Genomic DNA, 288358 nt, shown 5'->3' with positions numbered 1-288358 from the left:
AACAGAACCGGAAATTGCCATGTACATTGCCATGTACAGAAAAGCCAGAGCCCAAGGATCTCCAGGAGCCAGCCCAGAATGCCACAGTGTTCAGGGAGAAAGCATCACCTTATTGACATCTTGATTTCAGGTTCTCCTAACCTCAAAACCATTAGCCAATAAATTTCCATTGTTTAAGGCAAATTGTTGAATGGTATTAGTTTTAGCAGCTAAAAATCTGAAACAGAGTATAAATTATGAAAAAGTTATAAATTGGGATAAATGCTAAATCAGTCACTGAATTGTATGGAATCACCTTTCAAATGGAACCATTTACAAGCTTTAACATTTTCTGACTTAAACGCTTTTGCCAAAATGGAGTAACCAGAAGCAGATTTACTCTCCCTTTCAAAATAAGTTTAAAAAAACTAGACAAAATACAATTCAAGTAATAAAGTAAAATTCAAGCAAAAATAAAATAAAGCAGGAAATGAGGGTTAAAGATGAAAGTAATTGTATTAAAAAGAGGTCACTTAGAGAGTATTACAGAATATTTGATTTAACTAGGTAGTCACAGAAACATATCCCAATATTCCCTCTTGATATAATGGATCATTTGTCTATCAAAATCCAGTCCCTCTACCATCCCCTTTCACTTTCTTAAGGAATTTTCTCCTTTAGATTATCCCCTTTCTCTCCTATATTGTAATCTCTCACATCCTACACAGGATCATCTCCATCAACCCACAAGCATGCACAAACATACTCTTGTGTCTCCCCTTTTCCAAACTTCTCCCTTGACTCCAACTACCCCTCCAGCAATTGCCCCATTTCTTTATTTCCCTTCACAGACAAATTTTAAAATCATTTCTTTTTTTTTTAAGATTTATTTATTTCTCCCCCCTCCCTCCATTGTTTGTTCTCTGTCCATTCACTATGTGTTCTTCTGTGTCTGCTTGTATTCTCATTAGGCGGCTCTAGGAACCAATCCTGGGACCTCCCAGAGTGGGAGAGAGGTGATCATTCTCTTGTGCTACCTCAGCCCCCTAGTCTTTAAAAGCATTTCTAAGCATTCTATCTTTCACTCATCCATGACTCCAATGGCCCTGTCCCTAATGGCCTATAGTCCACAATAATTTGCTCTAGTTGGAAAATTCAGTAAACCTCTGCACCTTTATTATACCAAACTTTCTTTGGCTACACTCTCCCTCTAGGAAGTCGTATTCAGTCTAATATCTTAAATATCACCAATGTGCTGATCTTCAGGCCAAACATTTTTTTCTCCAGATTTGTTAATGTCCAACTGCCAATCTTACATTTCTATTTGAATATTTACTAGTTGTCTTAATTTTAACATATCAAAAATGAAGTTCATGATTTCTCTAAACTCTTTCTTCCCCCAGTTTTCTTTCATTCATCAAAAGGTACCACAATCCCCAACTGCTTAAGCATCCTTAATTCTTCCCTTTTGAAAGACTCCATGTCCACCACATCTTTAAGTTCTGTCAGTTCTTGTCTTGAATCCATTCACTTTTCTTCTCCACTGACACCATCCTGGTCCAAGCCACCCTCATTCATGCTCAGATCACTGCAAAGATTCTCTAACCTGAGGACTTCCAGAAAAAATGTTGATGAAGTAGGAAGGCAGAGTCTGACACTCTCACAAAAGAAGCAGAGAGAAAGCAGGGACCTACCTAAAGCAGCTGCTTTGGACATATAGAGAATAAGAGGTGCTCTGAGTCATCTAGAAGGGTACTGGAAAGATAAAGAAGCCAAAGGAAAACCATGAATTGCTCACCCCTGTGGCTGGAAATGATCCATATACAGTGGTTTCTTTGTGGTGAGTTTGGCCAGCTGAGCCCCTTTGAATCTTGGAAGGGACCCTGACCTGATGGAGAGCCCAACTGCCTAGGGAAAGAGAGGAACTAGATTAGAGAGGGAGTGAGAAAGGCACCTAATCAGCAGGACTCTAGCAAACTATAGTCTAAAATGCTTGGGGGAAAGGAGGCAGATAGTTTTCTGAAGCCTAATCAACCTAAGGAGACAATTTAGCTCAGTTGGAAAAATCTCATCTTGTATACATGAGGCCCCTGGCAAAATTTCCCAGTCTCCTTAGAGAAGTGGAGAAGTGATCCACCAGGTTATCAAGCATCCAGCTGATACCTTAAGACAAGAAACATATAGACATTCTTTTTATTTTAGGTTTTCTTGGATCTGTTATTTTTTTATAAAAAGATTCCTTCTCTTCCCTCCCCCCCCCCCCCCCCCCCCCCGCCTTATTTTACTTGTTAAAACTCAGAACATTACCTACAGAGGGCAGGCTGCAGGGTGATTGATTGGTGAACACCAGTAGCCTGAGAAGCTTCTTAGGTCCTAAGAGGGAAGAATTGTTTTTCATTGTTGTTTTTTTTCCATTTGCTACTGATTTGTTTCTTATTTGTTGTGTTTCTCCTTTCTTTGTTTCCCCTTTCTTCTCTTTATCAACTTTTTCTATCTACATTATTTCTTTTCTTTCATTTTTCTATCTTTTGTTCTCAGTTGTTTTTCTTTCATTCATTCTCTTTTTATTTGGTCTTCAATTTTTTTATTTTCTTTCTCTCTGTTTCCTTTCTTTTTTTGTTTTTCTTTTCTTTTTTATTTTCTTCTCTTCTCATCATTCTGGCCTTTTAATTAATTCTATGTATTTTTCTCTATTTTGTTTCTCAATTCATTTTTTCTATTCCAACTTTTTATACTAATTCCTCCGTACTTATGATTTTTTATACTTGTTAATTATTTATTTTCCTGGGTCTTGTACAGTTCTTCTTCTACTTTTTAAATTATTATCATTATTATTATTTTTCTCTTCTTATTGTTATCCTTTTCTCTGGTCCTGTTTTTTTTCAATGGAACATAGACAACAGCAAGGAAACGGAATAAGAAGAATGAAAGGTCAAAGTGAAACCTTACCACACACACAAAAACAATTACAAAATAAAACTCTATAGTAGAAAGAGAAGCTAACCAACCAAATAATCCTGACAATATGAAGAGATGCCTAGGCACCAACAAAACATTACAAGCCATACTAAGAAGCAGGAAGACATGGCCCAGTTTAACAAACACCCTAAAAAACAGTAGGAGATGCAGATCATGCAGAACATCAGAGCTGTCCAAGCAAATATCACGAATCAACATAATGAAGAGAAGGAGGTGATTAAGGATATTAAGGACACTGGGAGAACATACTGAAGAAAGTATAAACATACATAAAACGATAACAGATATGATGGTGATAAATGGAACAATGCAAGAAATCAAAAATACACTGGAAGCACATAACAGCAGATTTGAACAGGCAGAGGAAAGAATTAGTGATGTGGAAGACAGTACATCTGAAATCACAAAGATAGTAGAACAGATAGATAAAAAGATAGAAAAAATCCAGCATGGACTTAGGGACTTGAATGACAACATGAAATGCACAAGCATATGAATTGTAAGCATCCCAGAAGGAGAAAAGAAGGGAAAGGGGTAGAAGAAGTGTAGGAGGAAATAATGGCTGAAAATTTCACAACTCTATTAAGGGGCATGGATGTACATGTCCAGGAAGCACAGCACACCCAAAACAGTATAATTCCTAACATTCCTACTCCAAGACATATTATCGTCAAATTATCTAATGCTCAAGACAAAGAAAGACTACTGAAAACAGCAAGAGAAAAGAGATCCATTACATTCAAGAGAAGCTTAATAAGATTAAGTGCTGATTTCTCATCTGAAGCCATAGGGGCAAGAAGGCAGTGGTATGACATAGTTAAGGTGTTAAAAGAAAAAAACTTCCAGCCAAGAATTCTCTATCCAGCAAGGCTGGCATTCAAAAATGAGGGAGATTTCAAAATATTCACAGATAAACAGAAATTAAGAGACTTTGTCAATAATAAACCTGCCCTTCAAGAAATATTTAAGGGGGAAGCAGATGTGGCTCAAGCAATTGGGCTTCTGTCTACCATATGGGAGGTCCAGGGTTTGATCCCAGGGTCTCCTGGTGAAGGTGAGCTGGCCTGAGTGGAGAGCTGGCTCACACAGAGTGCTGGCCTATGAAGGAGTGTTAGCCCACACAGAGTGCTGACCTGCATGAAGAGTTGGCACAGCAAGATGATGCAAGAAGAAGAGACACAGAAGAGAGACAATAAGAGATGCAGCAGACTAGGGAGCTGAGGTGGCACAAGAGATTGAGCACCTCTCTCCCATTTTGGAAGGTCCCCGTATAGGCCCCTAGTGCTGCCTAAAGAGAAGAAAAGCAGAGACAGAAGAACACACAGTGAATGGATACAGAGAGAAGACAGTGAGTGCAAAACAATGGGATGGGGGGAGTAAATCATTTTAAAAAAAAGAAATACTAAAGGAAGTTCCCCTGGTTAAAAGGAAAAAACAGGAGCAAGAGAGTTGGTGGAGAATATAAGAATAACTAAAAAGATTTTAAAAAGACCTAAAAACAACCTATGACATACATAAACCTAAAGATGATATGGCTAATATAAGTAATTCCTTGATGGTAATAACACTGAATGTTAATGGATTAAACTCTCCAGTCATGAGATACAGATTGGCAGAATGGATAAGGAAATATGATCCACCTATATACTGTCTGCAGTGAACTCATCTTTGACCCAGGGAGCAAGGATGCTGAAAGCAAATGGTTGGAAAACAATTTAACATGCAAACAATAACCATAAAAGGGCAGGAGTAGCTATACTAATATTGGAATAATAGACTTTAAATGCAAAACTATTGTAAGAGACAAAGAAGGCCATTATATATTAATAAAAGGGGCTGTTTATCAAGAAGAAAGAACAATCATAAATACTTATGCACCTAACCAGGGCACCTCAAAATACATGAGGCAAACATTGGAAAAAGTAAGTGGAGAAATACATGCCTCTACAATTATAGTGGGGGGATTTAATACACCATTATTACCATTAGACAGAACATCTCAACAATAAAGACAGAGTCAATAAAGAAGCAAAGACCTTGAATAATACATTAAAGGATCTGGACCTAATAGACATATACAGAACATTGCACCTAAATACAGTGGGCTATATATTTTTCTCAAGGGTACATGGATCATTCTGGTAGATAGACCACATGCTAGGCCACAGAACAACTCTCAATGAATTCAGAAAGATTGAAATTATACAAAGTAATTTCTCTGACCACAATGGAATGAAGCTGGAAATCAGTATGGGGAAGAGAAATGGATTAGGCACAAAGATATGGAAGCTAAACAGCACACTCTTAGGCAATCAGTGGGTCAAGGAGGAAATTTGCAAAAGAAATTAGGAACGATCTTGAAATGAATGAAAATGACAACACAAGGTATCAAAACCTATAAGATACAACAAAAGCTATCCTGAGGGGGGAATTCATAGCCATAAATGCTTATATTAAAAAAGAAGAACTAAAATCAAAGACCTAACTGCATACCTGGAGAAATTAGAAAAAGAACAACAAATTAAACCCAAAGGAAGTAGAAAGAAGGAAATAAAAGATTAGAGCAGAGCTAAATGAAATTGAAAATAAAAAAGCACTGGAAAAAATAAACAAAACCAAAAGCTGATTCTTTGAGAAGTTTAATAAAATTGACAAACCCTTAGCTAGACTAACAAAGAAAAAAAGAGAGCACATGCAAATACATAAAATAAGAAATGAGGAGGGGGATATCACACTGACACCACAGAAATAAAGAGTATTGTAAAAGTACACTTTGAAAATTTGTATACCAACAAGATGGATAATTTCGAGGACTTGGACAAATTCCTAGAAACACACAAGCAGCCTACATTGACAAAAGAAGAAATTGATGAACCCAGCAGATGAATCACAACAAGATTGAATTAGTCATTAAAAGCCTCACAACTAAGACGAAACCAGGACCAGATGGCTTTACAGGCAAATTCTACCAAACATTTTGGAGAGAGCTAACACCAATTCTGCAAAAACTCTTCCAAAAAAAGAGTGGAGGGAACATTGCCTTACTCATTCTACAATACCAGCATCACCCTAATACCAAAGCCAAACATTGATGCCACAAGAAAGGAAAACTATAGACCAATCTCTCTAATGAAACTAGATGCTAAAATCCTCAGCAAAATACTTGCTAATCATATTCAACAACACATCAAATGAATCATATGCCATGACCAAGTGGGTTTCATCCCTGGTATGCAAGGATGGCTCAACATAAGAAAATCAATGTAATACACCACATAAACGGATCAAAAGAAAAATATCATATGATCATCTCTATAAATGCAGAAAAGGCATTTGAGAAAATACAGCACAATTTCTGGATAAAAACACTTCAAAAGGTAGGAATAGAAGGAAAGTTCCTCAATATGATAAAGGGTATATATGAACAACCCACAGCTAACATCATATTCAGTGGTAAAATCCTAAAAGCTTTCCCTCTAAATCTGGAAGAAGACAAGGATACCCACTGTCAACACTCTTTTTTAACATTGTGTTAGAAATACTTGCTCAAGCACTCAAGCAAGAAAAAGTTATCAATGGCATCTAAATTGGAAAGAAGTAAAAATTTTATAATTCGCATATGACATTATCCTATACAACAAAAGCTCTAAGAAATCTACAACAAAGTTTCTAGAGCTTATAAATGAATTCAGTAAAGCCACAGGTTATGAGATCAATGTGCAAAAATTAGCACTTCTGTACACCAATAATGAACAATCTGAGGAGGAAATCAAGAAAAAAGTCTCATTTACAATAGCAACTAAAAGAATCAAATACCTAGGAATAAATTTAACTAAAGACATAAAGGACTTGTATGCAGAAAACTGCACAACACTGTTAAAGGAAATCAAAGAAGACCTAAATAAATGGAAGAATATTCCCTGTTTTTGGATAGGAAGACTAAACATGATTAAGATGTCTGTCCTACCCAAACTGATTTACAGATTTAACACAATCCCAATAAAAATTACCATAGCATTTTTCACTGAATTGGAAAATCTAACTATGAAATTTATTTGGAAGGGCAAGGGGCCCTGAATAGCCAAAGACATATTGAAAAAGAAAAATGAAATCAGAGGAATCACACTACCTGACCTTAAAACATACCACAAAACTACAGTGGTCAAAACTACATGGTATTGGCACAAGGCTAGGCATACTGACCAATGGAACCAAACTGAAAGCTCTGATATAGATCCTCACTTATACAGTCAACTGATATTCAACAAGGCCACCAGATCCACTCAACTGGGAAAGAATGGCCTCTTCAACAAATGGTGCTTGGACAACTGGATATCCACATCCAAAAATTGAGAGAGCAACACCATTTCACAACTTATAAAAAATTAACCTAAGATGGATCAAAGATCTAAATATGAGAGCCAAGACCATAAAGATCTTGAAGCTAATGTAGGAAATGGTTTCATGAACTTTACACCCAAAGCATGAGCAATGAAAGATAATATAGATAAATAGGACCTCCTCAAAACTAAAAACATTTGCACCTCTAAGGAGCTTGTTTTGGATCACAGAAGGGTTACAACTGTTGCAGGGGAGGATCATTGGTGTGGGGTGTCAGTGATGGGGAAATGCATGGGAGGAGGTTCACCTGGGGCATACCTATAAGGCATATGAAATAGTTCAAGCATTCATGGAGTACTGCCCCTGTTGGGCGGAGATCCATACAATAACTGAAATAATAGCCAATTCCCATCTTGGGGAGGTCTGCCACATTCTCTAATGGGACAGCAAGAATACCCCAAGTACAGAGGAGGGGGATGGACCATTGATAGGTCCTTAATATTGATGACTGTACTTATGAACCTTTTCTTTTGAAACTGAAACTTAGCCTAGTATTATAGCTTGCCTGAGAGTTATCTGCTGAGATCCTCTTTGTTGCTCAAATGTGGCCTCTCTCTAAGCCAAATTCAGCACATAAACACATCACCTTCCCCCCAGCATGGGACACAACTCCTGGAAATGAGCCTCCCTGGCACTGAGGGATTACTACCAAGCACCAACTGGCAATGCAACAGGAAAAAGACCTTGACCAAAAGAGAAAGTGTAAAGACCAAAAGAGAAAGTGTAAAGACAAATGAGTTTATATGGCTAAGAGACTTCAAAGTGAGTGGGAAGGTCATCCCAGAGGTTATGCTTATGCAGGTCTTAGCAGGATCCCATTGACTGCCACAGTAAATGTTGCTTCAAATAATGACACTACCGAGAGCACTGGACACTATAGGCAGGACTGACAAATCAGGAGTTTGGTGCCCTGCCAGTGGGCCCTACTTTGAAATTTATGCTCCCCAGTGTGACAGAGTTGGACTCAGTCATTGTTTCCCTACATATGATTCTTGTCTCTTCTTTTTGAAACTATAGTTAGTACTAGAGTTCATAGGTTTTTGTCCAAAAGACTTAAATCTTTGGATTTTCCATGTGCCATTCAGTCCCTAAATCTCAACAGAGTTGCAACAACTATTCTTCAGTTCACTGGACTCACCCAGGACAACTAACCAGGAAATGATAATGAGCAACAATCATCCCAAGGAACAGAAAGAATCTATGACTGCAAGTAACATAGTCACATCCATCTGCCTCATGGTATCTAAGTTCCCTCTCAATTAGAGGCAGAGTGTGCATCACCATCCCAAAATCTTCAGGATTGGGGAATGAACAATGGACTAGAGTAGACTTAACCGGTATTCTACCATAGGCCTATTGTTATTCTAGGAATGAAAGAACTTTTTTCATTGATGTGGAGGCAGTGGCTTCCAGAGGTTCTGAGGAGGAGAAGGAAAAACAGGTGTAATATGTGGGCAATTTCAGGACATTGGAATTGTCCTGAATGACATTGCAATGACAGATACAGGCCATTATATATCTTGTCATAACTTAGAAAATTGTGTGGAAGAAAGTTTAAACTGCAATGTAAACTATAATCCACATTTAGTAGCAATGTTTCAATATGTGTTTATCAATTATAACAAATGTATCACATTAATGAAGGATGTTGTTAATGTGCATAAGTGTAGGAGGGGTAGGAAGTGGGGCATATGGGAATCCCCTACATTTTTTATGTAACATTTACATAATCTAAGTACCTTTTTTAAATTTTTTTAAAAAATAAATTCATATAGCTTGATTTTAAAAACTCTTTAACCTGTCATCCTGCTTTCACTCTTATCCTCTGCACTCTATCTGGTACCCACATTACAGACAAAAATGTCTTTTTAAAATACAAATCACGTCATACCAGTCCTTAAAGACATTCAATGGCTTCCCATTAACCATAGAATACATTCTGAACACTTTAAAATGGCCTACAGGGCCCACATGATATAGATCCTGATTTCCTTTCCAGCTTCAGATTGTAACACTTCTTAACCTCACTCACCACACTTTAATTACACTGTCCATCTTCCTGTGCATCAAATACAGCAATCTCTCTCACATCCTCTGCACCTGCCATTCCTTCTTCGTGGTGCACTCTTCTCCTAGGTTTTCCCATAACTGGACTTTTCTTGCCTTTCATATCTCAGATCAAATATTACGTACTCAGAGATCACATTTACCTAATATGTGTATAGTGTGTTTCCTGAGATTCCTAAAGATTGTAACATATTTAATTGGATGGTGTTGTGTTAGTGAGTGGCAAAGAGAGAAACCACAAGAAAATGAATTGTATAGAGCAGTGGTTCTCGGCACTGACTGCACATTAGAATTAACAAGAGCCTAAGGATTCACCCCAGACCAAGTGAATAAGGATCTCTGGGAGGAGAGCTTGGGAATCAGTGTTTATAAAAGGCACTCCACCTTTCTCGGTGAACCTACAATGCACCCAGGGTTGAGGATCACTAGATCAGTGTTTCCCTAATTCTCTTCTCTTCTGAACATTTGGATAGTCTTCCATATTTTCACATTAAAAATCGCCTGAAAAACTTCTTAGAACACCAATTTTCAGGTCATATCCTAGACAACTGAACAATCCCCTCAAGTGATTCTAACATGCAGTCAGGGTTGAGAATCACTGGTCTAAAAGGCAGCAAAGTTAAGTGAAGGTTTCTTTTGTTTAGGGGTTGTTTGGGGATGTTTCATTATGTGTTTATCCTCTTTGAGCATGTAAAATATAGAAGTGAAAAACATTTCCATCAGTCTCTGTGCTCATTCTGTAATTGAATCATCTCTCTCAACTCTTTTATTTAAGATTTATTTTATTTATTTCTCCCCACCCCCTCATTGCTGGTTTTTGTTTTTTGGGTTTTGTTTTGTTTTTTTTTTTTTTGCATTTTTGTAGTGTCTATTTGTTGTGTGCTCATCTTCCTTTTAGGAGGCACAGGAACAGAACCCAGGAACTCCTGTGGGGGGGGGGGGGAGGCACCTAATCACTTGGGCCACCTCCACTCCCTGCTTTGTTGTGACTCTCATTATGTTTTTTTCCCCTTGTGTCTCTTGTCATGTCATCTTGTTGCATCAGCTTGCTGCACCAGCCCATCACATCAGCTTGCTGTCTTGCTCATCTTCTTTAGAAGGCACCAGGATCTGAACCTTGGACCTCCCATGTGGTAGGTGGAAGCTCAATCACTTGAGCCACATCCACTTTTCTCTCTCAGCTCTTAACATCAAGCACACCAGAGATAATTCTGTCTCAGTACTTGGAAAAATACAACTATAGATTTACTTAAACCCTTTCTCTTCCTGCCATCTCTATTTGAAGTGTTAGCAAAAGGCTTCTTGCTATATACATCATTGTTTTTGCTGCCTTGCTTGAATTGTGCAACTAAAAGGGTACACTGCAGTAAAGGGTTAACCCAGTAAGCCTGGGTCTCTCAAGCCCTGTACATTCCAAAGAAAGGCCTGTCTTTAGCAGGACAGTCCTTTGACCTGCTCCTGGGAGATAACCTCTGAGTCCTTGGAATATTCTTCTTAATAAGAATATTTTTGTATGCCTGAGGTCTTGGGCCAAGGTATATCAGTTTTAACCTCTGGGGCACTGGAAATTGAGTAGCTAAGGTCAATCATACAGGTTCTCCATGCCTACATGACTGACACTCAATAAAATCCCTGAATAGCAAGGCCCAGGTGAGTTTCCCTGGTTGATAACACTTCACATGGTTGTCACACATCATTCCTGGGAGAACTTAGTGCATCCCCATCGGAGGGGATATCTGCATGAACCTAGTTTCTCCCCAACTTTACCCTTTGCTCATTTCCATCAACATCCTTTTGTTGTAATAAACTCTAACTGTGGATGTAAGTGATGACGTGAGTCCTGTGAGTCCTTCCAGCAGATCATCATGCCTGAGGGTGGTCTTAGGGGCCTCTGGCACAGGGACATAATGGTATCTACTAATTTCAACCAGATAGCCCTACAAAAGTTGGTTCTTTAATTGACTGTTCATTACTTAGAAAATGCTTTATTCAGAGAAACAATGGTACACAGAGTTTTAGTTCTTTGGTAGCTCAAAAAATTTAATTCAATATGAAATAGAAATTAATATATACTTCTTTTTTTAATTGACCCACCTGCCTATTACCATTGCTCACTTCTCCTTTTATTCTTACACTTCTGACACATCATTCCCTGTAAAAAACATTTTGGTTATATCAGGAAGTAACAAATGGATGTTGGCAAGCTGGTCTGAAACCCTGGCTTCTTTTTTTAATCCTATTTACAACATGATTTATTTGGGAAATACATTCTATTATAGGTAAGGAAAAATGACACAACAATTCAAGGAATTTAGCCTCCATGCCCCTCCTCTCACCACAAATCTAATAACTACTAGACACCCAGTGCTTATCAAAAAGGAAATGTCTGGTTTTTGGAAGAGTACTGTGGCGCCAACCACTGAGGCTGCTGACCACCATATCTTAGCCTACCCCAACAGCAAACATTGTCAGTGAGCAAAACATAGTTCTTCCTTTCCACTGCTGCCTGGCCTAGGCCAGTCATTTTTATGTGCAGGTATTTGAAAGTCAGATATCTGAAACTCAGATTTACATTGAAATTCATCTCAATCTAAACTTAATTTCAAAATATATGGTACATATAAATTCACTCTGAGAGCTTTTCTTGTTATTAATTCACATGACTGCAGAAAATTAAAGACCATGTCCAACTTTTTAAAATATACCCAAGGATCTTGAAAGACACCAAAATGCAAACTTCTGGAGTTTTCCTTTCATCCTATCAAAGCCTAACCACTCAGGACTACATTCTATCCAACATCACTATCTACCCAACACTCAATACTCCATTACTCCCTGACAGGAGCAGAGATTAAGAGTCATGCCCTTTGAAGATGGAGGAAGGAGTCACAAGTCCAGGAACAGGGGTAGGAACTAGAATTGAGAAAGGAAGAAAACATTTTCACCTCAGAGCCCCCAGTGGAGCCAACCCTCCTGATGCCTTAACTTTAGCCGAGAGAAACTGATTGCAGGCTTCTGACTGCCATGACTTTAAGATACTAAATTTATGGTGTTTTAAGTCACTAAATCTGTGGTAATTTCTTACTGAAACAATTGGAAACTAATATATCTCCTTATGAATATAAAATCTCTCCTTTATGGAAAGAAACAAGAAATTCTCTTTAAAAAAAAAAGTCTCCTTTGCAAATACATAGATCAACTTCATTTAAAAAGCTATTTTATACACAGTCCTCCTTTCTGAGGACATATCTTAAATTAGAGGCAAAATTGCTCAGGAAGGAAAAAAATAGCATTTGGTAAATTTTTAAAATTACAACTTATCCAGGAGGTATTTGCCATGGCTGGAGACAGTCTTTGTGGGGCAATTGGTCTTTAAATAGAGAAAATAATGATTCAAGCTTCAGATTCCTGCATTAGGGTTTATTACATGTGATCTCTGGATTATATTAAACTCCTGGAAATCAGGGTTTATAATGGAATGGCTGACAGACCCTTAACTTTAATAGCTTTTCCAAGTACTGCAATATGAGCATTACTTTTTAATGTCATAAAATAATGGTTAAAACAGTGCAGAATTTTCTCAAGACAGATAAGCAGGTGTTCAAGAGAGCAGAACTATTTAAACTTCATTGATTTATGGCCTATCTTATATTGAAGGCCAAAAGTTTTATTGAATTCCCACAGTAGAAACTGTGAGTTTAATTTTCCAAAATAGTAGGACTATTTCAGCATCCCCCATATATATTAATTTCTTCATTTTAACACTTTTGCTTCTATATTTTTTAAATTACTAGGCATAATAAAATAGAAACTGTAACCAAAAGCATAAGTTATTCTATGCTTTCTTTGTGTTGGTTTAGTTTCCAAAGTACATTGTGCACAATAAAACCCAGTGCATAGCTACTAAGTCATATAATTTAGGAACAGAGGTCCCCAACTTGTCATTTAAGCTATCCTATATTTCTGTCATTCCTTAGAATGGTGAATGTGACATAACTACTTATTTTAGTATGGAAGAATATAAAAGGATTTATCTTAACATAACACTTTCCCTCTCTAGTTGCTCTTCCAACCCCTCCCAACCCAGGATCTCTAATCTTTATGCTGCCTAACTGAAAGTGGCCATCAGCAAGACCCCAATAAACTGTCAAACATTTTGTGTGATCTGTTAGCATTTTCTGCTGGTTTACATAAAAATCAATACTCTTGTAACTGTAGGACCCAACCCTAATGATTTAGTGAAACTGATATTTGCTGTGGAATAAAATAGACATACCATTAGCTCTCAAAACCAATAATATAAGATAAAACTAGAAGCAAAATAATTACTATTATTTAGATATGTGGTTACCAAAGCATCTGTGATTCTAACTTATGTTTAGTACTGACTATAATGGAAAAAATTTCTTATTGTGAGAGGAATGGTTGGAGGGCAAGTCAGTGTCACAAATAGATACACAGCTTACAGTGCATCATTAAATCCTTTTCTTTCCTCTCCACTTACCCAGCCTCAGATACTCAGATAACAAAATGTGACAAACCCAGAAAATAAGGGATATACATAATTTTGTAATACCCTTATAAATTGTCTTGCCATTTGAGTCTGTTGACTGAGAAAGACTAAATTATTCCTCTAAGAGAGATACCTACTTATTTATTTAGGAAACTACCTTAACCTGTTAGCATCTGAAATATGGGACCCCCAATCCAGATGGGACACATTTAGAAAAATTATACTCTGTATAATGAAGTAATAGAGAATTTGAAGTTATACACAAGTGTTTGATAAAAAGGATTGAGACTCTGAAAGAGGAAACTGGAAGAAGCATCTACAAAGAAGAGAACCCCCTAACATGGCAGGCAGATAGCCAGGTTATACTGAGAGGAAGATTCTGCAGAAATTGAGAGAAATTTCCAAGAATAATGGTAAAATTGAAAGATGTTTCCTATTTATGCTATATAGCATCTCCATTATCCCCTAAACCCATAGCAAAAGCCTATTTTAAGTAGGGACCACTGGGAAAGTGAGCCAAGGCCCAAGGAGGAGGCAAAGTGATGGTTACGATCCAGGAGAAAGTGGGAAGGACAACAGAGTGGAACAGCACAGAACAGATGAGACAACCCTTCCCCCCACTCCCATATGTACAATAAGCACCACTGATTCCTGCAGGAAGTGCCAGTGGGAGAGGGAGAGACTACATTCTGCCATTCCACATCTAAGATCTATTTAGTCAGCAGACATATGTTTGAGGAGAAGTAGGTTCCAACCAGATCCTAAACTATGCCTTCCTTTGAGCTTGAGAAATGTCTGGGGATGTTTTTCCAATTGGTAAAGCAGACCTGAAAGAAATCAATCAGTTCGAGGGACCAGTGTGTCCTTGACTTCTTGTGAGCAAATAAACATGCTCATCTCTACCATCTTAAAAAAACAAACCCTCAAAATTCTATCTGGACTTTAATCACATATTGTTTTCCTCTTTCCCACCAGAGTCCTATATTTTTGAAAGCTATCTCCAAAAGTGTTCCCCTCTTACTCACCTCATTTTAATCCATCGCAATTGGTTAACATCATCATTCCTTCCCTGAAATTGCTTTCAATAACTTCACAAAATCACCATCTTTTAAATGCTATAGCCAGTGAATACTATTTAGTCATTACCTTTTTCACATTAAGACATTTTAGCAATTAACTTTAAAAATAAAATTTACTGATCAGAGGTTACAATTTAATAAGTAAAGATATTTTTTCTCATTTACATAATGGGTTTCTTCTTGTTAAAACCAACAGGTACTTTTTTATCCTTATATTACTTGCCCTCTGTTGCATTTGTCACTAATGATTTCCCTATCCTATTTTGAAACTCTTCATCCTCTTATAACATTGGCTTATTTTCAGCTGCTTCATGAGCCCCTCTTCAACTGGGCAGCTCTTAAAGTATAGTATCAAAAGTAAGAGAGAACCAGGCACCTTCTGGGCTCTTCAAAAGCCTCAATATGACTACGTTCTGGAAGCTGAGGTGGACCTTACACAGATATCAGATGTACAGGTCACCAGGGGACAGATCATGTATTTTACAAACCAGACTAAATATCTTAGGCTTTACCCACAGATCAGTGGGCCCCCATTTAAATGGGCAGTGATTAGTTTGGAGTGGTATAATCAGATTTTCACTTTAGAATGTCACTGACTACCAAATGGAGAAAGGAATGAGTTATAAAAATCAGAAACAGAAAAATCAGTTAAAGAGACATTGCAGTAATTCAAGCATTGATTTTAGTGGTCAGGCATGCGTGGTGGTTGTAGTAGTTTGGCATTGCTTATGAATTCCAAAAAAAGATATTATATTATGTTTGTAAACTGGTCTTTTCCTCTGGCTGTGTTCTCCTTTGATTGTATTAAGTTCAGAGGTTCCACTTTAACTTGATTAAATTAAAATTTAATTAAATTTTTATTTAAATGTCATGGAGGAAATGACATGGCAGAGGAGAGAGTTTTAGTTTGATACTGGAGCCTTAGAAGGTGAAGAACACAGAGGAAGAAGGACAGCTCATTAGACACGGCAGAGGCCCCAGGAAGAAAGATGAGCCTGATAGCCTACAGCTGACCTTGTGAAGAGACCTAAGCAGCAGAAAGAAATAAGAAATGAGCCTCTGAGGAGAGAGACAAGCCTTATATCAGCCTACAGCTGAGATCAGAAGAAGTTATACCAGCCTACAGCTGAGATTAAAAGAAGCTGGGCCCAGGGAGCCTTAAGAGGGAGAAGGAACCCTGGCAGACATCGGCAGACATCTTGCTCCAATACATGGCAACAGACTTTGGTGAGGGAAGTAACTTGCACTTTATGGCCTGGTAACTGTAAGCTTCTACCCCAAATAAATACCCTTTATGAAAGCCAACATGGGAAGCAGATATGGCTCAAGTAATTGAGCTCCCACCTACCATACAGGAGGTTCCTGGTTTGGTTCCTGGTGTCTTCTAAAGGAGATGGCAAGCTAGCATGATAGGCAGGCATGGCAAATTAATGCAACAAGATGACACATGAGACACAAGAAGAAACAAACAGTAAATGGAGGTGATACAAGCAATTAGGTGCCTCCCTCCTACATTGGAGTTCCTGGGTTCAGTTCCTGGTGCCTTCTAAAATAAACAAGGAAGACAAACAGACACAGCAAGTGCAAACAATGAGGGGATGGGGAGAAATAAATAAAGAAAATAAATCTTAAAAAAAAAAGCCAACAGATTTCTGATATTTGGCATCAGCACCCCTTTGCCTGACCAATACAGTGGTAAATGGAGATTAAATAAAGATAAAAAGAAGGATAGATCTGAGTGTTCTTCTGGAAGCTGAATGAACAGAATTGGATAACTGATTAGATTAATAGGATGAGAGAGAAAGTAATTATTGACACTGAAGTTTCTGGCTGGGGTAATTGAGTGGATAGTCAGGCCATTCACTGAGATGATATAAATGAGAGAAGGAGGAAGAGAAGGATGCGATGATAAGTGGGATAATGACTAACTCAGTCTAAGCATATTACATTTAAGATCCCTCCACCCAAGTGGAAATGTCCAGTAGGCAATTCTAATATATATATTGTATAGAAAATAATTGAAGGCACAGGTATGGAATCCTCCCTTTCCCTCATTTACCTCCTTCATATCAACCATGGTTGAGTTGGACTGAAGACTTTTTGAACCATTAGTGGGAAGTGAATACAAGGGACGCAAACTGAGTTTCAGAAGCCAAATCTAGACTGAGTATTGATATATTTCACATGGATGTATAATAAAAAAGAGGATCAGAGTAAACAGGACAAGTGACCCCAGAAGAACCAAAGAAAATTCACAGTATGGAAGAGAACTTTTAAAAATTTCAGTGGTATTCTTGGAGACTTGAGACTATTATATCCATTTTTAAAAATCATAATATAATTAAAATATAATATAATAACATAAAAGTAGAAGCTGCTATGACAGGAGTTATCCAAGAACAAGAAAATATTCATCAAAGTAAAAAATAAAAGATAAGAATTTGGGGAAGATGGCAGACTAGAAAGCTTTAGGGAATCAGTCCTTCCACCAAAGCAACAATTGAAGTCATAGGAACTGTCTGAATCAATTATTTTGAAACTCTGGAATCTAGTAGAACACTGCATAGCATCTAGAAAGAGCTGAAGGAAAAGAATGATAATTTGTGACAACCATCCCCCTTCCCCAGGCCACATGGGAGGCAACAGTGGGTATTGTGGTACCTGGTTCAGCTTTCTGGTGCCAGAGTGGAATATAAAACCTAGTTCTGCAAACTCTGGGAGGAGGAAGGAAGGTGTGGTCAGGTCTGTAATCACTACTTTTGATCAGCTACTTTTGATTTTGGGAGACTGACTCTGAGAGTGACCAATGTTCCAACACACCTCAGGCAAAAGTAGCAGAGAAATCCTAAAGAGAGTACCCTTCCTCAAAACTACAGAAAAAGCAAAGGGCTCAGTAACTGGGTGATGGCCAAACCAAGCACAAGCACCCTTTCTGGCCTCTCTTCCAGCCCTTCCCCAGTTCAGTGTGGAGCCAGCCTGCCCTCCCATTATTTGGCCCTGGTCCTCTTCCAGAGGGAGCAGAATAACCATTACACACATACTGGGGGTGCCTGCCTGTCAGTACAAATACATTGGGTTGGCATTTGAAAGACTGAACTAGGGAACCTGTCTCTGGCTCACCCTCCCAGAATTTAGCCAGAAAGCAGAGAAGCAGCTTGCAGAAAGCTAAAGCAGTAGAAAAAACAGCTAAGTTGAAGCAGCCTAGGACAAAGGAGTACCTGCCTTGAGTCATACAATTGCACATTCAGGAGGGTGTGAAAGCCTATTTCAAGAGGAGAAGAGAGGGTATCTGAACTCCTGTAATGCATGAGCTCCTATAAGCCCATGAACTCCAAAGACTTCAAGCAAGCAGAAGCCCAGGCAAAGAAGCAGACTCCATGGTTCAAAGCAGGCTCAGCTAAGACAGAGAAAACCTTGTACCCTGCATTCACCCCAGGCTGATCTTCTTGATATAAGGGCTAACCTCTAAAAGAAATCACCAGTCAAAGCAGAGCCAATTTGCAAAGACTAAGAAAGGTGATTTTTGCTTTGGTTTGTTAGTTTTGGTTAGCTTCTGGCACTCAAGTAAATCTCTGTCATATCCCTGACTGAATTCAAACTTAAAGACCAGACAGGGCAGGGATGAAATCACAGAGTTAACACTTGAAAATATTAAACTGTACAGTATAAAAAAGATTACAAGAAAAAGAAACAGGAAATAAAGTCCCATCCAAAGGAACAAGAAAAAAAAATCAAGAGACCATCAACAAAGAGGACCAGTCATTGGACACACCAGACTGACTTTAAAAATGATCCTAAATATGCTTAAAGACATAAAGGAAAACATGGAGGTAGAATTAAAGGCTATGGGTAAACAATCAATGCACAATATGGGAATCTCTTTGAGATTCTCAATGGGAACCAAAGAGAAATACCAGAGTTAAAGACCACAATAAGGGATATGAAAATTTTCCTAGAGGGCTTCAGTGACAGTCTGGAGCTTGGCAGAAGAAAGAATCAATGATCTCAAAGACAAGACAATTGAAATGAGTCAGGCTGAGAAGCAGGAATTGTAAAAAATGTTTAAAGTATACAGGTCCTAAGAGAAATGTGGAATTCCATCAAGGGTACTAATATACACATTATGGAAGTCTCAGAGGAGTAGAAAGACAGAAAGAGGCAAAAGGAATATTTAAAGAATAATAAAAACTTCCCAAATTTAATGAAATACATGAATATGCATGTTCAAGAAGACCAACAAATCCCAAAGACGATAAACTCAAAGAGAACCATGCCCAGATACATTGTACTCAAACCATCCAAAACCAAGGACAAAGAGAGAGTTCTGAAAGCTGCAAGAGAAAAGCAATGGTTATTTACAAAGGAATCTCAATAAGGGTAAATGCCAATTTCTCATCCAAAACCATGGAGACATGAAGACAGTGTTACAAAATATTTTAAGTGCTGGAAGAAAGCACTTTTTTTTTTTTTTTTTAATTAATTTTTTTATTTTTTATTGACTTTGTAATAATATTACATTAAAAATATATATGTGAGGTCCCATTCAACCCCACCCCCCCACCCTCCCTCTCCCCCCCCCCCAACAACACTCGTTCCCATCATCATGACACATCCATTGGATTTGGTAAGTACATCTTTGGGCACCTCTGCACCTCATATACATTGGTTCACATCATGGCCCATACTCTCCTCTATTCCATCATGTAGGCCCTGTGAGGATTTACAATGTCCGGTGATTACCTCTGAAGCACCATCCAGGGCAGCTCCATGTCCCGAAGACGCCTCCACCTCTCATCTCTTCCTGCCTTTCCCCATACCCTTTGTCCATTATGTCCACTTTTCCCAATCCAATGCCACCTCTTCTATGTGGACACTGGATTGGTTGTGTCCATTGCACCTTTATGTCAAGAGGAGGCTCAGATTCCACCTGGATGCTGGATGCAATCCTCCCATTTTCAGTTGTAATCACTCTAGGCTCCATGGTGTGGTGGTTGTCTGGAAGAAAGCACTTGTCAACCAAGAATTTTATATCCAGCAAGAATTTCTTTTAAAAATGAGGGATACAATTCCAGATAAACAAAAGGTGAAGGAGTTCATCACAACTAGAGCTGCCCTACAAGCAATGTTAAATTCTTCAGAGTGAAAGGAAAGGAAACAACACAGTGGATCAAAGTGGCACAAGGAAATAAAAACCTGTGATAACAGTATCAATATGGGTAATTATAAGTGTCAGTTATTGTATTTTTGTTGCTACTCCATTTCTTACTTCTTACAGGGGCTAAAATGTAAATGCATAAAAAGTAATGATAAATCTATGGTTTGGGACATACAAAGTATAAATACATATAATTTGCAACAAGTACAACAAAAATGTGGGGGGGAGCAAAGGGAAATAAGAATAGTGTATGTGTATGCTATCAAAGTTAGTTGGTATCAAATCAAACATGATTGTTATAGATTTAGGATGTTAAATATTAGTCCCATTTTTACCACAATGAAAATACATGAAAAGTACATTCAGAAAGAAAGGAGAAGGAACTAAAAATGGACAATACAAAATAATCAAATAACTATGAAAGTAAACTATAACAGAAGATATGAGGAGCTAAAAAGGTATAAGACTTAGAAAGACAAAACAGCAAAATGGAAGAAGAAAGTCCTGCATTTAGTCTCTTAGTTACTTTAATTGTAAATGGATTAAACTCTCCATTTAAATGCAAATAATGACAAAATGGGTAAACAAACACAACCCAATGATACACTATTTATAAGAGATTCACCTTAAATTCAAAGACACAGGTAGGTTGAAACTGAAAGGATAGGAAAAAATATTGCAAACAAATAGTAACCAAAAGAGATCTGGGTTGCTATATTAATACCAGATAAAATAGACTTTCAGTCAAAAAACAGTTACAAGGGACAAAGAAGGTCCCTATATATTGACAAAGGGATCAATTCAATAATAGGTAAAAATGATAAGTATATAGGCACCTAATAGCAGAGCAGCACTTAATAGCAGAGCACCAAAATATATGAAGCAAATATTAACAGAGTTGAAAGGAAAATTAAACAGTTCCACATTAATAGTAGGAGACTTCAATATACCACTTTCAATAGTGGATATAACATCTAGAAATGTTCAATAAGAAAATAGAGGACTTGAATGATATTCTAACCCAGATAAGACAGAACTAGCGGATATCTATAAAACACTTCACCCAACAGCAGCAGAATACACATTCCTCCCAAGTGCAAGTGGAACATTCTCCAACATTGGCCATGTTAGGTGACAAAACAAGTCTCAATAAATTTTAAAATATTGATATCATATGTGTATTTTCTCTTACCAAAATGGAATTAGGCTAGAAATCAATAACAGAGGGAGAAAGGGAAAAATCACAACTATGAGGAAATTAAACAAAGTACTCTTAAACAACCAGTGTCAAAGAAGAAATCACAAGCAAAATAAGGAAATATCTTCAGATGAATGAAAACAAATACACAACATACCAAAACTTATGGGAGGTAGAAAAGGCAGTGCAGAAAGGAAAATTTATAGCTCTAAATGCTTACATTAAAAAAGAAGAAAGATCTCAAATCAGAGATCTAACTTCACAACTGGAGGATCTAGAAAAAGAAGAGCACCTAAGCCCAAAGCAAACACAAGGAAGGAAATGGCAAAGATTAAAGCAGAGATAAATGAAATCGAGAATCTTAAAAATAGAGATAATCAACAAAACCAAAAATTGGTTCTTTGAAAACATCTCTAAAGTCAGCAAACTTTAGCTATATTGACAGAGAGAGAATGCAACTAAAATCAGAAATGAAAGTGGGGTACATTACTTCTGACCTCACAGAAATAAAAAAGATTAAAAGAGGATACCCCCACAGTGACAGCCAACCTCCGTTTCCCGAGGAGCCACGTCCAGAGATAGTTGGAATAGTGTTCAGGGCCTAACTTGCTCAACTGCCCCAATGCCCTGGGAGCCACCCTTTTTCTCGAGAGATACAGTTCCCTCTATTTGATGGCATTAGTCCTCCCCAGGATGTGGGTCCACCCCCACTCTCACTACTTGGGTCTCTACCCAATGGTGCCACCCACTCTGGCAAAATGAGCATTCAGACATTCCTCAGGAGCCCGTCCCGCATCAGACCATCCCCTCCGAGCATTCTAAACAGGTAACCCTCTTAACTATATTTTGATACGATTTTCTCGGCATTTTACTCTCCACCAACACCTGACACTCTCCTATGTTCATATGCTACCCCTCCCTCCCCCCACTTTTGGGCAATATTACCCATCCGCCCATCCCCAGCCACCCTCAAACCCGCAAAGCCCCTCCCAAAGGCAACCCCTTGCCCCCATTTTATCTCTTCTTTGTGTTCATACTTACCACCAGCTCGTCATAAATTCCACCCCTGCAGACGTCGGCTCACATCCTTCCTCCACCCCCCGATTTCCTGTAAGCCTATCGTTCAGTCTCTTGCTCTCTGAGGCAGCTTGCTTATTTCATATCATTGAGGTCATGTAGTATTTGTCCTTCAATGCCTGGGTTGCTTCACTCAACATAAGGTTCTCAAGATTCATCCATGTTATCACGTGTGTTTGTAGTGTATTTGTTCTTACAGCCGAGTAGTATTCCATTGTGTGTATATACCACATTTTATTGATCCACTCATCTGTTGATGGGCATTTGGGTTGATTCCAACTTTTGGCAATAGTGAACAATGCTGCTATGAACATTGGTGCACATATATTAGTTTGTGTCCTTGTTTTCAGTTCTGCTGTGGTCATGGCAGATGGGGTTAACTGCCATGTCAGATGGCGCTTCTTTAGAGCTGGTGTTTATGCGTGATGAATCTGGACTCAGATGGGATCTCTCTTCTTAAGACTTTCATGCTACTGTGCTGGAGTTGTAGTTGGTGTCGGGGTTTAAGATATATTTAGGGGATCTGAATCTCTGGACTGACAATGTGATAGCCAGGTCCTGAGCCTCAACAGACTCCAGCACCTACAATCTGATTTATTGGACTCACCTCACTCAGCTAAGATGGAGTTGAAGAAGGACAACCACCACACCATGGAGCCTAGAGTGCCTACAACTGTAAGCGAGAGAAGCATCCAGTATCCATGAGGAATCTGGGCCTCCTCTTGACATAGAGGTGAAATGGACACAACCAATCCAATGTCCACAGAGAAAAGGTGGCATTGGAGTGGGAAAAGTGGACATGGTGGCTAATGGGTATGGGGAATGGCAGGAAGAGACGAGATGTGGAGGTGTCTTAGGGACTTGGAGCTGCCCTGGATGGTGCTTCAGGGGCAATCACCGGACATTATAAATCCTCACAGGGCCCACTGGATGGAATGGGGGAGAGTATGGGCCATGATGTGGACCATTGACCATGAGGTGCAGAGGTGCCCAGAGACGTACTTACCAAATGCAATGGATGTGTCATGATGATGGGAATGAGTGTTGCTGGGGGGGAGTGGTGGGGTGGGGGTGGTGGGGTTGAAGGGGTCCTCATATATATTTTTTTAATGTAATATTTTTACAAAATCAATTAAAAAAATTTAAAAAAATAATTAGAAAAAAGAAAAAGGACATAGATATGAGAAAAAGACAGAAGTAGTTGCCTTGCCAATTTGCATACAGGGCAAACTTTTTGCAGTGATGGAAGGTAAAAAAAACAAAAACAAAGCTTTTGCATTTTTTAATTTTTTGATTCCCCAATTTATTTTTACCTTAATTTTGCTAAATTAATATGTATTCTATATCTAACCTTTAAACTCATCACTATATTCCATTTTACTATTAATGGAACCTGGCATTATATTGGGCTTCAATTTTGAAGAAGTTTTAGATCACAGAGAGGTTCAACAGTGGCAGTGGAGGAATACTGGTGTGGGATATTATTGACAGGGGACACACGGTTGGCAGAGAGTTCTCCAGGGCATATGTCCATGGTACATAAAAATGTTTGGATATTTTCATAGTGGCTACAATTAAAAACAACAACTGAGGGAGTGCTGAGTTCCTAGCCAGGGGAACTCTATCATAGCCCCTAAAGAAACAGCAACAATCCCCCAAGTGCAACGGCAAAGACCAAAAAAGAATGAAGGTCCAACAATGAGCCCTTGATACTAATGACTATGCTTGTGAGCCTCTGCACCTGAAATAAGAACAAGGCCTAGAACTGCAGGGTGCCTAAGAGTTTGAGAGCCTCTGTGTTACTCAAATGTGGCCAGTCTTGAAGCCAAACTCAGCGTATAAATGTGTTGCCTTCCCCCCAGCATGGGACACGACTCCCAGGGATGAGCCTCCCAGGCACTGAGGGATTACTACCAAGTACCAGCTGAAGATGTAACTAGAAAATGACCTTGAATAAAAGGGTCAACTCGGACCAGCAGAATATCTCAATTTACATATAATACCAGGAGTTAAAAATGCTGTGTGACCTGAATCAAAGGGGGAAATGGAAAGGACAAATGAGTTTATATGGCTATGAGTCTCCAAAAAGAGCTGGGAGGTTATCAGAGGGGTTGCCCTTATGCACTCCTCAGCAGAGTCCCAGAGACGGATAAAGTAGATAAAACCTTGGGTATTGGTTCTTCTGAGGGCTACAGAGACCCACAGTTTCTATTGTCATGGCAGACAGAGTTCAGTGCCATGTCAGTTGTTCCTACTTTGGAGTTAGTGTTTCTGTGTGATGGAGGTGAACTCAGATGTGGTCTTTGTTCACAAGCCTCTCCTGTTACTTTTACCAGAACTGTAGTTGGTGCTGGGGTTTAATATAGACCCAGGGGACCTGAATCTCTGGACTGACCATGTTGTAGCCAGGCCCTGGGCCTCAACAGACTTCAGCTCCTTCACTCTGGTTTATTGGACTTACCCCACTCAGCTAACATGGAGTTGAAGAAGGTCAACCACCACATCATGGAGCCAAGAGTGCCTACAATTGAAAGCAGGAGGATTGCATCCAGCACCCATGTGGAATCTAAGGCCCCTCTTGATATAGAAGTGGAGTGGACACAACCATTCCAAGGTCCACAGGATGGAGAAATAGAGTATGGATTAGAGTGGACTTACTGATATTCTATTCATGAACTATTGTGATTAGTAATCGCAGAAAATCTGGCATTGGTGTGGAGAAAACAGCCATGGTGGCTGTTGGGGGTAGGGAATGGGAGGAAGAGATGAGATGTGGGGGCATTTTTGGGACTTGGGGTTGTCCTGGGTGGTGCTGCAGGGACAGTTATCAGACATTGTATGTCCCCCCATGGCCCAGTGGGTGGAATGTGGGAGAGTGTGGGCTATGATGTGGACCATTGACCATGAGGTGCAGTGGTGCTCAGAGTTGTATTCACCAAACGCAATGAATGTCTTATGATGATGGAGGAGGTTGTTGTTATGCGGGGAGGAGTGGGGTGAGGGGGGTGGGGGGTGTATGGAGACCTCATATTTTTTTAATGTAATATTAAAAAAAAAAGACAAAAAAAAATGATATTCACCTGTTCCTAGAAAAATAAAAGTTGCCAAAAAATATGCACCCAAAATTAAAAATCTGAAAAGTTTAAAAAAAAAAAAATGGATACCATGAACAACTGTATGTCAACTGATTAGATAACCTAGATGAAATGGACAGATTCTTAGAAGCATACAAACTACCTACACTGACTCAAGAAGAACTAGAAGATCACAACAAACCAATAACTAGTGAGATATTGAATCAGTAATCAAAACCTCCCGACAAAGAAAGGCCAAGACCAGATGGCTTCACAGAAGTATTTTACCAAACATTCCAAGAAGAATTAACACCAGTCCTGTTCTAATTCTTCCAAAAATTGAAGGGGAGAGACCACTCCCTAATTCAATTTTTGACACCATCAACCTAATAATAAATCCAGATAAAGATGACACAAGAAAAAAGAATTAAAGACAAATACCTTTATGAATATAGTTGCAAAAATCCTAAACAAAATACTTGCAAATCAAATCCAACAGCACATTAAAAGAATTATATATCATAGTCAAGTTGGTTTTATCCCACGTATGCAAGGGTAGTTCAACATAAGAAAATCAATTAGTGTAATACACCACATAAACAAAATGAAGGAAGAAAAAACACACGATAATTTCAAGTGATGCAGAAAAGGCATTTGACAAAATCCATTACCTCTTCTTCATTAAAAGCACTTAGACAACTAGGAATAGAAGGAAACTTCCTAAACATGATAAAGGACATATATGAAAAACCCACTGCTAACATCATATTCAATGGCAAAAAGCTCTCAACTTTTTCTCTAATATTATAAACAAGGCAAGGATGTCCAATGTCACCACTGTTATTTAACATTGTACTGCAAGTTCCAGCCAGAGCAATTAGATAAGAGAAAGAAATAAAAGCTACCCAAACTGGAAAGGATAAAGTAAAACATTCACTATTTGTAGATGACATGATCTTATATGCATGAAATCCTTTAAAATATGCAAAAAAAAGCTCCTAGAACTAAGAAATAAACTCAACCAAGTAGCAGGGTACATGATCAACATCCAAATATCAGTAGTGTTTCTACACACTGATAATTAACAATATGGGGAAGCGGACTTGACCCAGTGGTTAGGGCGTCCGCTAACCACATGGGAGGTCCGCGGTTCAAACCCGGGGCCGCCTTGACCCGTGTGGAACTAGCCCAAGCGCAGTGCTGATGCACGCAAGGAGTACCGTGCCACACAGAGGTGTCCCTGCGTAGGGGAGCCCCATGCTCAAGGAGTGCACCCCATAAGGAGGGCTGCCCAGTGCGAAAGAAAGTGCAGGCTGCCTAGGAATGGCACCGCACACACAAAGAGCTGACACAACAAGATGACACAACAAAAAGAAACACAGATTCCCATGCCGCTGACAACAACAGAAGCAGACAAAGAAGAACACACAGCAAACAGATACAGAGAACAGACAACTGGGGCGGGGGGGCGGGGAGGGGAGAGAAATAAAATAAAATAAATAAATCTTTAAAAAAAACAATATGAAGAAAAAATCACTTTAAATAGCAACTAAAAGAATCAAATATCTAAGAACAAATCTAATCAAGAATGTAAAGGACTTGCTAAGAGAAATCAAACTAGAACTAAATAAATGGAAGTACAGTCCATGTTCATGAATTGGAAGACTAAATATTAAGATGTCAATTCTTTTCATAATGATTTACAGATCCCAATCAAAATTCCCAACAGCCCAATCAAAATTCCAGCAGCCTTCTTTGCAGAAACGGAAAAGCTAATGAAGAAGTTCATGTGAAAGAGTAATGGGCCCTGAATAGCCAAAGTCACCTTCAAAAAGAAGATTGAAGTGGAGGACTCACACCTCCTGAATCTAAAACTTATTACAAAGCCACAGTAATCAAAACAGCATGTTTCTAGAACAAAGACAGACATATAGACTAATGGAATCCAAATGAGAATTCAGAAATAAATCCTTGCATCTATGGCCAACTGATTTTTGACAAGAGTGTCAAGTCCCTTCAAATAGATAGAAGAGCCTTTTCAATAAATGGTGCTGTGAAAACTGGATGTCCATATTCAAAAGAATGAAAGTGGATCCTTATGTTACATCCTGTGCAAAATTCAATTCAAAATGGATCAAGGACTGAAATACAAGAACCTGAATTATAAAACTCCAAGAAGAAAACAAAGGGAAGCATCTTCAGAACTCTGTGTTAGGCAATGATTTCTTAGACCCTTTTTATACCCAAAGCACAAACAAAAGAAAGAAATAGATAAATGGAACTTCATGGAAATTTAAAACTTTTGTGCATAAAAAGACTTTATCATGAAAGCAAAAAGACAACCTAATGAATGGGAGAAATATTTGGAAACCACATATCTGATAAGAGTTTAAATCCAGAATATATAAAGAAATCTTACATCTCAACAACCGAAAGTCAAACATTACAATTTTTAAAAAATGAGCAAAAGAGTTGAACAGACATTTCTCCAAAGAAGATATGCAAATGGCCAAAAAGCACATGAAAAGATTTTCCATATTATTAGCCATTAAGGAAATAGAAATCAAACCACAATCAGATAGCATTTCACACCCACTATAATGGCCAGTATATTTTGAAAAACAGAAAATTACAAGTGTTAGCAAGGATGTTGAGAAATAGCAACATTCATTCATTTTGATGGAAATGTAAAATTGTGCAGCCATTATGGAAGACAATTTAGCACTTCCTCAGCATTACAGAATTATATCATCTGGCAATCCCACTTCTAAGTATATATTCAAAAGAATTAAAAACGGAGAATTGAACAGTATTTGCACACCAATATTCACAGCAACAATATTCGCCACTGTCAAAAAAAGCAACCCAAGTGTTCATCAGCAGATGAATAGAAAACCAGAATGTGTAATATTATACAATGCAATATTATTCAGCCATCAAAAGGAATGAAGTTCTGATACATGGGACAGCATGGATGGACCTTGAAGACATCATGTTGGACGAAATAAGCCAGACATGGAAGGACAAATGTTATATGATCTCACTGATATGAAATAATTAGAATAAGCAACCTCACAGTGTCAGAAACTAGACTATAGGTTAAATAAGGGCTGGGGTACAGATAAGGAATGTGGAGTTAATGCTTAATTGTACAGAGTTTCTGGTTGGGGTGATGGAAAAGTTTTGGTAGTGGATGGTGGTGTTGGTAACACCACATTGTGAATAGAATTAACAGTAATGAATTATATATTTGAAAGTAAAGGGGGAAATTTTGATTGTATATGTGTTACTAGAATAAAAATTTTATAGAAATCCATAAGCCTGTACAACCCAAACAGTGAACCCTGATGTGAATCAAGGACTATATATTTTTTAAAACTGTCTACAATTATTGAATTCTTGTTACTTACATATATAGGATGTGTTTAGGATGAAGTGTACTGATATTTCTTGTCTACTTTGAAAAAAATCAGATGGCTTGATAAAAGACTAGATGGATAAATCTGTGATAAAGCAAATAAAGAAAAATGGTAATAATGGCATAAAAAGCAATTATACCAAAATTAAAAATTCAATAGAAGTGCTAGAAGAAAATGTTGTATAAAAGTCCCAGAACATAGACTAAAAAGACAAGAATGAGATATATGAGAAAGAACAGTTAAGAGACATATAGGATGAATTCAGAAGATCCAGCTCTAACTAATCTACTTACACTGAGCTCAAAAGCATAAAACAGCTTCTTCATTTCTTTAGAGGGCAAATAATCTGATCTTTCCATTGTACCCCCACATGATTTGGTAAAACAGCAAACCTGTGTTTTAAACCAAATCAGTAAATTCCACCCAGTGCAATAATTTTTGAAGGACCTTTGCTAAAACACCATCCCCTTGATTTCCTCTTCCTCCATCTGCTCCTCCAAGATGGGATAGGAGGACGTAACGTGTGACATCTGTGACTTCAAGGTAACACAGTGAGAGAGCAAAATAGATTCTTTAAATCCATAAGCATCCTCCAGGCTCTTGTTCATCTTTATTGTCATAATACCTAGACTTGGGAGATTGCTGGACTGCCGGTGGCTATAGTCCCGGTCATCCCATCTCTAAGTGTTCGAGAATCTGCTGTCATAGTCTGTTTCTGGTCTCTTTCAGTTTGGAAAGGGCCCAAGACAGGAGGTGCTCACTAGTTGATGTTGCCTCCCTCTAGTTCTTAAAAGCATATGGAACTCTCTGAGTCTCTTCTTTGTGCTTCACCAGGCTTCTGGACCCTATGTGCCAAAACAGGCACAAGCCTACTGACTTTCAGCTCAACCAGGTTTCACATCTTTTCAGGGAACTCAGGATTGCTCAGAATCTAAACTCTGGCTCCTTCTTCCTAACCAGGCTATGCCTCTGGGTTTATTTGGTGTTGTCAACCCCAAAATGGTTCAAGGAGGTTTAAGACATCTTCTATTGCCCCAACCAAAGAACAACCTATTCCCCTCAACCTGTTTAACATAACTCACCCATCTCCAGTCCAAAGCCCAAAGAGTGGTGATAAAAAGGTATCTTCAGCTGTCTTCATCAATCATCTCTGTCTCCTTTACTCATGAGCTGACCTATAGGGACCAGAGGAGCAGGTTTGGAACATTGACTTCCTCTACTCATATCCTCCTATGCCCTATTTTAGGTATTTAATAAATTGCATGTTCTTATCCACCAGACCTGCCTTTTATTTCTTTTTTTTAATGTTTTTCCTTTATTTTATTATTCTTTTCTTCCCCTCCCCCCTCCTTGCCCTGCTGTTTTTGCTGTCTCTGTCCATTCACTGTGTGATCTTCTGTATCTATTTCTCTTTTTTGTCTTCTCTTCTCCTCTTTCTCCTCTAGGATTCACCAGAATTTGATCCTGGAGACCTCTGATATGGAGAGAAGATCCCTGTAAATTGCTCCACCTCAGTTCCTGGTCTCTGCTGTGCCTCACCTTGACTCTCCCCTTTGTCTCTCTTTTGTTACTTCATCATCTTGCTGCATGACTCACTCGTACAGACACTGGCTCACTGTGCGGGCACACACACAGGCACTCAGCTCACCACATAGGCACTTGACTCACCATGTGGGCAATCATGCGGGCACTCAGCTCACCACGCAGGCACTCAGCTTGCCTCACAGGCACTGGCTCCCCACGTGGACACTCACATGGGCACTTGGCTCGCCATGCAGGCACTCATGTGGGTACTCGGCTCACCGCGCAGGCACTCAGCTTGCCACACGGGCACTTGGCTCACCATACCAGCACTCGCACGAGTACTCAGCTCACCACATGGGCACTTGGATCTCCATGCAGGCACCCACATGGACACTCAGCTCACCACTTGGAAACTTGGTTCACCTCATGGGCACTCGGCTCACCATGCAGGCACTGGCTTACCACACAGGCACACTTTCTCTTCTTTTTTTTCACCAGGAGGCCCCAGGTACCCCCATATGGTAGGCAGAGGCCTTATCACTTGAGCCACATCTGCTTCCCCAGACCTGCCTTCTGATGTGTTAGGGAGGTAGGTAAAGGAATTTAGAAAGTCTTTATCTCTCTCAGCAATACATACATGTGAAGCCTGTCGTTTGCTTTGATCCCAAAGATCCCCTTTCAGGTACCAGAAGCTGAATATAGATACTTTTTTCCTCTTTGCATCTCCACTTTAAAAATTCTCATCCCGTTTCCCAAGGAAAACATGTGCCTTGAGCTGACCAAACTGAAGGCTATGTACATGGAATTGCAAAAGAGATAAGAATGTTAAGATATTTCAAAATATTACTACAATCCTCTTACATTAACATTCTCCTTTGAGAATACAGCACACTGTCTTTAACTTTCAGTGGCTACCTCTGGGAGTAAAGCTGTGGAAGTGGGAAGGAATGGGAGATAATATGCTGGAACTTTTCTTGTGCCTCATAATATCCATTGTTTTAATGTTTAATTAGGATTATTATACTAGAAGAATTAGGGGGTCTGTGCCCATGCTTTGGTTAAAGAGTACCTCTTTTCCCAACAGTGCCACCTCTTCTATACCAGAATGAAGGTGGTAGTAGCAGACACAGACAAACAACTTCTGTGCCCAATGGGACAGATATTTCCTAAGAGGTATCATTAAAAGGGGAGCAATGTGATTTGGTGAGTAGCCCAGAGCAAAGACCCAAGGAGCCTCTTCTTGAGCACATGTGAAGCAATATCCTGCCTTCAGAAATAACTGGGGAACATGTCAGAGACAAATATTCTGGCACCAAAGTTGAATAGGGCTGTTTCTTCTACTCTCAGTCTTCCCCCTATCTCTCAAAGCCCTGTACTTCTTATTCTCTCTGCCCCTTTTGTCAGTCAAGCTTTCAGAATATCTCATCTGAACCAGTGGGCTGTCTGTCATTTTATCCTGTGTCCTCAGCTCTGTGCCTGCCCCCCTCAATAAGGGTTTATTAAATGGTGAATGACTGCTTAAGTCTTAATTTTGATTCACTACAATCTCATGCTCATGACCCTGCTAGTGATCCAGTAAAAAGATGACTAATTTTCACTAAAAAGCATTTTTCCTTCTTCAGTTCTTGAAACTTTTCCCTATTACCAAGGAAAACCTCTACTTAATTGATAATATATATATTTTATACCATGTCAATATATTTTATAGTCATATACATGACATTAAAATATTTACTAAGGTACATAGATATTTCTGTACTTGTTTCTTGTACAACTCCCAAAGAATTCATTTAACCAAATAACTTATAATTCTAATAAAGGAGAAAAAGATATACATTTAATCTTTAAAATGTTCTGATAAATAAAACAGAAGAGCCTGAAAAATGGTAGTATACTACCACATAGGCTGTCATATTGTTTCGAAATAAAATTATCTTTATGCCCTTGCAAATAGTGATATTTCATAGGAAAAGAAAAGGGCATACTTAATAAGAGAATTAGAAATAACCCACAGATTATTGTTCAACGACAACCAGCTCATTCCTGCAGCCTCCCTCTTTATTTCTAGCTCTTCTTCTCTCTCTCCTTTCAATAACTTTTTTAAGGTTCATAATTTGAAATTAGAAATTTCCCTGTGAGCTTGAAAGAGAATTCTTTCATAGCCAATGAGAATGATGGGTTTTTCTTTGGCATTATTAGCAATATTCATACTATGAAACACATGGAGTTGCTTTCGAAGTTTAATCAGGCTCCAAAATTTGTCACTAGACTTTCTGGCAAACTATCAAGTCACTAGGGTCCTGATTCCAGGACAAAAATATGATCCTATTCAATTACTATTGACACAAAAAGAGAGCAGATGCTTTAAATTGCTCTGGAGGAAAGTTTTTCCACATGCTATTTAGCCTCAAAACAATACTTGGCCAGGTGATTTTTTTAAAAACTGCCAGTATGGAATTTCTTATTTTTACTGGCCATTCTAATCATATTGTGTGTGTGTGCTTTGGCCAGATTAGGGATTAATGCTTGTAATGTTTAGTAGCCATCCCAAACAATGATGATATCTGGCAGTAACCTTAGACCAATGTAGACGCCTTGAAATGTCTGACATACTTTAAGAAGCAGTAAAACCATTAGTTAATCCAACTCTGGCATATTAAGGAAGGCCTTTTTTCTTTTAACAGTGAAATCACTTGATTCCTTCCAACTTCTGCTCTCCCAATATCTGCATAAAGTGGTCTTTAAATATGTAAATTATTACCAAGGGACATTATGAAAAAATAATTGGAAGAGTAACAAGCGGCTCTTTTGCCCTACCGTGCACACGTACCTATCATTATTGGATTAAGTGTGGTATCTGTTAGCCTTCCTTAAAGCTGCTGCTTCTTCAGAGATGAGAATCCTGTCCAGAACAATGACATTTGCTGATCAATATGTAGGTAGAAGGGGAAAAAAAAAAAAAGAAGAAATCTGGGACTTAAAATATATGACTGAAGCCTAAAATGAAGTAATCTAAAAGTAACAATACTGATTATTATTAAAATTCACTGAGTTTAAAATTCTAGCTGAATCAGGTGTACTGTTGTTGTAATTTCCTAAGCATTTGTCTTGAAAATTAATTAGAAAGTCTGACGATAGTACTTGGTATTCCTAACATGTCCTGGAAGCCTTTGTGTTAGTTCTTTTGATTCTAACCTCCCATTTGGAAGCATCCCAGAATCTAGTAAACAGGTTTGACTAACCAAGATTCACTTTCTCAACCTGTATCACTCAGTGAGACTATGAAAACAATAATTTGGTGTACGGCATAAAGACAAAAAAAAGAAAAGGCATTTTATGGCAATGACTATAAAACAGCTCTTCATCCATAGTACATTCAGCTCTTCATAAAACAAATGTGTTGTTTTTTGCTTTTGTACACAGCTATGTCTTTAAACATGCAGGAGAAACCATGCAGCGTGAATAACTGGAAATCAATCATGTCAACATTATACTCTGCTTATTTCTAAACTGTAGGCTGGAATTCAGCTAACCTAAACTTAACTGAATGTTAATATAACAGCTGGCAACATGAATGAAAAAAAAAGGGAATCCAAGAGGAATGAAAACGAAAATATAGCACATGACATTGATCTACGTTTTGACAGACATTTTTTGGTCAGCATAACACATGAGCTCAGAAATGAAGTTCTAGCCATGTACCTCTCAGAAAAGGCTTCCTCTATAAAGTTGTTATAGAAAATGACTAGCGACATCATACTCTAAGCATCTTAGCCAATAATAAATTGAACATTAATGGAAACTGACTATTTCTTACATGTCCACATGAACTAATAGACTAAACATTCAAAGCATCTGGAATTACTTGTTCTGTTATGAGCTGTCATACAGTTTATCATCCCAGGACCTATTTGACGTGGCTGGGCTCTTAGAGGCCCCAGCAATTTTGCTGCTGAACCAAAATTCCATTCCGAGTAGCAGCAGCATTTGTTGATCATCAGGACAGGTGGGAAGAGAAGGAACCTGAAGAGAACTACTTGTCATGCACAAATAATATGCACAGAAGAGAATGGGCTGGCGCATTATTTTTAAATTGTGTCTGGCCAGCGTGTCAGCATTGATTGAAGAATCCAGCGGCAGAGAAAAGAGTCATGTCTGCCTTCAGACATGAAAAGGCACTTATCCACTCTATTTCTTGTCAACTGCTTAGATCAGTCTCTCATTTCTAGAACAAAATAATAATAAAAGTCCTGAGCATCTTGTGGGACCTCTATAGAAAATGCCATTTCCACCTCCAACAAGCCTAAAGAGAAAAAAGAAAAGAAAATACCTAATAGCTTTTCTACCCTTCGTGTAGAAAGGCCAATTTGATGTGAAAATGTTTCCCCCTAAGTGATGGAATGTGCAGTCATGCACCAGCAACCCAGAGCTGAATATCAGCTTGTCTGTTTTGGAAGAAACTGCTGTGGGGTTGGACAAAGCACACTGCTGGAAAGGGAGGCACTTCAACACATGACGGGAGGCTGTGCACTCTATTTCAGAAGATGGAGGTTTATCTTCCAATGTAGGGCTTTGATGTTATTCATATGCTAACAATATCACCATTTCCTCGCAGCACTCAATACACAGGGAATAAAAGACATCATTTGCTGACACGGAGCTCAACACTTTCTGTCCAGCATACTGATCAACAACCTGCATTCAACTTCCACAGCTAAGCTGCCACATAACCTTTAAATTGTTCTTTTAACACTTTAAAATTCCGGTCAAAATAATTTACCATTTTATAGAATAAAATGATGAAACAAAGAACTCTAACTGTATTTTCACTCCGCTTCTAAAATGCAGCTTCAGTGCCCCGGGGGCTCCTTTCATCTCGTGTAAGTGCTGGCATATGATGTGATTGTTAACATAGCTGGCCACCAGATGAAGCGAATTATCTAAACTGCCAAGGTTCCCACTTTCTATCCAATTTAAACATCAATTTAACACAGAAACTGAAGGGTATTATGAAAGCTTTAATACGAACCATTTCAGACATGAGGGGGGAAAAAAACTGGAAGGTTTTTCAAGCAGCCAAACAAATATGCAATTTTTTTGAACCTGAAGATGAGTCAGGAAAATGAATGGAGCATCAGCGCACCCACAGTCCACATTTTAAACAAGAGCAAAGGAGGAGGACCGCTTTGTCTTAAATAAACATGCTTTTTTTGAACAGAGGAAGATTTTACTAAAGAAAATAACCTGGATGAACTCGTTAGGTCATTAAATACAATGTTCATTGGCAAATAAGAGATTTTGTTTAAAACATTTCAAAATGGGTATCATTAGCGTGGGTGCTCTGAGATGTTGTTAATAGCCTCCTCTGGATTAGTAGGGCCCTTTTCATGACACAACTTGCTTTTCTCACAAAATGTTGTTTTTCTCCATTTGGATGACTAACTGTTGACAGAATGTGCAAGCATATGTCCTTCAACTCTCTGAAAATGAGACCACCTCATGGCTAATTCACGGCACTAAAAATTGGTGCATTCTCACATAAAATAGAGCATTTTCTAGTATATGCCTCTTAATTTAAAAGCATACATGTTTAAATCAAAAGTATATAAATTTTAGCAGACCTTTTTTAACCTTTTTCAGCCTTCACAATATAAATCATATAAAGTACATAAAGAACTGTGTTCATAATGATAAAAATTTCCTGTTATCAAAATATGAGATTTGGAGGTTTGGAATAAGATTTGAAGATTCATAATATTTAACTAAGATTTAACAATACACAAGGTAAATACTTATGATTTGCCATCCCAAAAGCAGTCCTGAAATTTAACAACATCATTACAGAAATTCCTCTGGAAAATAGTCTTCTTTAGAGTCAATCAATGATTTCTAAAAAACAAAGTCCTTTTACTGTTCAGATGTGTTCTAATCACCTTTACCATCTTAGATGTGGTGTTTGGGATCATGCAAAACTGTGGAATATATGGTCATTGATTGTACAAAATGTAAATTGTACTATATAAAGAAAATAAAAGGGATATCACCATTTAAGGATTGTATGGCTGTTCCCATATGGAATGCACAGGGAATGTTATTAACAAATCCAGAACAACCATATGCAATGCTCACTGGCACTTCCAAATATAAAATACAAATACAGTATGTAATACACTTACAGCATGGTGCACACTAAATGATCAAGCAATTTACAGAAGATTAGCATTTAAGAAACAAATAATACCACAAATACCATATGCATTTGCTAATGATTTATTTTTTATATCAGATTAATCTTACAGTAAAAATAAATTTTTGGAGAATTTTTTATATGAGATTAATCTTACATTAAAAGTAAGTTTTTGGAGAGCTCTTTGTGGCAAATTACAGGAAACTAAAGACTCATCTTGCCAAAAGGAAATGTTAAGATCAAATGTTAGAGATCAAGTAGTCTTATTTTTAAATTAAAGAAAAAAAAATTAAGTCCAGAAATGTTAGGTTGCTCACCCAAGATTACAAAGCTCACTAACAGCAGAGTTCCAGGTCTCCCGATTCTCAAGCCAGGCCCAACATTAAGGCTATCCTAATTAGCTCATATTTACTCATATCAGATATATTTTTAAGTCTCCATAGGCTCCTCTGTTGACCAGCACAACAATCATCTGCAGAAACACCCAGCTTAGGATCTAACAGTACAAAAACATTGTTTCATTCCCAATGTAATGATTTCACTATGACTCATACTTCCCTTTCTTTGGATTCACTGGGGAACACAAGGAGATGTTGACCTCAAAAGGAAAACAGACATGGCTCCATGAAAATCATAGCAGACTCTAAAAGTGTTTTGACCTGGAATGGGGCTCCACAGAAATTGCCTTTGAAGAAAATGCTTTGTTCTTCCTCCAGAGCACTTTAAGAAATGCACCAAATACGTGCCAAAGCCTCCTCTCTCTGCCTTCAAACCATAATTGGAAGGCAAAGAGAAAAAGCCTGAAAATTAAGGTAGAATATGTCGCTCTCCTCTGCACACTCAATATTGTGTTACTTTCCAGCCCTCCTCTCTATACAATCCATCACCTCTCAGCATCACAGAGAAGAACATTGCCTCTTCCCTTCCTCAACCAGAAAAGTGCTAAATCGAATTACTCAAGTGACCTCCAAACATGTACCCAGAAATAAAATACCAGCTCTAAGGAAATCTGACTAATAACTCAACATACACTTTTTTCCCCTCCAAAAAAAACCAAAAAACAAAAAACCTTAGGATCTTTCTGAGTACTGAAATGTCAAATATCCAAGCAGGCTATTGGTAAATTAAAATAGTACACAACTGTATCTCCCTGAAAAAGAAAATACCTGAGCATCATATTCTTCATTTCCACCTCTTTAAGGTAGATACTGCTCCAGCTTAGAATGTCCTATCAAAAACAGGTTTATAATAAGAATTCCATGTGTTCTAACTTGAACGATCATGCCTGAAAGCCTTCAGTGTGGCTTTGGATGTATGTGTGGAAGAGATAATTTTTATGTCAGTCACAGAAATGCTTGGTTTATAAGGATTGTTACAATTGGGGATCCCTGACAAGGCTTAAGAGGACTTGTTACTAAGTTTTAAAATCCTGCCCCAACCATCAAATTTAGAAATTCATAAGGTTCTGAGTGCCATTATTAACCAGACATGTAAAAGGCCTTTGCTCCTAGATTAATCACTTTAATTCCTTTCCCTGCTCAGTAAAACCTATGTTCTTTTAACTTTAAGAAGACATTTTTTTTAAAGATTTTATTTTGTATTTATTTATCCCCCTCTCATTGTTTGTCTCTATCTGTTCTCTGTGTCCATTCACTGTGTGCTCTCGGTGTCTGCTCGTCTTCTCTTTAGGAGGCACTGGGAACCGAACCTAGGACCTCCCATGTGGGAGACAGGCCCTCAGTCACCGAGCCAACTCAGCTGCCTGGTTTGTTGTGTCTCTCATTGTCTTTCCTCTGTGTCTCTTTAGTTGCGTCATCTTGTTGGGTCAGTTTGCTGCGCCTGCCTGGTGCACTAGCTTGCCTTCTCCAGCACCAGAAACCAAACCCGGGACCTCCCATGTGGTAGGCAGAAGCCCAATCAATTGAGTCATAGCCACTTCCCAAGAAGACTTGTTTTTAAGTAGATTAAATGTAGTACCTAGAAATATCTTTAAGAATCAGGCTATTTACTAGCTATGTTTTCTTTTGTTGTCAGTTTCTTCAAACAAAAAAAATCAATAAACAAGGAAGCATAGTGATTATATGAATAAAATATGTACCCACCTTACCCACTATACAATGCAATAGCTACACAAACCAAATTTATTATTATGTACCAGTAATGATAGCTAATGATCGGTTTGCTCAGCTTATATAACCAGAGCACAGAAAAAGGCACTGCAATGTAGGCCCAGAGTTTTCACTGATCTGTGATAAATATCTCTTTCGATGTGGTATATCATAATCATAATCTGGATTCTCCAAAATCAAAGTCCACTGGTAACAGTGAGATTATGGAATATCTTCACAATGGATTCTCCACATCAGTTTTGGTAAGTTCAGATTAATTTTTCTGAAGATTTTCTTGAAGAAATATTGATCAGTAATCATTACCTTGGCATAGAGAATTGGTAGCTTAGAAAAACTTCTCTGAACTAAGGTTTAGCTCTTTACTACTTGACATGTGATCTAGGGATTAGCATTATGGATTTTACCTAAGAACTTGTTAGAAACGCAGAACCTTGGATACCACTAGATCTTTCAGAGTAGACGCCACAGCTTAACAAAACCCCCAGGTGATTTAAATGCCCATTAAATTTTGAGAAGCACTGATGTAGTTATCTTCATGATGTTAGAACCAAAAAGAAGAACCAAACCCAGTATATTAACTGCATTTCTTTTCTGTAGCCCATGGAAAATTTCCAGCATATATATATATATGCTTTTTTTTAAGGTATCTGGGCTGGAAACTGAACTCAAGACCTCATATGTGGGAAACCAGCCCCACAGCACCCAAACACTGAGTCATATTGGCTCCCCCGCTCCTCAGCTGGCCCTTTTACCTGTTTGCCTGTTGTCTAATTTTTGTGTTTGTTTATTTGTTTCCAGGAGACACCAGGATCTCCCACATGGGAAGCAGGCACTCAACTGCTTGAGCCACATCTGCTCCCCCAGTATATATATTTTAAATAAAGCGAAAGCTAATAGATCTTCTTGACACCTTTTGGGAAACCTATTTTCTAAAATTCTGAAATCATCAAACATTTTCAAAAGGAATATATAAGGCTAAGTGACAAGAGATCCAAGCACTAGCATTTATCACCTATGTCCTTGGGTAAATCATTTTACTTCTCTGAGTTCCTTCAGTAAATACTTAACTGCCCACTTTGTACCTGAAACTGTGCTGGATACGTAGGATTAACTCTGGGCAAAACAGATATGGTCTTTTTGTTTCAATTTCCATATGTATAAATGAAAGCCTTCTAGGCAAAAATAAACACAGATCCAAAAAATGGCATGGTATTTTGAAGGTACAATAAGCAGTTTGTTCAGTGTGATGCAGGCTAGATAGCACATCAGCTAGGAAGGTGACCTGGGCTTAAATACAGAAGAGCTGTATATTTTGTTTAAGAATCTGGTATTAGGCAAAGAGGAGCTATCGCAAGTGCTTGGGCATGGGAATGACATGAGGACTGCATTTTAGAACTATTTTTCTGGCAGGAATGGGAAGGATAACTTTAAGAGTGAAGAGGCTAAATACAGGGTGTCCAGTTAAGAAGATACTAAAGTTGTCCAGTGAAGAGATGATAAGAAACTGTAATGGTGAAAGTGGCACAGGTAACACTGGTAGAACTTAAATACTAATGGAAGTGTGTGTGTGTGTGTGTGTGTGTGTGTGAGTGGGTGATGAGGGGAACCCAGAAAAATAGTACACCACTCCAAAGTTTCTACTAGGCCAATTGAAGAAAATGGGGAAGCTATTATCTGGGAAAGGGAGCATAGGGGGAGAAATGCAATTGGAGTAGCAAAAGGAAAGAGATAATGAATCTTGATTTGAGCATGCTGGATTTGAGAGGCCCGGAGATATTTAAGTGGTGACACCAATAGACAGGAAGGAATGAGAATCTGTTCCTCAGACAAGATGACAGATCAAGGGCAAACTAAGAAACCACTAGTAGCAAAATGAAATGTGCTGACATTTCGAAGGACATCGATACAACAGAAAAGACCTCTGATGAGAGTATATGTGCATAGACACTCCAGAAAGAATATTTAGAAGTACAATTAAGCTAGACTATTTTAACACCAAATATAAACCTTTAAAGCAGGGGAGACAGAGAAGACAAAATCAGAAGTATAGACACAGCAACAGCAGCGAGTAATTACTCAGCAAACTGCAATACAGCAAAAATATATCCTGGAGATATAAAGAGGGATTTATGAAAAGTTTTTCTTATACCTGTATTCTTTGGTTTTGTACAGTGATGCCATGTGTTTTTGTAATTTCTAGACTTCAGGAATATATCATCGCAATACATCTCATCCTTACATATGTGTGGGGGTCACAGGATGGTAAGTGTTTTCCTTTCTTTGTAAATGACAAATCATGTTCAGAATGCCCAATACTCCAAATTTCCCAATAAAATGCCTTGTCCACTATCTCACTCTATATTGATGTATGCATTCATTAGGAATCTTATACACAAATGGACTTCACTGAATATCAATTTCTAAAGGAATTAGAGAACTAAGTAAAAATATGAGAATCTGTTACAATCTCTGACCCCAAAATATACTTCACCTTCACTGTGTAGGTAGGACAGGAAAGCAGAATATTAGCATCCTTTCCCTGTTTGATATATATACTCAAAAGTAAACCCAATTTAGATCATCTAACCTTTTTTCCAACTGCTCACTATTGCTTTATTCACAATCTTATGCTGAACATTTAAGCGTATTGTAGAGGATTAGAGCTGATAAAGCTTCCAATGCAGGATTTTTAAAAAATTAGCACTACAGTCAGTTTCATGAATGTGTATTTGCATTCATAAATCAACTACCTAAATTTTCTTGCCTTTGTTTGAAGCAGCAAAGGACTACCCTACTCCTCAGAGAGTTGAAGGCACTCTCCCAGGGACATCAAATTCTGACTTTAAAGACTTTGATAGGAACAAATGGCTTAAGCAGACTCAGAGTAACATGCCAGAGTTTTATTTCTTGCTTACCAGCATTCAAGGTCTGCCTTGACTCCCAGGAGATAGATGGATATTTTGCATCCACCATGAAACCCTATCTAAAGCATTGACTATATTTCTGGTGTACGACCTAAAAGACAATGCAAACTCTCTCCACCTCTCTCACCTCCCCCCTCTCTCCCTTCCTCTCTCCCTCCCTCCCTCCCCCCCCCCCCCCACACACACATACACACACACGCCCTATAATGAGGAATGGGAATAACCAGACATTCTATGGACATAATTGTGAAAAAGAGTTAACTACTTTTGCCTTTCATTTCTAAGAATGAATAGAGACAGTGAAAAGAAATGAATAGAGAAGAGAAGCAGGTTGAAAAGTAACAGTATAGCGGAAGACAATATAGAAAAAGAGAAGATGAATGCAGCAATAACAACAAACTATTTGGACTAGTAATTAATTCAAAAGGAAGAGGTCATTATGGATTAGTGTGAAAGAAGAAAGTAGCTTGACACATTTAGATAAACACTAAACATGAATCAAAGTGCCAAAATCGGCAATGAAACTGGTGAAAATCAATTGAACTGAGATTACTTTTCAGTCTGGCATCAAGCTAAGCAGAAGCATCATGGGATCCTTCCTTCCCACTCCTTCTGCCTTTCTCTTCCAGCAAACTGAAGACTGGTCTGGTTCCTACAGAGAACTAGAGAGGGAGAGTGGAGCAAGAATCGAAGCTGGAGGGAGTAGTCTTGCAAGGCTAGATTTGGGTTCCAGTTCAGTCACTAACTAGTTGTGGTATCTCGGGTAACTTACTTAACATTCAGCCTCATTTTCCTTATTTGTGAAATGGATATAATTACTGGACAATCCTCACCGTGGGTGTGTTGTGAGATTTTTGCAAGATACTGTTAATATGTTACCTGGCAGTAACATGTTAACTACTCAATAAACAATAGATATTATTGTATATTATTAAAGTCATGGATGTCAGAATCAGAATAATAACGGCTTATACAAATAGAACTTGCCCTGGGATACATAAGTGCCTTATACATAGCAACTCATTTAATACTTTTGGCTTCCTATGAACTCAGTAACAGTAATAGTGTTATCCACCATTTCCCAAATGAGGACCCTGAGACACAGAGAGGTTAAGTAACAGACCCAAGGATCTGAACCTCAAGTGGATTAGCTCCAGAGTCAGTGCTATATAAACAACACTATATTACCAGATGGGTCCTTGAAAAAAATCTATAAAATTTTCTTGTTTTACAGAGGAGGAAACAGAGGCTACAATGTGATATGGTTTATCCTATGTTATACAGCCAGTCAGAACTATCAGCCTATTGTAAAATGTATTTGAGAGCCTGTCCCAATTTGGAAACATGCCCCAATCCCAAAGAATAAACCAGGACCAGCCCCAGAGGATTGAAACAATTATCACATTTTATCTAGTCACTTTCATCTACAGAAAATGCAATAAAACATGGTATTTATTCATATCAGATTCATAGTGAGGAAATTATCTTTGTACAAAATTTAATAAATTTGCAACTGGTAGTGTTTGATTTTATAATGAATGTTAGGAAATGGGAAGAGAAGGAGGGACACACTATGCTTGGCACTTGGCACTTCATGCACTACGAAAACTGACAAGCAATATCTGATCCACACAGTTGGGGGATAGGTGCTGTGGCCAGGAGGGTCTAATTATAGTGAATAAGAATAATAATCTTATTCTGGAGGCTATAAATAAAGCATAAGCAACTTCATTGTTCAGTAACATTTGATTGGCTGGAAGGAACTAAGATATACATTTATATTGAAGTAGAAATCTGATGATCATACCCTTTGGAATTCATTTAAAATTTATTAATATTCATTGATTTGATAGGTAATAAAGATCAAGATATCTTGGTACATGGGCAAATTTCTTCAAATTGAGCATGCTACCTCAAGCTATGAGAAACTGACTTCAAACTATATCCCTTCCAAGGAAGTTCTCAATTATAGCAGGAGAACTTGCCTCTAGTTGTCATGTAGGGAAAGGGGCAGACTGAGAAAACAGTCTATTTAAAGAGTTTGTCCTAAAACTGCCTTGCGATGGGCAATTCCAAATAAAGCATTGTTCTCTTCTTCAACCTATTCTCCCTAACCTCATTATGAATCAAGACTGCCATAAAAATTAATATTGAATTCTCTAAGATGAAAATACAATTCCCCAAGAGAGGCACAAAAATTCAACCTCAGAACCTCAAGAGATGATTCCTAAAATAAAATCTCTGAGCTCAGCAAACCAACTTTTGCATGGTGTCATCACACTCAATAGGCCACTCTTACCATTCATCCAGGTCTTAAAAGAGTTACTACTATCCAGTCCTGTTTTCTCATGTTACTCAGCCCAAACCAACACTTTCCCTTCACTGAGGCACTCATTGGTGCCTCTGGATTCCAGCTTATGGGTAACAGCAAGAATGTGGTTGAAGCAAGACTGTAGGAATATGACCAGCCAATGCCTTCAGTCTCCTCCAATACAGAAACAACCTATACGGGCTTGACAATGAAGGCCTGCTGGGGAGAGAGGAACAGCAGGCTAGCCTGATGGGGCACTGCCTTTCTGCTCTCTTGCACTAGTGTCTCCTGCCCAGGACCATTTGTAGCACTACAAGTGCTGACTCCACTGAAGCTGAAGACCGCAGCGGGACAAGTGTTACGGAGAGTGATTGATTGAAATTCAGAGCACTTTGCAGAATGATTTGTTTGACATTCCCAGTAGGAAACTCTTGTTTGTTGAACTTATTATTCATTCATGTATTCATGAAAAAAATACAATAAATGCATAATCTCCACATAGTGCCTCAATGATCACATTGAAATGAACCTGGAGCTTTGCAGTGCTAAGCAAGGTCTTTAGTTTGCAACAGAACAGTTTTACATTGCAATATCATTAACTGTGTCTAGAGTTTACATTATGCTTATAAATCAGCAAGGGAAATTTAACCTGCATTGCAATTTAAGGTTATACAGAGAATCAGACATTAAAAATGCATATGCATAATAATAACTCCTTGTATGACTTTTTTTTTCCTCCTACTGAGTGATTTAACAATTACCATGTTGAGATGTAACTGAGTCTGTTCAGCTAGTGTTTGTGTTTTGACTTTTTGACAACTAGAATACAAGTCAAGGGAAATGCAGAAATTATTTCCAACATCTATGGGTAACTTGGGAAAATGGCTCTTTAAATATACTATTAGAGTAGAGGAAAACATGCTACATTATTTGGAAAACAACTACTGTTAAATGCTCTATTTTAAAACAACAGTTATTACTAGGCCTAAAACGGTAAGGTCAAAGTGTTATAATGGCACATTTTCAGTCTGGACCATAATATTTATATTTACAACAGCTACAGTGATAGCATCTGACCTTCCCAGTGACAGCAACTGCAGGGAATACAAGAAAAGACCATAGTGGCATGATGACCTATTTTCAAAATTGAATGTTCCTTTTGATCATTAGAAGACCAAAAAGAAATTTTAAAACCCCATTGTGTATTTTCTTGTCCCTGAGCTTTCCCCATAAGGAGCTCTTTTATTCTTAAATATACCTAATGAAGGCTTCTAGAGTCCCCATCATATTATTAAAAAAAAAAAAAAAAAAGAAAAGAAATTGTCTGATCTTTATCCTGCTCACATGGTAAGAGTCCCCTGCAAATATCAGGACTCACTGTAATTTCAGGGTTGAAAGACATCAGGAGGAGAAATCTACTACTCGAAAGTACTTTCAAAAGCTTGGGGCATCCAGACATGTGAGGTCTTTTGTGACCCTGATCATGGTCTCTTATTTTATTCCTGTCTCTATAATATCTGTAGAACATTTCTCCTCAGCTACGTATCCAGAGCTGACCCCTGCTAGCCCCTCATACGCTCTATTAGACACCTTTTCCCAATTTTCATATCAATGTTAATTAGATTGCTATTTTTCAGTTCTCAAAATCATACCAATTTGTGGGGTGCTTCTTTGTTCTCTTTTCCTTCCACCTTAGTAGTTTTCCTCCCACTAAAACCACACACATGTATTCAAAGTCAACATATAAAACATGCTCTTCAATATCTTTTGGGCCTGTACTTTAACATTTCTAAAACAATTCATCTAAATCAGTTATATGTTTTCACCTAAACTTCTGCAGCAACACCCCAAGATGACATCTCTGTCTGAAATATCTGCACCTGCCAATATATCCTGAAGCTGTTGAAAGAATCTCCTTCCAAGTCTACCTTCTCTACATGCCTCTGAAGCTTATAAACACTGTTGTTACTGAGCAAAGTGGGTTTTTTCTCATGTTGTTACTGAGCAAAGTGGGGTTCTCTGCCCAGTATGTTCAAAATGACCAATTTCTGAAACAGTAGTGTTTCAAAGAGAGAAAAAGTTCATTGCTACATGCAAAGCAGGAGATCACATGGCCACATCTTTTAGGTCTTTTAAGATTCTGGAGGAAATATTCCCTCATTTACAGATTTTACTTCATCTCATTTTACATTGTTGCTTGCCAACCAGTACACCTTGAATGGAGTAACTTCAGCAAAAGGCTGTAGAATCCATTCAAATTGCAACCACAGGCACTTGAGTCCACCAGGGATTCTTTTTCTTTCCTCTCATGATATAGGCTTCAGAAAGTTCCTTTTATGCCTCCTGGGGTCTCTGGACCACCCATAACAGCTATAAGTTGTCCATGGACTTCTGATGCAAAAAACTCCCCTTTTTGGCTCCATATGACACATTATTAGAGCAGCAATTTCTGTCTGTATACTGGGATCTCCTCAAAATAGAGACTCTTAAAGGACATGAGTCCTTGACCTTCTCTATAGACAGCTGCGCATTAAGCCTTGGGTCATGGAAGCAGAGAGCACTGCTGCCAAGGCCTCCTGGCATAGGATGGAGCCAAATCTGGGCCTCCAGGCACATTCCACTTGCGGGAAGGATGGCTTGCCCTGTCCTCAGTGCCCGACGATGCCACAGTTCTGGAGGAAGTCGCCCCTCTTCCAGACTGCCTCGGCTATCTGGGGAACCCCTTAGGATCATCTCCAATGGAAGTCCATATTTTTACAAATAGTATCACCAACATTACACGTGATGAAGCTTCATGGTATGTTGTTGCTTTTCATCCCTTTACCAGGACATCCCTAATAAAGGATCAGCACAATTGGACAAACTTTTAGGCAGTCATCCTACCCTTGGTCAACAGTCAGCCCCATCTGCCCATTTTTACATACTCTTTGGTTATTGCCAATGGTAGCAACAAAAATTCCATATCCAAGACTTGCCCTGTTTGGCATAAGAACTCTAGGACTCTCCTGCCTCACATATACACAAATTATAAATCAAGGTCACATATGCCTCAATATCTACTAAAGCCACACCTTATAGGTTTCATCAAGATACTCCTTATCCCCTTTTGAAGTTCCAGGCACCATTGATAGTGACCAAAGCACTCACTTCACTCCTTAGAATACATAATGTGGGTTCTTGAATGGGCCATTTAACAAAATTTCACCTCCCCTACAGCTCTCAGGCTGCAGGCCTCATAGACCACTATAATGACTTATTTAAACAAGTTCAAATCCAATTAAATAAAACATTTTAATCATCAGTCAAACACCATGGGTCGATTGTAATATCTTACTTTTTTTTTTTTTTTTTTTGATTGTAAACAGCTTTTAAGCCTCTTCCCATTCTAGTTCACATCTGGGCAATCTTTTTTTTTTTTTTTTTTTTGACAACCCAATTTTTTTTTATTGACTTTGTAATAATATTACATTAAAAAAATATATATGTGAGGTCCCATTCAACCCCACCCCCCCACCCCCCTGGGCAATCTTTTAAGAACTACAGGTGCTCCTTTCTTTGGCACTACTGGGAGAATTAACCTATGTAAGCCCTTGTCTGCATGTGTGGGAACCATCACCCTGGCCCCACCCCTAACCATAGTAAAAGCCCCAAGCCAGTCCTTTTTCCCCAGCACCCTTAAGGTATACATGATTCAGTTTGGGAAACCAACCTGGTTATCCGCCCCATAATCTTGGCTTATGTAAGCAACAGACCTCTTCATATCATCTTGGTATTTGTGTGGTGAAATTAGTCTTGATATGTGAACCAAATTTTTGGTAGGAGTCCATCCTATCTAGGTAGAGTGCCAAAAACATCTGCATAAAAGAAATGATAAAATGATTCTCTAAATTGAAGGAGTATGATATCAGATGATCACTCAAATTTACCCAAAGAATTAAAGAGCCCCAAAAATGGTGAATATGTTGGCAATTTTTTCTCATTTTTTAATTTAAAATAATCTTAAAGCAAAAATAATATTTTGTGAGGTTTACAAATATAGTGAAGCATGGCATAAAAAATAAGGGGATATCAAAGTGTACTCTTGTCTTGGTTTTTATCATATGTGAATTGGGATAACATTATTGTGGCAGTTTGATACTATCTATGAATTCCAAAAAGAGATATTGATTATGTTTGTAAACTGGTCTGTTCCTCTGGGCATGATACCCTTTGATTGATTTAATCCAAAGACTTTACATTTACTTGATTAAATCAAGATTAAGGCTTTGATTCAACCACGTCATTAGGGCCCCCCACCACCACCTCCTTGGTGAGCTATATAAATGGACGCTCAATCAAGAGCACAGAGGTAGATACACAGAGAAGAAGAAATGCACAGAGGAATAGAGAGGGCGCCGCAGACACAGAAGAGGAATGAACTTTGATCCTGCAGGCCTGGGAAGAGAGATGAGCCATTCACCTGATCTTGTGAAGAAACGAGTCCTCGAGCCTACAGCTGAGATTGGCAGAAGCTGGGCCCACGAAGCCTAAGAGGAAGAGGAAGGCTGGACCCTCGCAAACATGTCCCATCATCTAGCTTCAACACGTGGCAACATTTGGTGAGGAAGTACCTTTTATGGTACCTTGAGTTAGACTCTCTAGAACCTTGTAACTATAAGCTTTTACCCCAAATAAATAGCCTTTATAAAAGTCAACAGATTTCTGGTACTTTGCAACAGCACCCCTTTTGGCTGACTAATACAGATATTTTAAGATATATTGTGATACGTTAAGGTACGTATTGTGACTCCTAGAGAAACCAAAGAAAAAGAGTATAATTAATAAATGGCAAAGTAGAATTGGTAGCATTAAACACAATCATAATGATAAATGTATTGAAGTATGTGGTCTACACACCCCAATTAAAAGACAGAGATTATCAAAATGGATTAAAAAAAAAAAAAACAGGACAAAACCACATACTGGTTACAAGAGATAAAGTTTGAATATGAAGATGCAGATAGGTTGAAAATAAAATGAAAGAAAAATGCATAGTATGCAAACACTAATTGCAGATTTCAGGAGAAGTAACATTTCCAGAGATAGAGAGACATTTCATAATGATAAAAAGGTCAATTTATCAAAATCATTACAATCCTAAATATGTATGTACTTAATAGGAAAGCTTCAAAATACCTGAAGCTAATGTGAAACAAATGTTTCACAACAAGGTAAGGTGGTGGTGGGGTGATGAATGGGAGCCCTGTATGATGATATGAATGTTTGCTTTGTGAGTTCACAGCTTTTATGTATGCTCATATATGAGAGACATACTTCAATAAAATTTTATTTTAAAATTTTAAGAAGAGCTGAGAACTGTAAAAAAGAAATAGACAAATGCAAAATTGGACTTATAGATTGCAAATCTCTCTCTGTAATTGATTGAATAAACAGAATAACAATTAGCAAGTATAATGAAGATTTGAAAGTACTATCAAGCAAATTGTTCTAATAAACATTTATAGAAAACTATGCCTAATGAAAGAAGAATGCATAGTCTTTTCAAGTGCACATGGAACATTCATCAAATTAGACCACATATTAGGGCAAGACACAAGCCTCATAAATTTAACAGGTTTGAAATAATACAGAGTATGCTTCCTGATAACAATGGAATAAAAGTAGGAGTCAGTTTTACAAAGAAGATAACTGAAAAAAACACAAATATTTAAAAATTAAACAATACACTTCTAAATAACCCATGGTTCCAAGAAGAAATCCCAAAGAAAATTAGAAAATATTTTAAACCTAATAATATTAAAAACACACATAAAATAATTTAGGTAATGTAGCTAAAGCAGTGCTTAAAAGTTATTAATAAAATTTAATCCCCTTATTAAAAAAATAAGGGTCAAAAATCAATTATCTGAGTTTCTATCTAAATCAACTAGGAAAGAAAAAGAAATTAATTCAAAACTTATAGAGGAAAAGAAATGATGACAAGAAATTGATGAAATGGAAAACAAACAATAGAGAAAATTAATTAAAGCATAAGCCTATTTCTAGGAGAAGATAAGGTTGGCAAACTTTCAACTAAAGAAGATGAAAAGTTAAAAGACATAAATTAACATAAAAGGAATAAAAGAGCAGACATTAATACTGATCATACAGACATTAAATATAATGAGTGAAAATTATATAAAACTGTATGTCAGCAAATTCAACTGCTTAAGTAAAAACTACAAATTTAAGTCAAAAATTAACAAAAATGATGCAAGAAGAACTAGAAAAATCTTAACTGCTGTACAATTATTTAAGCAGTTGAATTCATTATCAAAACGTTCCCACAGGTAAAAGTCTATGAACATGGCTTCACTGGTGAATTCAATAAAATATTTAAGAAAGAAGTACAATCTATCTTACAAAAGCTGTTACAGAAAATAGAGGAGGAAAAAAATATTTCCTACCCCTCATTATTAGGCCACCATTACCTTGATAATAAAACAAGAGTTTAGAAGATTTTTAAACTAGACCAACATCTCTTACAAATAGGTGCCTACTTAATAAATAAAATATTAGCATATCAAATAAGCAATATATAAAAAGGATAATACACCGTAGCCTAGTAGGCTTTATTCCAGTAATACAAGGTTAGTTTAATGTTCAAAAAAATCAATTAATGTAATTCACCATAGTAACAAACTAAAACAGAAAAAAACACATGGTCATCTTGATACAGGCAGGAAAAAAAGCTGCAGGGGAAAAACAACATGTTATGTACAAGGGAGTCCCAATAAGATTGAGTTCCAATTTCCCATCAGAAATCATGAAGGCAAGAAGGAAGTGGGTTGAAATACTTAAAGTGCTGAAAGAAAACAACTGCCAGCCAAGGATTTTGTATCTGGTGAAACTTTCTTTCAAATATGAGGGAGAGATGAGGACAATACCAGACAAACAATAGCTGAGGGAGTTCATCACCATAGACCTGCCCTACAAATAATGCTAAAGGGACTTCTTCAGATTCAAAGGAAAGGACACTAGACTGTGGTTCAAAGTGGCATAAAGAAATAAAGACCTGCAGTAGAGGTAACCATTTAGATCATTATAGTATTAATGTAGTGTATTGCTTGGTATGTAACTCCACTTCTTACTTCCTTCAGGTGCTAAAATGCAAATGCATAAGAAGTAATAATAAAGGTAAGGTTTGGACATACAAAGTACAAAGATATAAGTGGTACAAGTACTGAAAAAAAAAAGGTAGGGACTGAAGGGTATGGAAAAATTATATATGTGTGCTATTAAAGTTAAGTTGGTATCAAACCAAATATGATTGTCACATACTTAGGATAGTAAATTATAACCCATGGCAAGCACAAAGAAAAATATATCCAGACAGAAAAAGAGAAGGCACTCAATATGGTACAACACAAAAAATCAAACAAATATAAAAGTAGGCATTAATAGAAGAACTGAATGACAAAAAAGGTATAAAATATACAAAGTCTAAATAGAAAAATGGAAGAAGAAAGTCCTGCATTATCAGTAGTGACTTTAAATGTAAATGGATTGAATTCTCCAGTCAAAAGGCAGAGATAGGCAGAATGACCCAACTATATGCTGCCTGCAAGATACTTACCTTAAATTCAAAGATACAAGTAGCTTGAAAGTGATAGGATGGAAAAAATTTACCATAAAAATTGTAACCAAAAGAGAGCTGGGGTAACTATACTAAAACAACATAAAACAGACTTCAAAAATGGTTATAAAGGACAAAGATAGTCAGTGTATACTGATAAGGGGACAATTAAACAAGAAGATATAACAGTATATATACACACACACACACACATAAAGCAGAGCCCTAAAATACATGAAGCAAATACTGTCAGATTTGAAGGGAGAAATTGACAGTTCTACATTAATAGCAGGAGATTTTAGTACATCACTTTCAATAATGGATAGAATATGTAGTCAGAAATCAATAAGGAAATACAAGATATGAATACACTCTAAACCAACCAGACCTAACAGACATACATAGAATATTTCACACAACAACAAAGTAATATACATTCTTCTCAAGTGCACATGGATCATTCTCCAGAACAAAACACATTAGGTCACAAAACAAATCTCAATAAATTAAAAAATATTGAAATCATACAATGTACATTCTCCAACCACAACAGAATGAAGCTAGAAATCAATAACAGAGAAAGGGAAAATTCATAATATGTGGACATTAAAACAACATACTCATAAACAACCAATGGCTTAAGGAGGAAATCAGAAACAAAATTAGGAAATATCTTGAGGCAAATGAAAATGAAAATACAACATACTAAAACTATGGGATGCAATGAAGGCAGTGCTAACAGGGAAATTTACAGCTCTGAATGCATACATCAAAAAAGAAGAAGAACTTTAAATCACAAAACTAACCTGAAAACTAGAAAAAGAAGAGCAAACTAAACCCAAACTGAGCAGAAGAAAGGAAAGAGAAAATAAATGAAATAGTTGATTGGAAAGAATAAATTAAATAATTAATGTGAACAGCTTAACACAGGGCATAACACTTCGTAAACCTTCAATAACAAACTTTGCTTCATTCTCTATTTCCCAGAACTTAAATCCATGTCCACCATATAAGAAGAGCTTCATAAATATTTGTTGAATGAATTTGATATTATTATTCCTGCATATCTCATTTCCTCTGGGGAATATTCTCTGCAGTGGATTTTGTGACCACCATGATTTGCCACTGTGTCTCCTTCAAGAATAAAAGACTTATTATTCCAATTGCTGAGAGTACAACCAGCAGCCAACCCTCCATTGTTGTCCCCTTAGGTATTGCCTTAACTGAAGGGGGCCACTTGGTCCAAGGGTACATTCCCTTCTCAGAGTGGCCTACATAGTGTGATTTATGAGAACATGAGAACTTAAAGACCTGGCCCTCATCCCAAATTGGTAGAGCTTTGAAGAATCATCCCATCTTCAGAATTCTCCAAAGTGTCACCAGAAGCTTCCTTTGAGAGTACAGTAGAGTTCAAATTCTCCCTCTTCCAAATCCTGGCTCTTTCCCTTCCCCCAAGGTATTGATTGTAAGAGTACACAAATGCTAATCTTTTTCTCAGATTTTGCTTCTCAAGGAACACAGCCTGTGACATACTCTAACTACTAAATGCCCATCAGCACTAGATCCTCTCTTCTGATAACCTGTTTTCCTTCATCACAATTTATAAATAGTTGTCATGATTTTTGTTTGTTTAATGTCCCCTTAAACATTAAACATTATCTTTAACTAATATTTTTATATTTTGTGCATCACGGAACTTTCAAATTAATTTTCCTTTTTAGGTATTGCATTAAAATATACGCTTTATCTTGATTACTGAGATTTTTAGTGCCCCTTACATTTATTGCTCACAGCAAGTGCCTCACTCATCTCATCCTAGTTCCAACTCTGACAAGAAGTATATATTTTTGTTATTGCTGTTTGTGTTGTTTGTTATTGTGTTTGTTTGTTACCACATACAACATATTACTTGACATATAGTGGTCACTTAATAAAAATCTATCAGGTGTATAAATGAATGAAATAGCTGAAAATAATTTCATTGCAATGCTCTTGTTATACAAAAATTTAAATATTAATAAACAACAGGTATGATACATCCATGCTACATAAGATTTTTTAAATGAATAAAAATCACACAACACACACTGACTTGGAAAGATCTCCAACACAAACAAGTTAAAAAGTAAATTGCAGAGGATTGTAGAAAGATGGTGTAGTAGAATCAGTCCCTCCACCCAAACAACTATTTACTTGGGAAGAACTGTCTGCATCAACTATTTTGAAACTCTGGAGTCTAGTCTGTGTAGATCTAAAGAAGAGTTGCTAAACTGTAGTAAATGCAGGTGAATTTCACCCTTCCTGCAGCAGCTGCCATCTACTAGCCTACAGCCTTATGGCAGGTAGCAGTGGGGACTGCAGCCCATGCTCCTGGTAGAGCTTGCTGGTGGCTTAAAAGGACCCCAGTCCTCCAAACCCACAGTGGGTTAAAAGGACCCCAGTCCTCCAAACTCCAGAGGTGCATGGTCTAATCACTGGTTACTGCTTTTGATTAGTTAATTCAGATCTCTAGGGACTGGCTCTGAGGTGACCATTATTCCAAATTCACATAGGCAAAAGTGGTAGAAGATTCATAAATGTAGTACCCTTCCTCAAAAGTACAGAAAATAGATAAAGGATTGCACTAACTGAAGTCAAGAAAACACAGATTCACTGAAAAGCCAGCAGAGACCCTGGTCACAAGCTCCATTTGAAACTCCTGGGCTCTAAAAAAGCCCCAGGCAACTTCAAATGGATAGGCCTCCCAATTGGTTCCCTGTAAGCTTGACAGGTGAAGGTAGAAATGCAACCTATCAGGACAGAAGATAGCTGAGATCCCTCCTTAATAAGGGGAAAGGTGGAGGAGTAAAGGCCTTAAAAAGACCTACCCTGGGGCCCCACATGCACATCTCTTGTCTGGAGCATGCCCACACCCATGTTTTTGGGGTATACTATCTCTTTTCCCTTTCTTAATGAACTCTTTACTCACTTGCCTACAATAAAAGAAAGGAAAGAAAGAAGGAAGGAAGGGAGGGAGGGAGGAAGGGAGGAAGGAAGGAAGGAAGGAAGGAAGGAAGGAAGGAAGGAAGGAAGGAAGGAAGGAAGGAAGGAAGGAAGGAAAGGAGGGAGGGAGGGAGAGAGGAGGGAGGGAGGGAGGGAGGGAGGGAGGGAAGGAAGGAAGGAAGGAAGGAAGGAAGGAAGGAAGGAAGGAAGGAAGGAAGGAAGGAAGGAAGGAAGGAAGGAAGGAAGGAAGGAAGGAAGGAAGGAAGGAAGGAAGGAAGGAAGGAAGGAAGGAAGGAAGGAAGGAAGGAAGGAAGGAAGGACAGCTGCAAAAGCCAGATGATAGGAACCAGACAGAAACATTGGAGTTGAAGGCCATAACACAATACATTGGGGGGTTTCAACAGCAGATTGGAGCTGGCAGAAGAAAGAATCAGTGATCTCAAAGGCAAGACAATTGAAATGACTCAGGTTGAGAATTAGAAAGAGAAAAGAAGTTTAGAAATTGAAAAGAGCCTAAGAAACCAAAGGCATACTTTCAAACATACCAGTATATGCATTATGGGAGTCATAGAAGGAGAAGAAAAAGAGAGAGGCAAAAGGAATATTCAAATAAATAATGATGGAAAATGCCCCAAATTTAAAGAAAGACATGAATATTTACATTCAAGAATCCAAATGAACTCCAAACAGGATAAATTCAAAGAAAACCATGCACAGACACATAGTAATCAAATTGTCCAATACCAAGGAAAGGAGAGAATACTGAAAGTTGCAAGAGAAAAGCAAAAAGTTATGTACAAGGGAATCCCAAAAATATTAAGGGTCAATTTCTTATCAAAAACCATGGAAGGCATAGTAGGCAGTGGTACAAAATATTTAAAGTGCTGAAAGAAAATAATTGCCAACCAAGGATTTTATGTCTAGCAAGACTTTCCTTCAAAAAGGAGATAGAGATAAGACATTGTCAGATAAACAAAAACTGAGGGAGTTTGTCACCAGTAGTCCTGCCCTCCAAGCAATGTTAAAGGAAGTTCTTCAAACTGAAAGGAAAGGACACTAGACAGTGGATCAAAGCAGCATAAAGAAATAAAGGCATCTTGAACAGAGGAGTGTAGGAACAGTGTATGTATATGCTATTGAAGTTAAATTGGTATCAAATCAAAGTGCAAGGAAGGAAAAACATAGAAAAATTGGACCTCTTCAAACTCAAAAACTTTAGCGCTTCAAAGGAGTTTGTCAAGAATGTTAAAAGACAGCCTACTCAGTGGGAGAAAATATTTAGAAACTATTAGATGCCATATCCAATAAGGGTCTGTGGCAGTTTGATAATATTGATGAATTCACAAAAAAGAACTATTGTTTGTAAATTGGTCTGTTCCTCTGGGCATTAAACCCTTTGATTGTATTTAATTCAGAGGTTTCACTTTTACTTGATTAAATACAATTAGGGCTTTGATTCAACCACATCAGTAAGACCTTGAATCCTGACCCCCTTGGTGGGTGGACACTCACACAGAAAATGATAAGGCAGAGAAGAAAGCTTCATTTTGATGCTAAACCCAAGAAAGAGAGCCAAGCCATTCACCTGATAGTTTACAGCTGGCCTTATGGAACGAGCAAAGCAGCTGAGCCCAGAAAGAGATGAGCCACAGGAAGAGAGATGAGCCTTCTGCCACCCTACAACTGAGATCAGAAGAAGCTGGGACCATGGAGCCTTAAGAAGAAGAGGAAGGCTGAACCATCACAGAGATGAGCAGCGATCTTGCTCCCAAAGCTTCTACCCCAAATAAATACCCTTTATAAAAGCCAACAGATTTCTGGTACTTTGTATCAGCACCCTTTTGACCGACTAATACAGGGTCTAATATCCAGGATATATAAACAAGTCCTACAACGTAATAATAAAAAGACAAACAACCCAATTAAAAAATGGTCAAAAGACTTTGTTTTAGTTTGCTAAAGGTACTGGGAGCAAAACACCAAAAATGGGTTGGCTTTTACAATAGGGGTATATTAGGGTAAAAGCTTACAGTTCTGAGGCCATGGAAGTATCCAAATCAAGGCATCATCAGAAATTCTTTCTCATTAAAGGCTGGCTGCTGCAGATCGAGGACTCTAAAAATCTGGCATCTAAAAGTTATATATTTTAACCTCCAGTTAAAACTAATCATATTTATTTAATGCACCTATTAAAAATGAATGTGATGCAAATGCAAACACATTAAGATTAACACATACTTAGACAAAAATAGTCATACTTTGTTGGTTTACAATGATATAAAGATGCTTCAAATTCCTTTTTTCTTTTAAAAAGAAATACTATCACTTGGCACTTATGATTTATTCATTATTCATTTGCAATCACTTAACTTATTATTTTTCAAATAACCAAATTTTTTTTATGCATTTTATTCTTCTTTTCCTGAAGATCATTGACAGTGCACACAATTACTTAAGCAGAATCATATAGGAATAGTAAAGGGAACAGTTACACGCCATTTAATTGGCAAGACCAATTCTGTTTGGGACCCCTTTTGCCCAGGTTCAGCTCAGAGAAATGCTAATTCTTTTCAATAATATTCAGTGCATAATCAGGCTAGGAAGAGAGGAATCACACCAAAAATAAGTATCAGATTAGTTTACAGGTTGAAGGAACTCATACTTTATCATCACATTAAAAAAATGTTTAAAATGAGGATGTAAAATGGTGCAGGAAGGTGGATAGAGAACTGTCATATGATCTGGCAGTCAGGCAACTAGGAATATATTGGGAAGAACTGAAAGTAAGGACATGAACAGACATTTGCACACCAATGTTCAAAGGAGTATTATTCACAATTGATAAAAGACGGAAACAACCCAAGAATCCATCAACCAATGAATAGATAACCAAAATGTGGTATACACATACAATAGAATAATATTCAGCTGTAAGAAGAAATGAAGTCAGGACGTATATGACAACATGGATGAAACTTGAGGACATTATGGTGAGTGAAATAAACCAGACACAAAAGGGCAAATATTGTATGGTATATTAGTCAGCCAAAGGGGTGCTGATGCAAAATACCAGAAATCTGTTGGTTTTTATAAGGGGTATTTATTTGGGGTAGAAGCTTACAGTTATCAAGCCGTAAAGCATAAGTTACTTCCCTCACCAAAGTCTGAACTAAATATCTATATGAACTAAATACGATGAGTAAACTCACAGAGTTAAACTATAGGGCATAAGTTAGTAGGAGACAGAATGTGAGTTGAAAAGGGGGGCTGTTGCTAAATGTATGTAGAATGTTTAATAAAGAGGATTATAAATGTGGGGCAATGGATAGAGTTAATGTAACACATTATAGTGAGTATAACTATAACTGCTGATTCATAAATATGATTGTGGCTGAAAGGGGTAGTCTAGGGAGGTTAATGATAACTGAAAGACAGCGAGAGGGAAGCAGCTGTGGTTCAAGCAATTGAGTTCCCATGTGGAGGACCCTGGTTCAATCTCCAGGACCTCCTGGTGAAAAAAGAGAAAAGGGATCCCAGACCTTCGTGGTGAGGCACAGGCCCCCACACAGTGAAGCAACACACCAAAAGATGATAACGCAACCAGAGAGGAAAAAAAAGACAGCTAAAGGATAATCTAGGGACTGAACAACATAGTGATTTCAGTAGTAGATGAGGGTTGTGGTTATTAGTACAAATATAGGAATGTTCCTACATTATAAGGTGTTAAGAATATGAGGATACATGGGTAATACAACTAATATAATGTATAGACTATAGGTAACAGTAATGTAATATTTTTACAACAGTGGCATAGAAGGTACTATATCCCTGCTAAGTTTCAATAATGGGGAGGATAAGGGGATATGGGATTTTTCCTTTTGGAGTAATGAAAAAAAGTTCTGAAATGGATGAACTGATGACAGCACAGCTCTGTGATGAAACTGAGAGTCACTGAGTGTGTACTTTGGATATACTGTACAAGGGAGGGGATCATCTAACACAGTGAATGATGGACTGTGGTTAACAGTACAAATATGAGAACATTCCCTCATGAACTATAACGAATATACAATACTAATACCTGGAGCTAATAATAGGATGGTTTGTGGGAAAAATACACCAAATGTAAGCAATGGACTATAGATAGCAATAATATTGTGATGTTGTTCTTTCATCATTTGTAACAAATATATCACAACAATGTAAGGGGTTGGTGGTGGAGTGATGTATGGGACTCTTGTATGGTATACATGACTTTTCTTTAAAAATTTGAAATTAAAAGAAAAATTTAATGAGAATAAAAGCTTAAAAAAGCAACTTTTGGATAAATTCTGTTTTATAGGAGAATATTCAAATATTGATTCAAGGGCAGGGTCCTAGTTTAGGATTAAGAGGTGTTTCAAGTGTTTTTTTTTCCTAGAAATTAAAACTAACAATTGAGATATTGTACGTCTCCACCCATTGGTGGAGATATAAATTGAAAGATATAAATTTGAAAAATAGAATCATAAATAATACAACCCAGAAAACATTCCTATAAATACCACCCAAAGTCTTCCTCACCGTTCTTCCCTGCAAAATCCTCAACTTAAATCCTAAGAAGCAAAGAGCTACATTTATCATGGCACTAGAACTAATTGTAAATGCAGTTATACCTTTCCATTTATGGGATTCATTTGTGAAAGTGTGGTATAGCAGAGAATAAGGAAGTGCTTTGGCATCAGAAAATCATGGCTCTTTTACCTTTTGCCTTCTTATTTTTCAGCCAGTTATTTTTTAGGCTTCTCGGTTTCCTGATACATAAAATAGTACTAATAAAACTTGCTCACAGCATTTGAGGATCAAATGAGATGTCTATATAGTAAAGTATATAATACAATGACATTGCATATGAGGTTGCTCAGAAGACCTACTTTTTCCTTTTGTTTTCCATTTGTATGATTCTCTCCATAACATGACAGATTTTCTTCATATCAGGGGCAATAGCAGTGTCTGTTACACTGAGAAAGTATTGAGCAGCAACCCAGATTACTAATAAAGAGAAGAGCAAAATCATTTGCATGGTGAAAACTCAAGTGCTTGAGACCAAATTAACATCTGTTCTAAACTAACTGGGCAATTTTTGAAAGAATATTAAAAGAAAGGAAATTACCATTAAATAAATATGATTTTGATCAAAGGAGCTAAACTATGGGATCTACTTTATGCTTTATGGAGGAATATATATATCAATGAATTAATGCTAACTTTCTTAATGTTCTAGTTTGGGGATTTTTTTTTCTCAAAAGTTTCTTCCTTATAAAATTCTGGCTTAAGCTTGCTTCTTAGAACAAAGAATCAAAAAAACAACAAAAACAACAACAAAAAAAAACGGTTGTTGAAACTCTCCATCTATTGGAAAGATAATAAATGACACCAATAAATTCATAAGTAATACAACCCAAATAATGTTTCTCTAAATTCCTTCCTCTCCCCATTCCCAATGAACCGTCAACTTACATCCCTGAGGCATTTGAAGCAGTGACCAGAGTATTAAAAGTGAAAGTGTAGCAAGGTAAGCAAAAAGGAGACAGCTGATTCCTCTGAAAAAAAAAGAAAATGTGTCAGCACTTACCAAAATATTTATCCCAATGAGCACACAGAAAACCAAGCTTTTCCAGTGTTCCTGGCTTTATAAATACTGAAAGGAGAGAAAGCACATGTTACCCTCCCACCAAATTAAAAGTGATTTAGCATAGAAAAGATGAGTCACTGCCAGAATAACAAATAAGACCTTTTCCGGCCTGCCACCCATAGTCTTTCCAACACAAGGGGCCACAGCATGTCACTTAAAATGATGGCTTTCTGCCTAGGAAAGGGTATGGATGGCAAAACCTGACTGAGTGTAACAGTAGTATAATGGCAGACCCTGACGGCTGCTTTATTCGGTAATTGTTTGGGAATAGGTCTCTATACCAGCTACTTAATTTCTCACAGGGATGCTATATCATCTGAGGGCTTCACATACTATTCACCTGGAAAATGCAATCTACAATGAGGAAAAAAGTGTACAACTGCATGACCGTGATGTCTCTACAAGGCAAAAATGCCTGCAGTAAAGAATGGCACACTGATTTAAGGGCTGCTGTCACCATTTGCCTCCTGTGGGCCCCAAGGACCAATGCACTCTTGCAGAGAAGCAAATTTGGGTCTTAGAGACAGCCAAAGCTCCTACAACTGATTATTCAGTTGACTCCCCAGGAACTTTTAACACATTTCATATTTTTCAATTTGAAAGAATGTGCTACTTATCTAGAAACCTCCTTTCTCCCAGAAATATAATCCATCAACAAAAATGTCACATCAGCAACAAGGAAAAAAAGTAGAATTAAGTGTTCTCCTATTTACTGTTTCTTTTTTAGTGTCCTATACATTGATGTATGTCTAATATCTGACTGCCCGCCTGACTGCAAAGCCATTATTCCGTAGTAGTATACTTGCCCTCACAATGAATGACTCAGTAAAATGTTGCTGAGTCAGGATCTCAAATTATACCAATTCTGATAACCGACATCACAACAGGGTTCATCTCCAGGCAGTTTGTATTTAGAGAACTGACCTAAGACAAATGCACCAAGAGAGATGGACAAAAATTCAAATTGTTTGAATGGGTTTTAGCTCTGGTTACAAGTTCTGACATCCTGGCAAATTTACAATTTTCACCATGTCAATTCATATTACCATTTGGAGTTTAACACTTGTTTAATTGCCTTAACACTCTAAGCCAATGACTATGTCCAGTTAGAGCCAGAAGGGGCATAAATAAATTGTAGCTCTTTAGAATTGACATTTAGACTTAATATACCAATTTCTGTAAAAATTCAAAAATTTGAAAGGCAAAAGCAAACAAAAATTTAAAAACCATGCGGACAAACTGAAGTGGAAGGAAGCTGATTAATTAAAGAATGTAATCAGGTCACATGAAAGTTGGTGTCACCCAGCTTAAAGACTCAGTCGATCAGAGCAAGTGTCACCTGATTTCCCTTCACATACTCTGTTCTCGCTAGGCCCCAATCACTGTTCCACATCCATGGATACAAAGTGAATAACAAAATCCTTACTCTCAAGGACCTTTCAGCTTATTTTAAAAAGAGATGCAAAGTACAAACCTGCATTTACAAAACTCATATTAAAGGTATTAAGAGAGAAGCATCTGAGTACTATTTTTTCTCCCCCTAAATTAGGGGAGAAAAGAGGAGGGAAACCTAACTCTTCTTCCAGAGAATACTGAAAGAGCATGCAAGTCTCAAGTACAAAATAACTCCTGTTCCTTCTGTCATATGATAGTGAAGATTCCTGCCTCAGAAAAATTGATGAGGGGATAAGATGAAGTCATTTACTGCAGTGGATAGGCAAATTGCTCAAGGTTAAACTAAAGCCTGTGGACATTTTTTGGTAACATAATTGGATTGCCTTGGAACAAGACTGGAGCCCAGGGCCCTTTATACCTATTCCAGTCTTCTTCCCACTAGGCTGTCTCTCAAGTAGGTGCACCATCACGTTTGGCCACAAAGAGGTGCCTTCTTTTATGCCAAATGCCCATGAGGTATGTACAGCTATGTGAACTTAGGGGAAATGGAGGAATTTCATTGGCCAACCCAAAGTGACAGACTACTGGGCTGCTGATATTAGACTACAGTTCTTTATGGATCCTGAAGATGATGATTTTGTGTTGCTTTCTCAGTTATTATGGCAGTTATCTCATTGGGTGGAAATGTTCAATTAAAGCAGCTTTCCAACCTCGAGCTTTTGTTAAAAGTTCTCATTCCTCCCTATGTTCCAACCCTATTTCTGGATTCTCCTCAAAGATCCACATTATAAGAACAATCAGAAAGCAGAAGTGGCGTGAGCGATTGGGCTCCCATCTACCATATGGGAGGCCCAGAGCTCAATTCCTGGGACATCCTGATGAAGGCAAATTGGTCCATTTGGCAAGCGGGCCCAAGCGGAGAGCAGGCACATGCAGAGTGCTAGCCTGCGCGGCGACCTGGCCCAAATGGAGTGCTGCCACAGCAAGATGACACACAAAAAAAAAAACACAGAGGAGAGACAATAAGAAATGCAGCAGACCAAGGAGTTGAGGTGGCACAAGAGACTGAACACCTCTCTCCCCCTCCAGAAGGTCACAGGATCAGTTCCTGGAGCCACTTAAAGAGAAGACAAGCAGACTCAGAAGAATGCACAACGAATGGACACAGAGACCAGACAACAATGGAGGCTGTGTGCGGGGGAGGGGGCTGGGGGGAATAAATAAATAAATAAATAAATCTTGTAAAAAAACATTTAAATAAATCTTTAAAGAAAAGGTTTTAAAAAATCTTAAAATTAAATAAATCTTATGTTTTAAAAAAAAACTTTTGTTCCTCTTCACTATCTTATACCAATCAAGGAAGTTCTAATCAAGTCATAAACAATAGAGTGTGAACTCAAAACTCTTTCTATTTTAAACCTGAATGATGTCCTGAAGAACAATATCTAAGGGCAATTTCAGATAGGATGGTGTCAGCTGTCCAAGAGCACATTCATCATCCTGCCTAGCCAAACCTACCCCCCTTCCAAGAGAACCCTTGTAGTAATATGCCCAATTATGTTCCCTGTGGAAGAAGCAGGGAGTGTCCAACCAATCTGATTTCACCACTTTCCCATTCAGACCCAGATATTAGCATGTAATATCTTATTGTTAAAGGCCTCATGTAATGGGTTTTGTGATATTTATCACTGACGTGGAACAATTTTTCCTTTTCACAGGAACCGATGCAATTCTCATAAGATATTTGTGTCCCTTCAGAGATATGGGCTACCTCTCAGAAAACAGGAAAATATCAAACACCCTTAAATCTCCTGCTAATGTCCCTTTGTTTATAATTCAAGTTTTCATATGCTGTATATTTTTATAAAATTAAGAAAATGAACAAAATAGGAAACCAGAAATAGCAGTCACACTTTCATTCTTTTATCCAGTAAATTTAAATAGCTACTATGTGCCAGGCTTGGTCCTAGATGTTTTGAATACATCAGTGAAGAAAATAGACCAAGATCTTACATTCTAGCAAAGTGATACTAGGTTTAGTGCAGTGTGGTATTAGAAAGAGAAACAAGGATGAATCAGTCAATAAAGGGTGTTGGGGCCATCACTGATCTATTTTGAACAAAATAAAATTAGGGGAAGCGGACATGGCTCAGCTGATAGAGTGTCCGCCTACCATATGGGAGGGTCCAGGGTTCAATACCCAGGGCCTCCTGACCCATGTGGTGAGCTGGCCCACATGCAGAGCTGCCATGCACAAGGAAGCTCAGCCATGCAGGGGCACCCCCATGTGTGGGTGTGTCCAACACTCAAGGAGCGCACCCTGCAAGGAGAGCTGCCCTGCGTGAAAAAAGTGCAGCCCACCGAGGAGTGGCACCACATACACGGAGAGCTGACACAGCAAGATGACGCAATAAAAAAGAGACGCAGTTTCCCAGTGCAAGTGGGCATAGAAGGTGCAAGTGGGCACCGAGGCTGCAAGTGGTCATAGAAGAACACACAGCGAATTGACACAGAGAGGAGCCAACCGTGGGGGGAGGTGAAAGGGGAGAGAAATAAATAAAAATAAATCTTTTTAAAATAAATAAATAAATAAAATTAGATCCTTACCTCACACTAGACATACCAATTAATGGATAGAAGCTCTCAGAGTAAAATATCAAAGAATGTCTTTAGGAATATAGGGTAGGAAAGAATTTCTTAAATGAGACACAAAATAAAATTCATAAAGGAAAATTTTGTTATATTTGTTTACATAATAATTCAAAGCTTCTGCCCACAAAAATTTTAAAAACCAAGCTACATACTGAGGGAAAATTATGTACAAGGCACATAATCAGGAAAGATTTAATATCTAAAGTGCATAAAGCATTCATACAAACTAATGGGAAATAAATATTTAAAAGCTAATTGAAAACTGGGTGAAGAATATAAGCAGCAATTCACAGAAGGATAGATCTGCCTAGCCAATTAACTTATGAAAATATGCTCAACCCCTAAAGTAACAGGAAATGTAAATTAAAACAGCAATGAGATATAATTTTATTCCCTTTGTATTAGTCAGCCAAAGGGGTGCTTATGCAAAGTACCAAAAATCTGTTGACATTTGTAAAGTGTATTTATTTGGGGTAAAAGTTTACAGTTACAAAGCCCTAAAGAGTCCAACTCAAGGCTACTTCCTCACCAAAGTCTGTTGCCACATGTTGAAGCAAGATGGCGGGCAACCTGCCTGGTCTCTCCTTCCTTCTTCGTCTAAAGGCTCTATGGGCCCAGCTTCTTCCAATCTCAGCTGTAGGCTGGAATAGGGCTTGTCTTTCTCTGGGCTCAGCTGCTCTGGTCTCTTCACACAGTCAACTGTAAACTATTAATGTCAGGCTAATGGCTCATCTCTCTTCCTGGACAACAGGATCAAAGCTGACAAAATTCTCTCCTCTGGTATCTGTGGAGCTTCTCTCTTTCCATGTGTTTTCTTGAGTAAGTGTACATTTATATAGCCCACCAAGGGGGCAGGGACATAAACTCAGTTACACCTACTGATGTGCTCAAAGCAAAGCCTAATCTTAACATAATTTTAATCAAAGACAGTTCACCTGAATCTAATCCAATCAAAGTGTATCATACCCAGAGAAACAGACCAGTTTACAAACATAATACTTATCTTTTGGGGATTCATAAACATTCTCAAACTGCCACATCCATCAAATTGACAAACATTTTAAAGTCAGACAACACCAGTGTTGATGAAGATGTGGAGCAATAGGACTTCTTATACACTGCTGGGAAGAGAAACAAGTTTGGTACAAATATACTATACCATAATTTGTTAGTATCTAGCTAATTTAAAGAGCTTAAACCTACACTCTGACCCATGGATTCTATCCCTTTGGAGAAATGCATGTGTGCACAAGGAGAACTGCATAAGAATGTGTTCACAACAATGCATATAAAAGTAAAAGTTAGGAAACAAATTAAATGTCCATTAACAGGGAATGAGATAGATTGTGGTTCCATTTCTGACAATGGCAAACTGTAGTTCTTAAGACGAATAAACGGGTAACATGAAATTATTACAGAGAATCTTCAGAAAAAAATGCTGGAAGAAAACAAATTACAGAAAGACACAGTGTATAATAACATATAGTTGCAAAATCACAAAAGTACACTAAATATCATTTATGGAGGTACAGATAAATAATAAAAGTATTTATGAGAGCCATTAGAATGAAAGACATCAAATTCATGATGGTGATTATTTCCGGAGCAGAGGAAGGAGAATTAGATTAGGAGGAGCTCACAAACATCTTCAACTGTAACTGTAATTTTTTAAAAATTTTCTGTTTACACATTCTCCATATCCACCAAACATACACTCCCTCTTCCCCTGTCCCCTATTCCCTAGTAACCTCTACTTTACATTCTGTTACTGTGGACTTGCTATTTCTAGACATCTCTCAAAAATGACTCCTACAGTATTTGTCCTTATGTATCCTGCTTATTTCACTAAGCAGAAGGTTTTCAATGTACTCATATTGCTGCATGTCTCAGAACTTCATTCTTTCTCATGGCTGAACAATATTCCATTGTGTATATACTCCACATTGACCCTTGGGTTGCTTCCACCTTTTGGCTAGTGTGAATAATGCTACTATAAACTTTGGCATACAAATATCTCTTTGAGACTTATTTTCACTTTCTTTGGGTATATACTACCTATGTTTTGTTTCTTTGAAAATACTTGAAAAAAGAAGGTAAGATTTAATAAATTTGATTGTTAGATACGTAGGTGTTTACAACATTAACCTCTATATTTATCTATAAATTTGAATTTCATAATAAAAGTAATGATTTTTATGATTCACAGTTGCTAAAAGATGGACACAACCTAAGTTCCATTCAACCAATGAATAAGCAAAATATTTATATACAGACAGTGGAATTCTATTCAGTTGTTAGAAGGAATGAACAGGGGGAGCACATGACAAACTGGATGAACCTTGAGGGAATTATGTTGACTGAAATAAGCCAGACACAAAAAGACAAATATTGTGTGGTCTCACTAATATGAACTAACTATGATGAGTAAACTCATGTAGTTAAACTACAGAGTGCAAGTTAGTAGGAGACAGTATGTGGGTTAGGACATTAGAGCTGATGCTGAATGTATATAGAATGTTTAATAAGGTCAAATTGTAAATATGTGGTAATGGATAGAGTTGAAGGTAGCACATTATAATGAGCATAACAAATACTGCTGATTTATAAATGTGATTGTGGCTGAAAGGGGTAGTCTAGGGAGGTTAATGGAAATTGAAAGACAGCTAGAGGACAATCTAGGGACTGTATAACATAATGATTATGGTGGTAGAGGAGGGTTGTGGTTAATAATATAAATACAAGAATGTTCTTCTACTACCAGGTGTTATATGGTGATACATGGGGAAAATACAACTAACGTAACTTAGAGACTATGGTTAGTAATATTGTAATAATTTTGTAGTAAAGCAAAGAAGGTACTATATCAACACTAAAGGTCAAAAAAAAGAAGGTGGGGTTTAGTTTTATGAGATATGAATATGATTAAGCTTTTTTTTTTCATTTTCTTTATTAACAAGGAGACAGACCTTGGTCATGTCATTTAACCAATCTGTGCTTATTTATGTATCCTTCTGAACACTGGAGAAAAAATCAAGTTTGCTTTTAGGATTAAATGAAATTAAATGTGCCTGGACAGAATTTTTTAGAGTAATGCTCCCATAAATTGTTAAGCTGCCTTAAACCTATTATTTTCTTTATTGAAGTTGAAATAAAGTTTACTTTTTTAAAATAATGATTTTAAGTAAGAGAAAAAATAAAATAAAATTACGTGAATTTTTTCCTTTGTACCCGAAAGAAAGCAAAAGGAATTTGAGACTGGATATTACCATAGGCTCACACAATCTGCTCTGAAAAAAGTGAAAACAAGAATCAGACCCTGCTCTTCACACTTTCCACTTCCCTTTGTCCCCACTCTCAGAGTGGAACATTTGCCTGGCTGTCCCTGCAGTGATTGGCCGCTGGCTGCTGGTGAGATGCAAACCCCCTCTGCCACTGTCTTATGAGCCACCGCACTAGGATCGCCTGGATTTTTAAAGAAGCCCGCCTTCAGGCAGGACAGGGAAGATCCACTAATACATGGCTTTACAATTAAAGGAATAAAGTAAAAAAAATCCATAGCCCATTCTCAGTCTTTCAGGGTCTTTATAGTTCCCATCTTGTTGCAATAAAAGAAAAAAAGAATCAAAGTATGATCTAGTTCAAAGAGAACAGGTATTTCCAATTTTCAGCAAGTCGTGGAATAGAATCACAAAGAAATAATATTAAATCATTGTCCCTTCCTCTTTTTTTTTCTCCCTGTGGTATTTTTTATGCCATCTTTAAAGGTTTTTTAAACACTGGTTGAGTCATTCACTTTAATTTCCATAGCTAATAAGTTTTTGTGTCATCTTGTCTCAGACACTTCATACTGTTTCCTTTGTGCAATGACACTATCCTTATAAAAGCAAGGATTTAGCAGAATCTTACTTCCCACATTTTTCCTGATCTTGGCCAATATAACCTAGGGGTTTAAACACAAATTAGTGTTATATTACATTTTTATATTGTGTATCATATCTTTGAAGGATGATTTTTAATTCGCAGGAATTATTTAGACAGCTCTATATGTTTAACTTGGATGAATGGATAATATAGTCTTTTTATAGTTCAGACTTTCCCATCTTTTACTTTTTATTTTTGCTTTTTGATCAGCCAGAGCTGTGTTTCTCCAGCTTTAATGTACATACAGATCACCTAGGGATCTTATTAAAACACAGCTTCTAATTTGGTTGGTCTGGGGTGGGGCTTGAAATTCTGCATTCATAACAAGCTCCCAGGTGATCCTGATGCATAATCTTTGAGCAGTTAAATTTTTCAAGAAGGGTGCATAAGCAGTATATTTTCTGAGTCTTTGCATGTTTGAGAATGTCTTTATATTGTGTACATACATGAATGACATCTTCACTAGGAACAGAATTCTTGCAGCACAGACATTTTCTCTCAGATCTCTTTGGTAGATATTCTATTACCTTCCAGCATTCTGTGTTGCAGGGAATACTGAAGATCGTCCTATTTGAATACAGCTTCATTTTTTTTTCCTGCTGAAACTTTCAGAAAGTTTTCCATTTCACATAAACTCAAAATTTTTTTCCAGAATAAATCTAGCATGTACCTACTTTCATTTAATTTGGCCATGAACACAATAAACACAATTAGAAATTAAGAACTCTTTTCAAGCTAATGAAAAATTCTTTCTCTCCATCCCTGATTTCTATTTATGCCCTATTTTTATATATCTTTATCAAGAATTCTTGTTTTCTTTAAATTAGTTCACTGCTTTTATTCTCCATATCTATCAATTTCATCAATTATAGTTGATAGATTTTAATATACCACTTTCAAAAATTGATAGAAAAACTAGACAGAAAGTCAGTAAGGATAACTAGACAGAAAGTCAGTGAAGATCCAGAAATGGTTTGACAAACACTATCAACCAATTTTCACAGCTGTCATATATACAATGGAATGCTATTCATTCTTACAATGGAATACAGTTAAACAGAGAAATTGAGAGAAGTGTGGCTATACTTATCACATTGATGAACTTTAGGAACAAGACTGAAGGGAACAAAGAGCATTTAATTAAAAAATATATTCACTTTGATATTATTTTCATAAAAATAAAAACTAAACAACATGTTGTTTAGGGACAGTACATATGTAGTAAACAGATTTTTTTTTAAAGTAAAAGAAAAGAGAAATAACAAACTTCAGTATCTTGTTTACATCTGGGAGGAATGAATGCACGGTATATTTAAACCACCTTAATGCTGCACTTCTTAAAGGAGATAATTTATGATTTTTTATTTTATTGTTGATATCACTATGGTTATAGACATATTCTAAAAATCCTAATCACAGAACCAGTACTACTAAGATAAGTGGAAAACTGAACTCAAGAAGTGGTAGAGGAAATAGTGCAGTGAAAATCTCTCTTAATCTGATCCTCCATACAAACAATGAAAGCACTGGGAAAAAATTGTCAAAATCAACGTATTCAGAAATCTAGAAATTAACCAAAGTCTTAAAACAATCTCAGAAGCATTTATTCAAGAAACACTCAAGAATCTTGTTAATACAGATGACTTTGTGCCATTTTAATTTAACTTACTCCCATCCCCTTTTCCCTAGCTCATGAGTGTAGATACGAATAAGAGCAGCTTTGTAGCCACCAAAATGCACATATTGGATTGGAGCTCTTCAAAAAGTCAAATCCCCAGAATACTGTCATTATTTATTCTGTCTCATAGCTGCCTGGAAAAGACCTAATTTGTAGGGTGTTTTTGTTACTTGGCCTAAGAGTTCACTCTCTAGAAAAAGCTCTATCTTCAGGGTATTTCTGGAGGAAAAATCAATGTCTATGATACTAGTTAGGGCAAACAAAAACCTAGTCAATATCTTAAAAGAAATACCTGGTGAATGAGATGTCCATGGGAGACATGAATAACTCTCACAAATTCCTGGAGATCTAGAAGACTACTCTCATGTGCAAATCTGTGCACAAGCCCATAAAAGACCTGATAGTGCCCTAACCTCTCACCTCTGTGTTGCTTTGAGGTCCTCCATAATCAGGAAGTGAAGACTAAGGCAGAGTTTTTAATTTCCTAGGTACTGAAGGCATGCCCCAACACAAACATAAAGCCCCCTGGCAAAGAGTGGGACTTATTGGCTCAAAGCATTTAATTAAATTTCAGATCAATCTTTAGCTGATCACTAAGCAGACACAGAAAGAACACACAGTGAATGAATAGACACAGAGAGCAGACAACTTGGGGAGGGGGGAGTAAATAAAAATGTATCTTTAAAAAAAGACAATAATGATACTTAACATTTATTGAATGATTACTAAGTCTCAAGTACTATTGTAAGAATTTTATCCATAATCAGTCAATTAATCATCACAACAACCCATTGTGTAAATACTCCTATGAAAGGAGTCAAGATACAGAGAAATTAAGTAAATTGGCCAACATCACAGACCTTATATTGAGAGATAGGAAATGAAATTTAGGAACTCTGGTATCCAGAGAAAGAATGAATCAAGAAAGGACTCAATTCATTATCTCTGAGTTTCAAAATAAGCTTTTAAAACACAGTTTAGACCAGAGGTTAGCTGTGCTCTATTTTTGTACGGCCTATAAGCTGAGTGGTTTTCAAATTTTAAAGATTTTTAAAAATCTAAAGAAGAATACTTTCCATGATGTATAAAAATTATATGAAACCATGGTCAGATCTGTCAAATTTTGTCAGAATAGAAACTGAATTGCCTCTCTTGTCCTACTATACAACAGTTCCATAGAACATTAGAAGTAGTAACATTTTACAGCTTTTTTTAGCTCAGTGCTGAGAATGAAATTTTTCTAAATAAGAATAATTTCTCTCAGCCACCATTACTGAACAACCAATGGGCCAATGGGTTTGAAATAAGTCTTACAGAAGTCTTGATAATATTTCTGGACTTAAAATCTTTCCTTCAGATTTTTAGCTCTGGCCATGACAATGTAGGTGATATTGTATTAACCCTCCTAAAGAATACAACTGTGAAAGCTAGGTAACATATTTTTCTAAAATGTTTGAAGACATTATAGAACAGCCCATGCAGGCAATATTTAAGGAGCTATGTGCTCCCTAAGGAATGGAAACACAGGGAATGAATTTTATGATCTCCTTGGGTTTTTTCCCTAAGGGCATTTCTCAGTTTGTAGAGGTCAGGACTGAAAGGAGTCTAAGCAAAAACAGTGGTCTTGGGAGCAGATGTGGCTCAAGCAATTGTGCTTCTGCCTCCCACATGAGAAGTCTTGGGTTCAGTTCCTAGTGCCTACTAGAGAAAACAAAAATGAACAACAAGCTAAACAAACAAAAAAATCGGCTCAGGGAAGCCAATGTGGGTCAGTGGTTGAGTGCCGGCTTCCCACATACAAGATTCCAGGTTCAATCCCTGACCCCCAGTACCAAAAACAAACAAACACCAAAAAAAAAAAACAGTGGTCTTGCTGGGATGAGGAGGCAGAGGTCCAAATCTAGGTAACCAAAAAGGCAAAACCTGAACTTTAACAAGAGATTTACAGGAAAAAAGTGATTTTCTGTATTCATCCCTTTGTCAAAAAAATTAAGCTTCTTGGTTCCCTTTTTTTCCCAATGTGTTCTATTTTGACATGCTCTGGTACCAGTGATATACTAGTAAACATTCAACAACTCGCTCTCTGAGAGAAAGAGGAGACTTGTTTAGTATCTGCCTATTCCCATTGTGTAAATACTCCCACCATGGCCAATTCTGCACTACCAATGTAACTTTACTAAACACAGATTTGGAAACAGACGGGGAAAATTAAGTCTCACTAGCTGGTGTGAACTGACTTCGGCACACTACTATAATCATCCAGCATAAACCTTATGTTTTACATATTCAAATTCAACAGAAAGGAAAGAAAGATTTTATAAAACCAAATACATATTATAATTTATCAACTGTCTTATATTTGTAAATGTTGAATCTATTTGCATAATTCTCTCATTTCAGAGATTTTCTTTGCTCTAAGGTGAGACTTTCAAGATATTATTCTTGAACATAATTTTCTTTGGCTACAGCAGTAGCATCTCTCATTCAAACACAAACAAAAGAAGTGGCTTGGACACCAATGAAAATTTTGTCCTTGAGTTGCCTTGAAAAAATGCTGATTTAAAAGTTGAATTAAACAAATATTTATGGAATATGTACTGTATTGAAGGCACTCTGCTATGTAATGAAGGGTTTACCATTTCTTCATTATTCTTATCTAAACAAATATTCAAGCATAAAAGAAAACTTGTAAGAAAATATTTATTTCCCAAGATATCAGGAAGAAGGGGGACAATGCCTAAAGCAAAGAACAGAGATGTGACAGCATACTTAATGGAGGCAAAAGATTAGAAAGTGGAAATATTGTGATTCTAAGTCTCCCTTTGTTGTTCTTATTGTGTTGTTAGAATTTGGTTTGAAATCACTTTCAGAGTTACCCATGACAGAAAGAGAAAATGTTTCCATTCTGAATTCATGAAGATGGGATCTTATTACCTTTTTTGGTGGCACTCCTCTGTCAAAGAAGAGGCAGCCAAGTTTTTCTAGACTGTTCACTTATGTCTAAATCACCTTGTTTTCTAGCACTTAGGAAAATATACTTTTTTTCCTCCTGAAACTCTAGCCCTACAATGAATGCATTTAATCCACAGCATTGTTCTCTTTGAGGAGGCAAGATTCTATTTGCTTTTCAGGGGATGATGGTTTGACCACCCTTTGCATTTTGACATGTAAGAACTTATATTCTAATCTTAAGTTATTAATATTAATGTTAATATTAATAATAGCTAAAATGCAGCTATTATCTTTGCCTTGGCCTATATGATTCCATTTATGCCAACACCTACATAGATTTGGTACACTCAGTTTCTCTATCATTGTAATGTGGGAAGGTATATTAGTTTCCTTTTGTTGCTATACCACATTACCACAAATTTAGTGGCTTAAAACAGCATGACTTGGATTGTGGGAAGATGACATCAGATTAGGCAGATAATGCTCATATCTCTTATGAAAACAAAGGAGAAAGAGCCAAACTATTCAAGGGATCTGCTTTGGGATCTGCAGACCAAGGCAGTGCTTACAACTCCCAGGAGAGTGAGGGACAGAGAGACAAAGTAGCCAAAACAACAAACTGTGAGTAACTAAACCCCCCAGCTGCAGAGAAGGACTCCCCTTCACCAGCTCCACGATATTCAGTGGGGTTAAAACCCCTGATTCATTTCAGCTAACTGAAAGGGGAGCAGAAATCTTGCCCCATCAGTTGTTATAAGGTGAAAAGGATGGGGAGTCAGAGGGGTTTACTTCAGTGAATTCAGCCAGTGAGTTTTAAATCTTGCCTCTGGCCAGATGAAAACAAAGGAAAACCAAGAAAGATACACCTCTGTGGAAAGGTGCTCTAACAAGTGCCATGTGCTGGCTGGCCTGAAAATTACATGGACAGAAACTGCTTTTAGAGCTCTCTTTGCCCCAACCCTGGGAGAAAGTCAGGTCCCATGAATGAGTCCCTGGAACAACTTTGATAACTTTAGCAGTGCGATTTTAAAGACTTAGGATAAATTGAACCAAATATTGAAGAAGAGCTGTGAAAAACAAATAGCAGTAGGCAAGACAGAGAAATTGGCCATCAGAGTAAATTCACCAACATATCAGATGCCTAGACATCAACAAAAAATTACAAGGCATACTAGGAAACAGAAAGAGATAGTTCAGCCAAAGGAACAAACCAAATATCTTGAAGAAATTCAGGATTTAGGACAATTAATCAATGATAATCACACAACTCCCCTAATTCAATTTAACAATTGAAAGAAAATATGACCAAAGAGATAAAGGATATTGAGAAGACACTGGGTGAGCAAAAAGAACTATTTGAATGATTGCAAAGAAAAGTAACAGACATCATGAGAATGAAAAACATAATGGATGAGATTAAAAATACATTAGTAGCACATAAGGGCAGATTTGAATTGCTCAGAGGCAGAATTAGTGATTTTGGAGACAGAACATCTGAACTGGAAAAGACAGGAGAACAGAAAGAGAAGAGAATGGAAGAAATGGAACAGGGTCTCAGGAAATTGAATGACAACATGAAACACAAAAACATATGCATTACCAGTGTTCCAGAAGGAGAAGAAAATGGAAGACAGACAGAAAGAATATTTGAGGAAATAATGACTAAAAACATCCCTATCTATCCTTATGAAAGACATAAATATCGATATCCAAGGACAATGTGCCACAAGCAGAATAAACACAAATAGAACTACAACAAGGCATCTATTCAGAATGGAAACATCAGAGGTAAAGAGAAGATTCTGACAGCAGCAAGAGAAAAGCAAAGCATCACATACAAAGGAAATTTGATAAGATTAAGTGCCGATCTTGCATCATGGAGGAGAGAAGAAAGTGGTATGGTGTACTTAAGAAAAACTGGCAGCCAAGAATTCTGTATCCAGCAAAGCTGTCCTTCAAAAATGAAGGGGAGTTCAAAGTCTTCACAAACAAAAACTGACGGAATATGTTTCCAAAAGACCAGAATTACAAGAGATATTGAAGGGAGTGCTGCAGTCTGAAATGAAAAAACAAGGGTGTAAAACTTGGAGAAGAGTGTAGAAATGAGATTATTAGAAAGGGTAAAAAGATAGACTATAGTACAATATAACAACAGAAAGCCAAAGGTCAAAATGGATGAAGTAAGTAATGCCTTTACAATTGTAACATTGAACATTAGTGGCTTGAACTCCCCAATCAAAAGCCACAGACTGATAAAATGGGTTAAAAAATATGAGTCATCTATATGACAAGAGAGTCACCTCAGATGTAAGGACACAACCAGGTTAAATGTGAAAGGTGGCAAAAAGATATTTCACACAAACAGTAACCAAAAAAGAGCAGGAGTAACAATACTAATATTGTACAAAATAGATTTTAAATGCAAAATTGTTATAAAGGATGAAGAAGGTCATTATATATTAATAAAGGGGGAAATTCACCAAGAAGAAATAGCTAAAATAAATATTTATGCACCTAACCTAAGTACCCAAACATACATTAGGCATGCACCGGCAAAGCTGAAGGGAGAAATAGCTGTCTCTACAGTAATAGTTGAAGACTTCGATACATGACTCTCAGTATTGGATAGAACATCTGGACAGAGGATAAATAAAGAAGCAAAGAACTTGAATAATATAATAAATGAACTGGACCTAACAGACATCTATAGAGCATTGCACTCCGAAACAGCAAGAAACACATTCTTTTCAAGTGCTCATGGATCTTTCTCCAGGATAGACCATATGTTGGGTTACAAGACAAGACTCAATAAATTTTAAAAGATTGAAATTATACAAAACACTTTCTCTGATCATAATGGAATGAAGCTGGAAAGCAATAATGGAGAGAAGAAATGAAAATTCATAAATATATGGAGATTAAACAACATACTCTTGAATAATCAGTATGTCAAAGAACAAACTGCAAGAAAATTCAGCTTGAGATGAATGAAAATAAGAACACAATATATCAAAACCTGTGGGACACCACAAAGGCAGTGCTAAAAGGAAATTTATAGCCCTCAGTGCTTACATTAAAAAAAGAAGAAAGAGCTAAAATTAATGACTTAACTACACAACTGGAGGAACTAGAAAAAGAAGGGCAAACTAATCCCAAACCAAGCTGAAGGAAAGAAATAGTAAAGATAATAAAAGAAATAAATGAAATCAAGTACAAAAAAACAAGAGAGAGAATCAACAAAACAAAAAATTGGTTTTTTGAGAAGATCAACAACATAGACAAACCATTAGCTTGAATGATAAAGAAAAAAAGAGAGAAGACACAAATAAATAAAACTAAAAATGAGAGGGTGGATATTACCACTGATTCTATAGAAATAAGAGAGATCATAAGAGGATACTATGGTGTATCTAGTATGCTAAAAAACTAGAAAATATAGATGAGACGGACAAATTCCTGGAAACACATGAACCACTTACACTCACTTTAGAAGAAATAGAATACCTCAAGAACAAACCAATCATAAGTGAAGAGACTGAAACCATTATCAAAAACCTCCCTAGATGAAAAGCCCAGAACTAGATGACTTCACAGGCAAATTCTACCAATCATTCAAAGATGAACTAATACCAATCTTGCTCAAGTGTTTTCAAAAAATTGCATAGGAAAGAATGCTACCAGACTCATTCTATGAATCAAACATCACCCTAATACCAAAACCAGATAAAAAATACTATGAGAAAAGAAAATTACAGACCAATATCTCTAATGAATATAGGTGCAAAAATCCTCAATAAAATACTTGCAAGCAGAATCCAAAAGCACATTAAAAGAATTATACACCATGATCAAGTGGGTTTTATCCTAGGTATGCCTATCCTAGGTATGCAAGGTTGGTTCAACACAAGAAAATCAATTAGTGTAATAAACCCATTGATAAATTGAAGAAGAAAAATCACACCATCCTCTCGATTGATGCAGAAAAGACATTGGAAAAAATACAGCATCTGTTATTGATAAAACACTCCAAAAGATAGGAATAAAAGGAAGCTTTCTCAATATGGTAAAGTGCATATAAGAAAAACCTACACCTAGCCTTGTATTCAATTGGTGAAAGATCTAAAGCTTTCCTGCTGAGATCAGGAACAAGACTACGGTGCTTATTGTAGCCCTTATTATTCAATATTGTGCTAGAAGTTCTAGCTAAAGCAATTAGGCTAAACAAAGAAATAAAAGGCATACAAATAAGAAAGAAGTAAAATTTTCACTATTTATTGATGACATAATCCTATATCAAGAAAATCCTGAAAAATCCACAACAAAGCTACTAGAATAAATACATGAGTTCAGCAAAGTGTGGGATACAAGGTTGATAGGCAAATATCAATAACGTTTTTAGATGGCGGACTTGGCCCAGTGGTTAGGGCGTCCGTCTACCACATGGGAGGTCCACAGTTCAAACCCTGGGCCTCCTTGACCCATGTGAAGCTGGCCCATGTGCAGTGCTGATGCGTGCAAGGAGTGCCCTGCCAAGCAGGGTTGTCCCCCACGTAGGGGAGCCCCACGCGCAAGGAGTGCACCCCGTAAGGAGAGCCACCCAGCGCGAAAGAAAGTGCAGCCTGCCCAGGAATGGTGCTGCACACATGGAGAGCTGGTACAACAAGATGACACAACAAAAAGAAACACAGATTCCAGTTCCACTGACAACAAAAGAAGCAGACAAAGAAGACACAGAAAATAGACAGAGAGAACAGACAGCTGGGGTCGGGGGGGAAGAAAAGAGAAATAAATAAATAAATCTTTTTTAAAAAAATAATGTTTCTATACACTATTGTTGTGCAATCTGAGGAGGAAATTTTTTAAAATCCCTTTTATAATGGTGACTAAAATAATCAAATATTGAGGAATAACCTAAACAAGGACATAAAGGCCTGTATTCAAAAAAGGACAAAACATTGCTAAAAGAAACAGGAGGAGATTTAAATAAATGGAAGGACATTCCATGTTCATATATTGGGGATTAATATCATTAAGATGTCAATTCTACCCAAATTGATTTATAGATTCAACGCAATTCCAGTAAAAATCCCAGAGCCTTCTCTGCAGAAATTGAAAAGTTAGTAATCAAAACATTTTGGAAGAGTAAGCCACCCCAAATAGCCAAAAATGTCTTTAAAAAGAAGAAAATTGGAGGACAGGACTCTCACTTCCTGACTTTAAAGCATATTACTTAGCTGCAGTGGAAAACACAGCATGTCATTGGAATAAGGACAGACCAATTGACAAATGGAACCAAATCAAAAACTCAGAAGTTGACCCTCACATTTACAGTCAAGGGATTTTTGACAAGGCTGCTAAGCCTACCCAGCTGGACCAGAGCAGTCTGTTCAACAAATGGTGCTGGGACAACTGGATAGCCATACCCAAAAAAAAAAAAAAAAAAGACCTCTATCTCATACCTTATACTAAAATTAACTCAAAATGGATCAAGGACTTAAATATAAAAAGAACAACCACAAAATTTCTAGAAGAAAATGTGGGAAAAAGTATTCAAAATCTTGTGTTAGGTGGTAGTTTCTTAAATCTTATACCCAAAGTGTGTGCATCAAATAAATAAATGGAGCCTCCTTAAAATTCAATACTTTTGCATCTCAAAGGACTTTGCCAAAGGGTGAAAAGGCAGCCAACTCAATGGGAGAAAATATTTGGCAATCACATATCTCATAAGGGTTTAATATCCATGATATATAAGGAGATCATACAACTCAACAATATAAAGGGTGGTGAACTTGGCCCAGTGGTTAGGGCATCCGTCTACCGCATGGGAGGTCCACGGTTCAAACCACAGGCCTCCTTGACCCATGTGGAGCTGGCCCATGCACAGTGCTGATGCGTGCAAAGAATGCCGTGCCACACAGGGGTGTCCCTCGCGTAGGGGAACCCCACGCGCAAGGAGAGCACCCTGTAAGGAGACCGCCCAGTGCAAAAGAAAGTGCAGCCTGCCCAGGAATGGTGCCACACACACGGAGAGCTGACACAACAAGATGATACAACAAAAAAGAAACACAGATTCCAGTGCCGCTGACAACAACAGAAGCGGACAAAGAAGACAGCAGCAAATAGACACAGAGAACAGACAACTGGGGTGGGGGAGGGAGGGGAAAGAAATTAATAAATAAACAAATCTTTAAAAAAAAAACAATATAAAGGAAAAGTATCTGATTAAAAAAATGGACAAAATCCTAGGAAAGACAACTGTCCAAAGAAGAAAGACAAATGGCAAAGAATCACATGAAAAAATGTTCAATATCACTAGGAATTAGGGAAATGCAAATCAAAACTACACTGAGATATCATTTCACACCTATTACACTGGCTGCTATTAAAAAGTCGGAAAACTATAAATGTTGGAGAGGTTGTGGAGAGAAAGGGATGCTTATTCGCTGTTGGCAGGAATGTAGAAGGGTATAGCTACTGTGGAGGATGGTTTGGCAGTTCCTAAGTGTAGCAGTTTTCTATTATGATTTCCAAAAATAGATATTGGATTATGTTTGTAATGGTTTTTACCTGGGCAAGATTAAGTTATGATTAGGGCTTTGATTGGGCCATATCATTAGGGCGTTGAGTCCCCACCCCTCGGTGGGTGGGGACTCACAGATAAAAGGCATGGCAAAGGACAGAGTGGAGGGTTTTTGATGTTGGAGTTTGATGCTGAAGCCTTAAGCTGGAGCCCCAGGAAGTAAACTCACAGAGCAAACAGAAACAAGTCCCAGGAAGAGAGGAACCCTGAGCCCAAGAAGAAGCAAGCCCTGGGAAGAAAGGAACCTTGAACCCAGAGAGAAGCAAGAGCCTGAAAGGGGGGAACCCAGGAAGCCTGAACCCTCATAGCCATTGGCAGCCACCTTGCTCCAACATGTGAAAATAGACTTTGGTGAGGGAAGTAACTTATGCTTTATGGCCTGGTATCTGTAAGCTCCTACCCCAAATAAATACCCTTTATAAAAACCAACCAATTTCTGGTATTTTGCATCAGCACCCTTTTGGCTGACTAATACACTAAGGAAGTTGAATATAGACTTGCCATGGGACCTGGCAATATCATTGCTAGGTATATACCCAGAAGAACTGAGAGCAGTGACACAAATTGATATCTACACACCATAGCAGCATTATTTATGATAGCCAAATATTGGAAACAACCCAGGTGTCTATCAACTGATGAATGGATAATCAGATTGTGGAGTATACATACAATGATGGAATATTATGCAGTGTAAGAAGAAATGAAGTCGTTAAACATATGACAACATGGATTGACCTGGAGGACATTATATTGAGTGAAGCAAGCCAGACACAAAAGAACAAATACTTTATGATTACCCTATTATGAACTAAATATAATTATGTGAAATATAAATATATTATGTGGAATATGAATAATTGCATATATAAGACTATTTTTCTTTGAATCTGCACAAATGTTATTTAATACTACAAAATGTTAAAATCAGACCAAAAAAAAACACATTATACTAAGTGAAGGAGACCTGAGACAGAATACTGCATATTGTATAATTACATTTATATAAAATGAATATAAAAATCAATTTATAAAGGTGAAAGGAGATTAGTGGCTATGTAGATCTGAGGAAGGAATGCTAAGGAGTCTTTTCACAGTAACGAAATTGGTCAAAAATTTTTGAGATGGTGAATGTACAACATTGTGATTATACTAAAAGCCATTGATTATATGCTTTGTATCTAATAGCCAGAAACAGCAGTTATGTACAGTGGGGGAAGCATACCGTGACTGAGAGGTGAGAAATTTTCTTGTTTGTTCGTCTGTTTCTTATTTATTATTATTATTACAATAATGAAAATGCTCAAATAATGATTGAAGCGATGAATGCACAACTATGTGATACCATTGATTGTATACTTTGGATGAATTTTATGCTTATTATGTATCAATAAAATTTGCTTAAAAAAGCATTTATTATCTTGCAGTACTAGAAAACAGACATCCAAAATGGGTCTTATGGGCTACAATAAGGGTGCTAGAGTTGTTTTCCTTCTGGAGACACTAGGGAAGAATCCTTTCTTTGCCTTGTCGGGCTTCTAGAGGCTACCTGCCTTCTTTGACTTGTGGCCCCTTCTTCCATCTTCAAGGACTGTAGTGGCAGGTTGAGCCTTTCATACACTGTATCACTCTGACCCTGATAATCCAGCCTCCCTCTCTTACTTATCAAGACTCTGTGATTGCATTGGGACAACCAGGATATGCAAAATAATCTCTCCATCTTCAGATTATCTAATTAGCAACCCCAATTTTATCTTGTCATGTAGCATATCATATTCAAATGTTCTAGGCATTAGGACGTGAACATTTGGAGGGGTGGTGGGGTACATTATTCTGTCTACTGCAGAAGAGGTAACAGTGAGTTTATGGTTGATATGACATATTTTTAAAGCCTCCTGGAATTACTGGATGAAATGCAACTACCATCCTTTTAAAAGAACGGTTCAGATGTCAAAAAAGGAAGGGAAGTCTCCAGAGGCCTAAACTCCCCACCCAACCAAGAACATCTTGCGAACTATTCTCCATCTGACATATAGAACACATTAGACCATGATAGAACGTAAGAACTGAGACGACGAAAGGAGATCTTAAAAGATGAGCAATTTCATTAAGTAAGTAGCATACACCAAATCTTTGGAAAACAAGGAGAGTTTTATGGGCAAGTGGGCAGATGATCATTTAGGTAAGTGACTTCCAAAATATTTAACATTACAGTTTGATCAGGATAAAACAATTGTGCATGACATCCTATATATCTTTGTTTCTATATATTATCTATATTAAGTGCTAACATAGCATATCTATTACAAACCCATCGCCACAAATGTAAATTTAAAACAAGAGCCTGTGTATGCACACACACGGTGTGTACGTGTTTTCTAATAGGGATATCTCGAGCACCTCCCAGCATCCTCACACTCCCCTACTTTGGAAACAACTGGTCTATATGAGTCTATCATATAGAGTGGAGATGAGGTGATTAAAAACCCCACAACTCTCCTCTACCTCCAGACTGATTACTGAATTTCTATAGATTTCTTAGGTTTTAGCCTTTAGCATAAATAACTTCAAGATTCCTTTTTGAGAACACATTTAATTACAGAGTATGGAGAGGAGCATGAAGGCAGCAGCTAAGTCTGTGGGGAAGAAGAGATCAATGGAGAAGGCAGAGGGGAGAGCCACAGGTCACAGAAGCCCCCAGGTAGCAAATATCCTTCTTAGGGTTGAAGCACATACTTGATATGAATTGGAATATACTTTAGTTCTTAAAAGTTTCATTTTTAAACAAAATTTTTAACAATCAGCCCACTTTATTTTTTTATGTTTTATTAAATTGTCTTTTTTTTAGACATACATAGATCACAAAAAATGTTACATTAAAAAAATGCAAGAGAGGGAAGCGGATTTGGCTCAACAAATAGAGCATTTGCCTACCATATGGGAGGCACCATTAATTTCTCAGTGACTTTAAATAAATGTAGATATTCAAAAAACTTGATTTCACTTAAAGATTAAATTTAGCTGATTATTATCTTTTAACAGAAAAATCCATGATATTCTTCTGAGGGCAAAATTCAGTGTAGAGCCTCATGAACTTTTACAGTTACGTGTCTTTGCAATCACCTGAAATGAAGAATAAGAAGGCCCTGTTGATAACTGATCCAGGCTGTGTCGAAGACAGCAAATGATTTATCCCAGAATCATCCATCTAGAGAAAAGAAATAGTTTAGCTCAGTCCTTATAAAAATGATATCACCTTTATAGCATGTTATAGGATAAACATGTTTAGTATGTTTATGAATAAAAAAAAAAACACTGCAAACACCTTAGGACAAGCAGGAAAAGTGCTTTTATCACATTTCACTGTTGACAAAACTGCTCCACAGATGTTAACTGACTTGTCCATGGAACACAGAGAACCAAGACAAGGGCAGACCCAGCTCTCAGACCCAGGCTTTTTGATTCCCAGTCTAGTTCTCTTTAACTATAATATACTGCCTCTCATATGATAAAATAAACTACTTGGTTGATTTAAACCACTTTTAAAAATGAGGAAGAAATTAAGACATTCTCAGATAAACAAAAGCTAAGGGAGTTTGTTACTCCTAGACTGGCCCTTGCTAAAGAAAGTTCTGCAGGTTGAAAGGAAAGAACAATAGATTGAAGCTATGTTAAAAAAAAAAAAAGATCTCCAGTAAGGATAATAACAGAGATAAATATAAATGTCAGTACTACTGTATTTTTTTTAGGAGGCACCAGGAACTGACCCTGGGACCTCCCATGTGGGAAGCAAGCATTCAACTGCTTGAGCCACATCCACTCCCTGTATTTTTTATTGGTAACTCCACTTTCTACTTCCTACAGGGTTTAAAAGGCAAATGCATTAAATATGATCAGTGGTGTTGGACTCATAATGTATAAATATGTAATCTGTGCATGAACAAACCTAAAGGTTGGGGGAGAGAGAGGTACAGGAATATAGCCTAAATATTGGTTGGTAACAAAGCAAATGAGATTGTTATAGATTTTGGATGTTAAATTTAAATCTCATGGTAAGTAGAAAGACATTAGAGAATATACAAGCTCATAGAAACAGAAAGTAGAATACTGGTTTCTAGGAGAAGGAAGAGTTAATGTATGAGGGGTACAGGGTTTCTGTTTGGGGATATGGGAACATTTTAGTAATGGAAGGTGGTAAGGGTACCACAACATTGTGGATGTGATGGATCCTGCTGAATGGCATGCCAAGGAGTGGTTGAGATGGGAAAGTTTACATTGTATAAATGTTCCCACAATTGAAAAACAAAGATGCAAGAGTAGTTGAAGAGACAATGACAAAGGCAACACAAAATTCTAGATGGGGATCTAACAAGGGAGGTGAGAGGTTCAAAAGTACATTGTTGGGACATATGAAAAAGTTGGAATACAAACTGTAAGCTTTCTATCAATGTTAAGTTTCTTGAACTTAATAGCTGCACTTAAGGTGGATACATAAGTGAATATCCTTGCTCTTAGGAAATGTGTATGTCAGTATTAAGTGTTCAAGCAGCATAATGCATACATTCAAGTGTTCAGAAAATAGACTGATAAGTAGACAAAGAGCAGACAGATGGATAAACAAAACAATAGACTGATGGATAAATAGAATAATATGGCATATGTGGCAAAATGTTAAAATTGATGGATCATGGGATTGGGGGATAGGAGTATGCTGGAATTCTCTGGATATGGTTTGTACTTTTTTGTGACTGTGTAAATTTTTAAAGTATTTAAAACATAATTTTTTTTTAAACTATTAAAAACAAAGTCCAGGAGAGTGAATGTGACTCAAGTGATTGAGCTTTCCACATGGGGAGTCCCAGGTTCAGTTCCTGGTCCCTCCTAAAACAAACAAACAAAAAAACAATTCAGAGGAGCCAATATGGTTCAGTGGTTGACTGGCCCCCTGTACCTAAAAAAATAAAAATAAAAAAGCCTGATCCTCAGAAGATCCATGTAATAGTCCAGAGTGTATCAGTATCTTGAGCAGGGAAAAAATAAGATTCGAACAAAAATTCTTAGTCAGTTTATATTAAATCCATTAAAGTACTGAAAACTGAATTCATGCATATATTGAGTAGGTCTGGTTTTACTTAGAAGTTATAGATATCCTGAATTCCAATTTTATATTATTCAACCCCCTGTATAGTCAGGGTTCTTCAGGGAAACAGAACTGAGAGGAGATATATGTAAATATTATGAGATTTTTATGAGACTTGTACCACAAGACTGTGGGGATGGGCAAATATAAATCCTATAGAGCAGACCTCAAGTGGGGAACTCCAATGCCAGGAGAAACTGGCTGGCTGAAGTAGAGATGGAATTTCTGACTTCTTTTAAAGCCTTCAGCTGATTGGATGAGGCATCTCTCATTGTTGAAGGCAATCTCCTTAGTTGACTGTAAATACAGTCAGCCTCAGATGTAATCACCCAACTGATTATTTAAATCCAGGAAATATCCTCACAATAACAATCAGGCCAGTGTTTACTTGACCAAACAACTGGACACCCTAACCTCAAGTTGACACATGAACTTAGCCATCACAGTCCACTGTTCTAGCACACATTCTCTAATGCCTGATGGAATTTTTGTACATTAAGAGTAAGAATAAATGGTGGCTGCTGGGGGTAGGGAGTGGGAGGAAGAGATGTGATGTGGGGGCGTTTTCGGGACTTGGAGTTGTCCTGGGTGGTGCTGCAGGAATAGTTACCGGACATTTTATGTCCTCCCATGGTCCAGTAGGTGGACTGTGGGAGAGTGTGGGCTATGATGTGGACCATTGACCATGAGGTACAGAGGTGTTCAGAGATGTATTCACCAAATGCAATGAATGTCTCATGATGATTGAGGAGGTTGTTGTTATGGGGAGAGAAGTGGGGTGAGGGGGGTGGGGGGTATATGGGGACCTCATATTTTAATGTAACATTAAAAAAATAAAGACAAAAAAAAAAAAAGAGTAATAGGGGAAAGCGGACTTGGCCCAATAGATAGGGTAGATAGGGTGTCCGCCTACCACATGGGAGGTCCGCAGTTCAAACCCTGGGCCCCCTTGACCCAAGTGGAGCTGGCCCATGCACAGTGCTGATGCGCACAAGGAGTGCCCTGCCACGCAGGGGTGTCCCCCATGTAGGGGAGCCCCACACACAAGGAATGCGCCCCATAAGGAGAGCCACCAGTGCAAAAGAAAGTTCAGCCTGCCCAATAATGGCACCGTACACACGGAGAGCTGACACAACAAGATGACGCAACAAAAAGAAACAGATTCCTGGTGCCACTGATAAGGATAGAAGCAGTCACGGAAGAACACACAGAGAATGGACATAGAGAGCAGTGAGGGGGTAGGGGAGAGAAATAAATAACTCTTAAAAAAAAAAAAAAGAGTAATAGGCACGAGTGTAATGCCAGAAAGGCAGAATAAATAGTGGGTTAAACCCCAAAGTGGATATTCTTAAGCAAAAAGGGGCAAAAAACATTGTACACAACTCACCAGAAATAATCAAGTTTCATTGAAACTGGGTCTTTACTTTAAAAGGTTAAAGTAATATCTTCTCTTGCTTGAATTGCCAAGATCATAGCTCCAATTCTTCACTTATTTTTACTTTACCAGATTTGACCTCAAATTGCCTGGCATTGATGTCAAATGCATTACAAAGGCCTAACATGAAATTCAAGCATCAGAAAAGCAGCATCACAAGGAACAAACAAAAGGGTCAGGAAAGACAATTGTTATCCATACTCAGCATTTTTAGAACACATAACAGTATCTCAAAATCAATAATAAGTTATGAAGCCAGAGATCCCCTCTGCTTTCTAGAGGTTCTCTATGGTAGAAACTTGACCTCTAGGGAAATTCTGGACACCAAAATAACCCACGTGACAAGTTAAGACGATACAACCAGGTTGCAAAATCCTACAACAGGCCAGAAAGCATCAGGCATCATCCGTGTCCTAGGATGCACATATTCTGAGGATGGATAAGTCTGAACTTCGACAAATGGAATTTTTTTTTCTTCTCTATAGTGTTATGATGCTAATAAATGTCCCCAAAAATATTTTGCATTCTTAAAATTTGGAACCATGACTATTGCAGTAAAATAAATAGAAGACGCCCTTCTCTATTATAGAAATGTAAATATTCTGAAAGGGTATTCTGTTTGCAGAGAGGGGGAGTCTCAGCCACATGATGGAAGTATTGCCCTTTGAAAAGGGTCTATTGTGTCTCTAGAATGGTATCATTTTCATATTGTTTTTAGAACAATATGAATAGGCTTGCAAATCTCTTCTGCATACTCTTCTTTTTTCCCCCCATTGAATAGCACTATTCCCTAACTCCCTTTCCCACATTGCAATCATAAACTAAGCATAACAAAACCACGCATGGAGTTGGCATGAGTGGGCTCAAAAGGTCAAGGCAAGCACAATGGCTGCATTTCAGGAGGCTGAATTCAATATTAGAATATTACCTCTGTACATCAAGATGCAAAGGGCAGTCAAGCCATTTCATTCTGAGAAATAGTTTCCTCAAAGAGAGACTATGGTATGGAGTAAATGCATTACAGAGCTAGGGTTTCAGGGTGGGAAAATTTATGTTCTTCCTAAGTGCAAGAAAGCAAGTGATTTAGACATATGTGAATAGCCCCAAAGAACCTGCTTGATTCTTCCCTGACAGTGGAAGAGTGCCACAAATAAAGAATTAAGGCTCCACTTTCATGAGACCAGATGCTAGAGAAAGGAAAGGTTTTCTCCTCCTGACGCAGGTCATTGAGGGTCAGGAGCAACCTTAAAGTTCACACACAACAAGAACAACTAATGGAGACTTAAAATCACAGTATTTCCTGCTTTCTAATCTGTCAAATTCATCATGCTTACTCTTATTTGCTTTGGGTAGTAGTTTGCTCCTCCTCCCTGCAATTCTGACATGTAAATAGCTTCCTTCTCATTAGTTTCTTCTGTTCAGGCTATAGAACGTAGTAACTTGAAAAGAATAATTAAAGAAATGAAAATTTCCTCATTACTAACCAGACCACATGCTCCATAAATGTTTGTGGAATCAAACTTTGCTTTAATACCTGTTTGAGACAAGTGTATAAAAAAGTTATTCATCAGAGTCCATGCCACCATTACTATTTGACTTTAAATGAGATTCACTCCTGCTATAGTCCGAAGAAATTATATTCCACGAATATTTTTTCTAAGTGCCACATTTTAGAAAAATATCTAAAAAGAGAGCAGATGGCAGCTGCTCTCTAAAAACCTTACTCTTATTTCTGGGTGACTTCTGGGCCGCCTACTCGTTCTCTTTTCGTGCCCCCTGCTTCGTTGTACTTCCGTGAGCTTTTACCCCTTCCTACCCACTCTAGGGACACCTCTAGGTTTTCCGAGCGGTATCGCTGAGGCCAGCCGCTGTCGGTGGGAGGAAAGATGAATGGGAGCGCAGATTTTCGAGAATGCAGAAGTTCCAAGACCAATTCCCCATATAGGAGCTGATTATATTCCAACAGAGGGAGCAAGAGGGACTTCACAGAATGCAATGGTGGAAGCTTCTGGTTAGATCTGTGCCTTTGATTGCAACAAGTATGTTGCAAATATAAACTTTATTCGCTTGTATCATGGGATACTTTGCAAGAACGCTTTCTTATGTGGACACTTGCCGAGAGATGTCTAAGGATCTCTACAATCCCCCTCTTGGAGAAGCTTTATGATCAGGACAGGCACGATTCTCTTCACCAGCTGGCACTATTCTCAAAAGTCAAAATATGACTCAAGTGTGAGTTGTCATTCATCTTTTGTGACATCTCCAGCAGCAAACAACATAGAAAAAGAGATGCTTCCTTATTATGAGCCAATTCCATCCAGTTCTTCCAGAAATGAATCTACTCCCACTGGTATTACTGATCATATTACCCAAGGTAGAAAACTCTCTTGAAATGAATTTCAGCATTTAATAGTCCAACCACCTGATCCCAAGCTTGAAGAAAGTGCTGAAAGAAAAAAATATTACATAAGAGGAATTAAGGGCTGAGAACAGAGTTATATGAAGTAACTTTAACACAAAAGACTGACCCCGCAGTCAGGTCTATGCAGGAAAGAGTGCCAAAAAAAGGGGTGATCGTTTAGTCTGAATCACTTTACTTTTTAGGGTTAAAAACTGCAGTATTAGTTAAAATCATTAATTATATTAATAATGTAATTTAATTCTTCAGGCCGTTAACCAAAATAAAAATCTTTTTAAAAGATTAGTTCTTTCACATTCATCAGTTCTTTCATTTTATGTATTCCAAAGGTCATTCTGTGTTAGAAAATAATGAGTTTCAAATACAGGTATGACTTAAGCCAGTAAAACTAGTTTTGTAACACAGTATAGAATTATACATCTACATGACTGTTTTTCTCTTAGAAGTCAACCTAGAAATCTGTATAACCTCTTTCTAATAAGCCTGATCTGGTGACCTGAGGTTGATAATTGACTATAATGCCACTTTTGGCAGAATCATGTCTAAGTAAGGAGATTGATTTCCTCCTACATTTGTGAAATAAAAGGAGTTTTATGCCTTACAAACCAGCTTATAAGATATTTCAAAAAAAGGAGTTTGATTTTTTTTTTTACAACAGTACAACTGCTTTTAAGTAATTGTTAATTTTAAGTTACAAGGTAGAAAATCACAGTTGGCTTTAAATTCTTTTGGAACAACTATACATTTCCCAAAGTTTTCCAACAAAGAAGTTCACCTCTAATGGAAGAATACATTTTGAATAGTTTTGTAGCTATTTCAGTGTAGAATTTTGTTATTCCTTTATTGAGAAATTTAAGAGCATGTGTCATTGATTTAAGGTTTTCTATTTATTACTTTACAAACTGAATGAAGAAATTGGTCCTTGGTACCTTCTGGTGATACATATGCCACAAAGAATGCAAAAATACATTAAAATCCTTAGCATTCTTTATTATGATATTGTTTTAGAGCCAATTTTATTTCTAATTGTTAATAGTTGCTTCATTTAGAAGTCTAATTTTTTATAACTCTAATGGCTAATATGTCCTAGCATTGTTGTAAAAAAAATCTGACTTTAAAATAGAATTATAACTACAAAATTGCTTGTTAATGTTTGTCATTTAAAAAAATAGCACAAACCATATACATTTAATGGCCAGTACTTGGAATATATAAAGACTCACATTGGTGCTTTGTTCTGCTAAATAAGTTGAGAGGAGTTAGACTGTAAATCACGGGGGCAGGGAGTAGTATTTTTCTCATTTTTGTAATCTTTTATATGTCTGTGCAGTTTAATATCAAATAGAGTATTTTGGTGGGGACTTCTACAGTAATAGAGATTAAGAAAAGAAATATGGTAACCCTTTGGCATTTGCTAGATTTTGACATTTGTGGTTGTGATTGTGAACAAAGTTTTGTTATATGACATGGTAATGTGAAGTGATACAAATTTTTCCCTTTATTAAAAGAAGGCAGATTTGTGTGTGTGTGTGCATTTTACGTATAAAGAAAAAAGCCAGTTGTGAAATAGTTTCAGTGAATATTCTAGAAAATTTGTTCTAGAATCTAGATAGAAAATTTGATAGTATATTATAGAGTCACAGTGTCAGAAAGTATCACTTAAATTTTTCAGCTATATTTTATGGAGAGAAATTGTGGATTATTTGATAATTGAATTTGAGGTTTTTGTAAGTTATGAGATACATTCCTAACAAATTGTCAGTGTCTAATTGTAATATGATTTATAATGTAATATATATTTTATAATCTACATTTTCTATATTCTTACTTTGTCTTTAAAAATAAACAAAATCCAAATTTTATGAAACAGATAAACTAATAGATGATGATTTTTCTTTATAAACCATTTTTTTGCTTTGCAAAAAAATTATAAATTTCTCTTTGGTATTAGAGAATTGCTCATTCCTTTTCAGATATAATTTGAATTATACTTAAATTTTTTGGACTATATTTGTTGAATAAAAAGAGGTACATTTGTTTAGAAAAACAGAATGTGGTCACTTTTCTGTTAATAATATGTTAATATAGTTGCTTTAACTTTTTATGACAAATTATATCTTTGAGTTAACATAATGTGCGGTTATCCTTCCATACAGTGGGGATTAAGAATATGGTGCCCCCATGATCTGGAAATTCCATGTAAAATTTTTTTGTCTCCCTTCATACCAAAGAAGAAAATTGAATTTTTTCTTTTTCTTTATGTGGTGTTTACGGTACCTTATGTAAAATTTGGGTTAAGTACTATACAACATCTACATATATTTTATGCTTTTCTGAGATTCTAAACTTTTTCTGTGTCATCTGCTAGCCTTCACATGTTATCTGCAGCTTCCTCAAAATTCCCCCAAAAATTCCAGTTTGATTTCTTACGCCAACCTGCGATATATTGATACCACAAAGCAGAAAGTCATGATGTGGAAGGAACAACTGTATTAGTAGTCAGTTTCATCACAGTAATATGTGATACCTTCTTTTCAAAAGATTAATACTGCTCTATGGGGTGAAACTTATTAGTTGGGTTTCAACTTTGGTAATTCATTAAACTTTTTTATCTATTTTCTCATAGTTTTTTTATTTTAATTTTTTATTTTTTATTGAAGTATATCATTCATACATGAACACACATAAACAATAAGTGTATAGTAAAGATTGTGAACCTACAAAATACACATACATAACATCACACAGGGGTCTCATACATCACCCCTCCACCAACTCTTTGCATTATTGTGAAACATTTGTAACAAACTACGCAAGAGCATCATCAAAATATTACTACCAATTGGGAAACGGACTTGGCCCAGTGGTTAGGACGTCCGTCTACCACATGGGAGGTCTGCGGTTCAAGCCCCGGGCCTCCTTGACCCGTGTGGAGCTGGCTGATGTGCACAAGGAGTGCTGTGCTACACAGGGGTGTCCCCCGCGTAGGGGAGCCCCACGCGCAAGGAGTGCACCCATAAGGAGAGCCGCCCAGCGCGAAGGAGGGAGCAGCCTGCCGAGGAATGGCGCCGCCCACACTTCCCGTGCCGCTGACGACAACAGAAGCGGACAGAGAAACAGGACGCAGCAAAAAGACACAGAAAACAGAAAACCGGGGGAGGGGAGGGGAATTAAATAAATAAAAATCTTTTAAAATATATATATATATATATTACTACCAACTATAGTCCTTATCTTACATTTGGTATATTTTTCCCCCAACCCATACTATTTTTTAAAAATATATTTTTGTTACAGATATTGTGAACTTGCAAAACAATCATACAGATGTGTAGATTTCCCATACAACTCCACACCCTGGTGGAACATTTGTTACAGATTATGAGACATTATCATCAGACTATTAACACAATTCTTGGTCCATAGCATACATTTGGCACACTTTTTCCATACACCTCCATTATCAACACAGTACAGCTTTGGCATTGATGCAAGAATATTATAGTACTGCTGTTAACCACAGTCTATAGGTCACACCAATTGTAGTTTTCCCATGCTTCTCCATATTTCCATCACCCTGCAATAGTGATGTACATCTGCTCTAGCTCACAGAAGGACTCTCTTGTATTTGATCCTAAACCACAATTCTCAATCGCCTCTGGGTTCACTAGTTATTCAGTCCCTAGATTATTCTTTAACTTTATTTCTATTGACATTTACTTACCGTGACTACCTTTTTCAGCCACAATTCCATTTATAAACCAGTTGCTACTTACTCACTATAATGTGTTACTATCAACTCTATCCATCTCCACACTTTTACAGTTAAGTTAATTAAAACTTCTACATACATTAAGCATCCGTAGTTCTTCTCAACCCTCCTCTTATCTCCTAATAACCTATACTCTAGGTTTTAATTGCATATGTTTATTATTTGTATTTAGTTCATATTAGTGAGGACATGCGATATTTGTCCTTTTGTGCCTGGCTTACTTCACTTAGTATAATGTCTTCAAGATTCATCCATGTTATCACATGTGTCCCAATTTTACTTCTTCATACTGCAGATAGTATTCCATTGTATGTATATACCACATTTTGTTTATCCAGTCATTGGTAGATGGACACTTGGGTTGTTTCCATCTTTTGGCAATTGTGAACAATGCCATTATGAACATTGGTGTGCAGATGTCTGTTCATGTCATAGTTTTTAGTTCTTTTGGATATATTCCTAGTAGAGGAATTGCTGGATCATATGGCAGTTCTATATTTAGCTTCCTGAGGAACCACCAAACTGTCTTCCACAGAGGGTGCACCATTTTACACTCCCACCAACAGTGAAGGAGAGTTCCTACTTTTCCACATCCTCTCCAGCACTTATTGTAGTCTGTTTTTTAATAATGACCATTCTATGTGCTGTTAGATGATATCTCATTGTTGTTTTAATTTGCATTTCCCTTATAGCTAGAGATATGCAACATTTTTTCATGTACTTTTTGGCCATTTGTATTTCCTCTTTGAAGAAATGACTATTTAAATCTTTTGCCCATTTTTTAATTGGATTGCTTGCTCTTTTATTGTTGAGTTGTATGATCTCTTTATAGAATGTAAATCAAACCCTTACCAGATAAGTGGTTTCCAAATATTTTCTCCCCTCGACTGGGCCTGCTTTTCACTTTCTTGATGAACTCCATTGAATCACATAAAAGTTTAAGTTTGAGCAGGTCTCATTTATCCATGTTTTCTTTCGTTGCTTGTGCTTTTGGTGTAAGGTTTAAGAACCCACCACCAACCACCAGGTCTTGAAGGTATTTCCCTACATTTTCTTCTAGGAGCTTTATTGTACTTCCTTTTATATTTAGGTCTTGGATCCACTTTGAGTTAATTTTTGTATAAGGTGGGAGATAGGGGTCTTCTTTCTTTCTTTTGGCTATGGATATCCAGTTTTCCCAATACCATTTGTTGAATAAACTGCTCTGCCCCACCTGGGAGGGCTTGACAGGCTTGTCAAAAATCACTTGGCCATATATGTGGTTCCATTGATCTATGTGTCTATCTTCATGCCAATATCATGCTGTTTTTTCCACTGTAGCTAGGTAACATGATTTAAAGTCTGGAAGTGAGAGTTCTCCAACTTCACTTTTCTTTTTTAAGATGTTTCTGGCTTTTGGGGGCCTCTCACTCTTCCAGATAAATTTGATAATTGTGTTTTCTGTTTGCTTAAAAAATGTTGGGGGAATTTTTATTGGAATTGCATTGAATCTGTATATCAATTTTGGTAGAATTGACATCTTAATGATATTTAGTCTTCCAAACCATGAGCATGGAATGTTCTTCCAATTATTTAGGTCTTTTTTAATTTCTTTTAGCAATGCCTTATGGTTTTCTGAATACAAATGCTTTGTATCCTTGGTTAAGTTTATTCCTAAATATTTGATTCTTTTAGTTGCTATTGTAAATGGAATTTCTTTCCTGACTTTCTCCTCAGATTGTGCATTATTAGTGTATAGAAATACCACTGATTTCTGCATTTTGATCTTGTATCCTGACACTCTACTGAAATCATTTATTAGCTCTAGTAGCTTTGTTGTAGATTTTTTGGGACTTTCTAAATATACAATCATATCATCTGTAAACAGTGAAAGTTTTAATTCTTCCTTTCCAATTTGGATGCCTTTTATTTCCTTTTCTTGCCTGATTGCTCTAGCTAGAACCTCTAGCACTATATTGAACAACAGTGGTGACAGTGGACATCCTTGTCTTCTCCCTAATCTTAATGGGAAAGCTTTAAGTTTTCATCATTGAGTACAATGTTAGCTGTGGTTTTTTCATATATGGCCTTTATCATGTTGAGAAAGTTTCCTTCAATTCCTATTTTTTGTAGCATTTTTATCAAGAAAGGATGCTGTATTTTGTCAAATGCCCTTTCTGTGTCAATTGACAAGATCATGTGATTTTTTCTTCTTTGATTTACTAAAGTGGTGTAATATGCTGATTGATTTTCTCCTGTTAAACCAGACTTGCATGCCTGGTATAAAACTCACTTGACCATGATGAACAATTCTTTTAATGTGTTGTTGGATTTGATTAGCAAGTATTTTATTGAGGATTTTTGCATCTATATTCATTAGATAAATGGGTCTGTAACATTTTTTTTGTAATATCTTTATCTGGCTTTGGTATTAGGGTGATAATGGCTACATAGAATGAGTTTGGTAGTGTTCCTTCTCGTTCAATTTTTTGGAAGAGCTTGAGTAAATTGGTTAAATTTTCTTTGAACACTTGGTAGAACTCATCTGTGAAACCATCTGGTCCTGGGCTTTTCATTTTGGGGAGCTGTTTGATGGCTGTTTCAATATCTTTACATGTGATTGGTTTGTTGAAGTATTGTATTTCTTCTAGTGTCAGTGTAGGTTGTTTATACATTTCTAGGAATTTCTCCATTTCATCTACATTGTCTAGTTTTTTAGCATAAAGTTGTTCATAGTATCCTTTATGATCTCTCTTATTTCTGTGGGATCAGTAATAAGGTACCCCTTTTCACTTTTTATTTCATTTATTTGCATCTTCTCTCTTTTTTTCTTAGTCTAGCTAAGGGCTTGTGAATTTTGTTAATCTTCTCAAAGAACCAACTTTTGGTTTTGTTAATTTTCTCTTTTTTTTTTTTTTTTTTTTTGTTCTCAAGTTTATTTATTTCTGCTCAGCTCTTTGTTATTTCATTCCTTCCACTTGCTTTGGGATTAGCTTGCTGTTCTTTTTCTAGTTCCTCCAGCTGTGTAGTTAGGTCATTGATTTCAGCTCTTTCTTCTTTTTTAATGTAAGCATTAAGGGCTATAAATTTTCCTCTCAACACTGCCTTTGCAGCATCCCATAGGTTCTTATATGTTTATTCTCATTGTCATTTATCTCAAGATATTTATTGATTTCTCTTGAAATTTCTTCTTTGACCCACTGATTATTTAAGAGTGTGCTGTTTAATCTCCATATATATGTGAATTTTCCCTTTATTTGCCACTTATTGATTTCCAACTTTATTCCATTATGATTAGAGAAGGTGCTTTGTATAATTTCAATTTTGTTGAATTTATTGACATCTGCTTTGTGTCCCAACATATGGTCTATCCTGGAGAAAGATCCATGAGCAATTGAAAAGAATGTATATCCTGCTGTTTTGGGGTGCAATGTTCTGTATATATCTATTAGGTTTAGTCCATTTATCATATTATTCAAGCCCTCTGTTTCTTTATTGATCTTCTGCCCAGATGTTCTATCCAATGCTGAGAGTGGTGTAATGAAGTCTCCAACTATTATTGTAGAGATGTCTATTTCTCCCTTCAGGTTTGCCAGTGTTTGCCTCATGTATCTTGGGGCATCCTGGTTAGGTGCATATATATTTATGATTGTTATTTCTTCCTGGTGAATCATCCCTTTTATTAATATGTAATGTCTTTCCTTGTCTCTAATAACAGTTTCACCCTTAAATCCTATATCATCTGGTATAAGTACAGCTACCCCAGTTTTTTTTGTTTTGTTTTGTTTTGTTTTGTTTTGTTTTCCTTCAGTTACTTCATGCATTGAATATCTTTTTCCAACCTTTAACTTTCAATTTATTGGTATCTTTTGAGTCTAAGGTGAGTCTCTTGCAGACAATATATAGATGGCTTATATTTTCTCATCCATTCTTCCAGTCTGTCTTTTGATTGAGGAGTTTAATCCATTAATATTCAATGTTATTCCTGTAAAGGCAGTTCTTACTTCATCCTTTTAGATCTTTGAGTTTTATCTGTCATTTTATATTTGACACTTTTAGTTACTGTTATTGATACAGTTGTTTTCTAGACTCTCTTCCAGGCCTCTCTCTCCTGTCTTTCTTTTCAGTCTGTAACACTCCCTTTAGTATTTCCTGCAAAACTGCTCTTTTTGTTATAAACTCTCTCAGTTTCTGTTTATCTGTGAATATTCTAATCTCACCCTCATTTTTAAAAGATAATCTTGCTGGGTATAAAATTCTTGGCTGGCAGTTTTTCTCCTGCAGTATCTTAAATATATCATTCCAGTGCCTATTTGCCTTCATGGTTTCTGATGAAAAATTAGCACTTAATCTTGTTGGGTATCCCATATATGTTATGCATTGCTTTTCTGTGGTGCTCTCAGAATTCTCTCTTTGTCTCTGGCATTTGACATTCTGATAAGTATGTGTCTCAGAGTTGGTCTTTTTGGATTTATTCAGAGAGGAGTACATTGTGCTTCTTGAACAAAGATATCTATGTCCTTCAATAGAGTTGGGGAATTTTCCATTATATCTTCAAATATTCTGTCTGTCCCTTTTCCCTTCTCTATTCCTTCTGGGACACCCATGACATGTATGTTTGCATGTCTCTTGATGTCATTTAATTCCCTGTGACCCTGTTCAATTTTTTCTTTTTCTTCATCTGATCTTTTGTTTGTTCACTTTCAGAGGCCATGTCTTCGAGCTCGCTGATCCTTTCTTCTGCGTCCTCAAATCTGCTGTTTTATGCCTCCAGTGCATTTCTAATTTCATTTATTGCACCTTTCATTCCCATAAGGTCTGCTATTTTTCTATGTATGCTTTTTTTTTTTTTTTTAAGATTTATTTATTTATTTAATCCTGCCCCCGGTTGTCTGTTCTCTGTGTCCATTTGCTGCGTCTTGTTTCTTTGTCCGCTTCTGTTGTCATCAGCGGCACAGGAAGTGTGGGCGGCACCATTCCTGGGCAGGCTGCACTTTCTTTTGCACTGGGCTGCTCTTCTTACGGGGTGCACTCCTTGCACGTGGGGCTCCCCTACGCAGGGGGACACCCCTGCGTGGCACGGCACTCCTTGTGTGCATCAGCACTGTGCGTGGGCCAGCTCCACACAGGTCAAGAGGGCCCGAGGTTTGAACTGTGGACCTCCCATGTGGTAGACAGATGCCCTAACCACTGGGCCAAATCCGTTTCCCTATGTATGCTTTCAAATTCTTCTTAGTGCTCATCCAGTGTCTTCTTAATATCCTTAATCTCTTTAGCCATCTCACTGAATTTATTAAGATTTACTTGAACATCTAAGATTAGCTGTCTCAACTCCCTTATGTCATTGGCAGGCTTATCTTTTTCCTTTAATTGGGCCACCTCTTCCTGTTTCTTGCTGGATTGTAATTTTTTGTTGGCGTTTCTGCATTTGGCTTCCTAGATGTATTTATTCTGGGTGCAGTTTCTCCCTTTAGTTTAGGGATTTCATATCTTTTCTCCCTTGCTGGTTTTGTAGTAGGAGCCAAGGATGGAGTTGGTGCTGTGAGCTATAGAGGCTGAAGCTGCCCATGTTGCCCCAGGAAGTGATGAAGCTTCTCCCTCCTTTCTCCTCTGTCAGGGGTAGGGACAGAGCTGCAGCTGTGTATAATAATCCAATTTGGGCACAAAAAGACTGTCTGTAGTCACCCAGAGACACTGATGAAGCTTCACACCCCTTTCTCCTACCTTAGGCAGGGATTGAGCTATAATTTTGGTAAGCAATCTCTGCTGTGTGGGTCCAAAATGACCATAGTTGCTCAGGTAAACTGATGTAACACCAGACCCTATCCTTGCCAGGGGTGGGAATGGACCCTCTGGAGTGCCCAACAATCTAATCCATGTGGACTGAATACACCTGCAGTTGCCCTGAGAGGCTGAGGGAGTACAGTGCCTTCTGCCCTTTAGAGGAGTGGTAACAGAACCACAAATGCTCAACAATTCAGTCCTGTAGGTTGAAAGTGTCTGCCATTGCCCAGAGAGGCTGAGGAAGCACCAGCCCCCTCCTATCCTATTGGGTGGTAGCAGTGGTTCTCTGGGCACTCAACAGTTCAGTCCCTTTAGGCAAAGAATATCTCCCATTGCCTGGAGAGGCTGAGGAAACACCAGCCCCCTTCTATCCTCTTAAGGAATGGGGTCGGATCCACAAGCACCCGACAGTTCAGTCACTGTTGGCTGAAAGTACCCACCGTTGTCCAGAAAGGCTGTGGAGACAGCGGATCCCTCCTATCCTATTGCAGGTGGGGGTGGATTCATGGGCATCCAATAGTCCAGTCCATGCAGGCCAAAGGTCTGCTGTTGCCCAAAAAGACTGTGGAAAGATCAGTCCCCTTCTTTCCTATTGGACCAGGCTGTGTGGACCAAAAGCATCAGCAGTTACCCAGAGTGGCTGGGCAAACACAGTCCATCTTTTGTCCTACTCAGGATGGAGGTGGAGCCACAGGTGCCCAACAGTCAGGCTTGTGCAGCCCAAAACTGTCTGAAGTTGCCCTGAGAGGTTGAGGCAATATGAGCCCCCTCCTATCCTGTGAGGGGACAGAGGTGAAGATGGACCCAATGTGTGGGCTGAAAACTCCTGCCATTGCCTGGAGAGGCCAAGGATACCCAGCTCCTCTCCTATTCTCTTGGGATGTGGGGATGCACCCTCAGGTGTCTGACTATTCAACCTGTGCCAGCAGAGAGCACTTGCACTTGCCTGGAGAGCCTGGTGCAGGTCCTGTCAGCTACCTCTCTGCTAAAGGTGGGGCTGGAGCCTAGGCTAGGGCTGCATTCTTATCTTGGTGGAAAGAAGGCTGTCCCTACCTTTACTGGATTTCAGTCAGCCAGGCTTTCTCTCACTTGGACACATTCAGACCCTAGCTGTTCCTAAATTATACTTTAGCCAGCTGAGTCATCTAATCAGTAGCTGAGGTCAGTGAATATCTGTCTCTTCCTCCACCATTTATGGGAAATGTAGCTTCCAACTCCAGCCACAGAATAGCTCCTGAGGCAGCTTGCGCCCCTAAAGCAATATGGGCACCAGCCTCTGCAGCTTGGCTTGCAGCTTCCCAGAGATGTGATGCAGGTCCCCCCAGCTTCCTCCCTACCAGAGGTGGGACAGGGGTTTAGACTAGACCTGCAATCCAACCTGGGTGGAAAGAAGCCGGTCCTTACAAGCACTATGATTTTTGGTCAGCGCCACTTCCCCTCATGCCTAGGATGGAGTCAAAATGGCAACCACCAGCTTCCCTCTGACCTGGACAGGTCCAAAGTTTGTTCCTAGGATTCTACTTCAGCCCACTGAATCCACTAATCAATAGTTAAAGTCGGTGACGCACCGTGTTTTCCTCCCATTTTTATTGAAGGAGATGGAACTTTCAATTCCAACTGTTGTTTTTTTTTAAGATTTATTTATTTATCTGCCCTTTCCCCACCACCCTGGTTGTCTGTTCTCTTTGTCTATTTGCTGCGTCTTCTTTGTCCACTTCTGTTGTTGTCAGCAGCACGGGAATCTGTGTTTCTTTTTGTTGCATCATCTTGTTGCGTCAGCTCTCCGTGTGGGTGGTACTATTCTTAGGCAGGCTGCACTTTCTTTCACGCTGAGTGGCTCTCCTTATGGGGCGCTCTCCTTGCACGTGGGGCTCCCCTATGCAGGGGACACCTCTGTATGGCAGGGCACTCCTTGTGTGCATCAGCACTGCGCATGGGCCAGCTCCACATCGGTCAAGGAGGCCCGGGGTTTGAACCGTGGACCTCCCATGTGGTAGATGGACACCCTAACCACTGGGCCAAGTCTGTGTCCCTCAATTCCAACTGTTGAGAAATTAAAAGCATAACCTTGTAAAAATATCTAATGAGCCACTCCTGCCCCCACTTTGTAAACCAGCCCACAAAAGCATAGCCTTGCACCTGCCTTCTGCTTCTGTACCCTGCTTGTAAAATTTCACCTAGCAGTGCATTAACCAATGAGCAAAATCATGCTGATCCCACATAAAATCTTGTATAAATCTCTGAAAACTGAAAAATGGGGCTCAGAATTTGGAGATTTACTCTCCTTTGAGTCCGTGCATAATAAATCTGTTCCTCTGCTCTCTGAGTGCCATCTTGGGTTTCTTCTGTGCTTCAGAACTCCTGGTTGTACTGCAACATTTGGTTCTCTGACTGGGAAACCCAAACAAGCAGGCCCTTTGAGCCTCTGGTTTGGGATTAGTGGGTACAGCCAGCAGAGATTTCCAGACACAAACAAGGCAGTACCACCTGTCCCCTTGACAGGGCCTCCTTTGGGAAAAGGATCCCCATGGGCCGCATCCTCTGACCCAGCCTGACTCAGTGGAGAGGTGGATTGAACAACACAAGAAGACACTGGAAAGGTAAGTCCCCAGAGTTCTGAGTCCCAGTCAGACCTTTCTCTGGATGGAAGGGGAGAATGATCACCTCCCAAAATCTCAAGACTCAAGATGTCAGGATAGAGTAGTCCCTTGGGTGGGCCTGTGTAACCTCGGAATGATTGAGTGAATGAATAGGGACTGCAGAGGCTTGCCTCTCTGATCCAGTTTGTGGCACCATGGCCAGTGCTACAGAGTCTGAGTAGGTCCCAACCTGCCTTCTGTGGCTACTTACTACAGCATAACAGCTAATCTGGACTCTACATGGATGCCTTAGCTAAGACAAGACTAAGTTCTTGCAAGAGATGCTGACAGGTGGGCATCTAAGTGGCCTCATGAGAGGCACCCCTCCTTTGTTTGTCCTGCAACACTGGTTCAGGGATGGGATCATCACAATCCAAACTCACAGACTTAGATTGTATGTTAAAAAACTTTGAGAAAGTCTTTTCTGGGAATTATGGTACCCATATGTCCCCTGGAACTCTCCAGACTTTGTGTGAGTTGGAGTGGCCCATGTTTGGTGTAGACTGGCCCTCAGAAGGAACCCTAGAGGTAATGAAGTTTCGTGCAGTTTGGTGTGCAGTCACTGGGACCCCCAGCCATCCTGATCAGTTTCCCTACATCGATTATTGGTTAGAAATCACCCAAACTCTTCCCCCTTGGGTCCAATTCTGTGTTGGAAGGAAAGGTCAGAGTAGGGTCCTAGTAGTTCAACTGGCCAGACCTTGAAAACTTATTATTCTACAAGGACCTCCAGAGGAAAACACTTTACCTCCATCATATGTTCCAGCCATTCCAGGGCATCTCCCTGTCCTGGAGCCTCCACAAACAGATCTCCCAGAGACTCCTCCACCTTCAGTCTCCCTGGGCCCATCATCTCCCTCCAAGGGGGTTCCTGAGACCTCTTTGGCAAGAAGACTTCATTCCATGCAGCCCATGCTTCAGATGCCCCTCTGTAAGACAGAGTCCTGCCCAGATCAGTGTAGATGGGACGGTCCAACCCAGGAGGCCAATCCTGTTTTATCAGCCTTTCACAACTACAGATCTCTTAAACTGGAAGCACTACACCCCTTCATATTCAGAAAAGCCTCGGGCTCTTATCGACTTCATGAAGTCCATTTTCTAAACCCACCACCCCACTTGGGATGATTGCTGCCAACTCCTCCTAACCCTGTTCAGTATGGAGGATAGATGCCAAATCCTCATGGAAGCCAGAAAGTGGTTGCTAGAACAGGCACCCGCAGGTGACTTGGAGTCAGAGGAATGGGCCCAAGAGGCAGCACTGGAAGCTCAACCGGCCTAGGACTTTAACACAGATCAGGTACAGGCTGTCCTTCAGCAGTATTGAGAAGACCTCCTTAGAGGGGTACAGGAAGGAGCAAGGCAGCCAAAAAACATGTCCAAAATGGCCTCCATCACTCAAAAGCCTGAAGAAGCTCTGGGAGATTTCTATGAATGACTCTGCAAGGCCTTCAGGATCTATACCCACTTCGACCCAGAGGCCCCAGAAAGCCAGAGGATGGTCAATGCAGCTTTCATCACCCAGGTTGCACCAGACATCAGATGGAAACTTCAGAAGCTAGATGGGTTTGCAGGGATGACCATCTCCCAGCTCCTTGAAGTCACAAGGTATTCATCAGTAGGGTCGAAACGGCTGAAAGGGCAGTGAAAAAGTGAAAGAAACAGCAGGTCTCCCTATTAGCAGCAGCCTTAGGGAATGCAGGCCCAGCCAATTGAGGAGGGCCACCCTGAAAAGGGGGCAATACTTATAAGAGAGCACCCTTGGAGAGAGATCAATGTGGCTACTATAAAGAAATTGGACACTGGAAAAACGAATGTCCACAAAAAGGCCGGACTAACAAGGGAAATTCTCCCAGGGGACAATACCAGCTTGAGCCCCAAGATCACCTGATTGAGTGGGACTCAACTCTGAATAGGCGTAATCAGACTCACTAGAACTCAGCCTCCATGAGCCCACAGTCAAAGTAAACATCAGGGGCCAACCAAAGACTTTCATGGTAGATACTAGAGCCGAATATTCAGTAGTAACCATGCCAGTTGCCCCCTTTAGCAGAAAGATGGCTAACATCATAGGGGTAATTGGAAATCAATCCAGCCAATGGCCTTTCTGCCAGTTCAGAACCTGCAAGTTGGGTGACCATGAAGTAAACCATGAATTTCTGTATCTACCTGAGTGCCCAGTTCCCCTGCTGGGCAGGAACCTTCTAACTAAACTGGGGGAGCAGATCACCTTTAAACTGAGGGGTCAACAAATTTAAACCTCAGGACCAGCCTCACCCTCCTTGTATCATTCCCCAGAGCAAGGAATGAAGACTGCATAAAGAGGAAACTTCAAATCAAAATCCAGAGAGAGTATTAGAACTATACCCTGAGGCCTGGGCTGAAAGAAATTAACCAGGAATGGCCTGGAACCATGTCCCTCTTATTATAGACCTAAAACCTGGGGCTACTCCAGTCTGATAAAGGCAGTACCTGATCCCCTGAGATGCAAAATTCAGCATGGTCAAACACATAAACCACCTAAGAAAAGAAGGGATCTTAATCAAATGCCAGTCACCCTGAAACACTCCACTGCTGCCAGTAAAAAAAAAAACCTGACGGGATGAGGTATGGACACATCCAAGACTTGTGAGCCGTCAATAATGCTACAATCACCCTGCACCCAGTAGATCCTAACCCATACATCTTAATGGGGCAATTATCACCTGGGGCCACCTGGTTTACTTGTCTGGATTTAAAGGATGCTTTTTTTCTGTCTGTGGGTAGCTCCCCAGAATCAGTCTCTATTTGCTTTTGAATGGGAGAATCCTAGGACTCAACAAAAGACTCAATTAACTTGGACTCAATTCCTACAGGCCTTCAAAAACTCCCCCACCCTTTTCAGAGAAGGCCTGGTGGTGGATCTGGCTTCCACCCACAGGAAAACTTAAATTGTACTCTCCTTCAGTATGTAGATGACCTCTTGCTGGCTAGTGAAACAGAAGAAAATTGCTAGGAGGGAACTTGGGCTCTTCTACAACTTCTAATGCAACTAGCTATAAAGTGTCTTGGAAAAAGGCTCAGATTTGCCAGCAACAATTTAGGTATCTAGGGCTCACCATCTCAAAGGGGGCCCAGACACTAGGACCAGAATGAAAGAAGGTAATTTGCACTATCCCAACACCTACCACTAAAAGAAAGCTCCATTAATTTCTGGGGGCAGCAGGATTCTGTTGCATTTGGATCCCCGGTTTTTTGGCTATGGCTAAACTCCTTTACAAAGTCCTCAGAGGCCCAGAAAAAGAATCCCTCATCTGGAATATAATCCAACAGAAAGCCTTTGAAGGAATTAAAAAACATCTCAGCCGGGCCCCTGCCCTAGGACTTCCAGATGTACCTCAGGACTTGAACCTGTTTGTGTGTGAGAAAAACAAGGTGGCCCTAGGAGTCCTCACTCAAACTGTTGGTCCTTGGCAGAGACCTATTGCCTACCTATCAAAACAGTTAGATCCTGTAGCTGCTGGTGGCCTCCCTGCCTGAGGACTTTAGCATCAACAGTAGCCCTTGTCAAAGAAGCTGACAAGCTCACTCTTGGGCAAGCCATTCATGTCATGGTACCGCACGCTGTCACCACTTTAATGAACTCATACGGTCACTGGTGGCTATCCAACCCCAGGCTTACTCATTACTAAGGCCTGCTTTGTGAACACCCCAGGATAACAGTAGAAACCGTGCACACCCTGAATCCTGCCACTTTCCTGCTGACCAAAAGGGGCACTCCTGAACTGCACAGAAGTAACAGAAGAAGTGTACGCCAGTCACCCTGACCTCCAGGATAGGCCACTTCCTTGCCCAGATCAAACCCTATTCATAGAAGGCAGCAGTTTTATCAGAGATGGAAAGAGGCTTGCTGGATACACAGTCACCACAACTGAACAAGTAGTGAAAGTATCTCCCCTACCTAAAGGGTGGTCTGCACAGCAAGCAGAACTCTGAGTGCTAATTTGGGTCCTACAACTGGCTGCCAGGCAAATGGTAAACATTTACACTGACTCTAAGTATATATTCACTACTGTACATATCCATGGAGCAATTTATAAGGAGAGGGGACTCCTAACTACAGGGGAAAAGAAATCAAAAATAAAGAAGTAATCCTTCAACTACTGGAGGCAGTCCAGAAGCCAAGCAAAGTCGCTGTCATCCACTGTCAGGACATCAGAAGGGAACAGATGCAGTTACTAACAGAATACACCCCACTCAGCTAACATGGAGGTGAAGATGGCCAACCACCACACCAGGGAGCCAAGAGTGCCTACAACTGAAAGCAGGAGGATTGCATCCAGCATCTATGTGGAATCTAAGCCCCCTCTTGATATAGATGTGGAGCGGACACAACCATTCTAAGGTCCACAGGATGGAGGAATAGAGTATGGATTAGAGTGGACTTACTGATATTCTATTCATGAACTATTGTAATTAGTAATCGAAGAAAATGTGGCATTGGTGTGGAGAAAGTGGCCATGGTGGCTGCCGGGGGTAGGGAGTGGGAAGAAGAGATGTGATGTGGGGGCATTTTCGGGGGTTGGAGTTGTCCTGGGTGGTGCTGCAGGGACAGTTACCGGACATTGTATGTCCTCCCATGGCCCACTGTGTGGACTGTGGGAGAGTGTGGGCTATGGTGTGGACCATTGACCATGAGATGCAGCAGTGCTCAGAGATGTATTCACCAAATGCAATGAATGTCTCATGATGATGCAGGAGGTTGTTATTATGGGGGGAGGAGTGGGGTGAGGGGGGTGGGGGGTATATGGGGATCTCATATTTTTTTAATGTAACATTAAAAGAATAAAGACAAAAAAAAAAGTACACTAGCTGATGAAGCAGCTCAACAGGCAGCCAAGAAAGCCCTCAAAGGGCAAGCCCCACCACCGGCACCTCACCTGTCCCTTTTAGGGAAACACATTGAAAAACTAAATTCTACCCAGGAGGAACAGGAGTGGGCAAAGAGAGAAGGAGGGCACCAGCCCCTGAGGGAAACTGGCTACTCCTGGATGGCTGAGTCTTCATCCCAAAGGGGCCTGCCTACACTCTTGTTCAACAATACCAACAGTTCACCCACCTGAGAAAGACTGCTTTAGGAGCCCTGCCCAGGAAACATTACGACATTGCCCGGATTAACTCACTCTGCACCACCGTTAGCAGCCGATGCCAAACCTGCACTAAATGCAACCCCTCCCAAGGTCCCCAGGCCTTGACCGGCACCCAGCACACAGGAACTGCCCCTTTTGAAGATTTAACAGTGGACTTCACAGAAATAAAACCAAGTTGAGAGTATAGATACTTACTAGTAGGAATGTGCATCTTCTCAGGCTGGGTCAAAATCTTCCCCACCCACACTGAAAACGCAAGAGAAGTAGAGCTTTGCTCTGAGAAATAGTTCCTCAGCACGGGGTACCCTTATCCATAGGCAGCGACAACAGTCCCAGCTTTCGTAGCAGCCATCGTCTAAAAGCTGGCACAAGTGTTAGGAATTAAGTGGAAGCTTCACACAGCATAGAGACCCCAGAGCTCAGGGAAAGTGGAACACATGAATCGAACCCTCAAAACCACTCTAGTCAAGTTCTGTCAGGAACCTGGCCTCGCATGGGTAGATCTGCTCCCATTAGCCCTCCTTAGAGTCAGATACACCCCTGGGCCCCCAAGCTATTCAGCTTTTGAAATTCTGTTTGGACAACTACCCCCAATTATTCAAAGCTTCAAGGGAAATCTCAGGCTCCTAGGAGAGAATGGCCAGGATTCCACCCTCTAGCAGTTGGGAAAAACCATGGCCCAAATACACAGAACTGTCCTGTCTCAGGACCCAATCCCATTAGGCCAGCCGGTACACCCACACTTACCCGGAGACCTAGTTTGGGTAAAAGACTGGAAGAAGGAGCCCCTCCATCCACCTGGATGGGTCCACATACTGTTATCCTTGTAAACCCCACTGCTCTCAAACTTTCAGGTATTGACCCTTGGATTCATCAAACTAGAGTTAAAAGAGCACACTCCAATGAAAAACAAGACAAATGGATGACTCAGCCTGTCCCTGACTGTCCCTTGAAATCCAAATTGCCTGGAGCCACCAAGAATCACCATCACCTGACTAGGTGGACTCTTGTTCCCTGTGGTTCCTACTCCTCTTCAGACTGTTTGGCTTACTGTTTGGGACTGAACTAGCAGCTACAGCTCCCAGAGACTGGAGCATAGCTAAAAGGATACCAATCTTAATAATGTACTTGTGTCTTATAGGATGCTTTGCTACTTAAAGTTGTTTTTCTTCACTTGCCTTGGGGCCACTGCTAACTCCTAACTCCTAACTCCTAACTCCTATCCCCGCTGTACTAGGTGCTACAAGCCATAGTATCCACCACTATACAGAGGCTAAAGCAGCTCCAGTGACAATTTTCTCCTGTCCCTGCCTTTAGCGATCACACTGATGTGCCAACAAAATGTTATGATGTCCCAACTGTTACCCTATGTTCAGAAAATGGACAAAAGTTCTAGATGAGTGCAATGAAACACTGGGGTGACTGCAAAACCTGGGGTAGCCCAAGGGAGACTATACACTGGACCTCTCTCCCATGAGTAGGCATGTCTGATGGGGGAAGGGTGCAGGACCAAGCCCAGGAAAAATTCTTAGAACAGGTTCATGTCAAACTTGTCCGACTAGCCAAAGGCCCCAAATATCAGTGGGTAACCTCACAGTATTCCACCAACTTACTCAGCTTATAGCCCCTGTTTGGCAGGTGGAGTGGCTAGTCAACACCACTTATACCCTCCTCCTTAACGCTAGCCCAGACATCAACATCTGTTGGTTGTGCCTGCCCCTCTCCAGGAAAAAACCCACTCTGGGGTGGACCCCCAACTAAACCCTAACTAAAATTAAAGACGAAATTGCCCCTATTGGCCCCATGGCCCTCAACATCCAACTAGTTCTCTCAGAATGCAATAAAACAATATAACCTGCTATCTGGGTAAAAACTCCTATCTAACACCAGAATCAGTTGGGACCATCCCTGCAAGCCTATGTACTGCCAATAAAACCCCAGCAAGTAACCTGACCTGGTGTAGCCTTCCAGGATTGTTCTTCCTATGTGGAAGCACTGCATATAGATGCTCAGAAGCCAACCGGACAGGGAGATGCGTCATGGTATTCTTAATACCAGAAGTGTTTTACACTGAAAATGAGCTAGAGCAAGCCCTAAACCTACATCAAGAGAGGGCCAAATGAGTTCTGCTCACCACCACCCTTACAGGAGCAGGTATAGTCACGGGAGTAGGAACTGGACTGGGAGGATTGGGTTCTTCCTTCGACTTTTATTACAAACTCTCCTGAGAATTAAATGAGGACATAGAATGAGTTGCTGACTCCCTAGTCTCCCTCCAGAGCCAAGTCAACTCACTAGTTGCAGTAACCCTGCAAAACAGGAGAGCCTTAGACCTATTGACAGCAGAAAAAGGAGGAACATGCATTTTCCTCAAGGAAGAACGCTGTTACTACGTCAACCAATCAGGAATGGTTTATACCTAAGTGAAAGAGCTGAGAGACCAGATTCAGAAAAGAAAAAAGGAACTAGAGGAGTCATGGGGCTGGAATCTGGGACAATAGTCCTCTTGGCTCCTGCCCCTAGCAGGTCCTCTGATCACTTTACTCATCTTAGTCACATTTGGCCCCTGCATAGTCAATACCCTTAGCAGGTTCATTGAAACAACAGATACCAACAACAAGAGTTCTGGCCCTAAGAGAATATAAGTCCCTTAGCACAAGTGATGCCCTATAAAAAATTTTAAGGGCATCAAAGGGGGTAATTGTTGAGAAATAAAAAGCATAACCTTGCAAAAATATCTAACGAGCCACTCCTGCCCCCGCTTCTGTAAATCAGCCTGCAAAAGCACAACTTGCATCTGCATTCTGCTTCCATAATGCCACTTGCAGAATTTCACCTAGCAACGTGTTAGCCAATGAGCAAAATCATGCTGATCCCACATAAAAATCCTATATAAACCTATGAAAACTGAAAAACAGGGCTCAGAATTTCTGGGCCCGCACGTAATAAATCTCTCCCTCTGCCTCTCTGAGTGCCATCTTGGGTTTCTTCTGTGGTTCAGAACTCCTGACTTTGCTGCAACACAACCACAGAATAGCTCCTGAGGCAGCTTGCACACCACGGGCACTAACCTCCGTGGCGTTGAATGCTCTACTCATGATTCCTCTGTGCTCTACTCATGATTCCTCCTCCCACACTCTCAAAGATGTGCCAGCAAAATACTCCTCTGGTCTCCTGGGTCCTCCAAACAGGTGCTTTGGGTGGCTCTGGGTGACCACCAACTGTCCTGTTTCACTAGCCGACTCCAGGAGCTCCTTACTCTGTCGCCATCTTGGCTCCACCCTCTCTCATAGCTTTTTTAGTCCATGAAAATTTCTGGGGATACCAAAGTATAAAGCTGCATGATGTTAATCCTTTCATTTCTGTCTTTATTGCATGAACCACTAATACAATACTTTAGATCAGGGGTTCCCAAACTTTTTGATCCCAGGACCTCTTTACACTCTTAAAAATTATTGAGGACTATAAAGAACTTGGTTTATAGGGTTACATATTTATTAATATTTACCAAATTGGCCTGAGAGAATTTTAAAACACAAGTACGAGTCTCATTAGCTTCAGGAAAACTATACACAGGAGGGAATGAGAGCAAAGGGAATAAAGAAAAATCTGAAGGAAAAAAAGGGCATATATAACATCTAAGCATAATAATGAAAATATTTTTTACATTTTTGAATCCCTGAATAGGTCTTGGGGGTGAGGTCTGTAATCTACCCTGAAAATTGCATCTTTTATTTTATGATGACTTTGGTCTTCTGAACAGATGTAATTCACCGATGGAGTCTATGTAGAAGAGAAGTGAAAAAGTAAAAGGTCAGACAACATAGAAGAGCACATTTGAAAATATACTCCCATCTAAATTGCAGAAATACTGGAGACCATTCTCCCTCTTGTAGTCATTCAGCTCATGTGAGAGAAGATTGAATTCACCACCATCTGAAGACTTGACCATTGTTATTAATAGTACTATATTTTTAGCGTGAAAAACAAAATTCAAATGTTCATTTTATTAACATTTTTATTTCCAGAGGTGTGTGTGTGTATATATTTGGTACATGTTACAATATATGCCACACTTACTTACACAGCATGGTAAAGTTGGAAAGCACCCAGGTTTTAGACCTAACCCAGACCTGTGTTCAAATTTCATTTCTACTTGTTTGATAAAGCTTGTACCTTGGGCAAGTTACTAATCTGTTTTCTTACCCTTAACATGGAATTGTAGTTTACAAAATTGTTATGAAGATGAAATATTTATGTAAATTTCTTGATAAAATGCATTAGTATTTATATCTAATCTTCCAGTTCACAAAAACTAGCCAAGTCTTTCTCGTATATACAACTGGACTCATATGCTTTTTCTCAGACGAGCAGAAAACATAACTTTTCATCATAACTGTACCAAACTTAAAATAGTGCGTTTTACTTATTACTATTTGGAACCATCAATTTTGTGCTTTTTTTCTAGTCAAAGTAAACAAATATAGAGATACTCGGGATGATTGAAGCACAGCATCATTGGACTTATGAAAGGAGTTTCAATATCCAGCTTCATCTAGGTGGTCATGAATATCTGCATACTTTGAGTTCAGCAGCAGTCTTCATAATCACATTTAATACTAGAACCTGGGTTTTCGTGGTTTGGATTATTATGTTTTAACAAACACAGATTTTTATGTTAATATTGTGAAATCACTTTGGGGAACTATATGAATGATGGTATTATACTATGATAGTATTTAGTTTTGTGAAATTGTTTTAAACATTACAGATCATATAACCATCAGATTGTAGTGCTCTAAAATCAACCTATATGAAAATGTGATATCTGCATGTTGAATTGGGGTGGGGCAGAGCAAGCATAATTTTATATGTTAAACTCCATATCAAAAAATTATAAAAAGGATTTCTCCAGTGTTTGCTGCAATATCTTAACATTTATGATAAAATGTAAAAGAATCTGGAACAACAACCAAAAAAACAGTAAAAACCTTACTCTTACCTCCAACCTCGACTGCCAATAAAAATTCTGTCCCACCACCCTGCTTATAGAGACTTTTTAAGCTTTCCTGTGGGAAGTATTGTGGATTGGCTCTCACGACTCCATCTCAACACCCTTGAAATGTACTTCACTGACTACTAGAGGTGATAAATCTAAGGATTCTATTTCTTAGACTCCCCAGGCCCCAGTACAGTTTAGGTTCCATCTATGATCTGGTTTCCACCAAGTAGATGCACCTGCAATGTAATTTGGGCGATGGAAGGCAGAGTCTGCGCTTGTGCTGCTGCTGTTTTATGTTGGCTAGCACAGTCGTGGGGGGCTTTTCATTTCTTTGCAACAATAGTAATAAAGGACCGTTCCTGGGACAAGGGGAGGAATACTGAGCAGAGGTTAAAAGAGTAAGTATCTAGAGTCAAGGTACCTGGCTCACCACTCAAATGTAAAATAAATAAAATAAAACAAAATAGAATAGAATACCTTTAAAGGGACAGAGAAACCCCCAGATAATTAAGTCCCAAATTGTTAAATTGCAGGGTTAGCACCCTCCTTTCTTAGCCAAGGGACTTAGAAAAGTCCTACATTCAGCATGGTGCTACATTCTAACATGAGAGAGGTAGGGCAGCAATAGAGGACAGGGAGGCTTAAGGACAACTACCTAGGGTTCCAATCACTCTTGATATAGAGAGAGCAGTCAAGAGTTCCTATCTCCCAGCACAGGAAAAAAGTACTTTGTGGGGCAGTGATGAGAAGAAATATGTCTGAGGTCAAGATGAGGTAAAAGAGTTCAGATTTTTTGCAGTTGGAGACAAAGGCAAACTGCAAACATGTGGCTCCAAGGTCAGTGGGACAAACCACACCTCATTGGACACCAGCTCAGGATGCTCAGGGTACGGACATTCCAAAGAACATCATTCAGTGACAGAGCCTGATGTCCAAAGACCAAGCAGGACAGGAAACCTCAAGTAGATGCCAAACAAACCTTAATATTACTTTCCTGACACCAGAATAATACATAAGCTCTTCAGTGGAAAGACATTACTCCTGAGGAATAGAGAAGAAAGGGGAGGGATAAAGAATGTATGAAACACTGAAACTTTTACATAAAGCTGCTAAGATAGAAAATGGTCAGTGATGGTGGTAATATTTGAATTTAGCTCAAAAATCATTGGAGGGAAATGGACTTGGCCCAGTGGTTAGGGCGTCCGTCTACCACATGGGAGGTCCGTGGTTCAAACCCCGGGCCTCCTTGACCCGTGTGGAGCTGGCCCATGCGCAGTGCTGATGCGCGCAAGGAGTGCCCTGCCACACAGGGTGTCCCCCCGTAGGGGAGCCCCACGAGCAGGGAGTGCGCCCGTGAGGAAAGCCACCCAGCGGGAAAGAAAGTGCAGCCTGCCCAGGAATGGCGCCGCCCACACTTCCCGTGCTGCTGACGACAACAGAAGCGGACAAAGAAACAAGACGCAGCAAATAGACACAGAGAACAGACAACGGGGGGGGGGGGGGGGGGGATAAATAAATAAATACATCTTTAAAAAAAAAATCATTGGATTGGACTGAAAATATCAGAATAGGAAAGAATTTGTTATCTGCTCAAGGCAGACTGGAGGACTCAAGAACAAAGTGGGCTTAATTGTGTAAAACAGAGCAGCTTTTTAAATCTGTATAGATACATGATAGAATCATTATGTACAAATTTTGACCCTACTGTAAAAGTTTTAAATCACCCTGTGCCAGTCACTGACTTAATATACACAGTATATTTCATTTACCCTTGCTGTCTTCATTTTACAGGTAAAGAAACTGAGTCTCACAAATATTCAATAACTTGCCCAACCATGAACAAAATTTTATGTATGATAAAAATATAATAAAGCCATATCTATGGTCAAGCAATATTCCACAAATAATTTGTAATTAATAATTGATCACTTTAAATCTTTTCACTCTATTTTATTCATTTCTATTTCATTCTGTTTCATCTATTTGACTGTCAGATACTATTTATTTTTTTTTTAAATATTTATTTATTATTATTATTTTTAATTACAATTAAAAAAATATATGAGGTCCCATTCAACCCCACCGCCCCCGCCCCCCACTCCCCCCACAGCAACACTCTCTCCCATCATCGTGATACATCCATTGCACCTGGTAAGTTCATCTCTGAGCATCACTGCACCCCATAGTCAATGGTCCACATCATAGCCCAGACTCTCTCACGTTCCATCCAGTGGGCCCTGGGGGGATCTACAGTGTCCCGTAATTGTCCGTGAAGCACTATGTCAGATACTATTTAGAAATGATTGTTGTTGGCATTATGAGTGGGAAGGGGAGAAGAAAATTCATCTGACCAAACCTGAGATTTTCTTCCTTTAACCAGAATTTCCTTGCCTTGCCCTTTTCTAAACAATATTTCCAGCTACAGGAAAACAGACAATAAATAGGAAAAAAGATCAAGTTGTATATGGAATAGAATGTTGTTCCTATAAATAACATTTCTCATGTCTGCTCTTAGGTTCAACTCACTTCTTTCCTGGCTAATTCATATCAAAGGGCTGGTTATCAGACATTTTTCGTTTCTAAGTCCTGAAGCAAAAATTGTGAAACCAGTGTACTGATTTTTAGAATGCTAACACAACATGATTTGGGCATGCCATAAAACTTAATATAAAAGAACTTAACCTGTGGCATTTCTTTTTTATTTTCTGCCAACCCTAGACACCAGGCCTGGACTCATGGTTTTTTAATGTGACCAACTGGAATCCACTCAATCACTTCTATTCCTTCACAATTCTGAATCAGATCACACAGCATTTAGCAAACACCCCAGTATGGACATGCCCTCTGCCAGCCCTGTCAGCCAGATTCCATTCTTTAGCTCTTGGTCCATCAGGCCATCCATCAAGCTGAAGAGGCAGGTTTGGGTGTAGGCTGTCAGCTCTGAGTAGGTGAGCTGGAGATGGCCCAGTCCCCACTGGGAAGCCAGAAACCAAGCTTCTTGGGCCAAACAGTACCTGGGTCTGGCCTGCTTGCTTTGCTGAGAGCTTCCAGAGCACAGCCAATGCCACCAAACAGATACTGGATGGTCATCTCTATAGCTTGTGTTGCCATTGTCAGATTACTGAACTGGGAACTTTTCCCAGAAGACCAGAAGCATGTTTCATGCCAGCTTCTGTGCATCTTTCTGCATCTATTTTTGCATTCCAAAAACTAGCAAATCCTTGAACATGTCCTATTTGTCTTTGTAAGCACCTTGTCTGGAGCCTGAAATATAATAAACTCTCAGTAAATGCTAAATGATAGCATTAATCAGTAAATCAAGGATAACTATGTAAAAATGAATTTAATTTCAAAACAGCCTTTCTTCAAACTGACATTAGCTTGAATGCCAGGGAATGATTCCCAGGACTTAATGTGCTTCTCAAACATTAATGGGTATAAGAACCACCTGGGGATCTTTATAAAGCAATATTTACTTCATTAGGTCTGTGACTGGGCCAGAGTTTGTGCATGTCTGAGAAGCTCCTGGGTGATGCTGTCAGATCAGATCACATTTTGATCAGCAACATCCCTATTGGCATCAACTTGTTGGTCTTTCCATCAGTAGAATCTTAATGAATATCTCTGATCAGGCAGGATTATCTTCGGTCAACAAAATAACATAGATATCTTGGGACAGAATAAACACTAAAGTAGGGGTTTCATCTGGAAGAGAACAGATCTGGCCTATGTTAGGGATGGAAAAATTTTCCTAGTAATTCAAGGGGAGAATTTGCCTGAAACATCTTCTTACTCACACGCCTCAGAATGAAATCCAATGCTTTCTCTAAAGGAACTCAGGTTGGTTAGCATTGCACCATGCCTTAAATTCACCAGACAAATCTTCAGTCATTAAACGTGTTCAGACCAAGTTGTAAGTCTTCCAAACTTCCTCACTATCTTCATTCTCATAAGAAATAAAACAAAAAGCAAAAGCACAATCACTAGCCAAAAAGAGGTTTTTGGTTGTTTTGTTTGTTTGTTTGTTTGTTTTGTTTTTGTTTTTTTTTTGAGGAACTGGGGGCTAGGGATTGAACCCAGGGCCTCATATGTGGGAAGCCAGCACTCAACCACTGAGCCATATCAGCTTCCCTGAGTTGGTTTTTTGGTTTTGCTTGTTGTTTGCTTTTCTTTTTTCAAGAGGTACCAGGAACCTATTATGTGGGAGGTGGGAGCTCAGCCATTTGAGCCACATCTGGTTCCCCAAAAGAGTTTTAAAATTTTAACATTTGTTGTTGATAAGAAGGAGTAAACTAAACGGACTTGGCCCAGTGGTTAGGGTGTCCGTCTACCACATGGGAGGTCCGCGGTTCAAACCCCGGGCCTCCTTGACCCGTGTGGAGCTGGCCCATGCGCAGTGCTGATGCGCGCAAGGAGTGTCCTGCCACACAGGGGTGTCCCCATGTAGGGGAGCCCCACGCGCCAGGAGTGCGCCCCGTAAGGAGAGCCGCCCAGCAGGAAAGAAAGTGCAGCCTGCCCAGGAATGGCGCCACACACACTTCCCGTGCCGCTGACGACAACAGAAACAGACAAAGAAACAAGACGCAGCAAATAGACACAGAGAACAGACAACTGGGGGAGGGGGGGAGTTCAATAAATAAATAAATCTTTAAAAAAAAAAAAAAAGGAGTAAACTAGGAGCGGATGTAGCTCAAGCGGTCAGTACCTGCTTTCTATTTACAAGGTCCTGGGTTCGATCTCCTGTACCTCCTAAAAACTAGCAAACAAATTTTTTAAAAAAACTCTCACTGGGAAGCAGATGCAGCTCAGAGGTTGAGCACCTCCTTCCCATGTACAAGGTCCTAGGTTCAACCCCCAGTACTTCCTGAAAAAAAGAAAAGAATGTCTTTGAGACTGAAATAAGAGAGATAACATATTTCTACTGTAATTTCAAAGCATGATTTCTGGAAGAAGATAATTATTTACAGTGGCTATAGGACTCATTATGGTACATAGTGGCTTCTAAATTAAATAATCACACAAAAGCCTCTTTAATTTTACTTCTTGTCAAAAAAACTTTTAATAATGGTCCTGTTTAACTAGGAGTTAGTATGAAAACTAGACTCTTAGACTCACCTTACAAATAGATAACACCAAATGCAGAGAACTAAGTCATACTCTCAAGTTCTCTTGTTTTATTTGATTTTTTTCCCTTCTTCCTCAATCTCAACTCCCAGTCCCCTCCTCTACCTGTAGCAAATCACTTTACTGTGTTTAGCACTTTTCTTAGATATGTAGATATTTCTGAAATACAGTACTGTTTAGTTGTGTGTATGCTTTAAATTTACCTAAATAGTTGTAGAGAACTTATAGTTTCTTACTTTTTCCTCTCAAAACTGAAGATCTATCCATATTTGTTCTGGGATTAATTCTAGGTCTGGTACCTCAAAAAAAAAAAGATAAATAAAAGGGATAATTTTTCAACAACAAATTAGGGTTATTTCAGTAATACAAGCCTTATTTAAATTTCAAAATCAAGGTAATTCATTACATTAAAGATTAAATGAGAAAAATCATATGATCATCGCAATAGATGTAGGAAAAGCATTTTATTAAATTAAGCATCTATTCATATTTAAAATTTTTAGCATACTAGAAATAGATAAGAACAGCTTATTGTTTAAAAAGGTACCTGTAAATCCTATAATCATCACCATGCTTAATAGTAAGATTACCTATGAAAATGAGGACAAGTTATGAATGCCTTGCAATAAGGCAAAGCAAATAAAAGAAGAAAGGAACAAAGGAACAAAGAAATGAAAGAAGGAAGGATGGAAAGAAGGAAGGAAGAAGGGAGGGAGGGAGGGAGGATTGGAAGGAAAAATGAAACTGCCGTTTTTCCAGAAGATATGATAGTGCATATAAAAAATGCAAAATAATCTATAAACTATTAGAATTAATAAGTGAATTATTTAATAAATGAATTTAGACATGAATTCTTTAATAAATGAATTCCGAAAGATCACAATAAGCAAAAATCTGTTTTGTTTCTATATGTCAGCAAAGCACAAATAGAAAAAGAAATTTTTAAAATTTATAACATTATAAAAATACACATAAAATTAGAATAACATTTAAAAAACAGCTAACAATAGTAGTAATATTTTGATGATGCTCTTTCATAGTTTGTAACAAATGTTTCACAACAATGCAAGGTGTTGGTGGTGAGGTGATCTATGGAAACCCTATATCATGATATGCATGTTTGTTTTATAAGTTCAGAACTTTTACTACACACTTATTGTTTATATATGTTCATGTCTGAATGTTATAATTCAATAAAATTTTTAAGTGTAAAAAACAACTAATTGGAATAAATATAATGAAATCTATGCAAAACTCTACAAAATATCACTAAGAGAAACTAAAGAAGGCCTAAGTAAATAGATACAATATGATCATGTGTCTTAAGAGTCAGCTTTGTAGAGATGTCAATTTTCCACAGATGACCTTTGGATTTGATTAAATCCCAAATGAAACACCAGCAAGTATTTGTAGGGACACTGACCAACTTAAAAAGTTATATGGAAATACAATGAGCCAATAATAGCCAAAACCTCCTGAGGAAAAACAAATTGCAAGACTTCCACTATTAGCTATAAAGCTACATTAATTGAGACACTGATGCACTGTTGTAAAATAAAAAGACCAATGTAAGGAATGGAGAGTCCAGAAACAAACTCACATATATTGGATATTTTGTGATTCATCAAAATGTAATCTTAAGATTAGTATATTTGCTTATAAATAAGTTAAGAAAAAAAAGCAATAGTAAAAAATGTCCCTGATTTATGACAATGGTATCAGTGAAGGGTAGTGGGAAAGGATGATCTTTTCAATACATGGAGCTGGGTCAATTACATATATTAATGGAAGAAATTGAAACTTGATCCCTACTTTACACCATACACAAAAAACAATTCCAACTGGTTTGCAAATTTAAACTTGAAAGGTAAAACAATAAAAAAGGCAATAGGAAAATATTTCCATGACCTTGGGTAGATAAAAAGTTACTAAATAAGAAACAAAAAGCATTCACCATAAGGAAAAGATTGATGAATTTGTCTACATTAAACTTAGGAATTTCTGAACTTCAAAACGTCATTAAGATACTGAACAGAGAAGCCACAAAGTAAGATATTTGTACAAATTTTAATGGCACAGGGCTAGATTCCAAAAACCTGAGAGATCAGTAAGAAAAAGACAAATAGCCCAATTTAAAAGAGTTGAACAGGCACTTGAGAAAAGAAAGTTAAAATTCCAATAAACATGTAAAATGTTACTTAACTTCATTAGTAATTAGAGAAATGCAAATTAAAACCACAATTTGATATCACTACACACTCAATGAAATGACTAAAATTAAAAGACTTATAACATCAACATCAGATATTACTATGGAATAACAGGAATTCTCACTCACTGCAAGTGGAAGTGCAAATTAATACAACCACTTTGGAAAACTGTTTGGTCATAGCTCCTAAAGTTTAACACACACATGTCCTACGGTCCAGCAGTTTCATTTTCAATTATTTGCCAAATAAAAATTTGTACCTACATAGAAGACACATAAAAAATGTTCATAGTAACATTATTCATAATGGTTAAAATTTGCAAACAACTCAAATGTCCATAAACACTAGAATGGATAAATTGTAGTATATAAGTAGGATACTATATGCAATAAAAATGAATAAATGATTGCTGCCTACACTATCTCTGATGAATCTCATAAGTGTAATATTGAGTTATAAAAACCAGACTCAGAATGATTTATGAGTTCACTTTTATAAAGTTTGAAAACAGGCAAAACTAATCTTTGATGTTTAAATTCAAGGTGGTGGCTACTTTTGCAGGGAATGAAAATGTGTTTTAGTTTGCCGAAGGTCTGCCCATGCGAAGTACCAGAAATGGATTGGCTTTTATAATGGGAAATTTGCTTGGGTATAAGCTAATAGTTCTGAGGCTGTGAAATTCCAAATCAAGACACCATCAGAGGTATGTTCTTACCAAAATCAGCTACTGATGTCCGGCCATGTGGCAAATCAGGGTGACCACTGATCACTGCTGAGGTCACCTTCTCCTAGGCTTCTCTGCTCTCCTGCAATCCTCTCTCTGATATGGCTAGATCAAATCAGACAGAGTTTTCTTTTCCTGTGTATGTCTCTCCATTTATATCAGACCCATTAAGAGAGCAGATACTCAACCTGAGTCACACATCACTAACATAGTCCAGTGAAAGGGTCTCACACCCACAGGAATGGATTAGTTCAGAAACATAATCTTTCTCTTTTTGAGATTCATAAAATAATTTCAAACTGCCATGGAAGGGTAGTAAAAGAAGAGGGCATGAAGAGAGCATAGAACATGCTGATCATATTCTAGTTCTTGATCTGAGTGGTACTTACATGAATGGGTCCATTTTGTGATATCAGCAAGATGTAAACTTTGGTTCATGCATTTTCCTATATGTATGGTAAGAAAAGGGCATATAGTAAGAAGTATCCCTGCTACTTCTGATTTCTATCTACTCAGTTCAAATTTCTGCCATTCAACCCAGGATAATCACTTTTATGTTTTTAATTTGATCTACCCTGTGTTTTTTTGCTTCATATATTTTTAATTAAACTTTTTATTTTGAGGTAGATAAAGATTAACCTGCAGTTTTAAGAAATAATTTAAAGAGATTCTTTGCATCCTCTACCTGGTTTCTCCCAGTGGTAACATCTTGCAAAACTATATTACAATATCACATCCAGGACACTGGCATTGAGACAGTTAAGAAACAGAACATTTCCACCACAGCAAAGATCCTTCATGTTGTCCTTTTATAACCCAACCTACTTCCCACCCACCCTTATCCTTCTCCTTAGCCCTGACAACCACTAATCTCTTCTATATTTCTATTACTTTGTCATTGCAAAAATGTTATATAAATGGAGAAATGTAGTGTAACCTTTGGGATTGGCTTTGTTCACTCAGCGTACTTGTCTAGAGATTCATCCAGGAAACTTCATGTACTAATAATTCCTTCTTTATTATTGTGAAGTAATATCCCATGGTATTTCATGGTATGGATATACCACCATTTGTTTAACCATTCACTTGTTGAAGAACATCTGGGTTGTTTCCAAGTTTGGACAATTAGGAAAAAAGCTGCTATAAGTATGAACATAGGTCTTCATATCTCTGGGATAAATGTTCAGATGTGTAATTGCTATATTTATAGTTGTGGCATGTTTACTTTTTTAAGAACCTGCCAAACTGTTTTATAGATGCTGTACCATTCTCCCTTCTAACAAGCAATGTACGAGCAGTTCAGTTTCTCTGCATCCTTGCCAGCATTTGGTTTTTGTCACTTTTTTTTATTTTAGCCTTTCTAATAGGAATGTAGTGATAGCTCATTGTGGTTTCAATTTACTTTTCCATAATGGCTAACAATGTTGAAAATCTTTTCATGTGTTTTTTGTTGTTGAGTTTTAAGAGCTTTTTATATAGTCTAAATACTAGTCCTTTTTCAGATATGTGCTTTGTACAGGATCTTCCACAGAGCAAAATTTTCTTAATTTTGATAAAGTCGAATTTATCAATTTCCCCTTTTATGGGCTGTGCTTTAAGTGTCAAGTCTAAGAACTCTTTGCCCACTGCTAGATCCTGATGATTTTCTCCTGTGTTTTCTTCTAAAAGTTTTATGGTTTTGTATTTTATATTTAAGTTCATGATTAATTTTTTAGCTTTTGTATTAGATATGAGGCTTAGGTTGAGTTTAGTTTTTACCTATGGATGCTAGTACCATTTGTTGAAAAGGTTATCTTAACTCTATTAAATTGCTTTTGCATCTTTGTCTAAAATCAGTTAGGCATGCTTATGTGGGTCTATTTCTGTGTTCTTTATTCTGTTCCCATGATCTACGTGTCCATCCTTCCATCAAAACCACACAGTCTCAATTTTTGCTGCTCTAGTTACTCAATAAATTTTGAAATCAGGAAGATAGACTTCTCCCATTTTATTCTTCTTTTTCGAAATTATTCTAGGTATTCTAATCCCTTTGCCTTTCTACATAAATTTTACAATAATCTTGTCTATTCTACAAAAAAAAAAAATCTTGCTGGGATTTTGATAGTATTTATGTTAAAACTGTTTATCAAAAATACTTACCTGAGGGAAGCAGCTGTGGCTCAATCAGTTGGGCTCCCATCTACCATATGGGAGGCCCTGGGTTCATGTCCCGGGGCCTCCTTGTGAAAGCAAGCTTTCCTGTACTCTGTGGAGAGCCGCCGGTCTACAAGCGCTGTGGAGAACTGACTTAGCAAGGTGACACAACAAAAAGGGAGACAAGTTTAAAAAAAAAAAAAAAGCACAGAAGAGCACACAGCAAATGGACACAGAGAGCACACAACAAGCAAGCCATAAGGTAGGGGGAAATAAAAATAAATAAATAAATAAATAAATAAATAAATAAATAAAATACAGGTACACAGAAGAACGCACAGCGAATAGACACAGAGAGCAGACAGAAAACAAGCCACAAGAGGGGGGGAATTAAAAAAAAACTTACCTGACAGGGGAGACCCATGATCATGAAGATGGTTTTCCCAGTTCAAGGCTTACCCATCACACTCCTGATGTGCTGACCCTGCAATTTCCCCAAATGTGGGAAGCTATTGCATTATTTGTGGTAGTGGGGGACTGTGCTTGTGCTCTCCCATTTTCTAAAAAGAAAAATGTTTATCAATTTGTGGAGCATCACCATCCCTATTATATCGAATCTTCCAATCTATGAACACAGCATATCTCTCCATTTAGTTAGATTGTCTTAATTTTTTTATCAGCATTGTATACTTTTCAGTATATAAACCCTGTATGTGTTGTTAGATTTATACTATTAATGGTTTTTGCATGCATATTTATGAAAGATATTAATCTGCTGTTCTTTATTTTTACTATCTTTCTAGTTTTCATATTAGTGTATTAATAGTCTCATAAAATAAATTGGGATGTGTTTCCTCCTTTGTTATAATTCTGGAGCAGATTATACAATAACTGATTTTAATTCATCTTTAAATGTTTGATAGAATTCTCCAGTGAAAACATTTGGTCTAGAGAGTTCCTTTTAGGAGTTTATAATTACATATTCAATTTCCTTTTTAGTTATAGGACTATCCAGATTATCTATTTTATATTGGGTGAGCTGGGGTAGTTTGTGTTTTTTGAGAAAATGGTCCACTTTATCAAAGCTGTAATATTTATGTGTATAGTTGTTCATGCTATTCCCTTATTAGCTTTTTGATGCCTATAGGTTCTGCAGTGATTTCATCTAAGTTTTGTAATGATGACTTATATCTTTTTTTGCTTTTTTGCTTTTTTAGTCTTACTAGTAATTTGTCAATTTATTCATCATTTTGTAGAACCAACTCTTCATTTTGTTGATTTTTCTCTTTTTTTTTCTTTTAATTTCAATGTTTTTTATTCAAAACTTTACTATTTCCTTCCTTCTCTTTTCTTTAGGTTTATTTTGCTCTTCTTTTCCTAAGTTCTTCAGGTGGAAACTTAGATTATTAATTTGGGATTTCCTTTCTTCCTAACATAAGCATTTAATGCTACAAACTTCACTCCCAGCACTGATTTCATTTTCACACAAAATTTTAAATGCTGTATTATAATATTCATTCAGTTCAATGTGTTATTTTTATTTCCCATCAGACTTCCTCTTTGGCTCACATATTATTTAGAAGTGTGCTGTCTAGTTTCCAAGTGTTTGGAAATTCACCTACTATATTTATGTTACTGATTTTTAGTTTGAGGTCATTATAATTAGAGAACACATTATCTATGATTTCAATTCTTTTAAATTTATTAATGTTTGTTTTATGGCCCAGGATATGGTCTACCTTGGTATATGTTCCAAGGGCACTTGAGAAAATTGGGTAGTCTCGTGTTGTTGGTTGGAGTGTTTCATAAATGATAAGACATTTTTGACTGATGGTAGTGTTGTGTTCTATATCTTCGATGATTTTCTGTCTAGCTGTTCTCTCATTTATTGAAAGTATGCTATTAAAGTCTCCAACTAAAATTGTGGATTTGTCTATTTCTCCTTTCAGGTCTATCAGTTTTTGCTTCACATATTTTTTCAGGTCTGTTAGTTGGTACATACAGAAACTTTTGCTGTGACTTTTTGGTGGGTTGACTGTATTATCATTATATAATATCCCTTTCTATCTCATGGTTTTCTTTTCTCTGAAATCTACTTTTTCTTATGTTAATGTAGCCATTCCTGCTTTCTGTTGATTAATGTTTGCACGGGATATCTTTTTCCATTCTTTTAACTTCATTCTACAAATATCATTATTGAAATGATTTTCTTGTCAACAGCACACAGTGAGGTGATGTTTTTAATCCACTCTGCAAATCTCTGTCTTTTGATTGACTATTTAGACCATTCATATTCAATTTAATTATTGATATGTTACAACTTGAGTCTGCCATTTTACTTTTTTTGTCTTCTGTTAATTCTCTCTGCTTTTTCTTTCTGTTTTCTCTCTATTGCCTTCCTGTAGGTTACTTGAATATTTTTTAAAATTCCATTTTTTTTATCCATAGAATATTTTAGTTTATTGCTTTTCTAATGGTAGCTCTAAATATTAGATGTATATAACTTATCACAGTCTACTGTGTTGTCATTTCACCTGTTCAAGTGAAGTATACATACCTCACTTCCCTTTATATCTCTTTACCTTCCTTTGTTTTTAAATAACTTTCCTAAAAACTTCTCTAGGTTGATGAATGCACAACTCTGTGATTATACTGAAAGCCATTGATTATACACTGTAGATGGTAAAATAAAAAATAAACTTCCTCTACAAACACTTAAGAGTCAAATCAGACATTGTTATAATCTTTGCTTCAAACATCAAGCATAATTTAGATTAATTCAAAAAGGAAACCTTGTTTTATTTACCCATATATTTTCTTACTGTGTTCTTTTTTTCTAATAGTCCAAGGTTCATTTTATTATTTCCTTTCTGTTTAGACAAACTCCATTAGCCACTTTTTTAAGATAATTGTACCGGTAATAAATTCTCTTATTTTCACTTCAACTGAGAAAGTTGATATCTTCTTCATTTTCTGAGTGATATATTCAGTTCTTTCTTTCGACACTTGAAAATTTTGTGCTACTTCCTTCTGGTCTCAATAATTTCTGATGAGAAATTCACTGCCATTCAAATTGTTTTTGCCTATAGGTGAAATGTTGGTTTTTTCTGGCTGCTTTCAAGAATTTTTCTTATCTTTTCAGAAACATAATTCTAATATGTTTTGGCATGAATTTTTTGGTGATTGTCCTGTTTAAGGTTCACGCAGCTTGAACCTGTAGGTTTATGCCTTTTGCTAAATTTGGGAAGTTGTCAGCCATTATTTCTTCAGGTACTTTTTCAGCCCCATCCTCTTCTTCCATGACTCCAATGATACTAATATTATATCTTTTCTTATAATCCTACAGGTCACTGAGGCTCTGTTAATTATTTTCAGTATATTTTCTCTTTGTTGTTCAGTTTGGGTAATTTTTATTTTTCTATCTTCCAATTCACTGATTCTCTTGTCTTCCTCCTCCATTCTATGGCTGAGCTCATCCACTGAGCTTTTCATTTAAGTTTTTCAGATCTTAAGATCCCAATTGGTTCTTTCTTATATCTTATATTTCTTTTAATGCAGTTTCTCTTATGCTGATCCTTTCTCTTTTCTTTTTTCTTTTTTCATTTGTTTCAAGTGTGTTCATAATTTCTCACCAAAACCTTTTTAGGATGGCTGCTTTAAAATATTTGTCATGTAATTCTAACATCTCTCTTATGTCAGTGTTAGCATCTATTGATTGTCTTTTTTTTTTTTTCATTCAATTTGAGATCCTCCCGGTTCTTGTTATAATGAGTGATTTTCATTTAAAACCTAGATATTTTCATATTATGTTATGAGAGTCTCTTTCTAACTTAAACCTTCTATTTTATCATCCTTCATTTTACCCCTTCAGGAAGGGAAGCGAGTAGGAGACCATCTCATTACTACCAGGTCAAGGTACAAGTCCAAGTTCCCCACTATGTTTACATTGACATCTGGAGGAGGAGGGATCCTTGTTACTGCTGGGGGATAAGGGAAATCCAGCTTTGCAGGTGGACTCCACTGACACCACAGTAGTAAGTCTTTTTACCTCTGAGGGATGGTGAAAGTCTTGACTCTGGGCTCTCAACTAGGCCTTCTCTTACACCACCCATTAGAAAGGGAGATGCCCATTATTACCACGTCTCAATTAACTCCATGGGAGTTAGGACTCATTACTGACCTGTGGGTATGAAAGTCCTAGCTGCCTACTTATCTTACACTATTCTGGCAAGTTTGTTGGAGCACCTTATGACAGCATCAGAAGAGTAGAATTTGAGGTTTCCCACTTTGCCTTTGCTAGAATGAGGGGGTATGCAGTCACAGTTTTTTCTGCAATGTCTGGCTGAAGTAAAGAAGTTATTGTCAAAAGGTTTTTTGTCTTGCTAGACTTCCCCTTTGCTGGTTATGGCAAGGGAGCTTTTTTTCCATCTGTGCCAATTGGTGTTTCCAGTTTGCTAGGTTCTTCAACTCAAAGATTGGGATGTATAGGGCAAAAACTCACCACCATGTCATTTCTTCAGTCTTGAGGTCCCTAGCCAGTCTGTCTTCTTATTTCTACTTTTCAGAGTCTTCTTATATTTGTTTACATATAATGCCCAGGATTTTTAGTTATACTTAGCAGTAGGAATAGGGAAAGGTATGTCTAGTCCACCTTCCCAGAAACAGAAGTCTACTGGGTAACCACTTTTATTTCTCTCCTGTTTATCATTACAAGGAAATTTAGACATATAAGAATCCAAAAATTAATATTTTCCTCCTTTTTTCCCACAAATAATAAAATACTATAATTTATTTCCCACACATTGTTTTTCACATAAAAAAGCACATCTTGGAGCTCTTTCCATATAATACATATAAAGAGCTTCCACATTTCATTTTTACAGCTGCAGAGTATTCATTTGAGTAGACATATCATTATTTAACCATTCCACTTCTAATGAGATTTAGATTGTCTGATAGAGCTACCAAAATTGTAGTCTTCTTCCCTACTACAGAGCTATTGCTAAAAGATAGCAGCCTAGTCAGGATATCTATTCTGAACCACCCTTAACTCACCAAAGCCTTGCATTTAAGTGTGATAATAGGCCTATAATTACCTATGAAATGTTAACAGACATGGTACTTGTTAGTTTGAGACCAAGTTATTAGAAAATTAATTTGTTACTTACACTGCCTCTTTCTTCTTATGCCAGATGGATGCATAGCCACATGATTGGTTGATCCTATGCTTCAGAATCATCAAATTGTAGAAATCCTTTGCTTAACCAGGATATAACTGTGTACTATTACATGAATAAGAAATAAAGTTTTGTTAAGGTAAGACGCTCAAATTTGGGGATTCATTTGTTGCAGCAAATAATATTACCTTAACTAATAACAGCTTATCTGAAATGAATCACATGAATTATTCATTTCATATTTGTAAAAAAATGTTAGGATAAATTACTGAAAGTGGAATTGTTGCATCACAGGGTATATACATTCTTCATTTTGAGAAATATTTTATAAAACTTTATGAAAATTAGCATAAGAGATGGTACTAAGTGCTTTACTCATATCTAATGGTCACTCGTTTAATCCTCATAATAATCCTATAAAAATATTCATTTTATAGATGAAAATAATAAAGCAGAGAGAGAATAAGTATTAATAAAATACTAAGGTCATATAACTATTGAATGGTAGCTGAGATTTGAACTCAGGCAACCAAACATCATTGTCTGTGACCTTAACGCTCTTCTCTGCTGCCAAATTGACAATTACCACACTTACAAGAAATGCATGAAAGTACTTGATTCTCCACAGCTTCACCAATGAGTTTTTCAATTTTTGCCAGAATGATTGGAGAAAAATTTAATCTCACTGTTGTTTTAATTTGGATTTCTCTTTTGATGAATGAAAGTAAATACAGTATGCTTTCCTTTGTTTAAAAGCCACTTTTATTGACTCTTCTGTCAGTTGCTTGTTCATATCATTTACCTACTCTTTTGTGTATTTTGTCTTTTGACTTTGCTGCTTGTGGTAGCTTGAAGCTATGTACCCCAGAAAAACATGTTTTAAACTTAGTCCATTTCTGTGGGTATGGACTCATTGTAAAATGGACCTTTGGATGAACTTACTTCAGTTAAGGTGTGGCCCAGATGAATCAGGATGGGCTTTAATCCTCTTACTGGAATGCTTTATAAGCAGAATGAAATTCAGACACAGAGAAAGTCACAGGGAGCAGCCAGAAGCTGAAAGTCAATGGAATTCAGAAGAGAAAGGAGCCAGGAGAGGCCACCATGTGTATTGCCATGTGACAGAAAAGCCAAGGACCAAAGAGCACCGGCAGCCTGCCCCAGAATGCCGCACTCTTCTAGGAGAAAGCATAGCCTTGAGGATACCCTTGATTTTGGACTTCTAGTCTCAAAATCATGAGCCAATAAATTTCTGTTGTTTAAGCCAACCCTTTGCAAGGTATTTGGCAGCCAGGAAACTGAAATATTAATTATGTGGGTTCTTGGGTTTTTGCCATAAAGAAGTTGTTTTTTTGGCTTTTTTTTTTTTTTTTAATCTGCAAACATATCAACCTTTATTGCTACTGGATTTTTTTTTTTTCTTATTTGAAGTCTTTTTCACTCCAAAATTAAGGAAGAAGTTTCCCATGTTTTTTTTTTCTAGGATTTCTAGGATTTCTATGTACCGTTCATGTAATGACATTTTATTCCAGTGTTACATGTGAATTAAAGAACCAATTTTGTAATCTAGCCATTCAGCAAACCATTTATTGACTACTCCACTTAGCTGAGATATAATCTTTAAAGTTCTTTTTGAATTAAAGTCTATTTCTAGATTTCCTATTTTGTTCCATTTAGTTCTTTCCCTAAGATAACCAATAATATCTTCTTTCCACTCAATACAATTTTAGTCAAAAGATTACCTTTCCTTATGTTTGTCTTTATGTTTTTATAACAGCTTTATTGTGATAAAATTCACACACCATAAATTCACCCTTTTAAAGCATACAATTTAGTGGCTTTTAGTATATTCACAATGTTCTAGAATAATCACCAGTAACTAATTCCAGAACATTTTCATTACCTCAAATTCAGCAGTCACTCCCTATTCTCCCTTTCCACCCACCCCCATCCACATGGGACGTCCCATGTGCACATTTGTTTGCTCTCAGTTCTGCAGACTGAGTAATGCTAGAAGGGAATGAGAACTTAGGGGAGAATCCTAAAAGTAGCTTTAAGAGGAGACACATGAATTTGATAACACCACAGAAGTTACCATACGATAATTAATAAGAACTGACTTTATTTTCTTCATTCATTTATATTCATCAAAGCCAAGAGCCCATTTGTATTTATTACTCTTATTAGTATTATTGTTTTCTCTGTAAAAACAACAATCTGTTTATCTGTACGATATCTTGTAACTATGGAGAATGGATGTAAGAAAGAAGGAAAAAAGAAAACTGGCATCAACACTTTTTTTGATAGGTAATACTTGTGCAATTCTTATTTGATGGCCATTATTCCCTGGTCTGTCACATTTGCAAACTAGGAGGAAAAGGAAAAAAAAGATAATGCAATCAAATTTAAAATCAGAGCCTAATCATCAATGGCCTTTAAACTCTGAAGCCAGTGCTACTGCCCATATAGTAAATGCAATTATGAAATCTGATTTCCTATATGTTGTAGGCAATGAAACTGTTTTAATTGACACTGATATATATTTGTAATAACTTCTGAATAAATTAAAAATCAATACCAATTTCAACCCTCTGGATAATTTTTTATTGAATAGACGAAAATTTCACAGGAATTGAACATTTGCAAATGGCAAAATTACAAACAGATAAAATCTAACACAGCACTTAGCTACTGTAAGCCCAGAAGTGTTTCCCAGCGCTACAGGTCTTACCAACCCCATTGAGCAAGTTTGCCAAGCCCCAAGCTTGCTTCAGAACTTAGGGAGATACCCAACATGTCAATCACTTCAACTATTTCCCCAGACTACCCTCAGATTAACCCTCAGAATTAACAGCATGGCCTTTGCCTCTTTCTTTCTGAGATCCTTTGTTTTGCCTTAAACAAAGCACAGCTGAGGAGAATAGAGTAGTCGTCATTACTGGGCACACTCGGCCGACAGTTCCCCTCCCACACTGGCCCAGGTTCCAGTGGCCAGGCATTGAGGGGACTGTGTTAACCAGAAAAGTAAGCATACGTGGAATATGTGCAAGAACACAGGTATATTCGTGCACGCGTGCACACACACACACACACACACACACAAATGCTGAGTAACTGGCCAGAGGGCTGCTGCTGAAGCCGTTCTGGCCTTGGGTTGCTGGCAGGGAGTTCACCACACCCTTCATCCTCCCTGAGGGAGACTGCGCTGCTGCTGGCTCAGGACTTGGGAGTGAAAGCAAGCCTCTCCTAAAGAACAGCCAGCCGCTCTTTAGTGCAGGCACGAAGTTTTCCCCTCCTGCACCAAGAGCTAGAATTTAACAGGACCTTACATACAGCAAATGCCACAAATCAGGAAAGCTGTCAAGGCTATTATTTCCTTTCTCTTTTCCACAGTGATTTCATTTGAGGCCGAACATATCAGCAATTATGCCTGTCAAATCTAGATTTAAACGTCCTTTATAATTTTGAAAGTATCCCCTGTTGTTGGCATCAGGCCACCTCTTTAAAAATTCCGGTATGGATACAGTCACACCTGGTGGTCCATATACAGTGGTATAAAGGTTTCTGTTCCAGGGAAACAAGCCAGGTAGTGTTTTTTTCTTAATGAGAAATATGAAAATGAGGATTATGTGCTTGTGTTAATATATATATATATCAATGAATTGTGTAGCAATAAAAATTATTTTCAACTGCGTTGTCAAAAGCCAATACTAAACTAATGCATGATCCATTTTTGTAATATATAATTGTATATGTATATATATGCATGCACAATCATATATGTAAAACTAGAAGATTATACACTCAAATAATAGCATGGTAAGATAAATATTATTTATTTACCTCTATCACTTATCTATATTTCCTAAGATAAGTTTGTGTTACTTTTATTATTAAAAAAATTTTAGCTAGCATGAGATGAGCTACAGGAAGAATGTATAGAATCCTTATGTAGACCCAAAATACCCAAGCATACATAAACAGAAGGAAATGTACAATTGCATGTGAGTAAACATATATAGAGCTCAAGAAATAGAGCTGAGCCTGTGAAAACAGCAGAGCTGGAACCGCCTGCCCAGAATATTTATATACACCACAAAGATATTTATATAAACGCTCGGTCTGAGACTTCCCATGTTCCTTTCTTGCCATTTAATGCAGCCTGGAGGCTCCTGCAGAGCTTCCTTTACAGCCCTGCTGCTGAGGCCTCAGCCTCGCTGAAGTATAAATCCAAACAGCAGTGAATTATAATATGGGTAATCAAAGTCAAAAAGCCACCAAACTTTTCTAAATGCCAAGGTTTTTTCAGAGAAATTAAGAGGTCAGGAGAGAACAAGAGTCATTAGAAAACAAACAAAAAACCTATTCCCTTCTTCCAAGCCCAAAGCCCTAAATTGTAACTGCCTGTAAATCTCCACCAATTTGTGCTGTATGTAAATCTCAGGAGTTCTCTTAGTGAACCCTCCCCTTGAAAGGGGATGCCAGGACATTTATAGAATCATTACTGGTGGATTTTTCTCTGAAGGAAAAAGTCACGACTGCAGTCCATTATTTTGAGGTGTAAGAATGTATTTCAGAAGGCAGTAAGCCTTTTCACATTAAAGAAAAAAGATTTCAGTTCAGATGATAATTATCTTCTCACAAAGAAAGTGAGAAGTGGGATTTTTTGTAGACCAATGGCTTTATCTAGGCAGCATCTCATGAATAAATCTCTTTTTAAAGATATGAAGTGTGACACAAGAGTATTATTAGAGAATATGCAATTAAATAAATATATAGCTTTAAGGGGGAAAAATTGTGGTACAATATTCTGAACCACAACTGCATACTCAATGACGTATCTTTAAAAAATAAATATTAGGAATGTACATTTTTGGTTAGATAAAAGTGTACCTTCTGTGACATCACTTTTCCTACAGATTTTTCCACTGAAACGAAATAATGCAACACTAATCTGTAAGACTTTTTTCAGTAATAGATGTTTTTCCTCAGTAAATCAATGCAAAGGCTAATTGGGGTGGAAGGTTACTATCTCTCGTGGTTATAAATAAATTTGCATTGCTATCAATCTTTTCCACCACCGTTGTTTAAGGAGGCTGAATAACCTAGAGAAAGGCAGTTCAATGTTAGTACATAGTAAATGCTGCCATCAAGTGGCCAAACAGAGAGTTGCCCTAATGAAAAATAAAGTGTGTCAACTAAATCACCAACACATTTAAAACCTGGAATCGATCTTATTCATGGTTTGACACGTATTTTTTTATCATAAACAGAGGTCAAAAAAAAAATAGCCTCTGGGCCAAACTTGACCTATGGTCTGTTTTTGTACGGACCCTTGAGCTAATAACTTTTTAAAAATATATTTTTAAGGTTTGGGGGTGGGGAAAAAGGAAGACTATGGAACAGAGACTACATGTGGCTGAGATCACCTAAAATAGTTCTTGCTTTATTCTGTAAAGAGAAAAGCATTGTAAGCCAGGATCACAGAGATTGGGTAATCTCAAATCTACCTACAAAATAGGTAAAATTCATGCTTTTGGAGTATTTTTTTCTTTTTAGCCTTGCCTTCAAAATGTATTTAGTCAAAATATACAAGATAAAATAGAATTTAATGGCACACAACTTTTGAGATACCTGAGGGAAAGTATAGCATCAATAAATACAATGACCCCTCCATAAGAATAAAATAAATCTACAACAAAAGTCTGCAAGTGAGTATTCTTTACTTCTAGGTAACTTAATTCTAATTATATATCCTTGTCCCCAAACCTGTCTATTGCAAGGTTATATGTTCATGACATTGAGCTTGAACTATTAAAAGTGACTGAACTCTTTTTTTCTGATGTTCAAAAATGGATTGTTTAATAACCTTAACACCTAATATGTACAAACTTTTTTCTAATAATTGTCGGTCTTCATTGCTTAGTTGGACTAGATGAGATATGTTTGGGTTATGAGAAATAGTTTCTCTAGAAGATAGCCTGATACTCTCACATACCCGGCAGTGGGTGGTAGAGGTTGGTCAACTTATTAAGAAATTGGCCCCTGTGCCTCTATGATTAAATGTAATGTTAACTTATTTTCATTTTGAATGGCAGGAAAGAAAAATATGAAAGAGAAGTAAGGATTAGAAAAATGTGACGTTGTTTTTGAATCAACATTTTAATTATGTTCATGAGAAAGTAATTTCTTTTCATTTTCATAATGACAGGTGCAAAACCATCGAGCCCCATGCGAGGATGTTTATTCTCAAAGAAGTTCTAGGTAATACAGGTGATTAAATAGTTAATCATTGCTTAATGAACAAACACAATTTAAATTTGCATTTCCTATTTCATAGAATTTTAGAAGTAGGGGTGGTTCCTCAGGTTTTCAAAGTTCTATAAAACCTATTGGTATAGAGAAGTATTTCTCAAAGTGTGGTCAACAGAATCATATGAAGTGCTTATTGAAAAAAAATCAGATTCTCAATCCTTATCTTGGACCAGTTGAGTCAGAATTTCAATGGGGAGGGGGGCCAGGAACATGAATTGTTAACAAATCATGTAGGTAACTCCTAATACCTTAAAGTTGAGGAACCACCTTATTTAATAAAGGACAAACTAAAGTAAACTGGTTTGCTTAAGATTACAAAGCCAGGATTCCAGCCAGAAATGAAAACCAGCCATCCTCCCCTTTTGTCCAACTGTATGAACTGAGAAATTATTTCCACATTTCAGGTCTCAAAATCCTTGCACTACGATTGGGAACCATTGACTATATAAAGAAGAGGCATTTCTTAAGTCTACCTTATGACCTTTAAAAAGAAAAGGAAAATTATATGCTATGCCATTAAAGAGGAGGAACAACCAAATGAGTTTTCTTTCATTACCATTTATCACCTTTAAAACTAATAATACTCTGAATTCCATTTAAAGGCAGCAGAAGAAAATGGTTTCTGCCCCTTTCTTTACTATGAAACAAACAAAACCAAGCCAAGAAAAAAAAAAAAAAAGATATACCAAGTACAGCAGATTGCAGAAAGGGGGGTAGGGGGGTGGGGAGAATAATTCCTTCTATCACTAGATGCCTAGATGCATATCTTTTTACAATTTTGCTTTGACACTCCTTCCATAAAGCAGCAAAGCCTTTATTCCCACCCCTTGAAACTGGGCTGTTCCTGTGACTTGCTCTGACCAATAAAACCAGCAGAAGTGTTGCTTGGGCCTTGTGAGACTCAGCCTTGAGAGGTCTTGCAGCTCCTCCCCTCTTGGAACTCTGAGACCACCACACTATGAGGACACTGAGGACAAAAGACCCCGTGGAGAGACAGGCCCAGACATTCCAGCTGTTTCAGCTATTCCAGCTGAGCTTCCAGTGGACTTCAGCAGCCTTAATGCACATGCAAGTCCTGCCCAGTCAACCAACAGAATGGGGAGATGTAACAAACTGTTGCTGATTTAAGTCACTAAGTTTTAGGATGGTTTGTTACACAATAATAGATAACCAATACACTAGAAACAACTGTAGCCCTAAACCACAACCTATTAAAAAACAACCACAAAGCTAAACCACAACCACTGACAAGTGCAATGAAAATGAGAAAAGGTCTGGGGAGGGCTCCGAAGACGCAGGCCTCTGCCAACCCTGAGCAGAGGGAGACACTCCACCACAGAGGGCCAGAAACACTGAGACAAAAAGGATCACGCTTCACTTGAATGGCCAATTGTGATTCACGCTGAGGCTGGGGAACCCTCAGTGAACCTCGTTTTATACCACAGAGTGGCAGCTATTGCTGGGCTGAATAATAAAGCATACAGACATGCCATCTTTTCAAGAGAATTGCTGGGGCTGAAACAGGATGGTAAGGCAATTATTGGTAGCAATTAACCTTGCAAAGAAGTAAGGACAGGGAAACGGACTTTGGCCCAGTGGTTAGGGCGTCCGTCTACCATATGGGAGGTCCGCGGTTCAAACCCCGGGCCTCCTTGACCCGTGTGGAGCTGGCCATGCGCAGCGCTGATGCGCGCAAGGAGTGCCGTGCCACGCAAGGGTGTCCCCCGCGTGGGGGAGCCCCACGCACAAGGAGTGCACCCGTGAGGAAAAGCCGCCCAGCGTGAAAAGAAAAGAGCAGCCTGCCCAGGAATGGCGCCGCCCACACTTCCCGTGCCGCTGACGACAACAGAAGCGGACAAAGAAACAAGACGCAGCAAATAGACACAGAGAACAGACAACCAGGGGAGGGGGGGAAATTAAATAAATAAATAAATCTTTAAAAAAAATTAAAAAAAAAAGAAGTAAGGACAACCACTACACACCCAAAAAAATCAATAAATAAGGAAAATACTTATTTACTTTGAAACTTTGTGACTGAGAGACTTCTTGCTAACTCAGAGCTAATTTATTCTCACGAGAAGATTAGTGAGAATATGCTTAAAAACCAAGGTCGGGGAGCAGTTGTGGCTCAAGCAGTTGAGTGCCCTCCTACTTCATGGGAGGTCCCAGGTTCATTTCCCAGTGCCTCCTAATGAAAACAAACAAACAACAAGCAGACAATGAGCAAAAACAACAAGAAGACAACAAGCAAAAACAATGAACAATGAGCAAAAACAAATGAGCAAACAACAAGCAAAACAATGAGCAACAACGAGGAAACAGATGAGGGAGCCAATTTAGCTCAGTGGTTGAGCACCAGCTTCCCATATATGAGGTCCCAGGTTCAATCCCCAGTCCCAGTTCCTAAAAAAAAAAAAAAGTGGTCTAAAATTGCTGCACTCTACCTCTACACTATCCATCATAAAATAGCTGGTTCAGTTATGTATTTAAATCAGGAAACGATCAGTTTGGAGCATATACAAAGATAGTGCCAAAACCCAAAGGAAAATATGTGACAAATAGAAGGCAGCAAAAAATACACAAAACTGTGAACAAAACCAGGCAAAAAAAATAAAAGATGGTACTCTTTAAAGGAAAGGTATTTTTTAAATTATAACCTCTCTGACAAAAGAATTCAGACAAGACATCATAGGACTCTAGAAAAAAGTATCAGAAAACAGAAGGTAATGAAGAGTGATGTTCTAGTGTCAAGAAAAAAAAAGAAGAGAAAAATAAAATTATTATGTAAATGAAGATCATACTAGAGATATCAAAAACAAAAAATAGTACATTTCTGAAATCACAGAAATATAGTAGTCTCAAGAAAATTCAGAAAGTAAAATATAAAAGAATGAAGATTTTAATATATTAGAAAGAATATTATACTTAGAGTCAAAGGAGATCCAACATGTACATAGTTGACATTCCTAAATAAGAAATATAACAGAAGAAATACTTAAAGATATAATAAAAGAAAATTATCCCAAATTAAGGAAGATATAAAAAAGAAGTTGTCCTGAAATAAAGGTAGAATAAAATTTACAGGTGAATTGGGTACATTGTGTACCAGAAAAAATTGCTATAGAATACTCAGCACATAGTTTGATAAACTTTCCAGAGTTTATTGATAGACCATTATATAGGGAACAAAAAAGAATCAACTCTACTATAAGAAAGAATAAAGTCTGGATGATCTTAGTCTTAAAAATAAAATCACTGTGGATGGCAGAGGAGCAATGTCTACCATATTCTCAGGGAAGGAAAGTATAAACCAAGAATGTTAAGTCTAACAAGGTTACCATTTCATTTCTAAAGGTTATTGACAAGTATTGAAATCTGCAAGATATCAGGATTTAGCTCCTTTGAAGTCTTCTTCTTAAAAAATACTATAGTATGGTATCTCATAAATTGAGAAATGATTAGAGAAATCATGGTAAACAGTCTCAACTGTGAGAATTATAAGAGAACATAGATGTTATAGGGTCATAGCAATTTAGAAATAATAATATAAATCCTCACATAGTAGAAGGGAAAGAGAAGTGAGAGGGGAGGTAGGATAAAGAAGTGTATTAGCCACTAGATATTTTAGGAGAGTCCAGTAGATACTAAATACTAAAGTGACAACTCATTAAATCATGATTTACATCCATAAACACAGAAAAACGTGAAGCATTTCAGACTATACAGCAAATAATTTAAATATGATTAAAAACTAAAAGTATTCCATACAAAATGGCAGGTTTTAAATCGATGGTTATCAAAACAATAAACATAAATGGGGAAAAAATACTCCCTATTAAAAAATTCTCAATTTGGAACAAAAAGCAAAACTCATCTGCTTTACCAAAGAAAGGACTATACAGAAACAATACATAGAATTCCAACACTTCTTTGTATTGTTTCTGTATAATTTTTGCAATTTTCCAGTAAGTTTAAAATTATTTCAAAATAAAAAGTGGGTTGTTTAAAAAAAAGAGAGAGAGAAAGCAAGAAAGGGCTATATTCATAAAAGTCTGATGTGGAGGGAAAAAATTTTTTTTTAATTTATAAAATGGGCAAAGACTGACCAATAAACAAATAAACCAGAAACTGATGGTCAAGGAGGAACCAGAGACCCAACAAGTTTCCCCCACAGAAATGTGAAACTGTACTCTTCTCTCATCCACTGTGAGAGCAATGGGACCATTCATTCCTGCCTGCAGGATGTGCAACATTTAAAAGGGGAAGCAAAAGTCAACAAATAACTGTAATAAATAATAACCTAATTTCATCACACCTCATTGTCTCATTCAACATTTAGTGAACAGAAGCAACAATCTTTAAAAAGGAAAAATTTTCCCCCTATATTTGTATTAAGTCATTTCAAACTGACAATTTAGTTTCCTATCCTAAACTTTTAAAAGAATTTCTTCTTTCAATAGCTGTTTCAGAGTTACTTTTACCCAAACAATTGTAGTTTTTAAAACTATCTTTCAATTCATTGGCACAGTGGTGAGAGAGAGGAGAAGAAAAAAGGATTTATTTGAAAGATGAAACACATTGACTATGATAGTCCTCCTTTCATATTTGTATAATTTTCACATACAGTTTCAATGCTTCAGCACTTTGAGCTAAAGTAGTCTGAAAGCCCCTAGAAAGTTATGTCATAGTCCTTTAAGAAAAGTATTCCCAATTTTATTCCAAGCATCTTAGAAGAATTATAACTCATAGGAATTATAAGCTGCTCCTGACACTCAAGGGATCGTAGGACAATTGGAGACAGCTATTTCATTTTCCTCCAACCTGGCTTGATAGGTGTTCCTACCAAAGAGACAATGACCAGGGTTGACAATCTAAGTCATAACTTAGAACCAAAACAAGAAATCTCCAGGAAAGGCCAGGGAAAAATTTCATAGGAAATGGCAACCTCAAAAGTGACAATGGATACCCAAGGCTAGACATGTTAGTAGGGAAAGAAAACCTCAGTAGAAACTACCAAAATATACTGGAAATCTTCCCCAAGAAAGAATTAAATGACCTGAAGAAGAAGAAGAAGATGCCTAGTCATGAGCTCTTCAAATTATTCCTAGTTAAAACATTTGCAATTGATCCCACTTTAATCCTCACACTAAAAGGGATCCACCAGGTTTTGGATGAGAACTTGGGCCAATAAAACAATATTAAATCTCTAAGAGAAGCAGCTCTCTTATGTTCCTCTGGTAAAATGATTACAGTGTTCACACTTACTTTATAAATTGATCACTCATAGCCAGATGATTTTTTTAAATGTACACCCTGGTGTTACCATGTGGGAGGCTAACTGAGAACATCACTTTCCCCTGCTGTTTTCTAGAACAGCTGACATAAGTAGTATACATAAAGTGGGAGGCAGTTTCAGAAAGAGCAGAAGCAGTCATGAAAGAACAGAAAGCTGAACAGTAAATTAACACTTTGATTTTCCTTATATTGTAGACGTGTCCAGGGCCAACAGTTAACTTGAAAACCATTCACTATTTTCACAGAATCACCTGCTTGAGAAAATTACCTATGCCTTAATTTCATGTAGGTCATCGGACAGAAATGAGAAGTATTTCGCCTTTTCCTTCTGAAGAAGGCCAGCTGGAGTCTGTGTTCGTAGGTTCTTGGGAACTCCTTTGCCGAGAGAGAGTTAAGAAGCTACGAAGTGCCAAGCAGTGAGCATAATGAGGGCATGGAATACCTCCACGCGCCAGGCTTTCTCCCCATGCTCTCTCAGGCAATCCTCACCACAACCCTGGAAGACAGGAGGGAGTTTCCCAATATTTTACGAAGAGGAAAAGGGCCTAGAAATGAAGAAACTCCCACACTCCCCTCACACCCACCTCCTCCAAGAAACTTTTCCTGAATCCTTTTCCTCCCTCAGCATTCTCTTAGCTCTGATTGTAATTGGTGTCCACCAACCCCAGCCTCTCTCAACAGCCCTGAAGGCAGGACCTGGGCGGCATTCATCTCTCCATCTCCAGAAGCACGATCAGTGTAGAGGGGAGGTGCAGTAAATATTCAGTGACTGTGAGAATTAAGTAAGTATAAATTACCCAAAAGGAGCGGACTGCCGGTGTGACTTCCCTTCCTGCCACAACTGTTCCTCCTACAGGCTTCCACCACCCCAGCCAGTCTCTCACTTAGAAACTACCCACTTCAAATTCAGGGAATCAGGTCAGAAGACCAAAAAATAATTCTCTGTCATGATTATCTCTGATTGTTTTAAGCTGTTAACTAAATATATTGACCTGTGGCTAAAGTCAAAATTACATAAATTTCTCCTCCTAAACTTCCCCATAAAGTCGTGGGTTTTTACCTAAGAGAAAATATACCATTTCTAGATAAAGTACCTACACTATTTTTTTGACAACCTACCATGTTGATGATGTTTTTAATCATTAATTTCAGGTTCAAGAAGAGGGAATTCAGCCATTTTTCATAGTCCCACAGCAACTGAAATGCATCACCTCAGCCACCATGCATTACTAAGTATTAAAACTAAATGGGAATCAGTTTTTCAAACCAATAGTTTACCTAAAAGTCTCTCTTAGGCAGGTTTGACCTTTACATTATGAATTTCATTTTGCTGTAAGCTCTTACATTTGTATTACTGCTTAACATGCACTCTTTATAGAAATCTGCCCTAACAATTTCCAACTGTATTTATTCATGCTGAGTATTCTGCTTAACTACCAGCCTAAAAGGCAGTACAGTTATCAGAGAAATAATATTTCCTGTTATTTCAAATCTGTGAAGGTCACACCAGTTCCATGCAAAGAAAAATGGAATGTTTTGTATCTTTGGGCTGTGCGGTATAATTTAAATGCTTTCTTACTGTTTATGGTAGAGCTTTCCACTGTTCCTCATCTTACTGTTTTCACCATTGTTCTCCCCTGCCCTCTTTCCCATGCCTTTTTAACTGAGCAAGGTTATTTCTAATGTTTTACCACCTATAGGAATTATGTAACATGCACAGCCATTGAAAATCTAAGTTGAAAGTACCCTTTGTTATAAGAAAGCAAGAAGAATTGTATTAATTAAATAGTTCTGCAGAGTTCTTTAATCAGGTAATTAATCCCTTGGATAAAGTGATCTATTTCATTCTCTATACCATATTGAGAATCAGATGATCCCATAGAGACTGCCTATTGTTGAAAACCTATTAAACTAACGCACAATAGCAACACAAGCCCGGCCCTGGTGTTAAGGGCTGTTTTCCAATGAAGCCGTGGAGCCCAGTGGCTAAATGCTCGGGCTCTATAGTTGAGAAAGATATGGTTTTGAAAAACTTGGTTTTCCTTGATCCTTGCTTTGTGATCCTGGGTAGGTTGCCTAACCTCCTTTGTTCGGCCTTCCACAAACGGTGAGCCAACTGTTCTATTATTATTGCTCCTTGCTTAGGGAACTGCAGCAAAATGTACCTAAGTACAATTGCAAAATTTGCAAATATTTTCTTCACTGAAAATCCTGCGTGCACTGAAATCAGGCCGCTACCACGCAGCTGAAAATGCGACAGGAAATTCCACAGATGCAGACGAGGTGTCCCAGTGTGGGCCCACGCGGGGTCAAGCAAAGCACAAGGCTCAAAGGCAGAGCAAACCCAGATGAGGCTGGGACTAGCGTCAATGTCACCCAACCCTGTAGGTGAGACCTAGTAACGGGAAAATCCTGGCTGTGTGCAAACACTGTTAAAATGAGAAATAAATCTTAATAATGTAGGCTCTGTAGGAAAAGCGGATGGAGTCTTGTTTTTGAAATGACTTATCTGAAATTGCAGTTTGGAAACTATGCAAATGATCTAGATTCCTCACGACTTACACAATAAAACACAGTGATGATGTTTTGCTATTTTCATGTTGAAATACACGTTACGGGGGGAGGGGTGCTGACTTTGAGATAGGAAGACACAGCAGGAGGCTCTCCCGCCCCTGCTCAGCGCTGCCACCCACCGCCCGGGCGTGCCTCCGCCTTGGCCGCGTGCTTTCCAGAACGTCCTTGGGATGGAGCGCGGATTGGAAATATGAAAATACGGAACGCGGGCTAGAAGCTGTTGTCCCCACCTACCCACCCCTTAAAACAAAAAACGGCAATTATAGCTGAGTAAGATTTTTTTAATCCGTCTGCAACTTTTGTCCTGGCAGCCCTGGACGCTAGAGTAGAATGATATTGTGGAAGCCTTCAGGTCATAAACCGTCTCGTAAACCCTCCCGGCCTTGCTCAAACACGCCAGCCCCTGCAGTCCTCCCACGCTGGTCATCTGCCGCGCTGAGAGCGCAGCCGGCGCGGCGCCGCGGTCCCACGTGCTGTGCGCACCGCCGGGGCCGCGCGCCTCGGGCGCGTGTGAGGCTCCTACCCCTGCGCGCGCCTCCTGCGTACGCGGGACGGGGGCTCAGGTGTACGCGCTGGGCACTGCTTTAAGATGTTTCCTCAAAGCTTAATCGTCTGCAAAGTGTTTGGTAGGAGGAGGACTAGTGCTAATTTTGTGAAGTAGTCTAGTCCTCTCCTTTTAATGAACTTAACCCTGGCCGGCGTCAGTAGCATCATCGGAAGCTTTGGGCACACTGGAAACGAGAGCCCGGTGCAGGGATTTTAATGTTATTTAACAACTGTGGAGATTTGAGGGAATGAGCAGTGAATGTAAAAGACCTCGTTTACTTGGCAGTCTCTTGTGTAAATTACAGTGAAACAAAGGAAATGAAATTTAAACAAAAAATAAATTTGCTCACAAAGTGAAAAAAAATTATGTCCAGTGTATTTGTTTGAACGTGTGTGTCTGTGTGTGTGGAGAGAGAGAGCGTTTATACGTGCATAGAAAATTTCTAGACAACTTAATGGTGGTTGCCTCTGGGAAGGGGAATGGACGGACCGATTATCTGGCGTCAGAAAGAGGCTTTCCTTCCATTATTTAACTTTTTTTTTTTATGTCTATCCTTAACATATATTGTTCTTTGGATTACTAAAAGGACATTTAACAGCAGAGGTATTCAGATAGGCTTGCCTTGAACTGCACTTCCTGGGACCCTGGAATCCCAGTAACAATTGACTTACTGAACAAGCTACAGGTCACACTGAAGCAAGTTCTAAAATACTTGGTTACTTGAAAGCACAAACTCAAAAAATGGATGGGGTCAGTCATATTACACTTCTCTAATATTTCGTCTAACAGTCTAATTCCTGGATAACCACAGGCCTAATATTGATTTTAATACATGCTTGTGAAGATAGAAAGATTATATTCATTGCATATATCCTAAACAATATAATACAGGTTAGGAAAATTATGAAACTTTTCTTTGATATCAAAATCTGATATTCTTAACTCAAAAGAAAAAGCTTTGATTTCAAGGCACAATAGCAAATAAACTTTGCAAAATATCTGGTGACGTCTGGGGCCCCCTAAAAATAAGGGGTACAATAAAAATAATCATTTTTGGCTCCAGTTTGATTTGAAAAATTTATTTCCCTAATTATTTTATATTACTTAATGAAAATAGATCTCCAGTTACAATGCCATGTACTTTGGAATAACTTCTTAAGTTTCAGTACTCCAAAAATGGACTTGGAATCATAATTTCACATGAACTTTATTTAAGCCAAAGTGAAAAGCCTTGGAGCAGATGTGGTTCAAGCAGTTGAGCATCTGCTTCATACATGGGAGGTCTTGGTTTCAGTTCATACTGCCTCCTAAAAACAAAAGAAACAGACAAAAAGCAAACAAAAATCCAATTCAGGGGAGCCAATGTGGCTCAATGGTTGAGCCCCAGCTTCCCACATATGAAGTCCTGGGTTCAATCCCCAGCCCTGGTACCTAAAAAAAAAAAGCCTACCATGTAGCTTACATGAAAATGACTTACCCACTCACTCAAACCATTTTGTGAGTTAAGTAAAAGGCTCCACATTACAGAGTTCTGAATGTATTTTGCAGCTATAGAAAAGGGGACATTTTAAAGGCATATGCTTATGGTAGAGTCAACTCCGCAAAAGGTAAATAAAGAAGAGCTCAGAATATCAATGCAATTTAGATGTAGTTTACCCATCGAGAAGGCCCTACAAAACCTCTTACAAATTAATTTTCTGCCATTTCCTAACTGGACTACATGTTTCATGTACTATCCTTAAAAAGTGGGAGAATATCACTAGCTTCTGAAAAACATTTACTATAGAGAGTCTAAGAGTTAGATGCTAAAAAATAAAAAAGTAATTAAGTAATGCTACCTCCACTATTTATATATACAAAGTGACTTAAAACATGTATATAATACTTTTAAATTATAAAATAGAGAATATAAGTACATTATAAGGGTAAGGGAACAGATTAGTGTATTATACAATAGTCTAATAACATCTGATTTTTAGTAGCCTATTCAACCTTATTGATGCAAAATCATATTTCCAGTTTCCATATTTCCATATTTCCAAAGTGACTTAAAACATGTATATAATACTTTTAAATTATAAAATAGAGAATATAAGTACATTATAAGGGTAAGGGAACAGATTAGTGTATTATACAATAGTCTAATAACATCTGATTTTTAGTAGCCTATTCAACCTTATTGATGCAAAATCATATTTCCAGTTTAACAGTCTAGTGGCAATCAATTCTTTTCTTAGTCCCTTTTCTAAATAATCAAATTTTATCTGTTCCCTACATGTATTGGAAAACTTCTTTTCACTAGGAGCCAACCAAAAAATATAAATAAAAAAATAAAAATTATTTCTTGACTACATCTATTTATAAAAGTCTACTAGGTTCTGTGACATGCCAGCATATTTTCAAATAGACTTAAGGTCTCTGATGGAAAGATGCCATGGAAAATCCATCTCAGCCTTGTTTGTACATCCTTGTCACGTAAGCACTTAAGTGCTCAGCTGATTCAAGATGCCAAAGGTAAGCAAGAGTCACCATAAAATTTAAATAATAGTCATTTAAATTTCTTTAAATAAAATTTGATCCTATACAAAGATTTCTCTCCACTTATCACTAGTGTCTATCCCACATTTCATGTTAACATGTTCGTAGGTGATTCTTTACTAGATATTTGCAATATTTCACAATGCAATGCATATAAAACGCCTATCAACTTCAAAATGAAATTTCAAACTTAGCAAAATATGAAGGATATCAGGATGTTGATGAAAATGATGTAAAAAACTCTTCAAGTCACATCCGAAGCTAGTAACAATTAAGGATTTTCTAGAGTACCAATTAACAGAAGAAAATGAAATAGGTATACATATTTCATATTGTTTGATTAAACATGAGATTCTTGAATCTGAGAAGTTATATATTTCACAATATTATTTGGGGAACTTTCAGCTATTAATCCTTCAAATATTTTTTCCACCTCATTCTCTCTTCTTACCTTCTGAAATTCCAATTACCGGAGTACCTCATTTTCTTGCGCTTCACTTCATTGTGCTTTGCAGATTTTGTGTTTTTTACAAATGGAAAATTTATTGCAACCTTGTGTCAAACAAGTCTATTAGTGCCATTTTTCCAACAACTTTGTGTCTCTGTGTCACAGTTTGGTAATTCTCACAATATTTCACACTTTTTCATTACTATTATATCTGCTAAGGTGATCTATGATCAGTCATCTTTGATGTTGCTATTGTAATTGTTTTGGTGTGCCATGAACCTCACACATATAAGATGGCAAACCTAATCAATAAATGGTGCGTGTGTTCTGACTGCTCCATTACCATCTGTTCCCTCATCTCTTTCCCTCTCCGTGGGTCTCCTGTTACCCCAAGATACAATAATATTGAAATTAGTCAATTAATAACCCTACAATGGCCACTAAATGTTCAAATGAAGAGTCACATGTCTAGCTTTTAAATCAAAATCTAGAAATGATTAAGCTTACTGAAGAAAGCATGCCAAAAGCCAAGACAGGCCGAGAGCTAGGCCTCATGCACCAAACAGTTAGCCAAGTTGTGAATGCAAAGGATAAGTTCTTAAAGAACTAGAAAAAGTGCTACTTTTCTAATTTTGGTGACTACAATGACAGTCCTTTATTCCTTTAGGATATGGAGAAAAGCCTTGAACTCTTTTTCTGAAAGCTAAAAGCAGTGGTAGATAGTAGAAACTTGATTGTGAAAGTTGGAAATAATTGCTTCTATTCAGTTTTGGTACTAATGCTTTAACCATGGATGACTTCTATTAATAGATGCTAAAATAAGCTCAAGCAATTAAGACTCTCCCCCAACCCCCGAGAGGCCACTAAAATGATAGAGCTGAAATTAAAACATGGACTGGAAGAGCAGGAAAGAAAGAAAAAAGAATTAGACTTATCAGATTGATCCTTACCCTTAAGTAACCTAATAAAGAGATATGAACAGCAGAAGAGTCCTTTTATTCTGGAGAACCCTGAAGGGATTGAGGTCTTGGAGACTTCAGGGATGGGTGAGACACCAGGTTAAAAACAGGGAGATGATTTGTCAGTTAATATAAGAAAGAGTTGTTTCCTCTCTCACACCCAAAATAGGGTCCTAGGAACTAGTCAAACATTCCTCAAAGGGAGATATGAAATTCTTGTCAATGGTTATTAAGCAATCTCAGGTAAAAACACAGGCTGTTTTCATTTCCTTTGGCTGCTCATGCAAATACCATGTGATGGGTCAGCTTACACAATAAGAATTTATTAGCTACAGTCTTGAGGCTAAAGGAAAGACCAAATCAAGGCATCATCAAGCCATGCTTTATTTCCAAAGACTGGAGTTCTGGGACTGGATGCCAGCGATCCTTGGTCTTTAGCTTCTCACATGGCAAGACACAGTGGCCTCTTCTGGCCCTGGTCTCTTCTCTTCTGGGTTCCATTGATTTCAACTACTGGCTGCTCCCTCTGTGGCTTTCTCTCTTTGTCCAAATTTCATTTTCTCATAAAGGACTCTAGTAATAGAATTAAGACCTACCCTGATTGAGGTGAGCTATGCCGTAATTGAAGTAACCTCATCAAAAAATCCTACTTAAAATGGGTTCATACCCATAAAAATGGATTAGCTTTAAGAACATGTTTTTCTGGGATACATACAGCTCCAAACCACCATACCTGCCAATATGTAGGAATGACCTAAGAAAACGTCCACCTACCTGACCACCCTAAGCAGAAGGCTGTGCACAACTCCTCCTATGACCAGGTTTTCCTTGTCCCACACTTAAATATAATCTGACAATCATGGATTGCCATATTGAGGAAATATTCTAATGTGAAAACAAATAACCAATTATTAGTGTACAATCATCCTGTGAGAATGGGGCCAGGGTAAAGTGGAAAAATAGTAAAGAGCATCAAGAGAGATACAAGAAGACAATGTTTCTATAAAACAAGAAAAGATGCTAAGAAAAGGAATATTTTTTAAAAGAAATTGTTCCTTAGAAATTAAAAATACAGTTTCCATATTTTAGGGGAAAAATCCCTAGAATTACTAGAAAATAGTGAAGGAAAATTTCCTGAAAACTGAGCAAAAAGCAAAGATATAGAAACTATGAGGAACATGATAATAAACCTATTTTATCCAGAAGACCTAAAAATCTGATGACTAAGCATTCCAAAAGAAATAAATAAGAAAATGCGAGGAAGTAAATTTCAAATAAAACAACAAAAATTTCCAAGAGCTGAAGGTCATATATCTTCCGATTAGGAGCCTCTGAAGTGAAGCCAAGGGCTGTGGAGTGTAAACAAGTAGGAAGCAGTTCCCAGAGTGTTGGACCACAGCTTAGCCAAAAAACTTTCACCTCTCTCAAAGTAGTGGGACCTACAAACATTTACCTGCAGAGATTTTAGAACTGGTGTGGACCAGTGATTGCTATGTGCCTCCAATTCTTCACATTTTTGAACGGGAATCTGATTGTGGTTATCCTGTCCCTATTTCACCATTGTGTGTTACTGTGTTGAGGCAGATGACTTGTCTTTTTGGTTAATAATTCTTTTGATAAAAAGCAATATGTACAGACCTGAGATAAATCAGGAGACCCTGAACTTTAAAAGAGAGGGGAAGAACACAATTAATTGAAATCAGAGGGGAGGTGGTTGATTGACTGTTATTGGCTTTATTAATAGTTTATAGCTATCTCCTTCTTAATGTGACCTTGCCACTCTCTTCATCGAAAAAATAGAATCTATTTCCCCATCCCTTGAATGTTGACTGATCTTGTAAAGGAATTGGCAACAAGAATACAATGGAAGTGATGGTGTGCCAATTCCAAGCCCCGGCCTCACGGATTGGGTCTGCATGCTTTTACTGTCTCTTGCTTCTCATTCTTCATCATGGGAACTTTCCAGTCCAGTCTGAAAACAAGCCCAGTAGACTGCTAGAGAATTGAACTAGCCTACAGCCAGCTGACCCCAAATATGTGAGAATGCCCTGCCAAGAGCAGCAAAAACACTTTCTCAACCTGAAGTAGTACACAGGCACATGAGTGAGAGCCCCAAAGAAACCATAAGACTGTCTAGCCAATCTGTAGACTTGTGATCAATAATAAAAGCTTATGTATTTTTAGTTCGTAACAAAGGTTTCCTGACAATGCAACGTACTGGTGGTGGGGTCATTTATGGGAGCCCTGTATAACGATAGGCATATTTTCTTTTGTGGGTTCACAGCTTTTACTATATCCTTATTGTTTGTGTATGTTCATGTATAAATGATAAAATTCAATAAAATTTTGTTTTAAAGAAAGAATATTTTTTAAAAAATTACGTATTTATAAGAGCAGCTAAGTGACTTTCACAATAAATGAAAACTGCACTCACACCAAAGCATGTCATCATGAAAGATGAGAACACGGTAGTTATCCTAAAATATTCCAGAGAGAGAGAGAGAAATGATCATATTAGAATGAAGGAAATCCCAAATGAAATTGACTTCTCAACAATTCAAAATTACAATTAGACCATAGAGAGGAAAACTTTCACCTAATATTGTATACCAAGAAAAACTTTCAATCAAGTGAGGGAATAGAATAAATACAATTTTAGGTAGGCAAGAGCTAAAAAAAAATGTACTTCCTGTGTGTGTTTTTTTCTTAGCAAGCTATTGGAGGATATGCTTTGAAAGGAAAAGAAAACCTGGAAAGAGAAAAACATGAGATTCAGGAAACAGTTAATTCAACCCAGCAGAGGGACAAAAAAAATGTGTTGTAGGATGACAACTGAGTAGTGGGCCTAGGGAATAACTAGTCCAGACTGGAATAGATGATGGAAAGGTCCCAAGAGGATATTGTTGGGGGTAGGGACAGGGGAGGTGAAAGAGTGTCAAAAAATACCAGGTATGATGAAACAATAGAAAAGAAAAGAGTATAAATGTAGACAAGAAATGAAAGATTAAAAAAGAAAAGCAATTAAGGACTCCAGGAAAAACTAAAAGTTGTAAAGGAAAAACATAGAGTGTGGTACTTGGCTTTCTTTTAAAAATATTTGCTTGGTAAAATAATGAAACATGGATTTAGATAAAAAGAGCGATTCTGTATATTGTTAGAATTTGGTAAGAGAGAGGTAGAGGTAAAAAAAAAACTGTCATAATGGTAACTCAATTGATACATCTCAAATTGAGAAACCAAGAATTAGCAAGATAATGCATATTTTTAATGTAGAAGGAAACCACCTGAAAAAAAGTTGAAAAAATGACAAACTACCGCCTCTAAGAGCAGAGACTAAGGGTTTAGGAAGGGTGGGACAAGGGTTTGAGCTTTTTGCTCTGTGTGATTTTTTTTTTAAGATTTATTTTTTATTTATTTCTCTCCCCTACCCAACCCCCCCCCCCCCCGTTGTCTTCTCTCTGTGTCCATTCCCTGTGTGTGCTTCTGTGTTCATTGCGTCATCTTGCTGTGTCAGCTCTCCATGTATGCGGTGCCTCTCCTGGGCAGGCTGTGCTTTTTTCATGTGAGGCGGCTCTCATGGGGTATCCTCCTTGCATGTGGGATTCCCCTACACAGGGACACCCCTGCGTGTCACGGCACTCCTTGCACGCATCAGCTCTGCACGTGGGCCAGCTCCACACGGGTCAGAAGGCCCTGGGTTTGAACCCTAGACCTCCCATGTGGTAGGTGTATGCTCTATCAGTTAAGCCAAATCTGCTTCCCATGTGTGATTTTTTTTTTATCTGTAGACTTGCGTTATGCTTACATAAATATATTTTAAAAGGTAGGAGTAAAAGTTCTTTTTTTAAAATCCACTCTTCTTCCTGTCAAAGTGCATTTCATTTCACGTTTATGTATTGCATCAAAGCAGGAAGGTATGAGAGTTTCTTAGACTTCACAGGGGTGGACTGGTACTAGGCAGAAGTTAGTGTACTTATTTACTTATGCCTTTCCCTCAGATTATCATTTTGGATCCCACATGCTTAACCTTATAATAAAATTCTATCCTGAAATCAGCTACCCTAAACACACAACGGACAGGTTGGGATTTCTTTTTCAATTCTTGTACATGATTTTCAAAAACTAACTGGCTCAATATAGGATAATTTAATTGGCATATGTACTAACAATATACAATTTGCAAAGAATTAATAAAGTAGTTTATAAGGGCAAAAATAACATTTTATTAAATGTGTATCATAAATATAAAGCCCTTCTGTTAGTTGAATAAGGTAGATAAAGGAATAAGGTAGATAAGGTAGATAAAGGAACCATGTGTCTTCCTAGCATCTATTCCATTTGTAATGCTTACAGAACCTTACTCCAGCAGAGCTCTCAACCTGGTTTTTTTATTAACATAATTGGAGATCACTTTCTCTAAGAAAAACATTGCCAGTGTCTTTTCCAAAATAATGCGAGCATAGCGTTATTTCTTTTTTTATCATTCAGACTTAAAAACATGGAGAAGCCCTGTGTCCATTTTCTTTTAACATTCAAAGTTAGCTTGCTGGTTTTTTTCATTAGGAAAGTTCTGGATTAATTCATTATAAAAGGTTTTAAAAGTACACATCAATACCTACATTCTGCAAAAGAGGGAAAATATAATAAACATTTGTCCAAAATTAATTAAAAATTAGTCTAAAAGGACTTTTTTCCCAATGAAAATTGGTGATAAAATATTATTGTTAGTGGTATAAATAAACATTCATTTATTTTCTTTCTACCAACAAACATGGTGTACCATTCAAATTACAGCTGTGTTTGGAGGCAACAATGTATCACCACTGACATGGTACAACAAAGATGTATGACACTATTGGAATCACTTCATCCATTCCTGAAAAGGAAGGTCCACTCTGTTTATTATTATTTATAAGAATTTTAAAATAATGTTAGATTACATCAGTGAAGGTGATTATGTGATTGTTACATAAAAGCAATGAAAAAACTGGTAAAAACTAGCAGAAGTAACGTAACTACATAGTAAATATAAAAGACAATATTAGTGTATTTTTTGTTTTGTACCCCTCTTTTTTCCTGTCTGATTTAAAAGACAACTGCAAAAGCTATAATTTTAAGTCTATGTTGTTATGTGCACAATGTATAAAGATTCAATTTGTGACAAAAACATCATAATGCAGTAAGACAGAGCTATATAGGAAAAAAGTTTTTGTATACTCTTGAAATCAAGTTAATTTTAACCCAAAGTATGTTGTTATAAATTAAAATATTAATTGTTATCTTCATGGCAACAACTAAGATGTATATTGCAAAAGAAATGGTAAAGGCATTAAAATGGTACATAGAAATTAACACAAAAGAAGGCAATAATAGAGAAACTGAGGAATAAAGAAGTATAAGACACATAAAAAACAAAGAGCAAAATGGCAGAAGTAACCTTATAGGTAATTATATTAAATGTAAAAGAATTAAACTCTCCAATGAAAAGGCAGAGACTGGCAGAGCATATTTGAAAATACGAACCAACTATAAGCTCTCTACAAGAGATTTATATTAGATTCAAAGTCACAGTAAACCAGACTCAAAAGGTCATATATTGTATGATTCCATTCATATGAAATACTCAGTCATCAAATTCATAGAGACATAAAGTAGATTAGTTGTCGCCAGGGTCTGGGGAAAGAGGGGAAAGAGAAGTGACCGCCTAATGAATAAAGACAGAGTTTCTTTTTCTGGGTGATTAACATGTTCTGGAATTAGATTATGGTAATGGCTGTATGACCATCATTGTCACTATATGAAAAACCACTCAGTTGTACACTTTAAAGTGGTGAAAGTGATGAACTATGTTATATGAATTTTATCACAATAAGAAAATAACAAATAAATATATATATAAGGAGGAGAAAATACACCAAATGTAAGATACAGACTATACTTAGTAGTGATACTTTGATGATGCTTTTTCATAATCTATAAAAATGTTTCACAAAAATGCAAGGTATTGGTGGTGGGGTGATGCATGGGCCCCTATATGATGTTATGCATGTTTGCTTTGTAAGTTTACAACTTTTACTATACACTTATTGTTTATGTATGTTCATGTATGAATGACATACTTCAATAAAATTTTTAAAATGTGTGTGTGTGTGTATATATATATATATAATGATAGTGTATGAGATGAAGTTGAATAGACCCAAAGAGGAAACTTGCAAGAGTTTGCCTATTTTAGGGATATTTAAAAAACAGAGAATAATACTTTTCAAGTGAAAAAAATGTCTAGTAGGAAGGACACATTTAGATTAAAAACTTAGAATTTTGCTGATCTGAATTTATGTTCATTTTGGCTCCTTAAAGTATCATCTTTATTTAGCATCACATACACTGTATTCACTGCAAGAGTACTGTGAAAGTACAAAGGAAGGATAAGGCTAGGTAAAATCTGATTTTTTTCCACCAGAGGGGAGATATCCTATGTGTATTACCATATAGTCATATATGCAAGTAAAAACTTAGACATCTTTGTCTAAACCAGCAAATAGACTTGGACCTTAGTTGTTTAAATAGTCTAGTTTGTTTTGTTCTAAAATAAAATGAGAATTTAAATTATTCATTTTTAACCAGTAATAATTTTACTATAAAGGAATCTGAAGTCATTTTCCTGTTCTATTTAACTAATTTTCATGATTTTTCCCCATTAACAAAATCAGGTAGAAGCCATGGACTTTTAAGTATTTTCCTTGTTTTCATTTTGGTTAACATCTGATTTGGTAAAAGATTATACTTTGTGTATAATCTTCATAATGTAAATATATTAAAATTTCAACTTATGGCCTAGCCATATATAAAAGCAAATGTTGAGTTGAATTAGCACTCAATATTTAGATCTTGCGCTAACTAAATTTTATATCTATATCAAAAACTGTGGAAAACTTCTGGGAAGGTGGCATCAGAGTAGGCAGATAGGACTCAACTCTCTCACAAAAACACTGAAGAAAGGGCCAAAAGCTGTCCAAGGAACCTGCTTTGGGGGCCATCAGACCAGGACAGTGCTGCACAACCCCCAGGAGGGTGAGGGACAGAGGTGATTTTAAAGACTGAGCAATTTTAAAAACTTAGAATAAGTTGAACCAAATATCAAAGAAGAGCTGTGGGGGAAATTTTTTTTAAAGCAATAGGCAAGAGAAATAAATTGACCATCAGAGTAAGTTCTCCAACATATTCATATGCCTAGACATCAGCAAAAGAATCACAAGCCACACTAGGATACAGGAAGAGATGGCCCAGCCAAAGGAACAAACCAAATATCCTGAAGAGATGCAGGATTTAAAACAACTAATCAATGACAGTCACACAAATCTCCAAAATCAATTCAAAAATTGAAAGATAATATGAATAATGAGATACAGGATATGAAGAAGGCACTGGATGAGCAGAAAGAACAATCTGAAAGCCTGCAAAGAAAAGTAACAGAGCTCATGGGAATGAAAGACACGATGGGCAAGATTAAAAACACATTAGAGGTACATGAGAGTAGATTTGAATTGCTCAAAGACAGAATTAGTAATTTCAAAGTCAGAACATCCAAGATGCAAAAAACAGGAGAACAGAAAGAGAAAAGCATGGAAAGACAATAACATCAATATCCAAGAAGGACAACACACCCCAAACAAAATAAATCTGAATAGACCTACCCTGAGGCACCTACTATTCAGAATTATAAATATCAGAAATAAAGAGAGGATTCTGAAAGCAGCAAGAGAAAAGCAAAACATCACATAAGGGAACCTCAATAAGACTGAGTGCCATCGTCTCATCAGAAACATGGAGGTGAGAAGAAAATGGTATGATGTATTTAAGGTACTGAAGAGAAAAATTAGCAGTGAAGAATTTGAATCTGGCAAAACTGACCTTCAAAAATTAGGGTGAGTTCAAAGTATTCACAGACAAACAAAAACTTAGAGTATGTTTCCAAAAGACCAGAATTACAAGAGATACTAAACGGAGTGCTGCAGCCTAAAAGGAAAAAACTAGGACAAGAGACTTGGAGAAGAGTGTAGAAATGAAGATTATTAGGAAGGGTAAATTAAAGAGTAAAAAGGCAAATAATAGTAAGATATGACAACAGAGAACCAAATGACAAAACAGATGAAGTAAGTACTGCCTTTACAGTAATAATATTAACTGTTAATGGCTTGAACTCCCCAATTAAAAGAAAAAGACTGATAGAATGGATAAAAAATATGAGCCATCTATATGTTATCTACAAGAGACTCACCTCAGATGTAAGGACAGCCATTTTGAAAATGAAAGGTTGCAAAATTACTCCATGCAAATAGTAGCCAAAAAAGAGCTGAGTGGTGTGACTAATATCAGACAAAATAAATATTAAATGCAAAACTGTTATAAGGAATGAAGAAGATCATTATATACTAATGAAAGAGGGAAATCAACGGGACTAAATAACTATGCTATTTATTTATGCACCTAATTAGGATGCCTAAAAATACATGAAGTACACAGGCAAAACTGAAGGGGAAAATAGATATCTCTATAATAGTTGAAGACTTCAATATACCACTCTCAGTGTTGGATAGAAGATCTGGACAGAAGATAAAGAAACAGAGAACTTGAATAATATGAAAAATGAACTATAGATCTAAAAGACATTTATAAGGCATTAAACCCCAAAACAGCAGAATACACATTCTTTTCAAGCACTCATGGATACTTCTCCTAGATAGTCCATATGCTGGGTCACAAGACAAGTCTCAATAAACTTAAAAAGATTGGATTTATACAAAACATTTTCTCAGATCTTAACAGAATGAAGCTGGAAATCAATAATGGACAGAAAAAAGGAAAATTCATAAATACGTAGAGATTAAACAACACACTCTTAAATAATCAGTGGGTCAAAGACAAAAGTGCAAGACAATTCAGCAAATATCTTGGTATGAATGAAAATGAGAATACAACATATCAAAACCTATGGGACACTGCAAAGGCAGTGCTGAGAGGGAAATTTATAGCCCTCAATGCTTATATTGAAAAGAAGATGGGAAGTGTACATGGCTCTACTGATAGAACCATATGGAGGGTTCAGGGTTCAATCTCCAGGGACTCCTGACCTGTGTGGTGAGCTGGCCCACATGTAGTGCTGATGTGCACAAGGAGTGCTGTGCCATGCAGGGATGTCCCCGGTGTAGGGAAGCCCCACATGCAAGGAGTATGCCATGCAAGAGAGCCACCCCGTGCGAAGAAAGCAGTCTGCCCAGGAGTGGCACCGCACACATGGAGAGCTGACACAGCAAGATGATGCAAAAAAACAGAGATGCAGTTTCCCCATGCCACATGCAGATGCAGAAAAACACACAACAAATGGACACAGAGAGCAAACAATGGAGGAAAAGGGGAGAGAAATAAATAAAATAAATCTTTAAAAAAATAAAAAGAAGAAAGAGCTAAATTCAATGCTTGACTAGAAAAAAAGAGCAAACCAATCCCAAACCAAGCTGAAGGAAGAAATAGTAAAGATCAGAGAAGAAATAAATGAAATCAAGAACAACAGCAACAATAACAACAAAAAAACAATAGAGGGAATCAGCAAAACCAAAGTTGGTTCTTTGAGAAGATCAAAAAAATTGACAAACCCTTAGCCAGACTGACAAAGAAAAAAAGAGAGAAGATGCTAATAATTTCAGAATTGAGAGAGAGGACATTGCCACTGACCCTGCAGAAATAAGAGCAATCCTAAGAGGATACTATGAACAACTGTATGCCAAAAAATTAGACAATTTAGATGAGAAAGACATGGACCATCTACACTGACCTTACAAGAAATAGATGTCTGAATAAACCAATCACAAGTGAAGAGATTGAAATAGTCATCAAAAACTTCCCAAAGATGAAAAACCCAGGACCAGATGGCTTCACAGGTGAGTTCTACCAGATTGTGCTATTATGTACCAAATATATTGTGGAAATTCTTGGAATTAATAATTACAATATAAGTCACCAGAAAATAGAATGAGGGGAGACAACAGAAAGCTAAGTGCAGAATTGTTTAAAAGGTTGTTTTTAAATATTTGGAAGTGAACAGAAATGATGAAAGCACATCATAGTGTTTGCATCTAGCAGAGCTATTATATGGGTATGACAGTGGTTGAAAGGGTAAGTATAAGGTCATGCATATTACTAGAAGGCAAACTAAAAAATATATAACATAGGACTGTATGATATAATGAAACCTCATATAAAATATGAAAATGAGTGATGTTGTATATCTAAGACTTTTTTTATTAAGCAGTTTTATTGAGATATATTCACATAACATGCAATCTATCTAAAGTGAATAATAATGGCTTTTAGTATAATCATAATGTTGTGCATTCCTCATCACAAAATATTTTAGAATTATTTCATTACTCCAAAAAGAAAAACTCCACACTCCTTAGCATGCCTTCCCTAGCCCTACTTAACCACTAATCAAATTTCATCTTTATAAATTGATTTATATTTTCATCTTATATAAATGGAATTATACAATATGTCACATAATACATTTAGTTGATAGTAATGCTGTCATACAGTATTTGCCCTTTTGTGTCTGGCTTGCTTCACTCAATGTAATGTCCTCCAGGTTCATCCATTTTGTCATATCTTTTACAACTTCATTTCTTCTTACAGCTGCATAATATTCTATTGTGTGAATACATCACTGTTTGTGTATCCATTCTTCAGTTGATGGACACCTGAGTTGTTTGCAGCTTTTGGCATCATGAATAATGTGCTATGAACATCTGTGTTCAGATGACTATTCATGGCTCTGCTCAGTTCTTCTGGGTAGTGGTATTGCCAAGTCACAGCAACCCTATATTCAACTTCTTTAGAAGTTACCACAGAGTCCTCCACAGTGGCTATACCATTCTATATTCCCACCAACAATGAATAAGTATTCCTATCTCTCCACACCCTTTCCAACAGTTGTATTTCTCTGTCTTTTTTTTTTTATTTAAAGATTTATTTTATTTTATTTTATTTTTTAGTTATTTCTTTCCTCTTCACCGCCCCCACCCACCCCGGTTGTCTGTCCTCTGTGTCCATTTGCTGCGTGTTCTTTTGTCCGCTTCTGTTGTTGTCAGCGGCACGGGAATCTGTGTTTATTTTTGTTGCGTCATCTTGTGTGTCAGCTCTCCGTGTGTGCAGCACCATTCATGGGCAGGCTGCACTTTCTTTCAGGCTGGGCAGCTCTCCTTTTAACGGGGCACACTCCTTATGCGTGGGGCTCCCCTACACGGGGGACACCCCTGCGTGGCACGGCACTCCCTGAGCACATCAGCACTGCACATGGGCCAGCTCCACACGGGTCAAGGAAGCCCAGGGTTTGAACCGTGGACCTCCCATGTGGTAGACAGACGCCCTAACCACTGGGCCAAGTTCGCTTCCTGTCTTTATCTTTTTTTTTTAATGCTTCATATATATATATATATATATATATTTTTTTTTAAGACACTGAGATTACACAAAATATTACACAAGGGAAGCGGATGTGGCCCAATGGATAGGGCGTCCACCTACCACATAGGAGGTCCGCAGTTCAAACCCCGGGCCTCCTTGACCCATGTGGAGCTGGCCCATGTGCAGTGCTGATGTGCGCAAGGAGGGCTGTGCCGCACCATGCCAAGGTGCCCCCACATAGGGGAGCCCCACACGCAGGGAGTGCACCCTAAAAGGAGAGCCACCCAGCGTGAAAGAAGGTTCAGCCTGCCCAGGAATAGCGCTGCACACACAGAGAGCTGACACAACAGGATGACGCAACAAAAAGAAACACAGATTCCTGTGCTGCTGACAACAACAGAAGTGGACAAAGAAGAACATGCAGCAAATAGACACAGAGAACAGACAACTGGAGTGGGTGGGTGGGTGGGGAAGGGGAGAGGAATAAAATAAATAAATAAATCTTAAAAAAAAAAAAAGAACCTGTTAATTAACTTGGGGTCTGATCAAGAGAAAGGTTTTAACCAAATTCCCCTAAAACATCACACCATTTGACTTCCAACAGTTTGTTTTTCCTTGCATCTATTCAGATTTATCTATGGATGCTCACACACATACACATATATAATAACTGTATTTTAAATGAAGTAAATGTTATAGCTTTTGCCATCACAATCCTGGCTCCAAAGCAGGGAAGATGATTACTGGGCCCGGGAGTCAGGCAGTGGCCAGTTTACCCATTGGAGCCTGGGCAGCTGTCAGCCCAGGTCCAAGGAGAGATGCGTGAGTCAGGAACCAAAACAGTGAATATGAGGACAGTTGAGTGCAGTCTGGAAAACAATGTCTTGGGACCATTTTTCCAAAAGTCTGTTCCTCAGCAGCCTAGTGCCAAAAAATGCTCCTTGAAAATATCTGAGTCCTGTCATCAAATACGTTAGAAGATGTTGGAAAGTATCTTTTTTTTTTTTACACTCATCTCAAATTTATTCAAACTAGAATTTTAAAGTGGCGTTATATTTACTAGGTTCTCACCTTTACCAAATTAATAGCTTGTGACTCTAGGGTAGTGTTAACAGAAAAGGTTTGAATTTTATCTACATAGCAATCCGCATAAGGTTGTTTCATTATCCATTTACAAAATAAAAAATCAATGTCTTTAATAAAAACATGTCACGTGTTTATGTTTCCTTTCTATGTCTGTAAAATGAAGGGCTTTTCCTGGTTGATTTTCGTCGCCAGTTTTTCAAAATTAACCTCATGGCAAGAGTCCTCAGGAAGGAACTTCACAGCCAACTGGCCTCTCAAAACACAGCTATGCCGCATTCAAAACAAGGCTGCTATTTAGGAACATCAATATCCTCATCAGACTTCAATCAGCGCCAAGGATGCTTTCAAAAATGTCACGTCTTTACTAATTTTCATCAAATATTCCTTCCGCATTCTACAACTTTGTTTTGCATCTTCAAATTGAAGCACATTTCAAAAAATGCACCATTTTCTATTCTGAAAAATCAACAGGTTTCCTCTTCTAATAAAAACAGAAATAAAAACGCTCAATAGCCCGTTAAAACCTAACGTTAGTGTCTCCACGCAACAGCTTCAGCCTAGCATTGGTAGATAGGGTGATTGTGCCTATGTATATGCTGGCCACCAACTTTCAAATTCCGACGTAAAAGGCGGTAATATTTCTTAATCTTGGAGAGTCACGGACCTCTTTATCCTCCAAATGTGCAAGCACCACTTTGAAGTGCAAAGATTTGGCAACAATGAGATTGATTTCCACTTGTCAAATCATTCCAAATAAAATCACTCTCTATATTATTCTCTGTAATTTGCCTATTTGGAATGAGAACATCTCTTAACTATTATAACCTAACTTTAGAATCTGTGCTTATCAATTTACATTTTTGGATGTATTAACTACTCTCTCATTCAGAGGGTCTAGGCACTGAACGTCTTGAACGTAGAGCCTGATTTAATTTGCCTCTGACACTGGGGCCTGGCACATTTCTTGGCTCATAGTAAGTGCTCAGTAATTGAATATGAATTGAAGAGAGTGAAAGAACAAATGAATGATTGCTGATTGAAGGTAGAGAAAGGATGCTGATATATATTTCTAGATTAGAGGATTTGGGAGTTTCCACATTCTATTTGCTTCTACCCCATTAGCTTTTGGTGGTTTTGTTGTTGTCCTATGCTAGGCTGCTTTCTTCCCATCAGATTATCAAAGGAATGTGCCTGAGAAAGATCATTTTCTATACATACAGTTTCTGTTGGCTCTACTAGTCATCACGTTTCCCTTGCCAGCTGGTAATTTTTTCATTCTCTCGTCTTCTTCCCAAAGAGACTGTAATCTTGAGGGTGTGGAGCCTGTCTTATGAAATTCACTGCATTATTCCTGTGTTGTTCTGGATCCTCCAAGCAGCAGAAGTCAAACGGGAGTAAGTGCAGAGACTTTACTAGGGAAATACCTGATCAAAGGACATATGAAGGAGGCAGTGGGAGGCTGCTAGAACTGTCTAATCATGGTGCAAGTCTGATCCCCCTAAAAGGGAGAGAGAAAGCTGGATGGCTGCAGAAGGTGAAGAAGTTTCAGCAGAGTCCCTTGGGGTCAGCAAAGAGTCCCCTTCTCCTGGGCACAGATCTGCATTAGTATCCCTGTCTCCTTCAGTCTTTGGCAGAGAGCAGTCAGTGGGAGTCGTGGCCTGCACACAATGGTTGCATTGGATTTCCGAGTGCAGCAACGGGGTCTTGGTCAAGTATACTCCCTGAAGTTGGCAGTTTCAGGGGAATTCATTCTCTTGACTGTCACAATCACTGTCATTGTAACCTGTCACTTTCAGTTAAGCCAATCACCCAAAATAGTCAGACTTTGGCTTTGGGGCTGGTCAGAAGTCAAGATGAGATTCACTCTGCAGCAGGTTTGAGACTACATCTGGGGAGACCACCTGTACATCTCACAGGGCTAATGCTCTTTCATGTTGGGGATAGGGAGTAGAAACTGGAGATGATCCCGAAGGGAAAGCCTGATAATGGGAAGTATGGATAGAGCCAAACAAACTTTAGACATTCCTGTGGTGCAGAGTATTTTTGAAAATCCTTTTAAAAAATCACATTATTTAAACACCAAAAGGACCCCAAATAACTAATATTATAAAGGAGAAAGAACACCAGCAGTATCAGATGACCTCTGAGGGTCACATAATCATTAGAGGCAGAAATAGGAAGAGACCCAAGTCCAGTCTCCTTTCCACAGTAGCTTCTCCTCCTCAACACTTACCCTTACCTTCAGTTGCAAAGTTGCAAAAATAATCGTATTTGCTCCAGCTACATTAGAGCAAAAGAGGAGCTCAGTTTAGTTATGAAATCACAAGATCTTAAGTAAATTACCTTATTTCCCATATAGCAATACATCCTCTGGGCTACAGGAGGTATTTGGAAGTACTGAGAAATTGGTAAGAACTAATTTTTAGAAAACTGGCCCATGGTAACATCTCAAAAGAGGCTGGAAATGTTGCTGGGACATTCCCCACAGACTTGCTTTTACTATTGGATATTTGTCTTGCAAGACTCTGTCTGCTCTGCAGGTCCTGGAAAGAGGTAGAAGTCAAGGGTCCAAAGAAGCTAAGCTTTACTGCATTCATATAACCAAGGGCTGGAACAAGTGTTCAGATTCAAATCCAGATTTTCTACAACTGGAGTTTCCCCAGTATTCATCATGCTTTGGGAACAAATGAGGTCACATCAACAGTAACGCCACAATTTTGTTTCCCTTCAGCCAGTCTCTGCTTGAATGCAAGATGCCAGGCCACGCCCAAGTCTCCCCAGATATTTGTTTCTGGAAAGTAAGGATGTGCTCATATATGTTCAAGAATAAGAGGAAAATGTCCATGGATGACTGATTTGTAAATATTTTTTATTGATTGGTGTGTTCTATTCTATGGGTCCTACTCAGAAAGGGGAAGATGACCTCTGCTCTGTCTTGTGCATTATTAGTACAAGAGCCCTAATCTTTAGTTCTCATCTACAGGGATTAGACCTCAGGCCCAGCTAGGAATCAGATACCCTCCTCTTTTCTCATGCCCCCCTCCCATCTCTGCTCTAGGCAAATGGACTAATATTATCCCTATTCTTTGGAAGAATAAACAGGTAGGCCAGTAGCACCGCATAAGAAATAAATTTGACATTTCACAGTTATTTAAGGCAGCAATTTTCAAGCTTTTTAAAAAAGCAGAACACACATTTCAATCAAAATTTTTCCAGAATTTCAGTGTATCAGTGAGGTTCAGTAAAGGGAACTGATGGCACACTCAGAGTAATGGAGAAGAGTATAATTAAAGTACTTTTTACAAAGATGCATCAGGGTTTAGGGAAATCAAAAGGGTTGATAGGAGGGAAGCGGATTTGGCTCAATTGATAGAGCATCCATCTACCATATGGGAGGTACAGGGTTCAAATTCAAGGCCTCCTGACCCATGTTGTCAGCTGGCCCACATGTAGTGCTTTCACACACATGGAATGCCGTGCCACGCAGGGGTGTTCCCCGCATAGTGGAGCCCCATGCGCAAGGAGTACACCCTGCAAGGTGAGCCGCCCCACACGAAAAAAAGTGCAGCCTGCCCAGGAGTGGCACCGCACACATGGAGAGGTGACACAGCAAGATGACGCAACAAATACACAGATTTCCAGTGCCGCTGACAAGAATGCAAGTGGACACAGAAGAACACACAGCAAATGGACACAGAGAGCAGACAATGGGGGGTGGGGTGGGGGTGGGGTGGGGGTGGGGGGAAGGGGAAAGAAATAAATTTTTAAAAAATAAAATATTTTTTAAAAAGGGCTGATAGGAATGGTAAGCCAGTGGCCACCAGGGGAGGCACTGGGAAGAGTAGGTGTAATATGGGGGCATTTTCGGGACATTGCATTGTCCTGCATGACATTGCAATGATAGATACAGGCCATTATACATTTTGTCATAATCTATAAATTCATACATACACTATAATGTTAATTATATTCCAAGGTTAACAGCAATGCTTCAAAAAAAGTGAAAAAAAATAGCAATGCCTCAATATGTGTTCCTCAATTGTAATAAATGTACCATATTAATGAAAGATATTATTATTGTGGGAAAGTGTGGGAGGGGGAGGGAGAGAGGTATCTGGGAATCCCCTATATTTGTATGTAATATTTATGTAATCTAAAGCTTCTTTAAAAATAAAAATAAAAATTTTTAAATGGGGGTGAGGAAGAGGCTGATAAAGTACTTAGGGCTAATAAGAGTGAGGAACCATACTACCCCTGAACTGTAGGGGTAAATGGAGGCAGCTGGAATCTGGAGAGACCTGTGGCTGTGGAATTTCCCATTGACAGGCTCCGTGGTACGAGGTGGAGAAAGCAGCCATTGACTACTGGAGGCCTCAAAGAAGAGACCAAGAGGAATAAATACCACAGCTCTTCTCCTTCTACCCTCTTATCAACTGCCCCCGCTGCTGACCAAAGGTCAAAGGCCAGAGGAGCCCAGATGATGCAATTGTAGAGGTTAGTTTCCTGCAAGGAAGAGCTATACCTGAAAAACAGGGTATTCTGGAACAAAGCTAGAGCTGATCTTACTATGATTTTGAGAAGCCTTACATTTAGGGGTTGGTGAACTTTATAAGCGGGAGTGTGTAGAGATTGACACTTTCCACTGCTGCACAACTGAAGGAAGGCTGCTGTCGCCTGGCTAGCTCAGTAGCATGGCTACTAGACTGCGATACTTGGTGACCAGCTGTTGAATGGAAGCCGGTGGCTCACGGATTGTGGACTTTCAGGACTGGGGATCTATCACTGACTAGCTGTCAGCAACTGGGGGCTCTCACTGATTTGCTAACTTTCAGAAGCTTGTAGTAAGACTGCTTCTGACTGGTTGATTTTCAGAAGCATTGTCCCTGGAGAGAGGTTGCTGCTTATTGGCTTTCCAGAGCCTGTGTACCAATCTGAAGTTATTTTGAATTTAATGGTGGGGTTACTAGTTCACAACTTGGTACTTTAGCCAAAAAATAAACTTTTCCTTTCTTTAATAGGTAAAATAAGTACTTTTAACTCTCAGTCCTCCCTTTGGTCTTCCTTCAGACCCTGTAAGAGACACCATAAGGGCTTGCACAGATCTTTGTGATTTTTCAGCTGGTGTTGCCAATTAATGATTTATTAATAATTACCAATTACTGTGGAGAAAAATAGCTCTCATTGCCAAAATTTTGTCATTTATTGAAAAAAAAACTGCATATGGGATATTTATGCCATCCTGAAAAAAGTCAATACAGAATGTTAGACAAAATACAGGACAAGAAAGAGTGATTTTCTACCCATATGATGTTTAAAAATGAAAATTTAATTTCCAGAACACAACTTAAGGTGGCTAGGAGGTTATCTTATGAAATCTTAGGAAGAGCCTATTTGACTTGTTTAAGTGATTTAAAAACCATAATGTAAACTATGGGCCTTGGCTAGTAGCAATGATCAATATTGGTTTGTCAGTTGTAACAAATGCACTACACTAATATAATAGGGGAAAGGGTGGGAAGGGAGTGGTTAGGTTATATGGGAATCCCATATACTTTAAATGCAACTTTTACGTAATCTAAAACTTTTCTAAAAATAAAGTTTATTTTTAAAAAACTGAATGAATATGAGAGTGAAAAGATCAGATAAAAACTCAAAAACCTGGTTGTTATATACATCATCAGCTAAGATGTAGCAAGTGGTTCATTCAGGAAGAGAACTGAACAGAAAGCTGGAAAAAAATACCCAGAAATCTTGACACTAATGCACAGGCAAGAACTATACACAAGACGACTTAGATAATAACAGGGAATGGGTTGTATGGCATAGGAGTTATTGACATGGGGTATAACAGTCTTGAATAGAATACATACATCGGGGAAGGTAGAAGTGGGGAAATACACTGGGAAGATTTTTTTTTAAGATTTCTTTTTCATTTATTTCTCTCCCCTTCCCCCCCCCCCCCCAGTTGTCTGCTCTCTGTGTCCATTTGCTGTGTTTTTTTGTGTCTGCTTGTATTTCTGTCAGCGGCACCCAGAATCTGTGTCTCATTTTGTTGCATCATCTTGCTGCATCGGCTCTCCGTGTGTGCAGTGCCATTCCTGGGCAGGCTGCACTTTTTTCGTGCTGGGCGGCTCTCCTTACGGGGTGCACTCCTTGCACATGGCGCTCCCCTACACGGGGGCACCCCTGCGTGGCACGGCACTCCTTGCGCGCATCAGCACTGCATGTGGGCCAGCTCATCACATGGGTCAGGAGGCCCTGGGTTTAAACTTAGGACCTTCTATGTGGTAGGCGGACGCCCTATCTGTTGGACCAAATCCACTTCCCTACACTGAGAAGATTTATGCCTATATTGTAGTTCAGGACAACCAAGATAAAACATACTATGAAAAGTATTTGGACAATGAAGAGCAAAAACTGGTGTATTATTATAAAAACACATTATCGAATGACAGGCCAGATAAAGAAACTTGGAGAATCTGGCATAAGATATTCAAAAAATAGTAGTAGAATGCATGAACAATGAAAGAGCACAAAACTGGAAAGGTAAAATTTAGTAGTCATAGAGATTCCAAATACAATTTCTGACGCATACTATTATAAAACCAAGTTATCTGTCACTTCTTTATTAGTCACAACTCTAATGTCTCCAAATAGAGAAAGCAAAAATTGAAGCTACTACTCTGAACTACAAAAATCACCAGCAAGAAAGAACTGGTTGATAAAATGAAAGCAAAAAGCCCTCTACAGTCTGTGATACCTAGTAAGAGGTGTTCAAGACTGTGATTCTAGTTTGCAACCTAAAGTGATTCTGGAAAGGAAAAAAACATGGAATAAGTTTGCAAAGAAAAAAAGGGATTCTCTCTGAAGAGCTCAACTTTTAAAAGAATACTTACAAAAGCTGAAATATATTGCATGAGAAATGACAAAATATTTAAGTACCCAAATTAGCTGAGAATATTTTTTAAAATTCTAAAGACAACAAAATATAAACTATGTATAGAGCTAACTGTAGGAGATAAGTGAGGAATGACAGAGAATGTAAGGTTTGGCTTTTATTTTATTTTTTACTTTTACTGTTTTTTTTTTAAGTCAACAATAATCTTAAACCTGGAAAATTAAGGAGAAAAATGGCAAGAGGGAAACGAAGCTCCTCATAGGAACAAAGATTCAAAAGAGCAACTGTTTTAGTTTTTCTGCCTGCAAATGCAAATACTATGCAATGGAGTGGCTTAAACAACAGGAGTCTATTGCCTCACAGTTTTGAAGCTAGAAGTCCAAACTCAAGGTGATACTTTCTTCCAGAAGACCGTGGCATTCTGGGGCTGGCTGTTGGCAATCTTTGGCCCTTGGCTTTTCTGTCACATGGCGATGCACATGGCAGCCTCTCCTGGCTTCTCCCTTCTCTTCTGAGTTCCATTGACATTCAGCTTCTGGCTGCTCACTCAGGCTTTCCATCTGAATTTCACTCTGCTTATAAAGGACTCCAGTAATCCAGAGCAATGCCAAATGATTCATTTGGGCCATACCTTTATTGATGTAACAACTGTAAAAAAATGTTATTTAAATAGGGCACGTAGCTCCAAGCCACCACAACAAAATATGCAAAATGAGTGAAAGTCTCTATACCCACATTGAGAGACCTTGCGTGCCAAATGGAGCCAGGCGAAAAGAGTACAGAAGACAATGGAGTTCCTATATAAAAAATCAAAAGTGTATTATACATAGGGAGGGGGTATAGCTCAGTGTTTGAGCTCTGGTTCTCCAAGTACAAGGTTCTGGGTTCAATCCCTGGCACCTCCTAAAAAAAGTATTATATAGCTACAGATTGGTAATCTTAATGTTGATTCCAAGTAAGATTAGACTGAATTAATTAAAAGGAAATTTACAAATATTAGAAATAGAAATGGTGATATTTAAGAGTAATCATGGATTCACTAGGAATAAGCCATATCAAACTGAATTCAGTTTATTTTTTGATTGGATGAGAACTGTAGGTCAAAGAAATAGACTAAATGGTTTACTTGGATTTGGCAAAGCATTTGATAAATGGAATTACAATCAAGTGGTGGAGAAGGATTATCATAAACTAGAGACAACACAGGCATCATGTTATTGGTTCAATGGATTGAACCTTAAGGTAGGAGGATAGTGGCATGACATGGGGCTTTGTCCTGGCAATGAAGTATATAATTATTTTGAATAAGTCAATGTTATTAAGTGAGGCAAGATAGCCAAAGAGCAATGTGATGGAGTTAGGATCCAAATATTTCAAAATAGACAGCAATGATGGTCTCAACCTAAGACAAAGATTAATAAATGCTAGGCCTTATTCTTATTTCCAAGAGCAGAAACACACACACTACATGAAAAATCAAGTTGTTGTTCACTTTAAAATTATACTTTATTGTGATGGTGGTGGTAAAAGGTACTTTTCATTAAAAGCTATTAAAAATATTTTTGCAGGGGAGCCAGTGTAGCTCAGTGGTTGAGCACCAGCTTCCCACAAACAAGGTCCCAGTTTCGATCCTGGCTCCATTGCCTCTTTAAAAAAAAAAAAAAAAAAAAAAATATATATATATATATATATATATATATATATATATATATAATTTCTAATCCTCAGAACCATGCTGCAGAGTAGGCATAATCTCAGTTGGAGAGAAGGAAACTGAAGCTAAGAAGCCAAGTGACTTGTACAGTTCTCACAAGTAAAGAAGTTAAGATTCAAATCAAATTTATCTGATCCCAAAATCCATGCTTTTTCCAAGACCCCACACTACTTTAAGTTCAGACAGGGCCCAGACTTACTCATTTGCTTTATTTCTAACTCCCATTTAAGTGATGTGATACAATTTTTTCAAAATTATCATCAAAATTCTTAATGCCATTTCAAAATATTCCTCCTCTCATAGTTGTAAGAAAAGTCATTCAATCAAAAATTAGTCACTCCACAATGTGATAGCCAGGTCCTGAGCCTCAACAGACTCCAGCACCTACAATCTGATTTATTGGACTTACCACACTCAGCTAAGATGGAGTTGAAGAAGGACAATCACCACACCATGGAGCCTAGAGTGATTACAACTGAAAATGGGAGGATTGCATCCAGCATCCATGTGGAATCTGAGCCTCCTCTTGACATAGAGGTGCAATGGACACAACCAATCCAATGTCCACATAGAAGAGGTGGCATTGGATTGGGAAAAGTGGACATGGTGGACGATGGGTATGGGGAAAGGCAGGAAGAGATGAGAGGTGGAGGCGTCTTTGGGACATGGAGCTGCCCTGGATGGTGCCTCAGAGGTAATCACCGGACATTGTAAATCCTCACAGGGCCCACTGGATGGAATGGAGGAGAGTATGGGCCATGATGTGGACCATTGTCTATGAGGTGCAGAGGTGCCCAAAGATGTACTTACCAAATCCAATGGATGTGTCATGATGATGGGAACGAGTGTTGTTGGGGGGGGAGAGGGGGGGTGGGGGGGTGGGGTTGTATGGGACCACACATATATATATTTTTTTAATGTAATATTATTACAAAGTCAATTAAAAAAAAATTATTCACTCCAAACATATGAATATTTCCAATATGGTTGACAGTAGGGGCTGGAAATTGATAGCCTGTAGACAAAATCCAGCTTACCTCCTGTTTTCATATGGCCCTGAAGTGAGAATGGTTTTTACATTTTTAAAAGGTTGAAAAAATCGAAAGAATAAAAACATTTTGTAATACATTAAAAAGTACCAGAAATTCAAATTTAAGTGTTCATAAATTAAATTGTATTGGAACATAGTCATGCTCATTTGTTTATACATTGTTATGACTGCTTTCGTGCTTCAAAGAAGAGTGGAATAGTTGTGATACAGGTCATATGTGTCACTCCCATTGCTTTGCCATGCTGCTTAACGCACTACAAACCTTAATGATGCAGTTACAACTCAATAGCCTCTCAGGTGACACATATATCATCATAAAGCAAAATTTAATCATTTTTCTAATACCAGGGCAACTCATCATGACAAAAAAGTAATGTGGGCTTTGAGTGCCCCACTTTTAAGGCACAGTAGAACATGGATTATTTTGTTATACAATTAGATGGCAAAGCATTGTGTTTATTATGCCATAATGCTATAGCTGTGCTTAAACTGCAATGTACTTCAACATTACAAGATTAAGCAGTCATCACAATAGTACCAACTCACAGGAAAGCAACAATCAGAATAATTAGAAATTTTTAAATACAATATCTCATCACAGCAGAATTTATTGACAAAAATTAAAATGAAGTTGCTACCAAAGTAACTTTCAGAATGGCTCATTTGTTGTCCAAGCAAGGAAAGCTATTTTTTGATGGTGAATTAGAGTTAATTAAATCAGGTTGATTGCAGCAGCCAGAAAGTGTGTCCAGGCAAAATAAATTTGATTAAGACTATTAGCCTTTCAGCAAAAACACCTGCTCAAAGAATTGAGGGCATTCAGGATAGTCAATTAAAAACCAAAGCAAGACAGTGGCAACCAAAATGGTAGCAAGACACTCCAGGGTGCAGTTCCCCTGTAGAATCTTTGAACAACTAGCAAGAATTGTCAGAGCCATCTTCCTCAAAACTCGGGAAAACAGTTAAAGGGTTATGGTAATGGGGTGAGTGCAAAATCAAGATAAGTCAGCTTTTAAAATGATAGCAAAACGCATGGGGTCTTGCTAAGTCTTTCCTGACTTCTAACCAAAAGCAGTACTGAGTTGGTCTGCATTCCCATTGTTGGTCCCTGGCCCTGTTCCTGAGGGAGCAAATTAACTACCATGTGCATACTGGAGTGTCTGTTTGTTGGTGCCAATCTTTTGGGTGGCACCTAGAAAGACTGTGTCTAGAAACTCCTCTCAGGCTTTCCATTCCAGGACTTGCCCATCAGGCAGAAGAGCTTGTGGACAATTAATGCAATGTAAAAATACAAATCAAAGTGTCCTGGGCAAACTATTGCCTGCTTTAAGTCATATAATACAGCACTCAGAAGGGGGACAAAGTGTATTGCATAGGGAGTAGAAAGGGCATTCAAATTCTTATAAATGGGGTAATTCCTAAGGCCAGAAGCAAGGACAAACCTAGGACAAGACAAAGACTCAAGAAAGATGGAAAGGATCCTGTAATTCACATTCACCTCAACCTGATCTTCTTGATAGAAGGACTACACACTGAAGGAGAGCACAAGTCAAAGAAGAGTCAAGCGACCAAGACTGTGAAAGTTGTTTTTGCATTGGCTTGTTTGTTTTTGTAAGCATGTAGGGCTCAAAGAAATCCTTAGCCTATCATTAGCTGGATACAAACTTAAGGCATGGACAACTTAGAGGCTAAATTCCAGAGTTAACACATTAAAATATTAAAATGTACAGTGAACAACAAACAAAAAAACAGGAAATGATGGTCCATCCAAGGAGCAAGATAAAACTCCAGAAACCATCAATGAAAAGGACCAGACTTTGAACATACCAGACAAAGACTTTTAAAAAATGATCCTCAATATGCCCAAGGAGATAAAGGAAAACACAGAGAAAGAATTAAAGGATATCAGGAAAACAATTAATGAACAATATGAGAATCTCTATTAAAAGATATAAATTTTAAAATTTATTTTAAACCAGACAGAAATACTGGAGCTTAAGACCACAATAACTGAAATGAAATATTCGCTAGTTTCAACAGCAGATTGGAGTTGACAGAACAATCAGTGAACTTGAAGATGAGACTGTTGATTCAGGCTGAGGAGAAAAAAAATTTAAATAAGCAAACGGACCCAAAGAGACCTATAGGGCACCATCAAGCATGCTGATATATGCATTGTGAGCATCCCAGAAGAAGAAAAGGGCAGAAGGAATAGTCAAAAACGTATGGCAGAAATTTACCCAAATTTAACAAAAGACATGAATATACACATTGATGAAGCCCAAAGAACCCCAAATGAGATAAACTAAAAGAGAACCACCCTGAGACACACAGAGTCTAACTGCTGAATGCCACATATAAAGAAAGAGTTGTGAAAATTTCAAGAGACAAGCAATGTGTTATGTACAAGGGAGTTCCAATAAGATTAAGTGCCAATTTCTCATCAGAAACCATGGAGACAAGGCAGTGGGACAAAATATTAAAATTCTTGGCAACTGAATGAGAACAATTGCCAACCTAGAATTTTATACCTGGGGAGGGTTTCTTTCAAAAAATGAGGAAAGGTTAAGACATAGACATTCCCAGATAAACAAAAGCTGAAGGAGTTTTTCACCACTAGACCCATCCTAAAGCAATGCTAAAGGAAGTACTTCACATTGAAGGAAGGACACTAAACAGTGGATCTAAGTGACATAAAGACCCCTGGAAAAGGTAACTACATGGATAATTATAAATACCAGTATTATTGTATTTTTTTTCTTGGCCTGGAATCTACTTTTTATTAATACTTCTTACAGGTTATAAAATGCAAATATATCAAAAGTAATGCTAAATCTATGGCTTCGGAAAATATATAAAGAAATAACTTGTAAAAACTGACAAAAAGGTGAGGGAACAGGGGGTATAGGAATAATGTATATATATGCTATTTTTTTGTTTGTTTTAGAAACATCAGGGATCAAACGCAGGACCTTGTATGTGGGAAGACAGCACTCAACCAGTGAGCTATACTCGCTTCTCTGAGTCGTTTTTTTGTTTTTGTTTTGTTTTTTATTGCTTGTTTTTTTTGTTTTTTCAGGGGGCACCGGGAACTGAACCCAGGACCTAGGCGCTCAACTGCTTGAGCCACATACACTCCCGTAAATGCTATCAAAGTTAGGTTGGAATCAAATCAAATGTGACTGAACTAGACTTAGGATGCTAAATTTAAGGCCCATGGTAACAACAAAGAAAATATATGAAAAATATATACAGAAATAAATGAGAAAGGACTCAAAATGTTATAATACATAAAATAAACATAAAAATAGGCATTAACAGAAGAACTGGGGGGGGGGGGCAAAAAAGTATGAGACTTACAAACACAAAACAGAAAATTGGCAGGAAAAAGTCCTGCATTATCAGTAGTTACTTTAAGTGTAGATGGATTAAACTTTCCAGTCAAAAGGCAGCAACTGGCAAAATGGATAAAGAAGCACAATTTAAATATATTCTGTTAAGAGAATCATCTTCAACTCAAAGACACGAGTAAGTTGAAAGTCTTTGAAAGGATGTAAAAAATATATACCATGCAAATAGTAATCAAAAGTGTTAGGATAGCTACACTAATATCAGATAAAAAATTTTTAAACATTTTTGTAGAAAAAATTGTTACAAGGAACAAAGGTCACCAAATACTGATAAAGGGGTCAATTCAGCAAGAAGTTATACCAATTAAAAATGTATCTGCACTGAATAGCAAAGCCCCAAAATATATGAAGCAAATATTGACAGATTTGAAGGAGAAATAGGCAGTTCTACATTACTAATAGCCTTCAATTCATCACCCACTTAAAGAATAAAACATCTAGACAGTAGATCAATAAGGAAGCAGAAAACTTGAATGATACTATAAACCAGCTAATAGACACAAATAGAATACATCACCCATCAGTAGCAGAATATGCATTCTTTTTCAATGTACCTGGCTCATTCTTTAGGATTGAGCACATGTTAGGTCACAAAACAAGTATCAATAAATTCAAAAATACTGAAATCATACAATGTATCTTCTCCAACCACAACGGAATGAAGCTAGATATCAATAATAGAGGGAGAACTGGAATACGATTTTAAACAATGCACTCTTGAACAACCAATGGGTCAAATAAGAAATCACGTAAGAAATTAGGAAATATCTTGAGGTAAATGAAAATGAAAACATAACACTTATGGGATATAGCAAGGTCGTGCTGAAAGGAAAATTTATAGTTCTAAATGCTTACATTAAAGAAGAAAGATGTCAAAAATTTTTTTCAATTCAAATCTAACTTCACAACTGTAGGATCTAGAAAAAGCAGCGTGAACTAAACCCAAAATAAGCAGAAAGAAGGAAATAACAAAGATTAGAGATAAATGAAATAAAGAATAAAAAATCAATAGAGAAAATAGACACCAAAAGTTGGTTCTTTGATAAAATTGTCAGTCCTTTAGCTAGACTGACAAAGAGAGAGGACATATGTAACTAAAATCAGAACTGAGAGAGATGCCATTACTATGACCCCACAAAAATAAAGGGATTATAACAAGATACTATTAACAACTATACATCTACCAAAAAAACAACCCGATAATGAAAAGCCCAGGATCAGACGGCTTCACAGGTGAATTTTACCAAACATTCCAAGAAGAATTAACACCAATCCTGCTCAAACTCTTCCAAAAAAAATTGAAGAAGAAACACTTCCTAACTCATTCTAAGAGAACATCACCCTAATACCAAAACCAGATAAATATGCCACAAGAAAAGAAAATTACAGACCAATATCCCTTGCAATATAGATATAAAAATTCTCAACAAAATACTAGTCAGCCTAATGCAGCAGCACATTAAAGAATTATATGCCATGATCAAGAGGGATTTATCCTAGGTAGGCAAGGGTGGTTCAACATAAGAAAAATCAATTAATATAATATAAAACATTAAAAGAATGAAGTGGGGGGAACCACATGGTCATCTCAATTGACTCAAAAGGCATCTGACAAAATTCAGCATACCATTTAAAAGAAAACAAAACACCAAATAATAGTAATATAGAAGAACTTCCTCAAAATGGCAAAAGGAATATATGAAAGACACATAGCTAATCTGGTTCTCAATGGCAGAAGACTGAAAGCTTTCCTACTAAGATCAGGAACAAGACAAGGATGCCCACTGTCACCATTACTCACCATTGTACTGGATGTTACAGCTAGGGAAAGTAGTCATGAAAAGTAATAAAAGGCAATCAAATTGGAAAGAAGAAGTAAAGCTTTCCATATTTGCAGATGACATGCTCCGATATATAGGAAATCCTAAAAATCAACAACAAAGCCAACAGAGCTAATAAACAAATTCAGCAAAGTGGCTCAACACAGAAATATCAGCACTGTTTCTATACACTAATAATAAACAATCTGAAGAAGAAATCAAGAAGAAAATTCCATTACAACAGCAATTAGAAGAATCAAATATCTAGGAATAAATCTAACCAAGGATGCAAAGGGCTTGTACACAGAAACTACAACACATTGCTAAAAAAAGAAAAATCAAAGAAGACCTAAATAAATGAAAGGGCATTCTGTGTTCATGGATTAGAAGACTAAATATTGCTAAGATGTCAATTTTACCTAAAGTGATTTACAGATTCAATGCAATCTTAATCAAAATTTCCACATCCTTCTTTGCAGAAATGGAAAAGCCAATCATCAAATTTACATGGAAGGGTAAGGAGTGCCAAATAGCCAAAAGCACCTTGATAAAGAAGAATGAAGTTAGAGGATTCTCATTTTCTGAATTTAAAATGTTACAAAGCTATAGGGGAGGATTTGGCTCAACTGATAAGAGCTTCCGCCCACCACATGGGAGGTCCAGGTTTCAAAACCAGGGCCTCCTGATCCATATGGTGAGATGGCCCATGCGCAGTGCTGATGCATGCAAGGAGTGCTGTGCCACACAGGGGTGTCCCCCACATAGGGGAGCCCCACACGCAAGAGTACAGCCTGTAAAGAGAGCTGCCCCACACGAAAAAGCATAACCTGCCCAGGAGTGGTCTGCACACACAGAAAGCTGACACAGCAAGATGAAGCAACAAAAAGAGACACAGATTCCCGGTGCTGCTGACAGAATGCAAGTGGACACAGAAGAACACACAGTGAATGGACAGAGAGCATACAATGGGGAGGAGGGGAGAAAAATAATTTTTTTTTAAAATGTTACAAAGCTACAGCAATCAAAATAGCATGGTACTGGCGTCTATAAATGGAACAGAACTAAGAGTTAGGAAATAGTCACATATATGGCCAATTGCTTTTTTTTTTTAATCTGCCTCCCCCTCCTTTGTGGCTTTTTGTGTGCCATCTGCTCTGTCCATTTGCTGTGCGTTCTTCTGTGTCTGTATTTATTATTTATCCCCACCACCACACCCCATGGCTTGTTTGCTGTCTGCTCTTTGTCCATTCACTGCACGGTCTTCTGTGTTTTTTTGCTTGTCTCCCTTTTAGTTGCATTACCTTGCTGAATTGGCTCTCCACAGCATCTGTGGGCTGGGCAGTGCTCCGTGGTGTGCAGGTGAGCCTGCCTTCACAAGGAGGCCCCAGGATGCGATCCCAGGGCCTTCCATATGGTAGACGGGAGCCCAACTGAATGAGCCACAGCCGCTTCCCAGACAATTGCTTTTGACAAAGGTGCCAAGTCCACTCAGTAACTCAGTTGGAAAGGAATAGGCTCTGCAACAAATACTGCTGAGAGAACTGGTTATCAATTTGCAAAAGAATGACAGTGGAACTCTACCTCACACCATTTACAAAAATTAACTCAAAATGAATCTAAGACTTAAAAATAAGAAACAAAACTATAAAACATCCAGAAGAAAACACAGGGAAGCAGCTTTCAGACCTTGTGTTGGGCAATGTTTTCTTAGACTTTATACCAAAAGCATAAGCAAAATTAAAGAAAAAAAAAGATAAATAGGACTTTATAAAAATTTAAAACTTTTGTGCAGAGCTTCACCATGAAAGTGAACAAACTATGGAATGGGAGAAAATATTTGGAAACCACACAACCAATAAGGATTTAATGTCCACAATATATAAAGAAATTCTACAACTCAACAATAAAAAAGACAAACACCCCATTAAAATATGAGCATTAAGACTTGCATAGACATTTCTCCAGAGATATACAAATGACCACAAAGTGCACCAAAAGATGCTCTACATCAATAGCCAATAGGGAAATGCAAATCAAAACCATGAGATATTTCACCCCCACCAGAATGGCTACTATTTAAAAAACAGACAAGTGTTGGAGAGGATATGGAGAAATAGGGATACTTTTTCATTGCTGGTGGGAATGTAAAATGAAGCAGCCAGCATGGAAGACAATTTGATATTTCCTCAGAAAGTTAAGTATAGAATTACAGATGGCCTAGCAATCCCACTTCTACACATATAACTGAAAGAACTGAAAGTAGGGACCCAAAGAGATACTATACACTGATGTTCATAATGGCATTATTCACAATTGCAAAAAGGTAGATGCAACTCAAATATCCATCAGCAGATGAATGAAGTTTTCAAACAGGTCAACAAAATTCATTGTATACACAGAATGGATTATTTAGTAGTATAAAGAAATGAAGTACTGATATATGTGACAACATAGATGAACCTTGAGGACATCATGTTGAGTGAAATAAGCCAGACACAATAGGACAAATATTGTATGAGCTCTATGATACGAAATTATCAGAATAAGAAAAGTCATAGTGTCAGAAACTACTTTCCTAGGGGCTGGCGGTACAGGTAGCAATAGGGAAATAATGCTTAATTGGTACAGAATTTGTTTGGGTTAATGGAAATGTTTTGGAACAGATGGTGGCGATGGTAGCACAACATTGTGACTGTAATTAACAGCACTGAATTATATATTTGAATGTGGTTTAAAAGGGAAATGTAGGTTGTGTTACTACAATAAAATTTTAAAAAACCATAGGACTATATAACACAAACCCTAATGTAAACAATGGACTATAGTTAATATAATTTTTTCATCAATTATAACAAAGGTACCACATTTATGCAAAGGGTCAACAATAGGAGGTATATAGGAACTCTATTTTCTGCAGGATTTTTCTGTAAACTGACAACTTCTCAAATTAAAAATACTAAAGAAAAAAAAAAGGCAATGCTTCAGGTTGTTTTCCTCAGCTTTTCATGAGTCAACAGACATTACCAACACTGTTCAGTTGTTTACTTGAGGAGTCCATGCTGAATTTGAAGTGACTGAAAAATTAGCCTCTATGATTAGTCTGTGTGGAACAACCTTGAGAATGTTTTCAAAAAGCTGAAGTAACACTAATTCAGCACAGCCTGAAGCAGAATCTGCTAAGATGTGCTGCAAATGATTGTGGTGAAAATGTGTGGTATAGACAAGGGCTTAATTGGATAAATATACAAAGCCTGTGAAAATGTAAGATGTTCAAAGCCATTGGTTATATACATTGTAATCTTCATCAGTAGGTATTGTGCAGAAAATATTTGATACAGTACATACAATATCAGCCAGTAATGACAACAGGAATTTCATTCACTCTTGTGGTCTTAACCATTTGTTAAGACTTGTCAGAAATAGAAGCTAACTATACTGACTTGCCCAAATATGCAGCACTTCATGACCTAGTAGTGGTAAAGTTTAACCGTCATTTTTTGAGTTCAGGAAAAACAATAAATTTTTCTAAATGAAAGACTCACCCTCAACCACTACTTTTGAATACTGAACAGGCTTTGGGAATTTGCTTTGCTACAGACTAGATAATGTTTCTTAATAAATTCAACCTAAAATTACAAGGCAAACAAGCACTTATATATGAATGTTTTACTGTGGCAAAGTCATTTCCATAGCAACTGTTGTTAAATTACAAATGAAAAGATGCTTTATATACTTCCCATGATGTTAAGTTAAAACAAGAAGCAAGATCCCAGTCCTGTAGAGATTTACAGTGGATGTATTTACTGAACTCAACTATAGTTTGAGCTACATTTTCCAGACCACAATGCAAATCCAAAGGGAATTTCCTATTTTAAAATCCATTTAAGTATATGTTTGATGAGCATCCACCCAACTTTCCATTGGAAGTATTTATCTGTAATGTAATGACATGTAAAAGACAAATATCAAGGTCTCCTTTATAATACATTAATAAAATAACAACAAAATAATCTAGTAGAATTCTATAAATATCATTTTCAAATGATGAATACATTCAAATAAAATTGTTTGTGGAGTGATAACAGTATTTGATAGTATGTATCTATGTGAAATGCCATTTTCAAAGATGAAATGTGTAAAACTGCATTAGAATTTAGCATTAACAGATGAACATTTGCGATCAATTTTGAACCCCAATTAAGTGAATTAGCCTCTCAAATTTTCAATTATGATTAAAAGACCTGTATTACCAAAATAATTGTACTCAATTATTACTAATGTATTTTTTATTTCATCAATAAAAATTTGGGGGGCATAATTTTTCTCTCATTATATAAGTATTCAGTAGCCTTGATTTTGCCTCATAGCCTGCAAAGCCTAAACTATTCATTATTTGATCCTTTACAGACAGTCTGCTCTTTTCAACTGGGTTCCAACAAAGAAAAACAAAAACAAAAGAGCAAAAGCAAATCCCTTTAGCTTTGTTTCTCACATATGATAGACTAAATGAACTGAATCTTAAATTAGTGAGTGGCAATATTTTACCCATGATTAGAGGAAAGGGGGAAAAGCAAGTTTAAAAAAACTACCTTTATTTTTTTTTTAATTTCTTTTTCAGATACATATTCTTAAACAGGGATGTGTTTCATTATTCAGACATTCAGGCAATGTTGACTTCATTAGTGTTGACATAAAAGAAGCATAAAAATGCAAAATATTGTTGGCTTAACCTGAACATACCTGCATTACCTATTATTGACCAGTTTGTGTTGCCAAAAGACTTATTCCTTGGCATTAAAATGGAGCACTTAAAAAATATTGCTAAAAAGCAAATGTCTACATACTGGTCTTTGCAGCAAATAAGGGTATTTATACTTTTAAAATATTTTAAGTCCATAATTGGATTAATATACACACCTTCTTATAAGGAGTTCAGATCATATAAACACTGTACAGTCAAAAAAACCCTACTGAGAATAAAACTAAATAGGCTTATGATAAGAAATACAGATATTGCATGTATTTACAAATATCATAGACACACAAATTTGGTCAAATACTGTAAAGAAAGAAGAAGTGGTTTCACATTATAATGGCCAAAACAACCATCTACCTTGCTCAAAGCAAATAAAAAAACTCATAATGTAACTCCTGTAGTTTAAGACATCATGACAGAATACAATAGATAGAATGGAAACTGTCGACCAATTTTACAGCAAATGTTTTATCGACTGAGTATAGGTCTTCAAAATCAAGAATTTGAGAATATCACTCATAGGATTCAAACAACAATGATAAAAAAAATGTCCAGATTTGTGGTGCCTAATATGGGTGCCTAATTCATGAAAAACAATGCAAAGAACTTTTGGCTAATAAGAAAAATAAATTACAAAGTATAACTAAATCCCTGTAAATGCAATAATGAAGTAAAAAAATGTGGATTTACTTTAATACACATTTAATATGTTACCTTGAGACAATTAAAATAAATAAGCATGCCTGGAGGCATACACTTAATGACAAAGAAAGAACTGGAGGAAGAAAGGAGTATAAGGGACAGTTTGTAAATGAAAGATGAGTATGGTATTTGATCAATATAATTATCTTTCTAGCCAGCCTTTTTGTTTTAACTCTCTTGAAAATTCTAGCTAGTAAAATGTGACAAAAGTACACCTGTGTCTTTATGGCTTAAACAAAGCACACATGAAAAGTGGAATGGGTTTCCTTTTTTATAGAACCATTACTTTGTTCATATGCAGGCACTTCAAAAGACTGGAGGCAAAGCACCCGACCCATCCTCTCCAAAATATTTTTCAATCATCACTATTACGCTAAAAAGTAGGAAAATTCCAGAGACCTAGCAAAGTCGAATACAAGAGACTAATGTGCAGAGAGGGCAATAGAGTGACCCAGTTTTTATTGCTGGGGGTCTTTTTTTTTCTTCAAAGAGCAAAATAATTAATTTTAATAAACCACACAACTGCATGGCACATCCAAAGTTTTCTGCTTAAGGAAAAAAATGTAATCATTCAGCAGTAGGTTTATGTGGGATTTCCTTAGGCTTCAACCTTAATACACTGCAACGAGGTTCACATTTATTTCTTCTCCTTAGCATAATTTTTAAAACTCCAACATATCTCATCTCTCAATGTATTCATTTCCTGCTGTCTAACATGCATTATCTGGAAGCATAAAGTTACATTATACAAATATTTTGCATTTTAAAAATAAGCACTTTTGCCACTTCTGCAACACTGCACTTCACATAGTGGTGCAACAAAAGCAGAACTTTACCACACTATTTGTGATTCATTTTACCATGACCATCGGCAGAACCCATAGTTTTTTCCTCAGTACCTCTGGGCAGTGACTGTACCATGATTTCAAAGAAAGAATGTTAATTTAACTCATGAATAGCAGTACCATCAGTAATACTGAAATCAATGCAGATGTTACATAAAATATGAACTTCTCCAGGAATAACTTCTTAAATATTTAGGCAGTTCTGATTTCTCTGTTGTATTATCCATTGGGGAGAAAATTCCTGCTTGATTGCTCTTACAGAACTTATGAGAAACCAGATTAGGTAGATAACTGGTTGACATTTAAGAAACTGTATTGCTATCTACAACAGGGGAAGAGTTTCTGAAAAATATTCTATGGAACTGTATTCATCAATACTACCTCATTGGTCCAGTCCATTCACTGATGGGCAAAGCACTCATGTTTTTGACAAAACTTTAAAGCTTCCATAAAAGTTAAATTAGGAAAAAATATATGAATGTAAGACAACCACAAAATGAAGTATGAAGATATGACATTTTTGTCTTTAAGAGTCCTTGAAAATATATGTGGCCACTACAGAGATGATTTTAATCACAAGACAGCAGATGAACATGTAAGTAACTCTCCATGATCTTTTTGTGTCCAGAGTCATTTGTGGCGCTGAATGGTTTTCCTTTTCCTTCGTTTGAAAAAACAGCAGCACCTGCAGAAAGAGGAAAACACTATATAAATGTACTAAAATGTCAAAAAGTACAGCTGACTCTATCACATTAATTTAATTGTCATAAAGCAACAAGCCAGTGCAAGATAAACAATGAGCACGCCAAAGAAGCATATATATTAGTTAAACTATGGCGGAATTATTACTATTATGTTTCATCAACGTGCCTTTTAGGAATAGCAATGCATTCTGTGCAACATAAAAAGGAGTCACTAAATTTAAAAAAGCTTTATATCAAGATTAATTGAGAATTTATGGAGTCCTGAATTCAAACTAACATGCCACATTCTATTTAGGTGTGAACCTTTGGCAGCCACATCTTTTATGAAGTTCATCTTATGCATGCTCTCCTTTTCTCCCTGATATTTCTAAGTGATTGCTGAAGCCATTGTTAGAAAGGCAATAATGATCCTGACACTAGTGATTTTATTTTCACCAAGAATTAATTTAGATTCCAAAAGTAAAAAGAAACCCACTATTCACTCTTCAACAAATATTTCCTATCATATTCACAAACTGGAAGAGAGAAAATACACTAAAATAAGAACATCAAGATTGGTACATTTTAATTCTTTAAAGGGATTTTCTTAAGCTTATGCTAGTTTAATGTAAAAATTATGCTTAATATTTAAATAGCATAAACAAGATTAGCTGATTCAATTTGTAATCTATGAAGAAAATGCAGTCCAGATTTTTATTCCTAGATGAAAAAGAACTAAATACAATCCTTGAGAGAACTAGTTTCTTTCACAGTAAATTCTCCTAGTCATAAGAAGATGGAACACATACATGACTATTCTAGCATAATGTGGAGGCTGGAATAAACTGAAAGAATTAAATGAGAATCATTAGAACAGCACAACACACATACACCCATATCTTAAAAGTCTGGCATTCCTTCAAATAAAGTTATAGCTTCCCACACACACACACACACACACTCAAAAGAAAAACAATCTATCAGAATTTCCAAGACAATAGGTACCACATACAGAGAGGCTGTTAATGTTCAATGTTACTAAATATTGTAATTTGTCTTTTCTAATTCCAAACGATACAGTTTTTAAAATATCTACTGAATAGATGTTTTAAGCCCTTTGGAACAGTGAATTTAATGTAATGTTCTGACAAATAAGTAAAGTATCAGATTATCCACATTTCTATTAGAATTCACCTGGTCTGACTTATTTTTTCAGTACCATTAACCTGCCTTCAGTTCTTAAGAGTTGAAATCTTCCTATTTCTCAACTGTACAACTGCACAGGAAAACCACACCAAGCATTTATTTGATACTAAATAAGGTTTTTAAATTAATCCTCATGGTAGAGACCTTTTAAATTCAAAAGCAATCTAAAAGAGACTTTCTGTTTTTTTGAGAAATTAATCCCACTAAATAAAGAGCAAATCCTTGAAACAGATTTCCAAAAGTAAAGCTGGGAGAGAATGGAGAGCTGATGCTTAATTTATACAGAATCTCTATTTCGATTGACTGTAAGGGTTTAGAAATGGAGTTGGTGATGATAGCACATTATTGTGAGTATAATAACAGCACTGAATTATGTATGTGAATGTGATTGAAAGGGGAAATTTTGGGCTATGTTTATTACGAGAATGAAAGTTAGAAGATAAAATGTGGGATTGTAGAACACAGCAAACCCTGTTGTGGACAATGGACTTGGATTAATAGTTCAAGTACAATAATGTTCATGATTTATAACAAATATACAACAGTAATACAAGGTGGTATGTGGGAAAAATACACCTAATGTAAACTACGGACTACAGTTAAAAGTATTTTAATATTCTTTCACCAATTATAACAAAGGTACAACACTAATATAAAGTGTCAACAATAGGATAAATGGGGACATTATTTTTTTACATGATTCTTCTATAAACCTACGAAATGTCTAAAAAAAAAAAGAATTTAAAAAAAGTAAAGCTGTAATTTAAACTGACTACCACCAGAGGGCAGCATTGCCTTATGTGCTATGAACACTTCCAACTACAGAAACGAGAATTGATATTTTAGAATTTTTAGGAAAGAAAAACCTTCACCAAGCTCAAGGTAATTTTCATCTTTGGCAATACGCTAATGACACACAAACATCTTCTGTCTGATTTCTTGTGGTATAAGTCATTACCAAAACCTAACAGACAGTTTTAGGGATCTTCATTGTCTCCGATCTCCAGACACTCAATATGAAATAGTGCCACTCCCAGACAACCACTCCATCACACTAATGTTTTATTTTCCTCCCATTCCTTACCGCTAATCCAAAAACACTGTTTACTCTTCTGTCTCAATACTAAAATGTAAGCTTCATAAGGGCTTACTCACATATCCCAATAAATTGGCACAAAGTTCGTACTCATTATTTATTGAATGAATGAATGATGAACCACTTGATAAACACAAAGCCTTCAAAAACTGCTCTAAATTTGCCTCATAAATACAAGTAGCTCCTACTAAAATCTATTCAAAATACTACAGCACGTTCTGAAAGCAGAGTTCCTACCCACAGGGGACAAACCTAGGTAAACTTCCTAAAATGAACATTTTAGTACCTATGTGAGGCTTTTCTAGAAAAAAAAATGGCTTGTACGAAATTCTTAAAGGAGTCTGAATTCCCCAGGTTAAGAACCATTACTCTCAAGATGCACCTGCTGAGTCATCCCATCTGCTTCTCCATTTCCAATGGAGTCTTGGTCCTGGACGATATGAGCTGACCACTGCAGATACTGAACAGAACTCAGGCTTTTGATTTTTATAAGTGCAGGTAAATGAGTTAAAAGAGATGAAATAATTTTAGCACTCAGTACAGTTGAAAGGAAAAGAAAATAGTTATTAGTACTAACAAGAAATAATGGCAAAGATTCCAAGAATTAGCACCTACAGAGGCTCACAGAGCAGTTTATTTTTTTCAACAAATTCAATTATCTGTTCTTAGTAAACTATCAATGCCTTTAAATTTTAAAATACATATTCTTTCCTCTTGCTACTCAAAGGCTACAATTTCTTATACATTTGTTCATGTATCAGATGGGGTCGCTTCAGATCCCGATTACTGACAAGTACCCTGGGGAAAGGGATTAAGCTTCCCAAATACTTAAATCATGTTCTTGTCAAATTTTTCTTTTTCTTGTTTCTGTCTTTATTGTCCCTTATGTGATTCTAGTGAGCCAATCTGTTCATACAAGTCAGGTTCATTCTCTATCATTTGGGAGCTAGACTGAAGGCTTTGAAGTCATGTCTCCGCTCCAAAAACCTTTGGTAATAAATATGAAATCCTGCTTCTGATTAACTCTTAAGTTGTTTTAAATACCATTTAGGCAAGGAACAGGAAATTGTAATGGATTCAAAGGCTACATACCTGCATGGGTTACTCCTCAAACATACCCACTCTTTTCTTGCTCCACGCTGCCACTCAACCTCTTTTCTCTGACTTCTACCACCCATCTCCCTCGTCAAATCATACTCATCCTTTGAGCGCAAATGCAAATGTGTCCTTATCCATGAAGACTTCTCTATCTTCCCAGCTAAAGTGCATGCTCCATTCTCTGAACTAAGACAACAGTTTATCCCTCACCTATAGTGCTAATCCTATAATACCATGTATCAGACCAAAAATTCTCTCCCTGATTGCTCCTTAGAATCACCTGGGAAATTTTAAAAAATGTAGTGATAACCAGGCCTCACTACAGACCACTTAATTAAATCAGAAACTCTGACAAATGCAGCCTAAGCATTGGTATGTTTTTAAAATCTCCCTGTGATTATAATGTAAAGCCAATCAAAAATCCCTAATGGGATATAAGTGTCTTGATTTATCTTCATAACCATCATAGTACCAAACACACAATATACTCTTCACTAAATGGTGGAAGGGGCAAAGGAAGAAAAGAGAAGGAAAAAAAGTTTCATATTACTTAAAAACTCAATAACCAAAGGAAGAATTGTTCTCCTAAATTCCTTGAAGAATGATAAGGATTCTGTCATTTGTATCACCTGTCAAAGTAAAATTCTCAGCTACAGGAAACAGGTAAGGTACAATCTCATTACTATTGAAGGGACCATTTATACTTGGGGGAACAGAATATTTTTCATCACTTGGAAATCATATCTTCATTCCAGTGAGGTACTATTTTAAGAGATTTGAGGATTCTGAAATATCCATTGTAGAATACATTCTTATTAAAGGTATCTTTTCCAATCAAAGGTTTAAAAGAGGGATGGAAGATGGGAAGGAAACAAACTCCGAAGGAGAATTCGAAGCAGGTTCCTAACTACCCATGAAATGATGGAAGAGAGAAGTAAGATACAACTTAGAAAAGGATATCATGCTCATTATTCTTAGTCAGAGACTAAGTGGATATCAGGAATGTAATATTGAAGAAGTAGAAATCTAAGAATGAACCTAATTAAAGAAAAGACAAAATTTATGTGTTTAAAACAAGTTCTGAGAATTTCTGCAACCAACTTCGTTAAAGCATTACTGAAATGATCAGTTGCTACCCATTTGTTTTATAACAGCTTTACTGAAATATAATCATTGTATTTTTAAAGTGCTATTCACTTACAGTTTAAAAAAAAGTTTCATTTAAGAATGTCCTTAACAAAACAGTAAAAGTCATTAATTTTTAAAATCTTGACCCTTGGGTACAACTTTTTAATACTCTGTGAAAAAAATGAGAGGGACACATAAAGTACCTCTGCTTACCTAAGCACCACTGCTGTATAAAGGAAAAACACTTGTATGATTGTTTTAGTTGCCACCTAAACTAAACACTTTTTTCATGGAACCCCATTTCTTACAGAAAAAATGATTGACAAAGTATGGTTATTGAAATTTGAGGAGATATTATCTTTGGCAGATATTATCTCAAAAATCAACAAAGTGAACTTGTCACTTCAAGAAAAACAACTGATATTATTTGTTCCCAATGATAAAATGAGAGTTATTAAGAGAAAATTAGAATTTTGGAAAATTTTTATCTGCTACTGGGAACCTGACAGCTCCCTAAAACTAAAATACTTTTCTGATGAGGTCAGTGGTGATATTAAAGCATGTGATTTTTTTGGTATTGTATAATGAAATGTGTCAAATTTGGAAGATTTCCATAAATCAGTGAACCAATATTTTTCAAATAAGTTCACTGACATGATTTCAGATTCTACTTTGCAGTTAACCTTTAAAACCTCACTTACTGAGGGTTTTTGTTTGTTTGTCTTTGAGGAGGTACCAGAAGTTGAACCCAGGATCTCATATATTGGAAGCAGGCGCTCAACCACTGAGCTACATCTGCTCCCCAATAAGAGTTGGTTTTTTCAGGGTTTTTTGTTTGTATGTTTGTTTTTAGGAGGTACCAGGGACCAAACCTGGGACTCAATTGAATTTTAATGTAGTATCAAAGAAGAATATCCATAATTATCTGAAAAGAAGATTAAAATTCTCCTCCATTTTCCAAAAACATATATATGTAAGGCCAGATTTTCTCCATATACTTCAGAAAAACAATCTGCAACAAAATATTGAATGCAGAAGTAGATATGTGGTACCAGCTGTTGTCTAAAAGAGATTTGCAAAATATACAACAATGACACTCTTCTCACCAAATGTTTTTTGGTTTTGGAAAATACAGTTATTTTTCATAAAACTGTATTAATATATAATGGATTTACTATTGTTATTTTAAAGTGCATTAAGGTATTTACCTTAAGATTTTGTTTAATTTCTTTCTAATATAGTAAATATCATTAGCTCTAACCCATATTTGGAGAAAATAAAGCTCTTTGGGGTCCCCCATAATTTTTAAGAGTATAGGTACCTAATACCAAAAAATTTGAGAACGTAGCTTTAGAGATTTTCTAGGCTACTTATCCATACTAATCTGGTGCTGCCCATTATTTTTCTACTTATGTTTCTACTTTCTTCTCGTAAATACTGGAAATCCTTTCAGTAATTAAATATTTCATACCCATAAATGGTTAGCATTTATTAGCTAACCTTACTAGTACCCAATAAATATTTGTTGATTGAAATTCTACTTAGAATCAATTCTTACTGTTTATTTAAAGGAAAGCAAGTCCTATTCAGCCTCCTCAAGCTAATGAGTAATGATCTATATATAAAAACTCAAAAGCATTTGGTACTTTAGAGAATACAGGAATAATAATTTTATAATTCAAACAGTATCCTATTTAATCATTTTGAAAGCTATAGTATAAAGTGTTATGTTTACTTAAAACAAAGTTATCAATGATGGGTAATTTTTAAGCAATACCACAGGTCATAAAATACAAAAATACACTTTGGATTTATTTAAATTGATAATACTATTATTGTCCACAAATCTCAAAATCCCACTTTGATACCTGTCAGGCTTTAAAAAAATGTGTGGTAAATGCACTAACATTAATACTATACAGAAAAGGAATATTTTAGATCAATGGAGAAAATAAACACTATTATATTTTATGATAAAATAAAAGATAGCACATCTGAAGGTAAGACTTATCCATTCAATTCACCTAGGAAATTGGAAGTTATATACAGTGTTGAGAGTCTCTCTGGCTAGTAAAAGTTACAAATAAGTGAATAAAAGTTAAGACAAAACAGAATCACAGTGTAAGTTAAACATATGAAGAGTCATATGCCTAAAACTGGGGTGTAGAATGGCAAGGGAATAGGTAATTTCTATGTGAGGCATGCCAAGTGGAAAAGGGGGAGGAAGTGTCTAGTAGGTAAAAAATGGATTTAAAAACATGGAGCTATGAGAAGATCATTTTTACCAACATTAAAGGTAATTTTCTTAAAAGTTATTCCAGAGTGGTAACGGATGACGGTGATATGAATAATTAGGGACACTGTAAACATAATTAACATTTCTGAATCCTATACTTCGAAGTAGTTAAAATGGAAAAATTTTATGCTGTATATATGTTAGAACAATAATGGTTTTTTAAAGAAAAGATCTTTTCAGGGCAAAAGACACCAAATTTATAGGGTTAACACTATCTATAAATTTTAACACCTCACTCAAACTCTTCAAACAGAAACTTTTAATCATAATTTTGGGTATTATGTATGCATTGAGAATTATTATATGCATTTATTATAAAGCCCAGGCACCTTATGTGCATTATCTCAATTAATCCTCACAAAATCCCTATGAGTACTATGAGTATAAATGAGCTACTATTAATTATATGATTTAATAGAAGAGGAATCTGAAGCTCAGAAAAGTTGCTCAATCTCACGCAGCTGCAATTTGAATCCAAGCAGACTGACTTCTGAACTTTCACTACAAAATATGAGCAATTTTACTGCAGACTCCTTACATTTAGGTAGCAGGACATTTTGCTTAAAATAAACCTAGTTTTTTTTTCTTTTTTTTTTCTTTTTAAAATCTAAATTGTTCTTTCTTTCCAAAAGCAACAATAAGACTTAATCATGTAATTAACTATGCAAAAGATGTTGAAATGAATGGTTTCTCATGATACCAGACACAACAGTTCTAAAAAGTTTCTAACAATTTGGAAGATCATTTGAAGTTTCCTGGGGAACCATTTAAATAGGAACTCCTTGGTGAGAATGTGTCCCATTCATAACCCTTGCCATCCAGTTTAGGAAGAAGCAGAAGAGTGTTGTTGATTGTTTGTACTTTGCAGAAAATGGATTTGGTTTTGTCTTTTTCAAAGTTATATTCCTAAGTGATGAATGTCCAACTATGTGACCATACCGAATACCAGTGATTGTACACTTTACATGAATTTATGTTTTATTAACATGTATCAATAAAGTTGATTTGTTTAAAAAAGTTACATTTCTGATTCTAATTACCATAATTATATTTAAATTTATCTCTGTGTCTTTGTTGCATAAGTTCAGTCCCTACAGGGAAAGATCTTCTAGGTTTTTAACCCCAAAGTCAGTAATAGCACAGACTATCACATAACAGTATAATGTTATGCAATAATGTAAAAAAAATTAGCCATTTAAAAGTTATATATTATTTTATACTCTGTCAATTATGAAAAACATGTAAAATTAAGCCCATCCAGAATGTGGTAAAAATAAACATCATTCACTCAATAAAAAATAAAAAATAAAAAATTTAAAAAAAGTTATATATATTAATTCTCCCAATTAGACAAAATGCTTCGCTTGATAAGCTAAACCATGTAGATTTTACTTTGCAATAGTCATGCATTTTCTTTGTTCCAACATGTATTTATTGAAAACCTTTTATATGCTAAATACTTAGCTAGGAGCCAGAGAGAGCAAGGCAGATGATGATTTGAGAGATGTCTTAGCTACAAAATTTATATGACTTAGTTCAGGAATAGGGAGTGTCAAGGGTCACACCTATGTGTCTGAATAAACAGGGATCATTCACTGACACAGGTTATACCAAGGAGGGAAAAAACTTATGGGACATATAAGTGGGGAAGTTTCAAAAGTTCAGTTTTTTGACACACAAAGTTTAAAATCCCTAAGCAACATCCAAGTGGCAATGTCAAATAAGCAGCTAGATTTGTGAGTCAGAAGAGAGGAGTAAATTGGAGATATAAATTAGGGAGGTGTCAACATAAAGAGGCTGCTAAAGCAATGGGAATGGACGAGATCACCTAGAGAATATATGTAACTGACAATGAGATAAAAATGAACCTAAGATTGAAACCTAAAGAAATGCTGCACTGAGAAGCAGGGTGGAGAAGATTAGGGGAAATCATTTATTCAGTAAATATTAAGTGAGCACATACCAAGTGCAAGCACTATATACTAGGCACTAGGAATACAATGCCAAACAGACTTTGCAAAGAAAGATCGAAAAATGTGGCTAAAAGATTAATCTGGAAAGATCTGAAAGAGACTACTGGATTTAAGTATACGGAGGTAAATGGAAATAGAAAGTTGGATTGGTAAAAAGTTAATTATTTAACTATTTCTTAAGGCATACTGTGTTAGGCACTGGGATACAAAGATGAAAAAGGCAGAGTCCTTATTTTTGAGATGTTCACAGGAGGCTAGATGAAGAGAAAAATACATACAGATGCAGATTTAAAGAACCAATGCAATATAAAGCTCAGAATGGAAAATGGTGGGATATGGGGTTGGGAAAGATACTGGGCCAGACTATGAAAGGTAAGAAGGGATTTGGTGCCGTGTCAAGGAGTCTGGACTAGATGCTCCAAGCAATGGAGAAGCTGTCCTTTAGGAATAGCCTTCCACCATTCTCACCCCCCACCGCCTACAGATAGAGACCCAAACATATAAAAAAACACTCCTACACCATCCAAACTAAATAAACTACTATTCTTCAAATTCATCTCCATAAAGCATTCTCTGATCATCCTATCAGGAAGTAACATTTTTCTATACAAGCTCTAACAGTTTGTTTCTACATTTTTCGTATTATCTGTCACATACTGATGCATTAAGAACTGCAATCTCTCTGCTGGTTTGTAATCTGTTTAAGGGCAAGGACAATCAAATACTTCTAAAATCTCAGCAGTGTAATCTGGAGATGAATAAATGGATGAATTTAATAGATTTGGTTGAAAGCAGGTCTTCAGGTGGATGTAAACACAGACAGCACAGTATTAGTTGAAGTGTGTAAGGACGTAATAATTTAGGACACTGATGAAAGAAGCACAAGCCTGGGAAGAACATAAATGAGAAAGGGCATTGCAACTGGAAGTGGAAAGATAAATAGGAGCAATAATAGCTACTGAGCAAGTGCTATGTGCCAGACAAAATACCAGTGCTTTATCACATTTAATTTTCTCAACAACCTATGAGGTAGATATTATTAGCCTCATTTCACAGAAAAAGGAACATGCTTGAAGAAAGTAACAAGTAAGTGTCAGAGCTAGGATTCTACAATCTAGGTTTCCTTACAAAGAACATGTGTTCTCTCATCTGTCACACTGCCTCCCCATTTTCTTAACTGTACTTAGGATTGTAACTAAAATTCATGACCATAAGCCATTATTTTTATTTTTTTATTTTAAAATATACACATATGTAACTATTAATATCCTGAAATCCACTAAACTGAGTCAATAAATTCATTGTCAAAGCTGATTAAAATGGATTCTTTACTACTGCTTCAAAAGGAAAATCCACAAAAGTCTTCTCATGTTGCAGTCAGCAAATAAAAATTACCTTGGAAATTATATGAGGTTCATTTTGGACATGAGTAAAATGTTTCAAAAACGAATTCTAATCTAAGCAACTTTCTTTATCTACTCCAAAGCTGACTCAAATTTGTTCTGAAACTGAGAGAAGCATTGTAAACTCAGCATTACAACTAAAGGTAAAACTCAGAAAATAATTTAAATTTAACATTATTTCTACTGGTAGAAACATTTTTCATAATATCTGCAATTAGTAGGAATATTCAGATGAGGATTTTTCAGTATAGTTTATTTTTTCACTATATAGTAAATTTTCACTATTATAGTAAATTTTTCACTATAAACCACAGGTATTTAATAGCAATGAATTATTAGTAAATTAACTACTGTTTTAGTGATACCATTAAAGTAGAGGCTGAAATGTGCATTTAATAAGCAGGTAAAAAGAAAGCCTAACTCCAAAATCTGTCTTTCTATTTAAAACAGTATTTACTGTTTATTTAAAGCCTCTGTGTTACACAACAAATGCACAACAAGCACAAGCAGGGTGGTTTACCATCTACTCATTTCAAAAGTGCCCCCAAATCTATGCCATTTGAAGCAAAAGTTGCAGCAGGCAAAAGAGCTCCTCATACAATTATTTCTTGCTTTTCAGAACTAACGTTAATGATATCAAATGCTTTTTAATAACTTTTACCAATTATAATTTCTATATTGAGATTTTGTTTTAACAACACAAAACAGTTCTAAATCTTTCAAATTACAGTCAACGGAGCTATTTCTGCCTGCCTACACTTGAAAACTCACCACATGTTCAACACTTTCTGGCAGCTATACACAAAAAAATACAAGGAAAAAAAGAGAGAGAAAGAAATCATCAGAAAACAGCCCACAATGAAATTATCACATTGTTTTTCATGCTTAATTTTTTCCAAGCAGCCTTATTGTAATTTAAATTCACACAAAAAAACCTAATTTTAAACTAATATTAAGCATGCAGCACACTATAAAATGAATAATTATTTACCCTTATGCTTACAGAGAAAATAAGCATCTATAGCACACCAATAACTTTCATGCATAAATACTCCTAAAATTCAAAAGTTAAAAATATGCTGGTAATTCCAAATAAGAATTCAAGAACAGTTCTGAAATAACTATTTTGGTACTACTAAAGCCTTTACCAGGATAGCACTATTTTAAACTTAGTGATTAAAATAGTAAAACACAACACTTGTTTTGCATGCACCTATTTCCTGGAGTGGGGGGAAGGGGAATCCTTGAAAGTTAATTGTACATGACTATAAATCTCAAAACATGCAGTTTAAGAACAGAAAGTTACGAAAGCAAGCAAAACAACTACATACTTGGTTTCATCCAGCACTTCTACTTCTGTAGGGGCTGTGATGGGTGCATTTGAACGTCCTGCAGTTGGATCATCTGTGTTTAATTCCCCATTTGTAGAACTTACAACCTGAAAAAAATATATATATGTATATATATAATATATGCTAAGTAATATTTATATAATAATAAACACAATTAAGGTTAAAGTATCTAAATTAGAACATTAATATGTAGAACACAAAACAATAAGCATATATTTCATAATAGAAAGCAGTAGTACATCTTGCATTTTATTAAAGATGAAGGTCATCCTATATTAGCTTTTCAGTTTTCTTCCTTTCCATCAGGAAACTTCTGTCTTCAGTCTCCTTCCCTCTAATTTTTAAGGCTAACCCATACACTTGTATCTCAATTAGTTCCATCTGTGTGCCCATCTCCATTGATACCTTGATATATCATGAATCATGAATCACTTCTTTTTGGAAATATCAGTATTTCTCTTTCTGATGGATCCATCACTTCAACCTGTAACCACACTCCAATCTCTATGTCTCATATCACCCATTTAAATAAATGGCAAAACCATGCACTAGTTGTTCAGCTCCAACTGGTCTTCTTGCTTTTACTTGTTATCCCCTCCCCCCATTATGTATTCTCCCCAGAGCAACCAGAGTAATTCTTTTAAGCTGTAAATTAGATCATGTATAATCTCTTGTTTAATACTCTCCATTTGCTGGTTTCCCATTTCACAGAATAAAAATGTATATTTCTTAACCCAATTTACAAAATCCCACATGGGATACTGGGTACTGTCTACCTCTCTAATCGCACTACTTTTCCCTTCACTCACAGTCCTCCATCCAAAGTGCTCATTCCCACCTTAAGGTGGTATTAGCTAGTCTGAATGCCTGCAATTCTATTCCTACCTACAGGCTGGCTTCTTCACGTCTTTCAGATTCTCAGAGAACATCTCCAAGACAGGCCTTTCCTGTCACACAATCTAAAGCTTTCTTCCAGACAGACATACTCTTTCACACTATTATTAATCCTTTATATTTTTCAATCACTACATAATATTTATCAATGTTGTTGTTTATTTATAGTTTCTTGACACCTCCCCTTGCCTCCATTAATTTTTTTTTTTTAGGTATCAGGGCCAGGGATTGAAACTGGGACCTCCCAAGTGGGAACAGGCACTCAACCACTTGAGCCATATCCACTCCCTCCATTAACATTTAAGTTCCATGGCAGCATGAATCTTGTCTGTCTTGTTTCTTACTACAGTTATCCCTTCCACATGCCAGAGGTTAGGAGTATGATATCCCCACAATCTGGAAAATCCACATAAAAATTTTTGGCCCTCCCTTCATGCCAGAGAAGAAGTCTGAATTTTTTCTTTTTCTTTTATGGGGAATTTACAGTACCTTATTATAAAATTTGGGTTAAGTATTATATAATACTATAAATATATTCTATGCATTTCAGAGTTTATAAACTTTTCCAGTGTCATCTGCTGGCCTTTGAGTGTCACCTGTAGCTTCCTCAAAATTCCCCCAAAAATTCCCACTTAATTTCTTATGCCAACCTGTGATATATCAAACTATGATGGGGAGAGTCATTATGTGGAAGGGATAACTGCAAACCTTCCCACTCCGTTTGGCACAGAATAGGAAATCAATAAATATTTGTTGAAACAAATAAGTGCATGCATGCATGAATGATACCCTAAAACAAAAAAACAAGATCAAAGCCATAACAAAATTTTCTAATTCCTCAGTCCTACAAATTCACCTTACAGCCCTAGTTCTTCCATCCCCCTTATCTCTAAGCTGCTTTAAAAAAAAGTCTTAACTTAAAGTGCTTCTATTTTTAAAACATTTTCTATTACTTTATTCCTTAACCCTTTGCAATCTGTAGTCTGCCCTTCTGGCAAAACTCAGATAAAAGTTCCCTTGATGGGACCAATGATTCCTAAAAAATATATTCACTGCTCTCTCCTCATTACTTGTTTTCTTTACATTTCTGTATCATGTGGCATCAGCTTGAAGTATACAGATTACTTTGGAGTGTACAGGTCTAGACTTAAAATCTAGCTTTACCACTTACCAGTTAGGTGACCCTGGGAAAAATATCTTCCTAAACCTCAGTGTTCTCAACTATGAAATGGAAAATAGTAGTATTTATTTTACAAGGTTGATATGATAAAGAAATGGCATCAATAAATAAAGCACAAGAGTTCAGTAAATGATGGCCATCATTATTACTGGCAGTTTAAGCTACAAGCATGGCTTCAGCTATCAACTCTATGTAAAGAATTCCTTGAGCCTAACCACTCACCCACATCTTTGGTTAATTGGGCATCTCCCTTTGGCATTTTAACCTCAGCATTTCAGAAACCAACTTCATCATTCTCCCTCTTAAATATGTTACTCTTCCTATGGTTCTTATTTCTATTAAAGTCCTATCATCTTCCCAGACCTCCAGGCTCAAAGTTTAAGAGTTTTTTTTTTGATGCTTCCTCCACTCAGATCCCTAATCTCTTAAAAAGGAAAAAGTATTAATATACCAAAGAATTGGAAGCTATTAAACTTAAGAGTGAGGGTACCATTTACATAGCCTCAAATTTCTAAAACTTAGTTAATTCAAATTTCTTACTGAGGTTCCACAATGTGCCAGACCCTTGGGAAAACTCAGTAAATAAGATGGCAAATATCCCTCCTCTTATGAACTTTACATTCTAGCACAGAGGGAAAAAAGGCCATCTCCTCCATCTCACCCCAAGAAAAGTAACAAGAAATCAACTAATGTATTTAGGTTGATTCATGAATTATGAAAATTCAGTTTCCTATATCCTATGTGGGGCAAATACTTAGAAATAAACATTGCATTTGTACATACAGCTGAAAATATGAAAAACTGTCATCTTCAAAGGCAACCCAAGCAGTCACCAAAGAAGAATACTCATATCTAACTCTGCCTTGCTGCTTCTGGGTGCCTGCTTCACCCTTTCTATTAATTCTTTTGAGTTCTTTGTATATTTTTCTCTTTATTTCCTCCTTGTTCTGAAAATATTTAAAAATAATTTCTGTTCTGATTATTAAACAAATTTTACTTGTTTAGTCTTAATTTTTAAAAATTTAGAGTCCTTTATTATATTGGAAAGGAGCTAGAAAGCAGGATTCTTATTGTACTTTCATATTCTCCATTACCTTTAACTAGCAGAAAGTCTTGCACAAAGGAGATCGTCAAAAGTGTTCATTAAACAATTTCCATTGCTGTGCTCTCAAAATAATATTAAACAGGTTTTCAGGACCCCACCTCAAATTATAGGCAACTCCTCTAACATATCTTTCCTTACCTGAACAAGAATAATTGAAAATTAAAAACACAGGTATTCTAAATTTTCAGATATTGTCCAGCAATAGTAACTACTATACATTGTAATTATATCAGCTGACTCATTTGGTTTATAGGGGAAGAATTTCTGTACCTGACTTTGATAAACTTTGTTAGTGAAATGTGTTGAACCCTGTTCTGCACGATTTACCAGAACCAGATTAGGAGGAAGTACTATCATTTTTTACGTAATTTCTTAATTCTTCAGGTCTCAGTTTAGATTCCACCTTTTCTAGGAAACCTTGACCCACTGAATCCAGTCTAGGCACTTTTCCTCTGTCTTCCCATAACAACTTGTACTTTCTCCACTTACCATAGTGCCTGTTTATTAACCTTCTCCATTGCCTGAAAACTTCATGGAGACAGGCACTGTATCTGTTTTTCTTTCTTTTATTAAAAAAACTAGTACCAGTAGCTATTTATATATATGCTGAATAATAATTGGCCAGGAAACTGAATATGATAGGGCCAAGAAACTTATTACCAATGATTATAAGGGAAAGAGGCACACTTGATTCCCTGAGGGCTTTACAGGAATAGATTCAAAATAAAGTTGTTAGATATTTGAATATTATTCTTAGTCTCGAGTGGGTAAAGTTTGTCATATGTACAGCTATGCCCTGTACATTTCATTGAAGAGAGAGACTAAAATTAGATAAATTCTACTAGACAATGTTTTCTTTTGGTTGTGCCTCTATGTTCTACTTCTCAAAGATGGATAAAAATAGTAGACAAGATTCTTAATTTACAAAAGTAATAGGTTCTATTACCTGGACAATTTCTAAGACCTGCCCTCTATATCTGATACTTTTTTTCTTAATGTGGCAAAATCTTAAAAGTTGGTAGATAGATCTGGGTATGTGGGTAAGGATAAAATTGCAGTTCTTTGTAACGGTTTTTGTTTTATTTTTCCAACTGTCCTGAAAGTTTGAAACTATTTCAAATATTAAAAGCTAAAAATAAAAGCACATCTGAAATAACAAACACCTATGGCTCTTTCTACAGATCAAAACAGCAAAAGGATTCACCTTGTATATCAACTCTAAACAGTCTAGAATGCTGTATGGTACTGCACTGAGAACAATGATCAGTTCCATGGGGGAAGAGTGCTGTGATAAAGGAAGGATGAATGCCATATGCCCAGAATGGATCATCTAAGGTAAATGCCAATTCAGCTTCTGAATTCCTTAAACCTATAACATGTTTTCTTACCAGATAGCTACCCGCTTATTATGGAAGCACAAGGAAAAGTCTTTACTGAGAAACTATTTGATGATATGCTCATAGTATTTGCTGAGAATATTTTTTTTAATTGCCATATAAAGACACTTTACTTTTCTCCTATTATTAGTTTTAAATGATAATTTTATTAGTCTAATTATACAAGTGCCATGTAATAACCTTTTAAGTAATTTTGAAAGTGGGTAGGATATAAATCATAAATGAATTCTATCTTTATTTTGGAAAAGGACAAGATCTAAGCATGATCTTATTTAGGTTGTCAGTAAATTTTCCTGACAGTCAAACTTATTTATTGTCTGACACATGAAGTCAGTTAATGTTGTAAAATACATTCATGAAATTAATGAAAAAGTAATTTTTGTTTTCCCTATGCATTACTAGAATACTAGTAAGAAAAACTGATCACTTGCTGAATTTTAGAATGAAAAATATAATTTCTAAAGGCATAAAAATTTTAGAGAGAAATGATGAGAAATGAGTAAAGTTTAAATATCTCTTTGAAAAGGAGAAAATACGGTAAATGAGGTATTGGAGCAATGAGGCAATCATCATCCAAGTTATTCACTCTGATAGCATGAACCAACTTAAGACTCATGAAAGAATAAGAAGAGGTTAAGAAGGTCAACCACCACACCATGGAGCAAAGAGTACCTACAACTGAAAGCAGGAGGATTGCATTCAGCATCCATGTGGAATCTAAGCCCCCTCTTATACAGATGTGGAGTGGACACAACCATTCCAAGGTCCACAGGATGGAGGAATAGAATATGGATTAGAGTGGACTTATTGATAATCTATTCATGAACTATTGTGATTAGTAATCGAAGAAAATGTGGCATTGGTGTGGAGGAAGTGGCCATGGTGGCTACTGGGGGTAGGGAATGGGAGGAAGAGATGAGATGTGGAGGCGTTTTCAGGACTTGGAGTTGTCCTGGGTGATGCTGTAGGGACAGTTACCAGACATTGCATGTCCTCCCATGGCCCACTGGATGGAATGTGGGAGAGTGTGGGCTATGATGTGGACCACTGACCATGAGGTGCAGCGGTACTCTAAGATGTATTCACCAAATGCAATGAATGTCCCATGATGATGGAGGAGACTGTTGTTATGGAGGAGGAGTGGGGTGAGGGGGGTGGGGAGTATATGGGGACCTCACATTTTCTTAATGTAATATTTAAAAAATAAAGATAAAATAAAAGCTAAAAAGAAAGAAAGAAAGAAGAGGCTAAGAAAATGAATTTGTGGTAAAGGTACAGAAATGATGGGAAGCTCTCTAATACTGCCTTCATTGTTGCTGATATCCCTGCACACTGAGCAAACATTTGCAATGATATATACACTCAAGTTCAGACACGTATAAACACATACATATACATACACAATCCAGTTTGTGTTATGCAAATTAAATATATAATTTGCTCAACTAGCTTTTCCAGTGATATGAAATGAGTTCATAAAAAGTTTTTACAATTAAGGCACCCATGCTTCTGAATCCCTAGACTTTAATAGAACTATTCAAGTGCTTCTATTACACATTCCTGAAAATTCCATAGATTATAAAATTTTATAAAAAGATATGGTTACATAATCTAAATTACCACTAAAATTTAATGTTAAGGAAAACACGAAAGCTTGTAAATTTATAATCATGAACTGATTTTTAGAATGCAAATAATGAAATCCAAAGAATAGCCTCAGTTGATTTAAAAATATATACTAAGAAAAGTGCAAATTTTGTAAAACATAATGGAAAATGTTTAAATGGAAATATGTGGAGGAAAAACAAAGATTAAACAGCTTTAAATCAAAATAGTTTAAGATTTGTTATCTCAATTACTACTTTAAAATAACATTTGGGTTACCTTAAATCAACATTTTAAAAGACACTGAACAGTCTGTAATCTCTCCCTATTTCTACAATATACATAATATAAAAAAATTAAACTTTAGGGGAATGGGAGAACAGAACATAGTAGCTGTTTAAATACAGAGAAAAGGAAAAAAGGAACAAATGAAAGCCTAAGGGACTGCTGTAAATGTTTTAAATATCCACAAATTTATTAATAAATACATGTCACTAATTACTTTCCTTAAATATTTTCTAAAAGCACAAGCAAAATAAACCATTATAAAAATTAGGGTCATGTTTAATTGACCAGTTAATCTCAAAGTACATTATGAGTTCCTGCTATGTATATATTACTCTGTTACTGAGAGGTCCTAACTGATTTAGGGGAAAGAACAGGGACAAGTGAGCAGTCTGAAAAAAAAGCTAAAATCAGCCAGGGATGAAGATAGACATATCTAGGTAATTAACTTAAATTTAAAGGAGGCAAGAGCAATGAAAGGGAAAAGATATAAAAATGTTCTATTACTCAATGTAGCATTACAAAAGATTGAGTTTATTATTGGAAAATAAAGTTTAACACATTTCACATAGTACAATTTGTTTTTCTAACCTGCTATAAATAAGATATACTTAAATACTGTTGCATATACTTGCAAAAATAAACGAGCAAAACTTTAGTATCCCTGGTGGACTTTCTAGACAACGTTAATTTTGGATTTTGGTTAAATAACAAAGGAAAAGAATTATGGATAAGTGTTCAGAACAAGCTTTTCGTTAGGATATGAAATCATGCCATGGTTCCAAAAAAGGGTTAGTTGTATAAATTTGGGAAATAATCACTCATGCAAAAATCAGAAAATACCTGTACCGAGCCACCATGTCTGTCTGCTGCAAGGTGAGCTCTCAAATGGTGGGCATTTGCCTGCTGAGAGTCCCAAGCTGCCCTGTGGTCTGCCGACTGCCATTTATTTAATGCATATGGCATGCATGGAAGAAGAAAAACCCAATATGTTAAACATCTCATCCTCATAATATATAAACAAACGTATAAAAGGAAGTTTAAAATACCTTACTTTTCTGAATCATAGATTCAGCTGTCTTTGTATACTGAATGTGGAGATGTTTTAGTTAAATTGCTACAACTATGTAATGATCAGCAATAAAAATAAAATAGAAATATAGAATTTTAGAAGTGAAAGGACTTTATAAACTCTATCCTCTAACTTTACAAATGAAGTAACAATGAAGGAAGGTAAAAATGATGTGCTTCAGAGAGCACTCCAAATAAGTGATGAACACACTAAAAAGCCATTCAATACATTTTCTTACAATAGTGGTCCCCATTTTTTTTTTAATGAGGAGCTAATTTAACAAGGTAAAAAAGAGTCTTTATACAGTTGTACTTTGGATTCTAGAAGCAATTTCCCTCTTGCTTAGTACCCTATTTCTGTTTGTGAGTATAATGTGAGAAAACAGAAAAGTTCTTTGAAAAGTGAAAAGCTCTATGTAGAACACTATGAGGCTATGACAAAACAAATTAAAAAAAGAGATGACCCTACATATATCAATCCCTTTGTGTCCTTGATTTCTTTTTATATGGTTCAAAATAAGGAACCAATTTCCACAGACTTTAGACCCTTCAGCAAATGTACATGGTATCACCACAAATTAATAATAATCTACTACAAGAATTAATAGTAATTGCTTAATAGGCATCAATTGTTATGTTTCCGGAATGTGGAAAGCACTAATAAACAAGAGGGGGAAGAACACAATACTTAAGTTCCTAGGCCCTGCTTGGTTCTGTATTGGCTGCTTTACACGTATTATTTCATGTTGAGAGATGCTATCAACCCTGTTTTCCTGATAAAAAAACTGAGGCACTGAGAGGTTAAACACTTCCCTAAGGTCATGGAGCCAACAAGGAGTACTGTACAGCAGAGATTCAAACTCTTTCCATTATGCTACCTGGCTCCTTACCACAAAGTATGTATATTCCAAAGCTTTCCCTGCTCTTTCCTTCCTTTCTTTTTCAACCAAAGCCTAGAAAATCTTACTATAAAATGCCAAATAACAAGACAGTTTCTCCTCCTATACCCGCCGCCCACCCCACCCCTCGCTCTACCAACAAAGGATATATCTAGATATTTCAAAGTCTCTAAGCACAACCCCTAGGTTTAGGTCAGAGCTGGTTTAAAATTCCAGCCAGAGCATTCCTTGCCCTAGAAATCCGTAAGTACATGGGTCAGCTATGGTTTCCTTATGGAGTTCTAAGTTTCTCTGACTTTTTGAGATCTCCCTAGAGATTTAAAGGCCCATCACACTCCTCAGCATGAGTCTATAGCAGATCTATCTGAAGGTTTAGAGTAGGAGTTAGTGTTAGTATGCTCCACTTCTAGAAGTAGGCAGTGGACCTCCATGCTAGATGACACTCAGCTAAATCAGTACAAAAGAAGAAAACATTTGCTTTGTCATGAATTCTGGAAATGATGCAAAAAGTGGTTTGGGTGAGTTTACATGGCATTTACAGTCTTGCAGTTCTCCATTTTTTTCCTTTTCTTTCTCTGTATTTTTGAGGAGACAACTAAGCATTTATATGACAGCAAGGAGTTTAAAGGGCAGGCTGAGCACAAGCATACTGGAGGCCAGAGCACTCCTTAAAGAAGATATGTTAAATTCAAGTAGACAAAATGAATAAAAATTCTAACACTAAGTTTCTAAATTGAATTGTACAATGCCAAATTACATACTCTGAAGCATGAAGAAATTTGTTACAAGTATGTCATTGAAACAATTATGGTAGTTCTATAATGTCTTTTAACTCCTTCTAAATTCAGAATTTAGCAGATTTGTACCTTAAATTGAAATAAATTACATGAAATCAAATCTAGACAAGATGAATGAATGAAGATGATGCTAAAATTGAGATAAATTCCTAGGGCAACAGACTTTTTTGGGGTCATAGACCTCTTTAAGAATATACAAAAGCTATGGACCCTCTCCTCAGAATAAACATTATTATACACTCAATATTTTATATACAATTTTAGGATCTCCTAAACCTTAACCATTGTTACAAAGATTTCATTGTTTGACAGAATTACCTTATTTCCTTTGGGATTGTAAACCATGTGTTTCTCATAAAACTTAAACTAGTTTACTGCAGTCTCAGATATAGAAGTTTTTTGTAGATACAAATATCCTATCATGATGTCAAAGTCTCAAATTCAATATATGAACCTATCCTAAAGAATTTCCCGAAATTGGCTCCAACCCTCAATAAGTTTACAATCTAGATAGAAAGACAAGTCTGAATCATGTAAAAAGTTAAACTCTAAAATATTTAAATTATAATTTAATTCAATATGAGAAGAGTTTTACTTATTAAAGTACATAACAACTCAAGTGGAGAAAATCAGAAAACACAAACTGATGACCTTCTAACAAGTACATTTTAGAAATTTACTCTGATTTATAAAACCACAAACTAAAAAGTCTTGATTTTGGAGCCATTTCTTTACACATATAGCATCTTATCAGGGTACTCAAGTTATAACCTAATTGTCATTTCTATTTAAGGTAATTTACATATGGGACTGTCTATTGTCCCAATTCTTAAAGGTAGAATTCTCTATCAAATCTCTTTAGACTGACTATATTTTACAGCATTATACTGTTAAATACTTCCTAAAGTGTAGTATTTTCTTTTTCTATGTTTTTTGTTTCTTTCTTTCTTTCTTTCTTTTTAGGAGGTACCAAGGACTGAACCCAGGATCTTGTACATGGGAAGCAGGAGCTCAACCACTTAAGCTACATCCACTTCCAGGTTTACTATGATTTTTAATAAGTGGTGTACTTTCCTTTGGTTTTCATCTCTTGTTTTAAACCCTCACTTGCACTCTGAGAAGACAAAGATATAAAAGTAAAAAGGGTCATAACCAAAAATTTCTATAAGAATACTGTTTTAAGTTATAGAGTAGACAAAATTTTTTATGCCAAAGATGGCTTCCAAAGAGCTTCTTCTTACAGAGAGGAGACAGGTGAAAACATTACCAAAACAACTTTCCATCACCTTACCTGGGGAACATAAACTCCTCATACTTGATCAACCTTCCTATCTTGAACTACTCTCCCTCTATCTACTCTTTACTTCAAACAAATTGGACTACTTGCTATTAAACAAATTCTCTATGTTTAAACTTCTGTTTCATATTTTATACTGTTCATTCTCCCCAAAATGCCCTTATTCCTTAATCTGCCTTTAAAAATTCCATTCATTTTTCTGGCTTATGTCGAAAGCCATCTTCACCATAAAATCTTTATAGATCCCCACATATTTCAAAGATCCTCCACAGTACTTTATTACTGTGTTTAATGTAAAATAGCTTATTAAATGTAAAATAGCTTTTTACTGTATTTACATATTTATTATGATAATTATACTAGTAACATCAGCCACAAGAGATGAGATTTATTGAAAGTTTACTATGTGCTAGGAATTAACATGCATGATTTCTATTTTATAGATGAGGAAACTGAGGCTTTGAGAGATTAATTAACTTGCCCAGGGTCAAGTCACATCCAGGTTTATTTGATTTCAGAGAGTGAGCGAGCTCTTAACTACAACACTGCTTTTAGTCTATCATTACAAAATCATTTCTTGTGGGTTAAACTATCTTCCTTATTTCTCTATTTCTGCAGGATGTAGAACAGTAGCTTCCAAACAGCAGAACTTCAGTAAACAATTTATTGAATTAAAATAGACTGTGGTTAGAAACATCAACTACTATTATAATTCATTCCAGCAATGTATCCAAATACTTCCATTCTAAGAGAATATCAAATATTGTTCAAAGTTCACATTCATTCATACTAATAATTAACAAGTTATGATTAAGCAGCTACAAATTAGCTATGGTTTGTTCTTTCTCTACTTGTGAGAAAGGAATAGGACTTTTCCTCAGGATAAAAAATAGTGCAAATTAATGGAAATAGTTTCTATGTAAGAGAAAAATATGTATTACTAATCCCTAAATATATGTGATATGTATATACACACATATATAGCTGCCACTTGGACACGGTAAACATCAAATATATTCATAATCTGTCAGAAGATAACACAGAAACAATTTAAGAAGTTTCATATCTAAAAGGGCTGCAAACCTGATTTTTGGATTGTTGCATCTTATCTCTGTGTTGATGTGCTTCTCTGTTTGATGACAGAGCAGGATCTTGCTGAACTGCACCCACTGGAGTAGGCTACAATATATAACAGTTAGTATCGACACAGTCTATTTCAGATATTACATTCAAAATCATTTACTGCTTAAAACAGTCAAGGAAAAATAAAAGATACTGTTGAGTTAACAAAAGCCTTAAGAAAAGATATTTTCAAAATTTGTTGTTAGCACTCACAAGTTAAAACAAAGAGAACATAGCTTCTTTAAAGTACTTATTAAATATTTAAATAGTTAGAGTTATTTATCTATCAACTAAAGACCTTCTAATACTGTCATTACTTTTACATATCAAAACAATAAAAATATATTTGTTTATGGCTCTCCTTTCCAAAGCTAATGTATAAAGAAAATAAATTATTTTAAGAAAGTTAAGGGAATAATTTTTTATCTTTAAACCTTATTTCAAATTCAACAACATAAAATAACAGATGAAAGGCAGCTCAACAAGTTATGGACACATTATTCCTAAAAAGTTCTGTCCGGGCATGTTTATCTCATCTAAAAATTTTTTATTCTTAGAATAATTTTTAATATACTTATGGAATTGCTTGGAGTCAATTTTTTGACTCAAAGAGAGGCTTATGAAAAATTCTAATTTTCAAATGTAATTCAAAATTTAGTGCAAATATTTTAATCAAAGTCCATTGATATTCACATTATAGAAACCACATATATTCAAAACACACTGAGCTTGAAAAAATACAGCTATAACTCTTAAATATATTAACTGTTTAAAAATATTTAGTTCTGAGGGTTCTATAGTTTCACATTTAGATAAACACTACTAAGAGCCACATTTTAAGAAATGTTGTGAGACATTCTTATTTATTAAAGAAAAAAAATCTAGTGAGTACAAATATTTGATTTTTTAGGAGTTGCCTCTCCAAAGAAAGAATTTAGTGTTATGTTCCTTAAAGTGATAAGCACCCATCCCCTCAATTACAATTAACAACACAACTTTTTTTAAAGTTATAAAAACTTAAGTACATTTTTAAAACCTGAACATGCTCTAATTTCTAGGAATCAATAAGAGACTACATAAAACTACTACGATAAGTAAAATATGTTTTTTAAAATAAATTACAAGTATTTTGGAAGATTATGAGAGTAAACAGAAAACAAAGAGTTTACCTATAAAACCATTAGAATATTAGAAAAGAAAAGTATATTTGATATAAGAACTAAATCAGGAATGGAAAGTTCGAAATAATTCATCATTCTAAAAGCAGGAAGTCCAAATGTAAGGTTTCACAAAATTCAAAGAAAAATCTCAGTATCATGCTAGCTTAAGAAATGTCCATAAAAAGAAAATAAAATGAATCGTTTTGAAAAATTATTTATTCTCAACTCTTTTCATTGAAGGATTTATACTGTTAACAAGAAGTTGAATACTATAAATAATCTTTTATTGTATAGCATGGAGTACTCACCAACTGTTTACCAATCCAGTCATATTCGTAATCAAACATATATCCTTTTCTATCAAACAAATCAGTAAAAAGTTTTCTTAGGTAGTCATAGTCTGGTTTTTCAAAAAAATCTAACCTTCTTACATAACGAAGATATGTTGCCATTTCTTCTATAAAGGAAATTTAAAAAAATTTTAAATATCTAAAACTATGTTACATATATAAACAAAAAAGTAACAAAGTACTATTTCAATTTAAAATTTTCTGAATCTGAAAACAATGAAATAAAAAAAGGGAAACAGAAGGGAGGACAGAAAATAGAGACAAAAGAAAGGTTTGGTGTAACAACTATTATTTTTGCTTCAATTTATTAGGAACAGTTAAAATTTTTATTTTATAATAGAAATTTGTACAGTATTAGAGATTGAATTAGCAACTTAATAATACATGGTTAATTAGTCACAGAGCACTATAAGAAGCACATAAATTTTTAAATTATTTAAAATACTGCTAGGAATAGATTTTTATAAAAGCATCTCCACAGGCTTGCTGGAGTCCCTTTAGAATCAGTGACATACACTAACTGACCAAGGTAGAATTCAAATTCCTAACTTTGTCTATAAGCAGTGTTCTGACCATATAAGCCACCAAAATAAAACTAAAACTGATCTAAAAAACATAACAGGAGCAGTATAAGCCTTTTCTTATTTTCTGGTCATATAATTAGCAATTATTTGGTAATATACAAATCTCTGCACACCATTGTAATTCCAAAGTATTAGATATATTTGTAAAATATCATACTTTCCAGAAGGAAAAAAAAAAAATCAATGACAAAATGTGCAATTAGTAAAACATCAGTTCACAGAAAATCACTATAAAAAGAGATAGTAGGCTATACCTGGCTGCTTTTCTGATCCAGTTCATTCACAGGCAGCAAGTAAGAACAGAGCATGCATAGCCCAATGAGTAACGACCCAGTGACCTTCTTAGGGTGACCCTACCACTATTCCAGCTACCGGATTATCATCTGAATAATTTACTTTAGTACCTCAATTTTCCTGAAGGAATTTAATTTAGGTTTCTTAATGAAAGGGAGTCAATCTTTCTACACCTAAACTGCTAGTACTATCAACCAATTTTTAAAATGTAATAGCAAAAAAGAAAAATACATAAAGAAAAATTTAAAAATAAGCCACATGAACCAGTTCCTTCTCTAAAAATGAAAAGTTGATTAAATAGCAAAGTAAAATATTAAATCAAAAAGTCTCCAAATTGTAAAATAAAACAGTAATTCAAAATGTTTGATCAGTTAAGTATCAATTCTCTTTGTACTATTTCTATGCTTTAAAGCTTTCTATCAATGAAAAATATAAGGAAATCTGAAAAAGTGCTACCTAAGATTATGCTGATGATGATATATTATTACAATAACAATGCAAGCACAGTACAGAGGAACCAGTAAGTATCAAAGTGAGTTAGGAACTCAGTCTTCTCTCTGAAGTGTCCACTTATGTTGGCACACAAATCAAAGGAGATATTTTAATAATTAACAAATTATTTTCATTCCTTAGTTGATTTAGAAGCTTTATAAGTAAACTTTTGTTGGCTGAAATTGAGTTGCCACAATCACAATCTACTTGCAAACAAAATTATTTTCATAATTTCATATTGCTTCCCAATATAAAATTAGCCTGAAATTAGTAAGGTTAGTATGGTTTTACTGAGTATAATGTAAATAATAAATGTAAATTACATCAAACTTTACATACTTCCTGTGAGTTTCATATTAAGACACAAATGACTAACATTGTATATCAAAACTTTAAACTTCTGACCATCTTACCCAAAGTCTCTCTCCTCTCCAGAAAAAAAGCTAGAGGACAGACAGCACCCCTGCCCCACCCTCCAAGCACAGAGCTTTGATTTTGCCAGGCAGCAGCTACAGACAAAGGGGCCTCAGGGATCCACCTCCAGAGGAAAAGGTAGAGAGAGTGACACAACCTAAGGCTGATTCAGCTTTTGACCCACAAATTTGGTCTGCTGTGTCCTGCAAGTCCTTCTATGCTACTCTTTGCCCTGGGAGCCTGAAGGGACTAGAGAGATCTGTCCCCCTCAAACACCTTCCCTACTGACTGGGTCTGGCTGTGAGGATGCAGACAGGAGTGGAATTATTTCCTACCCAGGAGAAGAGAGCAGGCTGTCAGCAAAGGTTGGAGAACTATCTCTGAAAGTTTACTAGCCAGGCTCTTAGGCTCAAGACAGGAACCTCTATCACATTGATCCAGTCCATGCTGCAGGAAACAGACTCTAACCAGGCTTCGAACTGAGAGGCCTGCCAAAGAGCACCATCTGTTGGCCAATGGAGGAAGTGAATATGAGGGAAATAAAAGATGAGAGGCTTTTTCTAGCCTTTATAGCCTCTCTCCTCAAGGCCCTTGGAAGTGAGTCAGCAACCCAATAGTGGGTTCAGGCCCATATTTGAGCAACTAACAGGGACAATCCTAAAGACCCAGAACAGATTGAACCAAGAATCAAGAACAGCAATAGCATACCCTGCCACTACTAAATCCCTACAAAAGAGAGAAATGGAGTAACAGAGTAAATTCACTGTCATAATCAGAAGCCTTAGACATCAGCAAAAAAAATTACAAGCCGTACTAAGAAAATAGAAAAAAATGCCCCAAGCAAAGGAATATACCAAAGACTCAGATGAGACACAGTATTTGAGAATATTAATCAACAAGATTTATGCAAATTTCCAAAAATCAAATTAATGACTTGAAAACAATATGGCTAAAGAGATAAAGGACATCAAGGAGAAACAAAACAACAGCCAGCAAGACAGCAGCAGAGTAAGGAGCTCCTAGAGTCAGCTTGTACGACACAGCAGTGAATAATCACCCAGAGCTATCTAAAACACCTGTTTGGGGGCTCCAGGAGACCAGAAGAGCATCCTGCAATATCCTTGAAAGAAGGTAAGGAGGAGACCACCCATTTGCAGAGAAGATTCATAAATAGAGCACTGCACATCCCCAGTGGCCGGTGCCCATCCTCCATTGGCGACACAAGCCTCCTTGAGAGCTATTCCACGGTTGGAATTGGAAGCTCCACTTCCCAAAAACAGGGGAGGAAGAGATGGTTGGGCACCAACTTCAGCTACTGATTAGTAAATTAGGCGGGCTAAAGTATAATCCTAAGGACGGCTAAAGATTGAACCTGTCCAACTCAGAAAAAGGTCAGTAGCCAACATTTTAACTCCACCCCCAGCATGAGGGAAAGAAAATCACAGTGCAGGAAGGAACCAGCTTCTTTCCATCAGATCAGATTGCAGCATTAGCCTAAGCCCCAGCCCCACCTCTGGCTGGGAGGAAGCTGGCGGAGCCTGTGTCAGCCTCTCCAGGAAAATACAGGCCGCGCCACAGAGCCAGTGATCATCCAACTCTGGTGGTGCAAGCTGCCTCAGGAGCTATTCTGTGGTTGGAATCAGAAGCTCAATTTCCCAAAAACAGGGGAATTAGAGATGACTGGCCACTGATTTTGGCTACTTAATAGTAAATTTGGCTAGTTAAAGTATAACCCTAAGAACAGCTAATGCATGAAACTGTCCAAATTTGAAGGACACCGGTAGCTGCCATTTTGACTCTGCCCCCAGCATGAGGGGAAACCAGGCTGACTGAAAATCAGTGATGGTAGGGACCAGCTTCTTTCACCCAGATCAGTCTGCAGCCCTTGATTAGGATCCATCCCCACCTCTAACAGGGAGAATCCTGGCTGGCCCTGCACCAGACTTCCAGGTAACTGTAGGTACATTCGCAGGCAGACTGAATAGTTGGAAGTTTACTGGAGCAACTGCAGTCATTTTGTATCCACACAGGATAGACTGATGTCTGCACCTGCAGCTCCATCCACACCCCAGGCAGGGGAGAAAGGGGCTTGAAGCTTCATTAGTCTCTCTGAGCAGCTATAATCTAGACCTGCATGACTCAGATTATTACACATGGCTGTGGCTCTGTCCCTAACCCTGGCAAAAGTGAAAGTTGGGAGAAGCTTCATCAGTCCATAGGGAAAAAAGGGCAGCTTAAGACACTACAGCTTACAGCACCAGTTGCATCCTCAGCTCCTACTGAGCAACCAGCAAGGGAGAAAGTGCAAGAAATCCCTAAACTAAAGAGAAAAACTGCACCCAGAATAAATCTATCTAGTAAACCAGATGCCAAGGTACCAACAAAAAATTACAATCCACACCAAGAAAAAGAAAGATATAGCCCAGTTAAAAGAAAAAGATAAGCCTCCAGATGATATAATGGAGTTGAGAAAACTAATCATAGATATTCAAACAAATCTCCTTAATAAATTCAATGAGATGGCTAAAGAGATTAAGGATATTAAGAAGATATTGGATGAGCACAAAGAAGAATTTGAAAGCATACACAGAAAAATAGCAGATCTTATGGAAATGAAAGGTGAGATAAATGATACAAAAAATACACAGAATCATATAATGGGAGACTTGAGGAGGGAGAAGAATTGGTGAGCTGGAAGAAATGATCTCTGAAAGTGAACATACAAAAGAACAGATACAGAAAAGAATGGAAAATATTGAACATGTCTCAGGGAACTAAACGATAGTAAGAGACAGGCAAACATATATGTCATGGGTGTCCCAAAAGGAGAAGAAAAGGTAAAAGGGGCAGAGGAATACTTAAAGAAATAATGATGGAAAATTTCCCAATACTACTGAAGGACATGGATATCCATGTCCAAGAAGCACAATGTACTCCCATTTGAATAAATCTGAATAGACCAACTCTGAGATACATACTAATCAAAATGTCAAATGCTGAAGATAAAGAGAGAATTCTGAGAACAGCAAGAGAAAGGCAATGTAGAGCATATAAGGGATGCCCAATAAAATTAAGTGCCAATTTCTCATCAGAAACCATGGAGGCCAGAAGACAGGGATATGATATATTTAAGTTAATGCAAGAGAAAAACTTCCAGCCAAGAATCTTATATCTGGCAAGACTGTCTTTCAAATAGAGAGTTATTTAGAATATTCAAGATAAACAGAAACTGAAAGAGTTTGTAACCAAGACACTCACTTTGCAGGAAATACTAAAGGGTGTGCTACAGTCTGAAAAGAAAAGACAGGAAAGAGAGGCATGGAAGAGAATCTAGAAATGGAGATTATATCAGTAAAAGTAACTAGAAGTGTCAAAAGACTGGTGAAAACAAAACATAACAGATAAAACCGAAATATTTAGGAATAAACTTAACCAATGATGTAAAGCATCTGTATTCAGAAAAGTACAATGCATTGTTAAAATAAATAAAAAAAGACAAAAATCAGTAATGTTTCTGTACAATACTACTGAACAATCTGAGGAGGAAAACAATTCCATTTACAATAGCAACAAAAAGACTCAAATACCTAGGAATCAATCTAACTAAAGAAGTACAGGATCTATAGTCAGAAAACTATAAAATAGCTAAAATAAATGAAGACTTTAAAAAATGGAAAGACATTCAATGTTCATGAATTGGAAGACTAACTATCATGAAGATGTCAACCCTATCCAAACTGATTTATAGATCCAATACAATACAAATCAAAACTCCAACAGCTACTTCACAGAAATAAAAAAGGCAATTACTGAATTTATTTGGAAGGAAATGTGCACTTGAATAGCCAAAAGCATTCTCAAAAGGAAAAGCAATGTGGAAGACCTTTCATGCCTGAAATTGAAACATACTACAAAGTACAATGATCAAAACAGCATGACACTGGCATAAAGATAGACACACTAATCAGTGAAATAGAACTGAGAATTCAGAAATGAACCCTCACTTCCACAGCCAACTAGCTTTTGATAAACCTACCAAGTCCATGTTAATAGGAGAAAACAGTCTAAACAAATGGTGCTGGGACAACTGGATGTTCATAACTCAACCCCTCTATTAAGAATCAACTCAAAATGGATCACAACCTCAAAATAAAAGCCAGGACCATAAAATGACTAGAAGAAAATGTAGGGAAACATCTTAAAGATTTGTGGTAAGTGGTGGTTTCTTGGATCTTACACCCAAAGGCCAAGCAACAGAAGAAAAAATAGATAATTAGGACTTCCTGAGAATTAAAAACTTGTGTACCTCAAAGAACTTTGTCAAAAGGGTGAAAAGTCAGTCAACTCGTCAAAAGGGTGAAAAGTCAGTCAACTCAATGTGAGAAAATATTTGGAAATCACATATCCAATAAGAGTTAAATATCCATGATATATAAAAAGATGCTTCAGCTCAACAATAACAAATTTTCTGATTAAAAAATGAGCAAAAGACTTGAATAGACCTTTGTCCAAAGAGGAAATACAAATAGCAAAAAAACACATGAAAAAATGTTCAACATCACTAGCAATTACGGAAATGCAAATCAAAGCTATAATGAGATATCATTCCACACCTATTAAAATGGCCACTATTAAAAAGACAGAGAACTACAAGTTTTAGAGAGAATGTGGACATATATTCACTGTTAGTGGGAATGTGAATGGTCTGCCACTGTGGAGGGCTGTTTGGCAATTTCCAAAGAGGTTGAATATAGATTTGCCACGTGACCCTGCAATACCACTACTGGGTACCCAGAAGAACTGAGAGCAGTGACATGAACAGTCACCTGCACACTGATGTTCATAGTAGCATTATACGCAATTGCCAAAAGATGAAGACAATCCAGGTATCCATCAACTGATGAATGGATAAACAAACTGTGGTGTACACACATGATGGAATATCATGCAGCTGTATTAAAAAATGAAGTCATGAAGCATATAACAACATGGATGAACCAGGTGGATAATACGTTGACTGAAGCAAGCTAGACATATAATGACAAATACTGTATGATTATGCTATTATGAACTAAATACATTGCATAAACTCATGATATTAATAACTAGAATATGGGTCACCAGAAAACAGAATGACACTAGATAATGGAAAGCTGAGGGTTAACTTATGCAGAACTGGTAAAAAGTTGTGTGTTAATCTTTGGAAATGAATAGAAAAAATGAAAGCACAACATGATGTTTGTAACTAGCAATGCTATTATATGACAGTGGTTCAAAGGGTAAGACTAAGATCATGTATATTACTAAAACAAAAGCTAAAAAAATGTAACATGAGACTGTATATCACAGCAAAACCTCACATGAAATATGAATAAGGGTAATATTGCACATATAAGACTGCTTTTCTTTGAAAATGAACAAATATTGCGTATGTTAATGTTACATGATGTTACTATCAGGGCAAAAACAAAAAACAAAAAACATTACACTAAGTAAAAGAAACCAGACACAAAGTACTATATATTGTATGATTCCTTTATATAAAATGTAAATATAAATCAATGTATAAAGAGAGAATAAATTAGTGGTTATGTAGGGCTGGGAAAGGATAAAAGGATTGAGAGGTGACTCCTAAGGGGTGTGGAGGTTTTTTTTTGAAGTAATGAAAGTGTTCTAAAAATTTTATTAGTGATAAATGTACAACATTGTGGTTATACTAAAAGCCACTGATGGCACACTTTGGATAGAATGTATGGTATGTGAATAAGTCTCAATAAAACTGCTTTAAAAAAAAAAAACAACACTTTATTCCTTGGTATTCCATAGGAAATATTTTAAAATATTAAATGTACATCACTGAAGAAAATATTACTTCAGCTGGCAGTGGTCAACACTATTAAAAAGTGGAATTTTCTTCAATTAATTCTATCTTATAAAGAAAATGCACAAGTTGCTCCTGGAGTCTATGTATAAAATGCTGGCATCTTTTAAATCACATTTTGAGCTCATTTTTTTTAAGACATAGAAAAAAGTACTTATAAACTTAAGTAATGAAAATTTACAGTTCTGATTTTCAGTATATAAGCACATTCATTACCTGGAAAATTTTCACATAGCACTTCTATTGGTGTAGCTCGCTTTGTATCTCCAATTTTCTGATACCTCTCTTTTAATGTATCAGCCTAAAACAAACAAACAAAAACCTTGAGAAGGTAATAATTTTTAATTTATTTAGTTGCAAGAGAGGACCTTAGTTTATAGAATTCAGTAAAGAAATACAAAAGCAATTACCTTTAAGCCTTGCCAAGGAAGACTTCCTCTCAGAAAATACATGAACATGTGACCTAAAGCTTCTAAATCATCCCTTCTACTTTGTTCTGAAATATAAAAGAAACAAAAATATAATTTTCCTCTACCAGTTAAGGATGTAAGAATTGGCTCGTCTATTATATATAAATTAATTCTAAAATTTCAACATAGAAACACAAAATACCCATCTAGTGCCTATCAGTGACAAAATCATGCCTAGTTATTTTAAATTAAATACTACACATCTTTAAAATTTGCCATTATGATTTTCAGATATTATTGGCTGATTTATTTCCTTAGACATTTATTTATTTAAGAAAATATAAGCCAAGAAAAAAGGATTTCATGGTCAAATCGAAAGTTACTACGTATTACAGCTCCTTCTTAAAGAGTCAGAATGTAATACATCGAAGGTTCTGAGATGGCCTAGAGTTAAATATGTTTAACTTCATTTAACTCTACATTTCCTAAACTGATATGAACAGAAAACTTCCATCCCACATCCTCTCAATTAACATACACAATATTTTGTGCAATATATTTTTAAGAAACCCTGCTTTTGACTCATTCTAAGGTAAATAATTTTACTTACTATCGCCAAAAACAATGCTGCTAAAACAAATTGCCATTTTCAAGTTGCTGTGGTTGTTGCTTTAGTAACAAAATACTGTATAACATATAACTGAGTAACAATATTTGCTGACAATATTTTTTTTCATTGCAGTTAAATACTTAAGATTTCTTGATGCATTTTTAAAATAATGACATTAATGAGAGGAAATAATACTTTAGTGAGAATGTTCATGTGTGAGATGTTTTATCCAAATAAATAATTACTTATCATACTATGTGAGTAGTAATAAATGTTTTCCATAAAGCAATTATTGTTTCAAAGAATGGAACTGAATTAAGGTGAAAGCATTAGAAAAGTTTTTAATTTTTGCTATGCACTCTCATAACATTCTATACTTGTCTTTTATAACTCTCATTAGTTTTTTTTAAAGATTTATTTATTTCTCTGCTCCCCCCGCCCTCCCAGTTGTCTGCTTCTCTGTGTCCATTCGCTGCATGTTCTCCTGTGACCGCTTCTATCCTTATCAGTGGCACCGGGAATCTGTGTTTCTTTTCGTTGCATCATCTTGTGTCAGCTCTCCGTGTGTGTGCGGCGCCATTCTTGGGCAGGCTGCACTTTATTTCGCACTGGGCAGCTTTCCTTTTGGGAAGCACTCCTTGCGCATGGGGCTCCCCTACGCAGGGGACACCCCTGCGTGGCACCGCACTCCTTGCATGCATCAGCACTGCACATGGGCCAGCTCCACACGGGTCAAGGAGGCCCGGGGTTTGAACCACGAACCTCCCATGTGGTAGGCAGACCCCTATCCATTGGACCAAGTCCGCTTCCCTCATTACGGTTTTAAAATATATGTTTGTGTTATTATTTAATGAATATCTACATTCCCATCAAACAAGTTGCAGGAGAGTAAGTGTTTCTTTAGCTCAATATCCCCAGAGCCTAATATGTTGTCTCGCACAGAGCAGGCACACAACACACATATACAAATAAATAACAAAATGAATATTTGAAAATATGTAATACTAAATTTATGTTCCTTTCTAATAAGCATAGGAAAAATATCTAGAAGTACAGGCATCAAATCATTAGTAATTGGCCATATGACATTGCAAGAATGGAGAAGGGACTTTAACTTCACATTTCATATACTCAGAAATGTAGCATATTGTGGAATTTTTCTTCTCTTTCTTGTACTTTTTGTTATAATAATGTAAGTTTATGCTACGAAAAACAGTAAAGCTTACATAATAATTAAGTAGACTTAAAACTCCTTTTATATCTATCTATTAATACAAGGATATGAATAAGCATGAAAAATTCAGTAATACCTTTGATGACTAAAATTTCATTTCATTAGGTCCTATAGAGTCCTAAGAATAAGTCATACAAAGAGAAAAATATCTCTGAACTCTAGCTGAGAATCAGAATCACTGCCAAAACTTGTAAGACTTAGATGAGCAGGCTTCACTGCTAGAGATTCTGATTCCTTGGATATAAAGGAGGGTAGAGGAATGTACCTTTTTAAAAGTTTAGCAGATAATCTGAAATACAGCCATATTTTATAACCATGAAAAGAAACGTATTCTTTTAAGTTAATTTGCATGTAATAAAATGCATCCATAATTAATGTACAGGTTGATAAGGTTTGACAACATACACACCTGAGTTACCATCACAAGCAAGAAATTTCCAACACTACAAAAGATTCCCTTAAGCCCCTTGCCAGTTATCTTATACTCACCATGCCCACCATCTCCAGACCAACCCTGGCCTCAGCAACCACTTATCTGCTTTCTGTCACTAGAAATTTTATTTTTTATAACATTTCACATAACTGAAATCATACAGTACAGACTCTCATATCTGGATTCTTCTGGTAAGCATAATGTTACCAGTATTCAACAATGTCATACATAGCACATGTAGGTAGCTTGCTACTTTTTATTGCTGAATAGTATACTACTATGTATTTATCCATCTGCTTGTTGATTTTGATATTCGTGTTGCTTCCAGTTTAGGACTTTGTGAATAAAAGGTGTTATAAACATTCCTGTACAAGTCTTTCAATAGACATATATTTTTATTTCTCTTAGGTCAATATCTGGGAATAGGGATGGCTGGGTAATTACGGAAAGTATTGCTTTAAGTTTATAAGAAACTATCAAACTGTTTTCCAAAGGAGTTGCAGCATTTTATGTTTTCACCAGTAATGTACGGGAGTTCGTTGTTCCAGAGCCAATCTAACACTTAGTATGATCAGCTTTGCATTTTCACTGCTGACTAATGTTCCTTAAGCATCTTTTCATGTGCTTATTGTGCATTCATACTCTGGCAGTTTGAGATTATCTATGAACCCCAAAAAACGTAAGGATTATGTTTGTAAACTGATCTCTTCGTCTGAGGGGGATAACCTTTGATTATATTAGATTCAGCTGAGTTGTCCTTGATTAAACTATGTTAAGATTAGGGTTTTGATTCGACCAGTAGAGTGTAACTTACGTTATGACCCTACCCCCTTGGTAGGCTTATATAAACAGACACTCACTCAAGAAGACACAGAAGATATACAGGAAGAGAGCTCCATAGACACATCAGAGGAGAGAACTTTGATCATGCGGCCCCAGGAAGAGAGATGAATAATTCGTCTAATAGTTTGCAGCTGAACCCAGAAAGAAACAAGACCTATGCCAGCCTGTAGCTAAGATAGAGGAAGACTGAACCCTCACAAGATCGACTATCATCTTGCTTCAACACAGGGCAACTGACTTGGGTGAGAAAGTAACTCTTCCGGTACCTTAAGTTGAATTCTTTAGAGCCTTGTAACTGTAAGCTCTTACCCCAAATAAATACTTTATAAAAGTCAACAGATCTGTACTTTGCATCAGCATCCCTTTGGCTGACTAATACACATACATCTTCTTTTTGTGAATTATCTGTTCAAATATTTTGCCCATTTTAAAAACTGGGTTGTCAGTCATTATAATGTTGTAAGAGTTCTTTATATATTCTATTTACAACTCTGTTTTGAGATACAAGACTTGCAAATAGTTTGTCCCAGACTGTGGCTTGATTTTTCATTTTCTTAATGTCTTTCAAACAGATCTTAAACATTTTAACAAATGCCAATTTTTTTTTTCTTTTATCATTTCATTCATGCTTTTATTAAATGTCATAGCTAGGAAATCTTTGACTACCCTTAGGTCACAAAGATTTCTCCTATATTTTTCTTAGAGAAATTTTATAGTTTTGTTTCTTAACATTTAGAGCTATGATTCATTTTGAAGGATTTTGTTTTTGTTCTATTGGGTCTGGGTTAAGAGTAGAGATATTTTTTAAAGTATAGATTCATTAATTTTCTATAATGATATCCATTCCATTTTGTACTAGATATTCTTACTAACACAAAAAATAAAAATAAAAGGCGGAAAGTGGCTGTGGCTCCAGCAATTGAGCTCCTGTTTACCATATGGAGGACCCAGGCTCCATCCCTGGGACCTCCTGGTGAAAAAAAAAAAGAAAAAGGTGTCCCAGACCTGTGCAGAAAGGCAGGGAGAGGAGCAAGGCCCCTGCGCATTGAGGAGAGGCTCACCAAAAAGACGATGACGCAAGCAGATAGAAAAAAAAAAAAAGTCAAGAAAAGACATAAAAGGTATTCAGATTGGAAAGGAAGTAGCAAAATCATTTTTCCTTGATAGCAGGATTTGATTGTGTAAGTTAGCTACAAAAAGTCTATTAGAACTTATAAGCAAGGTTACAGAATAGAAGGCCAATATTTCAAAATCAACCATATTTTCATACTAGCAAAGAACAAGTGGAAACTGAATTTAAAAAGTAATGCACATTAAAACAGTATTTTAAAAAAACATGAAATATGTAGGGATAGATTTATTAGTACATATGCAAAACCTGTACATTATAGCATATAGTTTAAAAGGTTAAACAATACAAAGTATATTAAGACCTTTGGATTCTTTGTTAGAGAGGAAGTCAGTATAAAAGGTAATTTCCATTGAATTCCACCCCAAGAGGGGCTTTAATTACCACAATGCCAATGAGCCATGATCAAAAGGAGAGCTCACCTATTTGGTTTTCTCAGAGAACAGTTTGGTTTCATAACCTACAATATATTTAAAAATTCAAGCCATAAATATAGCTAGTAAAATAAACCTATTCACTTTTACTACTGAAACTCAGTCTGAAAGGCTTCTCATAATTCCTCTATTTCTGTTCTTTCACCAACTGACATACCTAGAAGTAAATTTCGCCATGTAGTAATAGAAGTCACAGGTAAGTTTTTCTCCTTGAAACATAGTAACTAAAGAATACACCCTCAGGTCTTCAATAGTTCTGTTACATGAAAAAATTCTCCCAAAGGTAATTAGGCCCTTATTAAACACTGTTCACATTTTTGTAAGTACTTACTAAAAAGGCCTGTTTGAAAATGATGTTTTTCCTCAAAGTCAAGGATCCTTATTATAGGGACCCCTGCTGTAAGCAAGTAAAGAAATTAGAAAGTGGTAATTTGCAATAGGTACCATTAAAGATTACTTCAAATAAGTTCCTCAAATAAATCTAAAAGTTACGTAAAGACAATTTAAATTGTGCCCTTCAGGAATATATGTATCACATAAAATAAACAAAACACATATTAAGAGCCTAATATATGTCAATGCTTCATTCACATGCTCTTTTAAAATTTCAACAAAGCTGAAAAGTAGATATTATTAATCCCAAATAAGGAAACTAAGGCTCAGAAAGGTTAGGAAACTAACCCAAAACTATGGGCCTAATAAGTAGGAGGCAAGATTCCAATCCAAATGTCTTTATGTTTGTTTGTTTGTTTCATTTCAAAAACTAAGGTAGTGACTAGGCAACCAACATAGTAGTATAACATGCTCCAGGTTACTGTTCCCCACCAAATGTTTGAACAACGAGCAACAGCTGGCAAAGCCAACTTCCTTGGAACTCGAGAAAACAGTTAAAGTGTTGTGGTAACTTGGCAAGTACCAAATCAAGAAAAAGCAGCTTGCATAACAGTAGGCAAATACCATGGTGCTAACCTCTCGCCCATCCCTTCCCTGCAAGTGTGGACCCAACCTGTGCTCCCACTGGGGCCCTGGTCCTGTTCGGAGGAAGCAAAGTAACCCTTATGCACAAAATGAGCTGCTAGTATAGTCGGTGAAAATTTATCAGGTAAGCACCTGAAAGCTTGAACTAGAAAACTTGTCTCAAACTTACCCTCCCAGAATTTGTCTTGAAGGAAGAGAAACAGTAGCAGACAGCTAAAGCAGTGCAAGAAATAATTAAGTCAAAGTAGCCTGGAGCAAAGGACCACCAGCATTAAGTCATACAGAGCACCCAAGGGGTGAAAGTCTATTTCAAAGAATGTACAGAGAGTGTTTAATTTCCTGTAAACTGGGAATACTTAAAGCCACAAACAAATACAATCCCAGGATAATAGGCATACTGCACCTAGAACCAAAAAGGACCCTGAATTTCATGTTCACCTCAGGCTGAACTTCTTGATCTCCAGGGCTAAGCTCTGAAGGAAACTACAAGCCAAAGCGGAGCCAATTTGCAAGAGTATGAATGGTGCTTCTGCTTTAGTTTATTTAATTTGTTAACTCCTGGAATTCAATGAAATCTCTGTCAGATCATTAGCTGGATACAAATTTAAGGAACTGACAGCTCAGGGACTGAATCACAGATTAACACTTTAAAATATTAAAATGTACAGTACAAAACAAAGATTACAGGATAAACAAGAAAATATGATCCATAAAAAGGAACCAGATAAATATCTAGAAATCATCATTGAAGGGAGCCAGACTTTGGACATACAGGACAATTTTTTTTTTTAAATGGTCTTCAATGTGCTCAAGGAGATAAAGGAAAGACTAAAGTATATCAGGAAAACAATGAACGAACAATTTGTGAATATCAATGAATGGGGAAATTTTTTAAAGAAACCAAACAGAGCTACTGCACTTGAGGACAACAATAACTAAAATGAAAAATTCCATGGGGCGCAACAGATGTGGCTGAAGCAGTTGAGCATCCACCTCCTACACGGGTTCAGTTTCCAGTGTCTCCTAAAGAAAACAAACCACAAGCAGAGGAGCAAAAACAAATGAGCAGACAACATGCAAAAAAATGAGCAAAACGAGCAAATCACAAGCAAATAGATGAGGGCGCCAACTCAGAAGAGCCAATGTGGCTCAGGGGTTGAGCTCTGGCTTCTCATATACAAGGTTCCAGGTTCAGTCTCCAGCCCCAGTACCTCAAAAAAAAAAAAAAAGTAAATGGCAATAAATAAATAATGTGTTTCAAGAAAATTAAAGTTAAAAAAATTCCATAGAGGGTTTAAACAGCAGATTGGAGTTGAGAGAAAGTACCAGTGAAGACAACTGAAATGATTCAGGCTTAGAAGCAAAAGGAAAAAATAATAATAAAAAGCAAACAGACCTGTAGGACACAATCAAGTCTACCAGTACACACATTATGAGAGTCTCAGAAGGAGAAGAGAGAGAGAGAGAGAGAAGCAGAAAGAATATTCAAAGAAGTAACAGCAAAAAACTTCCCAAATTTAACAAAAGACATAAATATACATATCCAAGAAGTCCAATGAATTACCAATAGGATAAACTCAAAAGATAACAATGTACAGACACATAGTAATCCAACTGTCCAATACCAATAACAAGGAGAGAGTTCTGAAAGATGCAAGAGAAAAGCAACAAGTCATGTAAAAGGGAATCCCAATTAAGTGTTGATTTCTCAGCAGAAACCATGGAGGCAAAAAGGCAGTAGGGCAAAATACTTAAAGAGCTGAAAAAAACAATTGCCAACCAAGAATTTTATGTTCAGCAAGACTTTCTTTCAAAAATGATGGAGAGATTAAGATATTACCAGATAAGGAAAAGTTGAGGGGGTTCATCACCACTAGACCTGCACTACAAACAACGCTAAAGGGAGTTCTTCAGACTCAAAGGAAAGGACACAAGAAAGTGGATCAAAGTGTCAGAAATAAAGACCTCAATAAAGGTAATCATAAGGCTAATTATAAATGCTAGTACTATTGTATTTTTTGGTATGTAATTTCATTTTTTACTTCTTAAAGGTTCTAAAATGCAAATGTATAAAAAGTAATAATAAATGTATGGTTTGGACACAATGTAGATATATATAAAACATAATTATATAAAACATAAGACATGATTTGTAACAAGTACAAGAAAAAGGTGGAGGGACAGAAGGTACAGGAATAGTGCATGTATATGCCATTGAGGTTAAGTTGGTATCAAATCAAATCAAATGTGACTGTTATAATAGATTCAGGATGTTAAATCTTAGCCCCATGGAAACCACATAGAAAATATATGAAAAATATATACAGGGGAGCAGATGCAGGTCCAAGCAGTTGAGTGCCTGCTTCCCACATACAAGTTCCCAGGTTTGATCCCCAGTACCTTCTAAAAACAACAAACAAACAACAAACAAAACAAAAACAAAAAATCTCAGGGGAGCCAATGTAGCTCAGTGGTAGAGTGCTGACTTCCCACATACAAGGTCCTGGATTCAATCCCCAGTCCCATTACCTACAAAAAAAATGAAAAAAAAAAAAAAAAAAAAAAGAGAGATGTGATCATTAAAATACATACACACATACACACAGAACAAAATGTGAAGGGAATCAAATGGTACAATACAAAAAAATCAAATAAATATGAAAGAAGGCAATAACTGAAGAACTGAGGGTCAAAAAAGGTATAATACTTCCAAACATAAAATAGCAAAATGGCAGAAGAAAGTCCTGAATATCAGTAATTACTTTAAATGCAAATGGATTCAATTCCCAAGCCCAACCCAACTATATGTTGTTTAAAAGAGTCATGTTAAATTCAAAGAAACAAACAGGTTGAAAGTGAAGGGACTGAAAATTAATTATATAATTATATCAATTAAAATCACTATTAAATGGTTATATTTTCTCTGTTCCTTTTTTTTTTACTCTGACTCCTCACAAAGCCAAGTACTCTAAACTCAACATACCACTAAATAGTCCATGTTCACAGATGCCACAAACTTATAGAATGCTTTCACCGTTCACCTATTCTAAACCCACATTAATTTAACTTACTTTTTTCTTTTTTTATTTTTGACATACCAGGGGCTGGGACTTGTATGTGAGAAGCTGGCACTAAACCACTGTGCTACATCAGCTTCCCTAGTTGGTTTTAGCATTGTTTTACTAGTTGTTTGTTTTTGTTTTTTCAGGAGGCACTGGGAACCGAAACTGGGACCTACCATGTGGGACGTGGGTGCTCAACTGCTTGAGTCACATCCTCTCCCTATTTTAGCTTATTTTTATCTTTTTAAATAGTAACTCATGTAATCTGTTCAAACAGAACTTCTCCTTACTATTACTCATCTACTCCTAAATTAAACAAAAATAAAAACCAAGAAGCAGGTCTTTGATGAAAGGGAGGATTAAAGCTGCTGGTGTTTGGTACTTACCAAATAAATGATTTTTTTTTTTTTTTTGCTTTCTTACTAAACAAGGAATAAAAAGAGATTATTCCTAGAGTCAAATCCCATTTCCAAAGCTCTGAAGGCTTTTCACAGGGACAAACACAGACCCACTTTGCCATTTCTATAGATAGAATGCTGTTACATTTACCGCTGTCCAAATATAGAACAATAGACTCACAAGGAAGTTTTGACTTCTTGACTCACAGTAAAATTTTGGTGATCTTTTAATTGTTCTAGTAGAATAGTCTACTAACAACTACCCTGAAATGAAAATTTCTCACAGACACTATCCATGTAAATACAGGTGTGTCTGGTTTTTATAAAAAACACAGTCCTGAAAATTGTATATATACCCAATCACACTTAAAATCAATTGGGAAATTCTGCTACTGAAAGGAACTCTCCCAAAATGTTGCTGAATAAAACTTGTATTTTATAATTTCAGATGTTTGAAACTTATATTTCTTAAAGAAAGGCAAATTTATATTTTCAGGCATTTTAGATATCTGCAAAGGAAAAATATCATAAGCCTACAAACAGGTGGTCAGTCTGAGAGAATGTTAAGTGCTCTTAAGTTCTGATTGAGAGGCAGAAGCAGGACATGAAGTAGACAGCAGAGAAGTCTGGGAAGAACAGAAGTTGGAGATTGTATTAGATGACTTATAACATACTGCCTGAATATGACTGTATATGGTAAGATACTTTTGAGCAGTGATGATGGAAGGATGGATATATCTTCATTCGTTTATGTTCTTTTTTATTCTTCTTTTTGAAAGCAATCATAGCAGTTTGGCATTATTTATGAATTCCAAAAATAGATAATGGATTATGTTTATAAACTGGTCTGTACCTAGGCATGATTAAATTATGATTAGAGCTTTGATTGGGCCATGTCAGTAGGATGCTGAGTCCCCACCCCCTTCATGAGTGGGAGTCACAGATAAAACTACACAGCAGAGCAAAGGAGTTAGTTGGAGTTTTGATACTGTAGTTTTGATGTGAAGCCTACGGAAGTAAAGACACAGAGGAGGAGGACACCAGGGAGTTTTTGAGCTGAAGCCTGGGAAGTGAACACACAGCAGAAGAACAGAGAGGAAAAGAGGCAATTCCTTAGACATGGCAGAAGCCCCAGTGAGAGAGAGACAGAGCTGGTCTCCTCCTCCTCTACAGCTGACCTTGTGAAGAAAGGTAAAGCCTAGAGAGCCTCTCAGTCTACAGCTGACCTTGTGGAGAAAAGAGAGGATCTGGGCCTGGAGAGAAATGAGCCCTGGGAAGAGAGGAACCCAGGAAGCCTGAACCCTAGCAGAAGTCGGCAGCCATATTGCTCGAACACAGGGCAATACACTTTGGTGAGAGAAGTAACATGCTTTATGGCCTGGTAACTGTAGGATTCTATGCCAAATAAATACCCTTTATAAAAACCAACTGGGAAGCGGAATAGGCTACCACATGGTAGCCTGACCCACGTGGTGAGCTGGTCCATGTGCAGCGCTGATGCACGCAAGGAGTGCCCTGCCACCCAGGGGTGTCCCCCACATAGGGGAGCCCCACACACAAGGAGTGTGCCCCGCAAGGAGAGCCGCCCCACGTGAAAAAAGCACAGCCTGCCCAGGAGAGGCACTGCACACATGAAGAGCTGACGCAGCAAGATGACACAACAAAAAAGAGACACAGATTCCCTGTGCTGCTGACAAGAATACAAGCAGACACAGAAGATCACACAACAAATGGACACAAAGAGCAGACAAAGGGGGGAGGGGGGAGAGAAATAAATAAAAATAAATAAATGTTTAAAAATAAAACCAACTGATTTTTGGTATTTTGCATCAGCACCCATTTGGTTAACTAATACAGAATCTAAAAGCAAAATATTAAGTTCTGCCTTTCTCAGATACCAACACTGATCATGGCTTAATACTACTGTAAATACAATGTAGAAGTTAACAGACTGCTGAGTGTAATGGCACAAAAGGCATTCTCTGTCCTATGCATCCTCCCCTTCTTTTCTCCTCCAATCCCAAAATGTTAAATACCACTTATATGCAGATGACCCCGGAATCCATATTTCCAGCCCTAATATCTCTACCAAACATTCGACTTACATACCAATAATTTATCATGGATGTTTCACAGATTTCTCTAACAGTTAGGCCATAATAGAATTCTTGTTTCTGTACCAACTTCCCATCCCTAAGCTGTTCTTCCTTCAGTCTTCTCTTTTCAGTACCATCAAACTAGATGCTCAAACACAAATTATAGGAGCTATTCTTCTCTCTTCTCTTTCTCTCGTTAATCCATCAGTACACCCTGCCAACTCTGCCCCCGAAACATGTCCTAAGTATGAATGTCTCCCAAATTTCTTGTAAAAACTATAGTTTCACCCTTCTCCTGGACAAAGGCAACAGTCCTCTACATGGTTTCTTTGCTTTGACTCCTTTCCCCTAAAATTTAACTTGCTAAAGAACTGCCAGATTGCTTTCAAGTTACTCCCGTAGGGGAAAGGAAAAAGAGGAAAAGCAATACCAGTGGTTGCCATTTTACCTGGAATTGCAAGGGACCAAAACAATCTTGAAAAAGAAGAACAAAGTTGGAAATCTCATATTTCTATATTTCAAAATTTACTACAAAACCACAGTAATCAAACCAGAGTGGTTCTAGCATAAGGATAAACTTATAAATCAGTGGAACAGAATGGAGAGCCCAGAAATAAAATTATGTATCTGGTCAACTGAATGTCAACACAATTCAAAGGGAAAAGAAGAGTTTCTTCAATAAATGGTACTAGGACAACTGAATATCCACATGCAAGAGAATGAAGATGGATCCTTTCCTTATAACATATGTAAAAACAAACTCAGTTTATCAAAGACCTTAATGTAAAGATATAAAATTCTTAGAAGGAAACATAAATATAAATCATGACCCAAGGCTTTATTAATTAAGTGATGCATAGTGCCTTTCAAATATAGCACATTTCATACAAAAGCAGGAAACAGTCCATACATTTTAAACATACTATTAATACAAGAGTATGTTCTTTGAAGTAGACTTTTTTTAAGTGACAAGTCCTTTAGTAAGGAAGATAATTATAACTGATGTGTACACTTTGAGAATATGGATTTTTATTTAAAGTTCTTTTAAGTCAGTATTTATTGTGTGCTTACTATGTACACTGTGTCTAATCATATCAGAAATACAGTATCAGAACTTTTCATATGTACTAAATTCAGCTAAATTAGTTATTTTCTCATGTCCTTTATAGAAACAATTAAATGTATCACCCTAACTGTATCAAAGTTGAACATTTCAAAGTATCATATTAAATTTTTAAAAAGGTATAGTGAATGTAAGGAAGACTGTCATTCATTTACTCTAGAGCAACCTACTTTAAGAGTTGATTTAATATAATGTGCCACAGGGAGCAGATGTGGCTCAAGCAGTTGAGTGCCTGCTTCCCACACAGGAGGTCCCAGGTTCAGTTCCCGGTGCCTCCTTAAAAAAAGAAACAAGCAAAAACAAAACAAAAAAAAGGAGCCGATGTGGTTTAGTGGTTGAGCACTGGTTTCCCACATATGAGGTTCAGAGTTCAATCCCCAGACCCAGTACCACACATACATACAAATATATATATATAAATATATATATATATATATATATATATATATATATATATATATATAATGTGTTATGCTCCACCTTCTACCATAGGATTCACTGTTATATAGTCTAATGCCTGGACAAATAAAAGAGTAATATAAGAATGTTCTGGGAAGCAAACTTGGCCCAATGGATAGGGCATCCGCCTACCACATGGGAGGTCTGCAGTTAAAACCTCAGGCCTCCTTAACCCGTGTGGAGCTGGCCCATGCACAGTGCTGATGCACACAAAGAGTGCTGTGCCACACAGGGGTGCCCCCCACATAGGGGAGCCCCACACACAAGGAGTGCACCCCGTAAGGAGAGCCGCCCGGCTCAAAAGAAAGTGCACCCTGCCCAAGAATGGCACCGCACACACGGAGACCGGACACAGCAAGATGACGCAACAAAAAGAAACACAGATTCCCGGTGCTGCTGATAAGGACAGAAGCAGTCACAGAAGAACATACAGCAAATGGACACAGAGAGCAGACAGGGGGGCGGGAAGGGAAGAGAAATAAAAAAATATTAAAAAAAAAAGAGAATATTCTCTCATGAACTATAAAAAATATATAATACCACTACAGAGTGTTAATCAGGTGCGTTGGGGGAAAATAACACCAAATATAAGATATGGGTTATAGTTAGCAGTAATATTTTGATGATGCTCTTTCATAATATATAACAACTGTTTCACAACAACACTAGGTATTGGTGGTGGGGTGATGTATGGGAGTCCTGTATGTATGTTTGTTTTGTAAGTCCACAACTTTTACTATACACTTATTATTTATGTATGCTGATGTATGAATAATATACTTCAATAAAAATTTTCTAATGAAATATATAATGTGCTAGATGTGATACAATTACAAAAGATGAATGGTAATCTGTAAAAATTAAACCATCATAATAAAAACTTTGTTAACATAGTTGCTGAATTTAAACTTCCATACTTACAAAAGGTATACATACCCTTTCCTAAATGTGTGTTTATGCTCATATATCTAGCTGTTCCTGTAAGGCTCTTGTGTTCCCTGTATGGTATGTGTTTCTTTGTCTCTGGATCAATATATTCCTTTGCCAAACCAAAATCTATAATGTGAATAACTTGCTGGGTTTTGTTTCCTGGTCGTCCTATTAAGAAGTTCTCAGGTTTTACATCTCTGTATATCAAATTCTTTGAATGAACATATTCCATACGAGAAATCTATTTCAAGGAAAAAAAGAAGAGAGCTTAAGCAAGCATGATAGAAAACAGAATTTTCACAATGAAAACATAAAGGAAAAAATTAAAAACCACTTCAACCTTTAAAAAGTAACATATCAGTCTATAGTTCCTTAAATATAAATCCAATTATGCTTAAGAACCTTTGCCTTTACTATTATAATCACTGATAAATAAAAGCATTTGAATTTTGTAAATTCTTTGCATATCAGTAAGCCTGATTCAACAAACACTTGAGATGCTGCTACCACATAAAATCAAAACACTTTACTGATATAAACGTGTGAACTGAGAAATGTAAAAAGACAGTCATAGAACTGCAGTTTACTCTTCCTTATCAATTCAATAACAAGTTTATAATTATCTTAAAGAATCTAAATTATCATAGCACCTTTCTGTATTCCTTTTCTTTTTCTTATGACCTGTCTTCTTTACTTTCTCCTGACATATTAAATACCTAAAAAGATCTTGAAACTAGAAAATCTGGGGATTAAACTCTAATAATAATATAAGACATTTTTATTAATTATTTTTATGAGCTCTCAAAAATGTTCATTATAGAAGTTGTCAACAAATAGAACATTAGAAATAAGAAAATAAAATCTTTTCATTTAGTGATAATCATGGTTAATAATGCAAAGTAAATATAGTCACATGGACCATCTAGTTTGGTTTTTTGCTTAACAAATTTGAATCCTATAATTCATAATATTCTATGACCTATACTTTTCACTTAACAATGTATTATTACCATTTTCCAGATCACAAAACATTCTTTTAACACACATTTTTTTAATGGCTGCATATTATTTTATGGCTATTACTAATTTATTCAACTAGCCCTTTTAGCAACTAGCATATTTGGGTTGTTTCCCATTTTTTATTATGAACATTCTGGCACATAAAGCTTTTAGGTACATTTGAATATTTCCATAGGATAAATTTGTAGAAGCAGAATGAGTAAAGGGATTAAAGCCTTTTTAAGATTTCTGCAGTAGACTCCTAATGCACTTATTTCAAATTTCCCTTAAAATCACCCTCTAAATAGTTTTCCATAGATTTCATGATATTAAGACTCTTATTCATTTTTTTCCCCTCTAGGTCATTAACAAGATTAAGAATCCATATTTCTGAGGCTTTTCTTTTTAAGTATTCATCTCTGACATGAAAAGGGTGTTCGAAATAACTTAATTCTCAAACTGATATTCTGATCTCAGAGCAATAAGATATTAATTCTTTCATACAAATAAACTATATCTTGATTCAGCTATTTTAAGTTACATGCATCCTAAAAGAGGTAATAATGTGCAAAGCAGAATCACTTTTACTAGGTCAAATGCTCTGTAAGATAATGTTACAAAACTTTAAACTTTTAATATAAATTTGTGATCAAACCACACATTACTCAAACAACTTCAAAATACCCTGCTTTACTTACCAGTTGGATAGCTATCATGAGAACTGTTTTAAGAGAAAATGTCCTGTCACACAAGTCAAACAAGTCTTCCAAACTAGGTCCCAGCAGTTCTAGCACCATAGCATTGTATTTACCACAAGGACCAAAATAGTAAACTTGAGGTATACCATCTGTGGTAAAAGAAAAAGTAATTTAATAATTTCATCAACTTAAAGAGTTAAATTTTTCTTCCAGAAAAATCCATTAACAAATTTTTTATATTGTACAGTTTCAAGATTATAGTTTCAAAAACTTTTTTCAGTTTTTCCATCAACAGTAAACTTTCCCCAACCAAACCTTCTCCTTCCCTATACTTTCTCTTTGATGATTCACACTGTTTTCTGGGCACATCTCTATTGTAGCATTTATTGAACTACATTATAAACAGTGCTTTATTGTTTGTCTCCACCACTTCACTAAGGATATGAACTGGGCTTTTTGCCCTGTATTTCCAAGGCCTAGAGAAATGCTTAGCACATAGAAAAGATATAATTTTATTGGACATGGTAACCACTGCTATCTTTAATAACCCTCTAGTAGGCAGAATGTTAAATCACATCCACAATTCCCATCCTCTGGGATACATACCCTGTGTCATCTTCTCCACCTTGAGTATGGGCAAGAGTCATGAGATTTCACTCCAATGATTAAGTTATGGCATATGTCACAGGCCATGTTAATTAAAGCCCCTATGAGCGGGCTTTAATGAAAAGGGAAATTATCCTGATGAGCCTTACCTCATCAGGTGAGACTTTTAAAAAGAGTGTCTAGAGGTCAGAGATTCTAAGCAGCAGATATGTCCTTCTGTTGGCCTTTAAGAAGCAGAGTACCATGCTGTAAAGAGTGCTACATGCTAGGGAATGGTGGGAGCCTCTGCAAACTGAAGCCTAGAAAAACTGAATTCTGCCCATAACCAGAGATGCTGGAAGAGGACTCTAAGCCTTAGATAAGACCACAGTCTCAGCTTACACCTTGATTTCAACATAGTGAGAACCTCAGAGAGAACCTAACTAAGCCATGCCTGAGCTCCTGACCCTCAGAATCTGTATGATAATAAAGCCTCTTCTTTAAAGCCATTAAGTTAGTGATAATTCATTATGCAGCAAGAAAAAAATATAAACCTCAAATATAAAATCTGAATGCCCAGAAGTAATGTGTACTTTAACTTTTAAAACAGCTTCCCATCTAAGAGCTAACAGGTAATCAATTTACCTTAACACTTCATTTATTTATTTATTCAACATGAGGAAATGAACTTCTTCACCTTAAATGTCTGTTTTACTTCTGCATTTTTTAAAAAATACTTAATTTTTTTAAAAGATTACATAAATATTACATAAAAATATAGGAGATTCCCATATGCCCTCTCCCTACCCCTCCCACACTTTCCCACATTAACAACATCCTTCATTAGTGTGGTACATTTATTACAACTGATGATCACATATTGGAGCATTGCTGCTAAGTGTGGATTATAGTTTACATTATAGTTTAAACTTTCTCCCATACAATTTTATAACTTATGACAAGACATATAATGACCTGTATCTGTCACTGCAATGTCATCCAGGATGATTCCCAAATTCCGAAAATGTCCCCATATTACACCACCCTCTCCCTCCCCCCAGAACATCCAGTGGTTAATGCCTCCACATCAATGATTAAAGTTCTTCCATTGCTAGAATCACAGTAAGTCTACAGTAGAATAACAGTAAGTCTACTCTAGTTCATCATTCACTCCCCAATCCTGAGGATTCTGGGATGGTGATGCCCACTACACCTCCAATTGAGAGCGGGCTTAGATCTCATGGGGCAGATGGATGGGACTATTTTGCTTGCAGTTGCAGACTCTCTCTGCTCCTTGGGATGGTCGTTGTCCATCATCATCTCCTTAGTAGTTGTCCTGGGTAAGTCCAAAAACTGGAGAGTAGATGTTGCAACTCTGTTGAGATTCAGGGCCCAACCAGAACACAGGCAGCCCAAAGATTTAAGTCCCATGGACATACAGCTAGTACTAACTACAGGTTCATATAGAAGAGGCAGAAGAATGATGTGTAGCAAAACCATGACTGATTCCATCTCTGTTATGCTAGAAAGCATAAATTCCAAAGTAAGGCCCACTGGCAGGGCACCAAACTCCTGAGCTGTCTGCTCTGCCTATAGTGTCTGGATGTCCCCAGAGCCCTCAGGAACACTGCAATTTGAGGCAATATTTACTGACAGTCAATGACATCCTGCTGAGACATGCATAAGCATAACCTCTGGAATGACCTCTTGACTCACTTTTAAGTCTCTTAGCCAAATAAACTCATTTGTCTTTTCCATTTCCCCCTTTTGTCAAGGTCTTTTTCAGTTCCATGGTTAGTTGGTGTTTGGTAGTAATCCCTTGGTACCAAAGAAGCTCATACCTGGGAGTATTGTCCACACTGGGGTGAAGGTAATGCAATTATATGCTGAGTATGGCTTAGAGCAAAAGAAGGCTCTCAGGAGGTAACTCTTACTATAATACTATGCTAAGTTTCTATTTCAAAAACAAAGTCAATATCAAGGGTCCATCACTGGCCCATCCTCCTTCACTAGTCACAGTCTCTGTACTCGGGATTTTGCTGTCCCATTAGAGAATGTGGCAGAGCTCCCTAGGATAGGAATTCTAATTCTTTCAGTTACTGTGTGAGTCTCCACCCACCATGACAATTCCCGATGAACACTTGAACACATTCATATGCCTTATAGGTATGCCCTAGCTGAACCTCCTCCCATGCATCCCCCCATCATGGACACCCACACCAATAATCCTTCCCTGCCACAGTTGAAAAAAAAAAAAAAACAAATAAAATTAATAAGAAAATGAAATATTGATAGTTTTAAAAATAAAAAACAAAAAAATTGTTAATTTAGAAAAAAATAAAAAATATGTAATTAAAATTTTTTTAAGTTATGTCTTTCATCATTGTAAGATCTGTTGTCTTGTGTACAGTGACTTTTATTTTCCATTTATTCCCCAGTGTCTTATATTTTTCATTTTGTCTTCAAAGACACTTTAGATTACAGAAAAGTCACATATAGAATATAGGGGATTCTCATATACCCACCATCTCCCCTTTTTTCCTTTCCCTATTAACAACACTTTACCTGTGGATAGTACATTTGTTACAATTGATATACAAATATTGAAATTATGCTACTTTTTGGTTTTATATTTTGGACCATATACTTTTATAAATTTTGATGAAATCTAATATGGACTATATCCATCACTGCAAGATCATTAAGAACAATTCTATCACCCCAACAGTTCCCCATGTGCTATCTATTCCATTCCTCCCTCTCCCTCCCCTAGGGACCCACAGCAACCACCAAGTTTCACTCTTTGAAGATCAAGATTCATAGTTACTTGCAGCAACATTGAGGGCTTGACATAATGGCCTGTCCTCCTCTATTAGGCAATGCCTAAGCTCTTGAGAGACTCCTGACCCTCTATTTGAGAACATCACAGGACACCCCAGAATGGGAGTCCAACACCTTCCTATGTGGGTCTCCATCCACTGATACAACACACTATGACAAGATGAACACTCACACACTCCCTAGAAGCCTGCCCCAGGTGCACCCTGTCCCCCATGCCCCCCACATCAGCACCCTAAACCAGTGATCCTCCCCTGCCATTTTTGCCAAAAGAACACACCCTATTTTGTAGTTTGAACCACATACCCGCAAATCCCCAGAGGTCACCTGCTCCCGCCCAGTTCCACAGACAGTCCAATGCACCTTCCCCATTCTACCCCCTCACAGACCTGCACCACCCAACGCGATAGCATCACTGCACTAAAGTCATGCCCATTCACTGCACAACTACACCTTTCCACCTTATCATAGAATTTGCCCATATAGACATTCACTCACAATCTTCTTCTCCCTTTCTATCTCCTGTAAACCTAACTTCCAGACTCTAGCTCAATGAGTCGGCTCAATTTGCTTATATCAGTGAGGTCATGTAATATTTGTCCTTCAGTGTCTGGCTTGCTTCACTCAACATAGGTCTTCAAGGTTCATCCATGTTATCCCATGTGTTAATACTGCATTACTTCTTACAGCTGAGTAATATTCCATTGTACATATATACCACAATTTCTTTTTTTTTTTAATGATTTTTTTTTTTTTAAGATTTATTTATTTATTTAATTTTCCCCCTCCCCTGGTTGTCTGTTCTTGGTGTCTATTTGCTGCTTCTTGTTTCTTTGTCCGCTTCTGTTGTCGTCAGCGGCACGGGAAGTGTGGGCGTCACCATTCCTGGGCAGGCTGCACTTTCTTTTCACGCTGGGCGGCTTTCCTCACGGGCGCACTCCTTGCGCGTGGGACTCCCCCACGCGGGGGACACCCTTGCGTGGCACGGCACTCCTTGCGCGCATCAGCACTGCGCATGGCCAGTTCCACACGGGTCAAGGAGGCCCGGGGCTTGAACCGCGGACCTCCCATATGGTAGACGGACGCCCTAACCACTGGGCCAAAGTCCGTTTATCTGTTGATGGAATTTGGGTTGTTTCCAACTTTTGGCAATAGTGAATAATGCTGCTATGAACATTGGTGTGCATATATCTTGTCGTGTCCCTGCTTTCAGTTCTTCTAGGTATATACCCTGAGGTGGGATTGTTGGATCATATGGCAGTTCTGCAGTTAGATTTCTGAGGAACCACCAAACTGTCCTCCACAATGGCTACACTATTCTACATTCCTACACATTCCTACCAGCAGTGGATATATGTTCCCATTCCTCCACATCCTCTCCAACACTTGTAGACCTCTGTTCTTTTTAATAGCCGCCACCAGTCTAATGGGTATAGGATGATATTTCACTGTAGTTTTGGTTTGCATTCCCCTAATAGCTACTGATGTTGAGCATCTTTTTGTGTGCTTTTTTAGCCATCTGTACTTCTTCTTTGGAGAAGTGTCTATTCAAATCCCTTGCCTATTTTTTAAATGAATTGTTTGTCTTTTTATTTTCAAGGTGTAGAATTTCTTTGTGTATGCTGGATCTTAGGCCCCTATCAGACAGATGGTTACCAAATATTTTCTCCCATTGAGTAGGCTGCCTTTTCATTTTCTCAACAAACTCCTTTGAGGTGCAAAAGTTTTTAATTTTTGAGGAGGCCCCATTTATCTATTTTTTCTGTCATTGCTCATGCTTTGGGTGTAAAGTTCATGAAATCATTTCCTACTACAAGATCTTGTGGATGCTTCCCTACATTATCTTCCAAAATCTTTATGGTCTTGGCTCTTATATTTAGATCTTTGATCCATCTTGAATTAGTTTTTGTATAAGGTGTGAGATGGTATTCTCTGCATGGTTTTTTTTTTTTGGCTTTTTTTTTTAAGATTTATTTTATTTCTCTCCCCTTTCCCCCCACCCCTGTTGTCTGCTCTCTGTGTCCATTCACTGTGTGTTCTTTTGTGTCCGCTTGCATTCTTCTCATGTGGCACTGGGAAACTGTGTCACTTTTTTTGTTGTTGCATCATCTTGCTGCATCGGCTCTTTGTCTGTACAGCGCTACTCCTGGGTGGGCTGCACTTTTTTCATGTGGGGCACCCCTACACAGGGAACACCCCTGTGTGGCATGGCACTCCTTGCGAGCGGCAGCACTGCACATGGGCCAGCTCACCACACGGGTCAGGAGGCCCTGGAGATCAAACCCTGGACCCTCCATTTGGTAGGCAGACGCTCTATCAGTTGAGCTACAACCACTTCCCTCTGCATGTTTTTTAAAGCAATTTTAGAAGGCAGAAATCTTCCTAAAATATAACAAAATTCTCATTTCTAATAATGAGTTTTGGAAATATGTCATTCTTCATGTTTACTCATTATTTTGAGTATCAGTTACTGCAGGGGCAGAAAAGAAAATAGAAAACATTGAACAAGAAGCCAGGCCAACTGAGTTCTTAGCAATGTGGCTGGCTTGTCACTCAGTCTCTCTGGTGGGCCTCACTTTGCTTATCTACAATAATAGCACGTTGGATACAACCAGTATTTCTCAAATGTCAAAAAAATGAAGGAACAGAACATTTGTAGATGGGGAGGTAAAATATTATAATCACAGGGCAGGGGGCATGGGAACAAGTACAAACTGCGTATATGATCCTCTCCCTTGAAACTAAGATTCTGATACACCCCATGGAGTCTATGCCAGGACCCCCATACATGCATATATATACTCACACCCTCTTGTCCCATTCTCCCAGCCACTGCGAATCACTGTTTTAGTATAAGCTATCTACCAGATCTAATTCTTACAATATATATCATATATACCCCTCACATGTATAAAGGCAGAAAAAAGGTTCAGAAATAGTGGCTGAGAGGCACACTGAAGTTTATTCGAATTCTGAAATCCTGCTTTTACTATGGTATTTACATTAACAGCAAGGAGCTGCAATTAAGACTTATAAACAGCCCCCAGCTACTAAGCTTTTAAAATTATTTCTAAAGTACTTTTTTTTCCCTCTATCCCACTGAGAGTTATTAATATTTCATGCTCTCAATTTCACAACCTCTAAAAACTCATTTCCATCTTAAATTCATTACTTCTGATCTATAGGATACAAGGAAACCAGATCAGCAAGCTTGTCAGAAATAGATATATTTATATATATATAAGTTTATATTTATATATATACATATATAAAGCAGGTTCTGAGGTTATTCTATGGAAGGACTGTTTGTTTTTTTAAGATTTACTTACTCTCCCTTCCCACCCCAGTTGTCTGTTCTCTGTGTCTATTTGCTGTGTGTTCTTCTTTGTCCGCTTCTGTTGTTGTCAGCAGCATAGGAATCTGTGTTTCTTTTTGTTGATTCATCTTGTTGAGTCAGCTCTCCGTGTGTGCAGCGCCATTCTTGGGCAGGCTGTACTTTCTTTTACGCTGGGCGGCTCTCCTTACAGGGCGCACTCCTTGCGCGAGGGGCTCCCCTAAGCGGGGACACCCCTATGTGGCACAGCACTCCTTGCGCGCATCAGCACTGTGCATGGGCCAGTTCCACAAGGGTCAAGGAGGCCCAGGGTTTGAACCATGGACCTCCCATGTGGTAGACGGACACGCTAACCACTGGGCCAAGTCTGCGTCCCATCTATGAAAGGACTGTTAAAGTCAAAAGCATTTTCTACTCTGAATCACCATCTACATTCCTAATAGTTGAAGTTGTTGAAAAATGATCTCTGAGTAAGGTAGCAATATACTTGGTTTATTAAAGGACTGATTTTCTTCTAATATTGTTTTACAAAAATAGAAAACTAAGGAATCTCACTGTCTGAATTCAACAAATATTTACTGAACATCTACCATGTGCTGGTGAGACTGGCTTGGGCATTATGGATACAAAATGAATGAGACATAGGTCTCTCCCTCTTTTCAAGAATTTAAGATACCAGAATAGAACAATGAGCTTTAAAAACAAATACGTATTAGTATTATGATGTATGAAACAAGGTAAAACCTAGTTACCAAAACTATAAGACTCCCCATCTTTTCCTGGGTGGGAGGGGGACACAAAAAGAAGAGTTCATAGAGGCTAGAGTAGAATTATACAAGAAACAAGAGAATCCTTTCTTCATGTTAAATATTTAATAAGCACTATGGTTTGTGCTACCTTTAAGTCTCTACCCATAATATCCTGCAATATAATGTAGGAGATAAAATAAAATCTTCCTTTAACTACACTAGGTATAAAAATTTTTAAATGGCAAATGCAACACACTGCTATAAGTTCGTAGTAGAGATTTATGCTTTTTGGGAATGAAGCAGGAGGATCAAAAAAGAGTTCAATGAGGAAAAAATATTTGAGTTAGGCTTTTTCAACTTTGAGAAACATACCACACTAAAGCAAAATATTAAAAATGGGGAAAACTGTGGGGAAGGAAGGTGGCATATGGGAACTCTGTACTTCATGCATGATTTTTCTACAAACCTTTAATTGCTCTAAAAAGAAATTTTTAAAAAACTTAGAAGTACTCTCATAGGTCAATATGGTAAATTAAGCAAGTTCCAAACATGGGAAACAGTAGGACAAAAGGCAGAAAAGACCACACTATAGTACAGAATAATGAGTAATCCAATTTGCATGAAGTGTAAAATGATACAAAGTTAAGCTGATACCAGATTGTAGCAACTTAAATGTAATGCCAATTTAGTAGATGGACAGAAAGGACTTACTGAATGTTTGCAGAAAAATAAATAGCATGAAGGACTTATACCTAAATACAAGTACTTTAAGCAATAATGCATATAGTGAATTAAAGTCAGAAATGCAAGAAAACCAGGTAGAAGACTGCAATAGTACAGAGGCATAAGACTTAACCCTAGAAAAGTGGCAGTAAAAACAGAAAGGAACAAATAGGAACATGCAATATACCTAGTAATGGCTATAGATAGAAAACACAAGTTAATGTTAGAGAAGGCAATGAAAATAAGATACCTCATTAGTTCATGGAATGTTTTTGTTAATTTTCTCTATTTGGGGCATTTTACACAAATGTGCAAAAACATAAACAAATATACACATAAAATTTTTACTGATTCTGCATTATAGAGTGACTAGCAATGTAATCATCAATTACTGGCTAATAGATTCTCAGTGACTATTTTTGAGCTAGACTATTTTTGAACAGCTTAGATAAGACAAATTTATTCTGTGTAAAACGTATGTCCTATATAACATATTATCCTAAACTACTGGCATTTATTTTATTATATCCAAACAAATTATATGTGCCAATTAAATTAATTCCCCTTCAGTTGGAAGGAGCAACTAATATTACAGTTTACTACCCTTGAAGCAGGGAAAAAGCAATATCAGAACTTTGGGTTTTTTTTAAAAAATCATCCTTTAGAAGAACAAAGTTGGAGGACTTAACATTTCAAAAGTTACTATAAAACAACAGTATATAAAACTGTGGTACTGGCATAAAGGTAGTGATAAAAATCAACAGAATAGAATTCAGAGTCCAGAAACAAACCCTTACTACATCTATGCCCAATTGTTTTTTAACAAGGGTGCCAAGACCAGGTTCAATCCCCAGGCCCAGGTACCACAAAAAAAAAAAAAAAAAAAAGGACAAAGATTAAAAGAATAAAAGTGTACCTTGGTATTCAATTCAAAGACTCTCTAAACTCCAAATTGACTTATTCATTCTTATCCAATTAAGTCATTCAACCATACTTTTCCAAATGATATCTTTACCACTTTAGTACATATGTCCGTTGCTTTTGTCTTCCCAGCATCTAACCCCCTTCTAAAAACATCCCAATTGCCCACTAGGCAACCATCATTCTCCATTCTCAATCTTTAAGGTTCAGATAGCTCCTGGGATGAGCACAGGAGCTAAACTAGGACAAATTCATACAGACAAAATCAGGGAAAGGCACAGGACACAAGTAAGAAAGTAAGAGTCAGTCCTAAAACTTTTACTGGGATTTCTGAGAAAAAGATTCTTTAATAATTACTAATGCTAGGCTTTTGGTAGCCATCTCTGCCATCTCATAGGAGGAGTCAACCAGCGACTAAATCTAACACCAAAAAAAGAGAGAGAGAGAGAAACAAACTCAAGACTATCATGAAGACAGCATTTGCAGCCATGGAAACAGCAACGTCATATATTAGGTCATTCCCTTGAGTTTTCAGTACATAAGAAAAATAAACCCCAGGTTTAAGGTTTAAATAAATTATAAGAAGTCTATAGTTTGATAAATGCATTAATACAAAATTTTAAACTTATTGTTCCAACATTGGCCACTCATTTGGGGTATGCTCTTAGAAAAAAAGAATGGAAAATTAATAACATATTAAGAAATAGGCCAAAAAAAATTTTTTTAATTCAAGAAATAGTCAGCTTTACCAACTAGAATGCAACATTTGCTTACAAAAAGATACATGGAAAATTTACATTTATTAAATCTGGGAAAACAAAATATCCCTACCTGGTCAGAAACTATAAATAAAATCATTACAGCTAATAGAAGAGGAGTGAACAGAAAAGTACAGTTGTAATAGAGCTTAACATAAAAGAAGTACACAATAGGAAATTTTCTACTAGTTTTTCCTAATGGCACAAAATATCCACTCTCACTTATATTTAGAGTTTATGTGAAAAATATACCTGTTTTCGTTTGCTAGGACTGCTGTAACAAATTATCACAACCTGGTGGCTTAAAACAACAGAAATTTATTCTCTCATGATTAATCAGTTTCACTGGACTGAAACAAGGGCAGTGCTGTACTCCCTCCAGAGGCTTTAGGGGAGAATCTGATCCCTTGATCTACCTTCTTGTGGATGCCAAATTCCTTGGCTTGTGGCTGCATCACTCCAATCTCTGCTTTAGTGGTCACAATGTCTTCTCCCTTTTTATGTGTGCAAAATTTCCCTCTGCGCCTCTCTTTAAGGACACTTTTGGTTGCATTTAGGATTCAGTTGGATAATCCAGAATAATCTCCCCAGTTTAAGATCTTTAACTTAATCATATCTGCAAGTATTTGCCATAACATTCACAGGTTCAAGGAATAATAATGTGAATGTCTTTGTGGGTCCAATTCTCAGCCTACCACAATACCATAAGTCATTTCAATAGCTATAGTTTTGCCAAAAAGGTTAAGAATATGGAAGCCATATGCCATATCTAATCATCTTACCATCTTGACTTAATTTTCTTCTCAAAATACTGTCTACCCACACTAACTGATGTAAATAAGAAGCTCTAAAAACTTTATATTTAAAATAAAAAGGGAACATTAAGACTCTAGTAAGAAAATGCCCAGTATGCAAATCTTAAGAACTGATTCTTCTGAACCAATTTAACACTCTATCCCTTGAAACTAAAAAGGTATTATCTTGACAATCCGTTTTACATCAAATTTGAAAATTAAATATGACCTTACCTCCAGATCCTAACTGCTTGTAGAATCTATATTCCAAATGTAGCTGTGGTGCTCTGGACTTCATGGGTTCCTTAAAAAAAATTTTTTTAAAGAGACAATATTTAAAGTATTAAAAGTTACAAGACCCTAAATTCAAATGTTAAACTTCTAAGGGTCAACCCTTTAGAGTGTAATATTACTTTAGGCATCTTTGCCTCTCTAGGTTAGAGCCATATAAAAAATCTTTATATTCAAGATAAGATAAACTGATAACATAAATGTACATAGGTTAAGTTGATACTAGGTCAAGCATTATGGAAGTCTCTTATGTTAAACTCATTGATATTCTGAACATTTATGACCTGGGAGATGGAGGACTATACCCTATATCTCACATTCCCAAGAATTCACCTCTGAATTGTGTATTTATGATGTAAAAGTTCTAGGTTAAAATGAAGCCACAGACAGATACAAAAGGCCAGATACTGTATGACTGCACTATTATGAACTAGATATACTGTGTTAACTCATGCAGTTTAGTAACTAGAATATGGGTCACCAGAAAATAAAATGAGGTTAGAAAATGGAAAGCTGAGGGTTAACTTGTGCAGAATTGGTAAAAAGGTTGTGTGCTAATATTTGGAAATGAATAGAAAAGGTGAAAGCACAATATAATGTTTGTAACTAGCAGTGCTATTATATGGGCATGACAGTGGTTGAAAGGGAAAGTCTAAGGTTATGTATACCACTGTAAAAGGAAAGCCAAAAAAGGTAACATGAGAGACTGTATAGCATAGTAAAACCTTAAGTGAAATATGAATATAGGTATACTGCATATATGACTTTTTATTTGTTTTTATTTGTTTTTAGGTACCGGGTCCAGGGATTAAACCTGGGACTTCATATATGGAAAGCCAATGCTCAACCACTGAGACACATCAGCTCCCCCGAGTTGGTTTTTTTCATTTGTTTGCTTATTGTTTGTGGGAGTTTTTTGTTGTTTTTAACGAGGCACTAGGAATCGAACCCAGGACCTCCAATGTGGGAAGCAGGCACTCAACCCTTGAGCTACATCCGCTCCCCAAAACTGTTTTTATTTGAAACTTAACAAATTGTTATATATGTTAATGTTACAAAAGGTCAATATCAGGCAAAAAAAAAAAAAAAGCCATTATGCTAAATGAAAGAAACCAAAGTACTACATACTGTATGGTTCCATTTACATAAAATGTAAATATAAATCAATTTATAAAAATGGAATTAAATTCATAGTTATGTTGGGCTCAGGAAGGATAAAAAGAATTGAGAACTGACTGCTAAGTGGTGTGGAGTTTTTCTTTTTGGAGTAATGAAATTGTTTTAAAATTTTTTGTGGTGATAAATACACAACACTGTGATTATACTAAAAGCCATAGATTGTATACTTTGGATGGATTGTGTGGCATATGAATATGTCTCAATAAAACTGCTTTAAAAAATGAAGCCACAGAGAAGTAGGAAAGAAGACAGATATGAAAACTTTAATAGAAGCAACAATGTCTTTTAAAAAAAAATTTATGAAGTATAATTTACATACTCTAACACACACTGTTCTTAAGTATTAGGTCCAAGAGTTTTGTAAACTATAAAAAACCCTGCAACCACCACCCCAAACAACTTACAGAACATTTCCCTCCCCCAGAGGCAATCACTTTTGGACTTCTATCACCTTTCAATTAGTTTTGCCTATCCTTGAATGTCATATAAAATATTATCCAGTATATGTATTAAATGTGTATTTGGCCTTTTTTGCTCAACATAAGAATGCAAGAGCTTCCAATGATTGACAAATACAACAGTCCAAAATTAAAAACACAATTTGCCAACAAATTAGCACAAAGAAAGGAGAATTGGGGAATTGGTTGGTAGATTTTTTAAAAGCATCAAGAATTCCTCATGAAGGAAGAAAAAAACAGAAAATATTTAAGAAAAGATTAGAGATCCAGACAAGACAGATTAATATATATTTGATAAGAGACTCAGGAAGAGAGAAAAGTGGGCAGAGACAGTAACTGAAGAAACATTTGCTATGAATATTCAAGAATCGATGAAGGACAACAAACCACAGATTCTAGAGGAATTTTCATTCCAAACAAGGTAACTGTGATCGTTAGGCTAATGTATCAACTCGGCCACATAATTGTGCCCAGTTGGTCAATCAAACACTAGGCTAACTTTAATACAAGGACATTTATGGGCTTTAGTCATCAGTGAGTTTACTGCATAGATGGCTGATTACATCTCCCATCAACCAGGGAGATTGCAGTCAGCAATGAGTGTCATTTTATCCTATCAGTTGAATGCTTTAAAAGGGGAAGTGATTTCAGCATTCAGAAAGAATTTCCCAGCTTATCTTTGGACAGCCAATGTCTCCTGGAAACTCATCAAGGACCTTCACTGGATTTTCACGTGCCTGTGGAACCTGGACTTATGCATACCCACTGTCATATGAAAGAATCTTATAAAATCTCATACTATTTACAGATATATTCCTGTTAATTCTGTTCCCTAGAGAACCCTAATAAAATAACTAAAAACAAATTTATACCAAGATGCATCAAAGGTAAACTATGACCAATAACAAAGACTTCAGATAAGGAATTATTAAAATCCAAATGGAACAATTATAATCATAAGGACTATTATAAACAATTCAGTTTTGTTCTTGCGAGGGAGGACTTTCCATCACTCACCTCTTCAAGTAAAGCTGGATAAGAGGACAGACACCCAAACTAGGGTATACTGGGTTTGAATCCTGACTCAACTATTTACCAGCTGTGTGACTTTTCGCAAGTTACTTTCTGTACTTCAGTTCCCTCACCTGTAAAATATCTTTCCCATAATATATGTAAAGTACTTAAAATAATGTCTTCCACATAATGGGTGTTATATTACCTATGATTCTTTAATTAGCTATCTGAAAGTATATAAACTTAAAATAAAAAAAAGATACCCACTTAGCAATCACAAGTGAAAATAAATACATCATTTATTCAATTACTAATATCTGCTGGGTAAAAACAGAAATCCAATCTATCTTAGTTAAGTCAATTTCAAATTGACTCCAGCACTTGACTAGCAGTAAATTTTATTATACCACCATATAACAAGTCATCCTACCAAAGAATAACATTTTTATTACTCATGGAAAGCAGGTTATATAAGTGCAAACAATAAGAAATGATGGTGCCTGAAGTCAAATTAACAAGTTATCCTGAACTAGAGCAACACTGTTAATATAAAAATCTTTATAAGAGATTTAAAAAAAAGAATAGTCAATACAATTCACTGAGTACCATGTTAGCAAATAACACCTTTATTTGTACCAAAGTACAAAGATCAGACAGCACTGACGATATAGGGACATAGCATATTCAAGTGATTACTTTTATGGCAGGTTCTGAAGAAAATTATGTTATCTGCAGCAAAAAGATATAATAGAGACAAACCAAAACATAGATAAGGAAGTGACAATCCAAATATCAAACTAAGATCCAACACAATTCATGTGAAATTTTTTGTCCTTCCAATATATACTTTTAGAATGATTTGAAGAGACTATTACTATATTTCAATCTCAAAATGCTAAGGACAGGGGAGTGGATGTAGCTTAGTGGCTGAGCACCCCCCCTTCCATCCCCAGTACATACATACATACATACATACATAGACAAAGATCCACAAATATTCCCAATTCCCCCAAAGAACACCAGAATAACCACAATTACTGAATTTAATGTTGATCATTGGTCTTTAGAAAGGGCAAATCAGAGTACAGGAGTAAGATCTAAACAAACCAAAAAAGAAAAAGAACTGAGGGGGTAGAGTGATATGGCACAAAGAAACTTTAAAAAGTGATATATGTATGAATACACATGAAGGCTGAAAAATAAGATGTATTTATGTTTAAGGTATCAATGGAATGGTCAGGGTAAACAAGTTCCAAATCTGAAAATAAGATCTAAGGGTCACCAGTTGATGACTGAAACAGATAAGGAATGGTCAGCACTGTCTCTCACCCTGACATAATGGTTTATTTGCCAACAGAGATCAATAGGATATTCATATGTTTAAGACATGCTTCCATGAATGGAGCTGTTCACTATAGGCTGCTGCATCAATAACACAGAATATGGGCTTTTACAAACTTCTATGCTTGTGTACCACCCCCAAACCCAATGCCCCTACAATGTCTAGATCCAAGACCACTGGCCTAACATATGAGAAAAGGAAGAATTCCAAAGAAGTGAAAGTCAGCCATGCCCATTCAAACACTACCCCTTGCATCCCAGACCTCTCTATTATAATTCAGACATACTAAATCCCCTTGCCCTAATTCCACACTCATAAAGGAATCTTGTAGATTTAATTTCCCATGTAGATAAGCCTACAGAAAAAAAAACATAGTAAAATCCCTTATTAGAAATTAGAAATTAACTCTTTGCCAAATATTTACATCTCTGCGTACTTGATTACTATGAGTCCACCTCTGAGAAATGATGACAATCTTGGTAAAATGATTTAACCAGATTTTGTGTCATAGCCAGGAACCAAATCTTAGAACCATGGTGAACTCATCTAAGTATATGCCATTCTGAAGACTCATGTCAGCTAGCCAATTTCTCCTGGTGACACCACAACCCTACTGTGTATCTTTATTTCCCACTGAAAATAAACATTTGTTGCAGTGAAACTTGGTCTACACTCACAGTAATACTTAAAATTAAGTAATGCAGTTTTTCCATGTCAAACCGAAAGTGTTTCTTGTCCTTCCCACTTGCCTATTCCTCCAATGGGTTAACTAGTATTTAAAAATAACAGTCTCTCCTGAAAAATTCATCTCTCATTACTCTGATAACAGAGATTATATTGTCAGAGACAAAATTAGAAAAGCAGGCAGACTGGGAAATCCAAGCTCTACTTAACCTCAAGGAAACCTGGCTAGAAAAGCAGATAGAAAAGTTGTGCCAGAATAAAGAAAGTTTTGTCCTATGGAAATAATTACCAGATCCCATTGCTTCCAAAGGAGATCTCTTTGACTTGCAGCTGCTGAATTAGGCACATTTAGGACTCCAAGATTGTCTCACGGGAGTTTGCTTTTGCTGTTATCCTCCACCCACATCAAACATTTCTAAATCGCTGAAGGTCAAGCAATAGCCAGCTTTACCATATATAAAATATCAATAGAAAAAGAGATTTTGGAAGCTACCTCAAAATATGTTTTTAAGGAATGTAATCCTGAATACTACGTTTTTGTTTTGTCCAAATGTTTGGATTAGAAAAAGGAATCTTGCTTTCCAATTTTTAAATTCTTTCTATAGTGCTGCTAAAGTAAAAAGATGGAGTTTTCATGGCTTAGAAAGACAAAAAGGATACATATAATTGAGGGCATACCAATATTATGAGCTTAATACAAAAGTCAGCTATTCATATAGAATTTCTTTTCAAATAAATACCCAATTTATAAGTGACATGAAAACAAAATTAATTTATAAGTTAATAATTAAAGGAATAGCAAGAAAATAATTACGGTAAAATAAGAAACATAAACTTACCAGCTTAATTGCCACATATTCATTTGTGTATAAATTTTTCCCTTGAAAAAGAAAGAAAGAATGTCAGTGTCTGAGAGTAATTGATTTTTACAGATATAATATACAAAAGTATATTCTCCACCCCCCAAAAAAGTACATAATACAGTTAAATGAAGCACCAACAATTAAGCAAAAATTCAATGAATGACAAGGAAACATTTAAATTTATTATCAAATCAATGATCTATTTACAATTTCATCTGGGTTCAGAGAAGTAAATGATATTAGTAAACACTTTATGCCACTTATTAAAATGGAAAGATTCTGATTTTGTTGGAATACTTCACATAACTTAGAAAATAATGCTAACACGTGCTAACTAAATTTCAAAATCAAAAATCCTATATATATAAAAAAAACAAAATTCCTCTTCCTATTCACTATTTCATTTTAAATCCTTCATTATTATTGGATATAGTCTTATTAGGGCTTATATTTAATATAGCAAATAGATCAAATACATAGAAAAACCTGGAATATATTAAAGATGAAATAAAATAAGAAAAGTATTTACTCAATAAAAACTAGTTAGCTACTTTAAGGGAAAGAGGGGTTATTCATCTTTTGACCATATTAATTTGTAAATACTTTAAAGAGTTGAATATAAGCTATAAAACAATTTTAAAAATTATCACCCAATATATAGTTCTTTCTGAGTATATAAAGAATGGAAGACATGAAGCTCAAGAAGTAGATTTTATATAGACTTGACTGTATAAAATATTTTAAACTTCTGTATGTTGAAAAAAATCTACCCTATTTTAAAAAAAAACAGTTTAGTGACAAACCAGAATAGAAATTTAATATAATTGATATGTAAAGAATTACATTAATATTTGGCACTGGCAAATCAAAAGTAATTTAGAAAATTCCAATAGATCAACTTCTATAGTCCAAGTTGAACATTACAGAGAATTTTGGAAGCAGTAAGTTAATATATAAATTTAAATTTTGTGTATCTTTCAAAGTACTAAAAATTAAAAAGAGTGATAAAATAGAGCAACATGTGATTTCTGAATTTCCAATATTTTTTCAATAAGTGTGTATGACTTTCATAATGAAGAAACTAGAACACAGACAGTTTGGTGGTGTTTTTTTAAGCTATGAGTAGTCATATTGACTACTGAACACAAAATAGGCAATTGTCAACTTTCACACGTGATTTTCTAGCATAACACCTGTATCCTTTTATACAGCAGATGATGAATGGGAGTCAAACATCAGTCAACATTTTGGTCTTGAATGTGTACAATAGTGTTTACTCGCACAAATATTAAAAAATTTTTCTGAATTTTGTCATTTTATAAAAATGATTGGGAAAAAAGCATGCATTCAAACTAATGCTAAGTATTATAAATCTCATAAACTCAAAAGAGTTGGCACAAAGACAGAATTCAGTAGAAGCACTATAAGTGGTTAACCCCAAATTGTAATCAGGTATTCACTGAATCATGTATGAACATTTTAAAAATTAGAGAATACTTCATAGTTTTAGTCAATAAATAGTACATTTGGATGTGACTTCACATACATTTTCAAAACTGCATTATGTAATGAAATTTCAGCCTTTCTCTAGTAAGTGTACTGTGTATAATTTAATGATGCTTACAGTGAAGAACTTAACCTTAAGGAACTGGTGACTAACAAAGGAACAATTTTGATTTTGAGACCTAAGATGGAATTTGACCTGAGAACAGTAAAATCTATTCATAGCTATCCTGTTTATGATGATTATTCACAAGTGCACAAAGGAAAAAAAGTCACAGGACAAGGAGTTTAATTAAATATGCATACTACAGGGGAAGCAGACTTGGCCCAGTGGTTAGGGCGTCTGCCTACCACATGGGAGGTCCGCGGTTCAAACCTCAGGCCTCCTTGACCCGTGTGGAGCTGGCCCATGTGCAGTGCTGATGCGCGCAAGGAGTGCTGTGCCACGCAGGGGTGTGCTCCATGTAGGGAAGCCCCACACGCAAGGAGTGTGCCCCATAAGGAGAGCCACCCAGCGCGAAAGAAAGTGCAACCTGCCCAGGAATGGTGCTGCACACACGGAGAGCAGACACAGCCAAGATGACACAACAAAAAGAAACACAGGTTCCCAGTGCCACTGATAAAGATAGAAGCGGTCATAGAAGAACATACAGGGAATGGACACAGAGAACAAACAACAGGAGTTGGGGGGAAGGGGAAGGGAAATAAATAAAAAATCAATCAAACAAACAAACAAATAAACTAACAAATAAATAAGCATACTATAGAACCAAAATATAACAAACACTCATAAAAGTAATGTTTCTGTTGGCTTGTATGTGGTCAAATTCTACTTTTAGATCACAGCAGAAACAAGTAAATCCTAACAACAAGATCACTTCTTTGAACATTAGAAATTTTGCTGAACCTTGGAGGTCATAGTTGTAAACAACAATAATTAAACAATATGACAAATGCATTTTTGTCACCTAGCACAGACACAGCCTCACGCAGTTTGCTTTTAATCGACATTTGTTACACACATGGAAAAACATATGGAGCCGAAAGTAAGTGTTAGTGTGTATGACAAGTGTGTAAGAATGAGTGTATGTGTAGAGGGAATCTATTAAAAGATGGCTCTGTGTAGACTAGTTCCAGTTAACTGATGTTTTAATCAACTTCAAAAGACATTTCCAATAGAGCATTCAGTCAAACTGACCTTGAAAAGATAGCTTTATCAATTTTTTTTAACTTGTATGGTCATGATTACATAAAACTATGCTCTACAGAAACCATATATAATATGTTTATAGGGGGAGTACTAGTTATCCACCAATATCCATTCTCCATGCTCCCCCTTCTATAATAACAGAATGCCCAAGTTTTAACATGGCTGCCTAGCTAAAAACTACTTTCCCAGCCTCTCTTTCTACTTGAGATGGTCCTATGACTGAAGTTCTAGATATGAGTGGACATAAGGTATGACATTTCCCACTTCCAGGAATGAACGTGTGCTCTCCAGGCCCTTTTTCTTCTTCTTGCTGGCTGGCTGGCTGAGAGATGACAACAACTAAAGCAATCACCTTGGACACTGAGATTGAAGCCATATATTGTGGATCCAGAGGTACCCTGACAGGTTTGGATTCTCTCCCTCTGGTCTGTGTTATGTTGAAGAACAATAAACTACTTTACTTAAAATCACAATATTTTGAAATCTCGTTTTTACAGCATTAGAGTTCATTCCTTAGTTACTGAATTTTTCAGATAAGTTTTATATGCTTCAGTTAGAAACAGCAGAAAATCAATAAACTTAAAAATGCTCATAAACCAAATTTGCATATTTGATAAATATTGTAAGGCCTACAGAATTTTCAACAAAATAATTCTCAAATATAAACAATAATATAGAGGGTTATTAACTATATAGAAATAGGAAGAGAAGGAAAAAATAAAAGAGTTTTCCAAAATTCCGGTAGTATACTTACTGTCATAAATATCACCTATCTCACATAAGGTAATTCATTAAGCAATATATAGCAATACCCTTTTAGTCAACTATGTTTGGTCCAATTCAGTCCTGTCTAAATTAGAAGTACATTTATCAAGATGCAGAATGAGAGTGCTACCATGAACACAAAGATAAAATACAAGTACAAAGAAACCAATCCATCATTTTACAATATAAAAAGGGATACAGATCAAAATAATAGTAAATAACAAATTTAATTTTACATTATTTAAAGTTTTTACCAATTTTTAAAAAATATCATGCCCAATCTTTTCACTAATTACCTTTAAGAACGGTTTCAATGGTGGGTCTATAGTTTCTATGTCTCTTTGGGGTATCTGAAAATGGGAAGGGGACATATTGGGTTGCATATAGGAGAACAACTCCTATTAAGTGCCCTAAGGGTCTTAAGTTCTAAACATTCCTGCACTGTATTGGACAATGTTCTGCAAAAAAAAAGAAATTGTCTAGCCCAAAATGTGAATAATACTATTATTGAAAATCACTCATCTATAACATGCACACCTTATATTCCTTCCTATCCAATATCAACCACAAAAAAATTTAGTACCAGGAATAAAATGTTCAAGACCAGTCCACTAAAGTGGTTTTAAAGAAAGTGTTTAGGGACACAAACCAGCTTTTAACATCTACATTGTTTATCCAAGTATAGAACAAATGATGCTTACAACTTTTTCTAAAGAGAGGTAACAGGTGAGGCCTAAAATAAAAAAGCAGTAGAATGCCCCTTTATTTATTAGTTTACTATTAAATACTTTTGGAGTAATGAAAGTGTTCTAAAATTGACTGAGGTGATGACAACACAATTCTGTGATGAAAATGAGTCACTGAGCGTACACTTTGAATGGAATGTACAAAGTATGAGACTGTATATAGCACAGGGAATCCTGTGGTGGTAGATGGACTGTGATTAACAGAATATGAGAACCTTCTCTAATGAACTATAAAAAATATGTCATTAATATAAGGTGCTAATAATCAGGTGAGTTAGAGAAAAATATACCAAATGTACAATATGGGCTATAGTTAGTAGTAAGATTTTGACAATGTTCTTTCATAGTTTGTAACAAACATTTCACAACAATGCAAAGTGTTGGTGGTGGGGTACATTTATGGGAACCCTGTATGATGATATTCATGTTTGTTTTATAAATTTACCACTTTTACTATCACATTGTTTATGTATGTCCATGTATGAATTAAATATGCCAATAAAAATTCTTTAAATGAAAAAAATAAGAGGAAGAGGAATAAGATGGCTCAATAACTTCTACAAATACATAATACGTATCATACATTTATAATTATATATACATTCTATGAAAATATTATATAAATACATGAAGAGATGTAATAAATATATTTATATAAATACATAGTACGTATATATACACACCATACTACCATATAGATTAGATAGAAAAATACAGTTATCTTAATTTCTCTTTCTGCTTATTCAGAGACTATAAAAGGAGTGATGTACTGTTTTTTCAGTATTTAGCACATATAATTTCACTGTTTACTAGTTTTTCAAGGTCCTGACCAAAGGATCCACTAGCTTTTGTGTTTTGTGTGTGTGTATACATAGTTATTTTGGAAATCAATTATATGAAACCAGTTTTGAATAAAAATGGCCATAGTACTATACCCATAAGTAAAAAAAAAAAAAAAAAAAAAAAGAACACATTACATAGATACAGTACAAATACACACATACAACACCTCTGGCTGCAGCTGATTTATATAAATTTAAATAAAAATAAAAATAAATGAAACAAAATGATATAACACTAATTTAAAAAATACTTGATATCATCTTTTAAAAGAACAATCAATGCTTTCCTAAAATATGCTGGTATAGAGCTGGTCTTTCTACATTATCATCTAAATTTAGTCTTCACAATAACTTGTGAAGTAGAAATAATTCCATTGCAAAGTTGAGGAAATTGAGGTCCAAGTATTTTAGTGACTTATATGTTCTATGACCACAGGGACCAATTTATACTTTTCCAGTATATTGCTAGTGCCAAATCATGCCTGGCACATGGTAGACATGCAATATAAACTGGATGGATCGATGGATGGATGGATATTGCTCAAGGTTAGACAACAAATAAATTAACCTGATTTCTCTAACTTTAATGTCAGAAACAATTTAAGAACTTCAAAGTATCTAGCTCAATAACCCTTAAAAAATAAAATGCAAAACATTCACTAATCCAAATATTTGACTTCCTACTAAATGCAAAAGAGTCTGACAGCTACATCATGTAATAGCACAAAGGATATCGTTGCCTTTTATTGGCATGCTTTATTCTTTATTCTTGTGTATATTGACTACACGAAATAGTAATAAAATGAAAGTCACTACAAATTAGGGTGTTTTGCAAGATGAGAAGAAGCATTTGAATAGATAAACACAGAATTGGATTTATTTCTAAGAGCAATGTTGGATCTAAGGAAAATTGTAAAAACAACTTTTACTGTTTACTTCTAAAGTTCATACTTTCAGTGGTCCCTCAGGTGTTTTAATGCTAACTCCGATATATTCATGCTGCCCCTGTTTCTCATTTACCAAGGGAGACTGGCACATCTCCACTGCACTAGGAGGCAGTGAATCTGTCACTGAATTGGTGTATAACATTTGGCTGGTTACTTTCTCTCTCTGAGTTTAAACTGCCTTAAATGTAGAGATATGAGGATGAATTATACCATTGTTTCCCAAATTTGCCCCATTACAAGAATAATCTGAGTCAATAATCTGAGTCTCTTGATAAAAAAAATAAGATTCCTGAGCCCGTCCTAGTCATACAAAGTGGGGGAGGGGAAGGGTTAATTTCACTAATTTTATTCAGTTGCAGTATATTATCTGAATTAAAGTCATACATATGGCCCTAAAGTAATCGGTTACCAAATGTTTTCAAACCTGAAAAAACAGCCTAAATATCATTCCTAAATCATACACTGCAAAGGCTTTAATGGAGTAAATGGGTTTCTGGTAGCTATTTCAGTCTGTTGAGTCTTATTTTTTCATGTCCTGGATGGTTATTCTCAAGTAAAAAGACACTCCTAATACTAGGGAGTTCCTTACAAATAAAAATACAAAGTATATAAGAAATTTCCAACACCTTTATTCTTTAAAATTACTATAATAACTAAACAACTGAACAACCAGATAATTAAATACATCATTTTCATTAAAAAGTATCTTCCATTTTTCAAAGAAAAAGTTTCTAAAATAATGGAACAAACAAAATAGTCTTACCTAATCGTAATTCTCCAAAATTACCACATCCAATTTTTTTTCCAACTCTAAAGTTAGGTCCAACCATTAAAACTCCAGAGGATGATGACCCAGTTCCTCGAGTGTTGTGCCCCGATCGACCACTAGGTCGTGCCATTCTATCATCTGTTTTGTCCTTGTCTTTCTTTTTATTATCCATATCAAGTTTGCGGTACTCCACTTTGAATTCGTTAATCAAGACAAGCACACTGAAATAGGGTGTTGTGAGAATAGGTACATCACTAGGTAACTGTACCAGGTGGGCAGCGTTAACATTCAAATTGCAGCAGGTAGTCAATTAACTGGTGCGTGTTCATCCCATTCGTAAGATGATTTTTTTCTCAGTTGCCTTTTCAACAAAACATGTCTTCAAAATTATCTTTTCAGTGATGTAAGCTGATATTGATAGAGAGCTAGAATATTAAGAAAAGAAAGTTAGTTACCTAAGAGAATTAAAAAAGAGAATAATGTTTGTGAAATCAGATAACATTAAAAAGTTTAGGTAATCATTGCTAATTGTTGATGCCCACAATCCACAAGTAGACTCTTAAACTAAGTTACCCTTTATTTCTACACTTTAATACTAAAGAGTTAACAGAAACAAAACAAGGAAAAGAAATCAGGGATTTAGTAACTAATTTTAAAAAAAGAAGAAAAGAAAAAATTTTATTCAAAGTTCTGTAAACTGATGTACATTCACAAACCTAGGCCTTCCAACTTAAAATCATCTCAATGAAAAAAGAACCTCAAAAAATTCCAATAAGTCGATCTAATATTTTCAATCTCAAAACAGAAAAATATTTTGCAATTTAATAAAAGACCTTAATAAAAGGTATCTTCCTCATGTTCATACACTTAAGTAATTTTCAAAGTCTTTTCAAAATACATTCTGATTTGATCTTCATTTATCCCAATGATTTACTACCCATTAATTACATATGGTAATGAAGCTCAGAACTGATAAAGAACTTTCCTGCTACCCTTCAAGGAAAAATAATTCTTATGTCTGTAACCTCTGAACTAGACCTTAAAGTGTAAATGTAATTTCACAAGATTAAGAAATGACGGCAGGTATCAACCTTATGAAGCCGAGAAGATAGGTATTAAATTTTCTAAAATACACATGAAAGCGCTAAAGTTCAAAAGAAATTTTCAAGGTTTTTAGAGGAGTCTTCCCCATTCATCTCTCTAGGAATTTCATCCAAACTCAGTTCTGGTATAAATAAGCAACCTTAAATAATTTCTCCACTTTGTTTGAAGAATTTAAGTGGGTTTCTGTTTGCAACTAAAGAAGCTTTGGCTTTAAAAAGAAAGTCACTAGTAAAGAAATCAGGATCAATACCAAGGACTTCTTATTCCTAGTTAGGAAATCATTTTATTATATAGAAAGACACTAACAAAGATTTGAAACAAATAGTATTTTCTAATTGACAGAAACCTCCCAAATATGCAATTAGTCCTAACACCTCCATCTATTTATGACGTTTCCTTATTATATTTGCCATACTCCTTTATTTAGCAGATGAAACTGTGGGCTCCTGTTACCATATCTAAAATTGAATGAGACCTCTGTATCCACTCCTGATAGAGTGACTGATACTTAACTTCCTCTCCTGCTATAAACAACTACAGAACTAGACAAAACATATGCAGCACCTGTTTTCAGTCATCAAATAACAGGCAGCGCAGGGGGAGGGATAGAGGGATTGAGAGGTGACTGCCGTGGAGTGATGAAAATGCAGGACTTCTTAAAATGATTCCATCGCCAAAACTAAACTTAATTGTATATTACAATTACACATGACAAGAAATCAATGGACAGTAAGATATTTATGAGCAGAGAAGAGAGAATAATCAGAATATACTTTTTTTAAATTTATTGAAACATATCACTCATACATAAACAATAAATGTATAATAGTTGTGAACTTAGAATATACTTTTAAAGTATGGATTAGTAAGAAATGAAGATGGTTTCTATTTTACTCCATCAAGTTCAGTTTACTCAAGTAACTATTCATAAACTGGTACTAGATTTTTAAATTTTGACTCTTATTAAGAGTCTCAAATAGTGTTAGTACTTTCCCTATCATTCTATCACCTGTCACCTATCAATTATTAGAATTCCCTATATGTTATGTTTGTCTATACCAGGTATCAGCAAATTTTATCCTGCAAGCCAAATCCAGCCCACTACCTAGTTTTGTACAGCCTGCAAATGAAGAATAGTTTTTACATTCTCAAATGGTTGGGAAAAAATTAAAATAGTATTCTGTGACATGTAAATATTATATGAAATTCTAATTTTAGTATTTACACAGTTTTATAGGAATAAAGTCATGCTAATTCATTTATTTATTGTTGTGGATGGTTCTTTTCACGCCACAACAGCAAAGCTAAATAGTTGATTTAGTTCTCTTATCACTTCAACTTTGCTGCTCAGAGCACTACAAATTGCAGTGAAAGAGTTGTAATTCAACAGTGTTTAGCATTGCATACACATCACTATACCAAAACATTTTCTTTACTTTTTATTAACACTGCACATCTATCATGACAAAAACAGAAAAGAAGAAAAAGTGGACTTTGACTATTTTGCTTTTAAGGCACAGTGGAAGTGGATTATGTTATCAAATTTGACGGCAAAGTATATTGTGTTTATAATACCAAGACATTACATCTAAAGCTATAGCATTCCCAAATATCAGGAAAACAACGATCAGAATGGTTAGCAAATATAAAACAGATTATCTCATCACAGCAAAATTCACAAAAATAAAAAATGAAAATGAGGTTATAGACAAAGTAACACTCCAAATAGCTCGTTTGTTAACCAAGCAAGGAAACCTCTTTACTATTAGTGAATTAATGGAATAGCTTTGACTGCAGTAGCCAAAGAAACTACCCAGAGAAAATAACTTTGTTTAAAACTGTTAGCATTTCAACGAGAACAGTTACTCAAAGAGTTGAGAACATTGCAGCAACATCAACTGACAATTAAAAAGCAAGGCAAGTGTACAGGCTCAAAAGCACCTGCAATAAGAACAAGGCCTAGAGTAGCACTGTGCCTGGGGGTTCCCTCCTGACAGCTTTCATGTTACTCAAATGTGGCCACTCTCACAGCCAAATTCATCATGTAGATGCAGTGCATTCCCCCCAGTGAGGGACATGACACCCGGGGATGAGCCTCCCTGGCACCGAGGGATCACTACCACATACCAGCTGAAGATACAACTAGAAAATGACCTTGAATTAAAGGTTCAATACGGATCAGCAGAATATCCCTGTCTACATATAATAACACGACTTCAGAATGCTGATTGACCTAATGTAAGGGGGAAATGGAAAGGAGAAATGAGATTATAAGGCTGTGAGTCTCTAAAAAAGAGTCTGGAGGTTGTCAGAAGGAATCCCCTTGTGCACAACTGAGCAGAGTCTGAGAGACAGACAAAGTAGATACAACCCCAGGTATTGGTTCTTTTGAGGGATAAAGAGACCCACAGGTTCTATGGTCATGGCAGATGGGGTTCACTGTCATGGCAGATGGCCCTTCTTCGGAGCCTGTGTTTCTGCATGATGGAATTGGACTCAGAGGGGATCTCTTTTCACAAGACTTCCATGCTACTTTATAGGAATTGTAATAGGTGCTGGGGTTTAAGATATATTTAGGGGATTTGAATCTCTGGACTGATAATATGACACCCAGGCCCAGAGCCTCAACAGACTTCAGCTCCTACACTTTGATTTATTGGACTTACCCCACTCAGCTAACATGGAGTTGAAGAAGGTCAACCACCACACCATGGAGTCTAGAGTGTCTACAACTGAAAGCAGGAGGAGTGAATCCAGTATCCATGTGGAATCTAAGCCCCCACTTGACATAGATGTGCAATAGACACAACCAATCCAATGTCCACAGAGAAAATGTGGAATGGGTGTGGGAAGGGTAGCCATGGTGGCTGCTGGGTTTGGGGAATGGGAGGAAGAGATGAGAGGTGGAGCCGGTTACGGGACGTCGAGTTGTCCTGGGTGGTGTTTCACGGACAACTACGGAACATTGTAGATCCCCCCAGGGCCCACTGGATGGAACGTGGGAGACTGTGGGCTATGATGTGGATCATTGACTATGGGGTGCAGCGATGCTCAGAGATGTTCTTACCAGGTGCAATGGATGTGTCACGACGATGGGAGCAAGTGTTGCTGTGGGGGGAGTGGGGGGTGGGGGCAGTGGGGTTAAATGGGACCTCATATTTTTTGAATGTAATTTTTAAAAATAAATAAATAATTTTTTAAAAAAAGATTAAGAATTTATTAAACTCCATCTTGAAGGAAAAAAAAAAAAGCAAGGCAATGTTTTGAGTGGTTTTCCCTGGCTCTTGATGAGTCCAGCAGACATTACAGATACCACTCAGTTGTTAATTCAAGCAAGCCATGCCAAATTTGAAGAGACTGAAGAATGTGCCTCTATGAATGGTCTGTACAAATACAGGAGTATTTTCAAAGAGGTTGGAAAAATACTAACTTGGTACAATCTGAAGTGGAATCTGCTAAGATGTATTACAAGGGAAAAAAATGTGTGGCTCTGTATAAAGCTTAATTGGACAAATTCATAAAGCTCATGAAAATTTAGGAATGCTTAAAAAGTATGGTACTTCATCGTATTATTTATCAGCAGGTATTTTGCAGACAATACATGAATCTATCTTGTATGAGTGACTCACTAATGTCATTAGTGAATTTCATTCAACTTTGTGCACTTAGCCATTGTTAAATCTATAAATATTTATCAGAAATAACCAGAATAAATCATTAAAGGTATAAATATATACAATATAAAATAAGCCAATACAAAAACTAGAAGAAAAAAAACATGAATTCCCTTAAAATCAGGAGGAAGGAAAAGCCTATGATTTAAAATCCAAAAACAATAAAAGACTGAAAAAGTTGACTATATAAAAAAAAAATTTTGATTGCATAAAAAGGAAACCCATAAGCAAAACTGAAACTGAAACCACAGAAAATACTTACAATTTACATCTCAAACAATGTGCTAATCCTCTCTATTTACTTATATACATATAAATGAGGCCAAGACCCAATTTAAAAGAGACTTAATACATAGTTTCCAGAAAAAGAAAGACAAATGACTCGTGAAAGAGACTGAGCATATGTTCAATCTCTCTGGCAAGAGAAATACAAATTTAAATCATTCTTAGATATCTTTTCTTACATATCAGATGGCAAAAAAAAAAAAATCAAAGACTGGCAAGCAGCACATCCTTTCAACAATGCTGTGCATAAACAGGTGAAAGCCTTAAAAGGAGAAGTTATTTCAGCATTCAGAGAGAGAATTTCCATCTCTATTACAGACAGATAGCATCCCCTAGCAAATGAATCGAGGACTTTCTTCAGAGTTCCTGGCTTGCAACCTGCCCTATGTGCATCCCCACATCACGTGAGACAATTTTATAAAATCTCATACTATTTATAGATATCTCCAGTCAGTTCTGTTTCCCTAGAGCACCGTAATACACACAAGAAAAACCCACAATGACGCTAGCACAGAAGACATCAACAAACCAATCGCAAAAAACTGAAACATTCAGCAAAAACCTTCCCAAAATGAGAAATCCAGAATCAGAATTCACATATGAATTCCACCAATCATTTAAAGAAGATTTAATACTAACCGTGCCCAAACTCTTCCAAAAAAGTGAACAGGAAGGAATGCTACCAACTCATTCTATGAAACCATCATCACCTTAATACCACAACAAAATAAAGATATTATGAAAAAAGAAAATTACAGACCAATTTCTCTAAAAAATGTAGATGCAAAAATTCTCAACGAAAACTTGCTAACCATTCAAAAACATCTTTTAAAAATTATACATCATGATCAAGAGGGTTTTATACCAGGTATGCAAGGGTGGTTCAATATAAAATCAATCAATGTAATACACATTAATAAACTGAAGAAGAAAAATCACCTGATGATCTCAGATGTAGAAAAGGCATTTGACAAAACACAACATCCTTTCTTGATAAAACATTCTGAAAAATAAGAATAGAAGGAAACTTCCTCAATATGATAAAGTGAAAAACACACAGCTAGCATTGTACTTAGTGGTGAAAGACTGAAACTTAACTGAAGTGGGGAACAAGACAAGGATGTCCACTGTCTCCACTGTTATTTAATGTTGCACTAGAAGTTTAGCTAAAGCAATTAAGTATGAAAAAGAAATAAAAGGCACCCAAATAGGATAGGAAGAAGTAAAACCTTCATTGTTCACTGATATGATCCTATATTTAGGAAACCAAAAAAAATCCACAACAAAACTACCATAACTAATAGACAATTTCAGCAAAGTGGCAGGATACAAGATTAATATACAAAAATCAATAGTATTTCTATACATTACTAATGAGCAATCTGAAAAGGAAGTCGGAAAAAAAATCCCATTTACAATAGCAACTAAAAAAATCAAATATTTAGGAATAAACTTAACCAGGACATAAGAGACATGTATTCAGAAAACTATAAAACACTGCTTAAAAAAAATGATCTAAATAAAGAGAAGGACATTCCATGTTCATAGCACAGAATAGCATTATGATGCTAATTCTACCCAAAATTATCTATAGATTCAATGCAACCCTGACATAAATTCCAAAAGCCTTCTTCATAGAATTGGAAAAGCCAATTACCAAATTCATTTGGAAAGTTAAGTGACTCCAAATAGCCAAAAATATCTTTTAAAAAGAAGAATTCAAAATAACTAAATAATGTGAATTCCTATATGCCCTATAAATGTGACTATATGAATAAATGACTTCTCATGATTTTTATTGAATAATTCTTCCAGAATGATTTATCTGACATTCAACTTAGGGGTTTTGTCCTACTATTAAAGACTTTTCATGATTACAAAAAAAAAAAAAAAAAAGAAGAAGAAAGTTGAAAGCTTCTCACTTTTCTAACTGAAAGCATATTATCTACCTACAGTGGTAAAAACAGTATACTGGCATAGGATAGACAGATTGACCAATGAAATCAAATCAAGAGTTCAGAATTAGACACATCTATGGTCAAGTGATTTTTACAAGGCTATCAAACCAACTCAGCTGGGTCAGACCAGCCTATGCAACAAATGGTTGCTGGGGAAACTGGATATCCATATCTAAGAGAAAGAAAGAGGACCCTATCTCACACCTTATTAAAAAATTAACTCAAAATGGATCAAGGACCAAAATAGAAAACAGAGAACCATAAAACTCCTAGAAGACAATTTAGGGAAACATCTTGAAGAAATGGTGGTAGGAGGTAGTTTCTTGTATCTTACACCCAAAGCACAAGAAACAAAATAAAAAAATAGATAAATGGGTCTTGCTCAAAATTAAACACTTTTGTGTTTGAAACAATTTTGTTAAGAAGGTAAAAAGGTAGCCAATTCAATGGGAAAGAGTCTTCAGAAACAACATATCCAATAAGGGTTTGATTTCCATGTTATATAAAGAGATCACACAACTTAACAACAAAAAAATCAAGCAACCCAATTTAAAAACGGGCAAAGGACTTAAACAGACGTTTCTCCAAAGAAATACAAATAGCCAAAAGGCAATTGAAAAGATGCTCAACATCACTATCAGGGAAATACAGATCAAAACTACAATGAAATATCATTTCATGCCTTATAGAATGTCCATTATTTAAAAAACAGAAAACTACAAGTACTGAAAAGGATGTGGAGAAATAGGAACACTCCTTCACTGTTGGTGAGCATGTAAAATGGTGCAACCTCTGTGGAAGACAGTTTGGCAGTTCCTCAGGAAGCTAGATATAGAAACGCCATATTATCCAGCAATCCCACTACTAGGAATATATTAAGAACTGAAAGCAAGGACATGAACAGATATTTGCACACTGATATTCACAGCATCATTACTCACAATTGCTGAAGGATGGAAACAACCTAAGTGCCCATCAACCGATGAATGGATACATGAAATGTGGTATATACACATGATGTAATACTATTCAGCTATAAGAAGAAATGAATTGGGGAAGCATATAACAACATGGAGGAATCATGAGAACATTATATTAAGTGAAATATGCCAGACACAAAAGGACAAATATTGTACAGTCTCGAAATGAACAATGAGTAGACTTATGGAATTGGACTATGAGGTATATGTTCGTGGGAGACAGAATGTGGTTTGAGAAGGGGGAGCTGATGCTGGATGTATATAGGATGTTTAATAAGGCTAATTGTAAATATGTGGTAAAGGCTGGAGTTGATGGTAGCACATTATAATGAGTGTAACAAACTCAGCTGATTTATGGATATGATTGTGGCTGAAACAGGTAGTCTAGGGAGGTTAACATCAGTTGAAGAACAGCTGGAAGATAACCTAAGCACTTGATAACAGTGATTCTGGTGGTAGATGAGGATTGTAGTTAATAATATAAATACAGGAATATTCTTTTACCAGGTGTTAAGAACATGATGATACATGGGGAAAATATAACTATCGTAACTTACAGACTATAGTTAACAATAATAATGTAATAGTTTTGTAGCAAAAGCAAAGAAGATACTATATCAATGTGAAAGGTAAAAAAAAATATCGAGTCTAAGTTTTGTGAGATGTGAATATAATTAAGCATTTTTTCTTCTTATTTTCTTCATTAACAGTGAGAACTTCATCATATGATTTGACATTTGAGCAATCTGTGATCATCTGTGTATCTTTCTGAAAAATGGGGAAGTTGAGTTTGTTTTGGGGATTGGATGAGATAAAAGTACCTGGACACAGTTCCTAAGGATGTTGAATATAGACTTGTCATGTGGCATGGTGAGGTATATACCCAGAAGAAATGGGATCAGTGACATGAATACACATATGTACACCAATGTTACAGCAGTGTTATTCACAATTGCCAAAAGTTGGAAACAACCCCAGTGTCCATCAACTTATGAATGGATAAATTGTGGTTTATATACATGATAGAATATTATGCAGCGCTAAGAATAAATGAGGTTGTGAAGCATAGGACAACATGGATGAACCTGGAGGACATTATTTTGAATGAAGCAAGCCAGACACAAAAGAGCAAATATGATACAATTACACTACTATGAATTAAATATATCATATAATCTCATGGAGTTAATAACTTGAATATGGGTCACCAGAAAATAGAAATGAGGTTAGAGAATGGAAAGCCAAGGGTTATCTTGTACAGAATTGGTAGAAAGGATGTGTGTTAATCTTTGGAAATGAATAGGAAGGTGTAAGCCCAACATAATGTTTGTAACTAGCAATAGTATTAAGTGGGTATGAAAGTGGTTTAAAGGGAAAGTATAAGGTCATGTACATAAAATATCATGTAAAATATGAATATGGTTAAAATTACAATATATAAGACCATTTTTCTTTGAAACTGAACAAATTTGTTAATTCTACAATAATATCAGACAAAAACAACACACCATGCTAAGTGAAAGAAACCAGACACAAAGTACTACATATTGTATGATTCCTTTACGTAAAATGTAAATATAAATCAATCTATAAAGACAAAATTAGATTAGTGGATATGCAGGGCTGGGGAACAACTGCTAAGGGGTGTGGAGTTTTTTTTTTTTAGAGCAATGAAATTGTTATAAAATTTTTTGTGGTGATGAATACAAAACACTGTGATTATACTAAAAACCACTGATTATATACTTTGGATAGATCATATGGTATGTGACTACATCTCAACAAAATTTATATATCAATAAAACTTATTTGTTAGAAAACAAAAATGACCACCCTTCGCTTTGAAGGTAAGGGGGAAAAAACTATTTGAGGAAATAATTATATCAATTACAGTTCTAAGAAATGTTTTACAAACACATTTTCCAAAAATTGGTTATGTAAATTATTTTCCCATTGATAATTACCTATTATAAAAGCAAAGAGTTTTTCTTATATGATAATCCTCACATTTCTGATGCTGAGGCAGGTTTCTCCTAATAAAATATCCTGCCTAATTTTCTATACCAGAATACATCAAGTCTACCAGAATAAGATGCCATGGCTACCATTAATTGCAAATTCAATCTCTAGAATGAATCTTATTGCAAGAAAGAGATAGCTGAGAAAGGCAGGGAACATCATTAAGTCATCCTACCGCTGGTCCACTAATTACTGTGTATCTAGTATAAGAAATTAAACTCTAGCTTTGTACCCATTATTCCCCCAAAACTCACCACTTCCTTCTCTGGTACCTAAGTCCCAAGCTTTTTCCTCTAATACCCCAATTTTCCCAGGTCTTGGGATCCTTGCTATCTGCTTCTTCTAGACCTCTTTGAGGCACTCTATCTGTACAGGTACTGAAAAGGGCATAGGATTAGTAAAAGAAGTCTTGACATGCCAAGTTAGCTATCTATAATTAGTCATGTAGCCTTGGGTAAAACAATCTATCTAGGCTTATTTTAATAATTGTAAAATTCAGAGGACTAGACTAAAAGATTTTTAAGGAGCCTCTTATATTATGTATTATAATTGTCTGCTGTATAACAAGGTCTCTATTGTAAGTACCTGTGATCCTTGAACCTAGCACACTGTCTGGCACCTAGGACTGAAAATAAATATTGTAGAATTAAATATGAGTTCCTCCTAGCTTTATACATATCTAAGTTTTAATTGTATGATTCCTGCCTAGAGTTCTCCCAGTTGCATACCACCTGAAACCCTAACATCAGACTCTTCATACACCTGGAGCATATCACTGAACCTAACATGTGACAAACAGTATGCAACAAATGTTCCCAGCCAAGATCTTTCTCAAGATAGCAGTCCCTTGCCTGAATTACTGTTCTAAATCTTGCTACTTTCTTCATTTCTGCAGAAAGAGCTAAAACCTATTCATTCTTAGTGAAGAACTAAAAGATGATGCAATTTGGAAAAACGCACATACACACACACACACAGTTATCATACTCAAGAGTGAAAGACTAAAAGCGTTCCCCTTAAAACAAGGAACAAGTCAAAGATGCCCACTTTCACCAATGCTATTCTACACTGTCCTGGAAATTCTAATCAGGGAATTAGGAATTAGGAATTAGGAATTAGGAAAGAAAAAGAAATAAAAGGCAACCAAATTGAAAAAGGAAGACATAATACTTGCCCTATGCAGAGATGACAAGATCCTACAGATAGAAGAATCTATAAGAAAGCTTTCAGGGCTGATAAATTTAGCAAAGTAGCAGGATAGAATATCAACATACAAAAACCAGTGATGTTTCCAAACACCAGCAATGAGCAATCTGAAAAGGAAATCAAGAAGACAATTCCATTTACAATAGCAACTAAAAGTATAAAATATTTAGGAAAAAATTTAACCAACAATATAAAGGAACTATACACAGATAACTACAAAACACTGCTGAAAGAAATTAAAGACCTAAATCAATGAGTCATTCTGTGTTCATGGATTGGAAGACTAAATATTGTTAAGATATCAATACTACCCAAAGCAATTTATAGATTGGATACAATTCCAAATATTCCAACAGCCTTCTTTGGAAAAATGTTAAAGTCAATCATCAAATTCATGTGGAAAGGTAAGTGGTCCTAAATAGTCAAAAACATCTTTTAAAGAAGATCAAAGTGGGAGGACTCATGTTTCCTGGTTTCAAAACTTACTACAAAGCTACAATATTCAAACGGTGTGATACTAGCACAAGAACAGACATATAGACCAATGGAATCAAGTTGAGATGGCAAAAATAAACTCTTGACAAGGGTGCCAAGTCTACTCAATGAAGAAAGAGGAGTCTTTCATCAAACAGTGCTGGGAAAACTGGGTATTTACTTTAAAAGAATGAAAATGGATCCCTACCTCACCACCATTTATAAAAATCAACTCAAAATGGATCAATAAGAGCTAAACCTATAAAACTCTTAGGAAAAAAAACATAAGGAAATATCTTCGAGATCTTGTATTAGGCAATTGTTTCTTAGATTTTAAACCAAAAGCATGAGCAACAAAAGAAAAAAAGAAAGAAAAACTAGACTTCACCAAAAGTAAAAACTTTTGTGCATCAAAAGTTGTTATCAAGAGAAAAGATGATTTGCAAAATGAGAGAAATCATTTGGAAACCATATATCTGATAAGGGTTTTATAATCAGAATATACAAATAACTTCTACAACTCAAGAAAAAGACAAACCCAACTGGCAATTGGGTAAAGGACTTATATAGACATTTCTCCAAAGAATATATATAAATGGCCAATAAGCAAATGAAAAGATCCTCAGCCTTTTAGGTATAAACCCAAAAGAATTTAAAGCAGAGGACTCAAACAGATATTTGTACACCAAAATACATAGCTGTATTATTCACAATAGCCAAAAATAACTAGAGTCCATTAACAGATGAATGGAAAAAGAAAATGTGGTACATATATAGAATGGATTATTCAGACCTAAAAATGAATGAAGTTTTGATACCCATACTACAAAATGGATGAATCCTGAAGTTATCATGTTGAGTTAAATAAGCCATATGCAAAAAGTTCAAATATTGTATGATCTCACTTATATGAAATAACTAGAATATACAAGTTCATAGAGATATAAAGCAGAGGTACCAAGGAACAAGAGGGGATAGTGGAAGTGGGGAGTTAATGCTTAATGGATACAGAGTTTCTTTTCAGGTGATGGAAAAGTTTTGATAATAGAAGGTGATGATGACAGCACAATATTAATACCACCGAATTGTACAGCTGAAAGAAGTTAAAATGTGAAATTTATGTGGTATATATATTACCACATAAAATCTTTTTAAAAGAAACCATGGATGGAGCGGGTGTAGCTCAGTGATTGAGCACCTGCTTCACATGTATGAAGTCCTGGGTTCAATTCCCAGTATCTCCTGGAAAAAAAAAAAAGAAAGAAAGAAAGAAACCATAGAACTAGACAAAAAAAAAAAAACCCTTAATATAAACTATGGGAAAACGGACTTTGGCCCAGTGGTTAGGGCGTCCGTCTACCACATGGGAGACCCGCGGTTCAAGCCCCGGGCCTCCTTGACCCATGTGGAGCTGGCCCATGCGCAGTGCTGATGTGCAAGGAGTGCCCGTGCCACACAGGGGTGTCCACCGCGTAGGGGAGCCCCACGCGCAAGGAGTGCACCCATAAGGAGAGCCGCCCAGCGCGAAGGAGGGAGCAGCCTGCCGAAGAATGGCGCCGCCCACACTTCCCGTGCCGCTGACAACAACAGAAGCGGACAAAGAAACAAGATGCAGCAAAAAGACACAGAAAACAGACAACCGGGGGAGGGGAGGGGAATTAAATAAATAAATAATAAATCTTAAAAAATATATATATATATATAAACTATGGACTTAAATTAATAACATAATTCTAATAATTGTGGTTCTCACATGTACATATGTAACATTAATGCAAATTGTTAAAAATAGGAAAAATTGGGGGGAAATTATTTGGGAACACTATTTTCTGCATAATTTTTCTGTATACCTACAAAAAAACTAATGAATGTTAAAGATAATGCAAAAATTTGACATAATATCAAAGAAAAAATATATGCATATCATTTAGAAATATGGAAGCAACCACCTGAAGTACTTGAAACTAAAACTGAAATAATTAGAAATGGCTATATCTAACTGAAAAATCCAAAGATTAGAAATATGAGGGAAGATGTTATTATATACTTTTCTGTATTACTGTAAATATTTTTTCATCAAAGAAAATTTTTAAGTTCCCAATATAAACAAAGGAGTATATTGGGCTTAAATTGAAGAAAAGGGCTAAGTTGCATTCTGGAAACAAAAAGGAAAATATGGAAAGTGAAAGCAAAATATACATTCTAATCAAAAATCTGTCCCAAGTGTCATTTTTTTAAGTTTTTTACTCTACCCTTTGCTTTTATGTGTCTACCCTTTTATGAGTCTGCCCTTTGCTGCCTTCGCTCTTTTTGTTTTGCTTTACCCCTTCCCTTTCTCTCACTTTGCCTTCAATTTTTCTTTGCCTCTATTTCATCCACACTCGATATTGTCCATGCTGGTCTAGAAGACTCTTCTTGTTTCTCTTAATATCAGTCCCATTTTCATGTCATCTTTTTAATATTTCACCACACACTGAGTTTTCTCTTGGTAATATTTGAGTATCAACACAGTTGCTATCTCTTGAACATCTTTTATTAAAATATCACTATCTACTTTGAGTCTGCTGAGCTCCTTTGGAGCAATTATTTTTTCTGTTTTCAGCACACATCTCCCTTTTCCACGTACTCCATAAGCTTTTAGTCATGTTTTTACATGAGAAGATTTACAGCCTCACAGCCCTCAAACCTATTATTGAGACCAAGAGTCTCCTGTAATTTTTTTTTTATTTTACCATGTACAGGCATTAACTTAAACATTGATTCTACTGTCAACAAATAGGTCATTTTCATGTTAAAAATAACTAAAACACACTAGTAAAAATTGCTAAGAATACATTCAAATGACAGAGTGGTAAAGCATCAGGAGCCTCTACAAATCAGTTTTTGTTTTGTCTGTTTTAAATGAAATTAGAGTTCACCAATGCTGGAGATGGCTGTTTTGGAGTTCTTAACCTGAAATTCATGGACCTCTCAGAGCTTTTTCTTGAGAGAAGTCATAGCTTTCAACAGATTGTAAAAAGATTATTAAACTAAAAAAGTTGAGAACCACTGAGAGGCATATAGTTATTTTCTCACTGAATTGCTTTATAAATACATTGTTAGGAACAATGTATCATAAAAACTTTTAAGTAACATCTGTACTCCTTTATTCTAAAGCTAACTTTGTTCCAAGAAAGTATTTAGATCAGTTTACAATACATGCACTACAAAAAGGGACTGAAAAAGGAAATCAGGAGAGAAATAAACTTAGAAATAAAACTAAGTAATATTAGTATACTAAATGTGTATCATGCAGTTCAGTTCACATGCTAAACAAAGCAATTTCTGTGCTTTTTAGTAGTCAAGCACAAAAAATATGATGAAATACAAGATTCAGAGTGTCCATTAAAATTAAAACAGTTGCTAAAAGGACCTACAAATAATCTTAGTATTTTATTATACATACACATAGATACAGTAAATAACTGAAAATTTTTTCTCAAAGTTTTAAATTCAACAATGACAAGGAAGAAAACAGGAAAATCACACCTTGAAATCTTACAAATTAGGCATCTATAGAAATAAAAACTATTTAAAGAAGAAAGTTTTGCAGAAATATGCTCTGCTTATAATACAAGTAATATAATGATTTATACTACTCTAGGATATTTAAATTTTTGTCAAAGATTTTAACTCAGGTAACTGAAACCTTAAACTTTCTATTACTAAAAATAATAGACATGCCTTTGGTTAATGTGCTTAAAGCTATATAAGGAGGAATAAAGGGTGATAAAATATTTACAAATTCTTTGATTCTACAATTACTTTCAACTTACTGACATTTAAGTATCTATTTTAAGAAGACACGGAATTCATCAAAAGGGTAAAATTATCCTTGAGAATAAACAAATTAAAATAACCAAGTGCTTTCCTTTTAAAAACAAATATAATTTTTAATTATTTATTTTTAAAGCTTTAGATTATACAAATATTACAGTTAAAAAAAATAAGGGATTCCCACATTTCCCACTCCCTCCCTCTCCCACACTTTCCCACATTAACAACATTTGTTACATTTGATGAACCCATATTGAAGCAATGCTACTAACCACAGACTACAATTCACATTATAGTTTATACTCTATCCTGCACAATTTCGTAGGTTAAGACCAAATAAACAATGGCCTGTATCCATCATTGCAATGTCATGTACAACAACTCCAATGTCCCGAAAATGTCCCCATATTACACATATTCTTCCCTTTCACAGCCCTCAGAACCTCTGGTGGCCACTGTCTTTATATCAATGATAAAAGTTCTTCCATTGTTAAAATAATAATAAGTCTATAGTAGAATAATAATAAGTCTACTTTAGTCCGTTGTTCATTCCCTAGTCTTGAGGATTGGGGGATAGAGATGCCCACTCTGCTTCTAACTGAGAGGGAGCTTAGATCCTGTGGGACAGATGGATGAACTTGCTTGCAGTTGCAGATACTCTCTGTTCCTTGGTATAGGCATTGTTCATCATCATCTCCTTGTAAGTTGTCCTGGGTAAGTCCAATGAACTGGAGAATTCATTTTGCAACTCTGCTGAAATTCAGGGCTCAACTGGCACATGGACAGACCAAAGACTTAAGTCTCTGGGACATATATTTAACAAGTATAGTGCTAATTATAGGTTCAAATAAAAGGGGCAGAAGAGCCATGTCTAGAGAACCTTTAAATGAGTCTAACTCTGTTACACTGGGGAGCATAAATTCCAAAGTAAGGCCCACTGACAGGGTGCTGAATTCCTGAGCTGTCTGCCCTGCTTATAGTTTCTGGATGTCTCTAGCCACCCCCCACCTCCCACCCCCACACCACAACCCCCATGACCTCCACACTATGAGGCACTGTTTACTGTGGCAGTCAATGAAATCCTGCTGAGACATGCATAAGCGTAACCTCTGGAGTGACCTCCCAACTCACTTTGAAATCTCTTAGCCATAAAAACTCATTTGTATTTACCCCATTTCCCCCTTTTGGTCAAGGTCTTTTTCCAGATGTGTTGCTAGTTGGCACTTGGTAATAAATCTCTTGGTGCCAGGGACACTCATCCTTGGGAGTCCTGTCTCACGTTGGGGGAGGGGGGAGGGGGGAAGGAATCAGTGCATTTATATGCTGAGTTTGGCTTAGAGAGAAGCCACATTTGAGCAACAAGTGAGGAGGCTTTCTGGAGGTAACTCTTAGGCAGTATATAATACTAAGCTAAGTTTCAATGTCTCAATAAAGGTTCATAAGTACAATCATCAACATCAAGGGCCTGGTGTAATCGTCTGTCTTCCTTTACTAGGCACTGCCCCTGCACTCGGAGGATTCCTGCTGTCCTATTATAGAATGTAGCAGACCTCCCCAAGATGGAAATTCAATATTCTTTCAGTTATTGTGTGGACCCCACCCACTGAGACAATGCCCCATGAACCCTTGAACATTTTCATATGCTTTAGAGGTATGCCCAGGTAAACCCCTTCCCATGCATTCCCCCATCACTGACACCCAGCACCAGTTATCCCTCCCCACCACTGTTGAGACCTTTCTGTGATATAAAACCTCTCCAAAAATGAAGTCAACAAAATAACCAAATAAAATTAATAAGAAAATGAAATAATTTTAAATGACTAATATAAAACATTTTTCTTTAATTGAAATAATAAAGATTTTTTAGACATTGTCTTTTCAACACTGTAAGATCTGTTGTTTCGTATGTACTGTGACATTTTCTTCTGTAAAACAAATACAATTTTGATATAACAGTAATAAAAAGAAAAATGAGCTGCTAAATATATAAAATTCTAGACATAATCTGATTATATGAGTAGGAATGTAGACCACTGACATACTTCTACGAACTTTCAAAACAGAAAACAGAAAATCAGATTCTCTAATCTGCATGGCCCAATAATTTAGGACCTTATAGAACCAAATAACCTCCTTAAGGTTACAACTAGATAAGAGAGAAAGGAGGAAAGCAGACTTGGCCCAATGGATAGGGCAACTGCCTACCACACGAGAGGTCCGCAGTTCAAACCCGGGGCCTCCTTGACCCATGTGGAGCTGGCCCATGCGCAGTGCTGATGCACGCAAGGAGTGCCCTGCCACGCAGGGGTGTCCCCCGCAAAGGGGTGTCCCACACACAAGGAGTGCTCTCCATAAGGAGAGCCACCCAGCGCGAAAGAAGGTACAGCCTGCCCAAGAATGGCATCACACACACAGAGAGCTGACACAACAAGATGATGCAACAAAAAGAAACAGATTCCCGGTGCTGCTGATAAGAATAGAAGCAGTGACAGAAGAACACACAGAGAATGGACACAGAGAGCAGACAACTGGGCGGGGGAGGGAGGGGGGAAGGAGAGAAATAAATTTTTAAAAATGAAATAAATAAAAGAGAAAGGAGTCTGAGAACATATCAGTATAGTGTGTTCTACCTCATTTTAAAAAACCACCCAGACCTCACTAAAGCTTTTACATAAACATTAACAAGCAGTTCTAAATGTTTTATTAATTATTATTAATATTTTACCTAGCTTCCAAAATACTGTTGCAATAAATAACTGTTCCGCACATCTGAATAATAGTATTAAAAAGTTTCTATGTGAGCAGGTGAAGCTCAGTGGTTGAGCATCTGCTTTGCTTGTACAAGGTCCCAGGTTCAATCCCCAGTATCCTTTAAAAATTTTTTTCCTATGGATATATTTTTCACATTTAATATGCTAGTCAATGCTCTTTGCAAAAACAAAATCCCAAAGAAAAAAATTTAGAAATTAAATTTTATAGGCAAATGATACTGGTCCTAGCATTGATTTCCCACTGCTTTGTTTTTTAAAAATCCATATTTAGTATATGAAATGACCCATTCAGAGTTTCTAACGCTTTATTCACTCTCTATAAAAATTATATTACAATACATGTCTTCAGCTTCTCCAAATTTTAAATAAGTAAGGGTATTTGTGATTTTACGGCTAGCCATTATATCACATGTCTATTAACAGCAAATGTCCCAGTTACTGGTTTCTGGCAGTAGCCCAACTATAGTTGTCTAAGAAAGACTAAACATTTGTTTTCAAAAGCTAAACCATTAACTGTAATGTCAAAAACGGATATCAATTTCTCTAATTACATATCACAGAAACCTGTTTTGTTTCAGAAAGATTTAGTAACTGTCACTAAAACAACACTTCACATTTCTGAAACCTGATTTCAGTAATACCCTTGTACAAATTCTATTAAGATCCTGGGAATTCTAGTTTTTAAAACTTACCACCTGGTTCTATTACAGCAGTGTTGTCCAAAGTGAGGTCCAGGACCCATCAGTGGGCCATTATATCAATTACATGGGTCTGAAGCAGCAGCTTATTAAATGAAATGGCACCAAACAACAAAGAAAACAGAGTGCACACATGTAATATGGATAGGTATTATTTAATGAGATTTTGTTTTAGTTCTTTATACAGACGTATATGCACCACTGGGTCAGAATATAAAATATATTTTTTACTACGAGTTGTGATCAAAAGTTTGAGGGAAGCGGATTTGGTCCAACAGATAGGGCATCCGCCTACCACATGGGAGGTCCAAGGTTCAAACCCAGGGCTTCCTGACCTGTGTGATGAGCTGGCCCACACGCAGTGCTGATGCACGCAAGGAATGCCATGCCACGCAGGGGTGTCCCCCGCGTAGGGGAACCCCACATACAGGGAGTGCACCCCGCCCCGTAGGGAGAGCCACCCAGCGCAAATAAAGTGCAGTCTGCCCAGGAATGGCGCCACACACACAGAGAGCTGACACAGCAAGATAACGCAACAAAAAGAAACACAGATTCCAGGTGCCACTGACAAGAATACAAGCAGACACAGCAAATGGACACAGAGAACAAACAACTGGTGGGGGGGGAGGAGAGAGAAATAAATAAAAAAATAAATCTTTAAAAAAAAAAGTTTGAAAGCCACTGTATAGTGGCATGGGAGTATCAAATATATTACATGCTAATAAATTATAATTAAGTCAAATTTTAAATGAAAAACTTTATTAAAATCTAACTTTCCTTTAATATACATAAATATTACTGATAGTATAATTAAATATATATTCTAATTATCCAGGTCTTATTGTTCCCCAAGTATAACTAGGATACATTTGTTTCATAGATGTTCAAACTCGTCTCTGCCTCTCTTTTCAACCTCACAATTGAATTTACACTCCCACTGGTAATACCCCTTATCAGAGTCAGTGGGTCTCAACAGTGGGAGGCAGAAGAAAAGTTTAATTTTAAAATGTTCCCCCTAAACATTTATCATATGTACACCCAGAGAAGCATAGATCACCTTCATCTCCTGCCTCTTTAAGAATGATAGGAATCAAAAATCAAGCACAGGTCCTGTTAAATTTATATTACTGAAATATTCATTATACCAACCTCTGTAAACGGGTCATCTGAAATATCTATAATCATAACTTGACTTCAAATGCCAATCATAGGAATGATAAAAAATCTAAACAGAAAGTCATCAAAGAAAGTTACGTTTTATATTTATTAGCATTTGGCAGGTACCAAACACAGATCTAAGTGCTATATCCCCAAGTTCATTACTACATTCCCAAGAGAAAGAGTTGTAGGCAGGCAGATAATTTATAGCTCTAAGAGCTACTATAAGAAGTGGAATATCTCAAGAGCCCCTGAAACATCCACCTAAAATCACTTTATTCTTATTTTTAAATAATTCTAAGCTATACTAAAAATCAAATTAAAAAGGGGAACTTAGGGTGACTAGCAAAAAATATGAGAACAAGTAAGACAGACCACCTTATAAACTCAATAAATTCAAAGACATCTTAGGTAACAGCACACTTCACAACTGGTGTCCAGATTGAGAGCCCTATGTCATTGAAAAAAGATTTTTTAATACATTTAGAAAACACTGGGAATTCAGTACTACCCTATAAAGTTTATTACTTTTTAAAAAATGAAATATTTTGATATAATAGGAATAGTTCAATTTTCTACTAATTTAACAGCTCATCCCCTAAAAACGCCGGATAATACATTGAGAAAAGTCAGTGGCTGCTTTACCCATAGTTCTCATAACAAGGTTATATTCCTTCTTAACTACAGTACTAATTTCCTAATTTATATTAAATATATATATATATATACAAATACAAATAACAGTCTAAGGTAGACAAGGGTCACAATGTAAAAAGTTCATTAAAAGGTAATGAAGTTAGGGATTTTGATTATAAAGCTAATATTGTCAACTCTCAGCTCAGAAGGGACCTAGTAGTATAAAAAGCTAGCAGCTACAAAATTCTATAATGAAATAGAAATGAGTGATAAAAACAAGTTGAAAGTACAATCACTTTACCATAGACAGGACTTCCTTTTGCCCAGCAACCAAGAGAATCCTTCCCTAAAGATAAGTGCTATTGCCTAAGAAACCTTGAATCAAAGGTATCTTAATGCCCAAAATGAGCACCAGGGTTAAAGGCCTAGCTTTTCTTTACAGAGTTCAGGGCCACAATACCTCAGCATAAAAGAGTCGTTTCCAAAGCACATCAAAGATTGCATCCACTGAAAAGGGAAATGCCCTAAATCACTATATCTAGCTGACAATACAGCAATAAAAAGATCATCTTCAGAATTATGTTATTGTCACGATATTGCTGGTGTGCAATGAGACTAACAAACCAAAGGAATTCAATATAGCCAATTTATGAACTGCTTATTACAGGAACTCTCATACATTGCTGGTAAGAATGCAAAATGGTGCAGCAACTTTGGAAAACAGTTTGAAAATTTCTTATAAAGTTAAATGTACACTTGCCATATGACCCAATAATCCCAATCCTAGAAATTTACCCGAGAGAATTAAAAACTTGCCTTCACGAAAAAACTGTAAACAAATGTTTGTGACAACTTTATTCAAAATTTTCAAAAACTGGAAACAAGTGCTTCACCTGGTGGATGGATAAACGTGGCAAGGTACATCCATACAATGTAATACTATTAAGAAGTGAAAAGACATTAATGATACACATTATCACATAGATGAATCTCAGAGACTCAAAAGGCTACATACCAAATGATTCCATTTATATGATATTCTAGGAAAGGCAAAATTATAGGAGCAGAAAACATGTTATTTCTAGGGGCTGGGGTGGAAGCACAGGGGAATTTGGGGGGTTAATGACCTGTTTTGTGCCTAGAGTACAGGGGAGATAAATTTTACTGTGTGTAAATAAAAAGAGAAGCTGCTTATCAATATAAAAAATATCTTCAACAAAGCCATAATTAGATGAAATGCTCAAAAAAAATAAGGAATATTTCCTTTAATTAAATTCCCTGGCTAGCCCACAAATTCTTTTACTTTTTTACATTTAAGTCTTTCTATAAAGTAATTTTCCACTTTTAAGCCTGAATAATTAAATCAGATGCTCGTGTTTATTATTTTATTTAAAATGAGGCCAATTTATTGGCTTGAGATTTAGCTCTGAAAACTGTGATGATGCTAACTAAATTGGTTTGGGGTGCCCATGGCATCTCAAGGGGCATTTATTCAACAGTCTTCTTTGCTAAAATTCTCCCTAATAAAAAAAAAGATGAAATAATTAATCCACTCATTCAATAAATAAGTAACTATTAGAGACTTAGCACATGCAATACAAATGGCAAATAAGACACAGTCCCTGTCAGCACATACTATAAAAAGCAGGAAATGGACTTGGCCCAGTGGTTAGGGCATCTGTCTACCACATGGGAGGTCCGTGGTTCAAACCCCGGGCCTCCTTGACCAGTGTGGAGCTGGCCCACGCACAATGCTGATGCGCGCAAGGAGTGCCGTGCCACGCAGGGGTGGCCCTGCGTAGGGGAGCCCCACGCGCAAGGAGTGCACCCATAAGGAGAGCCGCCCAGGGTGAAAGAAAGTGCAGCCTGCCCAGGAATGGCGCCACCCACTTCCCGTGCTGCTGACAACAACAGAAGCGGACAAAGAAACAAGACGCAGCAAACAGACTCAGAGAACAGACAACAGCGGGGGGGGGGGGGGTAAATAAATAAATAAATCTTTAAAAAAAAAAAAGGCAATACTATAAAGTACAAAGTACAAATAGGGACTACAATGGAATTATGGTGCTTTGGAAGCGCATATCAAACACCCGTAACCTAACCATATAAATTCTAAATCCTACCTTTGAGGTGCAAAATAAGGTTCTATAAGGTTCATATGCTCCTATTATGATCTATACCTTAAAGTGCCTGGTATCTTGGTGAACTCAAAACAGCTTAAAATGTATGCAATACCCATTATCTTTCAATGTTTAAGGATCAAAAGAAAGTAAACACGCCACATAAACGTAACACACTACATCTGCACAAGCCGTAAAATAATCACCTCCCTGTAGCAAGACACTCTTTTGGGAAATACCAGAATGTGTAGATTTATTTCTGTCACGTCCAGCAAAGAGGAAATTCTTCTGCTACAGAATACCCAAGATTACAAGTTGTTCTTCTTGAGGAATATTATTGTTGTAAAGGGAGGATGGTATAAGAAAAGGGAATAAGGAACAGAAAAATTAGAAAAGGAAGAAAAAGGTAAAAACAAAACAAAACAGAGAGGATGGGACTAGAAATTGGAGGTAAAAGAGCTAGAGTAGGAATAAAGATTTCTGCAATGACACTAAAAAATAATTAAGAAAGTTTAAGGAAACTAAAACAGAGCTCTTACAACCACATTCCTTTTTGTCATGAGAAAAGAAGCCAAAATACACAAAAAGAGGGCTGCCTGTAAGTACTTTGGCTTGAAGTTATCATGTACACAGGTAAAATTATATAATCTGGAGGCCCACAGAGTGTTTCATGAATACTCAGCTGATGCCAAAGTTACCAGAAGTGTTCTTCATCTTAAGCTTCTTATTTACACAATGCTTCTGGGACCACAGTGGGACCCACAGGACCAGGGTTAATAACTCAGTGTCAAAAACCAAAAAAGAAATGAACTCGATTAGAATAAAGTGCCTTTTGGTACATAAAAGTAAGCACACACACACAAAATTACTAGCACCTTACTGAAACTCCATTTCTAAGGAGTAAATGTTGAGTTGTTTCTATGAAGAAACAACAGGTAAGTGCAAATTAATGAAGGCCCTTTTCAAAGTTCTTGTGGCCAAATATGTTTGGGAATTCAGAACTTTGGGGGATTTTAGACAAGTGATATAATATGCACACTATATATTTTGTAACACCTCCAAAAGACTGGGATAGCAGGCAATAATCAAATACTTGATATTTCTGCAGTGCAACTTGCAAATACAATTGGAAATAAAGACTCACACAATTCACAAAAGGTTTTTTTGAAGATAAGTTTGTGTCAAACATACAAAACAAATGTTTCTGTTTTTAGGGTTTTTTGGATTTTAGAATTGTTGATTAGAAATTGTGGTCCTGTAGAACAGTACCTGTCACAAATTGTATGTGCAATGATACTGGTAACCTCTTATCATATGCAGATTTTATTGTAGTATTTTGTTGAACCAAAATAATTCTAAATACTAGAACAGTACCTGTCACAAATTGTATGTGCAATGATACTGGTAACCTCTTATCATATGCAGATTTTATTGTAGTATTTTGTTGAACCAAAATAATTCTAAATACTTCCACAGATTCAAACAGTAACACTTCCCCCTACACCCTATCCAATCTTAAATCTACACCACAAATTCTCCTATTAGGGCAGTTTTCTAAAACCTAACCCTTGGCAATTTATAGTAGAAATGCCAAATCCTATTTTGCCACCATGCAAAAAAAAAATGTTCATTGAATTAAGCTGAACATATATCACTCATCATAAAATGGCTTGCTCCCATTCTATCACTGGAACAATTTTACAACTGGTAAGGGTTTTCCTGACTCAAGCAGCAGCATTAAATGAGTCATAAAAAATACCCTAATTTGTCATAAAAGTCAATAAACAATAACCCTACTATCATTTAAAATAGTGCATTATGTGTATATATTTACTGAGCATATATACAAACACTATTACATAATATACTATACGGAGGTAAAATGTCTACACTGAGGAGAAAAATAGAAATAGTTTATCATCAACAATGGTACAATGGTAAAGTAGTAGAAGGTCATAATTTAAATAACCACTAAGGCCCCTTCCGTACTGATGTTCCATGAAAGCAGCAACTCAATGATTTCATAAATATGACCAAAAACATTTAATTAGCAAAAATTAATTAGCAACAATCTCGCCAGCTTAGATTTTATAACTTTAAGGATATGATTGTTTTCATTACTAAAGTCTCAAGATTTTCAGGGGCATCTGAATAGCTGTCTTAATTTATTCTTGATAAATTTCCCTTTAGCAAACTCTTCAAGCTTTAAAAATCCTCTTTGGTTCTATACTTACCAAAATTGCTAATGAACAACTGAATATAGCAGTCTCACTTAGGATTCTGGGTTTGAAACTATAAAGTGGAGTCACTTTTTAAGCTCGTGCACTTGCTGATTTTTTCTTTGCATTTCTTCTGTTTCATCTATACTTACTCTCCCCACCCCAGATTAAAAAGAGGGCTTAAAAGTGAAAGGATGTCATTTGTTTTAAAAAGAGCTAAGAGGTGTATATAAAAGGAAGGAGAAACCAGTTATTTTCAATCCTGGGGCACTCTGGAATCACCTGCAGAAATTCCAAAATATATCAATCCCTGGCCCTACCCCCAATTTAATCAGCATGAAGTACAGGTCTGTAATAGTTTGATATTATTTATGAATTCCAAAAAGAGATATTATGTTTGTAAAATAGTCTGTTCCTCTGGATGTGATACCCTTTGATTGTATTAACTTCAAACTTGATTATGTTATGATTAGGGCTTGGATTTAACCATGTCACAAAGGCATGCAGGGCTGAGTCCCTACTCCCTTGGTGGGCTATAAATGGACATTCACTTAAGAAGGACAGAGAAGATACACAGAGAAAGGGCACTTCACAGACATAGAAGAGGATCCTGCAGCCCAGAAGAGAGATGAGCCATTAACCTGATAGTTTACAGCTGACCTTGTGAAGAGACCAGCTAAGCTGAGCCCAGGAAGAAAATGATCTCCAGCTGAGATCAGAAGGATCTGGGGGAAGCAGATTTGGCTCAACAGATAAGAGCGTCCACTTACCACATGGGAGGTCCAGGGTTCAAACCCAAGGCCTCCTGACCTGTGTGGTGAGCTGGCATGCTAATGCATGCAAGGAGTACCCCGACACGCAGGAGTGTCCCCTGCATAGGAGAGCCCCACGCACAAGGAGTGCTCCCTGCAAGGAGAGCTTCCACACATGAAAAAAGTGCAGCCTGCCCAGGAGTGGTGCCGCACACAGAGAGCTGACGCAGCAAGATGATGCAATAAAAAGAGACACAGGTTCCCACTGCTGCTGACAAGAATACAACCGGACAAAGAAGAACACACAGCAAATGGACACAGAGAGCAGACATTTGGAGGGGGAGGGGAGAGGAAAAAAAAAAATAATAAGGATCTGGGACCATGGAGCCTTAAGAGGAAAAGAGAAGGCTGAACCTTTGCAAATATCACCCTCCATCTTGTTTCAACACATGGCAAGAGACTTTGATGAGGAAGTAACCTTGAGTTGGACTCTTTTATTAGGGCCTTGTAACTGTAAGTTTCTACCCCAATAAACACCCTTTATAAAATCCAACAGATTTCTGGTAATTTGCATCAGCACCCCTTTGGCTCACTAATACAGGTCACAATATCTCACTTTTTTTTAAGCTCCCTGATAATTTTAATGTACAGTCATGACTGAGAACCACCAGTATAATCTTCCTACTCCACAAACCTTTCTCTCTTTTCATCTATTAGTGTTATCTTCTCATTTATTAGTGTTGTAACACCCAGCCCTATACACTGGAAGGCCTTTCTGTAAGATCGACCATTTTTCATCCTTCATTTACTGTCACAGAAAAAAAAATTACTAATTATCAACTGGAAACTTTGAAATAGACATAGCATAATTTATTTTACCTTATTTGATATTCTAATTCTCAAATGCCCAGGATTTTTTTTCAGTCTCCAAAAAGCCACCATCATCAGTAGAGAAATTAGGTAGTAAAGCAAACAAGAACATAACACAGGTTCCAGCTATCAACTTTCAACAGATTATCAAAAGATACAAGAATGATCTTAAAGAGCAGATTATACTAATACTTAAATAACTACAAACATTGCAGAAGATTAATTGTATAAAGAAGTATTAGAGGGGGAAGCAGACTTGGCCCAATGGATAGGGCATCCGTCTACCACCTGGGAGGTCCGCGGTTCAAACCCCGGGCCTCCTTGACCCGTGCGGAGCTGGCCCATGCGCAGTGCTGATACGCGAAAGGAGTGCCCTGCCATGCAGGGGTGCTCCCCAGCGTAGGGGAGCCCCACACACAAGGAGTGTGTCCCGTAAGGAGAGCCACCCAGCGCAAAAAAAAGTGCAGCCTGCCCAGGAATGGTGCCACCCACACAGAAAGTTGACACAGCAAGATGACGCAACAAAAAGAAACACAGATTTCCATGCCGCTGACAGCAACAGAAGTGGACAAAGAAGAACACGCAGCAAATGGACACAGAGAACAGACAACTGGGGGGGGGAAGGGGGAAATAAATCAAAAATAAATCTTTTTTTTAAAAAAGTAGTATTAGATACAGTATATCCTTATATGCACATGATAGAAAAAGAACTCAGTAAATAATCTAACCTTTTTTTTTTATGAAAATAAGCCTTACAAGATTCCACATCTTTAAGACTTTTTTTTTTTATCTATATTATTTTCGGATCACTGGAATAAAAGTAAAAAATAAAATGTTTATAAAATATGCACATACAAACATCATGATTTCTTAAAATGCCACCTACAACTGATAACCACTAGTTGGTCCCCCAAACAATACTAAAGTATTTTCATGCCCTGAGTTAGGATTTTATTTAAAAGCCTTATAGCCATACACTTGGTCACTATAAGGCTAGCAGAGTACCATTAATTTTCTCTCTTCTCTTCCTACTATTTACCTAATATATTTGGCTGCCAGTTAAAGTATTCATTGCTAGAATATAAAATAAGTATTTCACAAAGATAGAAAATAAACATAACAGTGCTTTAAAAAAAATTTTTTTTCACTTCCCTTTTTACTAAGGAAACTCTGAAAATAACTTTAACTCTAATATGTCATATTTTAATAACAGAAGATTCAGCTAACAGAAGATGAAACCAAATTAATTTTAAAAAGATAACACACTTAATTACAAAATATTCAGAAATCTACTACTTTTATAAAATATGTTTATATCAAAAGGTATCATATGGCCAGTTTCAATTTAAAATTTTAAGGTAAATAATTGTAATAAATCCAGTTTTAAAAATAGAGAAAATACAAAACAACAATGTATTCAAGGCATACTTTATTCAAGATAATACACAATGAAATCAGAGTTATATGTTAAAATTAAGGTTGGTAGAAACACCCCACCCCAGGAGTTTATTTTTTTCCTGCAAAGAAAATAGACTATTTTTTCTGATGGTAAAAAAAAAAAGAAAAATGCATAATCACTATAGGAATTCCAAACAATACAGAGAAGTTAAAGTATAAAAGTAAAAATTATTGCAAACCCCACCATTTATAAATGCCATTAACATTGGAGGATAGATGGATTTATTTCTATAGATTTACAATCATGCAAATATTCTTTTCTTTTACATATATGGAATATAAAGAAATTATAAGATTTTTGAAAATAAATAATATAAATTGTTCCAAGCACTCACTCTGCTCTGGCATTTTAATTTAAGCAGACCAGGTCTTACGTTATTTATATGGTAATTTATGTGTGTGTGAATGTTTGAGTTCCATGTATTGATGATGATGTTGTTTGACTGCAGGAAGTGAGGTGAAAGGATTGCTCTGTTTGCTTGTTTTACTTTAAAAAACAAACAAAACCTCTGGCTAAGTTCTTCCATACCCTGTGAACACACATACCTGTACTAACTGTGGCTTGCTGAATGATGTAAACTGCAAAATAGACAACGTTATTTTTATGACCTCCCACCTCTTGGTCAGAAAGAGTACGACACTAAAAATTAGGATATGAGAGTTCTACTAACCAGGCATGTGATTTGAGCATTGCACTCAATCTTCCTTTGATTCCTTTCAACTCTAAAATTCTACGATTCTCCCCTGCCTCTCTGTACCACCATATCTTTTTGCTGCTCTCAAGATATATAAAAATTCCATCTCACTGGAATTCCATGATTCAAAATAAACACTTCCTCTGGTTAATAAACTCCCATCTACTCAATGTACTTATTCTCTACTAGAAGTGAGGAACAAAGGAATCTAATGAGATCAAAGTGATGAGCAAATTTTTTGTGGGGAAGGTAGAAACACAGAAAAACATTTAAGAATTTTGCAGGCACAAACTTTTAATTCAAAATTAAAATAGCTTTATCAATTCCATGGGGAAAAAATCGTAAAATCTTACAACTTAGATAACCAATGTTACTGACTCAAAGTTAGTTAATAAGAAAACTAGCAGTGTTTTTGGCTCCTAAAATATTCATTCCATAAGCACATTGAAGATAGCAACATGAAAGCAGCTTTATAACCTTTCATCCATTAAATTCATACACTTTATAAAGTTCAAAGTGCACTCATATGCATTATTTATTTTCATTCTCAAAACAAGTAGATGTAATGGTCACTATTGATTGCCTCTCTAACATCTCTTTTCCATATTCTCCCCACAAAATTTTAAAATATCTTCCCTCCATCATGTAACTCAAGGAAATGTGACACCCATCACCAATTCCAAGGGTATATCTCAACTAGTAGAAACCAATATGATAACCCCATTCCCCTTGTTACCAGTGGTTAGGAATAATATGTGACCTAATTCTATTCAATAAAAAATGAAGTGAAAAATATGCTGGTATATTTGGAAAAAGATTTCCTTGCTCCCCCCAAAATGAAATAGATAGAAAGGAAAAATTCCATTCCTTCTTCTGACCAATGCATGTCTAGATATGACCTTACTTTCAGCCTAAGATGATCCAACACACAAAAGGGCAGAGCCAAAAAAAAAACACCAAAAGGTGTTCAGTAGTAGCTTGGAGCCACCCACCCAACCTCCCTCCATTGTTCCATTCAGTATCTCCTGCATTTCAGAAATTGGAATGTAGCCGCACCAAAGATAAATAGTTAACCCCATCTATCTCTATTCCCTAACCTGTACTTCTTTCTCCTACAAATGAAGGTTTTCCTCTCCAGTTGGGTTGAGCTAAGCAAGGACAGGAAGGTAGCTACTGCAAGCTGTCAGACAAGCATATTTTGCACCAAGCTCAAATGCTCTTGGTACATAAGTATATAACACTTTCTCTTGGAAGGGACAAAGTCCTCTACCAATTCTCCCCAGGAGTGCCTACCTGTTGGAGTTATAATAAGGCTCCTCTCCGACCCTGAGGCTACATATAAAAGCTGAAGGGTAGTAGCATATGAACTTATATCAGGGACTATATCAGAAAGTATGTGTGAACCATAGATTGATCACTTAATTGGATAATTAAATAATTCATCGAAATGTGTGAATGATTATTAAGTTCAGGAGTACCAGAATATATTTCTTTTAAAAAGTATTTATTTTTAAAAAGAGGATGCTGATTACTCAAATCTCTAATCCTCTAAACGGTTAGTGAAAACTAGGAAAGATATTTTAGAAGCAGACTCCTTCTGTGGTAGTTTAAGGCTTTTGTGCGCCCCAGAAAAGATCATGTCCTTAGAGCTAATCCATTCCTGTGGGTGTGAACCTACTGTAGGCAGGACCTTCTGATTAAATTACTTCAGTGGTGCATGACCCACGTTGGGGTATGATCCTCTTATTGGAGTCCTTTATAAATAGGATGAATATGGAGAAAGACAGGGACACAGAGAGAAACCCCTAGAAGTTGAGAAAGAGCCAGAAGCTGAAATCAAAGGAACACAGAAACAGAATGCCAAAGAAGCAGAGGAGAAGACAGAGACTGGCAGATGCTGCCATGTGCCTTGCTGTGCAAGAGGAGTACAGGATCACAGGGAGCCAGTCTGCTGGGAGAGAAACGACACCTGTAGGGTAGAGACACTTTATTTTCTAGGTCTCAGCTTTAAGAAGGGAAATGAAAGCCTTGATTTGGGCATTTTCACAGGCCTCAGAACTATAAGCTTATAAGTTAATTAATCCCCATTGCAAAAGCCAACCCATTTCTGGTATAATGCTTTCAGCAGTTTATAAACTAAAACACCCTCTTAGATATATTATCACTAACCCATCAATAACTGATCAGTGAGTTAAAAAGGAGAATCATTTAAAAAAAAAACTGCACACCTTAAAAATTCTATTGGAACCTAATTATTAAAATGTACATTTATTAGACAATCCTTTTTAAAAAGACTTATTTTTTTCTCCCCAGTCCCGCACTCCCCCCCCCGGTTATTTGTGCTGGGAACTGAACCTGGGACCTCCCAGGTAGGAGGGAGGTGCCCAAAGACTTGAGCCACATCCACTCCCTGCTTACTGAGTGTCTCATTGAGTCTCCTCATTGGGTCTCCTCCTTGCGTCTCCTCCTTGCGTCAGCTTGCAGTCTTTCTTATCTTCTTTAGGAGACAACAGGAACTGAACCCAAGACCTCCCATGTGGTAGGAGGGTGCCCAACTGCTTGAGCCACATCCACATACCTAAACAATCTTTTTAAAACTGAGGCCAAGATCTTTTCAGCTATTGATTGGAATTCTATTTTACCTTTCTCAGAAAAACCATACTATAGTACATCACTGTGATTCCCAATTTCTGATCCTTAAACACAGAAAAACATCTCAGACACTTGAAAAGCAATCTTATTGTAGAAACCTTTTAGATTTTTTGTTTTCTTCCTAATCGTTTACAGTTACTTAACCCACACCTAAATCAACTGTAGTTGGTATTCGCTACTTACCTGTTTTCAAGCAACCAACCTGGTTCTCGTACAAACTTTGTATTCACTGAATAGTATTTCATTAAGCTATGTAATTGCAACATCAAGTGCTATCGCCATAAACAATTTGTTGGATACAAACACAAATGATTCTTGGTAAAGCTACAATAACTGGTAGGAATAAAAGTTTAAGAGCAAACTAGAGCATAATCTACAGGTATTCCATGTAGCATAATCATCTGCCAATAAATTCTACAGAGGGAAGGGTTTCACTTAATCCGGTAGAATGAGTTAAGAAAGGTCAGTCAAGAGAAATTCTCTCATAACAGACTGTTCTCAAGAGACTTCACTTATTCCAACCCACAAAACAAACCTCTAACCCTTCATATATATCAGCAACTTCTGAATGGAAGAGAAGAGGAAGATTTACACGTGCCTGTTATGTGCCAGGCATCATACTTTGGCACTACTGTTGGATTTCCTCAATCTTGATGAGGCGCATAATAGTGGCAATAACTCTCTCCCACTTTTTTGCAAAGTAGCTATTAGCTAAAGAAAGTAGTTAAAGGTAACAAATAATCAGCTAAAGAAATGTAATCAACAGGAACACAGTTTAAAATCTGGCATTACCAACTAAAGAAAAAGGGGTTAGAAATTTGTATTGAATTAAAAAATTCTATGATGAGATTTTACCTAATGCCAGTGAAATCCATAGAAAATATGGATATGATTTAAACATAAATTTTCATTAAAATAAATTATAACTATGTAATATAGCATTAGTAAAGAAAATGACCAAAAACATGTCTTATCTCCCAAATAAGCAATCCAAATTCATTCTCAAGAATTCTTTCTCAAACCTAAGACAGTGGGTGGGAGGAGAGAAGTTAGCCTTAAGTCCCATAATAGGGGGGACCCTCACATATTTAGTTTCTAAATCTGAACTTTGAGAAGGGAAATGAAAAAACCATTTCTAAGAAATGGTTTCTAAGGGAGATAGATTCCATATTCTTTCTAAGTGGTTCAGAGGCTCTCCAAAGTCCCTTCACATTAATGGATAATATTCACTTGCTATCTAGACATTAAGGATCTCAAGTATGGCTTTGTCCTACAGATCAGCACAAAAGTGATGCTGTGAATTTTAAGTTACCTGAGCCATGCTGTGTGCTCCTACAGAATCCCTAGAGTCAGAGAAATACAGATTTCCCAAAACTGCCACTTCCAAAGAAATTACATCTTCAAGAACCAACACACACAGGCACATATTAACAATGTTAATCAACACCACTAAGAGCCAATTGTTTGAAAAAGACAAAAAAGGAAGTGTGGAAGACTAGAAAGAACAGATCATTGGTGGCTCAAGGATTTGAAATCAGAAAAAACTTGATTCAAAAATGTACTCTGCCGCTTCTAATATACATCTCGAACAGGTTACTTAAACTCTGGAAGAACCTGTTTCCTACTCTCAAAAACGGGGTCATATCACCTAACTCTTACAGCTGTCTTAACAATAAAGACACAGTACTATCACTTTTGATCCCTGTACGAAGTAGGGACTGCTATTACTGTTGTTGTGAGGTTCAAGGTAGCACAAATACAGTTATGGTACAAGTCATTTTTTAATGTTAAGAGAGCAATAATTTAGAAAAAAGCATCTAACAACCTTTCCTGTAATATAATTTTACATGGACTCAGAAACTGCTGTTTGTAAGGGTGATATTTTTCTCAGCAATCCTTCAATAATGATTTAAGCTTGGGATTAAATTATTTAAGGGTCATCTGATATTTAGGATGACTAAAATGCTTTTACCTATTTTTACCTGGAAATCTGAAAGTTTCTAATTTTATCACCCCACCCTTGTAGTCAATTATCTTCACATGAAGATTCTTTATATTTCACTTTAATTCATAGCAATATCACTTTCAAATATATTAAAAGTAATATAACTATCCAATGACCTGTATTTTGTTTTGTTAGTATTTTGGCATTTCCCTATATTTAGTTTGATATATCCTTTTGGGAAGCCCTTTTAAATTAACAATCACTGTCCCATTCTGAAAAACTCTGAACTAATAAAACTATACCAGAATAATGGTCTATTCCTAGCATGCAGGGGATTACAGAAGAGATCAAAGAGTACATAGCAAAGTAACAGAGGAGCTTCCCATTTCCTCCTGAGTCACATTTTTATAGCCTGTGCTTATTTCATGTAAAACCAATTATCAGATTATCAGACACACCCTTATTCAAATATAAGCAAAGAAACAAAACAAAGCTATGGACAAACTGTTTTGGAATACGTATTTTCCTGCTTTCCTCTTAACACAAATGATGCAAGTTGACTATTACAACTTGTTTCCTTAAACCCGCTATTTTTATTTGCCTACCTATTTTCACCTATCAGCACAGGATCTGTACACTTGGACCTTCACATATCTAAACAGACTCACTTTTAAATTCAGAGCATTCTGAACTTCTATGGCCTGATTTCCACCAACTTTCACAGCTTCCTCTCCCACAAAGACCTCCTGATGCAGCAGCCTTATAATATTCAAACAATGTGCTTGTGCTCAATCTTTTCCATTCACTTAGAAAACTCACCCCATCCCATTTCACCCATTAAAATATGTTCAGGCCCAGATTGAGTGCTACCAGCTCAAAACTCGTGCATAATACTTCCCAGTCAAAAATAAATATCTCATACGGCAAGAGGCAAAATGATAAATGTGGTCGATCTAGGTATCTGGGCAGAGGGTTATGTTAAAGTTCTCTGGATGAGTAGTGTATTATTTTTGCAACTGTCTCATAAGTTTGAAATTGTTTCAAAATAAGAAATTTTTTTAAATTAATAATTCACACACATCCTCCCCACCCATGATTCTGTGCACCTTTTGAAAAGCTCACAGGGGTCTTCTGTTGCAATTATTTTTGTGCATGTCTGCTTCTCCCTTAAGGGCAGCTACTGGGCCTCACTCATCTTCATTTTCTACCCCCTTCTCCATCCTCACCACACAATAAAGGTCCAAGTTAAATTAAACTATTCCTTGCTTTTAATCCTAGGTCATTATTTTGAAGAAAGCAATAAACAACTCCCATGTTTTGAAGATTCTGTTAATACACAGCTAATGCTTGTCAATCTATTCATGAAAATGTCAATAATTACACAACACATTAATTTTTTAGTTGATGAATGCAGATGTCAATGAGTACAATAAATCATCAGTAAAAGATAATCATTTCCCAATATTCCCAAAAAGTCTCATATATCTCAACATCAAAATTAACCTTTCTGTCCCCCATTCTAATTACAAATACTTCACCTGATGCATACCCAGAAATGCAAGCTGACTGAAAGCACAAGTGTCTTATGCATTCTGCAAATAATATCTATGCTAAAGCCATGCTATGTCCATAAATACAGTTTTTATCTTTAGTGCAACTGTAAAGGCTAAAGTAGAAGCAATATGAACATATTCTATCTTAGTTCGGGATACAGGTGGAACAGAGCTTGAAAATAATTATAAAATACCAAAATACCTTAAGCACATCTTAAAAAAAAAAATTACTAAGATCATCACAGACCAAATCCGACTTTTGTTGCAAAATAGTTTCTTAAAACTGGTCTCACATTTTTATAATTCTAAGTTTGTGTGATATTTTCCTTCTAATATTTCTTTATTTATGTGGAAATTCAATATTCTTCAAAGAAACATTCTTTCCTTAAAAATTAGACATTTTAATTAGAGTATTTCAATTTAGATATGGTTGCCTTCCACGTCTCTTACTACCTGTAGGCAAATGTCATTCATATAGATGAAGAAATGGCCATAGTAAAAAATATTGACTTATTTTCTCAACTTACTAGAAATAAGTTTCTAATTTTTCTATTTAAAGATGTTCTAACAAAAGGGTGAAAAAAGGGTCACCTACTGACCAGTCTGAGTACTCATCATAACAGAGTTAAAACTAACTCACACTGTGTAGCAACAGAAGCTCTCTCCCATACAGACTCTCTCACACCCATTAACTTTTTCTCCTTCCCTGAAACATGAGGTGGGAGAACAGGAATGATCATGACACAGGCCTAACTACCCCCAATCCCACAGGCATACACATATATATCTTCATCACCACCCCGCTGAAAAGAAATGTGAGGGCTGTGGACCAAGAGAACCAACGCTTCTGTGTGTCACTTGCCCTGCATGTGGGATAAACAAACCAGCAGCGTAACAATAACCATCAGAGTAATTTTGTTAACCCCGATTAATGTCCTGATTAAGTTTTGAGCTAAATCAAAAGCACTACTAACAGGTAAATCCCTGTTCGTCCCCACCCCTTAAACAAACACCCCAACAGGAAGTTTACCGGTGAACTGAACACTGTCACCTCCTTCTAGCAGACCAGTCCCTCCCTCCTCCAACCCCAGTCTGACTCCGAAAATAATTATCTAGATAAAATCAATGAGCGCAGGACCCCTGCACTCTCGACCTCAAAACCCCTCCCAAAAGAAGCCCCCGCCCTCTCCCAGCTCGCCCACCTCCCGCGTGTCCCCACTCCCGCCGCACCACTCCCGCAACTTTTGCACCCAGCCGGGCCCGGCGCCCGGGCCCCCTCCCTGCCCACCCAGCCCTCCGCGCCCTCAGCCCCGCGGCCGCGGCGTCCTCCCGCCCGCGCCTCTGCGCCGCCGGCCCGGGTCCTCGCCCACGCTCCCCGGGGCCCCCACCCGAGGCGCCGCCCCCGTTGCACCCACCCCACCCAGCCCGGGACCCCAGCCACCTGGCCCCACCCGGAGCCGCGGCCGAACCAAAGCTGCCTTCGGGCCCGGGCCGACCTCCCGGCGCCAACCCGGAGGGGGCTTTACCTCAGAGGCGCAGCCGCGAGCACGGTCGGTCCCTGGTGCGAGCGGCAGCCCGGGTCCGTCAGTCAGCAGCGGCGGGGGCAGTGGCTACCGCACATCACACCCGCCGGCGGCCGGAGGAGGAAAGCGAGCCTCGCAGGGAGGGAGCGAGCGAGGTAGGGGGAAGCAACGAGCGAGGGAGGTAACGCAGCTCGACTTGGACTCGGTCCCTTCACTGCTGCCGGTACCTCCTACCGCCGCCGCTGGCTGGAGAGTCTCCGTCCGGGCCGCTGCTGTAGCCACCGATGCAGCCGGGAATGAATGCACAGCGTCGCCTCGCTTATCCGGAGGTCAAACATCCTTCTGCCTCGGGCATCCGGATGGGCGCCGGACCCGGAAGTGAGCACATGGAAAAAAAAATAAAAAAGGAAAGCGTCTCTCCAACGGCGGCGGCTCCCAAGCTGCCCGCATCAGCGAAAAGAGCCGAGGAAAGCCGAAGATTACACAGCCCTGCTCGGATTGGTCAGCTCGCCAGCCGGAAGAAAGGCAGAGTGCTCATTGGCTAGCAAGGTCCATAAAAGCCAAAACAACTCCAACCTCCTGTTTTGTACGACCTTACCTGCGGGAGGGAGAGGGGAAGTTGTAGAAACGGTTATTTTTCTCCGGATATAGCCGTGGAAGGAGAGGCTTAAGATCTTCCGAGAGAGCGGAGGAAAAAACGCTCCCATTGTTAAAGAGATTTACTAAAAATTATGCGGCTAAGTGAGCAAAGAGCCTCGAGGCGCCATTGTGCCCAGAGGGTGGCGAGGTTTTTCCCGGTCTGAAGGGTAAAGCCCTCCAGGTGCTAAGGAATCTTAGGATTCACTGGATTGACATTTCCCGCCCCACTTTGTCGTGACCCTACTGCTATTCCAGGTATCCTGCTTGGAAATATGAATCGTAGCTCACATTTGCATCTCATTTACTGTCATGGAGAACGTCATTTGTGAGCTCAGGTGAATCTTCTATTATGGTAGGTATTATCACAATTTTTCCCTGGAAGTTCCGAGA

General features: G+C 36.8%; 1 protein-coding gene, 1 non-coding gene and 1 pseudogene across 9 annotated transcripts; 2 read left to right on the top strand and 1 right to left on the bottom strand.

Annotated features, from left to right (window-relative positions):
• The first annotated feature begins 87926 nt into the window (after positions 1 to 87926).
• On the top strand, positions 87927 to 88431 carry LOC101441281 (OCIA domain-containing protein 1 pseudogene; annotated as a pseudogene).
• Positions 88432 to 121350: 32919 nt separating this feature from the next.
• LOC111763785 (U1 spliceosomal RNA) lies at positions 121351 to 121510 on the top strand. Its single transcript, XR_002796573.2, has one exon. It is a non-coding gene; the product is annotated as a U1 spliceosomal RNA (small nuclear RNA).
• A 55312-nt stretch (positions 121511 to 176822) lies between these two features.
• Positions 176823 to 287803, bottom strand: CSNK1G3 (casein kinase 1 gamma 3). Of its 8 annotated transcripts, none has more exons than XM_004456894.4 (14): positions 287333 to 287803; positions 250758 to 251188; positions 243958 to 243998; positions 238385 to 238454; positions 227449 to 227597; positions 225758 to 225992; positions 212023 to 212108; positions 211829 to 211913; positions 203906 to 204054; positions 202399 to 202494; positions 198095 to 198190; positions 190765 to 190871; positions 190205 to 190228; positions 176823 to 179235 (listed from the first exon to the last, which is right to left on the bottom strand). In XM_004456894.4, the coding sequence occupies exons 2-14, from the start codon at positions 250933 to 250935 to the stop codon at positions 179181 to 179183; spliced, it is 1371 nt and encodes a 456-aa protein (XP_004456951.1). In that variant the 5' UTR covers positions 250936 to 251188; positions 287333 to 287803; the 3' UTR covers positions 176823 to 179180. The 8 variants fall into 8 exon arrangements, with proteins under 8 accessions (XP_004456951.1, XP_004456952.1, XP_012380009.1 ...); XM_004456895.4 differs by having other exon boundaries at positions 203906 to 204051; XM_012524555.4 differs by lacking the exon at positions 190205 to 190228.
• Positions 287804 to 288358: the final 555 nt, after the last annotated feature.

Source organism: Dasypus novemcinctus, chromosome 2, assembly GCF_030445035.2.
Source record: "Dasypus novemcinctus isolate mDasNov1 chromosome 2, mDasNov1.1.hap2, whole genome shotgun sequence".
NCBI classification, from domain to species: Eukaryota; Metazoa; Chordata; class Mammalia; order Cingulata; family Dasypodidae; genus Dasypus; species Dasypus novemcinctus.
Note: the sequence above shows the minus strand (reverse complement) of the source record. Positions and strands in the feature narration are given on the sequence as shown.

What these genes read in the sequence shown, in the direction of transcription:
- CSNK1G3 (XM_004456894.4), bottom strand. Translation starts at nt 250,935, where the DNA reads ATGGATAATAAAAAGAAAGACAAGGACAAAACAGATGATAGAATGGCA. An exon ending in TTCCTTGGCAAGGCTTAAAG is followed by an intron (nt 211,914 to 212,022) that starts GTAATTGCTTTT and finishes TGTTTGTTTTAG; the next exon opens with GCTGATACATTAAAAGAGAG. An exon ending in GCTATGTGAAAATTTTCCAG is followed by an intron (nt 204,055 to 211,828) that starts GTAATGAATGTG and finishes TTTCCTTTATAG; the next exon opens with AAGAAATGGCAACATATCTT.